Raw genomic sequence first — 288358 nt, 5'->3', positions numbered from 1 at the left:
ACCACCCAGTTCAGCTTTGTTCCTTTTTTTGTTAATGGTTATTTTTGCTTTCTGTCCTTAGTGTGGATGATTTAGCTCTGAGTATATACCCACCTATGTGCCACTTGACTGTGCGAATCAATGTAAGTACCAACTTGAGGGAATAGCTACTGACCTAAATGTAGAATTTCCCTAATTACTAATATTTCCTTTAAGCTATAGGAAACATATTTATTTGTTACACTAGGATGCCAGTACAACAATAATGTCACAGTTCTTACATGTATTTCTGCCTGATAAATATTTATTGAAGTTGAATTCTAATAGCCATGAGTTCTGGTACTACTCTCTTCCATAACCTCTTGGGCAGTCACTTAGAAAAACCCAAAGACCTTAGAAAATGCTACTTTGAAAAAGAAAGTTTGATTTACCACAGTACTTTAGTATCTTCTCAACCTGAAGTTGTAAATGCCTGATTTCTGGTGTAGGCAAAACCAAGTGTTCCAGAAACATACTCTGTTCTAATATAAACACATTGGGTGATTTAACTACAAAAGGTCAAGCTCTTTATAAAAATCTGATTTTATTGTATTCTTTCATGTCCTGAGTCCTGTGCTAGAGAGAATTCTATTATTTTTAGAGACTCAGATTATCTCTACAGTTACTGGAAAAAGAAGTAAAACTACCAAATGGCTTATATCTTATATTCAGAATTTTCAATCCTAAAAATATTTGATAAATTAGATAGTGGAAATTAAATTCATCAAATGTATCTTCACAGTGTGCATATACCTTAAAGTAGAATAGGATCCTTTTGGGCATTAACTTCTTTTTTCACATTCACTTTTATAAATTGACTTCCCAAGAAATAAACATCATTAGCAATATGCCTTGTCAATTACTCCAAATAAAAAAAAAATTAAAAGATGTACTATATATTGGTGGCATATATATATCCTCATGTTATCTTGTTACCGGTATGCTTAAAATTCTGTACATAGAATTTTTTTAAAAAGGAACTTCAGCTGTTCCTGCTATATATTCAAAGCTATCAGCAGTTGGGACAAATTCAAGTTATATTCTTACTTTTTTCATTTTTTAAAAATTTAAAAGTATTAACAAATTTTTAAAATTTATAAAATGTTAAAGTAGCAATACTAATAAGATTTTGCTAAATAGAAAAGAATCCTATAATTCTACCACAGTAATGTAACCAGAATTTTTGTTTTTGCACTTTCCTTCAAGTTTTTTTTTTTTTTTTTCTGTTTTTTTATTACTTGAGTCTTAATATATCTTGGCTTTCCTTTCCTTTTTATAGTAGGACTCAGGGTGAGTAACTTCTCTGTTTCTTTTCTAGTCTGCAAAACTTGTATCTGTCTTAAAGAAGGCACTTGAAATTACTAAGTGAGTATGAGGACTTCTCCCCAAATAGCTTTTTTGAGAATAAACCTATCCAATCATTCTCAGCTCCCAAAGCCCCATTTTAAGAAGTAGAAGAACGTGGGTGTGATGTTTTCTTTCCACTTGAGTTGTGGAGCATCTAAGTTTCTACAAAGAAACTTGCCTTCTCTTACTATAGTTTCGTCTGTGCTCCTTTTGTGGGTAGGTTTTCCCTTGACAGTATAAATTTAACTTCTCTTTCTCCCCATTCCATTTTCAGAGCGAGTCATGTGACCCCACAGCCAGAAGATAGTTGGATCCCTTTACTCATTAATGCCGTTGATCATTGCATGAACAGAATCAAGGAACTCACTCAGAATGAACTTGAACTGTGAGTTTTCAGGCTCATTTGCACTCTCCATTCTCCTTATATCACAGGTAGCCTCTGATGTCTGCTTTTAAAATGGGGCTAGAATGCTTTCTGGATCAAAATGGAGTTCCTATCCATCCTTGTCAAGAGACGCTACTACCAAAGATTGTTGGTTAGGCCAGACTGGCAGTTATTTATATACTACATAAGTCTGATATATTTTTCTGTGCTAGATACAAAAGATAATTGCATGAGTTTGCATTTCTGAATCGTGTTTCAGAGATTCCTGCAGAAGCTGCCTTATTCCCTATTTGCAATAAAGTGTGTTAATTCATTGTTAAACCTATTGATGGGCTTAATAAAATGTTGACCTGCTGGTAATTCAATAAGTAACCTTTCAAAGTTTCTTTCTGTCAGAAATACAGTGGGTTGAGACTAGCACATCGCTTTCATTTGGGTTTATAGGTCTAACGGTCTGATTCTGATCAGAACTGTACTTAGAACAAAAACGCTTGACTTTACTTCTTTAGAGAAGATGACTTCAAAGCCCCTGTGAGTACTTCAGTGTGTTATATAATATTATTATTCTTATCATTAAGTCCTTCTGAATATTATTCCATCCCAGTCTCCAAAATTATTTTTTGGTATTGAGCTCATTTGTTAGGTTTGTCCACCTTATTGAACAGATTTAGTTTTCTTATAAATACTTGTATTATTGTTTGGTTATATGTTACATGTGTCTCCAAATGTAAATACAAAATTTTTATAAATCAAAAATTTTTAAACGTATAAGAGAGTTTATATAATTTTAAGGGGCTTTCAGTTAGTCCTTTTGCACAACCTTCATTATATTTTTGCATTGGTCTGGACGATCACATACTGGGAAGCAAGGTGTACATCGCCTGTAGTGATGTGTATTCTGGTGACCTGACTTGGGCCTTGTGCATGTGCTATAGGTCTCCACAACCTCTAATGCCAGTTCTTTGCCTTACATAGATGTAACTTACCCCGTCTGCCCTTCTGATGTCCCCGCGGTCTTTTTAGGTATAATCAGCAACAGCAGGCATTCTTCTGAGCCATGAGTGTGTACTTGGGTTGAAATTCCTTATGTCAAATGAGTTTTAATTTACTTTTATGAAGTGCCATTCTATAAGTTTAATAAGAGTTGTGAACAGAAGGAGCTAAAATCACACTGAGAGTGTCAAAGCAATGAAACAATGTAAACAAAAAAAAATTACAACTTTGTACAAAAGGAGTCCACTTCTTTTATTTTTTCTTCCAGTACTTATTCTCTATATAGTTAATAGTTTTCATATTTCTCCAGTGGGCCAAGTTCATGTTATCAGCATCAGACTTTAATCATGGGATACTTAATGGAAGTTTAAGCGGGAAGTTCAGGGGCTTTCACAGTGATATTTCTGTAGTTGGTTTGGTTCTGGAACATATCACAGTCCATTTCCACAGTGAGCCTCTGGGGCCCCACCTGTGTCGGTGTGAACTGGAATTGGGTGTACAAGGTCTTTCTGGGCAGCACTGAAGCTAATCTGAAATAAAGGAAAAGGCAGGTGATAGTTCTTTCCCATTGCTTTGCTGGCCCCTGTGACTTTCCCTACTTAAAGAGGTGAACTGTGAAGAAATAAACATTTAAGTACCTGCTGTTGAAACAGAAGAGGTTTTCAAGGGATACAGGAGCACTGATGCATAGGGGCACTTGTACCCCAATGTTTATAGCAGCACTCTCAACAATAGCCAAATTATGGAAAGAGCCTAAATGTCCATCAACTGATGAATGGATAAAGAAATTGTGGTTTATATACACAATGGAGTACTACGTGGCAATGAGAAAGAATGAAATATGGCCCTTTGTAGCAACGTGGATGGAACTGGAGAGTGTGATGCTAAGTGAAATAAGCCATACAGAGAAAGACAGATACCATGTGTTTTCACTCTTATGTGGATCCTGAGAAACTTAACAGAAACCCATGGGGGAGGGGAAGGAAAAAAAAAAAGAGGTTAGAGTGGGAGAGAGCCAAAGCATAAGAGACTGTTAAAAACTGAGAACAAACTAAGGGTTGATGGGGGGTGGGAGGGAGGGGACGGTGGGTGATGGGTATTGAGGAGGGCACCTGTTGGGATGAGCACTGGGTGTTGTATGGAAACCAATCTGACAATAAATTTCAAGAAAAAGAAAGAGAAAGGAGGGAAGGAAGGAAGGAACGAAGGAACGAACAGAGGAGGTTTTAAGGGAATACAAGACAGTAGCCTCCCTATGGTGAACAATTGCATGGTTGAGAAGAGAAACATCCTATTCTAAGGGCTTCCAAGCCGCATCTGTTATTTCTTTTTTTTTAAATTTTTTTTTAACGTTTTATTTATTTTTGAGACAGGGAGAGACAGAGCATGAACAGGGGAGGGTCAGAGAGAGGGAGACACAGAATCCGAAACAGGCTCCAGGCTCTGAGCTGTCAGCACAGAGCCCGACGTGGGGCTCGAACTCACGGACCGCGAGATCATGACCCGAGCCGAAGTTGGCCGCTTAACCGACTGAGGCACCCAGGCGCCCCTGTTATTTCTTTTATCACCTGTGACTTCAGTCTGGTCCCACTCTTGGTATTACCCGGGGTATGTTTGGGAAAGCTTTGGTTTTGGAACCCTTGTGTTGCTAAGTGCTGTGAGAATACAGTGGACATATACAGAAGATGTCAGTATGACAACAGGTGGTCTTTGGAGCCCTATCAAGAACCTCCTGGCCTTCCTGTGGACCTTCTTACAGTGACTAAGGGCATAGTGCAGATTCCCTGTGAGGAGCTTTCTCCACAGTTGATCAGGGATACCACAAAAATGTAGTTGAATGTTGGCAGTCCCTCCTCTCAACTTATTGGCAAGAGTGATTCATTGAGTTTCATAAGGCTGAGGCACACGCTCAATAACCAGACAACTGTCAGCAATTTCAGGGATGGTAGGAGTAAGTATCGTGAACTCTAAATTGTATACTGTGTTTTCAACAAAGGATACAGTGACACAGTGAGAAGAGGTAATGAAAGAAGATTCCTGCAACATACTGAAACCAACAAGGAACTAATGTAGAGAACTCCTACAAATCAACAAGGAGAAAAAGCTGGAACACAAAAGAAAAGTGGGCAAAGAGAACACACCTTTTACAGAGGAGGAAACAGAAAAAGCTAATAAATATATGAAGAGTTGCAAATTAAAACAATGAGGTGTTAGAGATATTACCTTCTTTCTATTAGCCCAGAAGAGAAGAGAAAGCAGGGTGTTGCCAAGAGTGGAGGAATGGTAGGAATTCAGAAACTCATGTACTGCTGGAGGGAGTGTGGACTTCTGCAGTCATTCTGCAAACAAATCTGATAGTACCCAGTCAAACCAGGTCATATTCTGTGACCTAGCAATAAGAAGATGCACGAGGATGTTCATTGCAATAGTATTTGTGGTGTTTGGGAGTTGGTGGCACTCTGGGTGCCTATCACTGTGGAAAGAGAGTGGTAGGAAGTCTGGGATGTACACAGTGAAGCATTATGTTGCAGAAGCAATGGATGCAACATATGCAGATGAATCTCAGAAACAGTTCTGAGTGAAAAATAAGATTAGATATAATGTACATAAGTTAAAAATACAGTCTTATAGGGGCGCCTTGGTGGCTCAGTCAGTTAAGCATCTGACTTTGGCTCAGGTCATGATCTCACAGTTTGTGGTTTGAGCCCTGTGTCAGGCTCTGTGCTGACAGCTCAGAGCCTGGAGCCTGCCTGCTTCAGATTCTGTGTCTCCCTCTCTTTCTGTTCCTCCCCTGCCTGTGCTCTGTCTCTCTCTCTCTCTCTCAAAAATAAATAAAGATTAAAAATAAAAAAATACTGTCTTATAGCACACTTTTTACACATTCTGATGAAAGGATACACACACTTACAAAAGAATGCAAAAGGGGCTGGTGGGAACAGGAATAAAAAGGAGTATTTAAACAAAATTTTGTATTATGATTGTCATTAGTAGAATGCAGTTCACTGGCTGCACCAAGAGGCAGCCTACCCTCCCTGTGATAGTCTCTAGTACTCAGGCCTAACCTCCCTGACTGCAGAGCAGCGATCAGGGTCGTGTGGGTGCCCAAGGGGCATGTAGCCTCCCTCACTCCTGTCTCCCAGGATGAGAGAGGCCCTAATTCTTTTAGTTCAACTTGCAGAGGTATTTCCTCTGTCTCAATGGACATGGCAAAAAGGCAGTCATTAATTTTGGGTCCCTGTCTTTCTGACTAGTTGAGGTGTTTTAGCGGGATGAGAAGCTTGTAGTCTCTTACCTGTATCTCTTCTCTCTGTAAATGAGCCCCCTTCCGAAAATGGAGATCACACAGTCCTGCATGGGAACATCTAGGAAGTTATGGATGCTGACTGAAGCCTTAAGAAGTTGATATTGCTCTGTTGTTTCTGGCATCTGTGGGAAGAGGCAAAACCTGAAGCAGATGTCAAGAGCACAGAGGCACAGTTACTGCTTCCCCTCCTAGGCATCCTCCCTGTACTCTCTTCAGTTACTCTTCTGCCTCTGCCTTCCGGACTCCAAACTCCAAACTTCCTTCCCAAACTCCACAGCTGACTTCTTTACCCCTCTATCTGGTCTTCCTGCATTTATTCTTACCCTTGATTCATGAGTAGCCATCTCTGATGGTGCCTCTCCTCCGCTTAGAAAGGTGAGGGGTAGAAGCACCTGGGGGGCTCAGTAGGTTGAGTGTCCGACTTTGGCTCACATCATGATCTCACAGTTCATGAGTTCCAGCCCCATGTCAGGCTTTGTGCTGATGGTTCAGAGCCTAGAGCCTGCTTCAGATTCTGTGTCTCCCTCTCTGCCCCTACCTTGCCACCCCCCCCCCCCACCATCTCTCTGTCTCAAAAATAAATAAACATTAAAAAAAATTATTGTAAAGAAAAAAAGGTGAGGGGTTTCCCATTGTCTTCAGAATTCATCTTTGGTTGGCATTCAGAGCCCTTCGTGGCCTGACCCCAATCTCCTTCGCCAGCCTCACCTGTTCTTCCCTCAACTAAACGACATCCCAGCCACCCTGGGCACTTTCCCATCCCAGCACACCCCTCAGGCTCCCTTCTTTTGGGCCTCTGTGTTGAGTCTTCTGCCTGCAGTGGCCTTCCTCCACCTCTGCACTGAAGCTTACCTATTTTTCAAGGCTCAGCATAAATGCCATCTCTTTCCATTAAGTCTTCCTCAAACCAGCTGGAATTAATCCCCTTACTTCACTTATCCCATAGTGACTTTGTACCTCTATTTAAGCACTTACATAAAAGACCAAACATTATGTCTCCTTTACTTAATTATAATATAACCTCCTTGAGGGCTGGGGCCAGATTGCATTAATTTTGGCCAGGGTAGACATGGAAAGAGGATTAAATCAAAAGCCATAAGCCTTTGAAACATCCCATTTTTATGATCATGGGCATGATACTCTCTAGGACTGTTTCCTCATCTGAATAATGGGAATAGTTCCACCTCACAGGGATTTTGTATTAAAAGAAGTTGAAAATACATTGGCCTATGTATAAAGCACTAAATAAACATTGGCTGGTATTATCCTTCTAACTATGAAGGCAGCAACTGGGGAGATCCTCATAAAAATCTTTAACCTGGGAATGCAAGCTGGTGTAGCCACTCTGGAAAACAGTATGGAGGTTCCTCAGAAAGCTAAAAATAGAACTACCCTACGACCCAGCAATTGCACTACTAAGCATTTATCCACTGGATACAGGTGTGCTGTTTCAAAGGGACACATGCACCCCCATGTTTATAGCAGCACTATCAATAGCCTAAGTATGGAAAGAGTCCAAATGTCCATCGATGGATGAATGGATAAAGAAAATGTGTGTATATATACAATAGAGTATTACTTGGTGATCAAAAATAATGAAATCTTGTCATTTTGAAACTACATGGATGGAACTGGAGGGCATTATGCTAAGTGAAATTAGAGAAAGACAAAAATCATATGAATTCACTCATAAGGACTTTAAGAGACAAAACAGATGAACATAAGGGAAGGGAAACAAAATATAAAAACAGGGAGGGGGACAAAACATAAGAAACTCTAGATATAGAGATCAAAGAGAGGGTTACTGGAGGTGTTGTGAGAGGGGGGATGGGCTAAAATGGGTAAAGGGTACTAAGGAATCTACTGAAATCACTTGCACTATATGCTAACTAATTTGGATGCAAATTAAAAAAAAAAAAGACAAAAAAAAATGAAGACTATGATTGACTGTTAAAAAAAAAAAAATCTTTAACCAAAAAAAAGTTGGAAGATGTAAACCTTAATAGCATATGTAAAAAACTATCTCTTTTAAGAGAGATCTGTCAACCTAGCCTTTTCGGGTAATCCTACAGCACAGTCATTTGCCCTGAAGCTTGAGGGGCTTTGATTCCTTCTGAAACAGAGCAAAGGATAGCAATTCGGGGAAAGACTGGTGCCTACCTCAATGACTAGGCGTGGTCTACAAATGGCAATGTCTTCCTGAGCAAAGCAGCTGAGGCTGGACTCAGATTGTGTTGCCGTGGCTATGGCCGTGAGTCTGAGGAAGCTGTTCTCTGGTGGGCTTTGCTCAAAACAGGAGAAGGACAGGCTGTTGGTGGTGGTTTCATAAACTGAAACATACGACAGGCAGAGTCAGTGCAAAGGAATGAGTGCATGTGCCCTGGAAAGAAGGAATAGTTACACACAGTGCAAAGTATCGCACTGAAGCCAGCAAGATGCCCCATTTCTCACAGCAATTTCAAACTTGGAACTCACTCAAGACCCCACTCCCACCACCATCACTGCCTCCGCCAGCGCTCTTGGCAGACCTCCTCAGTAGGGTTGTGGAAGGTTCCTGTAAACTAGAATGAGTTAAGCTCTCTGGCCTCAGTTGCCTTGTCTGATAAGAATGCCTACCTGGTGGGATAGCTTGTGTTAAATGAGATACTGAGTGCTTATCTCAGACGCTACCACACAGTCGTTGCTAAATATATGCTTACTTAGTTCCTCCCTATTCTGTTTCTTCAGTTTCCCTTTTGCAGAGAAAATGAAGCCATCCTTCATCCTTGAGGAATCTTCTCAAGCTCATGTTCCCATTCCCAACCCCGTAGACATAGACCTCTACCCCTGCTGCCACCCGGAAGATGAAGTGTCCGCCCTCCCCAAGTTGAACCTCCACTTTTGAGGTCTGTGTCCCATCCTGACCCCACTATTGCCTGCTGTGTAACTTTGGGCAAATTATTTAAGCTCTCTGTCTTTGTCTCCTCATCTGTAAAGTGGGGATACCAGTGGTTGCTACCTCTTAAGGTTGTTGTGAGGATAAATGATATAATTCATAATGTACACTTAACCCTATGTTTGCCAAAAATAAGCTACAGTTATTCTAGTTGCCCCTCCTTTCCCCAAGGGTTGCACCACCAATTTTAACCCATCTTTCCTGAGGCTTCAGTCTTTCCCTCTCTGTTGATTATTTTCCTCAGCACGAAAGCAGATTCTGCTCTCTCATCTTAAACAAACAAAAAAACCCACCCTCTCTCTACCCAGTGTCCCTGGCTGACAACCACTCATCCTGTTTCCTTTTTCTGTCTGTTCTTCCAGGAAGGACTGGCACACTGTGTCTTGCTTTCTCAACTCTCAATCAGTTTAACCCCTAGGATGCTGTCCTTTGCCATCACTTCTCAGTAAGACCACTCCCTCAGTGTCTACTTTCCAGTCTTGACATTTTGCGGCTACTCTCCTGACCCTGCTGGGTGGTCCTCCTGTCTTTGACTTCTCCATTCACCTTCTGCTCCTTCCCTGCCTTCCCCCTACATGCTGGTGCTGCCTGCCTTCACCCTCTTCTCTTCTCACACCCCTTCTTCTACCCCCATGAGCTCATTGATGCCCTGACTTGGCAGCCCCCTCTGTGCTGGGATTCCTCATCTGGTCTCAAACCAAGGCCTTTATTTTGAATGCCAGGTTTAGGTTTCCAGCTGTCTCCTGGCCATCTCTGGATGTCTCATGGGCTTTCGAACCCAATGGGCCCATACTTATTCTTCCTCATTTTCCCTATTCTAGGGGTTCATCCAAACTGAAAGCAACCCTCTAACCACCCCCCCATACATATTCACAAGTCCAAATCTATCCCACCTCCTTAATATGTCTTCATTTGAAGTGCTGCTACTCTGGTTTCTCCTTCATTCCTTGACTTGGTTATTACAAAACTTTCCAACCTCTGATCCAGTGTTTCTCAACATTACATGCACATTAGAGTCATATAGAGAGCTTTATAAAATGATCCCAATGCCAAGCTGCACACCAAATCAATTATATCAGACTCTGGTGGTGAGGCCCAGGCAGCAATATTTTTAAAGTTCCCCAGGTAAGGGGTGCCTGGGTGGCTCAGTTGGTTAAGTGGCCAACTTAGGCTCATGTCATGATCTCATGGTTCGTGAGTTTGAGCCCCACGTCGGGCTCTGTGCTGACAGCTGGGAGCTGGAGCCTGCTTCCAATTCTGTGTTTCCCTCTCTCTGCCCCCGCCCCCCGCTTGCACTCTGCCTCTGTCTCTCTCAAAAATAAATAAACATTAAAAAAAATTTTTTTTGAGTTCCCCAGGTGATTCAACATGTAGCCAAGATTCAGAACCAGTATTCTAATATGACCCTTTCCATTCCATTCTGCCAAAATGAATTTCTGATCACATTTGCTCCTCTAGTTCAATTTTTCCTAGCTCCCCATTGCCTAGAGAACAAAATTCAAACTCCTTGGCATGATATACATGTCCCTGCATGATCCAAGTCCCTGCACCCCACAAAAAGGAAACATGGTGGAGAAACTGGGGGCTGTGTGGGCTGGTTAGGAGACTGTTGCAATAATGTAGACAAGCTGTAGTCCACTGATTGTCTCTTGCCTGCCCATTGGAATCACCCAAAGAATTTAAACAGTTTTTGATGTTTGGGTCAAACCATGGGGTTTCTGATTTAATTGGTCTGGGGTTCAGGCTGAGCATCCAATTTCCCTGGGTGATTCATATATGCAGCAAGGTTTAAGAACAACTACTCTAGTCCAGGGTAACATAGGGAGCTTTTAAAAAATACCATTGCCTGGACCCCATCCCAGACCAATTAAGTAGGAATTTGGGGGAGGAGGGAGAACCTGTGTACATGTTGTTCCTTCTGCCTTGAATACTCGTGACTCACTTTTCTGCCTGTCGCTGCCCTTCCTACTCATCCTTTCAGACTCGGTGTAGTCTGATGTATCTGGGAGCAGCCTGCTCCAACCTGGGTGACATGATCCCCTGCCATTGTACTCTGTTTACATCATCAAATACTTCTTATACTGCAGTCATGGTCTGTTTACTTATCTGACTGCAGTTGGAATTGTGAGTGCTTTTTTCTATGTGAAGCTCAATAAATATGTGTTGAATGACAGACAGAGGGCACACCAGGGGCTAGAAGCCACCTCTTCAGAACTTCCAGTGTGCCCCATGGCTGTTGCCTACCCAGGGTAGGAGCTGGGGGTTGAGGAGGTCTGGCAAGGCCTTAGAATTACCCATGTTGGCACCAAGCGTGAGGAACAGCTTGTTCTTCCAGAGCTTGGCAGCAAGGATGCCATTGTAGTACATTGCCTGCACCCCAATTGCCAGCTCCACAGCCTTCTCCTCATCAGTGGGGTTAACCAGGATCACTGAGAACTGGGCATTCCCTCCTAGGCATAGGGAGCTGGGTGCTTCCAAGAACAGGTATAGAGGCTCAGCAGTCTTGAGCCTGGGAGGATGGATGCCACTGTCCTTTTCATGTTCCATTCTCTCTTTCTGGACTCTTTCCAGCACTTCTTTTTCTTGAAAAGATCCTGAAGAATGGAGGAAATAAAACAGGCCTCTTATCCAGAGGGTATAGACTCTTCTAATAAAAGTCCAGGATTAAGATTCATTTACCCAATGCTACTCAAATCCCAAAATCATAAGAGCTTTGCAACCCTCTAAGACCACATTTAGCTTAAAAAAAAAAAAAAAAAAAAAAAGTCCGAACATGAGACCAAAACCATAAAAATCCGAAAACACAGGCTGTAACTTCTTTCTAGATATGTCTCCTGAGGGGTGCGTGGGTGGCTTGGTTGGTTAAGCATCTACCTCTTGATTTTGGTTCAGATCATGATCTCACAGTTTGTGAGATTCAGCCCTGTGTCAGGGTCTGGGCTGACAGCACGGAGCCTGCTTGGGATTCTCTCTCTGCCCCCCACCTCTTTCTCAAAATAAATAACTAAATAAACAATTAAAAAAGATATGCCTCCTGAGGCAAGAGAAAAGCAAAAATAAACTTTTGGGACTACATCAAAATAAAAAGCTGCACAGTGAAGGAAACAAACAGCAAAACTAAAAGGCAACCTATAGAATGGGAGAGAATATTTGCAAATGACATATCCAATAAAGGGTTAACACTCAAAATAAAGAACTTATAAAACTGAACACGCAAAAAATGAATAATCAAATTTAAAAATGGGCAGAAGACATGAATGGACATTTCTCCAAAGAAGACATACAGATGACTGACAGCCACATGACAAGATGCTCTACATTGCTTATCATCAGGGAAATGCGAATCAAAACTACAATGAGGTATCACTTCACACATGTCAGAATGGCTAAAATCAACAACATAAGAAATCACCGGTGTTGGTGAGGATGTGGAGAACCCTCTTGCAATGTTGGAATGCAAACTGGTGCAGCCACTCTGGAAAACAGTATGCAGTGTCCTCAAAAAGTTAAAAATAGAACTACCCTGCAATCCAGCAATTGCAAGTAGGTATTTACCCAAGGAAGACAAAAATACTAATTCAAAGGAATACATGCACCCCAATGTTTATAGCAGCATTATCTACAATAGTCAAAGTATGGAAGCAGCCTAAGTGTCCATCAACTGATGACATTTGGCATAAAAAAAGATGTGTGTGTGTGTGTGTATATATATATATATATATACACACACACACACATATATATATATCTTGTCTGTACACGTGTATGTATGTGTATATATATATATATATATATATATATATATATATATACACATCTCTTGTACAGACAAGATATATCTATATATACATACACACACACACACACACACACACACACACACACACACACACAATGGAATATTACTCAGCCATAAAAAGAATGAAATCTTGCCAGAGAAAGACAAATACCATATGATTTCACTCATGTGGGATTTAAAAAAACAAATGAGCAAAGGGGGATAAAAAGAAAGAGGCAAATCAAGAAAGACTCTTAACTATAGAGAACAAACTGACAGTTATCAGAGGGAAGGTGGGTGGGGGGATGGGTGATGAGGGTTAAGGAGTGCACTTGTCATCATGAGCACTGGCTGATGTATGGAATTGTTGAATCACTACACTTGAAACTAATATTACACTGTTAACTAGCTGGAATTTCAATAAAAGCTTAAAATAAAAAGGTCTGGAGCACCTGGATGGCTCAGTTGGCTGAATGTCCAATTCTTGATTTCAACTAAGGTCATGATCTTGCAGTTTGTGGGATCAAGCCCCACATCAGGCTCAGCACTGACAGCGAGGAGCCTGCTTGGGATTCTTTCTCTCCCTCTCTCTCTGCCCCTCCCCTGCTCCCTCTCAAAATAAATAAACTTTAAAAAAAACAAAAAAGGTCTTTGTTGGGCAGATCCACTCTAGATACAGCATGTCTTATCCAACTTATTCAAAGACCAAGTTCTTCAAGTGCTATGCATTTGTCCCTTGAATGGTGGGAGAGCAAGCTTTTGGACAAGTCTTACTGTCTCTGAGGACAGGTCTGTAGGGACTCAGATCTTCCTAAGTGAAGGAGTTGACTTATTCCAAGGGCAGTGGGGACCATGGAATATTCTAGAGCAGGGGAGTAACAATTATTTTGTGTTTTAGAAAGCTCATTCTAGAAACTGTAAATTGGAAAGGGAACAATAATGGAGACACTGGATCCCAGGGGTCCAGTTAAGAGGCTGTTACAATGCTACAGACAAGAGATGTTGAGGCCTGAATTATCTATAGGCAATGGGGAAGGAGATGAGGAGATGGATGTGAGAGTAATGTGGGGTGATGAAGGAGGAAGAGTTGAGGAGGGTGCAAGCCTTCTTGTTTGGACAGATAGGTGATGGTGGTGCCATTAACCAATATGGAGGACAGAGCAGATTTGGGGTACTGGAAGAGAGGGTGAAAAGAAGAGAGGGAGAACTTCTGGCAGCTGGACTTGGTATTAAATGTGTTGTTTTATTTTGTCCCCTGGAGGACATTTAGAAGCACATGGAGAACTTTTTGGTTGTCACTGCCCATGGTGGTGGGGTGCTGGCATCTAGTGAATGCTGATAAGCATCCTATGATGCACAGCCACCCACAACAAAGAGTTATCCGGCCCATAATGTCAAGAGTATCAAATGGGGTTAAAAAATGCATTTTATGGGATATGGAGAAGACTGTGACTCTCTCTGGCCTATATCTTTCTGGCCATCCCTTCCCCTCTGTTGGCATTTCAGGTGCTGAAAAACCCTGCCCAATACCTTCAGGATACTTGTAGTTCTGAGTGATGTCCTCACAGCGGTCACTGCCCACACTCTTGGTGCTGATGTTGTTGCCAACATACTTAGTGTTGGAGTTGGTTAGCTCCAGTGTGTCATCCTCACAACACTTCCAGACCACACACGAGGCATTTACTGAAGCAAAAAGGTCTGATACTGCAGGTGTCAGTCCTAGTATCCCCTCCTTGACTGCTCTGACAGGAACCAGATCACAGGACTCGAGGACTGAGGGAGGAAAAGGGCAGTGAGCAAGAGGAACCATACCTAGACCTCTCCTGAGCCAGAGCTGCATAACCTTAGCCCCCATCCTATGTCCTATTTTCCCTTCCCCGAGATCAAGGTCAGAGGTAGGCACTAGGCAGAGTTTATGAAAGGGCATTGCAGAGGTGAAATTCACAACTATGTAGTGACAATCCTTTTTGGTCCTGGCCTGTGGCAGGAGCCCTCTCAGAAACTGGACAGGTAGAACCTCAGAGGACCATAGTACACAGGAGTTGCTTAGCCAGCTCGACTATGGCTATAGTTAGGAATAGTTCACTTTTATTGAGCACTTATTATGTGCCAGGCTCTATTACTATTCTGCTGCTGAGCAAGGAAGAGTGATCCTTTTATGGCTCTTGAAGATTTCTTCTCTGAGCTTGAGCCTATCCTGATACCCTCTTTACCCATATCCAGAACCTCAGAAATCTCACCTACAAGCCCCTAACCCAGCACATCTACCAGTTATCTTAAGACCCTCTACCCTTCATTGGGATTCTGCTTCCTTGCCAGTTGTTCTGAGGTAGGGCTAGTCTCCCCACAGCCTCGGGCCTAAATAGCTAACACCTTTGTTCCTTTCAGCCTACTGGCTTCAGGTCAGCATTCTGCTGGCCACTATCATTCCTTCCTAAAACTCATCCGGTTTTAGGGGATGCAGACCCTCTTGGGACCTCCTGCTGCTCATATTTCCTCTCCCACGGACTCCTTCAGCTTGTGCAGCCTAGGATGGTATGGGGGCCTACCCCCAGGCTTTACCTCCACCTCCACTGTGAGCATTTGGGTGCAGAATCTGCCATCCATCATAACCTTGAGGCAAAGCAGGCCGGGTCATCCAGCACTCTGTGGAAGTCTGGAAGATCCTGAAGGCATCAAAGTGAATAATTCAAATGGGGACAAAAGTAGTTCTGAAAAGCTGAAGACATTCTAGAAATCAGAGTCATTATTGCCATAGGACACTAAAAGTGGCTGCCATGCTCCCACGAAGGGGGGGGTGGTGCATGGCACCACTGACCATCCATGTCCCACGTATAATAGTCTTGAGGGCCTCCTCTCAGTGCGAGGGTCACTCAGGGTGTGGGGGGCTTATACCATGTGGGTTTGGAGCCCTTCCATGTCTGAGACTTCATCCTCTTTGAGCTTCTCACCAGATTCTGCCTCTTTGGCCTTCTCCATTCTGAAGGCCCTCCTCATTGTAGTACTCATCTACAAACAAGTGTCCGCCAGTTCCCTGGGCTGAGGCGAATGTGGTAACGACGCGAGCAGGGATTCCCAGGCACCGCAGCACTGCGTGGAAGGGGCCAGAGAGTCAGGGGGAGCCAGAGAGGCCTGGGTATGTATAGCTAGTGTTTTCAGTGTCTCCTCTGGGCAGGCACTGTCTTAAATGCCACCTGACATTGTGGAAAGAGGAGGGACACAGGCACCAGGAAGTTAGCACTGACACAGCACAGGATGCATAAAGGCTGAGAAATGAGGTGCAAAAAATTTACACAGCAGGCGGAGTGTACAGCCAGGGCAAGCTTACCGAATATTCACCAGAGCACCAGGGCTTGCTCTACTGGGGCAAAGGCAGGGAAAGTTTCAGGGAGAAAGCCGCAGGACAACCCAAGAGGCAGGGCAGACGCTCCATACAGTAGCCAAGGGGGTGTGGCAGGCAAGCTGGCTCTGTACCTGTGCAAGCAACTGCGGCGAACACCCAGGCCTGGCCGTCGTACACAGGTCGCCCTTGGCCTGTGAGCCACTGCCGCAGGATGGGCACACTGCCCCGGCGCTTGTTCAGCAAGGCCGCTTCCTGGATGGTGTGGGTCTGTGGGGTGGGCAAGACCCTCTTCTCCATGAAAGCATGCAGCTGTTTGTGGAAATGTGTGGATGATACATGGGGCCCAAGACAGAATAGCCTCCAGGGGGTGAATAAAGAGGGCTTAGACCAACTGCATGAGAATCACTTGGATATTCGTGGGCTTCACCCTACCCACTGGGTTGTAATCTCTAGGGGTGGGGCCCGGAGAATTCTCCTCTTTATCAAGTCCTCTGGAAGCCAGGGACTTGTAGACCACATGGCAAACAAGCCTCACATCACAAGAAGAGCAAGAGCGCTGCCTCTCCCTGGGGGCTGCTTTCACTGCTCCTTCACTTGCCCTGGCCCTGGTTCCTTTGAGGGTGTTTGCACCTGGGACGTCAAGGCCCACTTATCCCAAGCTTCCACCTCCTCACGGCTTGACCTCATCCCTCTCCACCTCTTCAGAGGGGAGTCCAGAGGCACAAGAGGAAATGGGAAACTCATTACTCCTCTGAAAGGACATTTAGGAACAGCGGGAAGCACCAAAGTACCTGGGAGGAAGGGACCATTTGTGATTTGAAGATTTCCAGGGCTATAAAGATGGGCAGCTCTGGCAGAGAGCTCCTGTCTCATCTCCCCACGCTGGCCTCCTCTCCCTCCCACCTCACTCACCGAGGCGCCCAAAATGTGGGCCACATGCACGGGGTTGCCCCACTCCTCCACCTGCTTGTCCATGCTCAGTAAGTGCAGACTGAGGTCAATGACATCCACCTCAAACTGTAAGGAGCACACAAAACCATGATAAACGGCCTCCAGGTTGGGTACTCACCCCCCACCATCACCTCATCCTTCTTCCAGACTCAGGTTCCACTCCTTTCTGCCATGCCTTCTTGTCTCCCATGGGAGTTCTGGCTTTTCCCTCCCTCCCATTGTGCCCCCTGGTCTGTGTGTATGGGCAGTCTGGTCCTTTGCCTCTTCTGTTGTCTGAATTTCTCAATAGGGTGTGAGCCCTTGACAACCAGGGCTGTATTGTTTCATTTCTATCGTTTTCCATTTAATGTGCTCCTACAGCTCCTGCCAGCACTGCCCCACGTGGGGAGGATACCAAGGCAGCTCTTGCTCTTGAGGAACCTGCAGTTTAGGAGTAGGGAGGGACACAGAGGCACTTAGAATACAATCTCAGCAACATGGTTGGGTTCTAGGAGAGATGCCAACCCAGAGCAGAGGGCACAGCAGAGAGAGTCACTCTTACCTTTGGGGCCTGGGAAAAACATCCAGACAGTGTTAAAGGATGGGTAGGGGGGTGCCTGGGTGACTCAGTCGGTTAAGTGTCCGACTTCAGCTTGGGTCATGATCTCACAGTTAATGAGTTCGAGCCCCGTGTAGGGCTCTGTGCTGACAGCTCGGAGCATGGAGCCTTCTTCAGATTCTGTGTCTCCCTCACTCTCTGCCCTTCCCCCACTCATGCTCTGTCTCTCTCAAAAATGAATAAACATTGAAAAAAAAAGAAAAGATGGGTAGGAATTTTCTGGGGGTGACAAAGGAGGAAAGGTATTCCAGACATATTCAACCTGTCTGTTCAGGGGATGGCTAGAAGCTGGAGCATGGGATGGCTAGCTCTTGAGGAAAGAAAAGTACTGGACTGGCTATAAAGGGCCTTAATGTGTCGAGCCAGGGAATTTAGTTATTATCCTGTAGACAGTGGGGATTTAACAGAGGTTTGATTTGCTGTGGTGTTTAGTTAACTCTGGAAGCTGTGGAGGAAGGTCTGACGTGGCCCTAAGGAAAGAGAGGCACCACATGGCTGAAACTGCCGAAAGAAACAGACTCATTGACACACCAGGGAACAAGGTTGTGAAAAAGGAGGACTTGGTGTGGTGCCACCATTTCTTCCATCTTGGGTCTGGGTGCCTTTCACAGAACTTCCAACAGCGTTATGTTGGGACAGAGCATCTGAAGGTTCCCAACCTCTGTGGTCCGTAAGAGCCACTATGAAGAGAACCTAGGGACGAATTTGCCATTTTTAGTGGAAAACAAGTGGCTGTTACTAATTATGAGGATTATGTACTTTTTGTTTGTTTGTTTATTTCGAGTGGGCTCCACACTCAACATGGGGCTTGAACTCATGACCCCAGCATCAAGAGTCAGATGCTCCACCAACTTAGCTAGCCAGGTACCCCAATGACTATATACTTGGGATCTGAATTTGCTTCATCTTTTTTTATAGTAAGATACTAACTGCTTAAGGAATACAGGTGTTTTAATTAATCCATTAAACAGATGTGAAAGGGAGCTTTTTAAGAGGTGCAGTCTTTGAAAACTGGATCAAACTCTTGAATTCAACGTACTTGATATGTTTGCAAATAAACTTATGGACTGAATCCTTAAAAAAATAAAGAAAGAAAAGAAAAGAAAAGAAAAGAAAAGAAAAGAAAAGAGAGAAGAGAAGAGAAGAGAAGAGGAGAGAAAAGAAAAAAGAAAAGAAAAGAAAAGGCCTCATGACTTAAGGGCTTTTGGACATGCCAGCTCTGTCTGGCCTGAACAAGGCTATGTGGCTATCACTGGCCCTTGTCTTCCCCAGAGGTCCCTGTACCTGGCCAAAGTCCCAGGGCTCCTCCTGGATGCAGTCAGCTGTACCCAAGTAGATGAGGCCGTTCTGGTTCAACACATACTCTGTGCGTTGAGACTCCCTCTCCAGGAACACAGCATCCTCTGGTGAAAAACAGGCAGGGATGAGGTTCTGTGGGGTGGTAGGCCTGCCCTCCATATCCAGGCCTCTGCCCTCCTTGCCCAGTCAGGTTTGGCTGTAGGTCTTCCCTTCAGCTCCGGGCCTGATGAAGACTGAGGAGGAACTCCCTCTTTCCACTGACTCTACTGCAACCCAGACTCTTCTCTGGTACAGAGTAGGGAAAGGGGTCAGAGTCCCTTGTCAGCCAAGGTGACCTTCATGGTCAGCCAGATAGATAGTAACAAGCCAACCTTAAAAAGCCTACTGGTTCCCAGAAGACATGTGCAGCCAGAGTGCTTTTGGCCTAAGATAATTTGGCAACAGCTCAGAGAACTTCCCAGTGTGCCTATTATGTCTCTTTCACAAGTTCAATTTTAAAAAATAGTGTTTTAGGGGCACCTGGCTGGTTCAGTCAGTAGAGCATGCAACTCTGGATCTCGGGTTGTGAGTTTGAGCCCCATGTTGGTTGTAGAGATTACTCAACAATAAAATGTTCAGGGGCGCCTGGGTGTCTCAGTCGGTTAAGCGTCTGACTTCAGCTCAGGTCATGATCTCACAGTTCATGTGTTCAAGCGCCACATTGGGCTCTCTGCTATCAGCACAGAGCCCATTTTGGGTCCTCTGTCCCCCTCTCTCCTTGCCCCATCCCCTGCTTGTGGTCTCTCTCTCTAAAATAAACAAACTTTAAAATAAATAAAATGTTTAAAAGAAAATAAATTAAATTTAAAAATGGTGCTTCAGAAAAAAACAATCAAAAACATAGGTTGACAGGGGTGAGCAGAAAGAAAGAGGAGCATCTGGTAAGACAGGGTCAGAGGGAATAGTGGAGCTGGGTAAAGTAGAAGCCAGAGCATTGGCTTTCTACCCTGGTGGCATCCAAGTGGGTCTAAGACTCCCATGGTCTCTCAAGCCTCTCCTGCTGCCTTCCTCAATGGGCTGGGCTGGGGTTCATGAGGAGGATGGTGGTCTTTAAGGAGGATACTCTAGAAAGCCAGAAGCAGCAGGGGGACGTGCTCTGCTTGCCATGTGTCTCTCTCTGCACCTGTTGCTGGGTGGGAGTGGGGGAAATAGGGTGCTTAGGTTGGTTCTTGGGGACTAACAAGAGAAAAGTCTTTGCAGACTATTCCCCCAGACATCTGCTGGGATGAGGGTACTCAAAGAAACAGAAGAATAGGATATTAAATTCAGGAAGCCCTGAAAACTTGGGGCCTAAAATCACAGAACCATGTGCTCAAGGAGCCCTTGACTTCTGCCCCTCCATCTTGAGTACTCTCTCTGAAATCACTTCAAACAGGTGTTTGGCCCCAAACTCTGAAGGCTCTGGGAGGTACCTTATCAGAGCATGGGTAACATCACCTTCCCCTTCCCTGATGGGGTGCAGCCCTCTTTTATAAAATTCCCTGCTTACGAAAAGGACTTTCATTATAGCATGTAAAATTTCCCTTTGAATCTGGGAGAGTCCCATCTCCAAGAATGCTAAGATGAGACTGAGTCCCAGATAACCTGAAAATTTCTTAATCACCTCCCAGGTAAGCAGAGCCAATAACTCACTCCTGCCCACACAGACATCTCCATTTGGACTCACATGGAAAGGACTTCCCTAGGCAGGTCCCTACAAGCCAAGTGTAGAGGCAAGAAACCTGGCATGGAGTCAAGACTATGAGTTCCCACTGAACTGAGCACTGTCTCAGAACTATCTTTGCTTTGTCTTTGTTCTACCTGCCAGGGCCTAGCTGTGGATGTGGGATCTGAGTCAGTGAGACAGATGTACTGGAGCCTCAATTTGGAAGGAAATGGCTTGAGGGTCTTTCTGCCAATATGTTGAGGGCCATGGGTCCTCCCTCAGCTGAAGGGGCCCTGATTCCACATTCACCCACATGGGGATGGGGCACCTAAATGGACATTTGTTCTCATCTGTTGCTCTATCTGATCACCCCCTTGGATCAGGAAAGAGCCTAAACAGAGGATTGGCAGGACTATCTGAAGGAGGGGGTATTGGAGAATGCTTAGCAAAAAAATGGAGAGAGGGAGCCCACTGGGGGTCAGATGCCACATAGAAAAGGAGTCAGGAACTGGCTGGAGAAAATTGGGAAGATTTCTTCTGCTTCCCTGTTTCCTTTTGTCTCCCAGCCCTGCCTTATAATGACGGCTCCTCAGGCTGGCAGTGAAACTTGTGAAAAGAAAAGGCTCTTCACTTGTCATCTGGGGTAGTGAGGACAGGAAGGCTGATCAAAGATGTTTTCCATTTCCCCAAACAACCATTCAGGGAGCCCCAAGGATTAAGGTGGTGGGTGGCAGATTTAAAAAGTAAAGACAGACTCAACCTTCAGAAGGGGGAGGAAGAGGAGATGCCCTCCTCATGTTTGGGGCATGTCAACCATGTCTGATGATCTTTCTTAGGTGAAATAACCCCAATAGCCAAGGCTGAGCTTTGTCAGCGGTGGCCACTGGTTGGGTTGCAGAAGGTCACCTGATCTCAGGAAAGCCCACCGTTAGTCTGCTGACCTATGGAACACTAGCCTTTTGTTGCTCTAGTCATATATTTAGACAAGTCAATGTGGAGAGGGCCCAGCAGCCTGTAGTAAGAACAGAACTTACACGTGGAGAGAAGCAGAGACAACCAAACAGGGCAGATTTACCGTGGAGCTGATGAAGCTGAAGCTTTGGGCCCCTCACTAACACAGACCCCTTTAGGCCTGAGCAATTCAATATTTTGTATTAGTTTTCTTTTCTTTTCTTCTTTTTTTAAAAAAAATCATTTATTTATTTTTGAGAGAGAGATAGAGAGAGTGAGCAGGGGAGGGGCAGAGAGAGAGGGAGAGAGAGTCCCAAGCAGGCTCCGTGCTGTCAGTGCAGAGCCTGATGCAGGGCTCCAACTCATGAACTGTAAGATCATGACCTGAGCTGAAATCAAGAGTAAGATGCTTAACCAACTGAGCCACCCAGGAGTCCCTCCTCCCCCTCCTCCTCCTCCTCCTCCTCCTTCTCTGTCTCCTCCTTCTTCTTCCACTTCTTCTCCCTCCTCCTCCTCCTCCTCTTCTTCTTCTTCTTCTTCTTCTTCTTCTTCTTCTTCTTCTTCCTTCTCCTTCTTCTTCTTCCTTCTCCTTCTTCTTTCTCCTTCTTCCTTCTCCTTCTCCTTCTCCTCCTCCTCCTTCTTCTTCTTCTTCTTCTTCTTCTTCTTCTTCTTCTTCTTCTTCTTCTTCTTCTTCTTTCTCCTCCTCCTCCTCCTCCTTCTTTCTTATGTTTATTTAGATTTGAGAGAGAGAGACAGAGAGAGAGAGAGAGAGAGAGCACAAGTTGGGGAAGGGCAGAGAGAGTGAGAGAGACACAGAATCCAAGGAAGGCTCCAGGCTCTGAGCTGTCAGGGCAGAGCCCTACACGGGGCTCGAACTCACGAACCGTGTGATAGGAGAGCACAAGTTCTCAGTGCTGATGAACCTACATCTAGAAAAGTTTCACAGTGCATAAAGTGTGTGTAGTAGTGTGCCTTCTTTGTAAGGTGAATGTGATGCTTTAATGAGATATTGCATGTGAAGCACTTGGCCCAATATCTGACATGTAGTACAAATTCAATAAATAGTAGCAACTAAATGTTATCATAAGCCTAGATTAGATCCATTATACCTAACCCAAAGTCTGATGTCCAGCTGACTGAGCCACCCAGGCACCCCTGTATTGTTTTTCTTAAAGGGGGTCCACGAAGTTATATAAATCTCAGGTCCCACAAAACCTGGATTTGCCCTGGAGACAGACTATGGGAGCCCAGAGAGGAGACAGAGAAGCCCATCACTCAGGTTGTATCCATTCCTGAACCACTTTCCCGTTCTTAGCCCCTGTACTGTCATGACAAAGAGTAGCTCTTCTAGGGTCATCTCAGTGAATCTCAGCTCCTATGTCAAATAACCTGACCCAGCACCAGGGTTTAGTGGTGAGATAAGACTTTGCTTTCAGTGGGAGGCCCCAGGCTGCTTCTGCCAAGGGTGACACCAAAACAGACCCTGGGTCTGAGAGGCCATTCATCCAGGAAGCAGACGACACAGTAATTGTGTGTTGGTGCTATCCTTAGAGGGAGCTGCCCACTGGAGCCTGGGCCTGTCACTCCCTGCCAGAGCTGTGCCCCAACTCCTGTGCCTTGAGTCCCTGTGCAGCCCAGGCTGGTTTGGGTCTAAACTCACCTCGAGCCCAAGGGTTAAAGAGCACTGTGAACCGGCCCAGGGGAAATGACTTCTTGCCCAAGACCTGCAGCAGGAGCGAGTAATGGCCAATGATAGCATCTGTGGGCGTAGTCACAGAGATGTTCCAGGACTGGGCATCTCTGTCTTCCACCACTGCACTCCACCACTTCCGGTCCCCCATACTGGAAATTGGGAATGTGGCTTGGGTCTTGTTGGCCTTGGAAGGCTGCTCTCCTGCAGTCACACAGAGAAGAACTGGTCATTTGGACCTCTTGGTCACAACTGAGAGTAATAAACTCAAGTATCACAAAGTTGGAACAGGTGAAAATTGGTTTTTGGTGAGAATGAAAGCAGCCCATCCAGTAATGGGAGGCAATAAAGGGTGATGGGAGAGCACAAGTTCTCCGTGCTCATGAACCTACATCTAGAAAAGGTTCATAATGCATAAAATGTGTGTAGTAGTGTGCCTTCTTTGTAAGGTGAATGTGAGGCCTTAATGAGATATTGCATGTGAAGTACTTGGCCCAATGTCTGACATGTAGTACAAATTCAAGAAACAGTAGCAACTAAATGTTATCATAAGCCTAGATTAGATTCATTCAGGGTTTTATAGAAAACTGATCATTATATTTGCAACCAAAAGGAACCCCTTAGTGTTAATGATGCTCAGCAGCTTCTGAATCAGAACACTATTTTTTTAGGCACATTATCTCATCCTCACAACAGCTCTGCCAGGTGGGCAGGACTTCCTCAGACTCAGGGCAGTGTGGCTCATTTGCGCCTTTGTTCCCTGAGAAGATGCTGGAGGAAGAACCCCCCAGTCCTGCCACCAAGAAGGTCTAGGTCTGCCCCACTTACCAGTTTGTGCAATGAGGGCTACCTTCTTCAGAGTAGACAGAAATGTGTGGACTGGAGCCTGAAAGTTCAGGATGATGGTGAAGGGCTTCCCTCTCCTCACAAAGAGGTGCTGGGAGCTGATGGCCTTGGTGTAGTGCTCCTCATTGTTTTTTGCTGCCTGGAAGTCACAGTTCTTGATCCCCAGGGCTACTGTGGAAAACAGAAGTCATGGAGACTAGGTAAATGTGACGACATAAGTTGAGACAAAAGCAGAGACCCTGGAGTCATAAATGAACTGGGGTTCAAATCCTTGGCTCAATTTACCTACTAACTGTGCCACCTAAAGCAAGTGATTTAACCACTCCGAGCCTCATTTTCCTCTTCCTTAGACTAAGGAATCATCCCTCTTTCAGGGTTGGGGCAATTAAATGAAGTAATACATATATAATACACTTAGCACAGTGTAAGACACATAGGAAGTCTCATTAAATGGGACTATTACTATTATTAAAAGAGCAATGCCTGCTCTCATTGTTGACCTCCTTTTCTGGTCCCAATCCAAAACCAATGAATAAAACCCAGAATTTTGTACCTACTCCTTTCTTCTTCAAACACAAATAATTTTTAGAGCTGGTTTGGAAATCACTGAGCTGATTCTCTTGTTTATAAATGAGAAGAGTGAGGCCCAGACAGTAGAACCAACTCACCTGAGATCATACTTGGCTCTTTCACCTAAAGGCTCACCAAACCCATGGCACCATGCAGCCCAGAAAAACTCTCCAAGGAGGGGGCCTGAGAGTATTATAACAGTCTATCAGGCAGTTCTCATCTGACAATGAGCCATGTAAATATACTAATAGACATGCAGAGGCCCCTGAGCTTTCTGCATCCTGTAGTTCTACCTGTTCCCTTGCTTTATGTTGGCCTCTGCCCCTTGTATTTGGATTCCCTGACTCCTACCTCCCCTTCTCTGTCACTTAGCTTTTTTTTTTCATGCTTTTATATTTATTTTGAGAGAGAGAGATAGAGAGCGAGCAGGAGAGGGGCAGAGAAAGAGGGAGCAGAATCCTAAGCAGGCTCTGCACCTTAGCGCAGAGCCCAATGCAGAGCTCAAACTTACGAACAGTGAGATCATGATCTGAGCCGAAACCAAGAGTCAGAACCTTAACCGACTGAGCCATCTTAGGCACCTCTCTCCCACTTAGCTTTGAGGCTGTGACACCCTCATGCTTTCCCAGGGTTATCTTCCATATGTATCACAACCTACAGAGGATAATCATGTTGTGATGCCATAAATCCATGTTAAGGGTAAGAACATTAACCCATGTTAGCCACCATCATTGTCATCACAACTATGACCAACGATTTACCACCAATGAGCTACCATGTTGCCACCCATAGCCATACCACTGCCACCACCACCACAGCACCCACTACTACCACCCACTGTAGCCCCCCCCCCATCACCTCTACCACCATCCTACTTATTGTAATAAAAACACATTATGATGGAGGAGCTACTGAGAGTCAAGTAAGCCCCATGGATAGATGGCTTGGCTCACCCTGTTCCATGGCTGCAGGCTGATCTTATCCACTCGACCACAGGAAATGCCTGTCTTGAACTGTTGCTCAGTGCTTCCTCTCTGAATCTGTCCCGAGAGAAAATGATGGAGGTATTTTCATTGGTTTAAGAATCTATAAATAGTATAGTTTTCTTCCACTCCTCCTGTGAGGCCCCCACATATTTCTTTTCTCTTGCTCCCTCCCCACTAGTATCTCTTGGACCAGCTGCTGGGAGTTACCCTTTTTCATTTTATCTCTTGTGCCAGACTGGAGCAGTGGGTGGAATGGAGGAAGATCAGCCAGCTAGAGAAGCCAAGAGGAAACTTCTAAGCCTGTCATTTCAGTGGTTTCAAGAGACCCTCAGAGATATTACCTGGACAACAAGAGAAGATTATGGAAGAGATGACTCTAAACAGAAGGCTCACATTCAACTCCAAATTTCAGGCCCTAAACATATCATGGGCTTCAAGTTGCTAGATGTTTGTGGCTATTTTGGTAATAGAGAGAACCTGTATGTCTGGAGATCATCTGTGTGAAGGAGATAAGGAGGTAGAATTTGTTGGTGAAAAACAAATATCCTAAAAGTAGAAGTCAGAGCCCCAGCTCTTCCAAGCCTACCAGATCTGGGACTCTAGCAGAGAAGATGGAAAACTATCTTGGGACTCAAGACCTATATCTTTTTCTATTTCTACTTGTTTGGTCACTGAGGAGACAAGACACAGGAGAGGACCTCCTCTTTGGCCCTCTTTGGTCTTCTAAAGCCCAGCTTTTGCTGGGGCTTCTCCAAGACTGTTAGCACGCTCAGGGGCAAGAATACTGGTCTGCATGCATATGGGATATCTATAGAAGGATATAAAAGAAACTACAAAGAGCATTGGTTGCCTGTGGGGAGGAGAGCTGGACAATGGAATAGGAAGGTGATTTTTCTCCTGTTTACAATTTTATACTTTTAAAACTTTGAACCATTGCCCATTTGAGGAATCTTATTATGTTTAAAAAAATGAAGCTTCTGCCTTCTTATTCCTCCAAAAAAAATGATTCTTCACAAGAAATGAAGAGGTAAATTTTTTATTATTTGAAGATGAAGTGGTTTTTACCTGGAAACCATGAATCTACTAAAAAATTATTATAAAAGATAATTTAGTATGCTAATCTTAAGTTTAATGCAGTCCCCATAAAAATTTTAACAAGTTTTTTCTCTGAAACTGGAAAAGCTGATTCTAAGGTTCAAAAGGAAGTTTCTAAAAGATATAAAATATAATCTAAAAAGATCTAAAGATATAAAGATGTTTTATATTACAACATCTAAGATGTGTTTTAATATCTAGTAGGCCTGGTCATGCTACATTTCTAACTCCTTATATAGTATAACCAGGATTCCTAGATACTACAACATAGTATGACATCACTTCACTTGAGAAAGCACATCATCCAAAATGTATGCATTAAGTATGAGCTAAATGTGGCACTTTGAATCATTGGGAAGATAAGGATTCACTAGTAACTTGTTTGGGTACAGAAAGCTTGCAAAATAAAGTTGGTTTCCTACCTTGCACCATATACCAAAATGAATTCCAGATGAATCAAAACTCTAAATGTAAAAAATTAATTCCTAAAAGTACTGAAAGGAAAGATAAGACACTTACTTTTAAGTCAGCCTGGGGAATGCCTTTTAAAATATAACACAAACCCCAGAAGCCATAAAGAAAAAATAGATAAATTTCATTCCTTATAATTTTGTTAGTTGGAAAAACTCATAAAGTTAGGAGAGCCTGGGTGGCTCATTTGTTTGAACATCTGCTCAGATCATGATCTCACGGTTTGTGAGTTCGAGCCCTGCGTCAGGCTCCACACTGATAGTGCAGAGTCTGCTTGGAATTCTGTTTCCCTCTCTCTCTGTTCCTCCTCCCTTCACTCTCTTTCTATCAAAATAAATAAACTTAAAAAATTAATATAAACGAAGTTAGAATATATGAACAATGACCTGGGAGAACTGGGAGAATGTTAGAACAATGAACTGGGAGAAATGTTTGAAACTTGTACCACAAAGTGTTACTTTCCTTAATGTAAAAGGTATCTGCAAATCAATAAGTCAAGAACAACAAACCAATAGAAAAATGGGTGAAGGATATGATGGACCATTCACAAAAAAGGAAATTCAAATGTCTCTCTTAAATACATAAAAATATGTCCACCCTTATTTAATATAAATGCAAAATAAAACTACCCTGGGATATCATTTCTTTCACCTATCAGATTGGCAAAGATAAAACAGTTTGACAACTTTCTGAGTTAGTGATGGTGTGGGAAAGTGTTATTCTCTTATAATCCTAGTAAGAATGTAAATTGATTCAGCTTTATAGAGGGAAATTAAGTAATATCTACCAAAACCTAAGTGTCTATATTTTTGAGTCAGCTATTTCACTTCTACATATTCTAATGCAAATAACCAAACATGTAAAATGAACTTTATAGAAATATATTGATTGTACTGGTAGTTACAATAGCAAGATATCAGAAACTATATAAACATCCATAAATAAGGTACTAGATAGATAAATTATATTCAATAGACAACCATGCAAATGTGAAAAAGAATGAACTGGCTCTACATGAATTAATATGGAACCATCTCCAAGTTATACCATTAAATGCAAAAAGCAAGGTGTGAATAGTATACTAGCTTTGCATAAATGGTGTGGGGGGAGTATATATATGAATTTGTGTTTATGTAGAATATTTCTGGAAAGCTATTGCTTTGGTGTAGGGCAATTCAGTGCCTGGGTGTAAGGCTTTCTGTATACCCTTTAGTGTAAGAAATAAGCCCACTGACCCAGTCAAAGGAGGGAGAGGAGACTCGGAGCACAGTGAAGGGAGGCTTTAATCAACATTCTTGCAAGAGGGGTGTCTGATGGACAGGCACACTAGGGGTGGTTACAGCAGGCAATTTATCTCCTACCATGCAAGTCCCTCCCCTGATTCCTCATTGGCTGAGTACAACAGAGGTTACAGCCTTACCGGGAAGTCGCCTATGCCCATGTAAGGCAAAAAGTAGTTTAATGGGAGCAAAGGTACGTTTCTTGAGGTGATGCAGAGACCTCAGTTATTTGGCGCATGCTCATTGCAAAGCCCGTGAAAAATAAGCTCCTGAAATGGAGAGAGTAAGGAGAACCAGGAAGTCAGGTATCTAAGGGTTTGGGACTCCAGTGTGTGTGTGTGTGTGTGTGTGTGTGTGTGTGTGTGTGTGTGCGCGCGCGCGCCAGCCGAAGAGTGATACATATTTCCAATAGGTTGTAAACCTATTGTTAACTAGACAGCACAGCTTTTATTTGGTATTTCTGAATATGAATCATCTCACTTCTCACATTTAGTATCTTTATACCACAACAATGTATTGTAATTATTTGAAAAATAACAAAAACTTGCAAGAGAAAGAAAAGGCTGTTTTCTTTCCAAAAGACAGACTGAAAGACTGTTTTCACCACAGTGAGTCCTCTGGCTCTGGGAGGGCAATGGGGGAGTCATGGGCTGGTATCCCTTTTTGGATTTGTTTCACTTTTGGTACTAATAGAGATAATCTCTCCTGATACAATTCCCAGGGAACTCCACAAACACCCGCTTTCTGGCAGTATTTCAGTTGGGGCATTTTGGGGGAGCCTGTGACATATTGCTATGTTTTGGTTGAGCTGGGGAAAGGAGAATGGGAGATGCGAGGAAGATGGAGGCATGAGTGACCAGAAAGTTCAGTCCTGCTTCCCACTACATCCACACCTTTCAACTTCCCAGCCTCTGGCAGAAAAACAAAGTGGCCAGTGTATACCCAAGAAGGATTCATTTATTCATTCATGATACAAACATTTATTGAACACTATTGTTCATCAGGAACTGTAATAGAAACTGGTAATAAATACAGTAATAAATTAGATAGATGTGTTCTTACCAACAAGGAGCTTATATTCCAGCAGAAGGAAACAGTATTAAGTGCTTATACTGTTAATTATTTGCTTGCCATTGTGATAACTGCTATAATGGAAAAGTTTCAAGTTCTATGACCTAGGTGTGGAGGTCCAGGGAGGTTTCCCTGACAAAGCAAATTTAAGCCGGGAAACAGGAAAGATAGCTAGGCAATGGGGCAAGGGGTGGGACGGTATAGGAGGAAAGAGAACAGCATATGCAAAAGCCCTAAGAGAAGGAACAATCAAAGGAAGGTCAAGGGACTGGATGGAGCAAAGCCTGTGATGAGAAGTAAGGCAAGGGCTGAATTTTGCAGAGTTGAGTTAAGGATTTTGAATTTTATCCTCAGAGTTCTGGGAAGTTAACAAATGGGACTTTAAGCAATGGAGTAACAATCACATTAGCATTTCTTAAAATACCACTCTGGGGCTCCTAGGTGGCTCAGTCAGTTAAGCTTCCTGACTTCAGCTCAAGTCATTATCTCACAGTTCACAATTTCAAGCCCCTGCTTAAGATTCTGTCTCCCTCTCTTTCTGCCCCTCCCCTGCTTGCACTGTCTCTCTCTCTCTCTCAAAAATAAATAAAAGTATTTTTAAAATGGATTTAAAAAATAAAATACCACGCTGGCTGGGGGCCAAAGTGGAAAAGAGAGGACCAGTAAGAGTCTGCCATAATGATTTAAGTGAGAGATGATGGTGGCCTGGTCAGGGGAGTGATGGTGAACATAGAGGTGGACTGATTTGACAGAAATGCAGGACATGAAATTGGTAAGACACACTAATGGTTGGGTCACGGGGGGCAAGGAAGAAAAGATATTCAACAGGACTCCTACTTTCAAATAAATTAATGATGCTGGTACATTGCTTTACAAAGCATTTTTACATACATTATCTCATATGATCTGAAACTTCAATTGTGTAAACGAAGGAAGAGATCATTATTCCTGTTTTATTGGTGAGGAAACAGGTCCAGGGAGTAAACATATTTATTTTAATGAGTGAATTAATGAGTAAATCGATTAACATACTGCCTCCTTCCAGAAAGAATTTAAGATGACTAACAGTGAAACATGATGTTTCAGAAAAGCATATATTGTGGTGCCTGACTGGCTCAGTTGGTAGAACATGTGACTCTTGATCTTAGAGTCGTGAGTTCAAGCCCCACATTGGCATTAAACTTACTCAAAAAAAAAAAAAAAAGAACTTAGGGGCACTTGCCTGTCTCAACTGGTGGAGCATCTGACTCTCAATCTCAGGGTCATGAGTTTAAGCCCCCATGTTGGCCATGTAGCCTACTTAAAAAAAAGAACATATATTGGGGTACCTGGGTGGCTCAGTCAGTTATACCTCTGACTTTTAAAACACTTTTTTAAAAAGTCTTTATTTATTTACTTTGAGAGACAGAAAGAGTACAAGCTGGGAAGGGGCAGAGAGAGAGGAAGAATCCCAAGCAGGTTTTGTGCTGACAGCATGTAGGCTGCTTAGGATTCTTTCTCTCCATCTCTCTCTGCCCCTCCCCTGCTCTCTCCCTCTCTCTTTCTCTCGAATAAATAAATAAACCTTAAAAGAAGAGCATATATTAAAATGATGCAAAAGATGAATAGAGATGGAGATAAAATAGCAAAAATGAGACTAAAAATGCACATTACAATCTATCTGTAAACATGGTGTCCACACACTAGAAGTTTATCTCTGAGCCTCCCAGGATCTGATTTCCCAAGATTTCACAGTTTGTGGTAAAGACTGGACTCAAACATAGGTCAGGTCCAGCTCAGGTCCCATACATACATTCGACTTCATTATTAGCCTATAATCCAAACTACCACTAGGAAGTTCTCTCTATTCAGGCTTCTTTTAATACCTCTCAAGGATTTCTGCTTCTAGATAGAGCAGACTAGTTTGATACTATAGCCCCTGTTGATAATAACCAGAAAAACTGAATAAAATATTTCACATATCTGCCTGAAGGCATCAAGGCATCAAGGATTTGAGGGATCAAGATCTCATGGAGAAGAGAAGCACAGAGAGGTAAGCCTGACAGAGTGTCACTTTTCCCTTTAGGACATTTGCTGAGTGACAATTGGTGGATGACAGCCTGAGAATCTGAGCAGATCTTCTGGCAATCTCGCAGGGATGGAGGATATAAATTGGAGTTCCAGGGCCACCAGGATGAAGGGCTTCAATAAATACCCCAGGTTTTCAATCAGGACCCCTGAAGGACTCTACTCCAGGAGTAAAGGTAATAGGAAATAGACCAATGCTTACAAAGACTGAAACCCAGTTCTGCTTGTTTGTTTTTAGGCACTCATTTAATGGAGATTTTTATTCCTGCTGACATTGTTATGGATGCTATTATTGTTTATCTAATAAAGTTGTAAATGTTGAAACAGTATAGGATGGTTAAAATTTTTTTTTATTGTGGTAGAAAACGCATACCATAAAATTTATCATCTTAATCATTTTTAAGTATACAATTCAGTATTGTTAAGTATGTTTACATTGTTGTGAAAGAGATCTCCAAAACCTTTTCATCTTGCAGAATTGAAACTTGAACTCCCTCATACTCCCTCCCCTCAGGCTCTGGTAAGTATCATTCTACTTTCTATATCATTAATTTGACTAATTTAGATACTTCATGTAAGTGGAATCATACAGTATTTATCCCTTTATGACTGGCTTATTTCACTTAACATAATGTCCTCAAGGTTCATCCATGTTGTAGCATGTGACAGGATTCCCTTCCCTTTTAGGGCTGAATATTCCATTGTATGTATATACCAAATTTTGATTATCCATTCATCCTATGATGGACATTTGGGTTGCTTCTTCCTCCTGGCTATTGTGAATAGTGCTGTGGATATGGGTGTGCAAGTACCTCTTTGAGACCCTGCATTCAATTCTTTTGAAAATATACCCAAAATGGGATTGCTGGATCATATGGTAGTTCTATTTTAAACTTTTTGAGTAACTGCCATACTGTTTTCCAAAGTGGTTGCATCATTTTACAATCCTACCAAAAACTTCTCAATTCCCACCAATACTTGTTATTTTCTGTTTGTTTGTTTTTTTTAAATAGCCATCCTAATGGATGTAATGTAATATCTCAATGTAGAGGGTTTTTTTGAAAAATAAAAAGTTGACACACATTAGTTTCGGGTGTGCAACATAGGGATTAGACAAGTCTTCACATTATGCTATGCTCACCACAAGTGTAGTTACCCATCTGTCACTATATGACGCTATTACAGTACCATTGACTATATTCCCTATGCTGTGCCTTTTATTCCCATGACTTATTCATTCCATAACTGGAAGCCTGTACCTCCCACTCCCCTTCACCCATTTTACCCACTTCTCCACTCTCTTCCCTCTGGCAACCATTAGTCTGTTTTCTGTGGGTCTGTCTCTTTTGTCTGTTTGTTCTTAGATTCCACATATAAGTGAAATCACATAGAATTTATCTTTCTCTATATGACTTATTTCACTAAACAAACAAACATAGGGGTTCATATGTTTTTGAACTAGTGTTTTCATTTTCTTTGATTAAATAACCAGTAGTAGACTGGGTTGTGTGGTATTTCTACTTTTAATATCTCAGTGTAGTTTTGATTTGCATTTTTCTCATGATTAGTGATATTGAGCATCTTTTTATGTGCTTTTTTTGGCCATTTGTATAGTGTCTGTGGAAAGACATCTATTCAAATCCTTTGCCTTGTTTGCCTTGTTACTGCTCTATCCTTGCGCCTAGAATATTCAACACATGGTACTCAATAAATGTTAAATGAATAGTTGAAAGACAACCTTGACATTCAAGGAAGGCCTTAGCTCAAAGGAATGCTCTGATGGGAGTTGTAAGCCTCTATGACATGCCAGGATGGAGATCTATTTGTCCTTTAAGTGCTTCTGAAATCACATGAAGTCTGCTCAGCTCCGCAAAATAGAATCAACTTTAAGCACTGACATTTCAGGCAAAGACCATGATCCAAGACTTAAAGGAAACAGATGCCTGCAGGTGATCGCTGTCCAAACTCCTTAGACTGCCTGCCTGAAGCTCTTCATCCCTTGGCTCTAGACTCATTTTTTCCTGCTACTTGCCACCTCTCACCCTTATCTCTAGCTATCAGAATGACTTGCAGTTCCTGACTGCTTTACTCCATTCCAACCCCTTTGACTCCTTGTCTGTTAGATTTTAGCTTAAATGCCACTCCCCTCCAGGAAGCCTTCATTAATTCACAATCCCAAGATTGGACAAGTTGCCTCTCCTTATGCACCCATAACACCTTGCACTCACTCCAATGGTGGTTATCACCACTCTGTGTTAGAACCTCCTGTCCATTTTTCATTTTCCACATGCTTAGACTTGAGCTCCTTGAGGGCAGACCCTGGTCCTTCTTGTGTCCTTAGTGCCCAGCTCAGGACCTGGCCCCTATAGAAACTCTGAATATTTGTCGAGTGGAAGAGTTAATGAATGTACTGTTAAAATCAAGATTCCTGAAAGAGTCTGAGGGTGTGGTAGTTGAAAAGTACTTCAGAGGTCACTGTCTCTGTAAGATGTTCCCATCCACAATGTTTTCCTGAAACCATTTTTCATGATTGTTAGGCAACAACTACAGAATGAAATAATTATATGTTACTTCCAGGTCCCTGCTGTTAGGGTTCTCCTGGTTCTCTGCCTACTCTTTAATAGGGCCATCAACCTACTATGCAATTCTCACCACACCCTCTTCTCTCCCTCTGGTCAGTTACACTTACCATTTTGTTTATATATAATAGAAGTATTTATTTAATGTGTGTGCATTTAATATATGCCCAAAACAGCTGTCTTAGTCATGTAGCAGTGCCTGGAGGGCAGGTGCATCATGCCTTTCTCCATCCCAAATTTGGCACGGTGCCATGAGAAAGCAGGTGCATCTGAGAGGAGATAATTATTGGAGTGGCTTTGTGTTCACAAGGAGGATACATACGAGCTATAGCCATTATAAGGGTCTAAGAGTACTTCATTTCCTACCAAAAATCTACTTCACTGCATCATCAGCTGGCGTTTTCTCTGGAACCACAGTCATTCCAGGTCCATCCAGCACCACAATGCACTGGCAGATTTTGAGCCAAGAGGCTGGAACTTTTAGGATTGAGGGACATCTTGGATGTGACATGGAAAGGGATTCAAAGGAAGGCCAAATGAGAGATCTCATTTTCCCCCAAGATACAAAGAGGTAGTATGTAGAAACATTTACAGGGGTTGGTTTTCCTAACTAGATCATGATGGACACACTATCTGTAAGTACCTTACTTACCTGTTGACATGTTTGTTTTCTGTAGCCCCACCACAACCAATAGAATGTAAGCTCCATGGGGGCAGAACCTTTGCTTTGTTTACTGTCTTCTCTCCTATACTCAGAACAGCAGCTGGCACATACTAGGCACTCAGAAATTCACCCTTGAATGGGCTCAGGTGTTAAAACAATAGGACACTCCCAGCATCCGGAGAATAGGTAGGGGTTGCTGGAGGGAAAGTGATGACTACATGGGTGCAAAGGACTGAAATTTATTGGGACTAGGACATTAGCCACTGCAGTGACAAAATGACAGTGAGCTGCTCAGTCAGTCTTCTGAGGGGGCAGTAAGTCATGGTCAAGTCCAACCACTGCCCTCAGACATTTGGGTGTTATCTCACAACTCTGGATTGGACACCATAGACTCTCTGGTCTCTGATAAGACTCCTTGGGAGCTGTGCAAATGGTCCAGGGTACTATCCATTGCTGACATCTCCTCTGTTGCTTACTTCGGAACCCCTACAAAGCTCCTGTTGTGGAGTGGCACAGCTTGCATTTGAACTTGCTCCTTCTCCTGAAGCTTAAAATCTGTGCATTCACTCATTGTTCCAAAATTTATAACCTCAAGTCTACATAGACATTCTTGTAACCCTTGATGTCCTTAAACTTGTTGCTCCTCAGATTAGCTTGGATCTGCCTTTGGCCAGTCTTGAAGGGGACAGTCTCCAGGGTGATGCTGGCCCTGTGTTGAGGTTTGAGGACTCCAATGCTGTAGCATAGAAAACAGAATGTTAGAAAATCATACCCAATATGATAACTCCAAAGCTCTTTCCACTCAGCAACCAGGGCTTTTCTTTCATCGTGTTTTCAGAGACTGGCCTTGGCACCTGTCACCAGAAAGAAGGATAGTGATAACCCCAAGACAAGATGGAAGTGAAGGCTGAATACCCCCAGAACTCACAGAACTCTCTGCTGTTTCTTGAAGAGACCACTTCCTTCCACAGTCAGCACACAATCTGCAACATGCTCTGAGAGGGGGTTTGAAAACAGCACCTGTATGGAGAGTGGCTGATTCACAATGGCAGCTCCTAAAACCTAAACAGAGAAATCCAGGGAAGAGGAAGGGAACAGAAAATTAATCTCATTCCCCAATTCACTAAACCCTTGATTGGGCCCACTTCAACAGGAAGATGACTTGTATCTTCAGTGTCTGTTAATGCTTTCTATTATAGTTGCTGGAAATTTTTCCTTGTAGAGTTCTACTATATGTAAGACTAGGACTTTAAAATCTTTCTTACTGTTTCCTTTCTTTTCCATAATCCCCAATTTATTATGACTGAAATATCATCATACTGGGGAGTTTCTGCGCTGATGGCATTTTATAGGTCACTTTTTCTGTTATGAATTCAAGAATGTTAGCTGTGCAATTGTGTAAGCAATTGCTCCTTAGTTGTATTTCCTGAAGAGCTGGACTTCTGTGACCCAGGTTTTTCCAACTATGGGTTAAAACCAACTCGATGGATTGTTGTTAATGTTTTTAAAGAATGAAATAGAAGAAAATATTAGTGTATATCACACAAGATATTGTTATGTAAAACTTCGTTTCATTTATACATGCATAGATGTTTGTACAAAATATTTTACATCCCTCAACCCAGCATATGGAAAAGTCTGATAAATTGGAGTCTCTAGTGATGTTTCCTCTGCTCCAAGGATTTCATCCAAGTGTAAACTAATCAATCTCAAGGATTCTCATGCATAATTTGAGTGGATAGAATCTTCTTTGGCACTTTTTTATTGCACTTCCACTCCATCCCTTTTCTTCTTCTTAACATAACTGGCTCATTTCTTTTCACACCAGTGTGTGAGTGAAAAGCAATGGGACATTCAAGGCTGTAGACAGATGGAAGCAAACCTGGAAACCCTCCCTAAAACAGACTCCCGTGGCTGGGCTTGCCAGACACACCCCACCATGGGGCCCCACAGGCTCATTTGGCAGGGTCTAGGAGGCTGCTTGGCCTTGGGGAGATAGCACTGGAAGAGATCCATGAAGTCTTCCCACTCAGAGGACCACAGAATGTCACAGCAGGCAGTGTCCTCAGAGGCCAGCTAGTCTAATCCTCTCATTTGACAGTTCAAGAAGCAGAGACCCAGGGCCTTGTCTAAGAATGCACAGCCAGGAAATGGCAAATCACACCTAAGCTGATCTCAGTCAGTGCTTTCCTCCCTACTCAGGTTTCTCCCATCTGAGCTCATAGTTCCTTATGTTGACCCTGGGGAAAGCCATCAGTAGAAGGTGGCACAAGGGAGGCATCTCTCCTTGTCCTTTCCATGAAACCTGCTCAAGGTCCATCCATAAGGCTTTTAATGGTGCAAAAGGATGGACATACTGTCCAATGTTTTCAGATGAAAACATGTTCTGATGCCTCATGTTCTGAGGCATTGGACATCCTGTCCAATGTTTTCAGATGAAAACATGTTCTGAGCCTCATGGTCTGATAGGGAGGTATTTGGGGACACCAGAAGAGTCAGAGGCAAGAGTCAGAGCCTGCTCTCCTGAACAGACTCTCAGAGGGCTCCCACCCCAGCCAGATCTCCAGGGGCCCCCAGGCCACTTACATTAATCATGATGCCTGGATAAGCTAAGGTGATGATCTTGTCCACCAGAATCTTTTCCGGACTGTTCTTCTCTTCGCCCAGGGCACTGATGCGGATCAGCTTGTCTGTTGACAGGTACTGGCTATACTGGGAATAGGGAATTCTGCAGGAATGGGTCTTTGCTAGGGAGAAAACAAAAAGATAAGATGAGTGTAGCTGGGAAAATCAGCTAGGCCTTGGATGGATCTGGGGGACCTTTCTTTGGGAAAGTGGCTTAATACAAACATGTATTAAGCCCCAGTGAAACAGGCACTAGGTTTTCAGGTGAGAGGCTGAGGTTAAGAAAGGCAAAATGGTTTCCCCAAGGTCATTCTACTGGTAAATGGATAAGCTGAGGTTCTAACAAAAGTCTGGAGGCCTCCAAAGCTCAGGCTTCCCCTATTAAACCAGGCTCCTTTCCTTGAGGTAGTAAAGGGAAGGGATTGGGTGGAAGAGAAAGGAGAGAAGAAAAAGAAGAGGAGAAGGGAGGGAGGAAAAGAGGGAGAGAGGGGGAGAGAGAGGAAAGGAGGGAAGGAGGGGAGAAGGAATCTGTGCCGAAGGGGACATTAGGAAGACTGGTGTCACAGGGGTGTGTCCCCAGAATCCTTGTTGGCTGGCTTGTCCCCACTGGCATTTCCATAACCCACTCTGTATACACAGACCATCCCTGTGCCCATACCCAGAGCCCATACCTTCTTCAGGAGAAAGTGTGATGAAGGCTGTGTCCTGCCAGAAAGGGGGCAGGGGGCTGCCATCATGCAGCAGGGACTGGGCACTCAGGTTCACTTTGAGGTCCTTGAACTGGAGTGACATGTTGAGGGCCAGCAGGACAAACCTTATGTCCTGGCCCATGTTGGGCGGGTCGAGCAGCTGGAATTTCAAGGAGACCTGGACTATATCACTGGGCTGAAGGGAAGGCATATGCAGGCTCCGAGGGCTGTCCCTGTTCAGTGGCACAGGTGTGGAATGTTGTGAGTCTGCTTTGTGGGGGCCTTCAGACCTTCTAGCCTTCAGCTTCTGAAGAGCTCTCATAAACACCAGCCTCTCCTGGGGGGAACCTGGAAGGACAGAGATGGCACCGGCTGTGGACCAGTGTGACCCAGGAGTGCAAGCCTTGGCTGAACACCGCAGGTGTGTCAAAACCCTCGTTTCCAACAATGAACACTGCCTACCTTGCATCAAGAGCTTTCTAAGTGTCAGCTTTGCTGAGCATTTCACACCATTCATCCTCACCTCAACCATGAGAGGGATGTATTGTTATTATTTATTATTATTATTTTTTAGCAGTGCCCATGTGAAAGTGGTGTCCCCAGTAGAGATAAGATGGCCCTTTAGACCTTCTCTTCAGTTCCATGAAAGGCCTAGAACTGTTTTTTCTTAAATCACTAGCACTGTTTTATTTATTTGCTTGTTTACTTACTTACATTTTGACCCCTTTTACCCATTTCTCCCATCCCACCCCCCTTCATCTGGTAACCACCAATCTGTATTCTGTACCTATGAACTTGGTTTCTTTTCCGTGTTTGTTTTTTTTTTTTTAGACTCCACACATAAGAGAGAAAATCATACAGTATTTGTCTTTGTCTGACTCATTTCAGTTAGCATAATGCCCTCAAGGTCCATCCGTATTGTGGCAAATGGCAAGATATCTTTTTTTTCTTTTTGTGATTGAATAATATTCCATTGTATACATATACTACATTTTGTTTAGCCATTCATCCATCAGTGGACACTTGGGCTGTTTCCATAGCTTGACTATTGTAAATAATGCTACAGTGAACATGAGGGTGCATATATTTTTTCAAGTTGGTGTTTTCATTTTCTTCAGACAAATACCCAATAGTGTGATTGCTGGGTCATATGGTAGTTCTATTTTTAATTTTTTGAGAAACCTCCATACTGTTTCCCACAGTGGCTGTACCAGTTTGCATTCCCACAACAGTGCATGAGAGTTCCTTTTTCTCCACATCCTTACCACCACCACCACCAACATAATCCATATACAGATGAGGAAAATGGGGCTCAGAGAGGTCACATCACTTGTCCAAATTCCACAACTGGCAAACGGCAGAATCCAGGTGGAAACCAAATCTGCCCAGCATGAAAATCTGTGCTCATGACCCCTAGACTCTATCCTGCCTTCTTCACGGGAAAGACAAAGGCCCTTTAAGCTTCTTAAAGATAGCAGCACGGTGTGATTTCCTGTTCTAGAACCAATTGATTGGTGAGGTCTAGACTAATTCCTGGAAATGAGAAACTGAGAAGCCACAGTTTAAAAAGAAAAAAAGAAAGAAAGAAAGAAAAAGAGGAAAGGAAAGGAAAGGAAAGGAAAAAAAGAAAAAGAAAAGAAAAGTATTTAGGCAAGCTGAGCTCCCAGAGAGGTGTGGCTTTAGTACTGGGGAGGCACTGTAGCCAAGATATGCAGGAATAGTCACCCATGCTTCCCTAATAATACCCCCACTGCTTTCACTAAGCAATCACTATCCCCAGTGACTGTCTCCACCCTCACCCCAGTGCATCCCCACAATCTCCCCAGGTAGAGGCCACTTTTTTATCCTCTTGCCCTGGGGGTCATTCTAAGCCTCGTTCCAGGCAGAAAAGGATCTCAAAGCATCTGCTTTAGCAAGAGTGGGCCCAGGGAGATGTGAATCAGATTTAGCTCACTGTGGTCGGCTCTACAGGCTGAGTGGGAGAAGACCAAATACTGCCTGACTAATCAGCACCCTCAGGCCCAAAGGAATATAGCTCCAAACCCCCAAGCTCACATTGGAACCCCATGGACCTCTAGTGAATGCTGTCACTGCCCACCTACATCCCCTTGGAGCTTGCTAGTTCAATGCCCATGTGCCCTACTTTCAAATTCTAGCACTTTCCACTCTTTGTCTGAGGCTTTGTTTGCCACCAGAGCTGCTTTAGCCGGTGCATGGAACAGGCCAAAAGTGCTAGGGACTTTACACGGCAAGGAGCAGGCTTCAACCCTTGACTAGCCCCTTGCCTCTTGGATGGGATAAATCTGTGGTGCTGTTCTACACTTTACTCTGAATCCCTGATAGGGTTGCCAGATTTAGCAAATAAAAATACAGGGCCATTTAAATCGAGTTTCAGATTAACAACAAAGAATTTGGGACATGGTTAGACTAAAGCATTATTTGTCCTGTATTTTCCCTGGCAACCCCACTCGCAGAGCTCCCCAGCAGCAGCTGAGCTCCAGCTGCCTGTGCTGCTAACCAGCTTGACGAGGTGCCCTGTGTTGGCTTCCTCCCTTCCCCTATCTCCCTTGCTCACTCTCCTTCCTTCCAGGAGTTCCTGGATGGCCTCACAGATAAACCACTTGTCCTTGAATCCTTGCCTCAGGATCTGTTCTGGCACCCAGAACAAGATAGCCCCAGAGTGGATGGAGGGGAAGGGGGTGATGAACAACATGCTGAGCTGTGTTCATTGCTTGCCTCTCATTGTGTAACCCCTTCCTATGCTCAGACTCTGGAACTTCTCTGTGGGTCCCAAAGGCCCACATAGACAAACCATAGATACCTACTGGCCAGCCCTCCTAGCACCTGCTCAGCTAACTGCCACTCCCCCACTTTCCTGATTCACTTTTGCTTAGCTTTTCTTCCTCACTTAGCTTCTGGCCTTCATGGACTGTGTATTTTTGATTGGCCTCCCAGGGGGTTGGACCTAGTGCTTGGTCTTTCTCAAATTTTGGAAATTAGTTCACACCTGACTACCTTAACTGTCTATTTGTCCCTGTTGACTAGAGTAAGAAGCCCCTGCCAGGTCTCCCACCTCTCAGAACCATCCTCTGCAGCAGGTGGGGGTGGGAGTAAACATGTGGCCTTGGTGTTGGTTGGGGGTCTGGACTGTCCTCCAAACACTCACTAAAAGTTAATTAATCAATATGTTACATGAAATTAATTAAATTAACTAATATGATAGGGTTTACAGATCCCCTGCCATCTTCAGAAGGAGGGTAACTTTCCAAGAAGGCAGCCATGAGGGATTCGCATCCCACACTGGTGGGATGCCTGTTACTGGCCCTACAGGTCCATGTGACCATCTTGTGGAGGCTGCTCACTGGCCTGTGGGATGTGGGGTGGCGGTGAGCACAAGGAAGTGAGGCAATGGGAACATCTCAACTGAGACCTTAAAACTGAAGGGCTGAGGAGACAAGGGGACCTGGGTTATATCCCTCAGATGCCTTCTGGTTCCCCAGAGGGCCACCCCAGCTGGCTAGGAGGTTCCCTGGGGTGGGGAGGAAGGAGCCCACAGGACTTGGACTCTGGCAGGGATTGACTCAGTCATACCTTCTATGTATTTGTAGTTCTCTGTGACGTCATCTCGCTCATCACTTTGAATGCTCTTGGTGCTGATAAAATTGCCAACAGTATTCGTGTCCCGGTGAATTTTCTGCTCCTTCCCTCCGTAGACAAGCCAGGACATGCAGTCAGCATTGACCATGGAAAAGGCAAAGGCTGTGTCATAGTTCAGATCCACCTCTCCCTCTTTGATGGCTCTGACAGAGGCAGGGCCACAGCAGTAGAGGCCTGAAGGAGAACAGAAGAGCCACGATGGGTCATTGCTGCAGGGTCAGGCAGGGGTAAGGGCGGTTTCTGGGGAGTGGGTTCCACCTTTCTTCTGGACAGCCTCACCATTGCTCGTCTCCTGAGGGGTGGCATCCAGCACCTGCCAGCCTCCATATCCGGGAGGGAGGTCCTTTCGGGCCATCCAACACTCATTCCACACATGAAAATTCCTGAAGGAGAAGCCAGAGGAGTCAGTGTCAAAGAAGGCAAGAGAGAGCTTGCAGTGCTTGTGTTCTTTCCAGAGCAAGGCAGGGGCCGATGGGTACATGGACCGCTAAATAGAAAGACAGATTTAATGCACCCTAAGCCTTCAAACTCTATGGGTGAGTAGTGGCAGCTTTTCCTCCTGTGAGCCTTGACTTGCCCAGAAAAGAGCTTTCTTCTGTGAATAGAGAGTATTAACTCTATATTAACTGGAATTAACTGAAGTTAAATATCCCTCTCTCTCTCCCAAAGGTCCTCATGGCCTTTCTTGTGTGTGCTGCTGAGTCACAGGGGCAGACATGGGTGTGTCTGGAGGTGGGGCTTCAGGCCCTCCTGTAGTCAGAGCTATAGGCTGAGTATTAAATGAAGGAGATGGCAAAGAGGGAAATCTCACCCAGGGCAGAAAGCTGTTGTGATGTGAGGATTCTAAACTCAGAATCGTTTTTGTGTTCAGCTATGTCTCAGCCTTCGAGGTGGGGATACAGGGCCCTGGGACTGGTAAAAGTGAGGCGGGTCTGGGAGAATAGCAGGCTTGTGGGCACAGTCCTGCCCCACTATCTGCTGGTGGAGTTTGCCTTGGAAAGAGACAGAGAGGTGGTCTCTCACCAGACAGTGTCCTTCTTCTTATTCTCCAAGATCCTGCCTGTGCTGTCATAATACTCATCTATGATCAGGTTTCCATCTGTGTCGTGGCCAGAGTCAAAGTTGGTGATCACACGGGTGGGGATCCCCAGGCACCTCATTACTGCAGAAAGAGCAAAAAAAAAAAAAAAAAAACCAAACAAACAAACAAAAACAAAACTCCTGTGGGCTGTGGATTCAGGAATTCTATGGATTCCTGGATGTAGGGCCCTGGGCCCAGGGAAACCATTCTTTGGCACCTGCAGGACTAGTCAGGGGAGCTGTCTGGAGCACTGGGTTGATGATATTGCCAACCTCTCTCCCCACCTTCCTGAACTCCTCTCCGGGGCTCATGGAAGAGACACTGTGCAGAGGCTGGGCTTCTGGTTGCTCAGAGAAGCACTGCCAGGGCCGACAGAAACTCCAGCAAGTTGTGAGTCCCTGACTTTGCAAGCAGGACTGGGTAGGCACGACTCCTTTGGCAAGACTACTCAGTGGCCTAACTTGGTCTTGCTCATCTCTTGGCTGTGAATCTCCATCTTCAAACCAAATGCTAGAATTTCAGCTCAGACCATCAGATACTTAGACAAAGTGTCTGTGGCTTGGATTCCTCCTTTTCTATGGGTGTATTGTCTTGGAAGCTTATAAAGGAAAGTGTCACAAAGGAAGGCAGAAAAGGAAGGAAACTGTGTAACAAAAGCTTAGAAAAGTGAAGGTTTGTACCCAGTAGAGAAATTCTAGAAAGGAGGTACTACATTGTTTTTATTCCTGAGAGGGCATCTTTCCCTCTGCCAGCCAACTTCTGTGCTTTGTCCCTTGCCATATTTCCCCCATTCTGCACTCTTTAAGTATAGCAATATCCCCCAGCCCACCCTACTGCCGATGTCCTGAGGACCCTGTCCCTTCAAGTCCAGCATTGGCAGCCCACCCCATTTAATAATAATGATGATGATGGTGATGATGATAATAATAATAAAATTCAATAATATCAGCCAGGCATATTGCTATATTATCCTCAGGACAACTCTACACAGAAGCTACCATTATTATCCTCATTTTAAAGATTAAGAATCAGGGGCACCTGGGTGGCTCAGTTGGTTGGGCGGCCGGCTTTGGCTCAGGTCATGATCTCGCAGTCTGTGAGTTTGAGCCCCATGTCAGGCCCTGAGCTGACAGTTCAGAGCCTGGAACCTACTTCAGATTCTGTGTAACCCCCCCTCTGCCCCTTCCCCATTTGTGCTCTGTCTTAGTGTCTCTCAAAAATAAATGTTAAAAAAATTAAAAAAAAAAAAAAGAATCAGAGGCTAAGAGGGTCACCTGGGTGGCTCAGTTTGTTAAGGGTCTGGCTCTCGGTTTCTGCTCAAGTCATGATCTCACAAACCGTGAGATCAAGCCCCTCCTTGGGGGCAGTTTCTCTGCCTGCTCAATCTTAAGATTGAGCCTGCTGAAGATTCTCTCTCTCCCTCTCTCTATGCCCCTCCCCACCTCACAGGTGTGCATGCTCTCTCTCTCTCTCTCAAAACAAATAAATAAACTTTAAAAAAATCAGAGGCTAAGAAAAGTTGGCAACCTTGACTAACGTCAAATGGCTAGGAAGTGGCAGACCTATCACTCAAATCCCGATTTCACTGCTGGGCTCGTACTCAATTCTGAGCCCACCTCCCAGTATTGTGCACACAGTTCAGCATTCTAGTATTTTTCCCTTATTAGACATTTCATGCATTTTCCTATGTTAACAATTATTTGCACAAAGCCTCTCCAGGTCAGGGTGTAGAGACATCTCTGGATATAGCTCGGAAAGAGGGGGAGAGGATCCCAAAAGGGAACCTGGAGCTCTCCTTGGCACAGCTCTGTGCAAGGCCAAGGAATGAGGGCAGGGAGTGAGCAGAGCTGACAAGTGAGTTGTAGGTGGAGGTAACACAGGACCGCCTCAGAGGGGAGGGTGAGGTTGGAAAAGCTGCCACTAAAGGAACATGGGACAGGAATAAGGCAAGAGCACTCAGGTGACTCAGGAGCATTGCGTGAGCACATCTGTGCTAAGATTATAGTCAGGAGGGTGGGTAACACTTCTGATAATAAGAGAAGGTGCCAAGGAGGGATGGGCAGGGAAAGCAGGAAACAAGCCTCCATTCTTCACACCAAGTGATGAATTCACAAATAGCCACATGAACCGTCAGTGGTGGTATCAGCTTGTGCTCAACCAGGCTGGATGAACCTTTTCCACCTGAACACGTGGCATTGTGCCCATGGCACTCTGAAGTTCTTTACGTGACTTAGCACATGACTTGTGATGGTTTGTTTATGAGTCTGCCTTCCTGAGAGGGATTGTGTGATATTCGTCGTTATCATTATATGACCATTAACAACACAGAGCCAGGCCTGTTTTGCAGAAACTTGATGGTGCATCATTGCTAGATGGCTGAATGAGTGTCTCACAAATCTTCTGCCTGTTCTCATGATTTCTGACTTTGCACAGCACTTTCATAATGACTGCGCCCTATGCTTTAGGTATCAAGCTTGACTGTCAGTAGAGCATAAGCTTTGAGTGGTGATGGATTTGCATTGATCTGTTCTCACGCTTTTGTCATCATGGAGGACAACAGCCTGTCACCGTAAAGCCATGGTGAGGCTAGAATGGTTGCTCACATGGGGAGTGAGTGAGGCCTTGCTTCCATACCACACTAAGAGAGCTAACAGCACTCAGATTTGCATGAAGTCATACACTATATTTTTCCCAGGGTCTTGCTCCCTCTGTCCTCCATGCTCTGTCCTCCCACCAATAGCTCATCTTGTCTTGTGGATTCACCTCTTACTTCTGTGCCCACAACTCCTGAACTTGAATCTTGAGCCTCTATGGAGACCTCGCTGCTTCTAGACACATGCCCAACTGAGCTTGTCTTTCAGTCTTCTCCATCTTCTTTGCCGGTTGATGACATCATTATCATCATCATCATAGTGCCAGCCATGGTGCCAAGCATTGCATGGGCATGATCTCATTTATTCATCTCCCAAACCCTGTGGTTATCCCTACTTTAAAGAGGAGAAACCTGAAGTGTAGAGAGGTTGAGGTCACATGGCAGAAAGAGGAGAGCCAGGGCAGGATTTAAGCCCCTCATTCTCTGATCTCAAAACATCCCCATGCTTCTAGCTACAAGCCACACCACTGCAACTTCACTAGGCATCACAGCACCAACTCATTCTCAATGCACCTTCCTCTGTCAAGTTTTCACTGACTACTTCATGCCACACTAACTTCCCTTCTCATGCTCTCACTTAATCCAGTCACCTGTGCTGCATATTTTATCACTGGATGGAGCTCTCTGTGATCTCCTGTATTTGTTTTATCTTGTCAGCCAGATTACAAATCCCCCTAGACTAGGATTTATATCAGATGCTTTTCTTGATATTTCTTTGTTTCCAACACAGTGCTGGGTACAAAGTAGATGCTCATTAAATCTGTGTTGACATGTATTGTCTTTAACCTGTGAATAAGGTTTCTGCAGACTACCAGTCCTAATGACTCACAGTTTGACATGAGACTCAGGTGACTCACTAATAATTTTGGGGGAACTGAGTACTACATAAAAGGGAAGTGTGTGTGTTTGTATGTGTGTACACACATGCACGCAACCCTCACACAGTCATGCTTAGATAAAGGTGGACCAGATATCAGAATCTGGAAAGGCCTGCAGAGTTCCCAAGGTGTATGACACCACACCACACTCCCAGCATGAATTACTATGTCTTTTCACTCAGCCATTCAGCACTCATCCAGTGCTCATGTCAAGCCCCTGTGATTAACCAGGCAATGGGTTAGATGCATACACAAAAATGAAAGACATTCCTGTCCTCAAGGAGTGCAGCTTCACTTTTAACTGGTGATGGACATCATCCTGATGGTGTATTAAACATGGAATCTGTTTCAGGACTAGCTGTGAAATCTTCTCACCAGTTCGTTTTCCTCCCCTGTCTCCCACCAGCTCCCCATGTGGAAATGTGGCTCCAATTTTAAAAGAGAAATCAGTGGAAAGTTAGAGTTAAATCTGTTGAAATTCGCTTGATCAGCTTTGCTGCCACACTTCTATGGCTTAAACTGAAGAATACAGTCAAACTTCAGCTAATAGAGTTGAAGTGTTTCCATTTAAATATGATGATTTTTAGCATCTTTTAATTTCTCCCCGGAAGCATCAAGCTTCCAAATGGTAAAAGTATCTTCTCCTCCCATGCTTCTAATTGTTCCTTAAACCAAGATGGTTATATTGTCTTGGTTTTTCAGATACGCCTTCACAAGTTCATATTAGAACCGTTCTTGTTTGTCTGCAATGACAATGAATCCTAAAACTGCTTTAAAAAAATAATGTCCACTAAAAAAATTACCAGGCATGCAAAGAAGCAGAAAAATATGACTCATAACCAGGACAAATGTCAATCAATATACTAGATCTAGAAATAACAGAGAGATTGAATTAGCTGACAAGGACCTTAAAATAGCTATGTTAAATATTATAAATATGCTCAAGAGGAGGTAAAGGAAAACATGACCATAAGAAGAGAAATGGAAGATAGAAAGAAGATCCAGTGGAACTTCTAAAGATGAAAAATATAACATATAGATATTGGACAAAATATTGCACTATAACAATATACTTTTTTTTTTTTTTTTGGTAAGAACACATTCAGAGACAATGTTACATATTAAATACATCAAAATATTTCCCTATCATGGAGGAAGGTGAATAGGAATGGGTTGCAAGACAAAAGTGAGGAAAAACTAATTGATTAGTTAATTAATTTTTTAAAAAGGGGCCTGAACCAGACCTATTATGATAAATATCATGAAATGAGAAATATGATTAATTAACCCTAAACACTCCAAGGAATGAAAGAAGGAAATAAAGTAAAAAAGTGAGACAGATGATGGGGAACTGAATTTTGGGGGATGACTAGAAACACCTTGTGAGCAAGATCCAGTCAGACCTCTGGAGCCCAAGAAGCTGAGATTAAAACAGTATCAGGCTAATTATAATAACTAATATTTATGTAAAATTAACCATGTGCCAGGCATTTTTCTAGGTACTGGCCAAATATTAACCCACAACCTGGTAAGGGAACATTCCACACAAGCCTTGATGTCTCATTAATCAATGGAGAACAATAGTAGATTTGTGTTTGAGTGAAAGGTTGAGGCAACAAAATGCACCAGGACTGGGGCTGAGATTCCTTCTTTGAGAGCTAAGGGCTCAGTGAAAACAGTGAGGACAAGAGTTGTATTCAAATGAAGATAACGAGGTACTTTATAGAGGTCACTACACAACTGAGTGAGAAGAAATCTTAGATGACATGTAGCCCAGGGGTGTTCAAAAAATTTTAAGTAGAGGACCCTACATGCAAGGTAAAGCGTTAAGTGGGGATCCAATATACAAAATGTACTCATGGGGTAGTTTTGGGTGAAGAGAGGAGGGCCTAGCTCTAAGCAACACAACCTCCTCATCTCCCACACCATTTCCCACCATCCTTCCCCCCATGTCTCCTGGGCCACCTCTCTACTTTATAGAGCAGGGGATTATGTCCCATAGACCTGTTCACAGTCAATGTTCATGTCTTCCAAGTCACTGCTGACCCTATCCCTACCCATGCAGCTGTGGGCAGGAACAGACCAGGCATATTCCCAGGATGACTGCCTTAAAAAAAAAAAAAAAAGGCAAAAAACCAACTTAATTGAGATATAATTCACATACCAGAACCCTTGTAAAGTGTACAATTCAGGAGTTCTGGTCCAAGATGGCAATGTAGGAAGACCCTGAACTCATCTCCTCCACAGACACACCAAATCTACACCTATTTATAGAGCAATTCCTCTTGAAGAAGAACTGAGGGCTGACTGAAAGCTTCTGCACAACAAAAAATAGACCACACAGAGAGTGGCAAGAGAGAGGGGGACTTGGTGACCAAGGGAATCCCCACTCTGACGCTGTAAACTGCAGTGGGAAGGGATAGTACTGAGGGACTGTGAAAAGATTAGTCTGCCCTGGAGCACAGAAAAAAAAGCCACAGTATAAAAGAGCAACTGGAATATAAAAGAACCAGCCCTAGAACCTTGACAAATGGCAGGGGAGCTGCTGGAACTCTCTCCAGGTCCCTTGTAGCAGAGAGTGGATGGCCAGAACAGGAAAAGCCTGATGACTGAGAGCTGTGGGTGGCCAGCCCTAAGTACAGAAAAGGTAGACCAGAGATTTGTCTGAAATTCCCCAAATAACGGCCAATTAATTGAGTGTCAAAGAAAAATCCTGTTCAAAATTTGATGCATGCACGTTTTCCTTTTGGTGATTTTTCATTAGGAACTTGACATCAATATGTTGGCATTTAAAAAGGCAATTCTGCGAGGCAGAGCTGCGGGGGTGGGGGGGGGAATGCATTTCTGAGTCAGACAAGAGTCACTTGTTCACTGTAAGCCTCAGTTTTTTCATCTGTAAAATAATGGTAATGATATCTACTTTGCAGGCAGTTGTGAGGATAGAAAGAGTAAAAGTGCCTGGCATATGCCTGAAGTGCAGAGGATGCTGGGTAAGTAGCAGTTGCTAGCAATATGTATGTATTAGTATCTCCTAGTGGTTACAGCATACCAGACCTGGATGTGAGACTGGCTCTACTGCTCCATTTCCCCATCTGCAAAGTGGAGATGATGATGATGATAGAACCTACCCCATATAGTCATTTGAGGGTATCAAATGAGGTGATCCTAGCTGATGTTTACTGAACATTCACTGTAGCCAGGCACTATTAATTCTTAGCACATTCCACATACCTCAGTCCTTCAATAACCCTATTCAGTAGGTACTGTTACTTTCTCCCATCGTAAGTCTGAGGCACTAGTCTGACTTGCCCAAGGCTACTCAGCCATTTGATGGTAGTGTTGGTATTTGAAAGCAGTCTACTTCCAGAGTCCATATGCCTCACTATTATTCTAGGTTGTCAAGATTTTAACACAGTGCTTGGCACAAAAGAAGTCCCCAATGCACAGTGCCTGGCACAAAAGAAGTCTGCAATGCACATCAGCTATAGTGATTGTGAAATAAAAACAATATTACTAATAAATGTGCTTTGGTAGCTCTGTTGGGCTAAGGAATTTGATAAATCCTTAACTTTTAGCGGAGGATAGAGGTTGGGTCTTACCTATTTTTGTATCTAAGAATACTTAAAGCACAGTGCCTAGCTTAGAATAAGGACTCAATAAGTGGCTGGATAAATAAATGAGTTTTCAAACAGATATACTTATTAATATACATCATGGTGGCCCTTTGGGGGAAAGCTGCTGTTGCCCGAGCTATAGTTGGATCAAGCCACATTTGACCCACTTTGCTCAGCCCTTTGCTTCCCAGGTCACAAAGGGGCCATGATTCTCATAAACATTTTAATTGGTCTGCTCTCATTACACAATCTTCATTCACTGGCTCCACCCCTCTCATTGCCCAGTTCCAGACAACCACACCCAAAACCCTGGTCCTCTCCCTCTCTACATGCACACTTGGCCCATTAGTCTTTAGGCTTTTCCGCACAAAGGAAGGTTCCCTCTCCAACATGCACAAGACTGATCTGTTCTCTGCCTACCAGTCCTGTGCCTGCTCCCTGGATGACTCAGACATCCCAGGTCACCCATATCTCTGTGGCTCTGGGTATCAAAGCTGTTGAATTCCTAGTTTCTTGTCCCTGGGCAATCAGAGCCTCCAACTCAAGATGGGGCCCTGCACTTGAAAAGGAGGAAGAGCTCCTCACCAACCTATTTGAAGTCATCCTCTGTGGGTATTGACAGAAACCTCCTTGTGCCCTTGGACAGAGCTCTGGTGCTCTCTCCTCGGCAGCTCAACAGCCAGGCTGTCTCTAGGCTTCCTCCAAGAGCCCAGAGATGGGCTCAGCACATACAAGCACATAGACTGCACCAGGCTTTGTCATACAGGGAATTTCTACATGAAAGGCCTGAGTCTGCAATAAACATGAAGCTGTGCCAGATCTGGTCTCCCTGGAATGGACTAGAGACTCCTGTGAGTGAAAGCTGCTACTGGCCTCTTTCCCTAACTAAGAAGAATAAGAACTTCCTGACTGTGACCCAAGTCAGGTATACAGATATGCATGCCTGGAGGCTGAGAGCAGCCTAGGTATGGGGGTCAGGGTGAGGGTGAGAGCCAATAGCAAGCTGGACCCTGGGTAAAGCAAAAGGCCTCCTCCTGCTGTCTCTATATGTGACTCATTTCTAGGTGTCACTTGCCTCAAGATTCACAGCCACCCCTTTCTTCTGCTTGCTCCTCCTGCTATCTGCAAATCAACTTCCATTTGCCTTCTTTTTCCCATACATATTTTTTTAGCTTTCCTTCTAGTGTAGCATCCACTTCCTATCAGAAAAAAGCTGATCTCCTGTTTTCTTCCATCCCCTACCTCTCTGACCTGAGTCAGGCCTCCAGGCCTACTGAGCATGAGACAACTCCAAATTCAAGGTCATTTTATGTCGACTGCCATCTTTCCCTGGCCCCATGGCCCATACCACCACTCCGATATACATTTCCCTCCCATGTCAAGACCACGCTCTGTGCTCAGAAAGGGCACTAATCAGTTTGTAAGTTTTCTAAATACTTGGCCTTTCATCTCATTCCTATCTTGGACCAAACAATTTCCAGCCAGGCTCCTAGGTTGTCCAAACTCAGAGGAAGAGAAAGGACAGGAAAGTGTTTAATTTCTGCCTCAGAACCATCCTCTGAAATAACTCCAGATACATGAAGCCGGGGTCAGTGAGAAGACATTTTTACAGAGGGGCTTCCTTCCAAACATTCCTCTAGTGGGAACTGTGCAAGACTGGGACAAGAATGGTTCAGAGGTCTAAGACATGAGCCAGTACATTACTTGTTCTCTCCATGTGGCCCTTTCCACTCCCTACCTGTGCACATGATGGCAGCAAAGACCCAGCACTGCCCGTAGCGCACTGGCTGGCAGCCTGTGGCATGCCACTGTTTCAGGATGGCCACACTGCCGGTCCACTCTGCAGGGTTGATGCCATCTAAATAACTCTCACTCCAGTTTCCATTAAGCACCCCATTGTCATCGTTGCTGTTGATCTGAAGAGAAACCATATATAGAACCATTAGAAGCATTCTTTTGCTCAGCAAGATGCGATGTGTGGGCTGCTTTGCAAGGTCTGTGGGCCTGAGACACAAAGGACTCTTCGAACTGGTTTTACCTGGGAATTTCCAGACCTGCTAAGGAAGTGGTGAGGGTAGGAAACTGGCCATTCTGACTTGTCTCTACTGTTAATTAGTTGATCATTCTATTTCTACTACCCCCTGCAAAGCTAGAGGTTGGCTCCAAGAGCTCTTAAAAATACCTCAGAGCAAAGGAAATTTCGAAAAAACAAAAACAAACAAAAAAAAACAAACAAAAAAACAAGATCAGTTCCTAAACCGAAGTTATACTCAGCCTTTCCTGAAACATTAATTTGGAATTAATGAAGGTAATGACCCACACCCAGCTATTTCGGAATTCAGCTGAGAAAACCTGTTACCCGTATTTTTTCATTAGCCTCATCCAAACTGGCTTTGCCAGAGGGTCCCTGCTCTCGACTCTTCACCCCACCCCCATTGCAGGAGACAACTGTCAGGGGGCATCCCCCAACACACACAGCTTCCTCCCTCCCTAGACATACCCCGGGTGGGCAGAGCCAGACCCAATCTCACCATGGCACACACCACTCTGCTGATGTAGACGGGGCTTCCCCGCAGGGCACAGTCTGTAGCTGGATCAATCTGGAAGTTCAGACTCTTGTCTAGTAGCTCCAGGCAGATGTCTATGATATTCTCTTCAAACTATAAGGGAGATGCAGAGAAGCAAGGCTCCCATGATTGGCACATGTAGATATGACAAGAAATTCATGACCCATCCCACCCAACTCTCCAATGGAGTGGTTTGCGGAATACGATCCCATTTGTAAGGTAACTGTGTCCAGTAGCACGGACATAAACTGCCTCCTAAGCAGGTGCAGGATCTCTGAGCTCTGGTGTCACAACTCACCCAGTTTGTATGTCCTACAAATCAAATCGCTGGGGTTCTTTCCAATGAGTCTGACTGGCTAAAAAGTCAGTTTCTCCCTCTTCTCCTCTCACTCCTGGAGCCTATGGGATGTTCTTGCTAAAACCACGTTGCCTCATCTTCTACCTGCACTTGCTACCCCAACTCACCATTGGCAGCTACTGTTGAGGTACTGGCACGAACTAGCCATGGTACCTGTGACTCAGTCATGCTCTGGAATGACTAATAGTGTGTGAGTTATGGAAGCTTCCCACCCAAAGCAGGCTGACTTGTCCTTCGGGCTTGGTGTGAATGACATTTTATCTGAGGCCTTCCCTGAGCCTGAGCCTGGTTTAACGTCAGTTATAATGATGGAGCCAAGCTCTGTCTTGCTTGCCTGAGCATATACTCTGTCTGTCTCCAGCTGTCCTTGTAACTGTATGCCCCAGACCTGGCATAGTGCCCAGCACATAGTAAGGACTCCATGCATCTTGGTTGAATGAGAGTAAATGAATGCATTTATCCCCATGTAATATTCCCACTGGACAATAAACAGGATTTAGGAACTTTCTCTGACCTATCTTCCCCAGGGGAGAGTTTAATCAGTTCACTTTTCTGCTTTAAAATGTTCAGAGGCCTCTAGACCTTCAGAATCAAAACTCTAACCTCCCCTAACAGCCACATAAGACCCTCCCTGATATGGCCCCTTGTACCTCTCCAGCCTCATGTCTCAATTCCTCCTGCTTCATCATTTTGCTCCAGCATTACCAGATTCCTTGTAACCCTTGCAGCAGACCAAACTGTTTCTCACCTTTGTGTTTTTGCTCATGCTTCCCCACCTTTCCTCACTTGGCTAACTCAGTTCAAGCATCTCCTTTTCTAGGAAGCTTCCCCGATGACTCCATTCCCAACCAAGTGCTCCTCCTCCGGGCTCTCAGAACATCCTGTGCCCATCTCAGTCTTTGCATATCCCACTGCATGGTAAGTAACCTGCTTATGTGACCGAGTCCCCACTATACTATGAGCTCAGGGACAGCATTCAATTCATTTTCATATCCCTAACATCTTGTACTCTGCCTGATATTCAGCAGGCATTCAATGTAAGTTCACTGAATAAGAGACAGGAAGAAAGGGAAGGAGCCAGGGCTCAAAAAAAAGCAATTTCTCACTTCTGTTGCTCACAGATGATGGTAGGTTCCTGTCTACAGGGCCTCTCTGGATCCTCATTTGCCCGTGCTGAGTGAGGGGTTGGGGAGGTCAGTTGGCACCAGTTGAGGCTGCCACGTCTCGTCTTGAAAATAGCCACCTCAGGAGGCCTAGGCTGTGCCTGAGGCCACATGTGTTGGAGTTCTATTTGGGCAAGTCCAGGAGAGGGACTCATATCAAACAGACACAAGGCTCCACAAAGGCTCCTAAGATTTCCAAGCCAACAGCCATCCAGCAGCCAAGACTAGTCTTCTTCCTCCAACAGTGTTGTGGTGCCGGATCCCAGTCTTAAGAACCCTCTTCCCTGGCCTGGCCCTGGACTTCCTGGAGCACCTGTTGTAGGCTGAGCTTTATGTGGGAGGCAGGCCTTGCAATAAGGCAGGAGTTGCAACACATTCCGATTAATATGATGCCATTTTTACAAATACAATCACGTTTTAGAATATGCAGAAGAAACAAAACATGGAGGAACATACACCACTCTGGTGATGGTGCTTAGCATGCCCTTTGTGTTCTAAGTACCCATTTTTAATTTTTTTAATGTTTATTTATTTTTGAGACAGAGAGAGATGCAATAGTAACCGGGAAGGAAGTACATCACTGCTCATTAACATTGCTTTTGGCTGAGATGTTCAGGGACAAGTTTCCTCAGTGTGACGGAACTGATTCTAGGGTCTGTGGTCTAGATAATGAAGATGAAGTGAGAGAGGCAAATGGGGCCCAACTGGAAACAGTTTAACAAACAACAACCAGGCACTGCCATGGCCATCCTCATTATTGTCCCTTTGTCCTCATCATCATGGTCAATAGAACTCCCTGGTGGGTGCCTTTAGCTGTCCTTCCCCCTTAGATCCTGATGTTCAAATCAGACATGATCAGCAAAGAATATCCTCCGACTCATTTAGCTCCCTGGAGTGTCATCTCACACTTTGATGTTACCATTTGTCCATTCTGGGTGAGCCCTGCATGAGAAGAACCCTCCCACCTTGCTCCTGCTCCCCACTTCCCACAAGCCCAGGGCCTGGATGGGCTATGAATAGGGCTGAGACTCACCTGTCCATAGTTCCAGGGACACGGGCGGATCCAATTCTTGTTCCCTTGGTAAATGAAGCCGTAATCATTCACGACATACTCCTGCCTCTGGGGCTCACTGTCCAAGTAGACAGAATCCCCTAGGAATCAAAGTGGCAGGACACAAAGCAAAAAAGTTATCATTCCCTTCCTACCTCATTCCCATCCCCAGAAGGCAAAGTCCTATGGAAACTGAGCTCTGGGGATGGCACTGGGTGTCACCAAAATGCAGAAGAGGAGGTTTCTTGGAGAGACCCACCTTCTACAATCCCTCAGCACCAGCAGCAGGTTCAATACGAACATGAGGTTGAATAGTGAAAATTTACCTTCAGTGGAATTTCTTGGTTTTCAAAGCACATTTACATCCTGATCTAATTAAGGGTAGAGGGAACAGGCTCAGAGTGATAAGTAACTTGTCCAAATCACATGTAAACACAGAGTGAAGTTTGAACAGAGTCCATATGTCACCATATTCCATGATTTTTCTGCTACATTCAACTAAACCTGACTGGAAAAGAGCAAACCAGAATTTAGGGGTTGGCATTAACCTTCTCATGCCTTTTATAGGAATTTAACCTAAGGACAGCATTTAGGAAGTACACACAGATTTGGATGCTAAGCTGTTTATTTGAGTACTGTTTGTAACACTGAAAAGCTGGAAACAACCTAAGTGCCTGGTTCTGGGAGCTTGTTAAATAGCCATGTCCACCACAGAATTCTGTACATACACGATTAATGTAAGATTACAAAATTGTACATATAGGCATCGAAATCTACACGTGATATGTTAAGTTTTAAATGGGTTACATAATAATGTTACAGCATGAATTGACATTTGTTTAAAACATATTTATACCAAGGATTTTGAAGACTATTCTAAAAGATGTTGATAGTAATTTTTTTTTCTTTTTGCCTGTTGGTATTCTCTAGATTTTTTGGAATGAGCACGTATTGCTTTCACGATATAAAAAAAATTTTTTTTAAGTTGAGAATGAACAAATAAATGCCATGGGAGTAAGTGTCCTCTTTGCAGTGTCCTAGAACAATCTGGAAGGCCCACCTAACTTGTAGGTAAAAGTACTCTCCTCAATTCCTCAGAGGCAGCCTCAGACTCAGCCTGCATGGACTCTGGTAGAGTCAGACTCCTAGAGAAGATCCATTTTAATGAGGTCTTGCACCAGTGTGACCAGATCTGCAGGTTCATGATTGAGACCACACATATTCTCCTCACAGCAGGGGCTAGCAGTGGCCAGCACTGCAGGGTGGGGGTCCCTAGCCAATATCTTGGACATGGTGATGGGGTAGCCACTGAACCTGTCTTCAGGGCCTACCAACCCCTAGCCCCATATTGAGTCTTCTGGGACCTAGATGGGGCACAGCTTTAAAAAAAAAAAAAAAAAAAAAAAAAAAAAAAAAAAGGCCCTACAGTGATTACTTTCCTCCTCACAGTTCAGGAGAGGCCTAAGTACAAGTCTGAAACCCACAGTCTTGGAGGCCAGGACGTGTGTGTGTGTGTGTGTATACAAGAGAGAGAGATAGAGACAGATAGACAACTGTCCTCCTTGACCCAGTGGTGGAGCATTTTCATATGGCTAATGGGTAAGAGCTCTGGGCCACTCAATGACAGGGCAGTAGGAGGTGGTTAGAGATGCTAGATCCCAGCCAGGTTCTGGTATGACTCATCTAGCCCCCTTAGAATAAGGTTGGAGGAGCAGGTAGAATGAGAGGGAGGAAGGAGAGAGGATATCCTCCAACTAGAATAGGACTGTTGAGTCTGGCCTCTGCTCCAAAGCCTACCAGACACATTCTCAACTCTCAACTCTTCCTGCCCTTCTTCCCATTCTCTCCTCCTGACTTGTCCTTCATTCTGCCCATACCATGTCTGTATGTCTGTATAACTACTCTGCCCTCAGGTGGATTTAGATTACAGGGATCGTAGGACAGGTGGTACTGGGATATTCCATATATCTTTGTCTAGGACAAACACTGGAAATAGCCAAGATACCCATATATAGGAGATTAGTTAAAAACATTTGGTAGTCCAAACAATGGAGTAATTGTAACCATTAAAAAGAACATATTGATAGGAAAATATATTCAAAGTTGAATTGTTGAATAAAAAAAGCAAGTTAAATCATGCTATGTACTATATAATCCCACTTGTGGTACAACTGTATAATCACACACATATGTATATATGCATAAATACATATTTGATTAAGCATGGAACAGTTTTGTAAGACTACACAAGAAAATGCTAACACTTTTCCTCTGGAAGATGGAACTTGGAGTTTGGGATAAAGTTTTACTTTTCACTTTATACTTTCCTTCCTCCCTCCCTTCCTCTTTCTTTCATTTTTTCTTTCTCTCCTTTGTTCCTTCCTTCGTTCCTTCGTTCCTTCCTTTCCTTCATTTTTTTCTTTCTTTCTTCTTTCTTTCCTTTACTTCATTCCACAAATATTCAATGCAATACACTTCTTATTCTTAGAATGAAAAGACACAAGTTAATTTAAAAATGTGTGGTAAAGGTAGATGTTAATAGTGGTCAAAGTTAATTATATTAGTCTTCTTTTCAAAAGTTTATTTTATTGGGGTGCCTGGGTGGCTCAGTTGGTTAAGCGTCCAACTTTGGTTCAGGTCATGATCTCATGGTTCATGAGTTCAAGCCCCATGTCGGGCTTTGCACTGACAGCTTTCTGCCCTTCCCCTGCTTGTACTCTATCTCTCTCTCAAAAATAAATAAACATTTTTTTTTTACTTGAGAGAGAGAGAGAGAGAGAGAGAGAGAGAGAATGAGCAGGGGAGGAGCAGAAAGAGGAGAGAGAGAGAATCCCAAGTGGGCTCTGCACTGATAACACGGGGCTCAAACTCACAAACCGTAAGATAATGACCTAAGCCGAAACCAAGAGTCAGACACTTAACCAACTGAGCCACCCAGGTGTCCCAATAGCTTTCTTTCTTTCTTTTTTTGATGTTACTTATTTTTGAGAAAGACAGAGACAGAGCACGAATGGGGAAAGGGCAGAGAAAGAGACACAGAATCTGAAGCAGATTCCAGGCTCCGAGCTGTCAGTACAGAGCCCAAAACAGGGCTTGAACCCATGAACCATGAGATCATGACCCGAGCCGAAGTCAGACACTTAACTGACTGAGCCACTCAGGTGGCCCTCAATAGTTTCTTTTTAAGTAAAGATGACTTTGCTCATGTTTTAAAAATTCTAAATAAGTAAATAGCAAGTTCTTCCTGCCTTGTTTCTGGTGCTTGGGAGTAGATGCTGAGTGCATACAACTGGGAGGTTTCTGGTAGTCAGGGAACAGGGGTCTAGAAATCCTTGAGCCTGGCTCTCTGTGGCACTGACAAAGGGGCAGAGACAAGGGACCCACACACAGACACCCCACCTTACCTGGGCACCAGGGATTGAAGAGCAGGATGAACTCCCCAAGCTGGTAGGCTGTGACAGACTTCTGGAAACAGTCAATATGAACTTTCAAGAGATACCGACCCACGGCTGCCGTGGGAGGGGCACACAGGCTCACCTCCAGGGAGCTGGCCCCATTGGTCTCCAGAGAGGCAATCCATGGGCTGGGACCATGATGACCTGCCAGGCTGAACAGGGCTCGAGTCCCATTGGACAAGTCTGGTAGGGGTCCTGAGAGGGAAGCAGAACTCAGGCTCTCTGCAGTAAACTCTCAACCCTCCAGAATCTTCCTACACACACACACACACACACACACACACACACACACAGCCCTCAGGGGTCCTCACCAGTCTCAGCCACAAAGATGATATTGTCCAGGCCTGGCTGGAAGCCCCGCTTCCTGAAGTACAGAGTGATGTTGAAGGCCTGGCCCCGGCGAACCAGGAGTCGGTCAGAGCTGATCTCCTCTGTGTGGTGCCGCACATTGTTCCAGGAGCTCTGGAGGTCTGTAAGGGCCACCTCCAGCCCTGCAACAGGGCAGCCAGGGGCATATGAAAGAGCAGGGCTGTAGAGTCTGGTCCAATCTTGCCCACCACTATTTAGTTGTACAAACTTGAGAAAGAAACTTAGCCTCTCTGAGCCTCAGTTTCCAAGTTAGTAAAACAGAATCCATAATACCGGTGTTACAGCATTGGTATGAGGATTAAATGAGGCTTCATGCCTGCAACTGCCTCTTTGTTACTTCCTTATTCCTTCCCTTTCTTGCTTTTATAACCCTCTATCCCCTTCCCCTTTTATGCCCTCCAGAGGTACATGGATTTCTGCCTCTGTCCAACCTCTTTCATAGTCCTGGCCAAGTTTGATTGCTCCCTTCAGCCTAGCATGTCTCCAGATTCACCCCAGCATCCAGTTTTTAGACTCAAGTTAACAATGTCACTTGCCCCTGTGCCAGCCTCCAGGTCTGGTAGTTAACTACTATGCTTTCAGCAATTTGCTGGCTCCCTGACCACCACTAATGTCACATGCCTAATGCCCTGGGAGCTGGGATGCTGAGGATAGTCAAACAAAGTCCCACTCCCAGCCTTCTGGAGCCTCTGATAAAACACAGATTGATCTCACTACTCTCCAAGTGTGTCTCCCCAAGAAGGACTCCATTTCTGACTTCTCCATGTTTGGCCATGGTCCTACAGTGGTCTCCAGGCACCTGGGCTCACAACCTTTAAGTCACACTTGGCTCACCCATCTCTTTCTTGGTCTTTTTCCATTCGTATGTGGACACGTCCCTTCATTCCATGAAAACATCTCTGGTGTCCACTTGACCCTTTCCACATTTGCATAATTCTGACCTCCTCACTTTACCCTAGTGACCATAACCACTTCCATTAGGTGTCCTGCTTCCTACACCATCCTCTCCTAACACATCACCAGATTATCTTTCCTCAAGACAATTTAATCATGCCATCCTTTTGCTTTAAAAGTTCTGAGATACCCTACAGCCTACCATACAAAAGGCACACTCCTTAACCTGACACTTATGACCCTCCACACCTGGCCTTCACTTACTTGCGTTCTTGCTTCTCAACACTCCAAGCATAGGCCCTCTCCTCCAACCAATCTGTTCCCAAGCAAATGGTAGCCCTACCTGTCCACGTATTTTGATCCTGCTGTAACCCCAACTTAGAGTGCCCTCTCATTCCGTCTGTCCTAACAAAATCTAACCAAATTCTACCTGTCCTCCAAGGCCTGTTGAAGACCCACCTCTTTCATGAAGCCTGCCTGAGCTGACCCACCCTTCTTTCCATCTCCCACTGGCCTAGAGTACTTAACTGCATCACTTATAGTGAAACTTAATTGCTTCATTGAGTTAATATCATGCTCAATTGTTCATTTTTTATCAACAAACTTTTACTGGGAGCCAGTAATTTCAGGATCAGCAAGAAATATTCAGATATTTATGTAGTTACTTTTTCATTTGTTTGCCTTCTACCACAATATGTAAGCCAATGAGGATACAGGCCTAGCTGTTTTGTCTCAGCTGTATTCTAGATTATAAGAAATACAAAACAAAACATTTGACAAAATCCAACATCTTCTCATAATAAAAAACACCCAACAAGTAAATTACCTCTAAGAAAGGAAGTAAACTAGCTGAAACTGATAAAGAGTATCTATGAAAAATCCACAATAATGAAATACTAGATACTTTTCTCCCTAGGATTAGGAACAAGACTAGGGTATCTTCTCTCTTCAGCATTGTACTAGAGATTCTAGCCAGTACACATTGGAAATAAGTAAAATTGTCTTTATTAATGTATGACATGATCTTGAATATAGCAAATCCTAACAAATCTGCACACAAAATTAGAACTAGCAGATAAATTCATCAAGGTTGTAGAATACAATATGTATATACAAAAATTAATTATATTTCTATACACTTACAATGAATGAAGTTTTAACCCTGCCTTACACCATATACAATAATAAACTCTAAATTAATCTAAAACTTAAATGTAAGAGCTAAAACCATAAAACATTTAGAAGAAAACATAGGGGTAAATTTTCATTATCTTGGACTTGGAAATGGTTTCTTAGATAAGACAGTAGAAGCACAAACAACAAAATAAAAAACCCTATAAGTTGGACTTCATCAAAATTAAAAATTTTTTGCTTCAAGGATATCATCAATAAAGTGAAAAGACAACTACAAAATGAGAGAAAGTATTTATAAATCATATATCTGATAAGGGATTTGTATCAAGAATATATAAAGAATGTGTACAACCCAATGATTAAAAAAATAACACAAATAAAAAATGGGCAATTGATATGAATAGACATTTCTCCAAAAAAATATGCAAAGGCCAATAAGCAAATGAAAAAATGTTAAACATCATTAATCATTAGGGAAATGCAAATGAAATACCACTTCACATGCACTAGAATGGCTCTAATAAGAAAGACGGAAAATAACCAGTGTTGGGGAGGATGTGGAGAAATTGGAACGCTTATACATTGCTGATAGGATTGTAAAATGGTATGGCCACTTTGGAAAACAGTATGGCAGTTCCTCAAAATGTGAAAAATAGAGTTACCATATGATCCAGCAATTCCACTCCTAGGTATGGACCTGAGAATTTGAAAACATTTGTTCACACAAAACCTGTACATGAATGTTGATAGCAGCACTATTCATAATGGCCAAAAGATGGAAACAACCATCTGGTTATTGACCACCATCTGGATATTGGATGAACGAATGTGGTATATCTGTAAAGTGGAATGTTATTCAGCCACATAAAGGAATGCTGAATACAGTATAATATAGATGAAACTTGAAAATATTATGCTTAGTGTAAGGAGCCAGATACAAAAGGTTACATATTATATGATTCACTTTAAGTTTATTTACTTATTTTGAGAGAGAGAGGAAGAGAGGGAGAGACAGAATCCCAAACAGGTTCTGTGCTGTCAGCACAGAGCCTGATGCAGGGCTCAAACTTAAGGACTGTGAGATCATGACCTGATCAAGAGTCAGATGCTTAACCTATGGAGCCACCCAGTTGCCCTATATAATCCAATTTATATGAAATATTCAGAATGGGTAAACCCATAGAGACAGATGGTAGATTAGGGTTTGCCAGGGGCTGGAAGTAGGAGAAAATGGGGTATGACTGCTACAGGGTATGGGGTTCTCTTTTTTTTTTTAATCATTTAAACATTTATTTATTTTTTGAGCAACAGAGACAGAGCACAAGCCCGGGAGGGGCAGAGAGAGCGGGAGTCACAGATTCTGAAGCAGCCTCCAGGCTCTGAGCTGTCAGCCCAATGCAGGGCTCGAACCCACGAACCGCGAGATCATGACCTGAGCAGAAGTCGGATGCTCAACCGACTGAGCCACCCAGGTACCCTGGGTATGGGGTTTCTTATGAAAGAAATATAAGCATAATGATCAGCACATTGTAGGTACCAAAAGATGTTTGCTAGTTTGAATAGAGTTCTCTATCTTTTCCATAATCACTCTGCACTTATTTCAAATTCAACCAACACCTCACTGAAGGCTTGTCTGCTATGTGCTGGGCACCATCCTAGACACTCTATCTCATTGAGTCCTCACCACAATGTTGGAGGGATGAAATGTCATGTCATTCACACTTGGAGATGGGAAACAAGGTTCAGGCATATTAAATGTCTTTTCTAAGGCTGAACCTAGGGTTACTGGCCTAAGTCCCGTGTTCTTTCCATTACTCAACAGTTGCTGCCATTGCTGGTCTTCAGAAAGGAACCAGCCTACTGATAGCTGGGAGAGCACCTGGCTTTCCCCTGGTAGTAGAAAAAGAAGCTCATCCCTTTTGGAGACCAGCTGACTACACAGATCATTTACTGGCTCCAATTCAGGTTGGGCTGATGACTTAGACTCCTCACTAGGTATGGCAACATCTGCCTGACAGCCAGCACTGGGGCCAAATCTCATCCTCTGGATACATCATGGGTCAAGTTAACTTCTGCATATAATGCTGGGATTATTCTTCACCCCACACACCAGACTTTCAAATAGGAAGTACATTTACTATTGGGCATATTTGTTCTCCTTGATGTGAGGGGATGAAGGGGAGTAAAATGATCAGAGAAATAGAAAGGAAATTATAGGTAGAATCTTCAAAGTAATTGATCTCAGTATCAATCCTAGAGAGACACTCCCACATGAGTACAGAGGCATACATAAGAATGTGCCCTGCAGCATTGCTTATATAACTGGAAAATGGGAAACAACCTAAATGCCCATCAAAATGGGATGGATAAATAAATTACTTACACCCGTACTATGGAGTACTTTGCAAAGTGGAAATTTTTGAGGTGGATTTAAAGGTACTAATTGGCATGGGTAGAGCTCCAACCACATACTGTTGAGTGAAAAAAAAAATCAAGTTGTAGAAAAATATGTACAATGTGATTATACCATGATATTTATGATACTTATACCAAAAAAGCTAGTCATATATATATATAATTTTACATATGTACTGATCTTATACACACACACACACACACACACACACACACATATGCACACACAAATATAAATATGTAGACAAAAGACTAGTAACCATGATTTCTCTTAGATATGACCACAGTGGCCTCTCTGGAGATGAGGCTGGGGTTGGTGGTGGTGGTCAAGGGACTGTAACTTTATCTGTAATTATTGTCTTATTTTACTTCAACTGCATATTCATATATTTCTTGTGTAGATAAAAATCATTTTTCAATTTTTAAATATTTATTTATTTTTGAGAGAGAGTGAGCAGGGCAGGGCAGAAAGAGAGAGAGAGAGAGAGAGAGAGGAAGAGAGAGAATCCCAAGCAGGCTCCATGCTGTCAGCACAGGGCCCTACTCTCAGGGCTGTATCTCACAAATCGTGAGATCATGACTTGAGCCAAAATCAGGAGTCAGATGGTTAAGCAACTGAGCCACCCAAGCACCCCCAAAATTATAAAAATTTAAACAAAAAGAGTAAGTGAAGGTGAAGCTGTTAAATATGTAGAAATTTGAGCTCATTTTTAGAAATGGTTTCAACTAACGAACTAATCGTCAAAGCAGCTTTCTAGAGAGGAAATATAGACAGAACATATTAGCTGAAATGAGGAACAGACTTTCTGAAGTGGGGAAAAAGAGAAGGTTTGAAGATGCAGAGAATTTCAGAGCCAGAAGAAAACTTCAAGTTCATCCTGTCCACCCCGCCCCCTCACGTTTCAGGCATGGGGGCTGGGAACTAGAGAAGTGACTTGCTAAATGTTAAGGCATCAGCAAGTGGCAGAGGACAGGCTCCCTGACCCACTAATCCCTGGCCCTGCCCCGTCCCACTGGGCTATGGAAGCAGGCGTGCTGGTACACAGCTGTTTGGCTATGTTTACCAGCCGGCCTCCAGCTCGTTTCGTGGGTCTCTGACTATCAACAAATTCTGAAATTTCTGGGTTCTTTCAGCCTGAGTTCTTTATTTACTCCTTTCTTCCTCTGAATCCATTCTCCCCTTGACTTCCTACAGTCTCTCTGTCTTCCTTCTTCCTTAGCTCCTGCAGCCCCAGGGAGCCTCCCCTACCTTGCTCCATGGCCGCTGTCTCTGGTTCCTGGGCCACTCTTCACAGAACAGCTGGGTGGCTTGGAGCTTCAGGAAACTGGTCCTGGTACGTTTGTTCCCCCTTCCATCTTTAAGACTCCAAGAGACACCGAAGGCAGGGTGGCTGCTGCACTGCCACCTGCTTACTGGGCAGATCACAACTGGTTTTCTCACTTGCCCTCAGGTTTTTCTTGGCAGTGTTGCTCAGCTGGGAAGAAGTGTGGAAGCCAATGAACTCTAAGGGCCTTATGCCATGTGAGCATTTGATAGGTCTTGGGCAATGAAGCATTCCATGGCAGGTGTTGTACTATAGTGGGGGAGCCAGGTGGGAGAGGTGAGCTGATGGCCTCTCTGGGGATGCAAGGGGCTGTGCCCCTACAGGAAAGAATACCAGGGTCCCAAGACTACAGCTCACAGCTGGGAGAGCCTCTCAAGCCTAGAACTCTGGCTTGCTTTTATCCTGAAGGGCCACTTTCTAGATGTCAAATGCAAGAGAACCCACTCTGGATCACCCTTGGTATGATTTTTTTGGTATTAGTTTTTGGGGCAGAGCTATTGTGTTGGGTGAGACTGGCCAGGTGAAGGCGAATCTCAAATAAAAGGAGTAGAGGAAATAAACTTGGGAAGATGCATGGAGGAGTTCTGGAAATAAGTAAGAAGGTAGGAATGCCAGTGGATGTCCTTGGTTCTATTAAGAACAAACAGTACAAGTCCTGGGAGTGAGCATGCAGGGAGAAAAGCACAGATGGGAGGAGACAGATAGAAGGAGGGGAAAGGGCCCTTAGCAGGGAGTGGGCAGGACACCCTAAAAGCCCCGCCCCCGCCCCCACCCTGCCTTTCCCTCCTGTGGGAACTTCCACTGCATTCCCTGCTTTCTGGGTCCCTTAACCTCCCTCTTCAGGAACCTCACTCACCACCATCTGCCCTCCTTCCTGTATTTTCTACTTTCCTTGTTCCCAGTCTGCTCTTACAGTATTAGTATCCATTCACATATACAATTCACTACTTCACACACACACACACACACCTTCATTCCAGAATGGCATCACTCCCCTCTCCCCTTCCTCCAGCATTTCTGGTCCATCATCCAGTCACTCTGGGAGAAACCTGGGTGCCATCTCGTATTTCTCTGTCTTCCTGACCTCCCTTAGCCCATCAGCCACTGAGTGCTGCCAGTCCAACTCTTGATTATCTCCTAAAATTAGCCTATTCTCCTTGGACCCTTGGCCCTGCCTTCACTGAAGCACCCCGTGCCTGGACAACAACTCCTAACCAGTCTCCCACCCGTCCTTTTTCCAAATGAGCCATCGCAGTGATGTTTCTGAAGTGCCAATTCAGCCAGGTTGCTCCTGGCTTACAATCCAGCAGTAGGTCGAGTCCAAACTTCTCAACATTGCCCACAAATCTCTTCAGGATCTTTCCTTCCTGCCTGGAGTCCATTCAGGCCAAATATCTGCCGTTCTCAGATGCAGATCTGCTTTCCTGCACCTGTTACTGCACCTGCCAGTCTCTCTCTTTCTGAAATGTCCTTCTCTCAGTTCTCACCTTTCTCAGATCCAGGCTCAAGTGCTGCCCCTCCAGGAGGTCTTCCTAACACCCCCTCTCCACCACGCCAGGCATACCAGGCATTTAGGGGCACCCCCTTTTCATTCCCTATTAGCCTACTCATACTCCACGTTATAAATACTTAGCCTATTTCCCCACCAATCCCCCGGGAAGGCATGGCCTATATCTTATTAATCTATCCCCAGTGCTTACTAATGATAATGGCTAATAGTGAAACTACCGGAAGAACTAGCGACATCTTTTCAGTTCCAGTGCATCATCCCACTTAATCTTCATGCCATTCCCCTGAGTTAGGTACTATGATTGTTCCTATATTACAGGTGAGGAAATCGAGCCTTAAAGATATTAAATAGTTTTCCTAAGATCACTAAGAACTAGTGGAACTAGATTTCGCACACAAAAGTCAGACTCCAAAGTCGTGCATAAATGCTTAATGCAGTATCTGAAGCATGGCCAGTTTTCCAGTTCATATTTGTTGACTGTGCAATTGAATGAATTAAAAGATGATCCATACACGAACAAATGGATAAGTGCCTGAACCCACTGCCACATTAGTGGAAATGGGTTACCTTGGGGAGAAGGAGGAGGCATAGGCAGGAGAGCTTAATTGTGAGGAGAAACAGGAAGGTGAGTGCAGTGAGGGCGGGTGGGTCTGGAGAGGTGAAGGAGCCAAAGAGGAAGGTGCCCAGTGGCCATCCGACAACAGCAGCCTATTTCATGGCACTGGGCTAAGGAGCTGGCTTATAGGTTTAGCTTTTCATTTGATTCCTACAAATCATTAGTCAGAAGGTGTGTGTTGTGTGTGTGCTGGGGGAGGGAGGCAACTCTGGTCAGAGCGGCTTGTCTAGGGTAAGGGAGGCAGAGGAGAGCCAGGGAAGCTCAGCAGAGTTGATGGGCACCTTCCTGTTTGGAGGGAAGCAGGGCTGTGACCTGCAGGGGAAGGGCACAGAGCAGATCCTGGGACACTCAAATAGGGAGGTGTGGGCTCACCTGCCATCCCCCTGAACCAGCTCTACCAGGATGGGGGTGGGGTACCTCCAGACCTTTCTAAGACTCAGAGAGACTAGGATGCTAACATTTGGCCCTGCCATGAATTCCCAGTATGCCCTCAGCCACATTCCAGTTTCCTTGTCTGTAAAATCAGGGTCCATGGGCTCCATGGGAGATTCCCTCCAGACAGTAGCAAAGGGAAGCATGAATTGGCAGATCCAGGTGGGTTCCTCTGCCTCCTCCATTTTCTTTTCTTTTTAATGTTTATTTATTTATTTTTGAGAGAGAAAGAGAGAGAGCAAGAGTGAGAGACGCTAAGGGAAAGACACGAGAGAGAATCTGAAGCAGGCTCTGCACTGTCAGTGCAGAGTCCGATTCGGGGCTCGAACTCACAAACCGTGATATCATGACCTGAGCTGAAACCAAGAGTCGGACGCTTAACTGCCTGAGTCACCCAGGCACCCCTGCCTCCTTCCTTTTCTATGATCAGAAATGGAGACAGTCACTCAGAAGAGGTGACTAAACCAATCAGGGACCTCTGCACATGAATGTACTTCACAACTTACAAAGCCCTTTAGAACACACTTTCTCATTTGATCCTCACAGTAACCCTCTGGGGGCTGGCACTGCTACTATTGTCTTGCACCTGAGGGACCTAGAAGTTGGCCCCGGAGCTCTGTGCTTTATATCACACAGTGACACTGAGCAGCATATGGGGAATTGCTGGGGACATGAACATGGCGGGGAATTGTTGGGGAAGACCAGCAGTCAGGAGACCTGGGAGCTGGTCTGCTTTGTGCCCCCTGCTGCACAGCCAGGACATTTCTTTCAGAGTTTGTCTGTGGGCACCACTGCCTGGGAGGCCAGCGCACCGGGTTTTATGAGACAAGGGGAGGGCGAGGACAGTGAAGGAGGGTTGGCCAGGACCTAATCTGAAGGTGCTCTGCAACAGGGGGCATGAGCCCCAGCATCCTGGGTCCTGAGGGCCTTTGGAGCTGGAAGGGACTTTGAGATTGTCTAGCTTGTCCAGCTGAGGTAGAGAAACGAAGCCAGACAGGCTTGCCTACATGAAAGAAAAAGAAAACACTACAGAGTACACTTTTTACAGCCAATTTTTGTGTAAGGAGAGTGGAAAATTTGAAAGGTCAACTGGGAAGGTAGAAATGGCTAATGCCCTTATGGAAGGCCCTTGAAGGCCCAGTAGGAAGCCTGTCCACTCTTTCCCTCCAGCGACACAAGTGACACTGCCAGGCCCCCAGGCTGACCTGACAGGAGGGGCACTGACTAAACAAAGGAGGCCCAGGCACTTGGCAGGTGGAGCAAGGTTTCAGATTTCCACAGGAGCCAGCTCAGTTTCTCCGGCAGGTGGGCAAGGAGCCACCTGGAACACAGCAGTGACAAAGCAGTGACAGAGCCCCACAGAAATGCCCAACGGCACTCAGTGGGGACGAGAGCAGCCAGCACACAGGGTGGAGGGTGGGTGTGCAGGCTCCTGCCCTTCCTTCACAAAGCAGCCTGTGAAAGCAAAATAAATTTTAAAAAACAGAGAAAGGAGAAAGATGAGAGGGAAGGGGAGGGGGGAGAGGGAGAGGAGGAGGAGGAGGAGGAGGAGGAGGAGGAGGAGGAGGAGGAGGAGGAGGAGGAGGAGGAGGAGGAGAGGGTGGTGAGATAAGCCAAGTGAACCTGCAGAGCCACTGAGCAGGTGAGCAGTGGCAAGGATAAAGGGCCCACGTCTGAAAACCTGCAAGAGCATGCTCTCCTTTTCTGTGTTTCTGGAATTTCCAAAATTTCCATGATGCAAATATGCCAATTTATAATGATAACTATATTTTAATTTTTTTAATTGAGATATAATTGGCATATACTATTGTGTAAGCTTAAGGTGTACAACCTGTTGATCTGATACATTTATATGTTGTAATGTTACTACCGTAGTGTTACTGATACCTCCATCATGACACAGTTATTTCTTTTTTGCAGTGAGAACATTTAAGACCTGGTCTCTTGGTAAATTTGAAGTATAAAATACACTATTGTTAACTATAATCACAATGATGTGCATTAGATCTCCAGAATTTATTTATCTATCAAGTGGAAGTTTCTTCTCTTTGACTAACATCTCCCCAATTCCCTCACCCCCAGCCCCCACTTACCACCAATCTACTCTCTGTTTCTAGGAGTTCAGCTTTTTTAGACTCCACAGATAAGTGATATCATAAAGTACTTGTTGTCCCTGACTTATCTCTCACTTAGCATAATGCCCTCAAAGTCCATCCATGGTATAGCAAAGGGCAGGATTTCCTTTCTTTTTCATGGTTGAATAATATTTCTCTCTCTCTCTCTCCTCTCTCTCTCTCTCTCTCTCTCTCTCTCTCTCAATCTCTGTGTGTGTGTGTGTGTGTGTGTGTGTGTGTGTGTGTGTGAACATCTTTGTCCACTCATCCACTGACAGACACTGGGGTTGTTTCCTTATCTTGGCTATTGTCAATAATGCAGCAACAAACACGGGAATGAAGGTTTCTTCTCAGGATAGTGATTTTATTTCCTTTGGATAAATACCCAGATGTGGGATTGCTGGGACATATGGTAGCTCTATATTTAACTTTTTGAGGAACCTCCATACTGTTTTCCACAGTGCCTGCACCAGTTTGCGTTCCCACCAACATGCACAAGGATTCCCTCTTCTCCATATCCTCACCAACACTTATTATCTCTTACCTTTTAATGATAGTCAGGTAATGATAACTTTATTTTTTGAAGTTTATTTATTTAATTGGAGGGAGGAGGGGCAGAGAGAGATGTAGAGAGAGAATCCCAAGTAGGTGCCACGCTGTCAGCCCGACATGGGGCTTGAAGTCACAAACTATGAGATCATGACCTGAACTGAAATCAAGAGTCAGACGCTTTATCAACTGAGCCAGCCAGGCGCCCCTAATGATAACTTAAAAAATCACAGGGGCGCCTGGGTGGCTCAGTCGGTTAAGCGGCCGACTTCGGCTCAGGTCATGATCTCGCGGTCCGTGAATTTGAGCCCCGCGTCAGGCTCTGTGCTGACAGCTCAGAGCCTGGAGCCTGTTTCAGATTCTGTGTCTCCTTCTTTCTGACCCTCCCCCGTTCATGCTCTGTCTCTCTCTGTCTCAAAAATAAATAAACGTTAAGAAAAATTAAAAAAAAATCAGTTAAAAAAAAAATCACAATGAATAGTGGGAGGAAGGCCAGAAAGATATGTGGCAAACTGTTAGCAGAGATTTCTTCTGGGATGAGGAACTATAGGTGATTTTTCTTTTGTTTCTTTTCACCTTTCTGGTCTTTCCAAATTATCTAGAATGAGCACAAATGATTTTGAGTGGGACTGGCCCAGCCATCCCTGTGCTCTCAGAGGACAGCAGAGAAGTCCTGCTAGGTATCTCTGGCTGGTCCCCTGGTGGCACAGTCACTGTCTTCCCAGGCAGCCCTCCCCAGACTTCCCTCCAGCCTCCATCTGCAGGCTAAGACCATTTAAATGGAGAGACCTGGGGTCCTTAATTCCAGAGAGGCTGATTTAAGGGAATCATATTGGCCTTATTTTGTGACTGGGGACTTAAGGCAGGAGAGAGATAAGACAGGAAGAGCAGAGAGGGCCCAGCCAATGCAGCTGGCAGCCAGGCCAGGGGACCAGCCAGCAGCAATAAGTAGGTTCTTAGCACAGAAGAGAGAACACTGTTGATAAATTAAGAGGTCTTTATTGTCTCTTCCCAAGATGCACAGAGGTTCTAATAGTGCTTCATTCACCCCAAGCAGGCCAGGAACCGGACAGAGAAGGGGCAAAGATAACATTACACCTTCAGGAGCAGAAAAGGCCAAGGTGGGGCTGCCAGAGGGCTGGAAAGGTATCAGGAGTGGGGGTAAGGAAGGGGCTAGGGGATGAAGAGGGGAGCAGTAGGAAGGGTGCTGGGCTCAGGGAGAGACGGGAGGGGGTGGTTGGGAGAGTACGGGGCGGGGCGGGGCGGGGCTGAAGAAACCCTGGCTGCAGCAACAAAGATGTCCTTATAGCCCTTGATCTCCTTGATCTCATTGCTGCTGATGAGGACTTGCAGCTGGCGTGGTCCAGTTTTGATGGGGTAGAGGTCCAGTTGAATGTGGATGGTGTGTCCAGCCACCAGAGTCCCAATGCTGAAAGTCAAAAAGAGCCTGTTAGAGCCTTAAGTAACTGCTGGGATGGGTGATATAGTTACCCCTCTTGGAGTAAGCACCTCCCACCCCCCAACACCACCAAGGTCAACCTTCCCCAAGGAGGGTGGGAAAATGGGGGCGAGTAGGCACCATTCAGGAGACAAAGGACCAACCTATGACCCCACAAGTTACCCCTTGTCAGAGACCAGCATGAGACAGACGGTACTTACTTTTTGGATATCTGCCCATCAATGAGGCCACTTCCCTCCAGCACCATCATGCAGTTACTCAGAGCAGTCATTAGGGTATTGGTGAGGGTGATGTGGACTCTCAGTGCCTTGCCCACCTCGGCCCTTTTAGACACCTGTGAGGAGAGAAGACAGGGATATTGTGGGCAACTGGCCTCATTTCCACACTCGAGTTCAATACCCTCATTCCACTGTCCTTCTCTTCACCACCAGGGACTGCTTCCTTACTGCTAAACCACTGCAATTGGGAGAGAAGAATGTAAGCCGAAGAGTATTCAAGGTTAACAAATATCCTGACCTGTCTTAGAAAGTCACAATGCTTCAGGAAGCCACTGCCAATTGGGAATTGGCACCAAGTTGAAATCTATTTCCCTCCCCACCATCTAGTTCAGGATGGCAATTAGATTTCAACTAAAGTGCCAGCTCCAATCTGTTCATCATGGCTAATAGAAATGGCGTGTTGAAAAGGATCCTGAGGACAGATCCAGAGTCAGAGAGTTACGACTGACTAGTAGCGTCTGACACAGGCATGGGATAAGAAGTGGTGCTATATGCACCATCCATATGCTATCAGTGATATCTTTCTTTTTTTTCCATTTACTTATTTATTTTGAGAGAGAGAGGGACCACAAGCAGGGGAGGGGCAGAGAGAGAGAGGGAGAAAGAGAATCTCAAGCAGGCTCAGCACCATCAGTGCAGACCCTGATACAGGGCTCAAACTAATGAACCGCTAGATCACAACCTGAGCCCAAACCAAGAGTCAGATGCTTAACTGACGGAACCACCCAGGTACCCCTAGCACTATCCTTCTGAGGCCAATGTCACATGATATGGCAGAGCCAGGACCTGAGCCAGGTGTCCCAGACCCCAGCCAGGATCTTTCCCCCACGTTGTTCTGACAGTAGAAACACTCTTGAGTTTCCCCAGGTGTGTTCTGTGCATCCCACGTGAGGTCTGTGTCATAGGGCAGCATGGCCTTGGCCTGTGAGTGGGAGGCAGGGTCTCTATCCTACTCACTTCTCGAGCCCAGTGCCTAGTGCAGTGCCAACCAGGTGGTGGATATTTGATGAACGTATGTTGAACTAAAATGGGTCCTGACCACCCAGATCATACTCGAGGCATGTTCTGCCTCAAACAGAGAATTAAGAAAAAGTAAGAACCCATCCTGACTTCTCTAAAATTCAAATGAAAGAAACAAATCCCTTGTCCTCTAATGAGGGCATCAAAGTAGAACAGGCAAAAATGTCTTTGGGATCCTTCATACTCACACAAATCATCCCCAGTTCCCTTAACTGTGGGGACCAATTGATAGTCTACTCTGGTTCTGATGTGTTTGCATTGGATCTTGTTTGTAACCAGGGCTCTGGGTAATGGGGGCAGGGTCCTCGCCGGCTGTGATTCTGCCCACTGTTTGCCGCACCGTGGCCTGACAACACTCCCAGGTGAAAACTGTCAGGTGGTCACATGGTTTATGATGTGAAGCTACTCATTCTGGTTGGGGTGGAGTGTGCCACTAACAAATCCAGCAGGTGCAAAGCCAGGTTGGGATCAGGCAGTGGGCAAGTTCTTTAGAACAGGAGGGGAGATGGAGAAAGGAGGCTTTGAGGGAAGGAAAACCCTGGTAACGGGAGATGGGGAATATTTCTGCCCTCCATTTATCCTTCTTCCACCTGTAATGACCTTGCCACAATCTTAGAACTCAAATCTGAGGCTCCTTTCATGTGTCCTCCCTCTTCCCTGTCAACCCTGTGTTATCTGCAGTCACCTTTGGAATTTCACTTGTGGTTTTTCTCAAATCCAGCTCCTCTACTCAATCTCCCAGCCATGCCTCTCCTGCCTCTCTGCCACTGCAAAGCTATCTCCCTACTTAAAATGCTTTCATCTCCATCTCATTTCTCTGGACAGTGTCTGCCTATGCATCCTCCACGAAATGTCACTTCCTCTGGGAAGACTTCCACTCTGCCCTGCACTTTGCACAGAGGACAAGACAACACCATACTGTGCTTTAATCATCTATTTGGTGTCTGAAGCAGCGACTGTATCTCATTCACTGCTGTAGCCCCAGCCCCTGGGTCGGGTGAGTCAAAGGGCTTCCGGGCTCCATCTCTGTCCAAGACACCTTACCTCAATAGATAAATTGGGAGGTTCCAGAGAGATATCTTTTAGGACCAGCATGGACCTCCCCATATCCTCCACCTTGGCAATGCCAGACACACGGATCAGCTTCTCATCTGTCAGCTTGTTTCTATAATTGTCGTAGGGTAGCAAGAGCGGCCACTGTATCTCTAAGCACAGACAAAAGACATCTTGAGTCTGGAAACAAAGAGACACACACACACACACACACACACACGGAAATTTGTATGTGTGAGAGACTATGTGTGTGAGTCTGTATGTGTGTGAAAGTATGTGTGCATAACAAAGAGAAAGATACAGTGTACTTAACCTATACCTACTGCCCCCAGAAGTCATTGCTATGTCTCACCTAGTGGGATAGTGTCAGACGTACAGCACATGGCATATGTGACCCCCTGCCAACAACAACTTCACTACCTGGCACGTGTGTGTTGGGGTGCAGGGATCTCTGTGTAATCTGGCTGAACCATCCCAGCTTTGTTCATGACCCCACAGCTCCCATCCCTATAGGTGATTTTCCAGGCCTTGTTCATACTCACCCTCCCCAAAGTCCAGGTTCAAGTGCACTGTTTGCCTCCAGAGGGGCTCCCGAGTGCCACCCTGGTGCAGCAGGGCCTGTGCGCAGAAGTGCACCACCAGTCTGATGGGACCCCGGGGGTGGACTCTGTCTGGCACCCTCAGGGCATGCAGCTTCAGCAACAGGTCCTGGCCCCACTCAGGCGTCCTGGCCAGGTGAAGCTGCAGCTGGGCTGGCTGATCCTGAGACCCCCTGGACCCCAGCAGATCCAGGAAGGGTGAGGAGGCCCTTCCTGGGCCCAGCATTTTCCGGGAAGCCTTCATGAACACAGATCGCTCCTCAGGGGATCCTGGCAGAAAGGAGAGCCAGGAAAGACCTCAGTGAGGAGGGGTTGAGAGGACCAGTGGCCTTCTTTGGGAAACAAGCCACCCAGAAACTTCCAGCTCCCTTCCCAAAGGGAAGCTACATAAGGAGACAATAGCTACACATAAGGAGCCACATAAGGAGACAATTCAGCATCGTGGCTGAGAACAGGGGATTGGTATATTGCTTGGTGCTGCATTCAAATCTTGCTCAGCTAGGTGTCCCTTAATCCCTTGGTGCTCAATTCTTTCATTTATAACCCAGATATATCTCCTTGCCTCATAGAGTTGCCAAAAATTTGAGTTAAATGAGTTGCTGAATATAAGTACCCAGTACTGTTCTTTGTCATCAGTATTGTCACCATCATCACTGCCATCATCATCATCAAAGCCAAAGGCTTTCCCCCCTCCCCCACCGCATCAACATCCTCACTTCTAAAATACATGCTCAAGAGACTCTTAAAAACTGAGAACAAACTGAGGGTTGATGGGGGGTGGGAGGGAGGGGAGGGTGGGTGATGGGTATTGAGGAGGGCACCTTTTGGGATGAGCACTGGGTGTTGTATGGAAACTAATTTGACAATAAATTTCATATATTGAAGAAAAAAATAAAATAAAATAAAAGGTAAAAAAAATAAAATAAATAAAATACATGCTCAAATCTTTTAAGTGGGTCTTCATCTCTTGCTCTTGGGGTCTACTCAACATTCAGGTTGAACTCCAACTCATCCCAAATTGTGGACTTCTCTAGTAAAGTTACTGTGCACCAGAGGCATTGCTCCAAGTGCTTTCTCTGTATACTCAGCTGCCCTCACAATAGCCCTCTGAGGAATCATTAACCCATTTTACAGGTGAGGAGGTGGAGGCACAGGGATGTTAAGAACACATCCAGGCTTATACCACTAGAACATAGCAGTACCAACATAGCAGCATTGTTGGTACTCAGGCAGCCTGATGCCACCCTGGCCTTCTCCACAGGGACATCTACTCCCTTCCACAGGCCAGGTGTCCTTCCTTTCCCTCCTTAAGTGTCCACCTCCCTCCTTGCTGCCACCCCCACTGCCATGATGTAAGGAGACCATGATATGACCCTAGGACAGAGTTGCCATAATAATAAAGAACATTCCATTTGAATTTCAGGTAAATTTGAATTTCAGATATATAATAATTTTTGTTTAAGTATATTACATGCTATATTTGGGACACACTTATACTAATGAAATGTTTGCTTATCTGAACTGATCTGGAATTCAGATTTAACTGGGCACTCTCTGTTTTTATTTGCTCAGTCCAGCAGCCCTAGGCCCACATGGCCTGGAAAGCCCCTGGGAGTTTGCGATGAGGAGGAGGTGATCAGGTGGTGTTGGTTTTAACAGGCATGAGCCGTTCTCACTGGGAAGAACACAACAGACGTCATGTCCACCCACCCTGACACCCCAGGGCCCCAAGCACCTTCTGGATACTTGTAGGAGCTGGTAATGTTCTGTCGCTTAGCTGACCCTACCATCTTGGTGCTGATTTCCTTCCCAATGGAATGGGTATTATGGTCCAGAATTTCCTGGGCCTGACCATCTCTGAAGAGCCAAATGACTTCATCAGCATTCACCTCGGCGTACACAAATGGGGTGTCATAGGGCAGGTGAACCTCCCCTTCCCTGATGGCCTTCACAGAAGCAGGGCCGCAGCAGAATATCCCTGTGGAAGGAACAGAAGTTGAGGACAGCTGACAGCTGCTAGCATGTGCACTGGGCCGGCTGGTGGTGGCGAGGGCAGGTAAGGGGATGGGATAGAGAAAACCCTCACACACCGAGTGCTCTCAGGTTCCCACAAATTCATCCGATCCTCACAGCCACCTGTGGCATTTATCAGCTTCCCCACTTTGCAGGTGAGAAAACAAGGTCCTGCAAGTCATCTGGGTCACCCAGCTGAAGGCAATGAAGTAAGAAAAAATACTACCCCTTTCTGGCCTCCTGCTCTTGTGATCAGTCCCCCTGCTCAGCCCCCCCCCCCCCCCACGGAGCCCAGATCCTTCCACAGTGGCCCTCACTCACCGCTGCTGGTTTGCTGGGGAGTGGGGTCCAGAACTTGCCACCCATTGTATCCTGGTGGGAGATCTTTCCGGATCATCCAGCACTCATTCCAGACATGGAAATTCCTGCAGAGAAGAGTAAGGAAATGAAGATTCACATTTTCCTGGATTTGTCAGGTATCAGACACTATATTGAGTGCTTTATATTGTTGTTTTTAAAATTTAAAATGTAATTGACATACTGTATTGTATTATTTTCAGGTGTACAACATAGTGATTTAACATTTGTATAAATTATGAAGTGATCACCCATGAAAAATCTAGGTACTATATGGCACTGTACAAAGTTGTTATGTACTAATTATATCCCCCCCTTTTTTTACTCTTTATTTGGAAGTAATTTCAAGCTTACAGTAAAGTTGCAAGAATATTACAAAAAATACCCAGGGGTGCCTGGGTGGCTCAATCAGTTAAGCATCAGACTTCAGTGCAGGTCATGATCTCACAGTTCATAAGTTCAAGCCCCGCACTGAGCTCTGTGCTGACAGCTCAGAGCCTGGAGTCTGCTTTGGATTCCGGGTCTCCCTCTCTCTCTGCCCCCCCTCCCCCGCTCATATCTCTCTCTTTCAAAAATAAATAAACATTTTTAAAAATTACAAAAAATACCCATATACCCAAGTTATCTATCGTTAACATTTCGCTTCATTTGCTTTATCATTGGCTTTCTTTCAGTATGGATTTGAAAATTATCAATACATTTTTTCTTTTGTTTTTTTACTTCAGTGTGTATTTTCTAAGAATGGAGATCTTCCCTTACAGTTATCAACCCCACGCATTTCTTATTGATATAATATTTTATCTAATTTACTGTCTATATTTCAATTTTATCAATCGACCAAATATTGTCCTATTTATTTATTTTTTTAATTTACATCCAAGTTAGTATATAGTGCAACAATTATTTCAAGAATAATGCACCTCACCCATTTAGCCCATTCCACCTCCCACAACCCTTCCAGCAACCCTCTGTTTGTTCTACATATTTAATAGTCTCTTATGTTTTGTCCCCCTCCCTGTTTTTATATTATTTTTGCTTCCCTTTCCTTATGTTCATGTGTTTTGTATCTTAAAGTCCTCATATGAGTGAAGTCATATGATATTTGTCTTTCTCTGACTAATTTCACTTAGCATAATACCCTCCAGTTTCATCCGCGTAGTTGCAAATGGCAAGATTTCATTCTTTTTGATTGCTGAGTAATACTCCATTGTATATATATACCACATCTGCTTTATCCATTCATCCATCAATGGACATTTGGGCTCTTTCCATACTTTAGCTATTGTTGATAGTGCTGCTATAAACATTGGGGTGCATGAGCCCCTTCAAAACAGCATACCTGTATCCTTTGGATAAATACCTAGTAGTGCAATTGCTAGGTCATAGAGTAGTTCTATTTTTAATTTTTTGAGGAATCTCCATACTGTTTTCCAGAATGGCTGCACCAGTTTGCATTCCCACCAGGAGTGCAAAAGAGATCCTCTCTCTCTGCATCCTTGCCAACATCTGTTGTTGCCTGAGTTGTTAACGTTAGCCATTCTGACAGGTGTGAGGCGGTATCTCATTGTGCTTTTGATTTGTATTTCCCTGATGATGAGTGATGTTGAGCATTTTTTCATGTGTTGGTTGCCCATCTGGATGTCGAACTTCTTTGGAGAAGTGTCTATTCATGTCTTTTGCCCATTTCTTCACTGGATTATTTGTGTTTTGGGTGTTGAGTCTGGTAAGTTCTCTATAGATTTTGGATACTAACCCTTTATCTGATATGTCATTTGCAAATATCTTCTCCCATTCCGTCAGTTGCCTTTTAGTTTTGCTGATTGTTTCCTTTGCTGTGCAGAAGCTTTTTATTTTGATGAGGTCCCAACAGTTCATTTTTGCTTTTGTTTCCCTTGCCTCTGGAGACATGTTGAGTAAAAATTTGCTGCAACCAAGGTCAAAGAGTTTCTTGCCTGCTTTCTCCTTGAGGATTTTGATGGTTTCCTGTCTTATATTTAGGTCTTTCATCCATTTTGAGTTTATTTTTGTGTATGGTGTAAGAAAGTGGTCCAGGTTCATTTTTCTGCATGTCACTGTCCAGTTTTCCCAGCACCACTTGCTGAAGAGACTGTTTTTATTCCATTGGATATTCTTTCCTGCTTTGTCAAAGATTAGTTGGCCATACATTTGTGGGTCCATATGTGGGTTCCCTATTGTGTTTCATTGATCTGAGTGTCTGTTTTTGTGTCAGTACCATACTGTCTTGATGATTATGGCTTTGTAATGCAGCTTGAAGTCCGGGATTGTGATGCCTCTAGCTTTGGTTTTCTTTTTCAAGATTGCTTTGGCTATTTGGGGTCTTTTCTGGTTCCATACAAATTTTAGGATTGTTTGTTTTAGCTCTGTAAAGAATGCTGGTATTTTGATAGGGATTGCATTGAGTATGTAGATTGCTTTGAGTAGTATTGACATTTTAAAAATATTTGTTCTTCCTATCCAGGAGCATGGAATCTTTTTCCATTTTTTTTTTTTTTTTTGTGTGTGTCTTCAATTTCTTTCATAAGCTTTCTATAGTTTTCAGTGTATAGATTTTTCACCTCTTTGGTTAGGTTTATTCCTAAGTATTTTATGGGTTTGGGTGCAATTTTAAATGGGATCAATTCCTTGATTTCTCCTTCTGTTGCTTCATTGTTGGTGTATGGGAATGCAACCAATTTCTGTGCATTGATTTTATATCCTGTGACTTTGCTGAATTCATGGATCAGTTCTAGCAGGTTTTTGGTGGAATTTTTTTGATTTTCCATATAGAGTATCATGTCATCTGCAAAGAGTGAAAGTTTGACCTCTTCCTGACTGATTTGGATGCCTTTTATTCCTTTGTGTTGTCTGATTGCTGAGGCTAGGACTTCCAATATTATGTTGAATAATAGTGGTGAGAGTGGACATCCCTGTCTTGTTCCTGACCTTAGGGGGAAAGCTCTCAGTTTTTCCCCATTGAGGATGGTATTAGCATTGGGTCTTTCATATATGGATTTTATGATCTTGAGGTATGATCCTTCTATCCCTACTTTCTTGAGGGTTTTTATCAAGAAAGGATGCTGTATTTTGTCAAATGCTTTCTCTGCATCTACTGAGAGGATCATGTGGTTCTTGTCCTTTCTTTTATTGATGTGATGAATCACATTGATTGTTTTGTGGATATTGAACCAACCCTGCATCCCAGGTATAAATCCCACTTGGTCGTGGTGAATAATTTTTTTCATGTATTGCTGGATCCAGTTGGCTAGTGTCTTGTTGAGGATTTTTGTGTCCATGTTCATTAGGGAAATTGGTCTATAGTTCTCCTTTTTAGTTAGGTCTTTGTCTGGTTTTGGAAACAAGGTAATGCTGGCTTCATAGAAAGAGTTTGGAAGTTTTCCTTCCATTTCTATTTTTTGGAACAGCTTCAAGAGAATAGGCATTAACTCTTTAAATGTTTGGTAGAATTCGAATAGTGTCCTTTATTACATTCTTTACCACCCAGTCTAGGATCACACATTGCATTTAGCTGTCCTGTCTCCTTTGTCTACCTTGATCTGGAGCAGTTTCTCAGCCTTTGTTTTATTACATTGAAATTTTGAATTCAGTATTTATTTGCCAGAGCTATATTCATTTTGAGCTTATCTGAGGCTTTCTCATAATTAGATTCAGGTTATGCATTCACACACCGAACGCTACATAAGTGATATAGCCTTCTCAGATACACCACTGCTGATTGAATCAGGGGTTCTTCAGCCCTTTAGGAGCTCAGAGCGGGAGGGGCTCCAAGGATTGCCACTAGCTCTCACACAACCCAAAGATCTGACCTGGAAACTGGCTGGAAAAGGAAAAACATGACACCAGATTTACAGTACAGCAGAGGAGAAGGGAGCCAGGGGAAGAGATCGGAGATCCAGAAATAAAGGCACACACACACACACACACACACACACACACACACACAGAGAGAGAGAGAGAGAGAGAGAGAGAGAGAGAGAGAGAGAGAGAGGGAGTGAGGTGGATAGAGGAGGAAACAGGAGAGACTGAGGAAGTGGACAAAAGCAGCAAGTGTAGGCTTTGCCCGGAGGAGAAACAGAGAATGGCACAAACAGATGGCTCAAAGAAGGAAGAGTCATGTAAGATGCATAAAGATTTTGAAGTTAGTGTTCACAGAACACAAAATCAATTTTTTTGGTTGTGGGCTTCAGAATGTTATCCCATAGTCTTATATTTCTGAAGGGAGTTTAGTGTGATGATGTAATTAGCCAGAACAGTCTCCTAGGTTAGGGAATTGCTCTCTGGGCACCAGCAACAAGATAAAGGATGATATTGCCTCAAAACTAGAGAGAACCAGGTCAGAGCTTCCTTACCCTTCCTGACATGGAGAGAGATGTGTTTGAGATGGTGTCCCTTACCATATTTTGTCTCGCTTCTGAGTAGGCAGCATCTCTGCATTTTGGTCATAGTAGGTGTCGACGGTCAAGTTCCTGTCCATGTTGTGTGCAGAACGAAAATTGGAAACCACACGGGTTGGAACACCTAAACATCTCATTACTAAAGAGAAAGAAAACATGGAGAATCACTGAGTTCATTTCAAGCAGAATCGTTAGCTCCCCATGCATGCTTTCTAACTTTTAAGCTGGAGGAGAGAAAGAAGGCCAAGATTCTTGCAGATCCATACTTGTAAGTCCTTTATTCTCAAAGCACTGCACCCAGGCCCAGAACCCTGCTGCCTACCTGCCCCATTGATGGTCTCCATCCCACTGGGAAAAAGAAATCGTTTGAAGGTTACTTAAAACAACAATAAGCAACTCAATTTATTATTTAGCGCTTTTTCCATTCAGCAGCTTTCCAGATTAAAAACAGAGAACCTAAAACATTTGCTAATTTGAAAGAAAATAAAAAACTTCAGGCCTTGTGGCCTGTTTTAGAAGAGAAGCTGTGTGGCTTAACTTCTCTGGGCCTTAATCTCCTTGTGTGTAACAAAATAAGGAATTGAAACAGATGATTTTCAATTCTGAAATTCTGAATCTGTAATTCTACTGAAATACAAGGATTTGGAGGAGGTAAGAAAGAAATCAGAGAAAGGATAGAAGGGCAAGATAGACATAGAAGTAATTGGAAGACATCAGAGACAGAGGGGAACTTGCTTGTACAATGAGGCAATAGCCATCTTTGATAAGGCAACAGCATCCTCTTGTGGCATCTCAGGATAGTACTACAAAGGCTTTTTAATGCTGAGTAAAGATCTTTTTCTTTTCTTTTTTTTAATGTTTTATTTATCTTTGAGAGAGCTCAAGCTGGGGAGGGGCAGAGAGAGAGGGAGACAGGATCTGAAGCGGGCTCTGTGCTGATAGCAGCAAACCCAATGCAAGGCTTGAACTCATGAACCTTGAGATCATGCCCTGAGAGCCCAAGTTGGACGCTCAACCTACTGAGCCACCCAGGTGCCCCCAAAACTGAGTTAAGATCTTAAGATTTCACTTAAGTAGTTAAGATCTACTCACACAAAGCAGATATTACATCACCTACACCATCACCACACCCAAGCGTAAGCGCGCGCGCGCGCGCACACACACACACACACACACACATACACACACACACACACACACCTTCCCAAGGCCAAGTAAAATCAAGCCAAGAGCCAGATGTGACCTTTGGAACATAGGTCTCCACCTCAGCCAGCAAGGCGAGGAGTTCAGACAAGTTTATCCTATCCCTCTCCAGCTCAGGACCAGCAGTGGGTGCCTCCTGAGGCTGCTGGGAGGATTATAGTGCTTTGAAAAGTACGAGGACTATTGAGATTGACCAATCTTTTTGTTACAATTGATTCAAGAGTCCCAAAGGGAGCCAGCCATGTGCTCACAGTCACTTCTCTACTCCCAGCACATCTCCTGAGCTTTTCATAACCTCTCTGCAGGGGTGACAGCTAGACCAGGACTGCAAGTGGCCAGAGGCTGTGTGGTGGGAGCAGCTGTCCCCTTCCTCAATGGCCCCAGAACTTTAGGGCCTGGGAGTGGGGAGAGGCTTCAAGATGGAGTAAGGATGCAGACCTAGACCTTCTCCCTCTCATCCCAGGGCCTAAGGGCCCAAGCTCTCCTCTACAACACCTGCCTAACCAGGGACTTCCTAGCCCAAGACAAATGTGGCCATATTAAATGCTGGTGCTGTGCTGAGCATTTTCCAGGGAAAATGAATGAGCAAAGTGAGGTCACTCTGTTTGAATACTCAGATTTAAACATCTCGTCTATCTGTAGCACCTGTACATATCTGCCAAGCTATGCTGCCCCTCTCAGAAAAATCTAGAACTTTGTCTTTAGCCCCTGTCTCTGTCTTCTCTGTTCTTTGCTCCCTCACCCTCCAATTCAGAGTCAGCCCATTCACTCAGCAAACACTGAGCATCACAACACAACAGGTAGCATGTGTAAGGTACTCCTGCCTTGCATGGGGCAAGACAGGCAGACACCTCAGTATTCTGTCTTTCCCTCATCCTCACAGATAATCCGATCAACACCTTTGCACTAAATCATAAATAAATGGTAATGCAAAAAACACTGATGCTCCATGTGGGTAGTTAGCAAAGTAGCAAATCTCCTATTGTAACTCCTCAAGAAACTCTCCAAGAAGTATTTGGGAGCCGCCAGCTCTGCCTACAGGTGGGATCAGACTTTCCCAGACCATTTGCTTGTACTTCAAGCTTCCCCCAGCTGTCCCTGACTCCAGGCTCACCAGGAGCTGAGAAACCTGAGCAGTGGCAGAGAGAAGCTGCCTTTGCTTCCACTTTGGGGCCACACTCTTCTTTATCCAAGTGACTATTTTAATAGTCTAACTGCCATCAAGGAGACTGCAGAGTGATTGTGACGGGTCAACCTCCCTCCTAGGAAAATATGCAGGAGTCCCCAAGAGTATGGAGTGTGCTGGGTGAGAGTCCCCGTGTGCACCATCTCTTAGCTGTGGGGCTATGGTCAGGCCACAGTTAACTTATGTGAAAATGGAGATAACCAGAGCCCGACTTCAAAGGGTCATCACAAAAATTAAATGAATGCTTCTGCATCCCCATCTCTCCCTCACTCACCTGTGCACATCACAGCTGCAAAGACCCAGCACTGTCCATACTTCACAGGCTGCCTGCCCCTGGCTAACCACTGCCGCAGGATGGCTACGCTGCCATTCCACTCCAGCGGGCTGACCCCCCTGGAGTAGTCCTCTCCCCAGTTTCCCTGCAGCACACCGTTGTCATCGTTGCTGTTGATCTGCAAAGAACAGACAGGCGGGTCCCCACAGTGCCCTAGGGAAGCTCAGATTGTCCTCAGACAGGGCCGGGAGAGCTTCTGTTCTTACCATGGCACTCACCACCCTGCAGACATACACAGGGTCATTCCGCTGGGAGTAGTCTTTGGATGGGTTCTCTAAGAAGTACAGGCTCTTGTTCAAGATCTCAAAGCAGATATCTATGATGTCCTCTTCAAACTTCCAAGTGATTTCAAGGGAGAGAAAAGAGAAGAGCATCCTAAAACTTCAAGTCAATAACACAGGCTTTGAGGGATGGTGTGTATGTGCTGGAGATGAGGATGGGGTTAAATATAAGACAAGGTCCTGCCTTCAAAGAGCTTATAAGTCAAATTGGGAGTGTATGAGATTCAGAATTCTGGAAAATGAACCTGAGTGGCTCTAATGGAAAATGCAGACAGAATTTGGAGGTGAGGGATCCCTGTTGACAAGAGATCAGAGAAGGCCATTAGCACCAGTAGGCTTGGAAGGGCCAGGTAGACAGGAAGAGAGCAGGGTGGGGATGTTCACCTGAGGTCTTTGAGTATGGTGCTGCCCAGGACAGGGGCTTAGAGGTTCTCTTTTCTGGAGGACATGAGGGAGTAGGAAAGACCAGATGGATAAAAACAGGGCAGCTGTGAAAGGTGAGGGAGAAGAGTATGGGAGCCTTGAAATCAAGTAGAGGAGTTCAGCTGTAGCTGGGAACCCAGGAGAAGCCAGTGTAGGTTCATGACATAAGTTTATAACATATACTTGATACATATGCCTATGTGAAGTATGGAGAATGCTGGGCCTTTGCAGCTGTGATGTGCACAGGTGAGTGAGGGAGAGGTGGGGATGCAGACATATGTCTCCGTTTCAAAAAATCACACAAATTGTCACAGTTGGAGCACACAGTCTCCCCACTCCCTCCCCACCACCCTCCTGGTGAGTGTGGATGGGGCTGAGATGTCAGTGGGAGGGAGGCAGAAAGTATACTAGTCATATTTACTGGTTGAAAGTGGAAAAGTTGCCCAGAGCCAAAGGTCCTGCCATTTGTACACTGACAGGATATTTGATGTTATTAAAGAATTGTCGTCTATTTTTTCAGTTATGATAATATTCACTTTTTCAGGAAGAGTTTTTATCTTTTAGAGCTATAATCAAAGTATTACTCTATTAAATGATATGGTATCTATAAATTCCTTTCAAAACTTCCAGTGATGAGTTTGGAGGGATGGGGACAGTACAGACCAGGGACAGGCAAACTTTTTCTGTAAAGGGCCAGATAGTAAGTATTTTAGCTTTTGCAGGCTGTGGGGTCTCTGTCTCAGCTACACAACTCTACCACTGTAGCATTAACACAGCCACAGGTGATACTTAAGTGAATGAGCATGGCTGTGTTCCCGTAAAATGTCATTTATGGACACCACAGCTTGAACTTCATATAATTTGCATATCACAAAAAAATTTTTAGTTCTTTTTCAACAACTTAAAAACACAAAAACCATTTTAACTCATGAACCACACAAGAACAGTTAGTGGACTCTAGTTTGCAAACCCCTGGTATAGATGGAATAAGATTCACCATAAATTGCTCATTACTGGAGCTGAGAGACAGGTTCATTTTAGTATCCTGTCTACTTGGATAATGTTTTAAGTTTTTTATATAAAATATTAAAAACTTGAAAGATATCTCCCCTTCCTTCCTTTCCCCTCTTACTGGTTGGGAAATTGGCCCCACACCACACACTGTGACATTTGTTAGTGGCCTTTTGTGAGCTAATAGAGTTGATTAAGAACCAGCATAAGGAGACCTGCCCCAGGCCCCGTTTCTGGTGACAGTATTACCTGCCCATAGTTCCAGGGCCAGGAGGTGATGAATCTTTCATGACCCTTGTAAACAAAGCCATAGTCCATCATGATATACTCCTGCAATAGTATTTCACTTGGCAGGTAGACATCATCCTCTGAGTGGTTAAGAGTAGGAGAGGGGGCAAAAGACAAACAGAGAAATAAAAAATAATAATAATAAAATAAAATAAAATAAAATAAAATAAAATAAAATAAAATAAAATACAGTAATGACAGTGTCTTGCTGCATAATAAGGGAAGGAATGGGTTGGTGGCAATAGAAATCGAAACTGGACCCCTTAAAAGTCTATAATGCTCTTCTAGAGGCCAGTGATATAATCTGTACTTTAAAACATAATGATTATCATTTCCTGATTGTAAAAGTGGAAAGCCTATTGTAGAGACTTGGAAAATATGGATGACGGAATGCAGATAATGAAAATCACTCATTCCCACTCCTCACAGACAACCACCACTACAGTTTGGTATATTCCTGCCACTCTTTCTGTCCACGTACATGTAATACAATTAAGATCACACTGTGTTCCGTTTCCTAATCTCTTTCACTGCACATCACACCACAAGCATTTTCATCATGCCATTAAAATTCTTTTTTTAAGGATGGTTTTCAGTGAGCACGTGGTATGGCATAGATAAGCAGCTTTTATCTTCTGGGCTTTCTCAGAAGAACCTCCCTGAGCCTTCCTAGTGGATCAGGTTGTCATTACAGCCTGCGAAGCAGTTGTACCTGCATTCCAAGGGTTAAAAAGCAGGATGAAAGTTCCCAATGGGTGAGTCACACTGTGACCCTGGCCCTGAGAGATCTCTATCTTCAGAGTGTAGGGACCAACGACTGCATTGGATGGTGTAAAAAGGGAGACAAAGAGTGAGTTGGTGTCAATGGTGAAGTCAGAAGCACTCCAGAAATTCCCTTGTCGAGCCTGGGTAAGGGAGAAGGTGGCTCGGGTTCCCAGCAATTCCGTGGGCGCTGGTCCTGTGTGAGAGACAAATGACCCCTCAGTGAGGTTTAAAATCTATGTGACATGATTCCAGGGGGCTAGGAGGACCCTCACCTTCTTCCACCACTGGCTAATCCTTTTGGTTTAAGGCTTTTATTGCCACTGGATGTCTTTGGGCAAGCCACTGAAGATCTGTGGGCCTCAGGTATTTTTATCTGTAAAATGGGATCATCATAGTACCTGAAAGCTAAAACTCCTGTCATGGGGATTAAATTATATAATATATATGAAGTTTCAGCACAGTGCCTATTGTGCATTTAAAAATTGGCTGTTATCAGGGTGCCTGGGTGGCCCAGTTGGATAAACATCTGACTCTTGATCTCAGCTCAGGTCATGATCTCACAGAGCCCCACATCAAGCTCTGCACAGAGCCTACTTGGGATTCTGTCTCTCCTTCTCTCTGCCCCTCGCCAGCTTGTGTTCTCTCTCTATCAAAGTAAATAAACTTAAAAAAAAATGGCTGTTATCATCACAGTTTCAATTTGCTGAGTTGGCCAAATCTTTCTTTAATGTCACTTATCAGGTGAGCACTTAGAGGGTCCTGGGGATCCCAGGAAGAGGGAGGGGAGGGAGCACTCAAGAAGGGGAGGTGGGAGCCCTACAGGTGAATTTTGCCTTAGGGCAGGGTGAACTCACCAGTCTCAGCCACAAAGGTGAGGTAGTCTGTCCCAAAGTGGAAGGGTCGGCTGAAATGTAGTTGGAGCAGAAAGGACTGGCCCCGGCGTACAACAAGCCGCTTCAGGCCCATCTCCTGCGTGTGATGCTCCTGGTTGTTTCTTGGGCTCTGCAAGTCCACAGACCTGAACTTCAAGGCTGCCACTGGAGGGGTATCAGGAGAGGAGACAGGTCACTGCCCAGCTGTGGCTCCCCACGTTCAACATCCCCCAACACTTCTCAATCATTTCTGCGGCACCTGGCTCTGACTTCGGTAGGATTACTGTCTACACCTGAGCCCTTCTGCCACCTCTGCCTGCTAGTTTTCACAACTTAGCCTTGGCAGTTTAGCAGGCCCCAACCCTGGAGTGGGAAGATTGTGATCCTGGTGACTCTGCACCTGGACCCAGAGCTATAGGGCTCAAAACTGAGGGCCCCAGGGGGCACCTGGGTGGCTCATTAGGTTAAGCGTCCGACTTCAGCTCAGGTCATACTCTCAACATTTGTGAGTTCAAGCCCTGCCTCAGGCTCTGTGCTGACTAGCTCAGAGCCTAGAGCCTGCTTCAGATTCTGTGTCTCCCTCCCTCTCTGCCCCTCCCTCACTGGCACTCTGTCTCTCACCCTCTCAAAAATAACTAAACATTTAAAAAAAAAAAAAACAAACAAAATTAGGGTCCCAGGAAGAGAAATGTTTCCAGATAATTGACACTTAATCTATGAAGTGCCACCACATACTATTAACCACTTTTGTTGACAGTCTTTCCAAAAGTTACTCTATTATCATGCTGATAGAAGAAAGAACATATTAGAATTTTGTATGAATTAAGTCAGTAAGCTGACTAGAGGCTGTGACCTCAGCTACAGGCAAGTCCCTGCTTAAGATGCTGGGTAGGTAGCTTCTTTCTCACCTCTCAGCCATGCTCTGGGTGTATGAGGGCACTGACTCTTCCCAGGAAGCTACTGTGTGTGTACCTAGCGTACAGTTTAAAGACTCTCATAGCACAACTGGCCAGAGTGTGGGCTGTCACTACCTTAGCTCTGAGACCTTGAGCGAGTCACTTAATACCCAGAGACATCAGTGTCCTCAGCTGCAAAATAGAGACAGTGGTATTCCTACCCCATAGGGTCTGTGTGAGCACTGAGTGAAGATTCACAGGTAAAGGACTTCTGGTAGTGGCAGGTACGGAGTAAGCACTCAGTAATCATTAATTGCTCTTAGTGCTAGTAATGACACAGCCTCAGATTGTATTTGCTTTGTTATTTTTAAAATTTTTTTAAATGTTTATTTATTTTTGAGAGAGACAGAGACAGAAAGCGAGTGGGTTGGGACAGAGAGAGAGGGAGACGAATCTGAAACAGGCTCCAGGCTCTGAGTTGTCAGCACAGAGCCCAACGCAGGGCTCGAACTCACGAGCTGCGAGATCATGACCTGAGCTGAAGTCGGACGCTCAACCGACTGAGCCAACCCAGGTGCCCCGCTTTGTTATTTTTTTTTTTTTAATTTGATGTGTATTTATTTTTATTTTTGAGAGAGAGAGAATGAGAGAGAGAGACAGCATGTGAGTGGGGGAGGGGCAAAGAGAGAGGGAGATGCACAATCCAAAGCAGGCTTCTGAGCTGTCAGTATAAAGTCCGACGCGGGGCTTGAACCCACGAACTGGGAGATTGTGACCTTAGCCAAAGTTGGACACTTAACCAACTGAGCCACCCAGGTGCCCCTGAGTCATTTTTGCTGGTGATATTTACTGCGCTTACTGTAAACAAAAATCCATTTGATCTTTTTCCCTAGTAGCACATCAGTTTATCTCAGTGGTTCTCCAGTGGAGAAATTCTGTCCCCTGAAGGACATGTAGCAATGTCTGGATACATTTTTGGTTGTCACAACTTGGGGTAGAGGCCAGGGATGCTGCCAAACCGCATCCTAGAGGAAACACAAATTTTAGCACCTACCAGTTTTTGTGCCATTCACATTCTGAACTTCCACACTGATTCTTTATGTTTTTGCTAAATTAGTTCACTTTGATAGTTTTGGCCCATCTTTCCTACCTGGCTGGAATTCTTAAATCCTTGTTCTTTCACCCAAATGCTTTACGTTGCCATCTGGGGACTGCCTAAACAGTTTTCCAGGTCTTCATCCGAGACATTGCTAATAAGATGGTTCTAAGCATTAGGGCTTAAGTCAGACACCAATGGAGTATCATGTTGGAGTTTTCTTCCAGGTTAATGCTAAGTTATTAGGAAATACTCTTTAAGTATAGTTGTTCAACTAGCTGTGACTACATCTGATACTTCATCTGAGGAAATGGGATTAAGTGTTTAAAATTTTCCTTCACAGCCTAAAATCAAATCCAACTTTCATATTTGTATCTTTCCCACAACCTTGTTAAACATTTGACTAAAAACAGAATGTGCGTGATGGTCCCTTGATCCCCCTTCTTGTAACCATCTTTCATTGAGGCAGATTCAAAGATGAATCACTGGATCAAATAGTACAAAGTTTTTAAACCTCTTATTGTAACTTAGGCACTTAAATAATTATATTATTGCAACCAGAGAAGTCAGGACGAGATCTAACACGGATGCCTTTGAGTTACTTAGCAGCATTTTTTAAACATCAGGTCCAATCCATTAGTAGTTTGCAAAATCAATTCAGAGAAATGTGACCAATATTTTTTTAAAATAGAAAATATCACAATGTAGCACACATAAGGAGAGGAAGAACAATTTTATGTGTAACTGGGTCATGATGTAAACTGTGGGTCAGAGTCAAAAAGTTTGAAAGCAACTGGCCTAGATACTGATTGTATCTTATCTTTTCCTGAGGGACCTGACATTTTCATACCAGGAACTACGGAGCCTCCAAAGGAAGCTTCTCCACCCCATGTGTAACATCCAGTGACCGTTCCACCCTGAAAGATCAGATACCCAAAAGAGGCAGTGAAAAGCACACAGAACTGCTTACGTCACTTCCACAAGAGAGAACAGGACTGGGGGCAGCCTTTTCCGGGCTGCTGTCCACAGCTAGAAGCATACTTCTAAGGGCAGATCAATTCTCCCTTTACTCAGGCTGGGGTGGTTTGGGAAGGAAAGGGGAGGAGGAAGAAGGAAGATGCCTTCCTCTCCATGCCTAAGATTGCAGTGCACAGAGAAAACTTATTGTCCATTGGAGACTCACGTTTTCTTTTTTATTCCACTTAACACCATTATGCATTTGGCTCACTGAAGGCCTTTTCATGTCAGGAAGACAGTGACTTCAGAGAACAAGAGGGAGGTTCTTCAAGGGAGCAGGAAAAAAATTCAAAAACCAAAAGGATCAGGAAGAGGTTTAACAAGGCAGGAAATCAAGCAGAAGCAATTAGTAAAAACATGTCAACTCCCACAAGGCCTTCTTGCCTTGGCCATTGGCCCACCAGAGTTAATGACTTGAGCAAGAGGAGAGGAAGCCTTGGCCACATGATTCCCGGTGCTTGACTAATACAAAGACAAGGAAGGATCAAAATATACCCCCATGTATTATCATCCTGAAAATGTGTGGGGGCAGATGGGGAGGACATTAAAACAGTCATCTGCCTATTATGAGTTCTGAAGCTCCTGCCATCTGAGACCAAAACCTGAGGCAGCCCTACTCTCACAGACAACTCCATCTCTCCACTTGGGTCTTAGCTCAGAGGTACCTGCTGCACAGGGGCTTTCTTCAGCCACTGAATGTGATGCCCCACCTCCCACCCTATCGCTCACCATCAAAACACCCTTTTTATTCTCTGCTGGGCACTTAATAGTATCTGGGATTATTTCCACAGAAGTAGAGACCTTGGCCATCTTCTCACTCCTGGATCCCCCACACCCAGGATGGAGCATGGTTCCTAATTGCTGCTGATAATGGTCGCTAATGTTCACTGAATACCTACTACCTTCCAAGTACCATCCGAAGCATTTTATGTGTCTGAAATCATTTATGTTCTCACAACCACACTGTGATAGAGGTGTTAATAGTGTTGCCCACATGCAGGAAGGTACAGGGTAGAGCTGCGATTTGAACCCAGGTAGGTTGGCTCCAGAGCCTTCCCTCTTAATCTTCAAGGTTTCCTGCCTTCCCTAGGGAATGCTCTGAGATGTTTGCTGGTACAATGTGGGCAGCATGGGTAAAGTACTAGGAGACTAGCCTCACAGGACAGCAGTGGGGCTGTGGCGGAAGAGAAGGAGAAAACCCTCTGTGGGCAGCAGGGCCAGGATGGGGAGGGGGGGCTTGACTCAAGGCCAAGATGCTGCTGTTCGATCCACTACTAATGGGTATACCTACCCACAGTGGGAGGATAAAATGGTATACCTTTCTGAGGGCAACTCATCAATATTTATTATAAAAGAAAAGGGGGGCGCCTGGGTGGCTCAGTCGGTTGAGCATCCAACTTCAGCTCAGGTCATGACCTCACAGTTCGCAAGTTTGAGTCCCACATCAGGCTCTGTGCTGATGGCTCAGAGCCTGAAGCCTGCTTCTGATTCTGTGTGTGTGTCTCTCTCTGTCCCTTCCCCGCTCACACTCTGTCTCTCTCTCTCAAAAATAAATAAACATTTAAAAGAAAAGAAAGCCTTAAAACATAAATACATTTGAGGCACAAATTCCTCTTCTGGGAATTTTTCCTAAGAAAAAAAATCATAATTTATGTACAAAAATGTAAACATAAGGATGTTCAGTGCAACCTAAATATCCTATAGTAAGTGTTGGATACATAAACTTTATTCCTCTGATGTCAACATAACAAACAAAAAGAACAAAGAATATGGGGAAATAATTCATGAGGTATTAAAAAGTTACATAAAAAGACTAAAACCCAGTATGTTACAGATTATCTGTAGGTGGTGATATTATGGGAAATTTTTCTTTCCTTTGAGTTTTTTGGTATTGTCACACTTTTGCTTTGAACATGTATTCCTTTTGTATCAAGGAAAAGTGTTACTTTGATTAGAGGCGGGTTTCTGAGCAGGAGTGGCACCATCAAAGCTGTAGTTGAGGATTAATCCAGCTATGGTATGTAGCACAGACAGAGGGAAAAAAGTCTAGAGAGGGAAGGGCAGTGAGACTCTGTCGCAATAACCCAGGTAAAAAAACTAAGAGGACCTAAACGAAAGTGTTGTCAAGAAGAAAAGAGGGACTGCCCTGTGTGTGCGAGGGACTGAAGCTCACGGTCATGTGGCAGGCTAATAAACACTTGAAATACCTTGACTTCCAGTGCTTCGCAAAGCTAGTTTGGGTGAAGACTGGGGCAGGTTAAAACAATCCACAGCCAGCAACATCCTAGGCAATCAGGCTACTGGCAAAGGACTGGAAAGCTCCAGACAGAGATGGTGAAGGGTAAATTATCCCAGGCACAGCCAGCAGTGAGAGCCAGCACCTGCCAGCAAATGTCAGGTGCACTTTGGCTCCTTCTCTTCTCCTGCTCTTGTCCCTGCACTTAGTCTAGCTTCTATGTCAGTGTCTTTTCTTTTCCCACTTCTCGTTATTGTCAGTTTGGGACTTTGATAAACACTTCATTCTTTTTCATTTCTTCCCTTTTAAAAAATGTAAAAGGATACATCTTTGTGAGAGCCCATGAAGATTCCTAAGCGATGAGATTACTGCAGAGTGTTTCTATGTTCCTTAGAATGTGCAAGAAGAAAAATATCTTATTATTTGAAGGTTCAAGTACAAATTTCTTCGTGAAGTGTTCACTGTCCTCCACAATGTGGTCCCAACTTATCTATCCGATTTTATCTCACGGTAGCCCATAAACTCTGCTTCATTCATGTTGTGGCCTCCAAACCTCTGGATGTAGGGATCTACATCCCCACTGTCTCGATTTTTCCAGTAAAACTCAGCATCCACTTCTCCACGAAATCCTCCCCAAGCATTTTGGAACATGGAGATATCCTAGCACCGGTAGTAGCAATAGTTTTATAGCTGGGTAATATTTACTAAGTGTCTGTAAGCCCCAGGCTTTATATACATTGTGTCCTTCTATCCCTATAACTACCCAACAAGATGTTATTAACTCCATATTATAGGTGAGCTGACAGAGCATCAGTGAGATTAAGTTAACTAGGTAGGTGTCACCTATAATAAGTGGCAAAATTGTCGTTCAAACATAGACAGTTTGACTTCAGAGCCTAGCTTTTAACCTCTGGCTTGTGGTGACAGTCTGGAGGTTTTCACTTTTTTTTTCCCCCCTCATAAGTGAATATCCTGCTCTATTCAAATGCATAAAGCTTCTAAGAGGAGCTGCTCTGGTGAAAGAGGTGGGGGAGGAGTCCCTCTGGCTTCTCTGTAGAGCCCTACCTGTCTAAAGAACACGATGAAAACCACATATTCATCCCAACCTCCTCATCCTAAAATGTCAGCAGGTGAGATCAGAACCAGTTTCAGGGTCCACCTGTGTCTCTCTCTTCTCTGCAATTTCTCAGACTCTGAACCCTTATTTGTCAGTTAATTATGTACCACTAAGTCCTTTCTTTGAAACATTATTTTCCTTTAATGATATCTACATGAGTAGCTGTGTTGTGTGATTGTTAACAGCTAGTACTCAGCAATTCAAATAGCTGCTGGCAGAAGAGAAGTGTTCCCAGAATGGCTACCCAAGTTAAATCATTAGGTCCTTTGCAGCAAATGTAACAAAGGATTAATATCCATAATATGTGAAAGTTGCTATAAATATTAAGAAGTCTTCAGAGAAATGCAAACTATAACAATAATGAGATCTTATCTTTGATCCATTCAAAAATATTTAAAAGAATAATAATAGTGTATTCTGTGAAGTTATATATGGAAGTGGACAGTCTCATACATTGATGGTGGGAATGTAAATTCATATAGACTTTTTGGAGGAAATTGACTGATACTAAAGAGTAGAAGAAAATGCCATCCCCAAATATGCCACTTTGGCATAGAGATTATTTTGAGCTGAAGGCACTTGAGAAGCAGATATAAGAAAAGCTCTCAGCACTTTCCCTATTTGCTTAAAAGCAGGACATAAATTTATAAATGTGTCCCTCCTGCCCTGTCTACCATAAAGGGCAAAAGTTCATCACCAGAGACAGCTCTAGACTCTCATCAGCCCAGAGATGGCACCAGAGAAATCTACATAAGAAACTATTAACTGGCCTTTCTCTTCCACTAGTTTCCCCCCTATGTTTACCCTCCTACAATTTGCTGCCCTAGTGACTCAAAATCCATTTCCTTTGTCTTGTCACTTCTCTGTAACATGTGCACGTGTAAGTGCAATGCACATGTTAATATACTTTTGTTTGTTTTCTGTTTCTTTTATCAGTCTAATTATAGGTCCTCAGCCAATGAACCTAATTGGTAGAAGGAAAAAAAGTTAAGTTTTCCCTCCCCTACAAGATCAACCAAAAACTTAAAGTGGCTATTGTCTTGGATCTAACAGCTCTTCTAGAAATCTTTCATATAGGGGTGTCTGGGTGGCTCCATTGGTTGAGCATCTGCCCCTTGATTTCAGCTCAGGTCATGATCCCACATTTCGTGAGATCAAGCCCCGTGTTGGGCTCGGGCTGACAACACGGAGTCTTCTTGGGATTCTCTCTCTCTGCCCCTCCTCCATCTGCATGTGTGCTCTCTCTCTGTCTCTCTTTCAAAATAAATAAATAAACTTAAAAAAAATCTTTCATGTAAAACATACTGGCACACATACGCCAAGTTACATCAGCAGGGATGTTCATTGCAGCATTATTCATAAGAACAAAACACTGGAAACAATCTAAATGTCCACGAATAAGGCATAGTAACAAATTAAACAAATCAATAAATTTATTAAATAAGTTGCATTTATATGCTGTGAATGGAAAATTATAATTTGTTTGAAATTTTTGATTGACCAATATGCACTGGCATGCAAAGATTTCCAAGATATACGAATAAGTTTTTAAGAAAGCAAGTCATTGGATAATATGTATCATATAATCTCACTAGAATAAAACAAAGAATTCTATATAATCTAGTATGATTTGGAAGCAGTTAGCCACATTGTTAACAGTTCTCTCCTGTGAGGAAGGAGCAGGATTGGGAGTACATATGGGGGACTTGGCCTTTTTTTTATTATTTTTTTTAATTATAATATCTGAACATTCTTCAACAAGTGTATATTTTTTTGTGTATTGTTTTATTAAAGTATACTTTAAAAAAAGATAATATAACATTTAGGCTTAGGTTGGGGATAACCGAGGGGAAAAAATACCCTAGACTCTGGCACAAAAACACCCTGGAATCTAGCATACAAACAAGTGTCTTGAGACTTCTGTATTAAACTCTGGCTTGTGTTAAAATACCATGTACGTCTATAATCTTTAGTAGTTTCTGTGATATATAATTTTGGACACAATTTTAAGAAGTACATAATCCATGTTTGGTGTCCTCTCCCAGCAGGCCCTGAGTGTCTGCCAGACTGGAGTGTTGTTTTCACTAAGGGGACCCAAAGAGGAGCCTGAGATAAGAGGGCGGCAGCAGCAGCTCTCCAAGGGGAGCCGAGAGCCACAGGAGAAGCGAGGCCAGGAGAAAGGTCTAGGATCTAAGAGATGGTCCTCCCACAGCTGCAGGATTAGCCAAGAAATGGCTTCCCAAGCACCAAGGGCCTCTGGTGGTAAAGGTCAAGGTCTTTCTGGGCTTCCTCAGACTTCCCAAGCCCATTCTAGTCACAAGATGTTAAAGAAAAGATTGTCTACAGTGTCAGGGTTAAGCTAAATCCCTTCATAAGAAAATGAATGGTTCTACGATTTGTGTCCCACTGTCCAAATGAAGGTGGGGAAATGGGAGGAAGGAGCCAGATAACAAAATGAACTATCACCTTCAATTTAGGTTCTCCTGTCTCTTCCATTCATCCACCACCCCTCCCCCCACCCTTCTCCAAATGTCTCCCCTCTCTTAATTCAGCACCTCTGAAAAGTCAGATTCCCAGTACTCACTCTGATCCATCTCCCTCCTTCTTCTGTCTTCCAAGGCCCTCCAACTAATCAGTATTCAGATTCCAGATCTAATTGCATCTCTGAGCATTTACAGACATCCTCCTAGAATCTTTTCTCCCATCCTGAGTCGGTAGGGTGGGGCTGCCGTTTCCTCCTCCTCCTAGGACTCCTCCTGCTCTTAATTTCCCCGTTGTTCCGGGTGCATCTTCACATAACGAAAAGAGCTTCTGCCCTAAGCCTTTTTAAAAATTGCTGAGGGATTTGTTTCTGTGGCCTCCTTTTTAAGCTGAGAAGACTCAAGTGATATGGAAGGCAAAGTTTGGTTTGGATCTGTCCCTTTGCACCTCTGTCACTTCAAGTCTTGGGACCCAATTCACTCTAAGCCCACTCAGTCTGGTGTCAGGCACTGACAGATAGTCAGTGTCCAGATGGGGATGGGTAAGGAACAGAGCTGCCTGCAGAAAGGTCATTCACCAATGGTCACAAAAACGGGTTTGAACAGTCCGTTAGGACCCAGAGAACTTCACATCTTAAAAAACGAAGCATATTGACATGGTGAACTACTACAATGCCATTGATTAAAACTGAGGTTGATAAAGTTTCCAGTGACAAAGGGAAATGCCTGTAATACGGTGTTAACTGGGGGGGGAGAGGGCAGGGTTGGAAAGGAGGGTAGAAAAACAGAGCAGCTTATCTCAATGGTGTAAAAAATGTTATTTATACAGATAGAACCATTTTTATATTTGTTTATTATTTTTTAATGTTTATTTTTGAGAGAGAGAGAGAAAGAGAGACAGCGAGCGCAAGTGGGGGAGGGGCAGAGAGAGAGGGAGACAGAATTCAAAGCGGGCACAGAGCCGGATGCAGGGTTTGAACCCACAAACCACAAGATCATGACCTGAACCAAAGTTGGATGCTTAACTACCCGAGCTACCCAGGTGCCCCGAGATGGACCCATTTTTAAAAGATGGAAGAAAATATAAACTGTGATGGTTCGAAAGCAGTGAGATCGTGAATGATTGTGATTTCCTTATTTATACTTTTCTGAATCAAAAAAAAAAAAACTTCATGGTTGGAGGGTAAGATGTTTTTAATCAAAAGGAAAAAAACATTTTTAAGAGAAGGTGAGCAAAGGGGTAGGAGGACCATGACTAGAAATCTGGACAAGTATATTTTACCAGATTCACAGTGTAAAGAGAGAAGCATAAGTATTCAGTCAACACTCCTGAAGGAATAATTTGGTTTGGTGAAAGAATAGTGATGCAGAGAAAACATAAAGCTATTTACTCATTCACGGGTCACTGTCAAAGGTATGTAAGAGGTGCCTAATTCCCTGGGTTAATCTGTATGATTCATCAAAAATTCCCACACCTACTGTAACCAAAGCTTTCTGTCACATCCTCTGCTTTTTTAAATGTGTTGAATGTGTTTAGGAAATGGTTCGCAATTGGATGCATCAAACTTGCTCATTACCAAGTGTTTACTGAATATCCCAGGGACTTTATTTTCTCAAAAAACCCCACAAAACTTTGGTTACTGGTGCAAGAATCTCTTGTATTAGAAATACATGCTCTTTTGAGGAAGGCAGAATTAAAAAAAAAAAATCTGTGCAATAAAAGTCCTAATTCATATTGAAGCTATTTTGAAAATAGATTTTTTTAGTGGGGGAGGGTAGTATACATTTTGATAAATTTCCTTCCTGTTATTTTATCTATGCTGAAGTGGGGTTTTTTCCATAGTAGTAATCACACCGTATATTGAAGACAGGATCTGTTTAAAGTGAGAATTTCCATAAAAAAACAGTTTGCCATCCTATTTGAAACTGTAGCTTTAACAATGCAATGACTTTGGCCTTACAAAAATAGGCTTTTACGTCTCACGTTTTATTTACTTACTTACTTACTCACTCACTCACTCAGTCACTCACTCACTTATTTGGGGGCTTAGATGAGAAGAGAGGTTTCTCCAAAAATAATCATATTACTATCCAGGTTAACCAAACAAATTTCATTTGGTCAGCCTAAGAGCCTCATTATAACTGAGTGTCCCAGTTTTCACTGTTACTTTGATGCCTTCCCTCCTTCACTTTACAAGTATTGAGTGACTGGAATACTGATGGCACCATATGGGAAGTTTTGAGGTACACAGAGGTTAGAAGATGGTCTTTAACCCAAAGGAGCTTAGAATCTATTGGAGAAGACAAAACACACACACAAATATCCTCTACAAAGGAAACTGCTCTTTGTAGGCTCAAAACAGTGGAGATCTTCTAGGGAGGAGTTCTAGAAAGGCTTTGTGATCTGTGAACAGCCACAGACAGATGAAGGGATTTTAGGGAGAAAGATGATATGGGAAAGGGACTCCAGGCCAAAGTCACGGTACGAGCAAAAGGGGCAAGTGGGGAAAGCCAGGGCTTCTAAAACAGGCAGTGGAATTGCCTGCTGCAAACCAAACTCACTTTGTAAAGCAATTGTTTTTAGTAAGGAAAAAACGAAAGAGAGGCTTGAGAGTTTCAAAATTGTAAATAACAAAGCTGTTTTCCTGCACTGCTTTAGAAAGTATAGTTTTATAGCTTCAAGAGATTAGTTTTAAAAACTAAACATCTCTGATCAAATTGAGCTTTTGATTTTTCCCTAGCTTTTTTCATACCCTCACCTACATCAGCTTCTTATACATGATTGTCATACCCACCTGGAATCTAGCTAAGCAGCTACATTGGGCAACTAATTTTTCAATTATGTTAGAATCAGTTGATTAAGTTAACAATAGTCATCATGATATTGCAAATTGTGTTCGTTGACTGATTATATATTATACTCTGTGTATAGATTTTTCCCTAAAAGGCAAATACCCAATATAGTCAAGTTTTAAATTTGGTTTATGATCCTTTAGAATGTGAGAGTCACGCTGAATGAAGGAATGTGTCAAGATGTGCTAAGCTCCCCAAAGAGTCATTTATGACATGGAGAATTTGCCATAGCCTAGTCTAGCTCATTCTCACTCAGCCTTGTTATTGCTCCTGGCTTGATTAATCTCAGGGGGATTGAAAACATCGTATATGACCTGAACTGATTAGGTTATACCCCTGCTTCCGACTCACCTATGGCTTGCATTGCTCCAGAGTCCAAAGTCTTAACATCCTTCACATGTTCTGCTGCCACATTCTACCCTCACCACATCTCCAACAGTATTGCCCCCGATTCTTCCTCTCATTTGCCTGCTGATCTTTTCTTGGCTTAACCAATTCTTCAGTTCCCAAATTAAAATCGCTCCTCAAGCCATGTCCTTCCTGGTCACACTTTATACCCCCTCTCCAGACCTCAGCTGAAATGTCACTTCACCACAGAAGCTTTTTCTAATTAACTGAGACCCCATATTTACTCTCTTGGAACACTTAGCTTCTCCTTTTCAGCACTCATCACACTTAAAATAATCACATGTATACTTTTTCTTCCCCTCTAGGCTCCCAGTCTCCGATGTGTCACTTGGATTATTCTATGTGAACACAGGCTGAGTCATCTGCAAAATAAAGCTCATTTTCTATGATATCTCAATTACAACAACACCAATCCTTCCCCTATGAAATCAGCTGGAAGTCAAGTAATTCCTGGGATCCAATCCCCAGAAGTACTCGGTCTCCTCCCCTCAGAAGTCCCCAGGGTTTCTTGCTTTCGTTCACAAATCGGCCCTGCTCTCTTGACAGGTGGTGCCTGCTTGGAAAATGGGAACTCAGCTGCAGGCTTTCAAGGATGGGTTGAATGGCTCTGCCAGGCTAGAGAATCTTGACCAACTCCACAAGCCAGGGAGAATTGCAGAGGCATTTAGCTATACAGCTGGAAGGGTGTGGTAGGAGGGGGTAATAAAATCAGCCACAACCACTGCCTGGTCAGCTCTGGAGGCCCTGCTGTAGAGTCTTGGGTTCTCATCCAGACAGCCCCTTCCTGGTGGTGAGTTGCACCCATCGTGGCCCTGCCTACCTGTCTGACCTAGTCTGGACCACCCAGGCCATCAAACTTGTTTTAATGAATAAACATCCAAAGGGAAATCTCATGGTTGGTCTCCTAATACCTTTTTTCCCAGGATATTCCTCTGCCCCTTGAAAATGATGGAGTAAGGGGTACCTGGGTGGTTCAGTTGGTTAAGTGTCTGACTCTTGCTTTTGGCTCAGGTCAAGATCTCATGGTGTGTGAGTGCAAGCCCCACATTGGGCTCTGTGCTGATAGCACGAAGCCTGCTTGGGATTCTGTCTTTCCTTCTCTCTCTGCCCCTTCTCTGACTGGGTGCTCTCTCTCTCTTTCAAAATAAATAAGAAAAGAAAATGACAGAAGAAGAGTAATGGAGGAATTTTGCCTAAACATCTAAAACCTAGGGTGGAGGCAATGCCATTCTGCTACCAACAACAAGCCCCAGGAGCTTGTCTGGCCAGAAATATTTTTGTTCTTTTTTAGATGTGTTAATCCTGTCAATTATGCTACAGCCAAATTTAGTTACTTCTTCAGGCTGAACTTAATCTAATTTCCTCCACTTCTTTTTATTCTGACCCCACCCACCACTAGGCCAGTTCACTATCACCTCTCCTGGACCACTCCACTTCCGAACTGGCCTCCCTTCGCCTTGTTTTGAACCCACATGACCCCTACACCACCCAACAGCTAGAGTAATCTTTCAGAAAAGCAAAGATTACCAGGTCAGATCCTTGCTTAAATTCTTTTGTACCTTCTTATTCCTCTTAGAGTAAGATCCAAAAGACATAAAACGGTCTTGCATGTTCCAACTCTGCTTTTCTTTTCCTCGTTCTCTCTCTACTGCAGCATTCATTTAATAAATATTTGCCAAGCATCTGTTGGAGGAAAAGGGCAGCCAATATGAGAGGGGTGAGGTTGGTGGGGGGAAGACTAGAGGGAGGGTCAGAGGAGAAGGAGGTGCCAAGCCCCACTGGCCATGTAAACTATGGTTAGGAGTTTGGGATTTCCTCTGAGGTTCCCTGCTTCCTTGGGCACATCTGTTTTCTCCCTGCCCAACACCTCACATGCATCTTCCTGGAATATTCTCCCATCTTCTGTTCTCCTAGCCAACTATTCCTCTTTCTTCAGAACTCTAGCTTAAACATTCCTTTCTTCTGGATGACTTCCTTGATAATTACTCCCATGCATTTCATTTGTTCATCCACAAAGATTTATTGAGCACCTGTCACCTGCCAGGCACTCTTCTAGGCTCTGTGGAGACAATTAAACAGACTTCCATCAAATTAGAAATGTGCATTTGGGTTGATATGACAGGAAATGTGGTTTACATGGTATACCCAGAATCTATGTTAGGGAATTCCCTTGGAGAGCAACTCAAAGCGACAGATAGCCATTTTTCAGAGCAACAGAGGTTCAGTGAGTGTCTCTGGGCTTTGGACTGAAAGAGATGCATCTTATGAAGACATAGTAGGCCTGAGAAAGTAGCAATTTTAAATTAATTACAGGCACTGATTTGGGACCTAGCTGCTTCTCAAATAAGCAGTACTATGAATTCCAAAGTTTACTTAGAAACAGTAGTGATTTTCCTAACTAAACCCAGGGAGGACATATGGTTGTTAATCCCAAGAGGAGACATATGTTTACTAGTGAAGAGTGTCTGTATCCAAGTCTGTATCCACTGGAGACTCAAGCAACAAATTGCTAGGAGCTGCTGCTATTTCCCAGGTGGAATTCTGTGACTCTAAGTAGTATCTGGAGTGACTCCTTTCAGGATGAGCCTCTAAAAGTTTAGACAAAGAAAGTCTTTTATGGATTCATTCAACAAAAATTTTTATTGAGAGCTTCCATGAGCATGGCTCTCAACTAGATTCTGAAGGTGGAATAGTAAATAACAGACATAGTTCCTGTAATCATGGAGTTTATATTCTACCAAGGGAGACAGACATGTCATAACTAATTACTTAGCTCCAACTGACCAAGTAAAGACTGTTCTAAAACCATATTTCAAGAGGGCCTGGTCAGTTCAGGGAAGGGTGGATGGTGGGGACAGGAAGGCTCCTGTGGGTAAAGATCTTTGACTTTGTTTTATAACTTAACTGGAAATTCTAAGTGTGAGAAGATGATGCTGAATGGTAAGAAGTGTTGCTTGCAAAGGGAACAACCATATAAACACCCTGAGGTGCGAAGAAGCAGGTATGAGTCCCCTAATATTTCTGAGAGAAGGTCAGTGTGACTGAAGTACCTTGAGCTAAGGGGAACATAGTATGAAATGAAGGCCAGAGATTTTGTTTTGGGATTATGGCAATGGGAAACCATTAAGGGTTTTAAGTAGGGTATTAAAATGTCATATTTGTGTTTAAAAAGATCTTTCTGACTTTAGGGTGGAGGTGCAATGGCAGAGGTGAGCAAAGTGGATGGGAGGAGACCCATTAGGAGACTGCTGATGTGATAGGAGAGAAATGATGGAGACCTGGACCAGGGTAGTGACATTAAAGATGTTCTCAGCGGAAGACACTAAAGGTGTTAGAAGGTAAAATTGACAGGCCACAATCAACAATAGCCAACTTATGGAAAGAGTCCAAATGTCCATTGACTGACAAGTGGAAAAAGAAAATGTGTGTATGTATGTGTGTGTGTGTGTGTGTGTGTGTGTGTGTGTGTGTGTATACACACACACACACACACACACACACTGAAACATTAGTTGGCGATCAAAAAGAATGAAATCTTGCCATTTGCAACAACGATGATGAAACTAGAGTGTATCATGCTAAGCGAAATAAGTCAGTCTGAGAAAAATAAATATACAATTTCACTCATATGTGGAATTTAAGAAACGAAACAGATGAACACTGGGGAAGGGAAGGAAAAATAAGATGAAAAGAGAGAGGGAGAAAAACCATAAAAGACTCTTAAATATATAGAACAAACTAAGGTTTGATGGGGGTGGAGAAAATGTGTGATGGGCGTTAAGGAGGGCACTTGTTGGGATGAGCACTGGGTATTATATGTAAATGATGAATCACTAAATTCTACTCCTGGATATCATTATTACACTGTATGTTAGCTAACTTGAATTTGAACAAAATTTAAAAATAAAATAAAACTGACAGGTTATGGTGATTGATTAGATATGTGGAGTGAGGGAGAAGGAGATATGAGTCCAAAGGTTCTGGCTTCATGCTTCTGGGTAGGTAGTGGTGCTGTTCTTCAAATAGGAAACACTGGATGGGGACCAAGTTTGCAGGGTCAGAATAGGGGTCAGGCTCAGGATTTGTGATTGAGTTTGAGATGCTCTTTAGACATTTAACAGAGAGGCTAATTAGGCTGTTGAACAGATGAATTTGGAGCTTTGAGGAGAAGTCTGGATGTGAGACATAAGAAAACAGTCATTGGAGCTGAGGGTTTGGATGTGTGCACGTGGGAAAGATTGTAGAGTGAGAAGAGCACCTAGAATGAATCTTTGAGGAACACCATCATTTAAAGGGTGGGTAGAGGAGGAAGATGCCCATGGAGGCTGAACAGCAGCCAGGGAGGTAGCAGGAAAAGCAGGAAGTGGTTATCCCAAGAAGCCAAAGAGAAAGGGTGTCTCAAGAAAAAGGAAATGCATACCAGCATGCAGTGCTGCTAAGCCATCAAGTAACATGAAGTCTGAAAAGTGTCCATCAGCTTGTGGTATGGAGACAATTGGACCTTCAGGAGAAAGATTTTGACAGCGAGATGGTGGAAGAAGAGAAGATATTGGAGAGAGAAGAGGACTGCCTGGCAGGTGAGGAAATGGATCCAGTGAATGTGGACAGAGTTGGGATGGACTTCCCTTGTGCCAGGTTTCCTTTTCATTCTTTTCTTTTCTTTCTTTCTTTTTAAGTAAGCTCCACAGCCATCATGGAGCCCAACATGGGGCTCAAACTCACAACTAAGGTCAAGACCTGAGTTGAGATCAAGGTATTTGGTGGCCTAACCAACAAAGCCACCCAGGCATTCCTTTCATTCTTTTAAAAATATCCAGTGAAGGGAGAATTTCAGAACAACAAGAATCAGAGGCCAGTTGAGAATTTTTTTACTGTTCCTTTATTTTTTACTCAAAACAATATTCAGTAACATTTAAGTATTACCCACCTTTGTTTCAACCCTCTGTGAATGAGATGGAAGGATTAGCTTTTTTTCTCTCTCTCTCTTTTCTTTCCCAAATATGCAAGTCAATCCGGATCTCTCATTTTATGGGAGAAAAGACACAGGGTTTCTCATACTGGGTGATTTTTTCAGAGAGACAACGGAAGCAGAAATTATTTGTAGATATAACATTGAATCTGAACCTATTCCCCCACTTGAGCCCACGTTAGTGGGCAGGTCTTTCACTATTTATAATTTTAACATAAGAGAACAAGTTGGCATGATTTGGGTAAAAATGTCTTACCAAAATTCTGAAACAGTGTTATATGTTCCATTGGGAGCAACATGAAAAATTTGCCATCTGAGAAAGACGCAGTTATCTTGGTATAACTTGCTTTTGTTTTTTGGTTTTTTTCCCCAAAGAAATAGAAAAAACGTCTTAAGTATATAGTGAGTATCAGGAGAACTTTGAGCTAATAAGGGGGAATTTGACCAGGGGGTCCCCAAATAACAACTCTTTTAAGAAGTTTGGTTGTGAGGGAAGGGTAGCATCTGGAGAGGCCAAAGGAGAGCTTTTCCTTAACAGAGGGGAACTGAGCGAGATTAGGTGTTGATAGGAAAGAATGAGTAGGAGGGGATTGGCTAAAAGATGTAGGAAAGAGGAGGAATAATCCAGGGACTTCAGACTCAAATATCCAGGGGCCTCAGTAAGTAACCTAAATGCTTGAGGTAGTGGGATATAAGAAATAGAGTGGCAGGAACTGCAGAGAATGGAGAGTACAGGCTCCTTCTGAATATTTGCCTGAGGCACAGAGGAGGTGGGGGAGGGGGGTGAGGGCAGTGTTCTTGATTGTGATGCTAGTATGCACACAAATGTAGGTGTTGGTCAAAACTTGTGGAATTATACACTAAAAAGGATGGATTTTTATCTTTCATTTTTCCTTATACTAAGTACATTTTTCTTCAAAAGGGAAAAAAGTCTATATGAGCCAAACACAGGATCCATCCATGGGCCACAAATATTGTTTTATGGTTTCTGGGTTAACTGAAAGAATAACTTTTGAAAAGATATGGGGAGTGGGACCCAGATCCCAAATGGAGAGACTTGCCTCAGCTGGAGGAGGGAAATTACATTTTCGTGTGTGGAGTCATCAGACACTGAAATCTGATGTTTTGTTGGGAAATGCTGCATTAGATATCTTTGAAACCGTAAAGTCAAACAACATGAAACTTGAGAAAGTAGTTGTGACTTTACAGCTTGTAGGTGACAAAGAGCCAACAGAGACAATAGGAGACTTGTCAGTTTGTCTTGATGGGCTGCAGTTAGAGTCTGAAGTTGTTACCAATCGTGAAACTACATGTTCAGAATGTGTTTCACAGACTAATGATGTCTCCAGACCCAAGGATGAAGCAAAACCACATCCAAATGGATCAGATGAACCTGAGGATTCAGGGACTGGTGAAAATAGGAAGGTCAATGGGAATAATTCTCCATCACTCTCAAATGGCGGTTTTAAACCTTCTAGGCCTCCCAGACCTTCACGACCACCTCCACTTACCCCATGTAGACCAGTATCTGTCAATGGTTCACCATCTGCCACTTCTGAAAATGATGGATCCAGTATGGGCTCTCTGCCACCAACAAATATAAATGCATCTGAAGGAGCAACATCTGGATTAATAATTCCTCTTAGTATATCTGGAGGCTCAGGCCCTAGGCCATTAAATCCTGTACCTCAAGATCCCCTACCATCTGGCTGGGAGCAGAGAGTGGACCAGCATGGGCGAGTTTACTACATAGATCTTATTGAAAGAAGAACAATGTGGAATAGACCAGAACCTCTACCTACTGGTTGGGAACAGTGGGTTGACAACATGGGACATATTTATTATGTTGACAGTTTCACAAGAACAACAACATGGCAGAGGCCAACATTGGAATCCATCCGGAACTGTGAAGGGTGGCAGCTCCAATGTAGTCAGCTTCAAGGAGCAATGCAGCAGTTTAACCAGAGATTCATTTATGGGAATCAGGATTTGTTTACTACATTGCAAAATAAAGAATTTGATCCCCTTCTTTCCCTGCCTCCTGGATGGGAGAAGAGAACAGACGGCAATGGTAGAGTATATTTCGTCAACCACAACTCTTGTATTACACAATGGGAGGACCCCAGAAGTCAAGGTAAATTAAATGAAAAGCTCTTACCTGAAGGCTGGGAAATGAGATTCACAGTAGATGGAATTCCATATTTTGTGGACCACAATAGTAAAACAACCACCTATATTGACCCCCACACTGGAAAATCTGCTCTAGACAATAGACCACCGATAGCCTATGTACGGGACTTCAAGTTCCCATACTGTCTTAACAACAGTTTTGTATACATGTGTCGAAAATCAAAAATTCAAGTTCATGTTCAGTATTTCTGGTTCTGGTGTTAGCAACTTGCGATGCCACAGCACATAAAGATTACAGGGACAAGAAAAATGTTGTTTGAAGATTCGTTTCAGCAGATAATGAGCTTCAATTCCTAAGATCTGCGAAGACGTTTGTGGGTGATTTTTCCAGGAAAAGAAGGTTTAGATTATGGAGGTGTAGCAAGAGAGAGGTTCTTTGTTTTGTCAAACGAGGTGTTGAACCCCATGTATTGCCCGTTTGAAAATGCAGGGAAGGATAACTACTGCTTGCAGATTAATCCTGCTTCTTACATCAATCCAGATCACCTGAAATATTTTTGTTTTATTGGCAGGCTTATTGCCATGGCTTTGTTCCATGGGAAATTCATAGACACAGGTTTTTAGTGTTTTTTTTTTTTCATTCTATAAGCATATATTGAACAAACCACTTGAACTCAAGGATTTAGAATCTATTGATCCAGAATTTTACAATTCTCTCATCTGGGTTAAAGAAAACAATATTGAGGAACGTGGTTTGGAAATGTACTTCTCTGCCGATAAAGAAATTTTAGGTGAAATCAAGAGTCATGATTTGAAACCTAATGGTGGCAATATTCTTGTGACGGAAGAAAATGAAGAGGAATATATCAGAATGGTAGCTGAATGGAAGTTGTCTCGAGGTGTTGAAGAACAGACACAAGCTTTCTCTGAGGGCTTTAATGAAATTCTTCCTGGAAATATTTGCAATACTTTGATGCAAAGGAATTAGAGGTCCTTTTATGTGGAATGCAAGAGATTCATTTGAATGACTGGCGAAGACATGCCATCTACCATCATTACACTAGGACAAGCAAACAAATTATGTGGTTTGGGCAGTTTGTTAAAGAAATTGATAATGAGAAGAGAATGAGACTTCTGCAGTTTGTTACTGGAATCTGCTGATTGCCAGTTGGAGGATTTGCTGACCTCATGGGGAGCAATGACCACAGAAATTCTGCACTGAAAAAGTTGGGAAAGAAAACTGGTTACCCAGAAGTCATACCTGTTTTAACCGCCTGGACCTGCCACCCTACAAGAGCTATGAGCAACTGAAGGAAAAGCTGTTACTTGCTATTGAAGAAACAGGATTTGGATGAGAGTAACTTCCGAGAACTTGTGCCACCAAAGGACAAGAACTTATTTGCAATGTTTGTCCTTTTCCTTCTCTGCTTGTTGCACATCTTGTTGTAAAATTGGGCTGTGACTGTTTAGAGAGTTATTTGAGTGTAAGTAAATTAATGTTATCATTGAGATTTATCTCCCAATGATTCTGGATTTCTACTCCATGTTTCCAGAAATCAGATTGCAAATGACTAGTCAAAACTTACTTAACATGAGATTTAACACAGCAATGAAATCTGCCTTGTCTTATTCCACTAGACTGTTACCTTAGCAACAGTTTTGTATACATGTGTCGAAAATCAAAAAAAAAGAAACTCCATACTTATTAAGGGGGCCATCACTCTCCACTCCTCCCTAACCCAACTCCTGGCAACCACTGATCTATTTTCTCTATGAAGCTACCTATTCTGGAGATTTCATGTAAATGGAACCACATAATATGTACCCTTTCCTAGCTGGGTTATTTTACTTAGCATATGTTCTTGAGATCCATGCATGTTGAAGCATGGATCAATACTTCTTTTTATGCCTGAATAATATTCCATTGTATGGATATACCACATTTTGTTTATCTCTTCATCAGTTGGTGGACATTTCAGTTGTTTCCACATTTTGGCTATTGTGAATAGTGCTGTGAATAGTGCTTAAAAAAAAATACATTTTTTTTTAAGTTTATTTCTTTTGAGAGAGAGTGCACAAGAGGGGGAGGGATGGAGACAGAGGAGAGAGAGAATCCCAAGAAGGATCCACACTGTCAGCACTGAGCCTGATGCAGGGTTCCAACTCACAAACTGTGAGATTATGACCTGAGCCAAAATCAAGAGTCAGATGCTTAACAGACTGAGCCACTCAGGTGTCCCCCACTTTTTTTTTTAAGTTTATATATTTGTTTTTAGAAAGAAAGAGAGAGAGGATAACCCATTTTTATATTTGCTTTTCCTCCTTCCTGGTCAGTGTGGGAGACAGAATGGTGTGGGAAGAACCTGGAAGCCATGAGGCCACTGCAATAGTCCAGGGGAAAGGGGGAACCTTGGAGATCTGGACTAAGACAGGGATAGACAGAAGAGGCTATATATGAGAGACATGCAGAATTGGTGACAGTATGAGAGAGACAGGGCCATGGTGGACAGGGGAGGGAAAGAGGATGATACCAGAGCTTTAACTTAAAAGCAGTGTTTTAAATTGGTGCCCTGTCTAGGGCCCAAACATTTGATAATTTTTATAGCTACCATATGAATAATTACTATGTTAATAAATCCCATGTAAGTCCAGCCACTTGTGGGGACAAGTATTTCCAGGTTCCTAAAATCAGGGCCATACTTAAACTTTGTAGAGCCCATGGGCAAATATTTTTTGCAGGGCCCCTGTCTAAATATAAATTGGAATCACCCAAAATCAGCATGTCAACACTACTCTGGCAGCTCAGTCTTTCAGGAGGCCTCAAAGAACTATCACCTTGACCAACTGGAATAATCTGTTCACCAGGCCATTTCCAGGAATCTGATCCTGGTCACATTGCCCAGGGACAAACCCATAGATATGAGTTCTAGAGTTCCTCAGGGCATCTGGTTAATCCCATGTCAGGAAGGAGTGGCTATGGAGAGTCAGAGTGCCTCAAAGAGGTAAAAACAGAGATTGGGGCTCTGTGGAACCAAGTCCAAGCTGGACAGCACTGCCAACAACCACCAGGGAGGGATTTAGAAAACTCTGAGGAAGGCACCTCTGAGGACCTCGGAGAGCCTTACTTGTCCAGGTCTGAGGGTGGTAGAACCCAGAATGATCTGGGATTAATGTGAGCTTTGGGCAGGGGAATAAGAGGTGGAAACCAGCATTTGTTTTGGGTGTGTCCTACTTTCCAAGCACCATGCAAGACACCTGCTTCATTAGATCTTTATAAGCACCTTGTGAGATAGGTACTATCAAACCCATTTTACAGATGAGGAAACTGTGTCCCAGAGAGATTATGTGACTTCCCTCAGGTCATCCAATGGTGAATCCAGGTTCCAAAATGTGTTCCCTTTCTCTACTCCATGTGACTGCCCAGAAAGGATCTTGCCTTTTCCATTTCCACTAGAAGGGCATGTACTATTTCTCTACAAACAGTATGTATGTCACTCTTATCTTTTCTGTAGTTGCTGGACCTTCTCTAGCTGACTGAGTACATTCCACACTGAGTTTCTGTGACTGGGTTTTAGCCATGGCCCAAAGCCCCCTCTGATCTCTTGACAAAGGAGTAAAGTTTGCATCAAATAATTCCTTGGCTCCTAAACCCCTGTTGCAGGATCTAGGACTCCACCTGTGCCTGGCAATCCCCTGTCTGTCTGGGAAGGTTCAGCTCACATGTGGAATGGACTCAAGAAACTCCCTAAAAAACAATTTAAGCCAGAGGAAGAGTCATTAGGCTAGGTGATAGAAGGTTTATTCAGAACCTGACAGGAAATCAGCTAAGATCATTCTGCATAGTCTGTGGTGACATAAATGATTATTCTAGTTTGGCTTGTCATTGGCTAGGACAGTCTTTGGGCAAAAATCATTAAGGCAAGGTGTGGCTGTTCTCTATGGCTGACGAAATCCTGCACCTAGGCAAGGGGCCAGGCAGGAATTTAAGCACAGCTACATGGCTTAACCATTGTTTGAACACTTTCACCAGAAGCCCTGAATGAGAGATGGCTTCATCTCTTGAGAAGTGTTGGCTTGGGTCAGGTAAGAGCTTCACTGTTTTACAGGCATCTTGGTCTCCTTTGTGTGAGCCTCCATCTTTTTTTCTGGACCCATTATTTATGATCCCATAAGTAACTACAAATGAATCAATAAAATGGAGTTGCTGTGAAGGCATAAATTCAAGATTTACATTAGAGGGAGGAGAATGGGAAGTCCCATTTCCTTATAAATGTAGCATCCTGAAAGAGAACATTTGGACAGTTTTTAAGAATCAGAAAATGTGTCCTGTGACTTGAACAAAACCTCAGGACTAGGGCAGTTGAGGTACTGAGTGTAACTGAGTGTAACATCAGCCCTCGGCCAGAAAATTACTCACAGTCCCCTGAAAATGACACTTATGATCTTGAGAAGGGGTAAGGAAGATACCTCCCAGAGGGGTTTAACATCAGGACAGACTCGTTTCTTCTTTGGGGGTAGTTAGCCCAGGATCTGAAAGTCAATGCCCACTCTCAACTTTTGACCTATAGCAAATAAGGTTATAGATATGAAAACCAGGAGCTAAAAGGAGTCTGGTTTCTAAGGAACTTGATAGAACAGTAGCAACATTTCTGGATGAGAATGACTTCCAGATTAACTGACTCCCTAACACTAGTCCCAAAACCTGGCCATCCAAGTTACAATATATGGACAGGGCATCTGGGGTGGATAACTTTATTACATCAGCCCTAGGAAATACCACACATTTCTATTATAGTTTCATGCTTGGTTGGTTGATCTGGATAAAAGGACAATGGTTTCCCTTGTTGGCTTGTGTTCAGCTGCTGCAACAGAAACCAAGCCTGGGTTATTTGACTTCATCATGGCATGAAATCATGGGCCTGTAAAAGGAGTAGAGATGATGAAGTGTTATGTAAGGTTTAGGTCTCAAAGTCAACAGAAATGGGTTTCAGGTTTCTGGGCTGACAATGCAAACAAGGGAGTTTTGGCATTCCAGAGGCAGGGTTGATGCTACCTGTATGGCCAGTCCAACCAGCAGCACGTTCTCAGAGGTACTTCCCTAGTGCCAACTCAACTATTCCAGTTTGGGTCTGTAAAATGTCAAAGGCATTTTGTCACGGTGGTTGTTCTTACAAGGCAGATTAGTGCAGTGGTATGGGATTCAGTCCAAGCCTTGGAGCTATCTTGAGACTGGATTACTACAGGATTCTCAAACCTGAGTTTGAATTCTGTCCCTATGATTAGCCTGTGTCCATGAACAAATTACATCCCTTCTCTAAGCTTCAAATTCCTCATCTTCAAAGGGGACACGATAATAGTACCTCTTGACAGGGTTGTGAGGATTATAGGAGATAATTCTTGAAAGCTCTTGGCTCATTGCTGGGCACAGAGTCAGCTCTCAATAAACAGAAGCAATTATGACTATTTAAAAAGCATATGTCTGCTCAATGGGGTGCTTCTCCTTTCTTTCCTTCCTTGTTTTTGCTGAAGAAGCCCCTGGCCAGGTCTACAGAAATTGACCAGTCAGTAATGTACTTACCCAATAGCCCATTTCATTCCACTTCTGGGTAGTTTGGCCACTGTCCAAATGTAGTTATCTGTGGTAATTACTTCATCAATTGACTCAGGTTTTTTGGTAATGAAGAAGGCAGGACTATTTGATATAATAAATAAGGAACAGTGAAGTTGTTTGTTGAATAACCACAAGGCTGGGTTCAGCATCTGGAAACAGCTGAGCCTTGCAAGGCACTCAAGTTACCCCGCAAAGTTTTTTGCTGAATGCAAAACAGTGATGATAACTTATGTTCTCTAGTATTTGTTTTTATCTTAGAGAGAGAGGGACAGCATGTGAGTGGGGCAGAGGGGTAGAGGGAGCAAGAGAGAATCCCAAGCAGGCTCCACACCCAGTGTGGAGCCCAACAAGGGGCTTGATCCCACAACCTTGGGATCATGGCTTGAGTCAAAGTCAAGAGTTGGACGCTCAAACTACTGAGCCACCCAGGTGCCCCCCATGTTCTCTAGTTTTTTAAATTCACCTGTCACTTGACTGAGTGAATGTCCCTGATGTCAGGGAGAAAAAATATGTTTTTTTTTTTTTAATATGTTAGTGTTTAAAAATTATCAGGGGCACCTGGGTGGCTCAGTGGTTGAACATTTATCTGACTCTTGATTTTGGCTCAGGTCATGATTTCATGGTTTAAGAATTTGAGCCCCTCATTGGGCTCTGAGCTGGCAGTGCAGAGCTTGCTTGGAATTCTCTCTCTCCCTCTCTCTCTAGCCCTTCCGCATGCTCTCTTTCTCTTTCTCTCAAAATAAATAAATAAACTTTAAAAAATAATTTATCATAGTGTAAATGCAATAGGGAGGATTCAAGTTAACAAAAATAATGTGTGTCTTTAAATTTACAGATTGGCTTTACTATCTTCTCCCCCATTAACTAACAGCTTAAATTTACAGATTGCACTTAAAAGCCACTTGTATGCCATTAAATCCCATTGTGGCCCTCAGGAAAATTATCTGTGTATGCCATATTGACATATTCAACACATCTCAAACTAAATTCATTTTTCTCTTTAAACTTTCTCTCCTTCCCAACTACACGTTTCTTTCAATAGTGTTACCATTTTAATCTCCAAACGTAGATATCTTGATGTGATCTCTGATTCTTCCACCACCTTTCCTGTCGTCAGGAACCACCTGGTCATGATCTCACAGTTCGTGGGTTTGAGCCCTGTGTCTGCTCTGGGCTGACAGCTCAGAGCCTGGAGCCTGTTTCAGATTCTGTGTCTCCCTCTCTCTCTGCCCCACCCCTGTTTGCACTCTGTCTCTCCCTCTCTGTCCAAAATTAGTAAACATTAAAAAACATTTCTTTAATTCTTAATTATCTCATCAACTTATGATGTGAGTACCATTATTTTTTTTCAATATATGAAATTTATTGTCAAATTGGTTTCCATACAACACCCAGTGCTCATCCCAAAAGGTGCCCTCCTCAATACCCATCACCCACCCTCCCCTCCCTCCCACCCCCCATCAACCCTCAGTTTGTTCTCAGTTTTTAAGAGTCTCTTATGCTTTGGCTCTCTCCCACTCTAACCTCTTTTGTGAGTACCATTATTATACCCATTTTATAGATATGGGAACTGAGGTTTAAAGAAGTTAAATAATTATCTAAGATCACATGATAGTAAGGAGCAAAATCAGAATTGAAACCCAAGTCTATCTGACTCCAATCCCACAAGCTTAAACTATACAACTGCCTTTGGTCAGTTGTCCGACATGAACTTTTGTCACAGTTCTGCCTGGTTTGTTCTTCAGGATGAGTGAACATTAATTCAGGTTGCCAATGACTACACATTTGCTGTCCTCCTTGAGTTTATATTTTACTTCTCTTCTACCCTGAGTAGCAGAACTTTGGCTCTTCACTTGCATGCTATTTTTCCCTCAGGTCTTCCCAGATCTTATTTTTCAGACCATGTTTCTTATCTTGTGGAAAAAAAAAAAAGGTAGGAATAATACCATGTGGGGCACCTGGCTGGCTCAGTTGGTGGAACATGCAACTCTTGATTTCAGAGTCCCTAGTTCAAGCTCCACATAGGGCACAGAGCTTACTTTAAAAAAAAAAAAATTAGTTTTATAATCTTAGTAACTTTAGGGACTTGGAGTTACTCTTATCAACTGTAGGCCATAGAAGGCAATCACTTATCAAAGAGGAATTCATCAATGAGAAATTGTCATGTATACATCAGCTGAACAAGACATGTGCAAGAATTATCAACAACTTGATTTTAACCTTGATTTTATCAAAGTTAACTTTCTTTGTGGTAGTGAAAAGAATTTTTATTCAGAACTTGTAAGAAGGCAAACAGGGCAACCCAGGCATGGTTAGAAAGTCATAAAAAATGTTTAAATGTTTAAAATAGCAGATTTTGCTTTTTAAAATATTTCTGTAATGAGCACATATGTCTTATATAATAAATGACAATAAGTGTCTTAAATTTTTTTTTAACGTTTATTTATTTTTGAGACAGAGAGAGACAGAGCATGAATGGGGGAGGGTCAGAGAGAAAGGGAGACACAGAATCTGAAACAGGCTCCAGGCTCTGAGCTGTCAGCACAGAGCCCAACACAGGGCTTGAACTCATGATCTGAGAGATCATGACCTGAGCTGAAGTTGGACACTTAACCAACTGAGCCACTCAGGCACACTGACAATAAGTGTTTTAAAATGAACTCTTGGCTAACACATGGCGGGATACAGAAACCTCAAGTTACTCTGTGTTCCAGCTGAATTGACACTAGTATGAGTCTAGTGATTGACTCAAACCAAAAGTGGCTCACCTAGGTGAGTCTTAAACCAAACCAAAAAATTCAAAGGTAATTGGGCTAGAGGGGTAAGTTGCAGGTTCAAGTCACTCTAATTGAATCATCTTACTAGTTAAAATGTGGTTAATATACTGATCTTCTACAAAATAGTACAAAAAATTCACTATCTCTACAATTACTTAACTCTGTTAACTACCCACCAGATGTCTGACTGGGAGATCAAGGAAGCAGTAGGACTAAAAATGGGGTTCCTGAAAGTAGATGTATATAATCACAGCTGTGTTCTAAAGGTTCTGGATGATTCTTTCTGAGTTTATGACCAACGGCACAGGCTTGCATGAGAGCGTCTAGTGTTTTTTTGGGTGTCATTTTATTATTCACTGATGCTTCTTTATTCTCCCCCAGGAAGCCAGTGGCATTAGATTTATTATATTGAAATGGTATGAGAAAGGACTGGCTTCAAAAAGTTAAACAGCCACAGTGAGAGATACTTGTTCAGTTCTAGTGTTTATGGTGTCCGGTGCTGAGAATACGAAGATGAATAAGATACTATCCCTACCCTCGAGGAGCTAAAATCTGGAAAGAGAAGACAGACTAGAAATTAGATTATAACATAATATGTTAAGTGCAATATGGAGGATATTTACAAGGTGCTATTGCAATACAGAAGGGTAACCCATCCCAGCCTGAAAGAGAAGGGGTATTAGAATCATGGAATGCTTTTCAAAGACAAGCTTTGAAAGCCAAGTAGGAGTTGCATAAACAAAGTTGAGATGGTGTGCGAGTAAGGTAAGAAGAGCAGTATCGAGAATCCCACAGGGAGAACACTGTAAGTAAAGGAATGGAGGCATGAAACAGTATCACATACTTGGAGATCTAGGTGTAGTTCCATATAACTGGGATGTCAAGTAAGAGGAGGAGATATGGCAGGGGATAAGGCTTGTGACATAAGGAGTGTCAAATTCTGGCTTTATGAAAAAGCTACAAATGTAGAATTACACAGTATGCATGATAAATATTAATAGAGAAAGAAGTTAAAATAAAATAAATAAATAAACAAGACAGTGGATCTGAATGGAAGTGGCTCTGAGAAGGGCTCTGGGAGCCAGGAGCAGTCAGCGTGGGCTGTCTCACAGAGGAATTGTCCCTCTTATTGTTCAAGCTACAATTTGTGTTTCTAATTCAGCCATTTTTATTTGCCAGTCTCATTCCTATGTTTGGTCTGGTTATTTACAGAAGGCAAAGAAAAAAGTGAATGAAGAGGATAAGGAAAGAAGTTATAGATATTTGAGTAAGTGGTTCCTCATTTGGATGTCTAACTGAAATCACAAAGTTAACATATCCAACCTGAACTGTTGATCTACCGCCCCCCAAGACACACACACACACACACACACACACACACACACACACACACACACACAAATTTGCACCACCTGTAGTCTCCTTTATCTCAGTTGATGGCAACTCCAACTTTCCAGTTCTTTAGGACTAAAGTCTTGGAGCCCATCCTTCACTCTTCCCTCTTCCTCATATCCATACCCAGTCCATTAAGAAATTTTGTTGGCTCTTCCTTCAGAATATACCCCTAATCCCACCATTTTCACCATTTCCAGCTCAATCGACATCATCTTTCATCTTGATTACCGCAACAGCCTTCCAACAAGTCTCCCTGCTTTTACTTTTGACCTCCTACAATCTGTTCTCCCTGCGATGTCCAAAGGGATCCTTTAAAACTGTGAATCAAGTAGCATCACCCATAACCCTAAACAACTCCCTTTTTTACTCAGATTAAAGCCAAAGTTCTTAGAATGAATTTCTTTAGGAGCTTTGCTCTGGCTAGTCCCCCTTCCTGAAATACTCTTTCTCCAGTAATCTACTTAGCCAACTCTCTTACCTTTTCAAATTTCACTGCTCCATGAGAGTGACCTTGTCCACCCTTTTTAGTTTTTGTAACCTGTTACCCCTATCCCCATGCACTCCTAACCCCCATTATCCTATATGCTTTTTCTTTTTCTCACAGTCCTTATCACTTCTAATATAATATGTAATGTATTTATTATCTTTATTATTTAGTTTCTTGTCTCCCCCTGCTAGGCTGCAACTTCCACAAGGGATTATTTGATTCACTGGTCTACCCAGCTTAGAACACTAAATGTTGAATGGATGAATGAATGAATGAGTTATTATAGTCAATTGAAATCTTCACTTACATTATCCAAATTTCCTATTGTTAACCTAAACAGAGGAATGAGTCACAGGCATCTTAATTCTAGGAACTGAATGAAAAAGGAAAACAAAAGTTTCCCTATGGTCTGACCCTGGGGAGAGGGAAGAAGCCACTAATCTTTTAACATTTTAATGTATTTTCTTATTGTCCTGAAGTTTTAAATGAATTATCAGATTTTTTAAAATTAATTTTTTATTTACTTTGAGAGAGAGAGCAAGGGTTGGAGCAGAGATAGAGACAGAGAGAATCCCAAGAATCTGACAGTGTAGAGCCCAACATGGGGCTCAACTCATGAACCATGAGATCATGACTTGAGCTGAAACCAAGAATCAGACGTTTAACTGACTGAGCCACCCAGGCACCCCAAGTTATCAGATTTTTAAAAATTTGTTTATATGTATGTGTCCTTTCAGGCCTTTTCTATCACAAAGATTATAAACATATTCTTTATACTTGTTCTCACACTTAAATAACTTAGTTTCGCTTTATTTTTTAAGTTTAGATCAGGTCTTTAACCCATCTGGAATTTATGCTTGTGATTCGTGAGAAGTAGGGAGCTGACATCACTTCTTGCAAATGATTAGCCAATTGATCCCAAATCATACATATACAAAAGAATCCAGCCATTCATCACTGGTCTGAATGTCACCTTACTATAAAGTCTATTCTTGAATTTTTTGTTCCTTCAATCTATTTGTCTATTCTGGCACAAATATCAAACTAATCACTGTGACTTTACATTATATTTTGATTATCTTGGGGTTATCTCTGTTCTTAACATTACAAGTCACTATTTATTACTATTTTTAGCCTGAATCAAACACATTTCCATTAATGTGACATTTTTGAATATTTACTATGTGTTGTGCACTGGAAATAAAAATATGTTGGCTGGACTCAATTGTGCAAATTTAAATTCAGTGGATTGTGGTCTAAACTCTGCTTTTTCAGTTGAGTTTTTTTGGGGGGAAAGGAAGATGATGGCAAAGTTGTTTTTTTCCTCTTAAGTATTGCTTAAGTTGCTGATGTATCCATACATAAGAAAGATTGGTTTTGCTAACTTTTTCTGAAATAGTAAGTCTATATATGAATCAGATGTTGAGAGGTTCTAATGAAAAGCCTAAAAATGTGGACAAAGGCTAGGGAATGAGAAAAACAAGATGTAGTGTAATATCCTAAATTTATAGTTTGTTTTCTAGCCTTAGACTGCCATTTAGGTGACAAGTGACTTCATGAATAAATATTAGGGCAAGGTTTTTCCTCTCCCTTTATGAAACTTTGAGAGTTACACACCAAGTCATGCCCAGTGAAGCATCACCACATCCTAGCAAGATCCTGAGTGTATGTGCTCATGAGGACATTTAATTGCATGTTCCCACATCCTCAGATTAACCTTTTGGCAAAGTTAGCTCACTTCATTTGCAAAGGATATGGGGTAACCATGGTCCATTGTTGAGCAAAAGAGGATGAAGATCAGCTGGAAATTGCAATCAGGGAGAAGGTTTGGGTGTATTCTATAAAGCTAGGAGTAACACCAGGAAGTCTACCACATTTAACACAGGTTAAAAGAGTTGAATTTTAAAAACTCTTAAAGAGAAGGTCTTTAAAACTTTAATACTCCCCTACCACACATTAAGTAAATGAATTTTGACATACGTTTGTGCATGGTATACACAATAGTAATATTCGAATATAATTTATTTTAGTGTCATATCGGACCTTCATCTGGTGAGTATTTATTAAGCATTTACTATGTTGGGGATAGCGAGGTGAACTAGACAGACACAATTCCTTCCCTCAGCCAAGGAACTGCCCCTTCCCAACCAAGTGTGTTATGTCATTGACCAAGAAAGGTAAGTGAACAGTCTTTAAACTGTGGAATGACAGAAATGTTTTGTTTAATTACATAATTATCGACATCCAAGGAAATCTGTCTACTCTAAAGCTGATTATAAGTTTCATAACTTCTCTTTGTATTCACCCTCTTTAATTTTTTTAATGTTTATTTATTTTTGAGAGAGAGAGAGACAGAGCACGAGCAGGGGAAGGGCAGAGAGAGAGGGAGACAGAATTTGAAGCAGGCTCCAGGCTCTGAGCTGTCAGCACAGAACCTGACCTGATGCAGGGCTCAAACCCACAAACTGCAAGATCATGACCTGAGCTGAAGTCGGACACCTAACCAACTGAGCCACTCAGGCACCCTCTTTAAATATCAAATCCGAACATGATTAGCCAGGACTCATGACCTACTTTGCCAGCCTAATACTATTTTATGTCCCTTTCATTACTGTAGTCAAAAAGCTGAGTTTAGTTTTAATGTCACACTAGACATTATTGGATGCTCCCTATGATTAAGAACTCCTCAGTGATTAGTTTTCTTATTCACCAGATTCTCCAAAGAGCATAGTCTTCTCTCCCATAGGGAAAGAGTGGTTGGCTACATTTGGGGCTGCCATATGAGAGTGTTTTCTAAAATATGTCATATGGGATGGGTCCCAGAGTAGGCATGGGTTGTTCAAGGCTGGGTTTGGGATCACAAATACATATAGAATAAACCAGGACTTCAAGGTCTGAGATCACAGAAAGAGAAGAAGAAAGCAATGTCTGGGCACTGAAATATATCTGTTACATGTCAACTTCCTAACATCACTAAGGAGGATTAAATCTGCAGAAAGATGAAAAATGGGCAGTGGTAAAATCCAGAAAGCACACAAAGAAGTGACAGCACTGGCCTTTGAAGAACATATCCTAGAAGAGTTGTTCTTAACCTTGTTTTCATATCCTCACTGGTATGATACACTGTTTTTGAGACCCTGGTAGAGATTGAAATTGTTGGGGCACCCAGGTGACTCAGTCGGTTAAGCATCCGACTTCGGCTCATATCATGATATCCTGGTTCATGATTTCGAGCCCTGCATAGGCTCTGTGCTGACAGCTCAGAGCCTGGAGCCTGCTTAGGATTCTGTGTCTCCCTCACTCTCTACCCCTTGCCCACTCACACTGTGTCTCTCTCTCTCTTTCTCTCAAAGATAAATAAACATTAAAAAAATAAAAATAAAGAAAATAAGAAATTGTCTTCCTTCCTTAACTGGTTTTCCTAGTTAAAAGTTTAAAAAGTACTTGTATGCCTGGGTGGCTCAGTTGGTTAAACATCTGACCCTTGATTTTGGCTCATGTCATGGTCTCACAGTTCATGGGTTCGAGGCCTCGCACTGGGTTCCGTGCTGACAGGGTGGAGCCTGCTACGGATTCTGTCTCCCTCTCTCTCTGCCCCTCCACCACTGTACTCTCTAAATAAACAAACAAGTACGTAAGTAAGTACAATCACTAAATGAAGAAAAAGGCTTTCATTAACTTTCATGACTACACCAGGCTCCAAACCAGAATTTTAGAACACAAATATTCGGAGCTGAGTTGGAGAAGCAAAAATCACTCTCCAACTTCAGTTCTCAATCTGGCCCACATCTCTAACTGCTGCAGATTACTGTTATGAAACTGGGAATCCAGCACTAGTCCATACTGAGTGCTGCTCCAGAGGTACAGGGTAAATGTTGCTGACAAAACTTCTAAGTGTTCTAATGAGGAGAGCTTGAGAAGTGAGTAATTCCTTAACTGAGTATGATGCATTTATAGGGTTAAAGGTGGAGGGCATGTTTAATCTGGTAATCGCTTATAGAAAATGTGGGTAATTTCTCTGGGGAGAACAACCCCAATTACTCATAATGCACCATACTGGGCAGTGCTCAATAGGTGCCACTGCACTACAAATTTAGGTCTGGCATACATTCTCTTGATAATACACTCCCACCCCCTCCACTCCCCCCCCCCAAAAGTAATGAAATAATAATGGTTGATGGCACCATCTGAGAGGTAGCATAATGGAAGGTGTTACCTGGGCTTTGGAGTCATTTCTAGGTTAGAATTCTAGAACTAACTACTACATAGCTGAGAACACTCATTTCACCAATGTTCTGCTTTGATCTGCTCCTGAAAGTTGGGGAGAGCCTGTGGTGAACTTAGAAACAAGAAATACAGAGCAACCTTTTCTCCTTCTGATCATATTCCTCCCAGTTATCTAGTATCTGGCCCACCCATAGCTTTGCCAGATGCCTAGTTTTAAGCCCTTTTTTTCCCAGGGTTCACTCATGTCTATACCTGATAACGTCCCCAGAAAGGGCTCTTGTAGTTTCAGGGAAGTTGCCTCTCTTCTCCTGGGAGCCTTTATCTAACAGAACCAACATCTTTGCACCTAGATTTGTGTTTACTACTCAGTTTTTTTTTAAATATTAAAAACCATTCACTTTCATTTATATGCAAACTTGTTAATAAAAATATTTAGGGAGAAGGGATTCTCTGTCATACTAAGTCCAGCAAGATGCTAACATTGATAGTACTTCTAAAATTTAGGTACTTATAGAATCTCAAGATATTAAGGTTTCAAGGATTGAGGACTAACAAGAAATACTAAAGTGGTAATTTCGTATCAACAAAGCCAATACCTTATATGAATTTCACAAGGTATACACAATTCAGATGATGAATCAAGGCTCAAATTTCAAGGATGAATACCTAAAACATTTCATTAACTTCACAAAGCTCAACAGGAAAAATGGCCCATTTAAAGAGGATAATTGAGAAGAATTTAATGAAGATACTAATTAAAAAAGGGTGAGCAGGATTAAGGGAAACCAAATCAGGATGGTGAAATACCTCAGAAATGTCCCAATCTTTCTGCAATGATGGTAATGTTAGACATCTACATTGCCTAATAACCATGGATATTAGCCTCATGAGGCTGGCTATTGAGCACTTAAACTTGATTAATGCAACTAAGCCACAGAATTCATTTTACTTAATCTCAATTAATTAAACTTTAAATAGCCACATGTGACTAATGGTTGCTATACTGGACAGTGCAGCTAAGGTCTAACAAAGAACCATTACAATTCTTAGGCCTAGAGAGGTAAGAAGGAACAATTACTGGAAACTGGAGTAATGCAGAATTAGAGCTTATAGAAGAGAACTACATGATAGTAGTCATGTGGACTTTGACAGAAGAATGCAGCCACTGATAACTTACAGACTGGCAGAGGAAACTGAGAATACCCTGACTCATTCTTCCTGCCCAACCACCCCCCTCTGATGCTTCTGACTGGTAGAGCTCACCAGAAACTAGAGGACCAAGAAAACTTTTATATAGTCCATAAGAGTCAGCACAGAACATAGTGAAGGATGGAGACTAGATCTGGAGTAAAACATTATCATACCATGAACAAAATGACTTGAGGCATAAAATGTCTGGTTTATTAGTATGAATAAATCTAAAAAAATGGAACAAGTGGCAAAAAAAATTAAAAGCATATTTTTCAATAAAGTCCTACAAATGTCTTATTAAAAGCTATCCCAGAGTTCTCTGTTGCACTAAATGGCACAATGCTTTAATCCAACTGTAACTGGGTTCACTTCCGATTTCATACATGAAGAATGAAATCAAACCATGTCCCTTCAGTGACATTCAACCTTGTATTTTTTTTAAGGTAGCATCATAAAAACAAGGCCTCAAAAATTGGGTAAAAACTCATTTCTGTACTTCTCCATGGAAATCTTTAGGAAAAGGCAAAAGATTTATGTAATCTGAAACCAGAGTATCAACCTTGTATTTTTACCAAGAATCTGTGTTAAACTTTTTCAAAATAGCATTTCAAATCACAAAGCCTGAGTGGGAAATTTTTCACTTGACTTAGGCTGAAGGTCATTGTAACTCAATAAATGGATAAACTTAGATGAGGAAAACCAATCAACTAGACACATAGGGATCCAAAGGCTCCCCAATTCCTATTCTAGGACTGTATGGTCATTCTCTTTGGACAGGCCTACTTATGTTTTATTTTTGTACCATCTCTCTGAATGTTGGTATGTGTTTTAACAACCTGTTTCACTTTCTGCACTGGATAGTAGTGCTAAAGAGAAGAAAATGATGGGGAAGGAAAGAGTTGTAGTGTGTATAGCCACAGTCAAATCCTATTTGTGGAAACCTTTATTGTGTACTTCAGTGATTCTTGAATATTTCAAAAGTCCAGTCCTACTGTCCAGCACTTAAGGAAGAAAGGTCTAATGTCACTGCATGGGGGTTGAAGTAGGTGCCAAAAGAAAAGCAGTTCCCACCACCTCCAAGGAGCAGGAGCTGTTGCTCTTCAGGAAGCAGGATGCTGGTATGATTGTGTAACATTAATGGCCATGGCACACATGTTGTGTCAATTTGATACTCAGAGCTCAACCCTGTAGTCAAATCAATTACAGTCACCCCAGGAATTGAGGAGGAATGAATCCAAACCCCACCAACCAGTAGAAGCTTCCCGTTGAGCACATGAGCTGTGTGTGAATACCTTGGAGTAATGGGGGGCTGGATGACTATTGATTCCCACAGGAATCCACAAGAAATTGGTTTTAAAAAGAGTACAGAGCTCAGTGGCTCCTCAGAAGCACCCAGACCTCCAGCAATAAGGGCTCCCCCTTGCCAGCTGCAGGCACTATGTGAATGCCGACCTTCAGGTGCTTCCCCCTTCACTGGGATACTGACCCAGGCCATTGTCCCCATATGTAGGAAATGCCAGTCACTTAGAACAGGTTCCACCACACTTCGACCCCCATACACAAACAAATACTTCTGATTCTTACAGGACACTTCTGTTGTTGAATGCCGCCAACATGACAACATGGAATCTTCTGGGCCAGCCTTTGTTACTGTTACATTTAGGTCCCCAGTGCTATTATCCTCACTCTTACAGACACCAAGTTGTAGAATCCCCAAGGCTGGAGTTACTGGGGACAGTCTCCCTCCCAGAACCAGAACCTGAGTATCTGAAAGTCTTGTCATGGTGTGATAAAGGCGCCCATCCCACTGGGCTCCAGTCTCACAACTGCGTATTTGGTTGCCTTTCCATTCAAAGTCACAATGTCTTGACAGCAAGTGAAACTTGCTCACTCGGCAATGCCGCCCCTCTTGTTCTCCAAATCCTCCTGCACTAAGTATAATGCTTGGGCTCAAAAGGACAGAAGCGTGCCCATATCTCCTAAGGTTTGGGCCCTGGTTGTCACTGGTGACTACACTGGCAGGCAAGACTCCTGATGGAGAATCAGGATCTACTCGAGGAAACGCCTCTGAGGGTGGAAACACCAGAGTTTGGGTGAGAGCATCTCCTCTAGAAGCGGCCAAAATGAAATAGTGGGCGCACTTCAGATGCCACTCCTCAAACTCATCAAAAGGTTCAAGATTTTCCACTCGCTGGCATTCTTCTGGGGGGAGAAAGCAGCGATAGAATTTATTCATGTCCATGGCACTGCAGGCAGTCCAGCCAGCCTGAAGGAAGCGATGCTGCTGGGCCTGCACGTCGGGAAAGCGGTCCAGGCCATGAAGGGGAGAATTAAGCTGCCGAAAATGCTGCTGCATGAACTGGCCAAACGCATCGTGCGGTCTCATCTGCTCGTAGATTACGAAAAGGGCATCAGGAAAACGTTGGGCTGCCCAGGCGATGAGGGCCGCGGCCTCGTCCGGGTCGAGGTAGGTCAGCACTGCCTCTGCTAGGAGCAGAGTGGGCGCGGCTGCGTGGAGGCCCGCGGCGGCCAGGGCCTGATCCAATCGCGGGAGCTGTCGCAGGTCCAGGCCCAGGAGGCGGTAGTCCAAAGTCTCAAAGCACAGTGCTGACGCGGGGTCCCCGTTCTGGAAAGGCCCAGTTAACGCGCACAGTTCCGGCGTATCTCGAATCCTTTCCGCTTTGCGCCGGGCCACGTCCGGAAAGTCTACCTCCCAGACTGCAGCCTCGGCCAGGCGGCCCTCACTTTTCAGGCGAAAATACAGAGAATCGGAGCCAGCTCCCAACGACACTATCTGTGCCCGAGGCGCGCCGGGGGCCGCGCACGTCCATTGCAGGAAGGCGCGCACGCAGTGCCCCACGGCGCGTGCGCGGACGTAGTAGCCGCGGTGGATGAGCGGCGCGCGGCGTGCGGTCCCTGGAACGAGCAACGCTGCAAAGGGGTCGTGCACGTACCCGTGCGTGGCCAGGGAACTCTTGCTGAGGGCGCTGCTGTCGTTAGTGCTCTGTACTGCCCCCGCCCGACGCTCGCGGCTCCGCGGGCCCATGGCCAAGAAGAGGGTAAGGAGCAGCGCTCCGTCACGGTGGTGAGCTGCTCTTTCGTTCTGTTAATACCCACTGCGGGGACTTCTGTCCGGAGAGAGCTTTTCCGTGACTCCCCTTCCGCGTGTGTGCGCGTCACTTCCGTGAAGAACGCACCGCACCAATCAGAATTGAGGAGGGTGTCGCTTGTGCTAAAATTCGACTGTCTGATTTTTTTACGGATTTTCTGCGTCTGCATTTTTGGGGAAGGCTTACCGCTGTGGCTTATTGTAGGCATGTGGACTGTGTCCGGAAAGCGCTTTTCTACAAGCCTTTACGTCTGAGGGGGAAATTTAGCTAAGTCCTCATAGCTGTCTCAACTGTTGACAAGAATCTTTAAGGGGTGAGTCTGTGAGGACTGACAACCAGACCTCCTTGGTTGGCAGGGTCAGCATTGAGTAATTTGGTAGGGGCACAGCAGGGTTAGAACCTCTGACCTTGGGGGGCACGGAGAAGGGGTCGTTTCTCAGATGCTAACTACTAGTACTTACTAATTTATGTAATGCTTTAATAGTTTAAAAACAGATCCCATTTAAATCTGAAAACAAGTCAGTGAGGCCAGGCGCAAAATGAAAAATTTTTTACAGAGGTTGTGATTCATCTAATAAATGTTTCCCCACAGACATATACTGTTAATTCACCTGTATTCCCGGCTCTGTGCAAAGCTGACAATAAGTAAGCCACTCAGCCTCTGTTTCTCAGTTATAAAGGTTTTTTTTTTGTTTTTAATGTTTATTTACTTTTGAGAGAGACAGAGGCAGAGCGTGAGCAGGGGAGGGGCAGAGAGAAGGAGACACACAGTCTGGAACAGGCGTCAGGCTCTTAGCGGCCAGCACAGAGCCTGATGCGGGGCTCGAACCCGTGGACAGTGATCATGACTTGAGCCGAGTAGGGCGCCCAACCGACTAAGCCACCTAAGCGCCCCTCTGTTCTCAGTTATAAAATTACATTCCCCTCCACTTCTGAAAGTCTCTGATTCTAGGGTGGTGTTGAATATATCCACAGAAGAGGGAATCACAGAAGAGAGGTGATTATTCTCTCTGAAATGGTCTGAGACTTGTTCGGTGTATAAAATAACCATGGAAGGAGTGCCTGGGTGGCCTAGTCGGTTGAGTGTCGGACTTAGGCTCGGGTCCTGATCTCATGGTTCATGGGTTCCATCCCCGCTTCAGGCGGAGCCTAGAGCCTGCTTCGGATTCTGTGTCTCCCTCTCTTTCTGCCCCTCCCCTGCTCGCGCTCGCTCTCTCAAAAATAAATAAACATTAAAAATTAAAAAAAAAAAAAAAACCATCGAGTTTCTAAGTTGGGTGTTTGGAAGTCATCACCAGTAGGAAACTGCTTCCAGAGATATTTGGGAGATTTATAATTTCTTAATTGGGATTTGGTGACTGACTGCAGGGGCTGAGGGGAGAAGGAAATCAGGATTACTGTCACTATGGTGACCTTGAAGCAATGTGGCAGAATGATTAAGAGCAAGAGTTTAGGAGTTCAGCTGATTTGGATTTGGATACTGGAACTCAGAAGTTTGAGTCAGGATAAAGGTTCGGTCATTGAAAAGTGTCTTTCGATCTGGTGTTGAAGAGCTTCTAATGACTTTAGGGAGAGCAATTTCTGTGGAGGAGAAAGGGCAGAGTTTATGTTTCAGTGAATGGTAGATAAGTAAATGGAGGCAGCCAGTCTATATTATGCTTTCAAGGACCTTAGCTTAGAATTTAAGGAAAGACAAGGCAGTAAAGAGGGATATGGGATGAAAGAACGGTTTTGTTTGCCTGTTTCTTAGGTGGAAGCAAATAATGTACCTGCGTGTTGGTTCCCTGACGGAAATTAGCCAGTGGAGAGAGAGGTTGGAGGAACAGAAAAGTGAGATTAACTAGTGGAGTAATGACTTGAAATAGCTTGGAGGGAATGGGATTTAGGGCACAGATTGATGTTGAGGACAGAAGAATGAATCCTTTATCTCTGACTTATGAGAGAAGAAAGTGCACAGATACAGATAAGTATAGGTGTAGGTGAAGGCAGAGAGAGATAGAGGGAATCCATACCTAATGGCTTCTGTTACCTCTCTAAAGCTGGCAGCTGGGTTGTTAGTTCAGTGTGAGGGATTGGCAGGGGGGGGGGGGGGTGTTGCTTCAAGTGTTTGGAATTGCCTCTGATGGCAATGGGAGCTCCCCTGAGCTTGCTCGGCTGTGGGAGCCTCATCTCTAAAATAAGAAGAGTAGGGGCGCTCAGTCGGTTAAGCGGCCCACTTAGGTTCAGGTCATGATCTCACGGTCCGTGAGTTCGAGCCCCGCGTCGGGCTCTGTGCTGACAGCTCGGAGCCTGGAGCCTGTTTCAGATTCTGTGTCTCCCTCTCTCTGACCCTCCCCCGTTCACGCTCTGTCTCCCTCTGTCTCAAAAATAAATAAACGTTAAAAAAATTTTTTTTTAATTAAAATAAAATAAGAAGAGTAAGTGCTGCTTTCTGAGTTGTCTCAGATTTGATTGACGGCCAAAGAGAAAAAAAAAAAGAAAGAATTGTGGGACTTTAAAATATGTATACAGTACTGTAGAAGTATATTATTATAAGTTAGTAAAATATATGTGATATGTTAGAAATAGTACTTTTTTGATAAAGAACAGATCAAGAAAAGTGATTCAGGAAAAAAGACAATGCAGCCAAATTTGTGATTTGGGTACCTTACAATTGTTTTCCGGTTATTTTTTAATCTGTTTATTCTCATGTAAAATGAGGATGATAATATCTCACGGATTATTGTGAGGATTAAGTAAAATAACCACCTAAGAAACTTAGCAGAGTGTTTGGCTCATGATAAGTACTTAATAAATAGTAACAAATGTCTTTATTATTATGACTTCCCTTTTTTTTTTATTTTTTATTTTTTTGGTGTGAAAAATATTCTCTGGGAGACAGGAGACTTGGTTCTGATCTTGGTAACTTGATGAAATGTAATACAAATGTAGAAAGATCTTAACTCAATGTGTTGCCTTTTGGCTACTCACTCCCATTCCAGCTTCTTCTGGCCCATGCCACACCTAGCCCAGAAAGGTAGAATGTGACAGGGCATGGTATTGTTGACGGCAGTATCTTAGGCATGGATCAGTGAAACAGGTTTTTTATTTTATTTTTTTAAGTTTATTTTTTTTAGTAATCCCTATCCCCAATGTGGGGCTTAAATTCACAACCCCAAAATCAAGAGTTTCATGCTTTTCAGACTGAGCCAGCCAAGCACCTGAAAACAACAATATTTTCAGTGTGTAAAGATTGTGCTTTTTGGTGGCTTTCACATTTCCTCAGGTTAACATTGTAGCCAGTGGGTCAGTAAATTTACAATGAGTTAAAGCTCAATCTGGAGGGTGGCTTGAATGTAGCACAAAATAAAATCAGGGTCCTAGAGCCAATCCTAGAGGATTGACCAGTCAATAAAATCAATCCTAGAGGATTAAAAATGTATATGAAAGGCTAGCCACCTGTCAGATTATCAGCCCTCTGTGAAAAATGTCCTAAGTGCTTTTTTAGGTTGTTGTTCTGTTGTCTAAACATAAAAGTTCTTCCCTCTCACAATTCATAATAATAAAATTGTTTTGCAAGTTTTAAAAATTATTTAATTATTTTATAATTACTTAAAATTAATTTATTAACTATTTAATTTTTTAAATTATAGTAAGTAAACTATCTAATTTGTTATTCAAATTTTTCATTTATTAAAATTATTTTAGAAAGCAATCAAGTATTAACATGCTTGTTGTGAAACCTTCAAATTGAACAAAACTGTGTATGGTAAATAAAAGTGAAATTGTCTCCCTTGACGTTTGCCATTTCCAACCCACTTTCTTAAGACTTCTATGTATCCTTTCCACCCAGGTATATGTATGGTTTATCTCCCTCTCTGTTTTTATATTATTTTTGCTTCCCTCCCCTTATGTTCATCTGTTTTGTATCTTAAATTCCACTTAAGAGTGAAATAATATGATATTTGTCTTTCTCTGACTTACTTCACTTAGCATAATACACTGTAGTTCTATCCATGTTGTTGTAAATGGCAAGATTTCATTCTTTTTGATCACCAAGTAATATTCCATTGTGTGTGTGTGTGTGTGTGTGTGTGTACACACACTACATCTTCTTTATCCATCAGTCGATGGACATTTGGGCTCTTTCCATACTTTGGCTATTGTTTATTGACCATTTTAATATTGTGGTAACTTCTTTTTTTTTTAATTTTTTTTTAATATTTATTTATTTTTGAGACAGAGAGAAGCAGAGCATGAATGGGGGAGGGTCAGAGAGAGAGGGAGACACAGAATCTGAAACAGGCTCCAGGCTCTGAGCTGTCAGCACAGAGCGTGACGCGGGACTCGAACTCATGGACCACGAGATCATGACCTGAGCTGAAGTCGATCGCTTAACCGACTGAGCCACCCAGGCGCCCCTTGTGGTAACTTATTTAACGCCTCTCAGTATCAACTTGATTTGTAATGTGGCAAATTTATTTTGCAAGGTTATTGGGAAAATTAAAAGTAATAGTAAAAACACTTGCTACTTACCTGGTAGGGTCTGAATGGAAACTATTCGTCTTATCAATATCATCATCATTAAGATGTGAGAACCCAGAGGGTCAGGGTGTCTATTCTGAAAATCACTAAATTTCATTTGAAATTTTAATTTATAAGCCACCTTCAGAGATGAAGGGAAATGAAGATTTATTTATCATCTACAATGTGCTAAGCATTGTCCTAGGTGCTAGGGAGGTAAAATAAGCTATAGGCCTGTTTCTTCTGAAGTTCATAATCTGGTGAGAAAGAAAGACAAGTAAGTCAGTGATTGAGATACAGTGTGACAAAGTGCTGATTTAAAGGTAGTCACTGGATTATATGGGACAGTAGTAGAGGGAAAGTAGATTATTAATCCTTAGAGCTACTCTGCATTTGTATCCCATTTTTACAAATAAGAAAACTGAAACTAAGTAATGAAGGCCATACAGCTACTAGATGGCAGAACTATAAGAATTAATCTAGGTACATGTGACTCCAGTTCCTCTGCTCTTCCTTTTATGTTATGTTATTTTTAAGAGAGAGACAGCATGAGTGAGGAAGTGGCAAGGAGAGAGAGAGAGAGAAAGAGGAGGGGGGGAGAGAGAGAGAATGAATGAGAATATCCCAAGTAGGCTCCTCACTGTCAGCACAGAGCCCAATGCAGGGCTCAAACTCAGGAAACCATGAGATCATGACCTGAGCTGAAACCAAGAGTTGGATGCTTAACCAACTGAGCCACCCAGTTGCCCCTCTTCCTTTATATTTTTTAAGCAGCTCAAAAACATAAACTTTTACCCAAAATAGGCTTTATAAATTTCTACTTTTAGAAGTAGTTTCATAGAAAGTTCTAATAGGTAAGGAATACTCAATACCTTACTAAATTCCTTTATTTTTTAATTTTTTTATTTTGAGAGAGAGAGCAAGCAGGAAAGGGGCAGAGAGAAGGAGAGAGAATCCCAGGCAGGCTCTGCACCATCAGCGTGGAGCCCAAACCTATGAACTGTGAGATCATGACCCAAACCAAAATCAAGAGTCTGACGCCTAACTGACCGAGCCACCCAGGCACCCCACCTTAGTAAATTTCAGATTTTAATTCACCTCTACCAGTTTGAGGCATTTTCTTATTTCTAGTTCAGATTGTTAGTTTGCTTAAATTAGCATTGAAGGGGTTTTCATCTTTTTAAAAAAATTTTTTTAATGTTTATTTCATTTTTGAGAGAGAGAGAGGCAGAGCACAAGCAAGGGAGGGGCAGAGAGAGAGAGAGAGAGAGAGACAGAATTTGAAGCAGACTCCAGGCTCTGAGCTGTCAGCACAGAACCTGATGTGGAGCTCAGACCCACCAACTGCAAGATCATGACCTGAACTGAAGTTGGACACTTAACTGACTGAGCCACCCACGCACCCCGGGGTTTTCATCTTTTAAGGAATAAAGTGGCAAAATTCTGTTTCTTTGCTTTTATGTCAACACCTGAAAATGTTCACATTTGTTTACATAGGTGAAGCTGAGTCCAGAGCTACATATACAGTTTATCTTATCAAAATGTATGGACATAAAACAATCTGAAGGAATTCAAGACCACAGAACTTACAAAAGTACATTGTACTGTTTATAACAAGAACGAGAGTATTTGGAGAAAGATCTTTTTCTACTACGCCATGATGGAAGCAGAAGAACACCAGCAGCCATGGAAGACAGCTTTTTATTCAGAATTACCTAAAGTGGTGAGAATTCAGCCACAGAATTCTGGAGTGGTTACTAATTATACGGACATCTGTGTTGTTGTTGTTGTTGTTGTTGTTGTTTTCACAAAGAGAAGTAAATTTTATAGGTAGAATTTAAACTTTGTAAACTATAAGAGTCATGTAGCTACATCTGGTAGGTAGTTTACCTGGTACAGAATACAAACATCAAGTACCTGGTATGATGCTATGAATCTAGTTGATACTTGAGAAGTTTTTACTGATTGTATTCTCTTGTTTTTAGGAACTTCATGCCCACTTGAATGGATCCATTAGTTCTAATACCATGAAGAAATTGATAGCCAAGAAGCCAGATCTTAAAATCCACGATCAGATGACTATGATTGACAAGGGAAAGAAAAGAACTTTAGAAGAGTGAGTTTGGGGAGGTTGTGGACATACTTCCTTTTTTTCTCTTTTATTGTTTTGAGATTGTAAATAGTATGTAAGAATCCAGATTTTTGTAGTTTAGAAATGTGTAGCCATTTGGTATGGAGGGTATAACTTGACATACAGAATTTTTTTCCAGCTGTCAGACTCTTGACAGTATTTTTAGTGATTTAAGTTGTTTGTAAAGTTGTACTATATTGAAATATTCTTTCTTTCTTTTTTTAAAGCTTATTTATTTTGAGAGAGAGAGAGCGGGGGAGGAGCAGAGAGAGAGAGAGAGAGACAGAGAATCCCAAGCAGGCTCCACATGATGGGGGCTCAGTCTCATGAACCATGAGATCATAACCTGAGCCGAAATCAAGAGTCAGACACTTAACTGACCGAGCCACTCAGGTGCCCCTGGAATATTCTTTAAACTTAAAAATATAGGCTTATTGACTTGTCTCCCTGTTTGCTGTTATCAGCAGAGGGTAGGAGGTGTGGCGAAGGGAAGCTACTGTTGCCCGCTTAAAAATAATGATTATCCTTCCAGATCAGTATAATTTTTGAAAAACTTAGTCTGTAATTCTTTTTTTTTTTTTTTTTTTTTTAACGTTTATTTATTTTTGAGACAGAGACAGAGCATGAACGGGGGAGGGGCAGAGAGAGAGGGAGACACAGAATCAGAAGCAGGCTCCAGGCTCTGAGCCATTGGCCCAGAGCCTGACGCGGGGCTCGAACTCACGGACTATGAGATCGTGACCTGAGCTGAAGTCGGACGCTTAACCGACTGAGCCACCCAGGCCCTGTAATTCTTTATAGATGTATAATTAGTATTAGCCTAAAATATATTAATTCAACGTAATGGGTTTGTCTTGAGTGACGAGTTTTTGATGATTAGAGTATGTTAAAACTTTTCATGTTGCAGATGTTTCCAGATGTTTCACATTATTCATCAGCTTACTACTAGCCCTGAAGATATTCTAATGGTGAGAAATGAAGCAATTTTTAGAGTGGTTTAAAAACTATTAAGTAATTTGTGCACTTCTGGTGTTACTTGCTTTGATCAAGAATCAAATGAGAAATGCTTTCTGCTTTTTTATGGCAACTGTTTTCAAAACCAACATCTGACATTTGCCAAGAACTAATATCAAAAGACTACATTCATTGAAAAAGATAAAAGAACCAAGATCATCATTTTCTGTTACATACAGGATAAAATGGAGGATAAGATCCTGTCCTGTTTTCCATATATTACTTACCATATGAAATATTTGACCATATCTGGCCATTTTCTTGATAAGGCTTTATCTGTATTGCTTGAGATACTTTTAACTGCCTAGGTGCGCAGTATAGACAGTAAAGTTCAAGAAGTACTTAGAGATTGAATGACTGATTAATCCCTAGGGAAAGTGTGCCTTCCCTCTGGGGATGAAGGACTAGAGGACACCATTGTGTTCTCTTATCTGAAGCTCTGTGATATTAGAGCCTGATACAGAAGACTGGCTTTTGTATCATTGTCTGACCAGGATGGCATTTTAAAATGTACTCTTTGTAAATGGAGAAAAGTAAATCCTACCAGTGTTCTTAACCATTAGAAAAAAAATTGCAGATTAAGAAGTATAACCTGTGTTTTTGGAGAACTAACTTCTGACTGGTCAAGAAAGAATTTTCCTTGGCTGGCTGAGACTGCTCCTCATGATAACTATAAGTAATCATCTTTTGAAGGAGAGTTAACTCTAAAAGTTTAGCTCAACAGAAGTTGATTGAGTGTCCGCAATGTTCTAGGCACTCTGCGAAAGACTGGGGGGTATGAAGATAGAACCATGGACATGGTTCCTGCCCGTGAGGAATTTATATTTAGGTTGGAGAGACAGACCCATAAGTAGATAAATCCAATATAAAGAGGTAAGCTGTGTGTTAGAGATATACACAGGGATTTATAGGAACCCAAAGGAGCATTGTCTGATCAGCCACTCAATAGCATTGAATACTGCTGGGAATGTTTCACTTTCTGTTGTTGATTGTAACAGAGCAAAACTCATGAAATTTTGGATTTGAAGAGTTTAATATTCTGGCTATAATAATCCCATGCTCATTATTTAATTCCTTTCAAAGTTGTTAAAAAGCTTTCTTAAAATGAGATAAGGCCAAAGGATACAAAAATACAGATTTGAAGGGGTACATGCACCCCAGTGTTTTTGGCAACTTTATCAACAATAGCCAAACTATAGAAAGAGCCCAAATGTCCATCGACTGATGAATGGATTAAAGAAGATATGGTATATATACACAATGGAATATTTCACAGCCATCAAAAAAAAAATGAAATCTTGCCATTTGCAACAATGTGGATGGAGGTAGAGAATATTATGCTAAGCGAAATAAGTCAGAGAAAAACAAATACCATATGATTTCATTCATGTGTGCAAATTAAGAAACAAAACAGGTGAACATATGGAGGGAAAAAGGAAAAAAAAGAGAGAGGGAAACTAACCTTAACTTTTAGAAATAGAGAACAAACTGAGTATTGATGAAGGGAGGGAGGTGGGGGGTGGGTTAGGTGGGGAATGGGTACTAAGGAGTGCACTTGTTATGATGAGCACTGGGTGTTGTATGTAAGTGATAAATCACTGAATTCTCCTGAAACCAATATTGCACTGTATGTTAACTAGAATTTAAATAAAATTTGAAATGAAAAAAAAAAGCAAGGTGAGGAATTAAGATTCTATGATTTGATTTAGTGGTACTAGAATGAATAACTTTAGGTGGTTCTGAAGGAGGACGCCAAGAGTGAAATTAGTAACATTTACATATAATAAATGAACGCTGTACGGGAGTATGTGGAGAGATTGTTTGTAAATGTGGGATCAAGTGTGTGGGATCACTTAATAGTCCAGGCAAGGTAACCTGGGTGTAATCTCAAAGAGAAAAAGGATTGGAACGTGATTGATGTGCCAGACACTACATCCAAGACTACTTTCTGAGGTAGGTATTTTTACTGTTCCCTTTTTGCAGGTGGAAAAAAAATCAAAAAACAAAAAAAAAACCCTGAGGCTTAAGTAGGTTAAAGGTAACTTGTTCAAGGTCACTCACAGAATAAGTGGAGGAATTGACTGGTTCCAGAGCCTGTGTTCTTTTTTTTTTTTTTTTTTTAATGTTTTAATGTTTATTTTTGAGAGAGAGAGAGAGAGACAGAGCGTCAGCGGGAGAGGGGCAGAGAGAGAGGGAGACACAGAACTCCAAGGGGGCTCCAGGCTCCGCACTGTCAGTACAGAGCCCGACGCAGGGCTCGAACTCACAAACTGAGATCAGGACCTGAGCTAAAGTCAGATGCTTAACCGACTAAGCCGCCCAGGTGCACCTAGAACCCGTATTCTTTCTCATTCAAGAGATGCAGTCTTACACCATCCTTAGAGTAAGCAGAAACTTAACTGTGTTGTGTCGTATCTGAAGAAGGAGCTTGAAAAGAGTTGTCCTCAGTACCTGTTGCTGCATGGAGCAGAAAGGCCTGAATCTGGCAGACACAGTTGTGGACTCCAGGGAAGTACTATTGAACATGAATAGGGATGATTCCACAGGCCTCAACATGGCCTAGATAAATCATTTCATTGCTCTCATTCTGTGCTTGTCAGTGTCCTTCTGTTTTAGTTAGTTTCACAGGTACCTCAAGAAACCAAGAAAGAGTACTTGGGTAGTAGATGTGGTCTCGTCAGTCAGTGAGGACCACCACTTCATACCCTCACCTCCACCCTCATTGTCAATGCATACATTAGCAAGTAGGCTTCTGCATTAGCTACATGTGAGCTGGGATAGAGTGGGTTGGCCTCTGTGGGTCTGTTCAGTTCTGGAGCCACTGACAAGATGCAAGCTCCTTGGTCTGTGTAGATGAGGCCCACATTCTGGTAGTGGCATTGGCAGCAACATGGAGTTTTGGGGGCAGCAGTGCCATGGGGTCCAGTACCTGTGATGATCATACAGAAGCTACAGGGTCATGCTTAGGGGTGGAAGAAACAGTGGTATCTTGCTTGGTCTAGGAGTGTCACCTGATTTTGAATGCTTTTTGAGGCTGATTTTCCAGACATGCTGAATCTGAGCTTTGTATATTTATATTATAATAAATTCCTTTTTGGCTTTAAATACACACGCGCAAAACCAGATGAAGCCCAGACCTTGGATCACAGTGAATCTACCAAAGTAGTGCCACCTTGTTAGGCGCTGTCTACATAATCAGCCAACCTTTATTCCTTTGCCAGGACACTGCCCTTGCATGCCTATGTGCTTGTAGTTGAAGCGGGTTAAGATTAGGGTACCAACTGCAAGGACTAACTAGAGCTGGTTGTCACAGCATTTCCAACCTGGTCCTTTTTTCTTCTAGATTTGGTATTTTTAGGATTGATGGCAGAGAAGGAAAAAATGAGTTTATCCTTTTGATATCATTTGCCCTGGTCATTTAACCATTTTTGGATTGTTGAAATTTGTGCTAACGTGGATACCATTTTACTCATATTTATCACCCATTTTCTTTGCCAAAGAGAAATTTTTCTTAGTACTTTTGGGGCAGATTTAACCCTGCCTGAAGAAATTCTTGAAAAGTACAACTTATTCCTAAATAACTTGAATAAGAACATTAAGCCATGGCTTTAAATGGTGAGTCAGTAATACCTAATAGTTTTAGCCACTTCTTTCTTTTTTTTAATGTTTATTTTTGAGAGAGAGAAAGAGAGCGCAAACAGGGAAGGGGAAGAGAGAGAGAGAGGGAGACACAGAATCCGAAGTAGGCTCCAGGCTCTGAGCTGTGTCAGCTCAGAGCCTGACACAGAGCTCTAACTCATGAACCACAAGATCATGAAATGAGGCAAAGTTGGATGCTCAACTGACTGAGCCACCCAGGTGCCCTGCCATTTATTTACATATGTACCTCCCTAGTACTATGCACTCATAGGTAGTTTTAGTTTTGCCTTATTTCTCTGTTTTATCAACTGCTGTTGTGAACACTAGGAAATGGAGAAATGCTAAAGAGGAAAGAGCAGAAAGGTGTGCATGATGTGTATATTTGGATTTAATGTGAGAATGAGTGCTGTGAGGGGAGCTGTTGGAAGTGTTACAGTTCGGTCAGTCTCCCGCAAGGGTATGACAAAGCAGGTCATCTTGACTGCATGAGAGACTTCCAACATTTTTTGCAAATCAAGTTTAATGCATGTGATAAAGCTGTAGCATGTGTTGGGACATTACACCAACGTTTTTGTTGGGACCCTTACACTAACGTTATCAATATTGTGTCCATTGCCTTAATTGTCAGGTGACAAAAGATGTCATTAAAGAATTTGCAAATGATGGTGTCAAGTACCTGGAACTAAGGAGCACACCCAGAAGAGAAGATGCTACAGGTAGAATTTAATTGCTTCTTGGCAAATGTACTTTTTTTTTCCTGCATGCTTTGATGATTCAAGTGTTTATAAGTTTGGGAATATGAAGCATTTACTTTTACACTGTTAAGGAGTTAACAGTCCAAATCTTATGATGTACATTATTAATGAGTGAGGTATTAAGTTAAAATCAGATCAGGGATTATCTGTTTAAGGGAAATAAGAAAACCTGCAAAAAATTTGTTCTTATTTGTTTTTCTCACTCTGAGAAAAGGATACTTGCTCCTTATAGTTACATTGTTTTAAAGAGAGGCTAAAAAAAAAAAAAAAAAAAAAGAGAGAGAGGCTAATTCTCAGTCCTTGCATCAAGGGCACTTGAGACAGTGCCACTTGAGTCGATGCAGACTCATGTTTTATGACAGTCCCAGAAATGAAGATTTTTCAGTCACTTCTCAGACACTGATAGGCCAGGAGCAAGCAGCAATAAGGTGGTAAAACCTCTTTTCATGGAGATGAGTGGATCTGAATGTGGTGTGGTCTGAATTCCTGGGACCCTCTTTTCATAAGGACAACATTGAGAGGTATTATGTAGTGTCATTGGGTCCCTTGTAATATGTTGTGTGTGACCTGAAAATGCCCTGTCAGGTCATCTTGTGCCCTGACATGTGTAGCCCAATCACTCAGAGGGTAAACATTTTAAAACTACATAATGTAAATATTGAGGTGCGACAAGCAGAAAATTCTTACCTTGCATTTTTAAATTGCAGGATCAGTTCCAAGTTATGATGGTGAGGATAGTGGAAGGGAAGGAGAGAAGAAACCTGCCACTTATAGAGCTAGTTTGCTCTTTGAATGGAGATTCAAAACGGGATGTTAGCCTAAAATACAATAGTGGGGAATGGGTAAATAAGGGTTAATGGAATATTAGACAAGCATTAAAAATATTTGCAAGGATACTTTAAAGACTTGGGCCTAAGCTCAGAATAGTGTTAAACAACTGAACTGGATACACATATACCTAGTAGCATCTCATCTATTAAAAAAAAACATGTATGTATACTTAGAAAAACAAAGACAGTGGTTATCTCTGAGTGGTGGGATTACAGGTTAACTCTTACTTTTTTTCTTTATAATTTTCTGTGCTTTATTAGAGATTTTCTGGGGTGTCTGTGTGGCTCAGTCAGTTGGGCGTCTGACTCTTGATATTTCCCCAGGCCATGATCTCAGATCTCAGGGTCGTAAGAACGAGCCCCTCATTGAGCCCTGCAGTGGGCTCTGCACTGACAACATGGAGCCTACTTGGGACTCTCTCTGTCCCTCTCTCTCTGCCCCTCTCAACAATAAATAAACTTAAAAAAATTTATTAGTGGGGCGCCTAGGTGGCTCAGTCGGTTAAGCGTCCGACTTCAGCTCAGGTCACAATCTCGCGGTCCACGAGTTCGAGCCCGGCGTCGGGCTCTGGGCTGATGGCTCAGAGCCTGGAGCCTCCTTCCGATTCTGTGTTTCCCTCTCTCTCTGCCCCTCCCCCGTTCATGCTGTGTCTCTCTCTGTCTCAAAAATAAATAAACGTTAAAAAAAAATTAAAAAAAATTTATTAGAGATTTTTCATCAAAAATAAGTATTTTATGATTGGGGTATGAGAATATTTTAGAGGAAGTTGTTCTGGAGAGTGTTCTTTCAGAGCCCCTCAGAAGAGGAGGGCTTTTGCACCCAAAACTGGAAGAACTGCTCTAGTGCCTAGACTGGAAACATCGAGCCTGACCAGGATTGAGGTGAGAGCCCAAGAGGGGATTTTTTTCTGGACCAGCAGGAAAACATTCTGCTAATAGAGAAAAATGGTTTTGTTATTTTAAGGACAGGCCTTTAGAAAGGGCTTGTTTTTGTGTTTGTAGAACAGCACTTCAAATTTTCATAGCAATTTGTGAGAGTAGTTGTTTGTTTATTTAAAAAAAATTTTTTTTTTTTTAATTTTTAAGAGAGAGAGAAAGTAGGGGAGGGGCAGAGAGAGAGAGAACCCCAAGCAGGCTCCACACCAACAGTGCTGAGCTTGATGCTGGACTCACACCCACGAAACTGTGAGATCATGACCTGAGCTGAAACCAAGAGGTGGATGCTTAACTGACTGAGCCACCCAGGTGCCCCTGTTTAAATTTTTTTTAAGTAGCTCCATGCCCAACATGGGGCTTGAACTCATGACCCTCAGATCAAGAGTCTCATGCTCTACCCACTAAGCCAGCCAGGTGCCTCTGTGAGAGTAGTTTTATGTCTGTTGAATCTAAGAAAATTTTTATTTAATTTTAACATTTATTTATTTTTATTCTAAGAAAATTTTTAAAGGGCTTTATTTTGTATGTCTTTTTTTTTTTTTTTTTTTCATTTCAGTTTTTTTAGTACTTCATTTAAAAAATTTTTATTAAGGATCGTCGCCTGGGCGGCTCAGTCGGTTAAGCGTCCAACTCCTGGTTTCCGCTCGGGTCATGATCTCACGGTGTGTGGGTTTGAGCCCTGCATCAGCCTCCACACTGGCAGTGCAGAGGCTGCTTGGGATTCTCTATTTCCGTCTCTCTTTCCCCCTCCCCTACTCTGGCTCTCTCTCTCTCTCAAAATAAATAAACATTTAAAAAGCATAATTAGTATTTACAAAAAAAAGTACCTGTAAGGGCCATGTTTTAACTCATCTTTAATCATACCCTGTCACAACATAAAGTAAAAATGTAATTATTCTTAGAGGGATGCTAATGTTGAAGGATGAAATAGTTGATGATCTCTTTACAAATATTTTCTTTATGTCCTCTCCAGGAATGACTAAAAAGACTTATGTGGAATCTGTACTTGAGGGTATTAAACAGTCCAAACAAGAAAACATAGACATTGATGTTAGGTAAGCAGCACTGTACCTTAGTGGTCACTGTTTTAAAAACTAGAATGTGAAAATGTTGTTATTTTGATCATGAGTGTAACAGAATTTTATATATCAAACGGTAACTGATTTTACCTTAGAAAAAAAGAGTCAAGAACTCTATTGCTCAAAGTTGAGAATGCAACTCTAATTTATTCATGTGGCAGTAAAATTCTGAGTACTGTTGCTCTAGAGAAGTATGGCTTCCTATTGCCTCCACTAAAATCAGAATTCTTATTGTGGCCAATAAGGTCCCATGTGATCCGGTTGCCTCTCTTCAACAGCCTTATCTGGACCACTGGTTATTACATGCTGGTTTGCTGTCTGTTCCTCAGATAGACCAAGACTATCCCACCTCAACACCTTTGTACTAGAACACACTTCTGCCATATCCTTGCATGGCTGGCTTTTCATTATTCACTTCTCCATTTGTTTGTCACTTGCTCAGAGGGGCATTCCTTGACCACATTATCTAAAGTGCCCCCCAAATCCTCTAGTAACCCCATTTATTTCCTTTCTGGCATTCTTCTTAACAGGACCAGAAATTATCTTGTTTTATTTGTATATGTGCTGCTGAAGCAAGCACTGTCTTGTTTTATTTGTACATATATACCCACTAGAGTGTAAATTCATGACGGTAGGAATCTTTTCTTTTGATTCTCCACTACCCCTCCAGTACTTAGAACAGAGGTGACATAATCAGGGCTCCATAAATCCTTGAAGGAAGAAAGCTACCTGTATAGTTTCTGGCTACAAAATCTCTCCAAATTAACCTTAACTAGACTAACACCATCCCCTCCCCTCCAAAAAAAGCAGGTAAAAGACAAGAGAATTCAGAAAAGAAGACTTACAAATGGCCAGTAAATGTATAGGGAACTGTTTAATCTCACTAATCAGACAGTTTTAAAAAGAAATATTACAATGCCATTTCAGTAGGCCCTCCCCAAAAAGGGTAATAACCAATTGTGAACTTACACACTGCTAGTGAGCATATGTAATAAATAAAACTTCTTTAAAGAGCAATATGTATTCAGATGTATAAAAATCTTTCCCTCTGACCCAGTATCCCACTTCTAGAGATGTTTTCCTAAGGAAATAAATTGATTTATATGTAAGATTCTTTATTATAGTGTTATTTATAACAAAAAGTGGAAAAATTCCTTAAACATTCAGCAATCAGAAGACAGTTATATTTTGTTATGTTCATATGATTTATGTTGTTTTCTAACATTATTTAATGGCAGGAGAAATCGTTAAGTTAAAAAAAAAAGACTGCATTTTATATATAGTTGACCCAAATTTTGTAAATAAATAAATGCTGGGGGAATTTATTTTTGTATGTGTGTAAAAAATTGATAAATCAATAAATGCTGGAGGAAAATTATGCAATATTAACAGGGGTTCTTTGGGTGTTAGATGCAAGCTAACATACGAAGAATGCATTTGTATCAGCTGTTGAATATGTGTTAGAATTAGAATATTACTATTTTTGTAACACTTAATGAAATAATGGATCTAAGCTTCCTGATGAAGGAACATGCCACCATCTATGAAATACTCTTGCCAAAAAATTGAATCTGATCAATCCTGTAGACTAGATTTAATTTTCAATTTATAGGAAATATAAGAGACGGGAGAACAGGTTAGCAACACAGGAATTCATTCAGCAAAATACATATTGTGGGAAGCTTTATAGGACAAAGCACCTGGTTTCTTCAACAAATAAATTCAAAAAAAGAGGTGGTGTGTGGGGTATGGAGAAGGGGTAAGGTGGGGCGTGAAGGGATTGCCTCTAGATTAAAAGAGTCTTGGGATACATTGACCAACATAATACTTGGACTTTTGTTGAATTCTGAATCAAAAAAACTAAAAAATACATGAAAAACAACAACAACAAAAACATGAGACATTTAGAAATATGAATACTAACTAGGTGTTTGGTGCTATTTAGGAATTTATGTCTCTTGCCTTCTGGCAAAGTAAGCTGTCCTGTCAGTCAGGCTATACCTTTCCTAGTAACTAACTTTCACATGTAGCCTGCTATACCTCCCTGGCTATACTCAGAGTTGTCTTTTTTATCTGCACCATATTTGTTTTCAACTGTTTTTCTTATATTAAAGGTATTTGATAGCAATCGACAGAAGAGGTGGCCCTTCAGTGGCCAAGGAGACTGTTAAACTTGCTGAAGAGTTCTGTCTCTCTACTGAGGATACAGTTCTTGGCCTTGACCTCAGTGGAGACCCTACTGTAAGCTACTTTTCCTAAATGCATTTTATTTCTGGAAGGTAGAATCAGTTTGTGGGGTAAGGATTAGCTTGGAGCATCCTGCATTTTCCAGAGGTCCAGCAGACTCTCAGTGTGGATGAAGACCTATTCTGCCCTGGATGACCATCATGTCTGTAGCAACTGTTCTCAACGAGGACTCTGGGAAAGAATTAGGCCTCTAAAACAGAAAAAAGAAAATGATTAGCATGGCAATATGATTATTTTCTCCATTCTTCTAAAGATGCTACCCAGTATCTTTCTATATGCATAGGAGAGAAGTTAATTTATTAATTTATTACATACAATGCATGTTTAATGCTTAATTAATACTTCATTATGACTAGGGCTTAATTATCTCATAGAACCCCCAGTTGAGAGAGGCTGGCCTACAGCTTCTTGAATGTCAGATTCAAGAACAATGTCTAACCTGTGGCACTATTGACATTCTGGGCCAAATGATTCTTTGTCTTGGGAGGATGTCTGTGTATTGCAGGGTGTTTAGTAGCATCCCTGGTCTCTCTATCCACTAGATACCAGAAGCACCTTCCTAGTTGTGACAACCAGAAATGTTTCTAGATATTTCCAAATGTCCCCTGTGGTGGCAGAATTGCCTCTAACTAAAAACCATTGAACTTAGGGAGTCCCAGGAAACTGGTTCTTATGGCTTTGTCTAAACCTGGATTATTCTGCTCTTGTTTCATTCATCTATTTGGTAGAAGCTTTCTTTGCTCTAATCATCCAGGTTCCTGAATCAGGTGAGTTCTCCTCCTTAGTGCTAGATACCTAGATTTCCTTTCAGAAATAAAATTTGGTGACCTCCCTACCTAGCTTGGTTGACTGACCTCAGGTTCACGAGACTTAACATTCTTGAGGGCAGGGATTGTGTCTTTGCCAGCTTTGTATTCCCTAAGGTGTCTAGCACATTATAGGTGCTTTATGAATGAAATTTTCAAATGAATCAATCTGCCATTTTTTCTTGCCATTATTTTTATTCCTTTGTTTACTGAGACAGAGTACCCAATTCTTTAGCTTGCCTAAAATGTTAATGAATCTTTGTTTTAACTTTTATCTTCAAGGTAGGACAAGCAAAAGACTTCTTGGAACCTCTTTTAGAAGCTAAAAAAGCAGGTCTGAAGTTGGCATTGCATCTTTCAGAGGTAAATAATAGTGTAAAATTAGGCTGAGAAGGTAGATTACAATGAAAATAATAATCATTTGTAAATGGCTAAAAGTAAACCTGCCTTGGAAAAACATTTTTTTAGAGGAGGAACATAGAAATGTTTTAAAATGTAAATTATAATGGTAAAGGCATGACTTTCTTTAGTCCCTCATGTTACTGTTTTTATGTCTTTGTGGTTCCTGGGGGTGGCTGTTGACTTGCACTACAGCTGTGTTATTAAAGCAGCTTAATGACATCTTACTAGAGAAAATGCATAAATTTTCATCATCAGGCTTGTCATTGGCCAGACACTGAGAAAAGCACCAGTTCATCTCACTTGTCTTTGTAGGATAAGGGACCTGAATGTATGACATACACTAGTAAGAAAGGAAGTAACTCATCATTATTTTATAAGGCTTATCAGAAGATCAGGTGCCCTTCATTGGGCCTCAGCTCCTTGGCAACATGAGCACAATGACAGACAATGTACAGATAATGGTGGGAGAATAGTCACTTTCGTAAGCACATCCCTGTGAGGCAAAGAAGGGTGTCTACTACACTTTCCCCCATTTTACAGATGGGTTTACTTTGTACCTCAGCACTTCTACCAATTTTTCTTCCTTCCTTCCTTCCTTCCTTCCTTCCTTCCTTTCCTCCCTTCCTTTCCTCCCTTTTCTTTCTTTCTTTCTTTCTTTCTTCATACAAAAGCTGTACATAATTATTGTATACAACTTGATGAGTTTGGGGTTTATTGTCTTGAGTGCAGGAAATAATACTTAAGCTACTTATCTCACAGGTTTATTGTATTAGGTTCAGTAATATATAAAGGTTGAATAGCATCGTGATTTGAGGCAAAAATTAGAGCTTCTTGTCAATACTGATGTTTTTCATTTCTATAAGCAAAGAGTCAGTAATCTAGTGGCAGAACTTAAAATCTAGGATCTGTGTTTCCACAGTCTGATCAAAAACCTCTCTCACTCATAGGTTAGCCTCTAGCTGACCTAACTGATGTCTGATTTTTAGCTACAGGTCAATATAATGGAACAGCCAGGATGTTTTACTGTGACTGGTTATCTCTGGTTTTGGGCAACTGCATCAGAACCTTCTCATTACCTTAGTCTCTGTTGCTTTTCTTGTTTGATCCATTGGATATAAAACATTTCATTTCAAAAAAATTTTTTTTTAATAAAAAAATAAAACATTTCAACATGTTGTGGTCATTTGTATTTTAGGCTATCCAGCAGATAAAGAGCACAGCTAGACCTTTTCATGGTAGTTGGGGAATGTCTAGCTTTGTCAAAATAAAACATGCACATCTGAGCCCTAAAGTCAGAGCTCCATGACCTTAGACCAAAAAAAAAAAAGACAAAAAAAAAAAAAAAAACCCAAAAAACCAGCTTTATGTTTTAACTGCAAAAGTTAGGTGTATCTGAAGAAAATCCAAGTATAGAGAAGTGTAATGTAGAAGGAAAAAAATTAAAAATGGAAGGTCCACTTTCCCATTTCAGTTCTGCTCCCACATTGATCCTATTACTTTCTCTGAACTTTAATTTCTTCATGTTACTATTTTGTAAGATTCTTGTGAGGTTTAAAGGAGAATTTATGTGAAAAGGCGCAGAGCAGGTCTGTGTTTGTTGTTATTACCTTTGCTGTTAACTATATTATTGTCATTGAAGTGAATCTAGAAGAATATTGGGAAATGAAAGATAAAGGCAAAGAAGAGAGCTGGGAAGGTGTAAGTAGTTCAGCTTTCCAGAGTGTCAGCATTATCTTCTTTGAGAGACAGAGTAGCTGGCTGTAGAAAAAAAAGTACTTTGGAGAACCACTGGAAAGGTTATTCATTCTCTCTCTCTCTCTCTCTCTCTCTCTTTGAGATTCCAAACCAAAAAAAAGAAACACAATTACTTCTGGATCTACTTCCCGACAGAATTGGGCATGGGACATTTCTCAACTCCTCTGAGGGAGGATCGCTGGAACTGGTAGATTTTGTGAGGCAACACCAGATACCACTGGGTAAGGCTTAGGGCTTTAGGTCCTCCAGACAACACTCTGTGCCTTTGTCCCCAGCCACCAGGTTGCATGCAACCCAAATGTAGAGGAGTACTGTTCTAAATATGTAAGTGTCATTTAGAAATAAAAAGTTGCATGGTGCATGTGCTTCCTGAGCCTCATTTAAATAACAAAGTTTTACTACCTTCCATTAGAATATAAGCTCCATGAAAGCAGGGCCTTTGTCTTGTTCACTGCTACATTCCCTAGTTCCGGAAACTCAGTATTATATTGAAGGAATAAGGGTCATCTAGTATTTTTAAACGACTTTAACCAAATTAATATGTGTTATGAAAATATGTGACATTTATTTAAAAATTAAGAATTAAAGGGGCGCCTGGGTGGCTCAGTCGGTTATGCGTCCGACTTCGCCTCAGGTCATGATCTCATGGTCTGTGAGTTCGAGCCCCGCGTCGGGCTCTGTGCTGACAGCTCAGAGCCTGAAGCCTGCTTCGGATTCTGTGTCTCCCTCTCTCTCTGACCCTCCCCTGTTCATGCTCTGTCTCTCTGTGTCTCAAAAATAAATAAACATTAAAAAAAAATAAAAAATAAAAGTTAAGAATTATGGATGATTCCAAGTCCAATTTTTATATGAGTGTTGACTATTACATACTTGTTTGTCTACATCTGTATCCCTGGAGTTGCTTTTATTTAACAACAAGTATTTATGAAGTGCCTACTCTTTTCTAGTCACTGTTCAAATTGCTGGGAAGAGAGCAGTAAACAATACAGGCAAGATTTCTTTCTCAAGGAACTTATATTCTAGCATAGGTAAGAGAGGCAGTAAACAGTTACACAAGAAAATGTCAGTGTTAAGTTCTTTGAAGAAAGTTAAACAGTTTGGTATAATAGTAATGAGATAACCACTTTCAATTGGATGGTCAGGAAAGGCCTTTTCTCTAGAGGGAAAAAAAGCAGTTGGCTGAAAACTATTTTACTAACTTACCAACTTGCTAAATTTGCAAATTGATCAATTGGCAAAAACATGTGGGTGTGTGTTTTGTAATTACTGATAGAGTTTTCAGCAATTAATAAGTTTTTTTTTTTTTACTAAGGGCGTTAAAAAATTTTTTTTAATCTTTATTTATTTTGAGAGAGCAAGAGAGAGAGCGTGAGCAGGGGAGGGGCAGAGAGAGGAGACACAGAATCTGGAACAGGCTCTAGGCTTCGAGCTGTCAGCACAGAGACCAGAGCAGGGCTTGAACCCATGAACCGTAAGATCATGACCTGAGCTGAACTCGGACCCTTAATCAACTGAGCCACCCAGGCGCCCCATAAGGACATTTTTAAACATCCATAAAAGTAGAGAAAATGGAAACCACTTGCTTAGTGATCTTAGTGTGGTGGCCCAGCTCTGCACCCAGCAGAGTGAGGGAGCAAGTGGCTATCCCTTGGACTGAGTGGGAGGCTGCCTTACCCTACTCAGCAGTCACCATCAGTCAAGTCAGTGAAGTATTTCTGCTCTGGCTGGGGTAGCTGGGTACAGTGTGTCAAGGCAGGAATTTGCTAATAATAGAAGTCATTCTTTTTTTTTTTTTTTTTTTTAATGTTTATTTATTTTAGAGAGAGAGCACAAGCGGGGGTGCAGAGAGATAGGGAGACACAGAATCCGAAGCAGCCTCCAGGCTCTGAGCTGATAGCACAGAACCCGATTTGGGGCTTGAACCCACAAACTGTGAGATCATGACCTGAAGCAAAGTTGGCGCTCAACCAACAGAGCCACCCAGGCACCTCTAGGTGTCATTCTTAAGATGGACTTACTTGCAGCCGACAGTGAATAGACAGTTGTCTGAATAAAGAAGCTTAGAGATTTTCTTGAAGTTCATTTCTGCTCTTGGCTTTTTTAATGCTATAGCCCTCAAGCAGTGCTACCATTTTGTCTTAGCCTCTACTGTAAGATGAGGAAGAAGTGCAGCAACCCTTCAAAAATTCCTTCATCAGGGGTGCCTGAGTGGCTCAGTTGTGTCCAAGATTTCGGGTTACGTCATGAGCTCACAGTTTGTGAGTTTGAGCCCCACACCTGGCTCTGCGCTGACGGCATAGAGCCTTCTTGGGATTCTCTCTCTTAGTCCCTCTCTCTCTACCTGTCCCCTGGTTGCACTCTCTCTCTCTCTCTCAAAATAAATAAATAAACTTAAAAAAAAAAAAAAAGAAGAACAGTTCCTTCATCCTACTTCCCTGCTTTCTCCAAGGTGACTGACTGCCTTTTACTTTCCTCTTCCTACTCCATTTCCACATGGCTGTGGAGGGGTAGGAGTTCCCTGCCTGGTACAGTTGCTGCCGTAAGTTGCAGCATATATTTCCACACAACTACACTATTTGAACTACGAATTTTCACACATAAGGTCAATTTTGTAAACTCATGAACTACTGAAAATTAGCATACTTTGGAAAGATTTCTCATGTGTCTGCTTGATGAACACTGATGAGTGAGTCTACTAATCTGCTTTTAATAAGAGACTTTTTCCTCCTTTCATCTAGAACTCTGTTTGACCTCAAACATCAAAAGTCAGATGGTTCCGTCTTACGATCAGCATCATTTTGGATTCTGGTACAGCATTGCCCATCCTTCTGTGATCTGTGTAAGGTTATTTTTTTTGAAGTACCTTGCTCCATTTTAGTTCCAGAGGTGCATTAGGTCAGACATTCACCCCTAGCTGAATGCCTTGCATGCCTGAGGGTAGCACCCAAGTAGAAGAGTAAGAGGGGATCAGGGCAGGAGGGGCTGCAGAGGGCCAAGGGAACTCAGGTTTGGCTCTATGGGAAAGGGTCCTGGATAGTACCCAAGGGAACATAAAAAAAATACTGATGCCCAATACCATCCCTTGAGATTCTGTTTTATTTGATCTGGGGTGAGTCCTGTACACAGATACATTTTAAAAGCTTCCTAGGTGATTTTTAATATGCAGCCATGGTTGAGAGCCACTACTCTGGTGTTTTTAGTTTTTGTTTTAAAAAGGACAAATAAGCCTATTTCGTTATAGATATGCATGAACGCATTTATAGGCCTATTTAGGCTCTTAAAAGAAGCATGGTAAATATTAGGAAAATAGAGTGTAAACAAAAGTTTTTTAAAAAATTATTTTCTTGTTCGTTTTAAAACTTCTTGGTTTTGTTTTGTTTTGTTTTTTGGCAGACCGATGATAAGGGTGTTTTTGCAACACACCTTTCTCAAGAGTACCAGCTGGCTGCTGAAACATTTAATTTGACCCAGTCTCAAGTGTGGGATTTGTCTTATGAATCCATCAACTACATCTTTGCTTCTGACAGCACCAGGTCTGAACTGAGGAGGAAGTGGAATCATCTGAAACCCAGAGTGTTACATTTTTAAGCTGCAGTGAGATAAACTACTTTTGACTATGTGCTGCAACCAGGATCTTCCTGCCATATCCCACTTAGTAAACCGTCCACCGCTCCCTTTGAAGCACAGCAGCCAGCTACCATAGGTTCCATCACCAGCACCATATTTGTGGTTGGTGCTCAGTAAACATGTCTTAAACTGACTGTAGACTCTGAGGTCTTACAGAGCTTACTTACCTCTAAGCTGCTTACTGAAAGGGACTTGAAAGTGGCTGCTAACTAAACTTCCCATTCCACCAGTTCCTTTCCATTAGTGATCATAAAACTTAAGGAAAATCAAAGAAATTTCTCATCAGGAAGAATTTTGGAGTTACTAATCTAAATAAGATGAGGAGAGGGGAAAACAGATTGCCACCAAAACCTTTAAGCCTTGTAGCTTGTGGCAACAGCTCTCTGTATTTTGTTGTGCTTGTTTTAATCAGACTCCCTTCATTTAAGTATTCCCTGAAACCCCAGGCTATACTACATACCATGGATTTTTGTGAATATCCAGTAGTCAGGGTTAATCTACTTTGAATGACCCTAGTGACAGATAAAGCTAGCTTCTGAGATCTGACTTTGCCCTTCTCATGATTAATTCCCATGGAATCAAGGTAGTGGTTCTTTAAAATGTTCCTACCTTACCCTTCTCTTATTTTGACCATAATGGAGCTATGCCAGCCAGATATTTCTTGAACTCTAAGGTACTTTGGGCTTCAATCCAGCCTTTAATCTGACTTCCAGTTGTTCCAGAGTTTTGTTTCTGAAAGAGCCCCACAGTGGGTGTAGGAGAAATTTAAGGTCCTAACTAAAATATTTCCATATAACATCTGTTATCATTTAAGCACTGTGATATCAGAGAATATATGTGAAAACTTTGAGATACGCATCTCCCTGGATACTTATTTGAGTATATAGGAGTAGATTTCATTTTAGATTTTGAATTGAATAATGGAAGAATTGAGTGTTCATATCTCATCTTCCCTTTCCTTTTAAAAAAAAAAAATTTGGGGGGCACCTGGGTGGCTCAGTCAGTTAAGCGTCTGACTTTGGCTCAGGTCATGGTCTTGTGGTCTGTGAGTTTGAGCCCCGCGTCGGGCTCTGTGCTGACAGCTCGGAGCCTGGAGCCTGCTTGAGATTCTGTCTCCCTCTCTCTGCCCCCACCCCCCGCTCATGCTCTGTCTCTATCTCTCTGTCAAAAATAAATAAACATTTTTTAAAAATTAAAAAAAAAATTTTATGTTTATTTTTGAGAGAGAGGGAGAGCATGAGAGTGAGAGGGGCAGAATGAGAGAGAGATAGTGAAAGAGAGAATCTGAAGTGGGCTCTGTGCTGTCAGCATAGAGCCCAGGGGCTCGAACTCACAAACCATGAGATCATGACCTGAGCCAAAGCCACACATCCAGCCCACTGAGACACCCAGGTACACACCCCCCCCCCGCCCTTTTTTTTTAAAGAGTTTATTTTTAAGCAATCTCTACACCCAATATGGGGCTCAAACTCACGACCCCGACATCAAGAGTCACATGCTCTACTGACTGAGCCAGCCAAGTGCCCCTCTCTTATTGTCCCTTTCCTAATTGGTTCTCTACAGAGTTGATAAGACTCAGCCTCCCTACTCTGATTATAGTAAAAGAGAAATGGCAACACAGAGAAAACCTATGTTATTAAGTTCTGTGGCACTGGCCATAGCAAGCAATCAAAGGAAGAATGACAGGTGCCTGGCTGGCTCAGTCATTAGAGCATACAAATTTTGATCTTGGGGTCATGAGTTTGAGCCCCACGTTGGGGGTAGAGATTATTTTTTAAAAAAATTATAGCATGGGAAAAATGAAGAAAAAGAAAACAACTGAGGAGGATAGGACTATCTAGCTCCTGCTAATACATTCTTGCTTCCTTTGTACACATGCCGCTCCGTCTCCACAAAGGTTTTCTTATAAGTATTAAAAGGGCAGGTAGGCTGGGTGGCTCAGTAGGTTAAGCGTCCGACTTCAGCTCAGGTCATGATCTCACGGTTCATGAGTTTGGGCCCCACGTCGGGTTCTGTGGTGACAGCTCAGAGCCTGGAGCCTGCTTCAGATTCTGTGTCCCCCTCTCTCACCGCTCCTCCCCCACTCATGCTCTGTCTCTTGCTCTCTCAAAAATAAACATAAAAAAATGAAAAAAAATAAAAGGGCAGGTTAGGGTGCACAGATCCTCTTGCTCCACCTACAGTAGCCTTGGTTTCTCTCTTAGAATGTGTAAAGACTATTATTTCTTGCTTCTTGCCTCAGGAGTGGCAGACTGGGTAGCAGAAAATGGTTTGTAAGCTAGTTTGAGATGAAACAGGCATTTCCCAGTAAGAGTTTGCCTTTGCCCTATTCCTTTTGTACATTCTCTTCATCTATAGGTTGGAGGGCTGGTCCTGGGTGTTTTAAAATAAGATTTACTCTCCATGCCCAGTATGACACAGGCCCTAATGGACTGTCCCAATGAATAGAGATACAGATACCAAAGAATGATTTGTATTCTAATTTCTCTTTTACCACTTCCTAATTTGTTTCTCAGTCTAGAACATAAAGATTCAAACAGGCATATTTCTAGTATGCCCACATAGGGAGCTTTAAAAAAGCAGGTAAAAATGTATCTTTTCCTCGCAGCAACAACTTAATAACTTGCACATGTACGTTTGGGGGTGGGGGGGGGGTGGGAAACACCAGAAAGAAACACTGGGTACTTTATAGACATAATTTTTTATTAACATGGTATCCCTGAGAGGCAGATTAAGGTGTAAACGTTATTCTGATTTACAGAAAGGGAGATGGATACAAACAGGTTGACTTACACACAAGACATCTGGAACCAGAATTCATATCTGCTGATACACCAACCGGTGCTTTTTACACACAACTACACATAAATATACTAAAGACAGTAATCTCTCATTTTCAGAAACATTCTAGCACACTTACTAAACCATCTCAGATCCTGAGTCACTGCTTTAGACTGGTGTTTCTTCTATCATAATACCTTGTTCCCCAATTTTCCCATTTCTCACCCACTCAGAACTCAGTTTTGTGATTTATTTTGGAAAGTTTATCCCACTCTAATTTACCTAGTAACCCTCCTTCCTTTAAACACTTGCTGTTTCATGAAGCCTTCCTGAATAAAGAGAAAAAAATACCTCCCAGATTTTTCTTATAGAAAACTATAATGCATTAGATCTTAACATTTATGCATAATGTTACTATATTTCTAGATTTCTCTAAAACTGTTGCAGCTCTACATGTGCATTTATTGTTTGTCCATGTCAGTGTCATCTGTTTTAGACTGTAAGGACAGAGTCTGTTTACCTTGTGCTCTACTATGAATATATGGGCAATTAATTCAATACTATTTGGTTATACATACATCAGAATTATACTTGTGTTTGAGAGCTTCTAAAAATATGTGTGTACAGTTGAATGCGTGCGTGTGCATGTGTGCAAGTATTGGCAACTCCAATGACCAAAAATAATCTGTCCTCCCTGCCATTAGGCTAGAGTTGTTGGCACAAAGTGGTCTGTTTCCTAATCCATGGGAACGTGGCAGTGGCTTCTGCTCAGTGCAGGTTAGTATTAAGCGCCCATGGGGTACATAACACTAAACTAGGTGTCTGGAGTATGTGGAACACAGCCAATTCCCTACTGGCAGCTTTAACTGCTTTCTCTCTCAACATATCCAGCTGTCTTGCTCTTTGCACATCTGGACAAGAGATAGATGAAATTCAGATGAGATGGAAGAAGAAAAAAAGATCAAACTAGATGCTCTAAATATTACTCTATTCGAGAACATCTAAGACTTGGAAGAAACTAAGAAATTCAGGGTTCATAACTCAATATTTATACAAGGTTTACAGTGTTTCCCCATATAGACACCTAGGCTTTTGACAAATTCTTTAATAGGTCAGAGTCAAGGTGGACATTAAATTCTCGTGTAAGGTAAATGAAGTGTGCATGACAAATGTCATTCTGAGCACAGGCTTATGTGAACACGAAGAGCCATTCTTACTTGCATTTCCTTTACTATATAAAGAGCTAGACCCACTCAATTAGAAAAGTCTCACAACTTCTCCCTGAAATGGTGCTGTGATAAGTTTTTCCAGTTGAAATACAGCTGAATAACAGGATGAATAAATAAGGGTATATATCAAAACTATAGGATCTACTACCTAGTCCTGTCTATTAAGGGAACAACATAGGCACTGAGAGGTAAAGGTGTCATCTGTCGTTTCAAATACAGGCAAGGAGAGGGACTGAAATCATCCTCTCATTCTTAAGATGACTGCGTTGGGAATTCATAGATCCAGGAAAAACATAGGAACAAAGGGTGGGGTAAATCCTAGAGTATTTCCTAAGCTAGTTGGGCAGAGAATAGGAGATGGATCTCACTATTGGCAGACTTTTTCTAACCATTTTGATATATTTCTTTTCTTTAAATTCTCAGGAGCTTACTTAGGTGCCGACTGTGACAGAAGTTTTTCTCGTGTATGGATTTCTCGGTGCTTATTAAGAGCAGAGCTTTTACTAAAGCACTTGCCACAATCACGACACCCATAGGGCTTCTCTCCTGTGTGGGTTCTATGATGTGCACGTAAGTCAGAACTCTTACTGAAACTCTTTCCACAGTCAGGACACACATGGGGTCTCTCTCCTGTATGTATCCTCCGATGTGCACTGAAATGAGAACTGTTGTTGAAGCTTTTTCCACACTCTTCACATTGATAGGGCTTTTCTCCTGTGTGGGTTCGCTGGTGAATTATAAGGCTTGAGCTCTGATTGAAGCGTTTCCCACACTCACCACATTGATACGGTTTCTCTCCTGTGTGGATTCTCCTATGGGTGATGAAATTTGAACTGTCACGGAAACTTTTCCCACAGTCAAGACATTTATAAGGTTTCTCTCCAGTGTGGATTCTCCGGTGTCTAATGAGGCGTGCACTCCTACTGAAGCTTTTCCCACAGTCAGCACATTTATATGGATTTTCCACTTGATGGGATATCTGATTCATGAGCTGGGAGTTCGGACCAAAGCTTTTGCCGTATCTGAGATATTTATAGGGTCTCTCTCCCAAATAAGGTTTCTGATGATTTAGAACTTTACCTAAACTCCTTTCTGGGAGTGTTGATTTTCCTCTTCTCTCCCCTGGGGTCTTTTCCCACTGTCGTTCTGATCTACATTCAGTGTCACTGCCTTTACCCTGATTAAGATGCCAGGGAACTTTCCTTTCTGACCTTGCAAGTAATGTCCTATGTAGTTGTACTTCCTCAGAAATATCTCGTTTTACATTCTCTTCGTTATCAAATCCAGCCTCAAAACCTGATATGAAAATAGAATTTTAGAAGTTATCCATTTCTTCAATATTACGTGCCAGGGTTTAGGCAAGTATCACATTAGATTATTAAAGGTAAAAATTAGGAAGGACTAGATCCCAAATGACTACTATCAATTAAAATTCCAATTTTTTACTCCTCTAGTTAGTAACCTATCACATGCTTCTCATCTATTACAGGGACTGATTAATATATTCTTTTAACTCTCCCTGGATACCCACGATCTTCAGAAAATCCTCTCAGTATAACAAGTAAAACTTACCAGCTTTAAGATATGTCCATAAATGCCCAGGAAAACCCTGAGAAACACCTATATCCAAAAGAGCTACATGAGTCCCCTTCCCCTCAAATTCCTTTATGTTGAGAATAAAAACAGAGTAGAAAAATATTTGGTGTCTTTCAAAGAACAGAAGGCTTTCTGAGAGAGAAATTTTGCTAGAAAGTATCTCCCTAAAACATTCTCTTTTCCCATGGAAAAATAATCATGTGATGTTCCAAAAGCACTACTCTAATGTCCAAGCTAAGCTTTTAATACATTTTTAAAATTTTAAAGATTTTTTTTTAATGTTTATTTTTGAGAGAGAGAGAGCACAAGTGAGAGAGGGGCAGAGACAGAGGGAAACACAGAATCCAAAGCAGGCTCCGGGCTCTGTGCTGACAGCTCAGAGGGGCTCAAACTCAATGAGCTGTGAGATCATGACCTGAGCCAAAGTTGGATGCTTAACTGACTGAGCCACCCAGACACCCCTTTAATATTCTTCTAAGAACCAAACACCAGGCTTCCCAGGTCCAGGTTATGTGAATTTGTAGATACTTGCAGATTTTCAGTTTGTGAATGGACTTTGAATTTTCAGATGTTTCAGATAAATTCCGGATCCCAAATTCTCTGAGAGCAAAGAAATACTGAGTGTCAGCCTGCTTGTGTACCCCTGAAAGACAGTATTTCTACCCAGGAGCCCAGTCTTATGAGATACCCCATGAGATAGAGATTTGTTAGATTCAGTTTAACCTCAAAACCTTAAATATGTGAGTATGTACTGTGAGCCTCCAAGGAGAGTAATCAAGCATTTCCTAAACGTAGAAGGCATTTTTTAGTGGAACATACTAATATCCCCATGGACATAATGCTCCACAGAACACCCTTGAGGAATGCAGATCTAAAGAACTTTTGGAAAAGAAAATTATTACTTATTAAATACTTACTATGTGCCTAAGCACTGTGCTAGGTGCTTCACCATAGTAAACATAAACAGTACCTCGTTTATGTCAATCTTAATAAGGTAGGTCTTAATATATAAGCAAACTTACAGGGTTAAATAACTCGCTCTGAGTCACTCGGCTGACTAATGGACATGAGAATGCAGATTCACGTACATGTATGACTCCAAAATCAGAATTATTCTTCCCACAAGGAGGGAAGCCATAGTGAAATATTTCTTTTTCTGACACAGCAGTTAAGATTCAAAGGGTCAATTCCCTCAGGAATCATAGACTTTTGCCCAGCTGTATCTGAAGAAAGAGGTTATCAGGTTTTCATATGTGTGAATAAAGCAGATATATAACCGGTAATACATAGTGGAACTAGAGGAAAAAGCATTAATAAGAATGAACTTTAAAATCAACTTCATTGCACTATGAGTATACAGCATGCTATTTGGGAGATGTTAGCTTTCATATGCCCTGCTAGGTAAACTGTCTAACAGCTCAGATGTAGACAGCAAATTTATAAAGTCTGCAGCCATCAGATTGATGCTGTAGTATGAGAAGGCAAGTCAGGTGAATCATTTATATACCCTCTGAGCTGTTTTAATAAGAAGGAAACATGGAGAAGAGATAAAGCGGTCACAAGAAGAATTCATGAGAGCTGGGTATAGAGGCCAGTCTTCTGGTTTTCAGTTTGTGGATTTTTCTCCTAAATCCCACTGCCTCCCCTTTGCTACTTAAATCTTAAGAAGTAAAAGGATTGGGGCACCTGGGTGGCTCAGTCGGTTGGGTGTCCAACTTCAGCTCAGGTCATGATCTCACGGTTTGTGAGTTTGAGCCCCACGTCAGGCTCTGCTGACAGCTCAGAGCCTGGAGCCTGCTTCAAATTCTGTGTCTCCCTCTCTGTCTGTCTCTCTGCCCCTACCCCGCTCACGCTCTGTCTCTGTCTCTCTCTCTCTCAAAAATAAATGAACACTAAAAAAAAAAATTTAAAGAAAAAAAAGTAAAAGGATCTTACCACTGGGACTCTGGAATAAGACTGGAGCACGGGTCATGACAACCTCTAAGGGTACCTCAGTATCCTCTTCATCATCCTCAGAATCTTCTTCTATGGTCTCTTCTGCCACCTCAGCTTGCTTCTCAGCTTCAGTCTCATTGACCTCCTGGATGGGGCAAGAGGCTGTCTCCTCTTCCTGGCCATCACTGGATGGGGCAACAACCCTGGCACTCACCAAAGCATCCATTTCTTCAAAGAATGGACAGGTCTCTGGTGCTTGGCCATTCTTGACTTTCCGATAGCTGGTTTGTAGGCTTTTAAACTTGGTCCGACACTGCTCTGGTGTCCTAAGGAATCCATATTCCCATAACCGCTCAGCCACTGCTCCATACAACTGGCTGTTGCGGTGACAGTTCTGGAGGGCTTCGTAGAACTGAGTCTCACTAAGAATTGCAAGGTAAGTCTTCGTCTCTTCATAACCCCAGTGTACACCTGCCACCAGAAAAGAAATTTCAGCACCACTTAATGCAGGCTTTATAGCCTTAATTCCTCAGCCCTATCAAGTGCATGATGAAAAATCACCTAAGCTTGGGCTTCTAGGTGAAAAAATAAAAACACTTCATGTTTCCCAAATCTATACAAACTCATTATAGAATGTTTTGCTTCTCTATATTGTATAGCAATTTCACAGGGACCTTTATTCCTACATTCTGTTTAGCCATTAAAAAAGGAGGATGCCTGGGTGGCTCAGTCAGTTAAGCACCCGACTACAGTTCAGGTCATGATCTTACGGTTTGTGAGCTTGAGCCCTGCTTCCCACTCTGCACTGTCAGCATAGGATTTTCTTTCTCTCTCTCTCTCTCTCTCTCTCTCTCTCTCTCTCTCCCACCCTCTCTGTTAAACAAACAAACCTTTCCACCAGATCACTGAAACAGTCATTACATACACTGAGTCAAGAGTACAGGATGCCTTTCCCCATTCTTCTAGTATGGGGATTCTCTGGAATTCTGATCCTAACTAGAAAATAACTGGTCAAAGGAATAAGACCCAGTCAATCACTGTCATGAGTCATCCCTAACTTCTCAGATCATTCTTTTTCCACCAGCTCTACTTCCTTATGAATTAAGTTTTCCAAAGAATGACTCAAGACCCCAAAGAACAGTCTCTTTCACACTTTCACACTTGTGTAATCCCTATTAGGACCCTTCTTCATTTGCCACGGTCTCAAAAATGCAAGCCCAGTAACAGCAAAGACCTGAAGGGTACAAGAGAAGACCTGATAGTAATGCACCTTATTATCCTTAAGACTGAAGGACTGGTTGGAAGCCAGAAAGAAGGAAGCAGCGCAGACAGCATCTCCTGTCCTGAACATTTACTAGTGCTGCACTCCCCCCCCCCCCCGCCCTGCCTTGGGCTAATATTACTTCAGTATGATTACAGACTGCTCCCTGAAGGTCCCCACGGTAGAGGGAAAGGAGATTCACAGAGTCTTCCTCCCACTGGCCAGCCAACTGGAGAGGACATTGCTTCCATTATCCTCCGCTTACTGCAGGTAAAGGAGTGGGGGAAAGAATTGAAAAACAGAAAAAGTGGAAAAAGATGAAAAGAACAAAGATAATGAAAATAGCAGCTAGCACATGTGCCACATCTGTGGTTTACCTGCACTTACTCCAGTGACAAAAAGAATGAAAGATTTTGAGAAAGGAAAAAGTGGAAGATAGGAAGACAAGAGTAGAACACAAAGTAACACATATAGTAGAAAAATGAAAGGAAAAAAATCACTTCACAGTGAAACTGCAATTTTACAGATGTAGTCCTGCTGCCATGCCCCATTTTACATGTGAGGAAACAAACTTTGAAATGGTCAGATAACTAAGGTCGCCTAGGTGATGAGTGGTCAAGATTAGAAACAAGGCCTCCTGACTCATATTTCAGTGCTCTTTCCATAACAACATAGTTATATAACTTATATCAACAGTAATAAATAACACTTAAAAACAGTTCCATAGGCAAATAATATTTCAACAAAGTGTTAAAACAAGATTTCTTACTATGTGTGTTGCAAATCTCATAGAGGAGTCTTAGAAAACGTTTCTAACTTCAGGCAGTCCTTCTCTAGGCTAGGCTATGTAGAAAGGAACACATAATAAATTGACATTGAGAAGTGGGGAAATAAAAGATAAAACACCAGTTTGTGTAAGGTGCTCAGTAAATATTCTCCTTAAAGCTAATATAGTTCTGGGTTTTTCTCAGCAGTAAATTATTTTATAATCAGGAAAAAAAATACATTTTAATAAGGAAATGGAAGAAATGATACTTTTTTTTTTTTAAAGTAGGCTCCATGCCCAATGTGGGGCTTGAACTCATGACCCCAAGATGAAGAGTCCACATGCGCCACTGACTGAGCCAGCCAGGGGCCCCAGGAATGATATTCTTTTTAAGAGCTCTCTAGAATTTTCTAAGTGTACTTCTTTAAAATATCTAAAATTATTCCCTACTTACTATTATCTAATTTTCCCACAAAAGAGAATGAAATACAGATAGAACTGAGAAGGTACCTCTTTGTTCTGTTTAAGTGACAAAGCCGACAGGTGACATTAAACCTGCTGACTGCACATTCAGTCCCATAACTCCTCAGATCTAACCACAGAACCCCCTAAAGGAAAACTTCTTACCACTTGGGCTTCGAAAAAGAACAGGTGCAGTCAAGTTGTCGGGGTCTTGAGGGGTGGCTTCCTGGACCATTTCATCACTGTCAGACTCTTCAGCCATGGCCTCTTCTGCTCCCTCATGCTGCCAACCCCCCTGCCCTGGCTCCTCAGTCTCAGCATCACTGCCCACCAGGCCAGAGTAACAGGCTCTCTCTTCCAAGCCATTACTGGGCAAGGCAATAACCTGGGCACTCATCAGGGCTTCCATCTCTTCAAAGAAGGGGCAGGACTCAGGTGGGTGACCACTCTTGACTTTCCTATAACTCTTCTGGAGACCTTTGAACTTGGTCCGACATTGTTCGAGGGTCCGAAGGAAGCCAAACTCCCGGAGCCGCTCAGCCACAGCTCCATACACTTGGCTGTTTCGGTGACAGTTTCGGAGAGCCTCATAAAACTCAGTCTGACTGAGAATTGCAAGGAGAGTTCTGGTCTCTTCATAGCCCCAGTGCACACCTGCTACCTTCTCATCCTCAAAGCCCCAGTGATCCTGTTCCACCCAGGTCCTTCTCTCTCTCTTGGATGATAACAGATCAGCATGCATTTGTCTATCTCCTGTGTGACTGCCTCTTGAAAGTTCCTTCTCCTTGGAGCCCAGAGCAGGGACCAATGGCTCTCCTTGCTCCAATCTGGAGACCACACCGGATTTAGGAAATGGAAATCCTGCTTGCAGGGAAGCAAACAAAGGATATCATAATTTGGATTGATCATAAAAACACCTCTGAGTTCAGATCTGCCTTTTTTTTTTTTTTAATCCAAGAGGCTTTTATAAAGAAAGTGTCTAAGGAAGTATTTTCAGAAAGTTCAGTGGGTTGGAGAAAGTACACAAAACCTCAAATAATGAGAATATTTTCCAGTGCAGGGTGACAAGAGAGGAAAAGGTTCTGTTTGCGTGTTCAGAGCAAACAGTTATGCTCCATGTTGCTCCCTAGCCTTCCTCACCACTTACAGGCAGGTCTTGGCACTCCTGGGAACAGGCACCTCCTGTCTCCTGTAAGTTCTCTGCTTGGGGCTAGAAAACTAAACTCAAGAGAGAGAGGAGCAGGCGTGAAGGGGGGCGGGTGGGACTTCAACTCATCCATTTCCTTCACACTATCACCAAGTTCTAAAAGTTTTTCACTTTAGTATGTCCTCTGTTCCTCCGGCCACCATCCAAGTCTAGACTCCTTATCCTCTCACACCCAGATAACTGCAACAGTCACTGTCCTGCCTGACTCCAGGTTCTTGCTTCCTCAGTTCAAACACTATACTGTTGAACCTTAACCTGAATGCCTACCACGCACTATCCATTCATATCAGACTCCCCTCCAGAATGCAGCATACATTTATTCATCACTTTGTGCCTTTCCTTTAAGTCCCTCCTATCCAAATGGAACCCACTCTATGAGAAGCTATATTTGCCAAAGCCCCCCATGAGCCTTCCCTACTGCCCTCCCTCATCGCCCACTCTGCCAAACCCCTATTGTACTCACACAACTTGAGTAACAAGTCATTGTTTGGCATGGTTTCAATACAGTTAAGTTGAACACATATTTGCTTTCAATCACACCATAAGCTCTTTGAGAATAGGCACCTTTGCTTATTGCAGAGTACCTTGCAAGGCATTAGAATACATGTAGGTGTTCAATAACTGATTAATTCTGCAAGTCTCTATGTAGAATTGCATCTGAATTACTAAACAGGCCCTTACAAACTGCTGAGAAGGCTAGCATCTTAGACGATAAGATCAGAATTCAAAACAACCTCAAGTTAAATGATTAAAAAAACAAAAAACAAAAAAATGGAGTTCAACCAAGTATAAAGAAGAAAAACGAGTTCTACAAAATCAGGTACAACAATAAGCACTAGCCACAAAGACAATGGGAAAGCTGTAAGAGTCCTGGGAGTTACCAAGTAAACAACGATCACCAAATAATTAGTTGAGCTATACTGAAAGAGAAGGTAGTGAAATTCAAAAGTAAAATTCCTATTCTGCCTGTACCTACCAGGCCCCTCCCTGGAATAATATAATTTAGTTCTCCACAATTAACATAATATTTGGAAGACTTAAAGGTTCCAAGGGAGAATAACAAAAACTTAGTAAGTTTAAAGAATGGCACTTCTGGGGAAGAGCTTAAGGAAATAATATACAGTTTAATTTGGAGAAGGAAAATGACTGAAAGGAGGCTGTGCCTTCAAGTATAGAAAAGAATTTTTATCTAGAAAATACTGACCTAGTATCATCATTGCCAAGAGGAAATAAAATAGTTCCAATTCTGAAAAAAATTGGGGAGCCATCCTCTGGCAGATTCGTCAAGAAGAAATATGAGAATACTATAACAGAGGGCTAAACTACATACCTTCAGGAGGTCTCCAACAACTGCATACTCTACAATTTCAACTCAATTCCTAAAATCCCTTTCCCACTCACTATTCCCAACCCTACTTCCCAATTTAGAATGGCATCCTATCCTCCCATATGAATCTACTCCTCACCGCTCCTTTGAAAAGGTCTGAGCTTCTCCTTTGGATTCATCTGCTCCTGTGGTCTCAGGTCTGGGCTTCTTGCCCTCTCTTTCTTGGTTACACCCCTGGGCTGGGGTTCCACTGACTCCTGCCGAACACTTAATAACTCTCGTGATGATTTCAGGGGTGTCATCTTCTCCAAGCGCACTTCCTGCCCCTTCACAGAGACTGTGACCTAGAAACAACCCCCATTAATTGTCACTGCAAGGTTATAATGAGGGGCACTCCCAGAGGAGATTATTTAATACCCCAAAAGAGCTCATCCTCTTGGGACATGGCTAGGGTTGGGGGGAAGGGGAGAGGGTTTAACAGTGAACAAGGGTCTTTCTTACTCCACGAGCTTAGAGCAGCTGGAACTCCAGAAGGAAAAGATGAAATTAGTAAACCCAACTACAAGCTAAAAAATACTTCCCCTTTCTTCCCTCATAAGTAAAAACACCGTTAAACCATGAATAACTCATTGTGACAGGGTAGCAAAGGTACACCCAGGTAGCATCTCCAGACAAGTTCTATCTGAAAAAGTTACCTGTTCCAGGACCAGAAGAATGAGCATCACCAAAGGAGATTGTGCCCCTCTTTAAACCTGCCTATATCTTAATTGGGCCCTTTATCCTTGCCCCTTCCCAGTCACACACTTTAGAATTCCCCCTCCCTTCTCACCGAACTTCCAGGTCTTCCAGGCTCTCTTTCTAAATCTTCCACCAGAGCCACTGCCTCCTCTCCACTTTCTGGACATTGCTCCTGTACCCAATCCTGGATCTCCCCAGGTAAGATGGTCAGGAACTGCTCTAGCACCAACAATTCTACAATCTGCTCCTTGGTGCGCACCTCCGGCCTTAGCCAACGACAGCAAAGTTCCCAGAGTTGGCTGAAAGCCTCCCGGGGCCCAGCTACCTCCTGGTAGTGAAATCTCCTGAAGCGCTGTCGGAAGGTCTCAGAGTTAGGGCCATTCCCTCTCAGAGTGGGTTTGGCCATCATTCACAGCAGAAAGCAGCTCCCCTCCACTTAAGGGTTCGAGGGCTTACACCTATTTTCCCATGTCCTTGGAGAATCACCTGCAGATGAGTCTCTCACTGTAAGAAGAGTTTCTTCCTAGGGTAGAGAGAGATGGCACTATCAGAAGAAATATACTCATAGGTCTAAAGTCTCGCCAAGAGCTGGCCTGCTTTCCCATATACTCCACATGGCCATCTGAGGTAGCACCAACTTCAGGATAGCAAGCCAAAACTGAACATGAAGGAAAGAGACCTTTCAAAGGCTGCATTTCTGGGTGACTTCCACAGCAGCCCCGGGGAAGCAGCAGAGAATAAAGTACTGTCTGCTCTTCTTCCACCTCCCCCCAAATCTGATCCCATTTAGCTCCCCTGACCCATGTTGCAAACTGAGTTTGAACCATATGGGAAACCTGGAGCTTGAGAGGATCTAAAGGCAAGTCACCATCCTGCTGAAGGCAACAAAAAGCCCCTGTCCAGCGGGTCGCAGCTGATCTCTCCCAGTACCTCTGCAAGTACTTCCAGAGGCCCTTTACATCCTCCCCGCCCCCTCAGACTCCACAACTACCAGTTCCCACCCGGGACAAAAATCAAGTACTGAATACTGGTCTTTGTTTTCCCTCACAGCAGAAGTAAACGATCAGCAACTGTTCGGGAATTATTGACGGGAAACCTCGCGCATTGGGAGGACTGGTTTTGGTTCCTGAAGAAGGGCCGGTGGGCGTAGGGAGTCACACACAGTTGGTGGAGACAGGGAGTCCGAGAGGGCAGTAGTAATGGGTCTTCTGATGACGAGTTCGGTTGCTGGCCAGGGGCTCGGAGGGCTGCGAGGTTCGCGGGAGTGGGGCTCAGCTCAAAGAGCGGCGGGTGCGGGATTCCGGCCTCTTTGTCTTCGCTCTCTCCGGCCAGGTCACTCTCGGAGCTGTCGTACAGTCCCTCCAGAGGCCTCCGACCAGGCCAAGGCGCCCTGAGAGCACCCTCCGACTACCCGTGGGGGCGTCTCCCTCTCGGGGCTGACCCTCAACCCACTTGCATTTCTGCCCCCGGGCCTGCCTCACCCTCTTAGGGTCGGGCCCCAACCCGGCTCTGCAGCCTCCCAGTCCAGCTCTCAAACCGGAAGTCCGAACGGGCGCCTCGGGCGCCTCGGGCGCATGCGCAAGGGCAACTACGGAGACTCCTCCAGCAGAGCCCCTGCAGCAGCGAGTGAGTGAGCCCAGCCGAGCGCGGCACGCTTCCGGGACGCGGCGCGCCTATCCCGTACCCTTTCCCTTCCACTCTTCCCGCAGTTGTCCTGCCACTTGGGATTCAGGACGAACAGCCTGTCCCAGGGGCCTGGGCGCTTGCACAGAACGCAGCATTCGCCTCCGTGGTCCTCTGGAGGGGCGCTGCAGGAGGGGGCGACGGATATAAGGACTCGAGATCCGCCGCGGGAATGATCCACGAACTACTCTTGGCTCTGAGCGGATACCCAGGGTCCATTTTCACGTGGAACAAGCGGAGTGGCCTCCAGGTACGGTCGGACTCAGAGCGCGGGAACTCGCGAGCGCATAATGGGCGTACCCAAGCCAATGCCCGGGGGAGGAGTTTGCGAGGGCGGGGGGTGGGGCTTGCAGAGGCTGAGGCGATTCGGAGGCGTGTCCCTAGACTGGTAATGGGGGAAGTGCGGGAGGGGGCCTTTGCGCGCGGTACCGCATCTGGAGAGGGCTGGGCCCAGGCTGGCGGATGGAAGGCCCGTGCCGGAGGGCCCCGCCTTCGGGACGGGGAGGGAGCTCGCGACCGGGCCTAAGGTTGAGGTGTCTGAGCGCGTGTTGCTGGGGAACTGGATGTAAGGCGAGTTTCACCCATTTTCACGCACCCATTTGCAGTGCTTTAAAGTGAGTTTTGAAAGCTCGTCCAAATACGTAGCGCCTAACATAGTAAGAGGTCAGCTACTTTTGTTGTCTGAAAAATGAATGAGAGTGTTTCCCTCATTACTCCTTTCGCTGGAAATTTCTCCACTAGGAGAATTTGGAAGGGAGGCTTTCACGTAACCAGAAATGTTTAAGGAGGAAGGGCTAGGTACTGTATGCATTATCTCATTCAATCTGCAGGATCACCTATCTCCATTTCACAGATCAACTTCCTGTATCTGGTAGCTAGTAATTAGCGAGCTTGGTCTTGAACCTCAGGCCTGCTTGGCTATGGTGTCTGAACCACTCTTTTCTGCTTTTTTTTTTATTATCCAGTCCTCTCAATAACTTAGTAACTTAGGTATTGTTAGCCCTTATTTACAAAAAAGCAAATTGAAGCTCAGAGAACTTGTGGCGGCTAGTCCTGGTAATGGCAAGATTTGAGTCTAACTCTGTCATATCACAGTCATGCCTATTCCAAACCAAGCAACAGATTCTGAACTATGGAGAACAAAGTGATAGTTACCAGAGGGAAGAGAAGTGGGGAGATGGGCTAAATAGGTGATGGGGATTATGGAGTGCCCTTGTGATGAGCACTGGGTGTCCTTATATTGTACACCTGAAACTAGTATTACACTTTATGTTAACTAACTGGAATTTAAATAAAAACTTTAAGAAAAAGTCATGCCTATTCCTATAAGAATTGCCAGTATAGGCTGCAGAAGAGCAGAAAAATTACATTCCTCTATAAAACCTATACATCAGATTCCTCTTGTTATTTATTTTCCCCTATAAAACTAACAATGGCAGGCATAAAGGAAGAAACTGTATAGGAAGTATTTGTGGGTGCTTGACTGAAGTAAAAAGATAAAGTATAGGAAGGATAGTTGCCTTCCTTTCTTTTTTATAAAAAAGTCTCAAGTCTCCATTTTCCTTATAAAAAAATTTTTTTTAATACTTATTATTTATTTTTGAGAGAGAGAGAGAGAGAGAGAGAGAGAGAGTGGGGAGGGTCAGAGAGAGAGGGAGACACAAAATCTGAAGCAGGCTCCAGGCTCTGAGCTGTCAGCACAGAGCTCGATGCGGGGCTCAAACTCATGAACCGTAGGTAAGAGCCTGAGCTGAAGTCGGATGCTTAACAGATTGAGCCACCCAGGTGCCCCTGGATATTTTCCTTCTTAAGGTGTCAGCTTCAAAGTCACCCCAGAAAAATGTTCTCTGACCATCTCTTTGAGTATCCTCCCTAAGGCATGAGTGCCATTATTCTCCCTTACAACAACTTATTTCCCTTATAGGACTTATCACAGTTTATATTAGTTTTTACCTGTGTATAGTCTTTCTCCCACATAGGTTGCCCATAGCAGCGAAGACTACAGTGGTTTTCTTCATCTATGTAGCCAGCACAGTATCTGCCACTTGGTAGGTGTTCAGATATTTGTGGAAGAAAAGAAGACTACTAAAAACAGAAAATATTGATACATTCTGCAGTGTTTTCACATTTGAATAAAGGGAAAAATTGTCATGAATGCCTAATGTTGACAAAATTCATTTTATTGTAATACTGAATATGCGTACACCTTAACCTAAGTATAAGCTCAAATTTATTTGAGTGTAAACTCAATTTGTTGCTCTTAAAAAAAAACCTGTAAAACCAAATATTTTTACAAAGTAAACAAAACTACCAAATGGATGCACTCAAAATGACGTTAATCTAATGCACGGTTTCTCAGCCTGGTTTCTTTCTCATTGTTGACATTTCGGGCTGGATAATTCTTTGTTGGGGGTTGTGTCCTGCCTGTGCATTATAGGGTGTTAAGCAGCATTCATGGCCTCCACCCACTAGATGCCAGTAGTACCCCTTGAGTTGTAGCAATAAAAAATATCTGCAGATATTTATCAAATGGGGAAAAATTGCCTCTGAGAACCAGTGATCTAATGTGACATAACTATTGTTGTGCTGAAACTAAACCCCCAACATTGAGTTTAATAATAGTATGACAGCTGCAGATGTGGCTGCATATTCTGTTTTGACTTCAGTAAGTCTAGTATGGAGAATGCCTGTTCATGTAAGTAGGTTGCACCAGATGGTACCAATAAATTCAAGGTATTGTTTGCTGTTTCAGAATAATTAGACCTTGAACTTTTGTAAAACTCTGCCACCAAAGCACTGCTTAGAATTCCAGTTTTAATGGGAGCATCACTTGATAACTGGGTAGATCTGTGTTAATAATAAAAAATTACTGGGGCACCTGGATGGATCAGTTGGTTAAGCGTCTGACTTCGGCTCAGGTCATGATATTGCGGTCTGTGAGTTCACTGTGAGTTTGAGCTCCTCATCAGGCTCTGTGCTGACAACTCCAAGCCTGGAGCCTGCCTCAAGTTCTGTGTCTCCCTCTCTCTCTGCTCCTCCCCCACTCATGTTGTCTCTCTCTCTCTCTCTCTCTCTCTCTCTCAAAAATAAAAATAAACATAAAAATATTTTTTAAAAAGTAATAATAAAAAATTGCTTACGTGTATCAAGCACTTGCTATGTGCATGGCTTTACATGCATTAACATTTAACCTTCACAATTGTTATCTCCATGTTATGGGTATGAAAACTGAGGCACAGGCAGGTATTATAACTTGCCTAAGATTTCAAGCAAGTTATGAGGCAACTCATGGTGACTTCTTTTTTTTTTTTTTTCTAAAGGCACAGGCAAGGCTTTACTGGGGGCTATAGATCCAGCCTGAAGGGACACATAGCACTAACAGAGTAGTTAGGCTGGCCTCCCAAAGACATTGTAAATTTTTTTTATTTTTTTTTATTTTTTTATTTTTTATTTTTTTTTTGAGAGAGAGACAGAGTGAGAGCAGGGGAGGAGCAGAGAGAGAGGAAGACACAGAATCTGAAACAAGCTCAGGACTCTGAGCTGTCAGCACAGAGCCTGATGTGGGGCTCAAACTCACAAACCTTGAGATCATGACCTGAACCCAAGTAGGGCACTTAGCTGACTGAGCCACCCAGGCACCCTCCAAAGACAGATTCTTAAGCATGTAAGTCATGTTACCTCATAAGTTATTAACTGGAAGATATGGTTAGCAGTGATATTAAAATCTGTGTTAAGTGGATTCCTAAACAAATTATTGTGGATTCAGTAACAGAAAAATTCTTCTTTGCCTATTTATTACTGCTTTTATTGTTATGTACAGATGGCATCCACGGGCGCACCTGGCTGGCTCAGTTAGAAGAGCATGTTACCCTTGATCTCGGGGTTGTTACTTAGAGCCCCACGTGAGGTATAGAGATTACCTAAATAAATAAAACTTTAAAAAAAGATGGCATCCACAGAATACAGTACTCGCAATATAAATATGCAGTATGTTAAGTTCTTTGGGGATAGTAACTACTTCTGATTTTGTTCCCTATTTAAACTAGATATGTTAACACTGTGCCTTTGATAAGTATGTGTTCATTAAAAGTTGGTTGAAGCTCCAGGGAAGATACACAATGGCCAATAAACAAATGAAAAGATTATCAATATAGCTGATCATTAGGGAAATGAAAATCAAAAGCACAATGAGATACTACTTCTTACCCATTAGAATGACTTTTATCAAAAAAACAAAATAGCAAGTGTTGGTGAGGTTGTGGAGAAATTAGAACCCTTGTATATTACTGGTGGGAATGTAAAATGGTTCAGGCCTGTGGAAGAGGATGTGGTAACTCCTCAAAAAAATTAAACACAGAGTTACCAGATGATCCAACAACAATTTCACTTCTAGGTATACACTCAGAAGAAGTTAAAGAAGGGACTTAAACAAATATTTGTATACCCATGTTTATAGTATTAGTATTCACAATAGCCAAGGTAAAAATACAAGGGTAAAAGCAACTCACATGTCCCTTGACAGATGATTTGGATAAACAAAATGTGGCACAAACATACAGTGCAATATTTTTCAGTCTTAAAAAGGAAGGAAAAAAAAAAAAAAAAGGAAGGAAATTCTCTTACATGCTACAACATGGATGAAACTTGGAGACACTATGCTAAGTGAAAAAGCCAGTAATAAAAAGACAGATATTCTATTTCCAATCTTTGAAAGTACTTAGATTGGTCAGAAGTATAGAAACAAGAAATAGAAGGGTGGTTGCAAGGGGTTGGGGAAGGGGGAGGAATAATGGCTACAGAGTTTCAGTTTGGGAAAGTTAACTGGGGGTGGATGGTGGTGATAGATGCACAAGGTGTAAATAAATGCACTTAATGCCACAAAACTGTACATCTAAAGATGGCTAAAATGGTAAGTTTTATGGTATGGATATTTCACAGTTTGTGAAAAATTGGGGTTGAGAGGTGCCTGGGTGTCTCAGTTAAGCATCCAACTCTTGATTTCGTCTCAGATCACGATCTCACTGTTGTTGACATTGAGCCTTGCGTCAGGCTCTATGCTGACAGGGCAGAGCCTGCTTGGGATTCTCTGTCTCCTCTCTCTGCTCCTGCCCCACTCACATTCTCTCTCTCCTCTCAAAATAAAGAAGTAAACTTAAAAAAAAATGGGTTGAATAAATTCATTCTCCTACAACTTTTTTTTCTATTTTTGAAATGCTGTGAAACTTTATATAGCATAGTAGGTTATATTATGGCCTTTAATTAAAAATACCCAGTGAAATGAAATACCAAATATAAGTGAAAATATGAACACTACCTTTATATGTCCAGTTATGAGGTGCTTTTATAGATTATAGCATGTTACATTAATTTTACATTTTAATTGAAATGAAAATAAAATTTAAAATTTTATAGAGAGGGATACCTGGGTGGCTCAGTCGGTTATGTGTCTGACTTCAGCTCAGGTCATGATCTCACAATTCATGAGTTCAAGTCCTGCATCAGGCTCTGTGCTGATAGCTCTCAGCCTGGAGCCTGCTTCGGATTCTGTCTCCCCCTCTTTCTCTGCCCCTTCCCTGCTCATCCTCTGCCTCTCCCTCTCAAAAATAAGTAAACATTAAAAAGAATTAAAAAAAATTTATAGAGAATTTGCAGATCTTAAGAATATGAGAAACCCCTGAAGTCTGCAGATCCCAATTTGAGCAGTATCACTGGAGACCATTGAAATCACGTCCAAAACTCCAAATCCTGATAGGCCATGCCTAGAAGATTGCATGAGAAACAGGTAATAGTAGCTGCTGGTGGGGAGGTTGACCTGAGCCCAAATCAAGAATTGGACACTTTAACCAACTGAGCCACCCAAGTGCCCCGACTGACTTATTTGTAATGTACAACATTTGATAGTGTTTGAATTCTTTACCATGTGTTACTACCTATTTCAGTCAACAACTAATTAGGTCAGGATGGGGAACAACACCTTTGTAGCAGTTTGGAATTTACCAAGCTTAAATGGGCATCTTGAGAAGGGAAATAAAAAGTAGTATTAAGTATTTGAAGCACCTCAAAGATAGGCAGGCATCAATGTTTTTAGACTGTTCCTCTTCCTGCAGGTGTCACAGGACTTCCCATTTCTCCATCCCAGTGAAACCAGCGTCCTGAATCGACTCTGCCGGCTGGGCACAGACTATATTCGCTTCACCGAGTTCATTGAACAGTACACGGGCCATGTGCAGCAGCAGGTAGGCTGCTGTTGTCAGGGAATGGACACCTCCAGAGGTCAGGAGCTATGTCAAGTTTTCAGTGAATCCAAACTTTGATGTGAAATAAGTCTCAAGATGTTATGAATGTCTCATCATTGGAATTATTCAAGTGAGGGCTAGGTAACTAGCTCAAACAAGGGAGAAAATATACACAGGGACCAATTTAGGCAGATTAGTATAAGAGGAAATATGCTTTGCCTGTGTTTTAGGAGACCTGAATTAAATCAGTTTGAGCTGGACCAGAGTTCCAGTTCCAGAGGTGAGATCATAAAGCATCATTTCAGATCTGTTTCCTCTTTTGCTTCTAACTACCTTAGTCGCACGGAGGCGATCAACTAAAATCTTTGTGTTTCACTTTTGTCATTTGTAAATAAAAGAGTTAAATCAGAGAAGGTGCTTGGCACATAGCAAGCACTTAATATATATTACCCATTAATTGGTGGGTTAATTGTAATTAATGGTGTAGAGGTCAAGGATTTGTGTCCTGCTGTATCACTGACTGGCCATAGTCTGCCTGGCGGTAACCTAATGCTCAGAAACTAGAGCTCAGTTACTTACCTATCAAATAGGGATAATAGTGCCTATCTCATAGTGTCAGAAAAAATAAATAAGGTAATTCATGCAAAGTGTTAGCACTCATATTTTTTTAAGGAGAGATTTTAAAGTTCCCCTTCGTTTTTAACTGTCTGTAATTCTGTCCGTGGTAAGTAAAAAGATTGCTGAATTGTATGACTCATTCAGTGACGACTATTTCCCACTTAAAACCATGATTCTGGTTGAGGAGGAAGGCAGGGACTTCTAGAAAGGAAAAGGAAAGTTTCCTGAAATAAGGTCAGTACCCTCTGTTATATAAGTTGGTTGTCAGGCCTTTGGTGGCCATCTGTAGGGCACAGGAGTTGGAGAATAATGCCTGTATTTTCATCTCTGGGACAGGGATTCTGATTCTCTCAAATTGGTTTTTGCAAACATAAGCTAAATGTGAGGTGAAAATCTAATCAATGCTATAAAATCAATATTAAAGAGGGCACATGAATTATCAGAGTTGGAACCTATACACACACACACGCACACACATTATGAAAAGGCCTCATTTTAATTTTTTGTATATAACATTTAATAGAAAAAAAAATCTGCCCTGTATTCATGTGACTATATGGATTTTATATAATATGTGAATTCTTACTTTCCTGAATTCTAAAGATAGCTGTAGTGCCTCTTTTTTTGGAACAGTAAAAAGCATACTTAATTTCTCTTTCATTTAGTGATAAATGAAGACATTCAGTCCTCTGGAATGCCATAAGATCAAAATAAAATTGGCTACTTGTAAGCCAATCTGTTCCATTTCATCCCATGCCCATGCTGGTCTTATTATAGCTGTGAACCTTTATCTTCAGGAACTGCTAGTATCCTTTGTGGCATCCCCTGACTACACTGTGCCTTTTAACCCCTGAGTCCAAGCTTCCTACCCCATTTGTTGTGGAATTCTGCTATTGTGTCTACGTCACCAGAGCCTGATCACCCAAATCAGTATGCAGCCAGAGAGGCCAATCATCGTGGTCTCTAGTCCACTCCCTCTGCAGTTGCCCCGGTAAAACTACAAGAGGCTCTTAGAAAAAACTGCAGGTTTCCTGAAAGACGAGCCATATTTGTAAATTGGCTCTTAGTGAGAGTCTTATCACTCCCCATGTTGACTATCAGATTCATGCTCCTGATGAATTACCAGGCCAGGCAGGAGAAGGGATTTTAGAAGGAGGATTGAGGTGATTTTATTTATTCACTAAATATTTACCTTGTGTTCAAAGAACTGTGCTAGGAGCTGAAATACAAAGATGAATAAAGTGTGGGTCCTGCCTTCATGAAGTTCTTGGTCATAAGAGGAGGGCATATAAACAAAAGAACAATTCAGGCACTACATAGAGATGTTATGAAATCAACAAAGAGGGAGCGATTCGTTTCCTAGGGAGAGTTAGGAAGGGCTTTGAGAGAAGAGATGCTTGAGTTGGGTCCTGTAGGAAGAGTAGGCATTTGTCACAAAGATGAGTACAAGGTTATAAGTGGAACACATCCACATTCGTGGGGGTGAGAAATAGAAGCAAGGCACATTTGGTGAGCTGTGGGTAGTTTGGAAATGAGAATGTGAAGTTGGAAGCAGTACAAGTTAATTTTAGAGAGAGAGTTTAGGGCCCGAATGTAGAAATCATTGTATGCCACGTAGGGGAGTGGAGATGTTATTCTGGGGCAATGGGAAGCCACCAAAGGGATTTCAGCTGGAAGTGATAAGGTTAGTTGTAGAAAACCTTCACTGACAATATGAGGTTCTTTTTTTTTTTTTTTTAACATTTATTTTTTGAGAGACAGAGACATAGCATGAGCTGGAGAGGGGCAGAGAAAGAGGGAGTCACAGATTCCAAAGCAGGTTCCAGGCTCTGAGCTGTCAGCACAGAGCCTGATGCGGGGCTCAAACCCACAAACTGTGATATCATGACCTGAGCTGAAGTTGGACATTTAACCGACTGAGCTACCCAGGTGCCCCAATATGAGGTTCTACCTGGTTGTTTGTAACATGTAGGATGCTTGGGAAATTAAAATGTTATCACATCTTAAAAGGTCAGAACTCAAAATCGGCCTCTCTAGTCAGGCTTTCCTCTCACCGAAGCACTGCTTTGATGTGGAATTATTTAAGCAAAAACAATAATACTATTAAGGGATAATGTCTTCCTCAGGTTTTAGAGTCTGAGCTGTGAGGTTTAATTCTCTTTGTTTGATTTCAGGATCACCATCCATCTCAGCAGGGCCAAGGTGGGTTACATGGAATCTACCTAAGGGCGTTCTGCACAGGACTGGATTCAGTTTTGCAGCCTTATCGCCAAGCACTGCTTGATTTGGAACAAGAGGTGAGAGAGGAGATTTGGGAACAACGTCTCTGGGACAGCAGATTAGGGCACATTCCTGAATTTGAAATACCCTTGGATGTGGTCAGATAGCTAAGAGAGAGCTGTTTTCTTCGTGGCTAGGGGGTAGGGTGTACTCTGTGATTGCCCAAGCCGTGATCAAAGTGGTGTGCAGATCATGGCAAAGGTATCAGAGCCCCTGTTTTTTTCTCACCTGAAAAATCAGAATTAATAATCCATAAACTATCAATTCTCCATAGCCTAAAATTAACACTGAGCCTATTCTCAGATTCCCATCTAGTTTTCAGAGATCAAATAGATTCGAGATGTCTCATATGGAGCCTTAATCACAGTGTTTTTTGTTGCAGTTCCTGGCTGACCCCCATCTGTCCATATCACATGTCAATTACTCTTTGGATCAGGTATGCTGTCCAAATAACAAAATGCCGGGGCGCCTGGGTGGCTTGGTCGGTTAAGCGTCCGACTCCGGCTCAGGTCATGATCTCACGGTCCGTGAGTTCGAGCCCCGCATCGGGCTCTGTGCTGACGGCTCAGAGCCTGGAGCCTGTTTCAGATTCTGTGTCTCCCTCTCTCTCTGCCCCTCCCCTGTTCATTCTCTGTCTCTCTCTGTCTCAAAAATAAATAAATGTTAAAAAAAACAAAAAACAAACAAATAACAAAATGCCTTGAAATCTGTTGATATTGTTAGAATAATCTAACTTACAGGGTTCATGGCTGGCTCATTCAGTGGAACATGTGACTCTTGATCTTGGGGTTGTGAGTGTGAGCCCCATATTGGGCAGAGGGATTACTTAACCATAAAAAAATCTTAAAGAAAAAATGAGGAATTAAAAAAATAATCTAACTTGGGGCTCCTGGGTAGCTCAGTCAGTTAAACATCCAGCTCTTGGTTTTGGCTCAGGTCATGATCTCACGGTTTGTGAGTTTGAGCCCTGTATCGGGCTCTGTGCTGACAATGCAGAGCCTGTTTGGGATTCTCTCTCTCTCTCTCTCTCTCTCTCTCTCTCTCTGCCCCTCCCCTGCTCTCTCTCTGTCTCTCTCTCAAAAATAGATAAATAAAAACTTAAAAAAAAAAATCTAACTTAAGACATTAAGACATTCCTTCTGGATTCAGAGCTACGCATTTTATATGTTGTATGCTTTCCTAGATCAGAGCTGTTTGGAAAGCTCCAAATTTAGTTAAAATCTAATATCTGATATTAACACTCTATGTTGACTTCAATATTAACAATTATGTTAGCCTCAGAAATAGAAACTGCTTCTATCTGCCATTCTCCCTTTGTAGCCAACCCTCATATCAGCTTGCCCTCAGATACTGAATCTTGGCTGTTCTGTGCTATTGCCATCTTTATGTGATGTGGGACTATTTAGAAACAAAAGCGTTTCCTGAGCCAGTTCTCATTAATTATTCTCCTAATTATTCTCCACTTTGCAGTTCCAGCTCCTTTTCCCCTCTGTCATGGTTGTGGTAGAACAAATTAAAAGTCAAAAGGTAAGAACTTTCCTTTTTTATCTTTGCTGTGGGAAGTGCCAGGGATATAGTCATAATTAATTTCACCTTACATTCTTTTTTGAAGACCATAATCTTTAGTAATTTTTATTTATTTATTTATTTATTTAATAACGTCTGCTTGGGTATCATGCTAAATGCAAAAAATAAGCTGTCGCTCTGCCCTTAAGCACCTCCTGATCCAGAGGGTGAGGGTGATGTTAATAGATGTACCCTGGTAAGAGGATTCTGTCTGGTAAGAGAAAAATGCTAGGGGTGATATTTGAAAGTGAGAGCATTTTGCATTAAGGATTTGGGATTGTTGGATATGGATCTTAAGAAGCAGAAAGTTAATCTTCAGAAAGAATAATACATTTAGGTTAGGGTGCTAATTCTTTTCTAAGAATTAGATCATTGGGTAAAACCCAGATGTTTCTTTTATTAAATACGCCTATTACCACAAGTTTTTATTACATGCACTGAAAAGTCAGGGTCCCCAATACCAGAAGAATGTCTTTTCTGAGTGGAGTTAATAATTGAGGGATAAATGCTTTGAGATTTCACATTAGAAGAAGAATCTGCAAGTCCATAATTGGATGAGAAAAGACAAATGGATTAAATATGTTTAACCCTGTTTTGTTTTTAAACTGTTGTAATTGTGCCTTAGCTTATTAGGAGTCTTCACCTTGATAAATATAACTAGCTAACTACTTAATTTGCCAGGTTGCCGCTTCATTTTTTTGCTGTATAAGTGTAGAAGTTTTCACTGTGCTGTGTTCATTAGGAGCCAGCAAAGCCAGTGAGGGAGGTGCTGTTTGGCCCTTCAAAGCTGATTACCCTCATCAATTAATATTCAGCTTTTATTGTGCATTTACTGTACACCAGGCACTATGCTAAGTGTTTCACGTACTTCATCACATTCAGTTTTCTAAGGGGTCAGGTAGGTTAGGGAATGTGCTTAGGGTCACATGGATGGTAGGAAATAGTAGGGCTGGGATCTAAACCCGGCTCTGACTCGAAAGACTATGCTCTTAACCGCTCCCCTAAACTGTCCCCCCACCCCCCACCCCCGCCCCCTGGGTTGGAGAGGACCTTCTAGGTACGTGGAGGTAGTGTAAGGGTTGCATGCTTAGCTGCACATCTCGGTTGACGTTCAGATTCCACCGACCACAGGAAGGAGAGTAGAAACTGAGTAGTGGGGTTGGAGATGGGCAAACCTTCCTTCTTGCCAAGGTGGTGGTAGAGAAGCAGTGTGTTCTGCCTCTACAGAGTTCAAACATGAAGTGGTCAAGAGCATGGGCCGGGGTGAGAACTGGGATGATAGCAAACAGACACAAAGGGATTCCTTTAGAGTGATGGAAATGTTATAAAACTAGATTACGGCGATGGTTGTACACACTGTAAAATTTACTAAAAGTTGTTGAGCGGTACACTTAATTCTGGGTGTATTTTATGGTATATAAATTATACCTCAATAAAGGAGTTTTAAAAAGAGAGACAGAAGGACATAGAAAGAAGCAGCAGATTTTTTTGAAAACTGTATACCTTAGAGCATGAGTTAGGCCTTAATCTGAAATAAAGAGCTTTCTTCTTAGCTTGGAATTTTAACTCTGAATGATTCTGGTTTCTCTAGTGCAGTAGAATCACCTGGAATAGATGGTTAAAACCACGTGGCTGGGCCCTGCCACAGGGATTCTGATTCAGTAAGCCTGGAGTTGGTCCCAAGAATTTCCATTTCTTACAAACTCCCTGGTGCTGCTGCTGCTGCTGCTGGGGGCATATGGATGGGGTGGGGAAGAGTAAGTAGAGTGGAGGTCCATATTTTATAGAATAACTGTTGTGATACTGTGATCTATAATAAATATAGGGTGGCCCCTGGGTGGCTCAGTGGTTAAGCGCCAGACTCTTGATTTCCACTCAGGTCATGGTCTCACAGTCGTGAGACTCTCCCTCTGCCCCTCCCCTGCTAGTGCTCTTTCTCAAAAAAAAAAAAAAAATTATATACATTTCATCTTCATCCCCTTTCTGGCATGTAGCTTCTAAAACCTTTGGCATTTCCTAAGTGATAAGAATGATAAAGGTGTCTTGGTATTCATAATTAGCCACACCTGAGTCTATGGTAATTAAGTGACTTTTGGAAAGCACCTAAGGATTGGCTGGTTGCCAGGGGAAACAAGCATTTGATTGGAGGATTGGGACCTTCATACCCCTGACCTCTGCGGAGAGGAAAGGGGCTGGAGGTTGAGTTCAGTCACCAGCAGTCAGTGATTTAATCAATTGTGCCCATGAAGTGAAGCCTCCATAAAAATCTGAAAGGGCTGGTTTCAGAGAACTTGTAGGTCGCTGAACCAGAACACTTCTGGCTACAATGCTAGGCCCACGCTCTACGGGGACAGAAGCTCCTTTGTTTGGAACCTCACACTATGCATCTCTTCGTCTGGCTGTTGATTCATATCTTTAGTATGCTTTTTAATAAACAGGTAATCTAGTGACTAAACAGATTTTCTGAGTTCTGTGGGCCGCTCTAGCAAGCTAATGGAATCCAAGGAAAGGGTTGTGGGAACCTCTGATTTTATCAGCCAGTCAGCCCTGGGCTTGAGATTGGTGTTAGAAGTGGAGGGGAGGTCTTGTGGGACTGACCCCTTCACCTGTGGAATTTGATGATGTTCTGGTAGTGTCAGAATTGAGTTGAATTGTAGGACACCCAGCCAGTGTTAAAGAATTGCTTTGTGGTGTTGGGAAAACCGCCCCTGCACACTTTGGAATTAGAGTCAAAATTAGAATTCTCTGTAGATCTTTAGCCTCATTATCTGCTGGATGTGCTCTCTGGATTGAATACCGAATATGAGTTTGTCCTATGCGAACTGTGAAAATGGAATCCAGTTTGACAAGTTTGTATTTTGCACAGATTCATGGTTGTCAAATCCTGGAAACGGTATACAAACACAGCTGCGGAGGTTTGCCCCCTGTTCGAAGTGCACTAGAAAAGTAAGTCATGGCTTAATTGGGGGCAGGGTTGGGTGATCAAGTGACTTGACTTTGCACTTGTTTCATTTTCAGGTCATCTCAGGTTTCCCTCTGGGAAAAGTTAAGACCAGGATAGAAAAGACCCATGTATGATGGCTCAGAAACTGCAAAAAGAATGTTAGGAAGTGTTGACGATCAAAGCTAGAATCTAGTCACCTAGATGACCTTGAAGCAGTGCTCTTTAATTTGGGGATATCATTATCCTTGGAGAATTTCTATTACATGTGTCAGATAATGTAGCTGTACCTAAACTGTGTGTGTTTTGAGTAGCTGGCATTTTATATCAAGATCCTTAAAAATGTTTATAATCCCATTATGCCATTCTTAGGAATTTTATCCTAACACCTATTCAAAAGAAGAAAATAACCATATGCAGAAACATTCACTGGAATGTTGTCTGTTTTATCAGGACATTAGGAAACTACCAGCAGCAGAAGAAAGCTAAATAAAGGTATATTCACTTGATGGTCTATAAAGGTAAAATTAAAACTAAAAATACTATAAATATAAACACTGTCAAAATCTGCAAAAGGAAACTTCCCAGAACATGCTTCAGGGACTTAGTTCTCTATTATTGGGCCTTTTTTTTTTCCCTAATAAAAGAATTGCATTTTGATTGTAGAAAATACAGACCTGTAAAGAGAAGAAATAGATTTTCTAATCTTTGAGATACCCAATATAACTTTCACTGTATATATATTCTCTATGGTTTCTCTATACATATACATAGTTTTATGCATGGAATATAAAATCTTACATAGATCCTGTGATTAAGTGCATGTTTGTCATATATTTGCAAGACCAAATTTTATAGACCAAGTACTCGAATGTACTAAATGTAAATTTTTATTTTTTAACTATTTTTTTAATGTTTATTTATTTTTGAGAGACAGAGACCAGCATGAGTGGGGGAGTGGCAGAGAGAGAAGGAGACACAGAATCCGAGGCAGGCTTCAGGCTGTGAGCTGTCAGCACAGAACCCGATGCGGGGCTCGAACTTAGGAACTGTGAGATCATGACCTGAGCCAAAGTAGGAAGCTTAACTGACTGAGCCACCCAGGCACCCCCCTCCACCTGATTTGATTTTTTAACGATAGATTCCATTCAGTTAGCTTATTATAAATAGCAGACTCAAGCTCTTTTCATTTCTCCCCAAGTTATTTTGAAATTTTCAGATCTACAAAAATTTGAAAGAACAGTATAGTAAACACTGTATATCCTTCAGTTTCACCAGTTGTTAACATTTGGCCACATTTGATTTCTTTTTCTTTTTCCCCTCTGTATGGACTGTGAAATATATATATGTAAATATATATAAACATACACACATGCACGCCATGTGTGCTAAATCGTTTGAGAGTAATCACAGATACAATGCTTAACCTGTAAATACTTCAGCTTGTATCTCTTTAGAAAAAAGGCTTATATAACTTCAATTGGTTTATATAACCTCAATACCATATTATAGCCAAAAAAGTTAATGTTAATTCAACAATATATTATCCAAAAATAAATCTGAATTTCTCCAGTTGTCCCCCAAAAGTCTTTTACCCTTGTTCTTTTTTGCACTCCTGGATGGAGTCTGTCTTTTCCTGTGGCTTTTTGCAGCCACCTCTTTTTAGTCCCCTTTAATTTGGAACAGTGCCCTTCCTTGCCTTTTTAATCTTTTGATGACATTGACATTTTAAGAGTCCTAACCAGTCCATTTTAGAGGCACATTTTCAGGGTGCCTGGGTGGCTCATTCAGTTAAGCGTCCAACTTCAGCTCAGGTCATGATCTCACAGCTCATGAGTTCAAGCCCTGCATCGGGCCCTCTGCTGATGGTGCAGAGCCTGCTTTGGATTCTCAGTCTCCCTCTTTACTTCTCTGTCCCTCCCCCATTCACACACTCTCGCTCACTCTTTCTCTCAAAAATAAGTAAACATTAAAAAAAAAAAACACAGGCACATTTTCCTCTTTGTAACTAAGATGTTATCTGGGGAGTGATCCTTTAAGACCATGAGAATGTCCCATTCTCCAACAACCTTTCTGCATCTTGAAGGATTATAGGATTGTAGGAGATATACCTGCCTCTCGCATAGTGCATCTACTCTCCATATGTGACTCCAACAAAAATAAAACAAATTTAATACTGTGTTAGCCAGACTCTTATAAGCACATTTAATTTTAACAAGAATCCTTAGTTTTGGAACTCCTCCACACAAAAGGAGGAAAGAAAATGTGCCTCTTCTAAAAACCCAGCAGAACACTTACTGAACATTCAGACTTCAGCATGTAGGCTACAAGTGTGGAAATTTAATCGCTGAGTTCATCCACAAACATTTAAATTAAAATAGCACAATTATTTTTAGCCTAATTGGTCATTTCCCTTCTGAGTCATCAGACCTCTGTTTGTCCTGTCGCAGTTTAGAGCATGGTCTCCGTGCAGATGTAGGCTTCAGTGTCTGCGAAGTGGACTTCTAAGGCTCCTGCTTTTCTCTCCACTCAGGATCCTGGCCGTGTGTCATGGGGTCATGTATAAGCAGCTCTCAGCCTGGATGCTCCATGGACTCCTCCTGGACCAGCACGAAGAGTTCTTTATCAAACAGGGTCCTTCTTCTGGGAATGTCAGTGCCCAGCCAGAAGAGGACGAGGAGGATCTGGGCATTGGGGGACTGACAGGAAAACAGTTGAGAGAACTCCAGGACTTGGTGAGAACATGGCAAGAAGTCTGGCGTACTCCTGCCCGAGTCAGAGAAGTTGTCAGCTAGATGACCTTTTGGAGATTTCTACCCTTGTCCCCAGCTCATCAGAGTCGAAGCACCTTTCAGAAATTCTTTAGACACAAACACTTGAACTTGGCTTTATCTTAACTGCATTCTTAATACCTAACTTAATGGGAGACTACAAAATAGAAAATATATTTGTGAGATTCCTTTGTTTCCCCTTGTCCCAGTATATGCATTTATGAGGTTAATGAGTCTTTTCAGGTAGTTGTGTAGTTACCCTATAGCTTTTAAGTGCAGCTTAGAGTTTCCATTAGAGTACTAAAAGTCCTATATTGTCTTTATTCATCCATCGATCTATTTATTCATTCATTTATCCTGCTACAGCATTTTATTGAATGCCTGTTATAGGCCAGGCACTGTTCTAGGAGAGTTACTGGGTGTTTAACTGAGTAGATGAATAAAAGGTAGCTGGGGCGCCTGGGTGGCTCAGTCGGTTAAGCGTCCGACTTCGGCTCAGGTCATGATCTCGCGGTCCGTGAGTTCGAGCCCCGCGTCGGGTTCTGTGCTGACAGCTCAGAGCCTGGAGCCTGTTTGAGATTCTGTGTCTCCCTCTCTCTCTGACCCTCCCCCATTCATGCTCTGTCTCTCTCTGTCGCAAAAATAAATGTTAAAAAAAAAATTAAAAAAAAAAAAAAAGGTAGCAGACCCTATGCTTAAGGAGCTTATTGTTTAGTGGAAGACCTAGAAAAATAAACAGTGACATTAAAGTGTACAAAGTGCTCTGGAAAGAGCAAGTATGGGTATTCTCAGAACTTAGAGTAGCTAGAGAAGGCTTTTCAGTGGGATGTATGTCTAAATTGCAAAGAGTTTGGAAGGAGAGGTTAAGAATCGTTCTAGGCAGAGGGAAGGATGTGTACAAAGTACAGAGACCATGAAAGACCTGGCTTATTTGAGGAACCAGTAGTAATACAATTGAAATGGTCAAGTAAAAGCTGAAATACAAAGTACAAGGGACAATGGAGGAGAGGGGGGAAGTAGTAATCGATGAAACTGTTGAGGTAAGATCATGAAAGCCCTTGTCATCAATGGGAAGGTATTTAGACTTGAACCTCAAAAGAGCTTGGAGCTAGTGAAGAATTTTCAGCAAGAGGTCAACACAATGAGACTTTATGATAGATGACTCTGGACACTGTGTGGGGAAATTGTTTTTTAAAAAATCAAGGGTCGCCTGGGTGGCTCAGTCCTTTGAGCGTCCAACTCTTGATCTCAGCTCAGGTCATGAGCTCATGATTTATGAAATCAAGCCCTGCATCAGGGTCTGCGCTGATGGTGCAGAGCCTGCTTGGGATTCTCTCCCTCCCTCTCTCTCTGCCCCTCCCCTGCTCATGCTCTTTCTCTCTCTCTCTTTCTGTGTAAATAAATAAACATTAAAAAAAATTAAGACTAGCAGCAGGGAGGTCAGTTAGGAGAATGTTGGGGACACTCAAGTGAAAGATAATAGTGGCCTAAACTGAGGGTAGTAACAGTAAATATGGAAAAGAATAGAGAGGCTTGAGAGAGACTTAGCAGGTGGAATGGGTAGGCTTTAGTGTTTGGATAGGAGTCCAGAAGGAAGAGTCAAGAATGATACCTAAGTTTCTGCCTTCAGTGGCTAGGCAGGCAGAGATGATAAGGAATGTATATGGCAAATACCAGGGGAAAGAAGATGGTTCCAGTATTGGACATGTTGAGTTTGAGGTACTTGCAGGAAATGTTCAGTGGGCTGAGCCTGGAGCTCATGAGAACAGTCTAGCTTGAAGATAAAGATTAAGGAGTCATCAGCATATAGACGTTTTTAACCTGGGGCCCCTGGGTGGCTTCAGGAGGTTCTGTGAAATGTATGTTAGTATAACTGTCTCAAAGTTCCATAGCGTTTATAATGCAGAGTCCTATGATGTAAAAAGACTAGAAATACCTGTTATAATGATCAATTCAGTGACAGAAGAAGATGTGATTGTCTAAGAAGAGTGAGGAGAACAAGAGGAAAAGAGAGTCTGGGCAGTCCCCTGAGGACTGCCAGCACTGGAGCACAAACCAGAAAGGGTAAACGGCAGAGCTCAAAGTCAGGATTGTGGAGCCCAGAGTTCCTGCTGGGAGCTGGAGGATAAGGATCAAGTCCAAAGCAAGTCTGTGTGTGTCAGAGTTAGCTGGAGAGCTTATTAAAACACTGATGGATGTCTAGGCCTCATCTGCCAGGCTGTCCTAGATCTGGGGAGGGGCTTGAAAATTTGCATTTCTAACACAGTTTCCTAGTAACAAGTTTCCAGCTGATGCTGCTGGACCACGAGCTACAGTTGGAGAACCACTTGGCTAAATGACTTGGGTTACATACTAGTAAAGAGCTGAGGGGTGCCTGAGTGGCTCAGTCTGTTAAGCATCCGACTTTGGCTCAGGTCATGATTTCACGGTTCATGTGTTCGACTCCCATGTTGGGCTCTGTGCTGACAGCTCAGAGCCTGGAGCCTGCTTCAGATTCTGTCTTCCTCTCTCTCTCTGTCTCTCTCTCTGCCCCTCGCCCTCCTCTCTCTGTCAAAAATAAACAAAACAAAACAAAAAAAAAAGTGGGCAGAGCAAGCATATGTACAAGACGATAAAGTCCCTACAGGTAAGGAAGCAGAATTCCTGACCTACTGTACAGGGTTTTACATAGTAAAGGCAGAGTGAGGACTAAAATCCTCATGTTAAAAACAACCACAGTGATTTCCGCCATGTTCTCTCACTATCTGAAAATGGAAATGTAATCATCTCTCTAGTGGTAATTTAAGCATTCAGATTTAGGCATTCAGACTTCATTTTAAAGTCCTTCTAGAAAATATAAGTCATGGGTTGGGAGAATTAGTGATGTTTTCTTGCTTTCCTCTTCTTCATACATCATGTCTGCTACGGATTATTTCCTGGAGTAGCGCCTGATAGAGGAAGAGAACATGCTGGCACCATCTCTAAAACAGTTTTCCCTACGAGTGGAGATTTTGCCATCCTACATTCCAGTGAGGGTTGCTGAAAAAATCCTGTTTGTTGGAGAATCTGTCCAGATGTTTGAGAACCAAAATGTAAACCTGACTAGGAAAGGTAAGATTCTCATTGGCCAATATACCGTCTTCAAAGGCCCTTTTTCATATTGCGTGGCCCCAAAGAATGCTCGGTCAGAGTGAGTGGCTGGTAAAGTTTAGGTACCGAGTTTGCAGCACCATTATAGGCTTACTTGAGAAGAGTCTGACCGGATTGTAAATCCTTGCCTGTCCCACCGCTCTCTGCCTTCCTTTGAAGGTGCCTTCCTGTTTTGCAGGATCCATTTTGAAGAACCAGGAGGACACCTTTGCTGCAGAACTTCATCGGCTCAAACAGCAGCCACTCTTCAGCCTGGTGGACTTCGAGCAGGTGGTGGATCGTATTCGTAGTACTGTGGCCGAGGTTTGTATTTCACGGTATATTTGCTTAGCGAGAAAACAGACTAGTTCCCCACAAACTGAGTACTTTTGTTGCTTCTTGATGTGATTAGAACTCAGCTTGGAGGGAATTATTTGAGAGAGTTGAAGGGCAAGAAGTTTTTTTGGTTTTTTTTTTTAACGTTTGTTTATTTTTGAGAGAGAGACACAGAGCATGAGTGGGGGAGGGGCAGAGAGAGAGGGAGACACAGAATCCGAAGCAGGCTCCAGGCTCTGAGCTGTCAGCACAGAGCCCAACACGGGACTTGAACTCAGGAACTGTGAGATCATGACCTGAGCCGAAGTTGGACACTTAACCAACTGAGCCACCTGGGCACCCCAAGAAGTTTTTAATGATAGAGGCAGAGCTGCTTTAGTCTTTTCACACCCAACAGGAGTTCGCTAGTTAGCTACTTAAATTGAATAAAGAGAGGGCTCGCTTTCAATTTCAGACAGTTAGCATTTGGAATCTGTCAATATAGTTGGCAGGAACTGCAAAGAATCAAATGATTCTGGGTAAATTTAGCATCTCACTTACATTTTAGATGGCTTTACTGCTAACTCTTTCATTTATGGATATAATGATCTTATGAGGAATGCAGAACAAGTATTATTTTTCCATGAAAACTAACTTGTCCAGTGTTGCACAGTAAGTAACAAAGGTGACATCAAAACAGGTCTTGTGACTCGTATTCAGTGTTCTTTTTTTTTTTTTTTTTAATGTTTATTTTTGAGAGTGAGAGAGACAGAGCATGAGTCGGGGAGGGACAGAGAGAGGGAGACACAAAATCTGAAGCAGGCTCCAGGCTCTGAGCTGCCAGCACAGAGCTCAATGCAGAGCTTGAACTCACGGATTGCAAGATCATGACCTGAGCTGAAGTCGGCCACTTGACTGAGCCACCCAGGCATCCCCTACTTCAGGGTTCTTAAGTAAATTGTGCTTCATCCACCATCTTAAATTGTGACCAATGATTTTTCAAATGGGCATCTGTTCTGTGGCTTAAAATAAAATTTGGCTCCCAGGTGTGTGATAATGTGAAATGAGATCTTTAGTCAGACAACTGTTTTGTTTGCTATATTAGTGGTTTTCAAGTTTGGCTGTGGATGGAACTGCTTTGGAAAATCTTAAAACATGGATTTGTATCAAATCCTCACCTCCAGAGCTGCTGACTTAGAGATCTACATCGAGAGGGAGGGAGTAGATAATAGTATCAATACCATCCAACTAGACAACCAACCAGCAAACCACTGCAGGTGATTGTGAAGTGTACCCAGTGCGCTGCGGTATCTAGAACTGCTAAGAAGTTTGGCATCAGATATCCTCACATTGGAAACATAGTAATCAATCATGAATAGGATTTCCTTTTCCAGTTACTATCTCAAAAATTCTGGGCATGGGAGACAGAGCTGTGATGTAGACGGAATATTAGATCTTAAGATATCACTTCATTTGATTCTTTGTGGGCAACTAAAGATCTACATGCTTCTGTCCCTTCATAATTTCAAGGTATTGCCCCTCCTCAATCTGTAACTAGAGCAGCTCTAGTCTAAGGGACACTTTATTTTATTAAATCTATTTCTGTTCTCTTACTATTCTTGTGATAACTCTGGAATTAATTCATGAAGGAAAGTAAAACCTTAATAATACAAGATTTCAAAAATGGTTTTTTCTTGTGAAATCTGAAATGCAGATACTGCTAGACATTACATTTCCAGTTTGTAAAAAATGATAGACAAAGAACTGAAGTTCAGACTCTTTGAAGTCTTTTAGAATTGCAGCTAATAGGCTTTTTTGTAAGGTATTACCCTAATAATAACAATTTATAGTAATGAAAATAGTTTCCTTTTTAGAAGGAAAAAGGGGGGAATGTCTCACAAATACATATCATACTCGTCCATTTTTTGTTTTCTTTCCTTCTTGATTTTTTTAGAAAGTATACACACTATATGAATTTATATAAAGTTCAAAAACAGTTAATACAAAGTTTAATATAAATGTTCAAGTGCAGAACTAATCTGTTGTTAGATGTCATGATCATATCTGACCTTGATCAATGGGAAGGGTAGGAATAGGGTTCTCAGGGTGCTGCTTATACAGATGTGTTCAGTTTGTGAAAATTCTCTGAGCTGTAAACTTCTGATTTGTGTGCTTTTCTGTATGTAGTTTTAGTACTTCAGTGAAAAGATTTTTAAAATTAATTCCTACATATGTAATGGTTTGTTATTTTAATTTCTTAGTTAGCTACAGTTTTTATGTAGAGAAGTGGCAGTATTGATTTTTGTGCGTGGATCTTCTGCCTGACCTCTTAAGGTCTTTTTTTAGTTCTCATAGTTTGTTGATTTTTCTGAGTAATGATTGTATCGTTTGCAAGTAAGAGTTACTTCCAATTTTAGGCTTTTGCTTTTGTTTTTTTTCTTACAGTCTTGGATTTCTAATACTACATTAAACAGCTGGAGTGGTAGTTGATACAAACTGTGTGGAGGCAATGCTAGTATGAGGCGATGATGAGCATTTTCGATATGTTGGCTCTTAAAGGTCATGTACCTACAATTTCTGTGTTACTCCAATGTTTGCTGAGGGCCTTTGGCACATAAGTTTATCATGTTAAAAAAAAAAAAAAAACTTTCTTCTTCCTAGTTTGCTATGAGTTTTTATCATAAATAGATGATGAATTTTATCAACTGCATTTTCTATGTCAATTATGGTGGTTTCTTGCTCGGAGTTCTTTTTCTCCTTTAGGCTACTCATATGGTAAATTGTGGATTAGGTTTTCAGATGTTGAATCTTCCTGAGATAAACTATACTTGAACACTTTATTTTTTTAATACACTGTTGGATTTGGTTAGCCAGTACAGTACTTGGAATTTTTGCATCTATGTTTACGAGTGAAATTAGACTATTCCTGTTTTGTTCTCATGTGGTTGTGGAATAAAGACTAGAAACCTCATGAAATGAGCGAGGCATCTATCACTCTTTTCTATTTTCTAGAATAATTAATAGAAGACAGGAGTTATTACCGAAAGTTGGATTGAATTTACCTGAAAGATTATCTAAGCTAGTTGTTCAAGGGGAAATCTTTACCAATTCAGTGTATTTAAATCTATGTTAATCTGTTCAAGATCATTATTTGTCATACTAATCTTGGTATTTTCTACTTTTCTAGGAAGACCCATTTCATCTAGATTTAATTTTTTAGAAAATATGTGTTTATGCGTTTTATTTTGTATTTTCTTTTAATCTTTTACTGTTGAGTCCTGCTAATCTTTTCGAAGAACCACCTTGTGTTTTTATTACCTTCTTTTCCCCTCTGTTTCATTGATATCTGCCTTTATTTTTTTTTTCTTGGTTTTTTTGTTTTTGTTTTTGTTTTCTGTTACTCACTACTAATTTCCAGGGTTGAAAACTTGACTTTTCTATTTGTAACCCTTATATCCTAGGTAATCTATATAAAGCTTTCTATATTGCTTTGACTGTGTCTCACAACTTTTTTGCATGGAGTGTATACATTAACATCCTTTTCTAAATAATTTAAAAAAAAATTTTTTTAACGTTTATTTATTTTTGAGAGAGAAAGACAAAGCATGAACGAGGGAAGGGCAGAGAGGGAGAAACAGAACTTGAAGCAGGCTCCAGGATCTGAGCTGTCAGCACAGAGCCTGAGTGGGGTTTGAACCCACAAACTGCAAGATCATGACCTGAGCTGAAGTCGGACGCTTAACCGACTGAGCCACACAGGCTCCCCTAAATATTTTTTTTATTTATTTTGAGAAGAATATGGAATGCTTCACGAATTTGTGTGTCATCCTTGCACAGGGGCCATGCTAATCTTCGCTATCATTCCAATTTTAGTGTATGTGCTGCTGAAGCGAGCACTCTTCAGTAATTTCTGATTTTCTTTTTAACCCCAGGAATTTATTAAGCTTTGATTTTTATTGCGGTACAGTTGGAAAACATAGTCTATAGATTGGTCCTTCGGAGTTGAATGAGGCTTCCTTTATGGATTGACGTAGGGCCCGTTTTTTGTTTTTAGGTTTTAGTTCTGCATGTGCTCAGCGAGTGTATAGTTGGTGAGTCTAGAGTTCTCTGCATGTTCTAATGCCTCATTTCCAGGCTATATGTTAGGTGTGTGCCTATTTCTGGTGAATATATATTTATTTATTGTTTTTCCTTTTATGTATAGATTATGTACTCTTTATCACTTATGATATATATTCATATATATTAAGTATATATATATGTATGTTTTGTTTTTTTTTAAGGTAGGTGCCACGCCTAGTGTGGGAGACCAGCTCATGGCCCTGAGGTGCCAAGACCTGAGCTGAAATCAAGAATTAGGAGCTTAACCGACTGAGCCACCCAGGCTCCCCTTAAATATATATTTTTTACTTAAATTCTATTTTATTAGTTAAGATCATTACCCAGCTTTCATTAGTTACCTCATATCTTCTTCCATCCTTTATTTTCAACACTTTTTACCCTCCTTGCTCCCAAGCAGCCACTGAACCACTTTCTGTCACTATAGATTAGTTTGCATTTTCTAGAATTTATAAAAGTGGAGTCAAACAATAGGTGCTCTTTTGGGGGAAGATGTGGGTCAGGCTGCTTTTCTCATGATTATTTTGAGATTAATCCATGTTGCATGTATCACTAGTTTCATTCCTTTTTTTTTTTTTTTTTTCCAACGTTTATTTGTTTTGAGAGAGAATGTGTGTGCCCGAGTCGGGGAAGGACAGAGAGGGAGAGAGAGAATCCCAAGTCAGGGCTTGAATGCACAAACCTGGAGTTCATGGCCTGAGCCGAATTCAAGAGTCGGGCACTTAACCAACTGAGACACCTAGGGGCCCTTGTACAAAATCATTCTTTTTAGAAGTTTTCATTGGAATGGAATTTTATCCCTGTTATATATATTTTTTTCACAGCATCTCTGGAAGCTGATGGTGGAAGAGTCAGATTTACTGGGTCAGCTGAAGGTAATAGCTTAGCTGTCTTTTAACTTTTGAAATGATGCTGGTGGGCAGTGACTCATTCTTTAGGCTGTCTGACGAGCACTGGTGGCCTGTACCTAGACTTCCTGAGTGTTCCTCACATGTTCTCATCCAAGAACACAAACTCTACCTAATTTTACAAATGTATAGAGTATAAAGGTTTGGGTGTTTATTTTCTTCTGGCATAATATTGTGTTGTCATTGAATAAATGATACCGAAGACACACCCATTGTCCTGCCTTGAGGAATTGCTAAGTATGCCCCTTTGACATGTCAAAAGCCTGTATCCTTTTTAGGTTGGGCTTAACTGATGAAATTGGAAATTTTCTGTGTAATTAGGCTAGTGAGGAGCTCCTGGCCATGCTGCATTACTGGATTGTAAATTGAAATTCTTTCCACAGATCATCAAAGACTTTTACCTTCTGGGACGTGGAGAACTGTTTCAGGCCTTCATTGACACAGCTCAACACATGTTAAAAACACCACCCACTGCAGTAACTGAACATGGTGATTGTCCTGTGGGCCTGAGAATGACCACTGTACTGAAATTGCTGCTAAACTGTTCAGTTTGTTCCACATAAGAGCAGCCTGGCGAGTTACGGAGCCATGTTTCCAAAGACGGAAGGCCTTTCAGGTGGGCTGTACATGGAGGTCATTGGGAGTAGCCTCTTGACCCTTCCTGGAAGAGTGGGCACAAATCAGGTATTTTATCAGATTATAGTCCTACCTTCCTTATGGGGCATATCAGGACTTAATGCCACGTGTATTAGAAATCTTTAGGTTGTGAATGATGGAAACTTAAACTGAACTAACCCAGGTAGAAAAGAGAAATGTATTTGCTATTATATTTGTAACTCCAGTGGGATAGGAGTATAGCTGGGCCTCAGAACAATTGAGGGACTAAAACTAGGGACTTGAATACTGCTAGAATTCTCTTTACTATATCTTGTCTGTGCCTCTTTCATGCCGTTTGATGGCCTTCCAGTCCCCTTTGGAAACATGGCAACAGTTCCCAGGAACCAAATGTGTCTTTCTGGAGGAACCAAATCCAGTCTTTCTGGAGCAAATTGTAAGATTCCAGGAAAGGGTTTTGATTAGCCTAGTCCAGATCATATACATACCCCTGCATCAAAGATGGCAGACATTAAGATACGCCTCCTTCAGTGAACTGGACTAATGGGAATGCTCACCGTTCCCATTCAAACTACATGAGGAGAGTCGGGTAAGGATCAGAATCAAAAAAAGAAAATAGGAAACCGACAGGGTTACCATTTTTCTAACTCTGTAAAACAAGAGATGTCCACTCTACTCACATCAGACTTTTTTCATCACAGATATCAGAAAACCCAATTCAAAATCATGTAAAGGGGAAGGAAAATTTATTGACTTTCATAAATGAGAAGGTCAGAGTATGATGGCTTTAGGCAAAGTCCGATCCAGTGGCTTACACGATGCCTTCAGGACTTGGTGTCATTCTATCTTTCACTTCTGCCTTTTTTCACAGACAGGCTTGCTCCATATGGTAGCAAGATGGCCTCCAGCCAAGCTCACATCCTGCTAAGGCCTTGTTTATCTCAAAACAAAAACAATAACAAAAAAACCTCTTTCAATCTGAATAGAACCTCTGCATTGGCCTGGCTTGAGTCATGTTCACATCCCTAAACAAAATAGTATAACAAGGTAGAGAATTACATTCCATTTGATCATGCCTGCATCACCTGTTTACCCTAGAATCGGGTATTGTCAGCCCCACTGAACTACATGGATAATGCTGGGAGGGGTGATTCTCCAAGGAAAATTGGGTGCTGCTAGCAGCAGCAGGAGGAGGAATGCATGCTTAGTGACGCTAAAGCAACCCGTTTACACTGCGTCCTGCTGTGTCAGGCAGGCTAGAGGAGACATGGAAAGCCGGTGGCATCTGGGTCTGTCACATAGCCTAGCATTCTCATCAGCCCATGTGCTCTTTCAGATGTGAATGTGGCCTTCCAGCAGTCTGCACATAAGGTATTGCTGGATGATGACAACCTTCTCCCTCTGTTGCACTTGACGATTGAGTATCATGGAAAGGACCATAAAGGTTTGCTGCTCTTTCTTAGATCTTTCTGCTCTTACTGGTCATTGTCTGTTCTCTCATCTCTGCTTCCATCCACCTCCACAGAAACCATATCATTTCTGACCTTAGAAGTCACCTTGTCTGGTACCCTGTTTCATATGGGAGAAAAAGGAAGTCCAGAGAGGCTAAGTGGGACGCCCAGGCCATGATTTTCTTTTCATTTTCGTCCCGCTGCTGGAAAGCTCTATTTATTTCCAGCCACCAGACTTTAAAAGAATCTAAAAGTCCTCCTAGAGAATCTCCCACAGAATTTCCTTGCCTTCTGCAAGTCCCTTTTTGTCCACTTTATGCTTCTGACATTGCAGGCTCAAGTGAGCGCTCACTTCATGAATGTGACTCACCTTGCGGAAGCTGTGGTTCTAGGTTAGCAAAGCTGTCTTTTTTCTTCTTAACAGATGCTGCTCAGGCGAGAGAAGGGCCTTCTCGGGAAACTTCTCCCCGGGAAGCCCCTGCATCTGGCTGGGCAGCCCTAGGTCTCTCCTACAAAGTGCAATGGCCACTGCACATTCTCTTCACCCCTGCTGTTCTGGAAAAGTGAGTACTTATGAATTTCTCACAGGTAGATATTACCTACCTTACTTCCAAGGGTGGAAATGATCAGCAATAGAATTGGTGGGAGCAAGATAACCACCCAGCTGGTGGTTGTAAACAATTTGTAAATCGGGGGTTGCAAACTGAGACGCCTTCATGGACTGGACAGAAGACAGTAGGGAGTAGTGGGGACAGGGATGAACAAGAGGGTCAAACCCTTCAAACCATCAATATGGTAGTGGTGGTGTTGGTGTTTGTTTTTAAGATTTTATTTTTTAAGTAATCTCTATACCCAACTTGGGGCTTGAACTTAAAACCCTGAGATCAAGAGTTGCGTACTCTACCACCTGAAACAGGTCACCTCTGCTTTTTTAAAAAATTTTTATTCTTTATTTAAAGTTTCTTTATTTTGAGAGATGGCACACACAATGTGGGGAGGGGGAAAGGAGAGAGGGAAGAGAGAATCCCAAGCAGGCTCCTCATGGTCCATGTAGAGCCCAATTTCAGGCTCAAACTCAGGAACCCTGAGATCATGACCTGAGCAGAAATCAAGAGTCGGACGCTTAACCTACTGAGCCATCCAGGCACCCCTGCTGCTGTCTTGTAAGTTCCAACATAAGCAGTTTACAGGCTGCCAGTTTGTGACCCGGGAAGATGCAATCTTGGGTACCACATGGAGAATCTGGCCTTTGTTAATTCCATCAGACTAGCAAGTTGCCTCCCTAACTTTTGTAATATTTCGTTGATCTTCTTGGGAAGAGTTTCCAAGTCCAAGTGTTTGCTGCAGACTTGAGCCACCTCCGTAACCCCCCTGGAGAAGCAGTGGGGACAGCTAAGCTGAGGGGTAAAATGAAGGAGCTGGACCAAGGTGGTGAGAGACTTTTGGATCAGCTCTGTTCTTTATCCTGAGAGCTTGCCACGTGCTATTGCTCTACTCTGTCAGGACCTCATGTCTCCAAGCCAGGGAACGAGAGCTCTAGGGGAAGGGAGGTGGGAGAAGCATGCTTGGCTGGTGGTGGCCTGTGAAATCCGCCCCCACAGCATTTTAGGAATTTCTCAAATCCTATTACGGGATAGGGCACTGGCCCCTGCCCTGGTTGGAGGATGGAGGCTATTGTCCTCGGGCTAGATGAACGGAGAAAAGGAAATAAATGAAGAAAAGGGCCTCACTTCATCTCTCTGCTCCTGTTCACAACCCTGTCTACTTTTTGGGGTAAAGAAGCTTGCAGTATGGAGAACAGGCATGAACTGGAAAAGACAAGGCTGGTTGAGGGAGATTTCTGTGGCAGGTTCAGAGCCCACAGCACACCTAAGTAAGCTGCATGGACCTTGTCCAAAGAGCCTCCACAGCTCCCAGTGTCCCCAGGCAAACAGTCCATTTACCTCCTCACATATCAGGCTGTGAACACCTTTGAAGAAATCAATCTCCGATGTATTTTTAAAAATTTTTAATTATGAAAATTTCCAAATGTATACAAAAGTATGGACTATAATCGCTCATGTATACTTTATCAAGCTTCAGTAACCATCAACATTATGCTATTTGTTTTATCTTTTTTTTCCCGCTAGAGGCTTTATAAAGCAAATCCCAGACATGTCATTTCACTCCCATCACTCTGCAATTCAGAAAAGGCATGTTTTGAATGTAACGACAATGCACTTATCACACCCAGTAAAATTGACAGTAAGTCCTTATCTGATATCTGGTCCACATGGAAATGTTCACAGTTATCCACAAATGTCTTTTTTTTTTTTTTTTTTTTTTAACAAATGTCTTTTTATGTTTGGGTTTGTTCAAATCAGAATCCAAACAAGGTATACTATTTTTACTATGTTCCATTAGAAATAGATGATTTTAAGTGTTTACTTATTTTTGAGAGAGACAGAGAGCGTGAGCTGGGGAGGGGCAGAGAGAGAGGGAGACACAGAATCTGAATCAGGTTCCAGGTTCTGAGCTACCAGCACAGAGCCCGACGTGGGGCTCAAACTCGTGAATCATGAAATCATGACCTGAGCTGAAGTCAGATGCTTAACTAAGCCATCCACGTGCCCCAGGAATAGATGATTTTAAAAACCAAATCAGATTGGTTTCTGCAAGCCTTCCTACGACAAGTAAATTTATCTGGTTCTGCTAGGAATCAGCTGTCCTTCTCATGTGTCTTCTTGTGCAAGGCAACTAGCCCCTGAGCTTGCTGTGAGGCAGGAGATAGAGCTCAGTGAGGGAGCCTTCGATTGTGTTCTCTTCTTTGGGACAAGAGAGTCAAATAACTAAAATCCTTGTTTCCTAACATATTTTTATTATTGGTCCATATAAGACCCTCCTTCCTTTTTATACATAACCATAAAACCACTTCCCAGCACCAAAGCTGGAACACTGATAGTAACGTCCTTCTGCCTCTGTGGTCTTTCCCAGTCCCACTCCCTTGGCTCCCCGAGCCCAAGGTGACCCCTCTCCTAACATTCACGTTTTCTATCCTGTTTATATTTAGTTTTATAACATCTATATATATATTCCCCCAAAGTATGCTTTTTTTCTACTTGGTTGTTTTAAGCATTAATAAAAAAGTATATCAGGGGCGCCTGGATGGCTCAGTCAGTTAAACATCCGACTCTTGATTTCTGCTCGGGTCATGATCCCACAGTTCCTAGATTTGAGCCCCATGTTGAGCTCCATGTTGACAGTGCAGAGCCTGCTTGGGATCTCTCTCTCTCCCTCAAAAATAAACATTTTAAAAAGGGTATCAGGCTATATGTAATCTGAGATTTAGCTTTTTTATTCAAAATCATATTGCTAGGGGTGTTCTTGAGTTGTACAGCTGAAGCGCATTACTCTGACAGCTCTGTAAGGTTCCATCGTAGAAATTAAAGCACAGTTAGTTCATCCCCACCCTCCAGCCATTCTCATTTCCTTCCTGCCCCATGGGGGAGGGGTGGCCAGCAGGTGAGGTGGGGAGTGAAGCCCCTCTCTGGAACAGCTGGCGGGACATGTCTGCCCCAGGTACAACGTCGTCTTCAAGTACCTGCTGAGTGTGCGCCGGGTACAGGCTGAGCTGCAGCACTGCTGGGCCCTGCAGATGCAGCGCAAGCACCTCAAGTCCAACCAGACCGACGCGGTCAAGTGGCGCCTGAGAAACCACATGGCATTCTTGGTGGACAATCTGCAGTACTATCTCCAGGTCTGTGCCGAGGGATGAAGAGAAGGAAGGGGTGGGAACAGAAGCCTGGGAGGTTGACGGCGGTTCCTGAAGTGGGACTGCCATCCTGCACGGGATGAAATGCTGGCGTTTGAGAGAATTCGTAGGTTCTATCTCTGGGTTGGGAGGGGTTCTTGGCGGCATTTTAGAGGAAAGTGGGAATAAATGGAGGAAGGATGAGGAATTTAGGGTTCTTACCACCAGTGCAGGATTTAACTTTTGTTGACTTGACCCTTTTTATAGTTTGCTAGAACCTCTGGAAGGACTTAACTAAAGGGAGAAGGTGGAGGGGATGTGGCAGGAGGCGGGAGGGATCTGTCAGAACTTTGGAGGCCATGAGGTATTAGGCAGATAAAGTTCTATAAGGCCAGGCAACATCAGGGGGTCTTTGGTCAGTCTTAAAGTGGTCTGAATAGGAGAAAGAGGAGTGGGGGCAAAGAATTTCTAGTTCAGACCATCGGCATCTTAGTGTCCCTGAGTGCTTAGCATATGCAAAGTACTGACAGTATTTGTGTTTAACTGTCCATCAGGTAGATGTGCTGGAGTCTCAGTTCTCACAGCTGCTGCATCAAATCAACTCCACCCGAGACTTCGAAAGCATCCGATTGGCTCACGACCACTTCCTTAGCAACTTGCTGGCTCAGTCCTTTATCTTGTTGAAACCTGTAAGTAGGGCTGTTGGTTTCCTCAGACTGCTTCTAGCCCGACTGTTCCCTTAGATCCTGAGTTGCCAGGATGCGGAGCTATCCTTAAGCAATTGTTCGATCTCCATTTTTAACAAGTTAAAGCAAAACTAAAAGGGAATTTTAAAAGGGAACTTAAATGTCTTTAAATCTCTGAAATATTATATCCCAGGATGTGGTGAGCAGCTATAGAAGAATATGTGCTCAACCCTCATAAGGAAGGATTTAGAGGAATTTAAGAAACGTTTCTGTGACACCACAGAAAGGCTAACAAAAAGCATAGAGTACTTAGGTTTTCAGAAATCTTTAGGGTCAGGATTGACCAACTGAGAGTTGTTTTCACATACAGCTGGAGTAGTGTCTCCCCCTCTGAGTACGTATGTGTGTATATACATATGTTCATCTCCTTCAGGGTAGTTATTCTCAACCTTGGCCACACATGGGAATCACCTGGAAGCTTTAAAAAACCTAGGACCCAGAGCACTTAGAGTCTCTGGAGTGAAACCCAGACACCAGTATTTTTTAAAACTCACAAGTAGATTCTAATTCCAGAATAAAAAGCGGAAAGATTGAAAGGACCCCTCAGAGTTTCTATGGTTATTTAGGTTACACAGATTACACTTCATCTGTGATGTCAGCCAGTTTTATCCCTCAGTTGTGCCACACCACAAACACTACTTGTCTTTTGTTTTGCTATTTGGAGCTATTTTTGCTGCACTAAGGGAGAGTGAGTTACATGGATGCCACTCCCAAGGGTTCTTTCTGTGAACTGACAACACCAGGAACCACTGTCACCAGTAGATTGTCCTCGTCTGGCATGCGTGCATCCTTGGGAAAAGCAGAATTTCAGAGCAGGTGGTCACCATTAGATATTTATTGAGTGCTTACTTTATGCAAGGCACTGGGGATACAAAGAGGTATAAGTCATGGCTCTGCCCTTAAGGAGCTCACAATCTAGTTGGAGAAACAGAACATACATACATACACAGATCAGTAACAACACAGGTGGCCTCAACAAGAGAGCAGTACACATAATATATAGAGAGAAGCAGGGGGTCACTAAAGAGTACATGGGGAAGGGAGTGCTCTGCTGAGAAGGTAGAACTTGAACTGTATTAAGGAGAGTGTCCCGGGCACAGGGAACAACACTGAAAGCAAAGCTCAGGGCAGGAGCACACTTGGTGGGTCCAAGAAACGATGACAAGTTCACTGTGGCTAGAATGGAGGTTTTGTGCAGGAGTGACTAAGAGAATGACAGCATCTTTGCCAGGAAGGGAAGTTTGTTTTACACACGTTGCATTTTGAGGGGCTGGCAGGACTTGCATGTGACATTGTCTCTCCTGAGGTCAAAGAATGGGAGTAAGGTAGCTCTTAGATTGTTTTCCCAAATCTTTAATTTCATGGATGCATCTACCTCTTTTTCCTAATACCGCCTCTTTCCTGGGTAGGTGTTTCACTGCCTGAATGAAATCCTAGATCTCTGTCACAGCTTTTGCTCGCTGGTCAGTCAGAACCTGGGCCCACTGGATGAACGTGGGGCTGCCCAGCTGAGCATCCTGGTGAAGGTGAGTCTGTTGGCCACTTGGCGGTGTGCAGCCCTGTCCAAAGGATAGAGGTTGTTTTGCCAATGGGGAATCACGATCTTTCCCTCTGAGTCAATAAGGCATTTTCCCAATAATTACATACATACAGAAATAACAAGATACAGAGATAAAAATGTTGCTGTCAGTTCACTTTAAAGCAGCTAATTTGCCATCTCAACATTCAAAAATAGCTCAGCCCTGAATCTTTTCTTCAGCCCACAAACACACATGGCTTTGTTTTCACATTCTACCCAACCTCCTTACTTCCTTGAACTAACTCCGTTTCACTGAGATTGTGATTATCCGACGGGAACAAAACCACGCAGCTCTCCCCACCCCCACTGTACCACAGAACATATTAACTTGAAAGCAGATGCTAACTTCCTCCTGAGAATGAGCGTGTACTTTCACAGAAGGTCATGCAATCTATGGGTTCTGTACGAAGAAGAGTTTTAGGAGCTAACAGAGGTGAGGATGTGGGAAGGCCAGCTGGTGCTGTAGACTTTTGGGTAAGACTCTTTCAGGGAACCGCCCTCCCTGCCTCACTCCACAGGGACAGTTGGTGAGTCTGAGAGGAATGGCAGCGTGGGTCCTTCTCTCTGCAGGGCTTTAGCCGCCAGTCGTCACTCCTATTTAAGATTCTCTCCAGCGTTCGCAATCATCAGATCAACTCAGATTTGGCTCAACTACTCTTACGACTAGATTATAACAAATACTACACCCAGGCTGGTGGAACTCTGGGCAGGTAGGAGCAAGCCCTGGGGAACTCGGTGGACTGTGTGTGTGTGTGTGTGTGTGTGGCTTTTTAACGAGTTGTAATTCCAGAGCTAGGAGGCTCTAGCCACGGTCTCATCCAAATAGCCTCATTTTATAAACAGACTAAGGCTCAGAGAGAAAAAGGGCTGCATCTGATCATCTTTAATAATTTTAATGAAGCTTATTTTCCAGTAAAAGCCATCATCATAGTAACATACTAAAATCCCTGATGCAGAGATGGGTGTTTAGGTCTTGTCTGGGCTGATGCCCTGCTGGGAAGCAGTGTGGCTGTGGTTCCCAGTTCTGACATGAACTAGCTGTGCAGCCGCAGTCCCCTGCCTGCCTCACCAGCCCCCAGCTTCCAAGTCTGGGAAAGGTAACTGCCCCTTGTAATTCTTTTCTTTTCAGTTGAATAGATTTTGTGGTGGTTAGCTTTTCTCAGAGGCCTGTCCTATTCAAAAACACGTTATTGTTCTCCTTTTTCTCTTTCTCATATGTCCTCAAGCAGATTTCTCCTAAGCGATTTTAGAAGAGTCAAACTTAAGTTTTAAGATGACATTATGTAGATCACAGGTTGCCCTGATTCATATTTCTTTGAAGAAAAGCTCAGGAAAGCATATTTGATGAGGCTCTTTTTTTCTTTCAGTTTCGGGATGTGAAAACATCTGGTTCACAAACTAACAGGCCCATCATGTTCCCAAATCTGTGACAGAAGATTCAGAACACTCCAGCCTTTCAACAAATGCCTGCAGACTACTGAGGGCTCTACCTTTTTCTGCTAGAAGCAATACTACTGAACACCCGTGGGCACAAATGCTTCCCATGTGGAAGGGTCTGCCCTACCTTAGGGGAGTTCATCACTCACCCACCATGGAAGACATGTGGTGTCAGCTCTCCCTCTGCCGGCCTTGCCAGATCCAGTCCACGGAGAACATCCGTGGGGCACATCCATGCATTGAGCACCTGCTCTGCGCCTAGGTACTGTTCAAGCTGCGAGACCCAGCAGTAAGAACTCCCACTCATCTCACGCTGGTAAAAGGGCAATCCTAGCTATTGACAACGTATTAAAGTAGTATTCTAACAAAGAAAAAAGGGTCCTTAAGAAAACTGAGGTCAAATTCTTAAGATTTCAAGTACTGAAAATTATAGGTCTAATTATCCCCTCTTAGAAGAACCATAGGAGTTGAGGTTCTCCTAACCTGGCCCAACCATTACTGGTAATTATTAATGTTCATATTGGTGTGAACCAAAATACTCATTGAACAACTCCCTCCATACTGAACAAGAATGCAGCAATCCAGCGTCAGTCTGTAACTACTGAATCTGGTTCTTATCTCTGTACCTTCTACCACATACTACGTCCTATTTCCTACAGTTGTGTGCTGAGGATGACCCCTTCCACTGCTGCCTGTGGAGAAGTTAGCAAACCATGGCCTGCCACCTGTTGGTGTAAATAAAGTTTTATCGGAACCCAGCCACGCTCATTTGTTTACCTATTGTCTGTGATCGCTTTCGTGCCATCATGGCACAGGTGAGTACTTGTGACACATCAAATAGCCCAAGAAGCCTAAAATACTTCCTAACTGGCAGGAAAAAGTTTTTAACCCCTGCTTTAGAGAATGAGAGGACAGCGGCAGGGCTGATGCTAGAGGTAGGGAAGGAACAGCTTCTAGTAACTATGACAGGAATAACAGTTAAAAAAGGTTGGACCTCTGACTACAACTTCTGCCATTTCCAAATGTTGTCACTGTGTTTCTCCTGTTGATCCTTGCACAAAGTCATCCCATCAAGCTTATAGTCACTGCCCTTTCAGAGCAACTGGTGCTTTTTCCTTTTTAGGAAAAAGTACAGTACCCACAAGTCAGCTGTCAGGTCAATTTTAAATAGAGATTTTTTTAATTGCCAGGAAACTTAAGAGCTATGCTCAATTCCATTCAGCTTTAGCTACAACTATTGATCTGGACCTACTGTAAAATTAGGTTTTGGGAAGCATCTAATTTTAAACAGCCCAGGATAACCTTTCGACAATGATGGCACGGAAAAATTTTAAATTCACTTGTTATTTTCCTTGGCAAGCTGTCCTCCACTACGAACAAACCTATTGAAAACCACAGAGAAGGTACCACATGTTGGTCTTGCTATTTGTTCTGCGATTAAGTTCAAAGAAATGGATGAAGAAATCCCAGTTACTACAACCAAAGAGATTCAACATTTATTTTATCATAAAAGTCCAGCAAATAAAACTATATACAAGATCCATGCAAGGAATCCAGTTACACACAAGACACATTTAAAACCTGGTTAAAACACAATCTCCACAACAGGGAATAAAATCGGTTAAGACCAATATCCTTAGTGAGAAACATAATCGTGTTTATATTTTGGATGCTGCTTGAATCCAATTCTCTCCCCAACAATGAGGCACTGGATCACCCACTCTTGTGACACCACAGGCAGCTGCAATGCTTCAGCACACTTCAGCACCGAGGCTGGGCATGAGGGATCCGTCACCACCACATCAAATACCCCTAAAGCAATATCTGCAGGAAGCAGGGGAAGATGAGGAAAGGAGACTCAATTTAGCCTTCCATTAAAGATGTGCCAGTATGGTGCACTGTGCCCAAACTCCAGCCCTTTATATCAGTGTTACTGATCACAACCCAAAGAGAAAAGCTGTAATCACTGTATGCTAACCTTGTAGAATTATTTATAAATACACCATTGGACACCAGCAGAAGCATAGAGCCTCCCCCCTAGTGGCTCCTGAAGGTGGTGCCTTTCTAAGAGAAGAAACACGGATATGGTCAACCTAACAGACCACAGGGCCTAACACTTATGGGTCGAAGGACATCCTTGGAGCAGTAACACCACATACACTTTCCAGGTACCTTTGTTATGGGCACTTGAATGGTGCTGCTTCACGGAGGCTGCCCCCCCAGTCATGAGGATCTCAGACCAGAGCTCGAGGAAGTTCTGCTGTTGGTCTGACACCAAGAGTACCTTCAGATTGTGGAAAGGGTTTTCACGGGGTTGCCTACAAAGGAGTCAGAGACACAGCACCTTGGAATTAGAAAAGACCCTAACGTGACAGGTTACATCCAACAACGTGTGAATATTTTCAAAAGCCCTGCATTACGGTACCACTCCCCCTTCTCTTCTCCTATGAATCGTGTATTCTCTGGGATCCTAGCCTTCTAATACATCCCTTCTGCTGTCCAGGTTTGTCCTGGGACTAAGAATAAAATGCCTTGCTTGAAATTCAGTCCCCTAACCTTAGAGGTCAAGAACACTGAACCTACATGGAAATCCTCACACATCTTCAAAAGGTCCTTAACCAGGGTACCTGTGGACATAAACTGGATGAACTACTAAAATAAACTCACTCAAGTTCTCTAATTTATCCTATGATCATTCTAATTTCTAGAAACACTCTCACCTTGATTCTCCTCACTCCAAGAGCTTGCTGTCTTCCTGCCTACCATTCTAGATAGGCTCTCAAATACTCACCAATCCAGAATTCTCTGCTCCTCAAGGCTATACCCAGCAGGCAGCAAATAATTGCGGTAATTCTGGAGCTGGTTGGCATGGCAACTATCATGGACCCAGACATGAGACACACAAGGAATCCCACTGGCAAGGCACAAGAAATACTTCCGGGTTCGACAATGCTGATCTGCAATTAGGAGACACTGGTAGGCTGTGTTACACTGGAAGAAAAGGAACAGAAGCAATGGGTCTGGTTACTTCTACAGAAAGCCCCTGAATAGCAGCCCTTAATCACAGAGAATAGATCTGAACACTTCTAAAATACCACCCAAAATGTGATTTTTTTTTTTTTTTTTTTTTTTAGAGCACATGTGCAAACTGGAGAGGAGCAGAGGCAGAGAGAGAGAGAGAGAGAGAGAGAGAGAGAGACAATCTTAAGCAGACTTCATGCTCAATGCAGAGTCCGCGGTGGGGCTCAATCCCATGACCCTGGGATCAATACCTGAGCCAAAATCAAGCTCAACCAACTGAGCCACCCAGATGTCCCTGAACCTATCCTTCTACCCAAGGTCGCCTTTCTCAATGAAAGGCCCACAGGCTTCCTTAGATGTTCTCCCTGCCTCACCTGCAGGTTTCTGGGGGCCTAAACCCTCAAGGGACCACCCAATCCCAGATATTCAACCTTGTAGGCTGAGAATCAGCAACACTCTAATAGGGATTTCTATTAAACAAATTTTAACCTACTTTTGTCCCAAGAATAGAATCACAGCCTTTAACAAGAAGGGGTCTAACTTCTCTTCATTACAACCTTCTCTTCATTACACCCATGTAAAAATTCTAGTTCATGCAACAACTTTGTGGCAGTTTCCCAGTTCCTCAACTGTCTACCTGGTGTACCCAACCTCTCCATCCCCTCCCCCTCAGACTCTTCTCATTACTGCCCTTTTGGGAAGCTACACAAAGAAACTCCTCACCTGGGCTTCATTGAAGTCTTCAAGAATATAGCCAGCTCCTGCTCGAAGCTGGGATTCTGTATACTGCTTGTTGAAAGGAGGAATTTCTAAAAATTCTATTTAAAAAAATAACCAAGATAATAATTACTAGTTAGTTTTGTATTTACTACTTTAAGCCTGCCTCTTGCTGCCTCCTTTGACACTCCCAGCTAGCTCCATAGCACTATATCCTAAAGACAGGTCGAGAGCTTTCCCATGGGTCAGAAAGAGATCTGTCATGAGCACTATAAAATGCTGCCAAAAGCAGGGACAAGAGCAGAAAGGGTGGGAAAGATGAGAAATGGGGGTAGGTCCTAAACCCCAAAACATCAAAGGTTTCTGTACCAAGTCATGGGACTGTTAACAGGGATCGACACACAACCAGTTCCCATGGTAATGTACTCCAATTTGAATAACCCTTACCATCAGGAAGTTGTTCCTTAGGACTACCCTAAATGTCTCCTGCAAACTAAGCCCATTTCCTCTAATTCTGCCTGATGTGGAGATGAAGAATAGCTGATTAGCACTTTTTGTAACAAAGCCTTCAAACTCCCCCTTCATCAGAATTTTTTACCCCTTGTACACTAAAACTCTGAAGAACCAGAATACTCAAAGAAAGTAGGGTTTCTACAATGTAGCTGATTAAGTGAAGGCTAGCCAGAAAAATCCTATTTCAACCTTTTTATTGAAAACTATCTACCTTTGATGATCTTGAAGTACCTCAGGACACTGAACATCAATGACTGCTTTACAGTCTTGAGGGTGAAGTAGAAGTTATGAGAGATGAGGCTGAAGCTGTAATGACCCTAGGCAATTAGAAATTGCTTCTTTTGACCAAATATCTGCTCCTCTCATATATAAATAACACATTAAAAAAGAAAAGACAAAAAAAAAAAAAAGGCAAGACATTAGAGATTTTAGTTAATTAGGAGTTCTGAGAAATTAAGTTCTAATGAACTTATCACAAATAAAAAACCCAACCAAATTCATAAGAGTTTAGTGCCAAGACCATTCCCTTCCCCTCACGCCCAGTGGTAACTGACAGAACAGAACCTGTGCAGACAGGCCAGGCCTGTGGTGCCCTCCTTACTGATGGAGCCACCCACAAGCGCTGACGCCCCACACTCAGTCCTCTACACCTCTAGTGAGGACTGGCCAGCCTATTCATGTCCATTGCTCTGTCCTTGACTACACATTCTCACGTTCCTCTTAAAATGAAAACTCAAACTAGAAACTTTACATGGTTATAAAACACTCAGATGAGAGCAGGACTATTTCTGTTTCATCACTGTATCCTTTTGATCCATCTCAATACACATTTGTCACAATTCTCAGTACCAACACTACTGCTGAGTTGCTCCCGGGGCCTCTCATGGCCCTTTATTTTCCCCAAGACTTCTATTTTATGTCTGCTTAATCCAGGTCTGTTTCCAGTCTTACCCTAGATTTTAATCCCCAATTATATTTCCCAATTATATTTCCTTGCTCCTGTGTAATCAAATATTACCCTGTCTAGGCAGCAGTCCATTCCTCTACTTTTTCTCATTTTGGATTTCATTTTATTTGTGATTTATGAGTGGCCCTGCCTGACCTGAGGTTAAAATGAACAGGTTTTTAATTCCATCATCTAAAATCAAGGATGAAGATACTAAATAAACCCAACTCTAGAGTCAATCCCTATGGCTGATGGGTCCCCGATAGTGTACCTCCTAACAATACCAGGTGCCATATTCTTAACTCATTAATAAATATGTCTCATTAAATGGATTTGAGCATTCTATCAGCTCCTGATATAAACTAGCATCTAAGATTCCCATTTATCTATTAGTCATGTCACATAGATTCTTTTAAACTATAAATATTCTTTTTTTTTTTTTTTAAGTTTATTTGAGAGAGAGAGACAGAGAGAGAGAATCCCAAGCAAGCTCTGCACTGTCAGCACGAAGCCCAATGCAGGGCTTGAACCTGCGAATTGTGAGATCACAACCCGAGCCGAAGTCAGACACTTAACCAACTGAGCCACCCAGGAGCCCCAAAACTATTAATATTCTGTAGGTTGTTTTAGTACAAATGTCTCCAGGCTTCTTGAGACTGAGGTACCTGTCAACATTCTCACATGCCAAAAACATCAAGGATTTTGGTACTTCTGGGCAGTGTCCGATGATAAAGCAGACATGTTCACTATAATCACATTTTCCATGAGAAACCTGGCAATCTCTTAAAAATGTCCAATTTCTCCTCCTCATTTAGATAAGGCCTACCTCCTTCCGCACATGGTTGCAAGGTTGGGATTATAAACATTTGATATATCAGCCATCAGTGGAGGGAATTTTTAGGAGTTGAGTTTATTAATCTCACACAGGCTCACAGATGTTGGACAGTGTGCATCTTATACCAGATTTTTTTTTTTTTTTTTTTTTTTTTTTTAATGTTTGGTTATTTTTTTGAGAGAGAGGGAGCGCACATGCGGGAGGGACAAAGAGAGACAGGGAATCCCAAGCAGGCTCCACGCTGTCAGCACAGAGCCTGACATGGGGCTAGATCTCATGAACTATGAGATCATGACCTGAGCCAAATATCAAGAGTTGGATGCTTAACCAACTGAGCCACCCGGGCACACCCCCAAAGCTGCCTTTCTTGACTATGCTATACCACAGATAAAACATTATAGAGTTGCCTTGTGAAGTCCTGGTCTATGGAAGGGCTAGGAGCATCTTGGAGAATAAAGTCCAGAGTCTAGCAATACTGTGAAAGCAAAAGAAAACAAGACCACAAACACTGTTTTGATGCCACATCCTGCAGAATCCTCAAGGGACTCCCATTATAATCAAAGTAAACTACACTCTTAGCTAGGAAACTCTTCATACACCTTGTCGCCAATGATACCTATCTGAATTCTGTCTGACAAACAAAGCTGGGCACACACTTAACCTTGAAACCCCACACATGCCACACCTGCTCCCACACCCTAGAGTCGCTCTACTGATGGCTGTTTATGCACCTTCCAAATAGCATAAACCGTAATTTCAATTCTCTGATCACCCTTCCCATAGCCCTGTACAGATTTCCACATGGTATGGTTGGTTTTGGTTAATTAGGGGAAGAGTTGTCTACACACCTGAGATGCCTACCATCGCAGATTTGCAGTGGTGCTATTTTATGAAACCATGTTCCCCAATTCGATTCCCTCGTGTAAGATATAGTAACTAACCTGCAGAACATCACTCCATCTGCACCTTTATGGTTCACAGATATATGTGGATGCTGCTGTGAGTCACTTACAGTGTATACATTTGTATCCACCCATTTTCTCTCCTAGATCACACACTCTTTAGACAGTTCAAACGATTTTTACCTGTCCCCACTACAGCCTTCACTCAAACCCTAAGTCATAGACCACACAGAAATACAATATATAGATTTAGGTTAAGGTTGAACAGAGATACAAGAGTTGAAAAGGCTTAGAAGCTGTTTCTCTGATATCACCCTGGGGCCCTGGGCACCCTACATTCTCTGTCTTATGCACAGACCTCACGAGAATCAACTTCGCCCCCAGGTGGGTTTTCTCTAGCAACTGCCCCTAGAACACAGATGGGAAAGATGGCAGGGCATTCAGAAACCTGACTTGGAGGACTGTCATAGGATAGAATGAACACCGGGTTCTAGTCCCAAACCTACCATTACTGCAGACAAAAAGCACGGTTTTAACCTCTCTAAGCTTGTTTCCTCATCTGTAAAATGGACGGTAAGATCTATGTCCCATGTGCCTCACAGGATTGTTTTGAGGAGCCACTAAGAGGAATTTTGTGAAAACCGTCTATATATTAAGAAGGAGAGTTCATTAACTTTCCCCGACCAAGATCTCACACACCACTTGCACTGCTTACTTTATAGGCTCATAAGTGAATGGAAAGGAAGAAAGTGCTCATGTGTCAGAGCCCCCAGGGCTTCCTAGGGACTTACCCTCCTCTTCCTCACTGCTTCCTGTAGGGCCATCTGGCAGTTTGGAGCGGCTGGCCAACTTGTCACTTGTTGTGGCCATGGTGAGAAGAAAGGCATAGCCAAGAAACAAGGTTTTGTTAAGGGGCAAAGGCCCTCTCTGCTCTTCCAAGGCAGAGGGTTCACCCATGTTGTCTCCACTCTCACAGGGGCTCACAAACTCTCCTGCCCCCACTGCACCTGGAAGGGATGGAGACACAATTACTAGAAGGATACAGACCACTGCCTGGGCATGACCGGATGGGTAGGCAATGTCCTGACCAGGTTTTTTGAGCTACTGACCAAAGACCATTCCTATGGACCCCTATTGGGTCCCAGGACCCAATTTACAGTGCAGAGAAATTTTATGTATTTAAGTTTTATACAGTCATGACGATTTATAAATGAATATCAACTAGTATTGTTTTTATACAGCCAAACTAAATACTTCTGGGATCTGAAGAAAGTAGTGGTTCTAATACAAACAAAGTTTAGGTAAGAGTGAAAAATACTTAGAAATCTTCAGCCCACTTTCTCTTGCTCAGTGCTCTGATTTCCCCAGGATATGTGATATTTTGAAACAGCCCTTAAAAACAAAAAAACAAAAAACCCATTTTTTTTGTTACCGAGAAGTGTACCCAGCAGATACTCCCACCCTATGCCTAACCGTCACCAGAACGGTGCACAGAATACTTGGTAATAAAGTGTTCTTACTCACTGATGGAGCTACAGCAAAACAGCCTGCTTCAATTATCCCAGTTTCCAACCCCTGGGGGTGAGTAAGTGCACCGGCCAGCCCAGGACTCCCAGAACACCCATGCTACGAGTGCCCCAATAAGTCCTCAAGAAGAAAACAAATACCTGATTTGAAGAAGCAGAATCATAGCCTCATTAGGAGGCTAAGATGACAGACAGGTCATGCCTCCCTAAAACAAAACCAGCAGGAGGAGAACAGTCTGATGTAGTATGTATAAGCCTGGACTTCAAAGTCAAACTGCCTGAGTTTGAATTCTGGATTACTAGGTCACCTTGGTAAAGTTAGCCAACTTTTCTGTACCTCAAATTCTTCAACTAGAAAATGAATTCTAGCATCTAAACCTCATTGGGACTATATGAAGTAATATCGAAGGACTTCATGCCTCACATACCCTGAACACAACAGAGGTGCTGGATACATATGGAGATGACACAACGCAAATATACAGGAAACCAAAGGAACTCTGGTGCTAGGACAACGTAACAACCGATGAACTCGCTCAGTCTGCTGCACTGAGAGCTCCCTCAGGGCAGACACTGAGGACTTTACACCTGTGTCTCCAGAACCCACAATGGCTGGGGCTGGATATTAGAGACTCCGTGAACAACAGACGGATGAATTCCTGTTAACATGAAACATGAGTGCGTGGAAAGGAGGTGTTTGAGGAACAGTACAAGGAGATGCAGACTGAGGTACTAGCTTTCAGTAGGAAGTCTGGGAGAGCCACAGGGCCCTGAGCACAAAAAGACTCAGGAAGCAGAGCTTCCTGAGGTAGAAGATGGTGCCAGATAAAGGAATCTGCTTAAAATTCAGTTTCTTTCCCTCCTGGAACTTATACAGAACTCAATGAATGTTTCCAATCAAGACCTAGTGTCCTATCTATCTCCACTGGACTCTGCTGGGAGATGTGTAAAGGTAGATGCAGTAAGCTGAGTACTACCTGTGCTTGTGCAGGATCCCAACTTTGTAGCAGGACAGAGCGGCCATTGCCACTTATCAGGCTCCTTCTCTCCAGCAGCTGGCCCTGCATTCCACAGTGGTCTGAGGGAGGATGAGGCAAAAGGGAGTACTCACCAGGTTTCACAGTGGCAGACTTCCGGCCTCGCTTGGCAGGGGACCGTTCTTCTTCAGAAGTGATCAGTTTTCTTTTGCCTGAGAGAACTCCCGAGGAGGCACGAGGGCTGTCTGTAATCTTGCGGGTAGGGGTTGTGCTGCTGCTGCTGCTGGAGGCAGTAGGGGTGGCTGGGGAGCTGATGTTGCTGCGCCGTTTCCGTTTCCCTTCCACCAAATTGTCTATGATAGGATAAGTCAAAGGTTGGTCAACTCCCATGGTCTGAGGCCCTGGACTCCAAGAAGCTTGGCAGAGCCTGATTTAGATATCACCACACCCTTTCCTCCACCTCCTATGAGAACGGGAAACCTCTTTTAAAGCTGCCATTCTGTTTCAGTCTTAGCCATGACTGAAATGCATCTGGTCCCCTGAAGAACTGGGAAGACCAGAAGAATCTGAGGATTTACCATGTGGTCCTGGGAAGGAAACAGAGATAGGTGGTGGCTCCAGAAAATGGCAGCTCATTAGCATCTCATAAACCACACAGGACTTGCAAGATTTAGCGAAGCATCCTGATTGCTCTAGAAACCGCTCTTCCCACCACAAACAGGACAGGGGCCCGGAGCTAGGAAACAAAGGTCTTACCTAAGCTGATATCTGCTGCCTTGGTAAGGGGTGTTACTGCCTCATATGGGCCAAGGCCATACTGCTCTCGCAGTCTATTTCCTTGCTCCAAGGACAGGATGACGGCCATTCGCTTGTACCACTTCCTTTGGCCTTCTTTTTCAATGCTATAGTAGAGCTCTCCAGACTCCTTCCTATGCCCTTTCACCACTCCTGGGTGGGAAAAACATAAGAGCAGCCTGCTATTGTTTTAGGTTGCTTGGCAGCCACTCACAGTGGGTCTGCACAACAGGTTGTGTCAGGGCATCAGGAAGTCCGACAGTGGACTGAAGTTAGTACTGAAATCCCAGCTGTCAATCTCAGACACCACCACCACTTAAGAATATATGTAGCTACAACCCTGAGATTGGGACATGGAAAGATTCTCAACAGAAGGAATCCTTTGGTTATAAAATAAAGCCTCCTAAAAGCCAGCATTTATGAGTTATTAGAGGTTCAATTATTTCTTGAAATGACATGTGGTTTCTTAATAATCCCATTATAAATTACTAAACCTTTCTTGGTTTCTTTGGAGACAGTGATAATTCTTGAGCTAAGCTGTAGGTGAAAGATGACTTAACTCGAAGAGAGAAAGACAGAGCATGTGTCTGCGTGGCTAAATCAAAATAGAGATACAGAGCAAAGAAAGGAAAAAACACATAAATTCTGCCTCCCCTGACTAATCTTCCCTATTATCTACTTTCTTGCTCTTGCTCTGCTTCAGAACCTAAAGGCCTTTAGGTTACAAGGAACACAATGTGGAGTATAAAACGGAACAGGGCTAGAATTTAGGAGACCTGAGCCTAGGCCTAACTCTGCTACCACCAAACTGTGTGATCTTGGGCAAGACCCATTTCCAAACCTGTAAAAAGATGATACTCCTCCTCCTCCATCCATCAATAAACAACTTATATACCTACACATGCTACACACACACACACACACACACACACACACACGCACGCACAATGTATATAACATAAAAACAAGGCATTTTCATGAACACCTCTTCATTCTTATAAAAGAAGAGTCCGTTTGTTCTCTCCCACTGGTCTGTGCTTGAATGAAGGGCTAAAAGAAACCCAGAGCATATGCCACCAAGGAAAGAAATACAGACGTGAAAGCAGGCCTTGGTTCTCTATTTATGCCACAGAATCACTCCCCTCCCCCTTGCTGCTTCATCTTCTGGCTTCAATCTCTACCAGCAAACTAAGTCACAAAGACCCCTTTCAAGAGTACAATGAAGCCCAAGGCCAAGAATATACTTCACACTGATGAAGAGCTACTACAACTCGAAGCAGTCTAGTAATGATGTTAGTAGACAGCCTTGATAAATAAGACACAAGAGACACCCCACCCCTTGATGCCATAATTCACACTGGATACAGAACTGTCTCTTGGTCTTAAGAGGACCTCGAAGACAGGCTTTAAACCTAATGGATACATTTGATACAATGGGTATATTTGATACAAACTATGTAAGCCAAAGGTCATAAAAGACCTACATCCACATGCTACTAAATGATGCCACCTAAAGCTAAGTGTTACCCAGGACTAGAAGGTAAAGATTAACAATGATAAAGGGGCAAAAAACTACTCAGGAGTCCAAATCACAAGAAAGTCTGAGGAAACTTCACCAGAGGCATTTTTGCCCATTATATCCCAATTTATGTTCCAAAAAATCTCCAGACAGGATGTTTTTAAATGACAAACTCAACACATTTATCTCCAGATTAGCTCAAAAAAAGGGAATATATTCAAAGAACTGGCACATGCAACAGTCATAATACAAATATCTCATTATCAGAGGAACTGGCTACTTAAAAATTTTTAATTTTTTCAAACCAGACAGTAAATGGTTGCTGTGCAGACATAAAAATACAGTACTAACGACGTCTTCCTAAGCAAAAATATCTCAATATATCTGCTACACTCACCTACTAGATTCCTAGCAAGGCAGGTACTAAGTTTAAGTCAGTGGTGAAAGAGCAGATAAATCGAAAGGGAAAACACTAACTTTACAGTGGAGAAATCGGGCAAATACTTTAAGTAAGTGATAAAGGTTAACGTGACTAGAGATGTCCTGTGGATGTCATAGGCCTCAATCCTCTGTGACATAATGAAAAAGGCACTTTACCTCCACAGCATTCTTTTCAAAACCTGTAACTCCAATATAAAACAAAAGGTGAGATAGACCAGAACTGAGGGACAAATATCTGACTATACACTCCTTATAACCGTCAAGGCCATGAAAAACAAGAAAAGATTCAGAAACTGTCACAGATCAAAGGACACATGAAGACTAATGGATTGGATCCTGGAATAGAAAAAGGATATATAAAACCTGATAAAATGCAAATAAAGTCTGGAATTTAGTTAGTTAGTAAGGAATCAAGGTTGGTTTCTTAGTTTTGACAAATGTGCCATGCTATCATAAGATGTTAACAAGAGTGGAAGCTGGCTGACGGGTAGTTGAGAACTTCTCACATTATCACAGTATTTAGTGCTTTACACAGTCTGTACATTTTCTGTAAATATATTATTCCAAAGTAAGTTCAGGAGTACCTGGGTGGCTCAGTTAAGCGTCTGACTTTGGCTTAGGTCACAATCTCACGGTTTGGTTCGTGAGTTCGAGCCCCGCATTGGGCTCTGTGCTGACAGCTCAGAGCCTGGAGCCTACTTCAATTGTGTGTCTCCCTCTCTCTGCCCCTCCCCGACTTGTACTTTCTCTCTCTCTCTCTCTCTCTCTCTCTCTCTCTCTCTCTCTCTCTCTCTCAAAAATAAATATTAAAAAAAAAAATTCTTTTAAGTTAATTCAAAAATAAGCAACAAATGAAAACAAAAAGCCAGTGTGAGAGTACCTCACATAGTAGGAATGAAATCTGTAGCTTTGGAGACCCCTGAAGAAGAGTAGTTGGGCTGGAGAGAATGCCCTTGGTAATTACTGACTGGAGAGAGGACTGGCCCAGGCACATTAAATCTCTTACAGACACCACTCCCTTTATTACCTGCACTGAAATACTCATCCTCCGAGAGGGCTGTCACTTCCGTATCCAGTGGGATGGGGTCACACAGCAGAATGTCTTTGCCCAACACATCACACTCGTACCCATCATCAAAGAGCAATTTATACTTCCCAGCTCCGACATCACGAGTGATTTTCCCAGAGTAAAAATAGCCATTGGACGACCACTTGGCTACAACACGGAGTCCCACAAAGCTATTTCCTGGAGAGGAGGCATCTAAGCCATCAGAATGGCCAGTAGCAGCCTGGAAAGGAATCTCTGGAGAGTCACTTCGACGCAAAGCACTGGCACCCGTGTCTGCTCGCCTGGTGGAGTCCGGCACTCGGGGCACAATACGAGTGAAGGATTTATCATCTGGTGACATGCTGGGTGATATGTCCTCTATGCCCAAGGGGCCAGGAACAGCTGTTTCCCTAAACAAAGATAAGAGATAGGAGAAGGCAGTTAAAATAAGAAAAGTTTCTAACTGGCAATTTTCCCACTCCTTTGTCCATGGGTCTTCCTCAGCCCATTCTTGGAGGACCCCATCACAGGCCTAAGCCTGGTTTCTCGGTGGCCTCTCTGATCCCTGCCCGCTCCCAAGTCAATGTGGACCCCTCGTGTCCCTCCTGACACCCCACATACTCTCTACTCCCCTCTCTTCTCTCTACTCCCTTTTTTTCTGCATAAGTCATAGACTAAGTGTATCTCACACTACCCGGGTACCTGGTTCCAGTGGTCCGAGAAGGCGGGCGGCCCCTTCGCCCGCGCCCACGAGGCGTGACTGGAGCCTTCCCTCCCTGTCTGATGCCAAGGCCTGCATCACCATCCTCCTCACACACTGGCGCCCCTGTCTGACTGACCCCTTTTCTAGGACTAGAGAATGAAGACAGGTTAGTCTGACAGCACCTGCTACTGGATCCTTTCTCCACAAAGTCTCCCCGTGGCCCTTAAACCACATGCCAGGCCAACATGTATTAGACCTCCAACACAGCAGGAAGCTGGCCTGCACACCCACCACCAAAATATCAGCCAGGGAGTAGGAGTGTAGGATAACGAGTAAAGGACATCCTCCTCTATGGAAGTCTATTCCCTCCTGACAAAGCTTCCTACTGTTGCCCTCAAAAATAGCACACCCATTTCTTCCCTGCCTTCTCTTCTACTACAGGCTCTAGACACCTGCAGAGGATAACAAAAAGCTAGGGATGTATCAGGTTGAGGTTACCACCCTAAACTTTTTGCACTCCCAGTCAAAACACTACAGGCTACAGAAAATGGGGGTGGCAGCAGCATGTGCCAGCATTCTCAAAGTCCCCTCACCTGTTTTTCTACATTTTCTTAGGAGTCTAGCTCTCAAAGGGCTCCACCCTTTCTCCCATGCAAACCCAAACAGGAGAGGAACAAAAGGGGAGGAAGAATATTTGAATTTTCCTAGTTGGAGGATGGGGGGGGGGGGGGGATTTCCCATTACTCCCCTTTTCCTGTGATATTAAAATGTCAGCAACCCTGCCCCTGCTGTAGCTCTCTCTCTCTCTGGAGACCCTGTCTGCACCTCAGTTTTCCTGGGCCTCCTCGGGAGCTGGGCAAGGCAAAATCTGCGGGTTCTGTCCCGCCGGTTTTCCCTTTGAGTGGTCCGGCTCCTCTCCCTGAGCTGCCACTGCTGTGCATGGCTGAGAGACTCGTCCCACTTGACGTGCGGTGTAAGCTGGATGCCTTGGAGGAGAAGGAGCTGATATCCCCCAGGTCACCTGAGGAGCCCCCCGTCTGTGAAGGGGAAACTTCGGTTTCACATTCCTGACACTCTACAATTGGCTCTTCAGTCTCCTGCAAGGAAGAAATGGATACAAAAGCTAAAAGAAGCCACAACAACATCATGCTAATGTGGTGGCTAAAAAATCCTAGAGATGGCAAGAAATTTCAATTCAGAAAGGTGGGCATCAGGAGGAGACTTTCTGGATTAATGGAATTGTTCTAGATCTTATTCTGAGCAGTGGTTACACACAATTAATCGTTGAGAGCCACTGAACATTTAAGACCTGAGCATTCTACAGGGAATATATTATATCCCAATAAAATATAAATAAAGGTTGCACTGGATTGGAAACAAAGAGATCTCTATTATGAGCTAAGTTTTCTCTTTACTGGACAAGTTCACAACCTTTGCCTACTGAGAAGACAGCAAGAATTGTAACCCAGACATTTTCTGTCTGGGAGAAGAGAGGTAAGGAGGAAGGAAGGTTAGATAAGGAAAACAAATGGTTAGGAGCCATTCTGGGTACATCAGCAGTGGGTAGCATGACATGTTTTTTGAAATCAGGTTATTTTACATTACTTTTCAATAAATGATACAGGAAATAGAAAATTATAGGCAAAAATAGGCTAAAAATAGTATTACTGTTTATAAAAATGAAAAACAGAAAGGTAATAATCAAAATGTACAAGGTTGCAGTATCTATAGAAGACAGGAATATCAAACTGACTTTATCTCCCATGCTCACTTTGATGGATTGGTAAGTGGTTAACTGGAGCTCAGTTTTAAACAGCCTTTGGAAGCTAATTCCCAGGCTTATGGGAAAAGGTTCTGGGGCCAATCAACAATGTCCTCTCTGGACACAGGATTGAGAAATTACAGCACACTTGCTTTCCTGTTCTAGACTATTCATGCATCACCATGCATATCATCAGAGAAGATATGGAGAAGTGTAAGACCCTCCCCTCAGAGTTTATAGCTTCTCTGGGCAGACAGTATGCAATGCACACACACTCAAATAATGCTGTAAGATAATTAAATGATTATTATTTTTTAAATGTTTATTTATGAGAGAGAGACAGAGTATGAGCAGGGGAGGGGCAGAGAGAGAGGGAGACACAGAATCCGAAGCAGGCTCCAGGCTCTAAACTGTCAGCACAGAACCTAACATGGGGCACAAACCCATGAACCATCAGATCGTGACCAAAGCCGAAGTCAGACAATTAACTGACTGAGTCACCCAGGTATCCCCTAAATGATTAATTTTAACCACTCCCTTCTTGAAAATATCTCCTCCTTTGGAATCTACAAAGTCACTTTTACTTTCATTCCACCTCTTTTTTTTTTTTTTTCTCATTCCACCTCTTTAAGGGCTACTTCGATATGTGCTTGTTTTCAGGTTCCTCTTTCTTCATCTGTTCCCTTAGACACAGTATTGTGCAGGACTCTGTTCTTCCTTTTCTTACTCTTCCGTGCTTTCCCTGGACAATCTCACCAGACTCATCCCTACCTATCTACCAACAATATAAGAATGACTCAGCTCCAAACTCACAAATAACTAAAAAACCCTTCCCTTTGGATATACTAAGGACACTGAAATTTAACCCAACCAAAACGCAGTGTCATCCTCTCTCCATTTCCTTGCCTTCAACGAATAAATCCTGGATATGACCGGTGCATCTCACAATCCCTATAGCTCTATCAGAGACTGTTTTTTTTTCTCCACCAAACCCCAATTCAAGAGTTTGGAGATATGAGATGCCTGCGTGGCTCAGTTGATTTAGCGCCCAACTCTTATTTCAGCTCAGGTCACAATTCCAGGGTCGTGGGATTGTGCCTCACTCCACATTGAGTGTGGAGTCTGCTTAAGATTCTCTCCCTCTCCCCCATTCTGCCCCTCTCCCCCACTCATGGGCTCTTTCTCTAAAATAAATGAAATAAATTAAATTAAAAAAAAAAGACTTTGGAGGTAAGAGGCAACTTTGCTCCCTATTGCCATCAACAGACCATTTCTATCTCCCACCTCTCGCTCCTACTAAACCACTATTCGCCATTTTGTTAAACTTTGCTCTCCCCTTCCGTTACTCACCAACATCCTCCCACCCACTCACTCTCATGGATGAAAACCTTAACCTCTGGCTCACAGCCTCCCTTTTCTCCCCGTCCCTATTTCTGTCACTATTCTCTGTGGCTTACATCCATCAGATGACCCATCCAGCAACTCTCAAGTTCCTGACATAATTACCACCATTAACCATTTTCTCTGCCTCAGCCATCTATCCTCAGGGTCATTACCAGAAAGTGTACCACCTCCAAAAAGTATCAGTGATAAACATGACTTTCTCAAATCTCTGTCTCCTATCACCAACTTGCCTGCTCTAGCCAGATTCAAGTCTATCTACTGAGATCCTTTGACTAAAGGAGGTGTTGTGAGCCAGAACTGAAGTCAATCCCTTCACTTGAATATAGCAAATGTGTAGGGGCATGGCCAGCCTAAAAGGCTGGGATTCCAGGCTGTGTCTCTGTTGGAGAATATGCCCCAGGAACAGTAGCCAGCTACAACTGCCTTTGCAACTGTCCTACAGTCAAAGCCATCACTATTGTAATGACAGATCCAGGCTCGAAGGTGGCCTGTTATCATCTTTTTAACGTATTTGCTTACTTATCTTCCTGTGTGTCTTTAGTGATACACTAGACTACAGAGACCCTATTAAGACAGAAATTGTAACCATCTTCTTTCCTGGGTATATCCTCCAAATCCAGCACAGTGCATGCCACAAGAGACCCTCAGTAAGTATTTACTGAATAATCTCTCTCAAATCAGTGTCCTATTTACATTCTCTGTCTCAGCATATGGTACCACTCTCTATCTCACTGCACAGGAAAAAGTCCACGTACCATGTTTAAATCCCTCCCTCTCCCTGTATCCCCACATTTAGGAATTCACCAGTCTATCAATTTCACCTTCTATGTACTTAATGCATCTGTCTCTCCTCTCAACCCCTACTGCCACTGTCCTAATGCAACACTCATTACCTCTTGTCTGAACTATGCCTCAACCCACACCAGTCCACTGTTAAACCACTGCCAATCCGAACTTCCCAACATGCAAATCTAAGCATGTCACTCTTTTCTCCAAAATTCTTTAAAGGCATCTATCACACCAAAGATAAAAATCTAAATTCTTTTCTGTGGTATACAAAGCCCTCATACTTTGGGTCTTTACCAAACTCAACAGTATCCTTTCCTACCATTCGCTACCCTACTGTTTGTGTCATATTGAGCTTCTAAATATTCATTAAGCATGCCACGCTGTCTACATAACTTTTCATTCTGCCTATGATGTCCTTCTTCCCCATGCCTCAGTGTTATCTGCCACACTTCTGGGAGCTACATCTTCTGTGAGGTCTTTTAGCCACCTTCAGGTAAGCTGGTAGGCTCAGTCTCCTCTTTCTAACACATCTTGCCACCCTCTACAACAGCAACCAACAAGTTCTGGATTTGTTGCATGTCTATATAAACTCCTAGAAAACAGGGACAGTGTCTTTTTATCTTCTTAGTTCCAGGGTCTGCCACCATGCTAGGAACATAGTAAAAAAAAAAAAAAAAAAAAAAAAAAAAAAAAAAAAAAGTTGCAGGTAAATACATTAATAAAACTTCTAAAAGATAATAAGCAAACAGGGGCGCCTGGGTGGCTCAGTCGGTTAAGCGTCCGACTTCAGCTCAGGTCACGATCTCACGGTCCGTGAGTTTGAGCCCCGCGTCGGGCTCTGGGCTGATGGCCCAGAGCCTGGAGCCTGCTTCCGATTCTGTGTCTCCCTCTCTCTTCTCCTCCCCTGTTCATGCTCTGTCTCTGTCTCAAAAATAAATAAACGTTAAAAAAAAAAAAAAGATAATAAGCAAAGAATACAAGCTATGAGGGAAGGTGTTCCTAGAGTCTTCTGAGGTCAAAAGACTAAAAACTAAACTAAACGTTTCATACCTGTGTGCTCTTTACTTTCTGTCTCTGTGCCTTTACTCACCAGACTTTCTGTATGGAATGCTTTTTCCCCTTATCTCCCAACATCTAAAACCTTCAGGGTCCAACTCAAATGCTTTTTGGACCTCATCCAGACAAACTAGCAAAATTCCCTTCAGAGGAGTTTCATCCCATGTGAACTACCATATGCATCTTCCTTCTTGCACACATCACTTCACTCTTGAGAAGCAGCATCATGTAGTGGTTAGGAATAAAGGCTCTGGATCTAGACTGCCTGGAATTAGTTCCAGTTCCTCTGTTTATTAGCTATGTAACCTTATGCAAGTTATTTTAACTTAACTTAATCCTCAGTTTCTTCATGTGAGAAATGTGATAACAGTATCTAACCCACAGCTTAGTTGTGAGGATTAAAGAAGTTCCATCACTAAAGTCCATACAGTAGTGCCTTACATATAGTTAGTACTACAGAAATGTTAGTTGCTATTATTACTGTATTTAATTATGGTAATATTTCCCAAACTATATTCCAAAGGGGTATAATAAGTATTATCTTAAAAAATGTTCAGTTGATGGGGTGCCTAGGTGGCTAGGTCAGTTAAGCATCTGACTTTGGCTCAGGTCATGATCTCAGTTTGTGAGTTCGAGCCCCGTGTCAGGCTCTGTGCTGACAGCTCAGAGCCTGGAGCCTGCTTCAGATTCTATGTCTCATCCTCTCTTTGCCCCTCTCCCACTTGTCCTCTGTGTCTCTCAGTCTCTCAAAAATAAATAAATGTAAAAAAATAAATAAGTAATAAAGTTCAGTTGTCAAGTTTGGTAACTTCTATGTTAAACAATAAAACAGACATCTTTAATAAAGGACTTCTTAGACCCTTTAACATAATAGGCACTGTGAATTTCCATGGGAAACGGGAAGTTTTACAGCATTTGGTATTTCTCAAACTTATTACCATGGAACTTTTTCCGCCCTCAGAGTATCTAAAAGGCCTGTTTCCAGAAATATACTTTTGAGAGCACCACATCAAATAATACAGTAACATGTATAACATTTTAAACTACAAGAGTTACAAAAACTGTTCATGAAATCAAACTGTTTTTCTAAAGTTGCTAATCTCCTAATTTTTCTAAAATAGTAGCAATATTGAAAAAATTCCACAAACATAAAAATTGAAGATGAATTAACATCTGGGATTTTGGTGTACAATAAAGTACACAAGAAAATTTCTCAAACTAAAGTCAAATGCTTTCTGACATGAGGGCCACAATGGCCCATTAGTGAACAACTGCAATAATGTGTTCCATTTAATAAGACTATATATATATATCAGAGTTTAATTCTCCCTGGTCTCAACTTCCTGTATGGCTATCTGGCAAATTTTTTAAGATGTGCCTAAGTATGGCAACAAGGGCTAAGGAAGGAAGGAAGTACCTGTGCCTCTCATCAATTAATAAAATGGGTTCCCAGAAATTAACATATGTACCAAGATAGTGCCACATATTTAATTCTTGAAAATCTGATTTCAGCCAGTATTGAGATATAACAGTCAGCATATGATGCCGTCCAATCTAACAGTGAATAAATGCTGATATTTTCCAACACTGGGAATGAGTCCATAATGAATCCTACTAAGACATAAAGGTGCATCTCCTACAAACAGGTCTATAACCACACGTGGATGGAGACCAAGAAAGGACACAATGAGCAAATGTGACAACAAGTGAGAAAATGTGGAGCAAAGCAAGGAGTTCTAAGCCTCTTTAGTTTCCAAGAATTAAAAATAATAGATAAAATGTAGTTATAACATAACAGAGATTTATCAATCTGTTCTTTACGAAACAGAAACCATGATGGGACTGGTTAAATAAGTGGCCAGAGGTTAAACAGTAAACTCGTGGTTGGGAAAAACACAGAATTCAAGACTTTCCTCTCTTACCAGATTCTTAAATCTTTCTCACAAGATGAAGGAAAACAAAGAAGCTAGTTGCACAAGAAAGGCGGGAAGGGGTGGAAGTGGAGAGCCAGGGAATTTTTTCTACCGAAAGAAATTTGCCACATAGACCTAAGTATGCATTACCTCAGTTACTTTTCTTTCTACTTCTGTTCCATCCACATAATACACATCTGTGATGACACGGGTGACAAGTGTGCGAACCTCACGGATTGTCCTCATGTGGCGATGCAAGACATGGCCATGTGGAGGCTGAGGCATATCAAACTCTTCCTCTCCCTGTGGCAGAAAAAATAGAACACAAGCATAGGTATCACTGCAAAGTGGCAGAATCAAAAATCAACTGCTTCATGATAAGCAGTGTTCAGAGGTTCCATGAATCTAGTGTGATGGAATTTTCCAGTTGCTTTATTTTTTTATTTACCTACAGATAAGAAGAGGGATGGACCAGCTATATAGCCAGAGGCTAGGAAGAGTTTGTATCAGTTATCACTTAAAATGACCTATTTCTGTCTCAATCAAAATTGTAACATCTAGCACTTATACCTAGGATATTTAAGTGAAACTCTGACCTCCCCCCGACAAAAGTACATTTACATTATAATCCTTCTGATTTTGAGGCTGACTTATCAATCAGTATATAAACTTATACTTGCCACATCTCTTTAAAAAAAGGAAGGAAGGCATATTTTTAAAACTTGATATAAAAACAAGAGTATCTGTTAATCTCAGTGCAGTGTGTTTTTCCTGCTTTAGTAAATCAGAACTATAGTTTCTTTATGCCTAGAACAAGATACACAGATTTTTCTCAGGATTAAATACGGAATATTTAATCTCTTCCAAATAACAGATTGTAACTTAAGAGCCAAGCTAGTGCCCAGTAAAAGGATTCTGTATTTACTTGTATCATAAAGGATTAATGTAATAGCTTAAATAAATAGCTTAAATAAGCCCTGCATTTTTGTTTACATGACAACTGCTATCCATATGTTTTCTCATAACACATATACCACATTTAACAGCATCCACGCCCTCCCCTCAACCCCACCGGTAATTCTGAGGAGAAAATGCACACTTTTTTTTCTCCCACCTTATTTCCCCATAGCAGACTGATTTTTTCTTTCAGCAGTGTCAAGGTATTCAAGTCTTTGAAAAGAACTATATATATCACTGTAATGATGATGATCCTGGGTTTTCACTGACCAATGTGGTAGTGATAGTAATTTACCTAAAGCTTTCAATAATTTACCTGAATAATTCCCACTCCAACTCCATCTTGGGGGTAAAATATCCACTAAAATGGAAATGTAAATTATGTGAATAAATATAAATAAAAAGCATGGAAACTTAGATCCACTAATTCCTTAAAATACTTCTATATATATAATTCTGGCTAATGAATGGCCAGAGCACTGGTCTGTCACATCTCAATCATCAGGGTGCCCCTGCATCAGAACCATGACAGCTGGACCTCCTGCCCTCACACACAGGCAGGTCCGGGATCACAGATGTCTAAAAGGTTTCAGGGATACATAAAGCACTCCTTGTATTCAGGCTTCTCAAGAAGTCTTCCTGTATTTTTCCACCACAACAGCCAGACAAATGATCATTTCAAGACAGACACTTAAATATGACTGATAGAATAAGAAAGGAAAGAAGGAAAAGGGGGCAGATAAAAAGAAATCTATGCTTACTCTCTCTTCAAATAGTCTTCTGAAAAGAGGTCTCTGTAAAGATAAATAACTTGAAGATCTTGTCATCATAAAAGGAAGATAAGAAAATGAAAACAAAACCATACTTTCCTTCATTAAAAGCCTAGCTCCAGGCCCACTGGATAGAGACGTCAAACTTTAAGCAATGTCAAAGGTAGGCTGCCTATGCTTTTCTCCCCACTGGCCTCAGTCCTACCCAGAATGCAAGGGATACAAAAGCACTGACACCTGGAAAACCTCCAGAAAGCATTCCTCATTTTCCAACCATTCTTCAAAAGACAGCACACCAATCTATATTTTCTGTTACCGCACCCACCCCATCTCTGTTTTTTCATTGTAGTATAATACACGTAACATGAAATTTACCATTTTAACCATTTTTAAGTAGACAGTTTGTGACATTAAGTACATTCACATTGTTGTGCAAACATCACCATATCCACCTCCAGAACTTTTCATCTTTCCCAAGTCAAACTGTACCTATTCACCTAGATTTTTCTAGCACCTTTCTTAACAGGAGCAACTAGCTCTTTAAAAAGTTATTTCACTCCATATGACACAATAGTAGTACAGTATCAGCAGTGGCTTTGTTGGTGGTAGCAGCAGTATTTAAAATAATAATAATCAGTAGGTAGCAGCAGCAGCAGCCAATATATATTGAACATTTACTATGTGCCAGATCCAGTGTGGAGAACTTTATCTAATTTAATCCTCGCATATTCCAGATAAAGTGGTCTGACTCCAAAGCTTAGGCCTAACTGCTCTGGCTCACTGGTTCCTGCTTTCATCAACATGAGATAGGAGCAGGGATTATTTCCCTACTTTACAGAGGAAAAATGTTAAGTAAGGAAAATATAATCTAGTGGCTTCAATGAGATTGCTATCTTTAGGATCAAGTTTAATTCTTTTTATAAAGGCAGAGAAGTTATTTATAGCAGAATGCCAACACTTTAAGGGTAAAAACAAGTGCAAAATAGGGTCTGATCTACTATAACCCCTATATTCAAAAGGCTATTCTATTTTCAATCTGTACAAACTGATAAAGTCTTAGGTCTCAGAGACCATGTTATCAAAAAGGCTAATAACATAAACAGAATTTCTGGAGTTCCTGGAGAGGCATGGATAAACAGAACAAGACTACACAGGCCATGATTATTAAATAGAAAAGCAACATAGCATAATGAAAAGAATACCGATTCTGAAGTCAGATATGCTGAGTTCAAATTCCAGTTCTGCCACCTACTGATGGCAAAATCTTGGGCAAGTTACTTAACCTCTCTTCAGCTTGATTTCTTTACCTGTGAAATGGGAATAATAATACCAACCTCATGGGTTGTCTTGAGCACAATGCTGATACACTGTAGGTGTTCAATAAAGAGGAACTATATTATTTTATTTTTATAAAACAAACAAGTTGGAAAATTAGAATGAGACGCACATCACTAATGAAGCTTTCCTAGGCAGATTCCAAGTGAAGACGATCTATCACAGCAACTGAAAAGGCAGTTTAACCGCTATTAGTAATTTCCAAAATTTCCCTACCATGGAACCCACCGCCACCTGACGAAATTGAACTTCCTCTTATTTCTTAACACGTACACTTCTACCACTACCTCTTAACTTGATTGTTACTACTACCTACTCCCTTACTCTATTCCCAAGAACCTGTTGCTCCAGCCTCACTTCCACCACCCCTGATCCTTTTCCTCCCGTTATGTCTAGCTGCAGCCTGTGCAGTCCTCACCGCCTGAGGACACCCCCTTCCTCTATTTCTCTTACTGTTCTTGGTTTCCAATACTGTGCTACACTATCCTTCATGTTTCTTCTATCTCTTCTCCTCTGCTTCCTACTCCTTTAGTTCCTGGGAACTTTGGTGAAACAGACTTGGGAGAGAAGCAATTAGCTCCAATGCTTTTATGGGAGGATGCAAACTGACAGCAGAAGAAAAAGATTAAATGTAGAAGAATATATCAGGGCCCAGTCTATATTTTTTGGCTTTTTCATCCAGTAAAGACCTACTTGATAAACTCTAGCACTATTTCATTTTCCATAAGAGACTATCTATTGGATATAGCTACCCATAATTTTCACGACCCTATCTCTCTATCTTGGAAAAATTGTTTTTAATGACTGGTCTGCACCAAAGTGTTAAGAATTATCATTAGGTAGAAGTATCACAACTTAAATTCTCTGGGAATCCATAAAGTCAAAACAGGGCCCCTGAGATACCCTAGACGTTCTCTCACCTGGCTATGGAGCGACTCTGTATCATCCCCAGGAGCACTGACTGGTTTCTCACCACTCCCCCTGTCAGTCTGAACCATGGCATCTTGTTTTCCAGAGTTCTGGTCCACCGTACTGGTCCCCTGTTCACACACATTCTTTACAGTCTGAGTTGCTGCTGAAACAGTTTCTGGGACCCACAGAGAATGCTCTATGGTCTGGATTCCTATGTTATTTTGGCTGGGCCTTTCAATCGAGGCATTACTAGGTTTTTCCTGATTGGTATTTTGTCCTTCTTTCTGGCCTTCTAGCACATCTGTCTTCAATGCTTCCCCTTGAGGACTGGATGACCCCTGTGTAGCCACCTGCCGAGAGGCAGGAGATGGAGGGTCTTTGACAGGACAACTGGGCTGCATGGGCTGTTGACTCTGCCTGGTCCTTTGGTCACCTTCCAATCTTTCCTTTCCTTCTTCATCTTGAGTACTTGGAAAACTGAGCGAGTTCCCTCTGAAAATCAACCATATAAAGAAACCATGTCAAGTAAACAAGTGTGAGTTTGTGTGTGTACTAGCAAGGGAACCATAATTTGACAATATGAAAAATGTGGGAAAGGGAGAAAATAAGGCGACCCAGCATATCACCTTTCTCAACGTAATTTCACTCTTGAGAAAATAATGGTACATAGGACTCTATCACCATGATGATACAATAGTCATAAAATTTATTCCCACCACTAGCTATGAACTCTGAAACTTGACACAGGAAAATAAGGTAAACAAAAAAATTTAAAGTCATTACTGAAGTCATAGTCAATGAAGGCTGTTTAGGGATCTACTTCATAAGAGATCAATTAGGTCAACATGTCTCATTTGGTTTTTATTGGTTCTAACATTCCTTAAATGACTGCTAGCATTTTAGATTCTTTTCTTCACCTCTACCCGCCAACAAGCAAAAATTTTAGGAAAAGAAACTTCATCTATACAGGATAGAGTTATAGGTGAGATTCGAGCTTTGCCAGCTAAACTGGCATATCTTACAACTAACAATTCAGAATGACTTGATTCCTCTAAGAAAGTTCTCAAGATATAGCCTACTTCTTTTCATTTGGCTACACCAGGGATTTATTTATTTATCCCACAACCATTTGATTAATGTCTCCTATAAAACAGATACTATGAAGTCCTGAGGAGCCTAGGGGCTTTCTTAAATGTCTAACCAGAACAAAAAGGCCCAGATTAACTCCAAGTGAGCAGGTAACATACATAGGAACTTGAAATTCATGTCTTAGGAGCACCTGGGTGGATCAGTCAGTTGAGCAACCGACTCTCGATTTCAGCTCAGGCCATGATCTTGTGGTTTGTGAGTTCGAGCCCTGCATCAGGCTCTCCACTGACAGACTGAAGAATCTCTATCTCCCTCTCTCTCGCTGCCTCCCCAACTCTCTCTAAATAAACTTAAAAAAAAATCGTGTCTTATTTATTCATCTCTACTTAAAACATCTAACAGGGCTTAATATACAGTAAGTGCTTAATGTACTCTGGACATTTATTGATATTCTCTCCATTGAGTAGCTGCAAAAATCTACTCTCAGATGAAGTAAACTAATTGTATAAGTAGCAAATTCATGTAGAAAATGCGTATGAACTTTTAACTTTTTGGTAAATTACAAATTCGATGAATCAGTGCACTACAAACAAAACAAGAAACTAACACATTTTAGGCTCCGTTAAATGCATAGTAGCCAGAATAAAGATAAAAGGAATCCATTCTGAACTGACCACAGTAAGACCACAACTGGATCTGTTTCAGTTTGGAGTATCCTATTTTATAAGGCATAAACCCACAGAAGATAACATTCAGGATGACCAAGGATCTAGAAACCATGTCATATATTGCTGTATTCTTTGCCCAGAGAAAGACTAGTTACCACTGAGACAGAGAAAGCTGTCTCCAATCTGGGAGAAGCTCTCACCCCTTAAGAACTGAGCTGACATGGGTAGGCCGAAAAAAGGAAACATGAAGACCTCTTTAAGAAATGCTCTACCCCGGATCTTGAGTAGAAAGACAAAAGGAGAAGTTTCTGAGATTTCTATCTTATTTACATCAGTTTACCAGAACAGGAGATTAAAGAGATTTTTACAATAGAGTTCTAGCCAAAGAGAGCCTGGTAAAAATTTGGTAGTCATAGCTTGAGTCCTGTCAGGAACCTCAAGTGAATAAGGATATATATAATACAATACAGATAAGGCAAGAATAAGACCACCAAGAGTAACACTTACTGTGATGAGGTTGTAAGTAACCATATATAAAAAGTACTCCACTCAGGGCTAGGTACACAGCAGATGTTCAATCAATACTAGTTGTGTAAAACAAAGCAATTAAGACTTCATTTTTTCTACGAACTTAATACTCATGTGTGACTCTTTTAAACAGCTAACATATTAACAGCTGAGCAATGAAAGTTACTCAAAAGCTACAAGAACAGGATTAGCCATTTGAAGAATTCAATTACCATTGTTTCCCATCCTTAAACAAGCCTACCACATTTTACAGAAGCTGTTTATTTAGGGTAGAACCTCTGAATAGAATTTCACTTCCAAAGCAAAGTTTTGTTTTATTTTGGACTTTTAAAAAAAATGTTTATTTATTTTTGAAGGCGAGAGAGAGTGAGTGGAGGAGGGGCGGGGGGTGCGGTGGGGGGTGAGACAGAATCTGAAGCAGGCTCTAGGCTCTGAGCTGTCAGCAGAGAGCCCAATGCGGGGCTCCAACTCACTGGCTGGGAGATAGTGACCTGAGCTTAAGTCGGATACTTAACTGACTGAGACACCCAGGTGCCCCAACAGTTTTTTAAATCTTAATTGACAAGTATTAAGTTGCTTTATTTCCCCAAAGAGTTAATCAGAACAACTCTCTTCTCTCTAAAGACCAAAGAAGTCTCATTTCAACACTAGCAATATTCAGCAGATTCCTATCAAATAGCAGGTATGAATATCCTATGATTTTGGTACTTATCATTCTCATGTTAGCCTCAGTCAAATGAGTGACATTAGAATCACAGTCATTTCCCCCCACATTCATATATTTTCATACATATATACAGAACAGCAGGTAAAAGGCAAAGCCTTAATTGCAACACATACTGCAGGAAAGTGTTGCTCCACTCTTACCAAGTTCATAAATCCTCAAACATAAATAAAACTGAGAAATACCTACTGTAAAGATGTATGTTAATGTCCCAATAAACAATAAAGAAGGAATCTTTAGCACTAGAAAAGAGCTTTAGAAGACAAGAGAAATCCAGTCAACTCTAAGAAGGGCCACACCTCTCTCTATTCATTTGTTCCAGCTACACAACCCTACCTTGGTCACTATATGCCAGATTTGGAAACTGATGCTAAGAAAGCAAATTTTAGCAGGAAAAGTCCAAATAAAATTAACCCAAAGTGAAAAAGGGAAGAATAAATCTCCATACTTAAACTTCTAACCTTTATATTCTGAGTGTAGGTCTGTCTGTGGAGCAACTGAAATAAAATCCAGCTGGATTCTCAGGCCTGAGTTCTACTAAGATTAAACAAAATCACCAGCACTTTGGCCTAAGATATTCTAGTAAAATGGGAAGGCAGTAGAATGCCTCAGTAAATTTAGTAATTGTGAGGCCATTACTGTATCACTTTTGAATCACACAAAGTAGCGTTTCACCTAATAAGCTTCTTGATACAATAAAGGATATGACCTGGGCTATTTGAATCTCAAGAATACCAACAAGCTCACATTTAATTATCAGAATGCCACTAAAAGCACTGATATGTTTCTTTTCAATATTTATGTTAATAAAGACTATAAAAATTATGCTGCAAATAACACTATTAGGAATATACCTGCTGACAAAATATTATCACATTCTCTAACTACAAAAATCACTAAACGTCATAATGAAAATACAAGTTTATTTCCATTGCCATTACTTATTTCCCTATACTAAATACAAGAATTGTACATATCAAATAAGATACTCTCATTATTTAAATAAAGAAAAAGAGGTGCCTGGGTGGCTCAGTCAGTTAAGCATCCGACATCAGCTCAGGTCATGACCTCACAGTTCGTGGGTTCGAGCCCTGCACCAAGCTCTGTGCTGACAGCTCAGAGCCTGGAGCCTGCTTCAGATTCTGTGTCTCCCTGTCTCTCTGCCCCTCCCCTGCTCATGCTGTCTCTCAAAAATAAATACGTCAAAAAAATTTTTTTAATTGAGAAAAAATACTTTGTAACTCAATTTTATTACTTTTTTTTTCTGTTTTAGAGCTGTTCTAAAAGATTATGGAGTAAAGAAATCATAATTCCATCCATAATTCCATAATTCCAAATCTTAATTCCATCAAGTATGACAAACTTTAAATTTGGAGTGTTGAACATCTCAGTTTTGCCCTATGGGAAACTGAAGAAAATAAAAAGTCTTGTTAAAAATAAACATTTCTAAAACTAAGAAAAAATAATTTAAAAATATAGAATGATATAGGTTCATAAATTTATGAAGACTGAATCATTTCAAATTGACAGAACAAGAAGATCAAGACAAAAAACTTTATAAAATATTAAATAAAACTTCTCTTGACATCTCACTTATAAATCTGTCCAGAATATATCACAGTCCATCAGGTAAAAATGTAAGCTCAAGTTCACAAAATGGTAGCAATACATTCTAGATTTTGGAACCAACCGTTTTGCAAATAAATACAGCTCAAAAGAGGCTATGAAAATAATGCTCACTTGATAGGTGCAGAGGGAGGATCCCGATTTCGAGCCTCAGGATCTTGTTGTGCTTCACAGACACAGCTAAACAAAGACATGGTCTTCTGGGGACTAAGATAACAAGTGAAAGCAACATACTGTGTTAGTTTCGAAAGGAAAAGTACCTCTGGAGATTATCTTTTTTAGGCACAGAAGGAATAAAATCCTTGCTCTGCGTCCCAAACCCCACACCTTATGTCAAAATGCCATTCTTCATACTTGTTTCCAATTAGCACAATAAAAAAACTCTTAAAGAAGATTCACAGGAAATAAGATGGACAGAGAACTATAACCAACAGCATCTGACAAAACTAAGTTTTCTTTCTTGCATGGTAATAACGGGCTGGAGCTGAACAGGGGCACGTGTTCAAATAGGACACACATTCAGTTGGCCATAATCCTTAATACCTTGTGCTCTTGCACCTAGCCTGCTATACCTATTTACTGTACCTGCCAAGCCTGATTTAAGAATCCTCACCTATACTTCACCAACTGCCACTAGTACGTTCATGCTGGATGACTCATGCCATGAACCAATGAAACAATTCTACTCTCACAGCCACCAGATGGCAAAGCTTACCACTAAAGCCTCAGGATGGGGTCAAACACATCCCCAAAGCATTACAGCATTCATGACAAAGCAAAAATAACAGTTCAACACAACAGTTAATTTGGCAGGCAGAAGAGAAAATGGCCTGAGGTTGCGGCGGAGTCAGGAATCCTTGAAGGAACAAGGTCTAAGGCTGTTTTTCTTTAAACCCTTTATTGCCTTACCAACAGCAGCAATAATCTCAGTCTCCTCAAAAGAAACAAAGAAAAGGGTATACTCACATGAACAAAAGAGAGAAAGGGAAACACCTTTAAATATCTTAGTTCTAAGTATAGCAAAAGCTGAAAGTATTAATAAGACAGCCTACTGTTAGATTCAATACATGGCTAAATCCTTTAGGCTGAGTTTCATTTTAAGATTTTTCCTTTATTGATACATCATCTTCCTCTTATTAACAGAGTGGCTTTGTATATTAAACTCCTCTAAATAGCAACCAGCTCAGGTTACCTGGCAACAGCCTCAGCAACTGCAGTAGATCCATTTTTTCTTTCACCAATTGCAGGCTCTGAATAAAAACAAAAGCAAAAGGAGAAAAGAGAAAGAAACAATTCAGTTAGTATCACACCTAAACACCTCCTCTGAAAACCTGCTCTAATAATTGCAACAAGTAACAAAAAGGAGTAAGAATAATAAGTGAACATAAAAAGACTTACACTTAAACAGTACAAGTTTTTCCTCACTTGCACCAATTTTCTTTCAAATTTCCTACAGAAGACTAATCAGTTTGTCCAGAAATATAATGAATTACTCAACACTAGCATGTAAAAATGAAAATTAAAACTTCTCCTCAACCAATTCATCTCTCTTCTCACAGGATGTAAAAAATTTACATAGTAAGAAAATACGAAACTTTAATAAAGAAAAAAACTTTAGTAAAATAAATTATACAAGAAAATGTTTTCAATTGATACAAATTTTCAATAGTGTGCAGTTTGGTTGTTTTTGTTTCTTTTAAACAGTGCACAGTTTTAAGAGAACCCATACACAGAAGGTACTCAAGTTCTTCCCAAAGTGCCTTTGGGACAAATATTTGAAAAACAAAACTTATTTTCAAGAAAGAATCTGTAGCAAAGAATTAAGAGCGACACTGAAAAGAATCCCATATTCTCAAAGCAATGTCACTAATGCCAAGGGATTAAAATGTGTTCCTTTAGAAATTTATTCCAGCCTTAGAGAAAATAACACATATTTTTAAACATTTCTAAAATATTCATGACCCAACATAATGTTCTTAACAGTCCATCAAGGTGGCAGAAGTTTAGTGGTTAGAGCCCTGGCTATGAAACAGGCCCTGGCTCCAGCATTAGTAGTCCAACTTGGAGTAAACCCCATCTTCTGAGTCACTTTCCTCATCTGTAAGATAGAGATAAACCAGAACCAACCTCACAGGTTTGTTGTGCAGATGAAATGAGTAAAACTCTGAGTCCAGTGACCGCCAGATAGTGTACTCCTACTATCAGGAAAGGTAATAATACCGTCCATTATGTTAGCTCCACTTAAGGTCTTCCCAATTTTAACTTCAAATCTAAAGATTCAAGGCTACCATATACTCTCTTGATAAGCCCCACTTGATTTCAGAGAGAATAAAAATGGAAACATGTAATACTTTAATTTCTACTGAGGTTCTATTATTCAAATTAATAAGCACGGAAAAAGTAGAAGAGCACTATAATTCAGACCCAGACTGCTGGTTCTTGAAACTACTTTTTTTAAGTTTATTTTTTTCAGTAATCTCTACACCCAACATGGGGCTCAAACTCACAACCCTCAGATCAAGAGTCGCATGGTCTTCCAACTGAGCCAGCCAGGTGCGCCCCTGGATTCTTAGTTGGGGTGCCTGGGTGGCTCAGTCAGTTAAGTGTCTGACCTTGGCTCAAGTCATGCATGGTCTCGCAGTTCATGGGTTCGAGTCCTGCGTCGGGCTCTGTGCTGACAGCTCGGAGCCTGGAGCCTGCTTCAGATTTGATGTCTCCCTCACTGCCTCTCCCCCACTCATGCTCCCATTCTCTCTCTCTCTCTCTCTCTCTCAAAAATAAACATTAAAAAATATTAAACAAAAAAAACACTTTAAATTCAGGCTACCCCATTTACTAGCTGTTTGACTCTAGGAAAAGCACTCAATCTTCCTGTGCCTCAGTTTCTTCACCTATAAAATGAGGATAGTAACAGGACTTACTTCACAGGTTTGTTGTGAGATTCAATGAGCTATACATGTAAAATGCCTGGAATATCATAAGTACTCAAAGCATATTAGCTAAAATTTCTTTGGTCTCCAGAGAATGAGAGGCCCTTCTTATTCAAGTCCACCCATTCTGCTATAGTCTTTTGAAAGCTTCCTCTCCCAACTCCCTCAGGGTTTTGATCCATTAACTGTTTCCCCTGTTCCCTCATTTTTAACCCATCTCTCTTTTGGAGACTTTCTCTCAGCCTATAAAAAGCTTAGGCCTCTCTATGCTTAAGCATAAAAATGAAAAAAATCTCCAATCCTAAATCTCTCTAACGTGGCGTATGTTTTCCTTTCTCATATAAACTTCTCAAAAGTAGAATATGTTTGCTGCCTCTTCTTCCCATCACTCCTCAATTAACTTCAGTATAGCTCCCACCCAAAGCACCACACTGGAACAGTTCTTGCTAGAGTCACCAAATGGATCCTAATGGCCAAATCCAATGTACATTTTCAGATATACCTTATTAGACATTCACTTTTGCATCTGACATTATCTTCTTGTAATTCTCCTCCCCATAAGCTTCCTTTCCCATCTCTTTTATAAGACTTCTTCCTGTTCTAACTCCATTAAACAGCATTTACAAACTACCTAGTGGAAAAATTATAAACTTTTGTGTCAGACAGATCTGACTGAAACTCTAACATTATCTCTTAGCAATTATTGTGACTTTAGGCATATAACTTTAAAACCTCTGTTTCTGGAAATAAGGATATCTACTTTGGAGTGCTATCATGAAAACTAAATTCAGATGTAGATTCATTCTGTATTTTTCCCCCGTCCCTCTAACTTCCATATTCAACCGGTCCCAAGGTTCTCTCAATTCTACTATTCACCTCTCTGACTGATCCTCTCACCTCCATCTCCACTACTAATAACCTTACTTCCTGGTTAAACAAAGTCTGAGTTTTCCAGGCAGGAGAATAGGAAATGGGAAGGCAAGGCAAGGAATAAAGCACAAAGGCATGAAGTTTTTAATACTCAACTGATACTTTTAAAAAAGCTAATCTGATATTATTCTCTTGCCTACAATTCTTCAGTGTCTCAGCATCATGTAAAAGGCCTTTCCAAATCTGGATCTTTGCAACCTCCCTTGTTTGTACCTTCTCTGTATTCTAGCCATACCCATTAACATGCAAGTGATGGAGAAATAGTCAATCAAGCCTAGAGTGTGAATCCACAATCCTGTATTTTCTACCCTCCTCTGAACTGTTTCTGAACATGAAAACCAATTACTTTATATATGCAGGTTTAATACAGAGAAACGAGCAGCACCAGAGATTATAAAATGAAGCATCTTCAGTAACATGACAGTGCCCAGCTGAAAGCAAAGACTTAAGTCTGTGAGACTTAAGACTTTGGAAATACAATTATAAAAGTATTAATCATTGTAACTAGGAGAAAGATAACTAATACTTCTCATATGATCTGCAGCTACTAATTACCCAAGATTGACATAAAATAAAACTTACTTTCCAAACTAAACTGCAAAGACTCTTCACTCGTCTCAGTCTCAGGAGTGACCAGTTTCATTCTTAGACACAATTTATCATCCACTTCTGGGGCAGCCCCAGGATTTCCTTTTTCATTCCCAAGTATGGGATCATTGGTCTCCACCATGCTTTCAGACATGACATCACTGGTTACTATGGTGCTTTCTGGATAGTTGCTAATACCTGAAAGAGGGAGGCAGGAGAAAGAAAGGAAAAACACTAAAATACAAACATGAAAAACTACAATTTGAGGTCACCAATTTGCCTGTTTGGCTCCACAGCTGTGCAGGATTGAAGGGGGGTTTCCTAGGATAGATCCTGTCACAGTATCAACAACTACGCACTAGTATTGACACCTGGTCTTAAGAGGAGCAACAGGATTCAGTTCCACTTCTGCATCTGGACAAAGGATGCTGCATGAGCCCTCAGCCAACCCACATCTGCCAGCATCAGGCATAGGTAGCAGGAGACTCCAGACGGCATGACTGTTACCTCCCAGCACTGACTAGAGAAAACAAATAGGTTAATGCAGAAGACTGCTGGCTGTTTCAGGGAAGGAGGATCTAAGTTTCCCTGCCCTGTCAAGTAGCAGACTGATAGCCAGGGTACTGAATAAACAGTACTTCTACCCTATTTGCTGTCCCTTCCTTATAAAAATAGCTCTGTATCATTACTTCGCACTCAGATTCTATTGTCCTGCAAGTAAGAGAATAAAATCTGTGTATTCTCTTCCTTCCTTCCTCCCACCCTTTCTTTCTTCTCATTACCACTCAGTATCTTCTAGGAGCAAATTCATGGAATCAAACATCACAGCTTATTCTCTAAGACAAAACCAACCTTACCAGGCAGGCCCAACTCCTCAAATCTAAAAGAATCACTTGCATAAAGAATGGTATCTCAGAAATTCTGCTTTAAATATTATTACATTTTAGTCGCTCACCAATAGGAGTACTGTGTCTCTTGGGCTCCAGTTTCAGGTGACCAATAAGAGGTGGAGTTGCACCAGTCAATGGTGGGATAATATCACCTTCCTTAGGCAACGTGAAATGAAATGGAGTTTCTGGAGGGAGTAAAAATAATAATAATAATAATAATAATAATAATAATAATAATTAAAAATTAATAAATAAAAAAAGAAACCAAAACAGAAGTATAAGAAGAAAATAAAAGTAAAAGTGAGAAGAACTGCAAGAAGTATTTCAATTATTCTTTTCCCTTGCTCCCCAAATCAGCCACATTCCCAACCCGCCTCACCAGGCCTCCCAACCAATTTCCTATTATTTTCTGTGCTCTGGTTACAGCCAACAATAGGTCTGACACAAAGCAGACAACCAGAAAACAGACAAAATGGAGGAAGCCCAAAGTTTAGAGGCCCTAAGGAACATGAGTTCAAAAGGAACATGAACTGACCACACTCCTTCTAGGCCATAATACTAATATTCATATGTAAATGTCTGCACAATAGTAAATCCCACATATATGAGCATTCCCAGTGCACCCATTTTGGTTAGTCATCAATAAATTAATATAAACATAACAACTTGTCAAGATATAAACCTTTATTTTTAACTAGGTCTTGGTTCCAAAGTTTTTACTAATCAGAATTAGCAAACTGCCAAAATGACATTTTCTGGGGGCACCTGGGTGGCTCAGTCGGTTAAGCGTCCAACTCTTGGTTTTGGCATAGGTCATGATCTTTGTCAGGCTCTGCACTGACAGCACGGAGCCTGCTTGGGATTCTCTCTTTTCCCCAATCTCTGCCACTCCGCAGCTTCTGTACACACACACACACACATACACACACACTCTCACAAAATAAACATTTTTTTTTAAAAAATCACATTTTCTGATTTCTTGTTTATCTCTTTTAATAAAGTGACTAGGTTTGGGAGAAAAAAAAAAAAAAAGAACTGCTAGACTGCTCCTCTTCAACCTAACATCTGAAAATTTGTACTTACTTTACTGTGATGGCTCAAAATACCTATAACCTGGCATACCCAGACTCTACTCCTTCACAAGCATTTTGCCGAATGTGTATCCCAACACCACCAAGCAATTATCCATTCTCAACAGCAAATGACTGGTATCACTCACTTTTGACACAGAAATCTACCTGGAGATGGCATCAGTCCCACAAGACTGCCCCCACTTCAGATAGCAATCACAAGGCCCTGTTGTTATCTGTGTTTCTCAACAAATGGCTATACTTTGAGGATCCCACAACCTCCTCCCTCAGGTTTGACTAACTTACAAGAGCTGCTCACAATACTCGGAGAAACACTCACTCTCACTTACCAATTTATTATAAAGGACACAGATGAACAGCCAAATGAAGCAGTACACAGGGTAAGGTCCAGAAGGGTTCTGAGAGCAGGAGCTTCAGTCCCCGTGCAACTGGGATGAGATACCTAGCTCTGGCTCATTACAACTTTGGGCAGAACCTTATTAAATCTTGTTGCTCAAGCAATTTCATTGAGCTTTAATCTCCAGCCCTTCCTTCCAGCAGGAGGGTGGGTAGGGCTGAAAGTTTCAACCCTCTATTCACTTGGTCTTCCCAGAGAACAGCCTGGGTCCTGAGGCTATGTAGGGATTCCACCCTAAATCACTTCATTAGCATAAACTCAGAGGTGTTTGAAAGGGTTTGTTATGAATAGCAAAAGATATTCCTAGCACTTAGGAAATTACAAGGATTTTTGGAGCTCTGTGTCAGGCACTGGATGAAAACCAAGTTAATTTCTCACAATACCACACTTTTCTCTTTTCATCTTTTTCCACTCCACTTCTACCTTTTATTATCTTTCATATGAAGCACTTTGATACTTTTTTCTTCAGTCACAAAGCAACAAAAAACATCTCTTACATCTACATGTGAGAGAAAATGAATTAGTAACCTGAAGGGATGAAGAGAGAAAATGAAATAAACTTTAGAAATAAAGGGTGAGGGGCGCCTGGGTGGCTCAGTGGGCTCAGGTCTTGATCTCACGGCTTGTGGGTTCGAGCCCAGCGTCCGGCTCTGTGCTGACAGCTCGGAGCCTGGAGCCTGCTTTGGATTCTGGGTCTCCCTCTCTCTCTCTCTCTGCCCCTCCCTGGCTCCCACTCTTGTCTCTCTCTCTCTCTCAAAATAAATATACATAAAAGAAAAAAAGAAATAAAGGGTGAAAAGTATATATGCTCAGCTAAAGGAACTGTAAAGAGTATGAGAAAGACTATCAGATTCGCATCTTATATGGCAAAGAATTCCACCATAGTAACAGAAAAGAGAAATGGGTCGGGTATATAAGGATTCTTTCTCTGGCAATTACTTAAAAAGCAAGTCCTTTAAGTTAATAAAGAAGAACTTAGAAGAGATACAAAAACTAAAAAGTAAAAAAATATCTCACAAAATATCAAACATCGCAAAGATATATTTTACAGAATTTTGGTTCCTGGAACAATCACCTGCACTGCACTGCTCTCTTGACAGGAACCATCCCTCCTATTATGACTGACCAAGCAGACTTTTGAAAATCTATGTGGGGGTGCCCGGGTGGCTCAGTCGGTAAGCATCTGACTCTTGATTTCAGCTCAGGTCATGACCTCATGGTCAGTGGGATCAAGCCCCACATGGGGCTCTGCGAATTGGCGTGGAGCCTACTGGGGATTCTCCCTCTCCCCCTCTCTCTCTCTCTCTCTGCCTCTCCTCTGCTCGTGTGCACACGCACCCTCTCTCTTTCTCTCTTCCAAAAATAAACTTAAGAAAGAAAATCTGTAAGGGTTAAATTGTAGTGTAGAGCTAATGCTTAGCTTGAAAAATAACAGCTTTGTGTTGACATTGAAGGTTAAGAGATAACAGCCTTGCTTTGCTCTGGTAGACTACACCTCATACCCTTGTAAATTAAGCTTCACCAATTAAGGAAACAAAAGTTCAAAGAAAAGAGCATCAGAGGCAGGGTCAAGGAGATCCACTGGTTGCAACTTAGAGGCAGAAAGTCTAAAGTAAACACCTCATTAGGCAACTGTTTCTAACTCATCTGGAACCTGTTTCTTTGTTCTGTTCCCAGGTGATGATAAAACGATGTGATCGGTTATAAAAACTCTGTCCCCTGGCTGTTCGGGCCGCACTCTTATCAAGAGTGTTGGTCCCGATCGGTCGGCCTTGCCTCTCATTGTAATAAACTTTGTTGTGACTGTCACTGGTGCCCGTAGCATTCTGTTTCAGGAGTCGTGTGGATGCAACAAATCTATATATGAAATCTTTAAGTACTTCCTTTTATGTCATACCGTAACATGCAAATGTAATATGCAAGCATTAATTACTGAACATTATTTCCCCATAACAGGGTTTCCTTTGCACAGTACTAGATAATACTTAAGAACAATTATTTGTACACCACTGACCCAGCTGCATTACTACAACCAACAGAAAAATGAATCTACTTTTATAAGCAACACTGCACTCCTTATCTGGTCCTTCAATGATTCATTCCTGGATTATTACAACAGCCTATCAATTATTTTCTCTGCCAGAAGTCTACCCTCTTCCCCAAGCCCCAATTCATTCTGTACACCACAACCAAAGTAACATTCCTATAAAACATTAGAATATGTTAGCCTCCTGTCAAAATGCCAAGGTTTCCACTAGAAGATAAATTCCTAACTCTTTAATCAGCATTCAATTAACTAGTAGCAGCCTATATTTCTAGTCTTTAATTATTCATATTCAGAAAGCCTCTATTCAATGTCCTCCAAATGCTTTCCCATTTCTCTGCTTTTGTTCAACTCACATGAAAGACACCACTAATCAAGTTATCACCATCCTGCAAAATAATATTTCACCCTTTAATACTGGAATTTTCCACATATTTAATTCTTTCTCTGACACTTATCACACATATTGTTTAATTTATCAAATCCCTTCCTGCAATCCCAGATTATCACGGGCTGTCCTATTGTTTGCCAGCATACCAACCTATGAAGAAAGCAATGAACAAAAGGAAACTTAGTATCAATCACCAAACCAGCTGAGTGGGGTGTTTGTCTTTATTACTAAGGATTTTAGGAAAGTCATTAGTCCAAAGCAATATTTAAAAAACCTTTAAAGTCAGGAATGTGTCCCTTACTTCTAACTTTTTGTTACAATCTATATCCCATTTAATCTTCTTTTGTGCTCAAAAGAAAAACCAGTTATTTCTTACAACTGATTAAAAGCCACCTACTTAAAAATCTGAGAATTTCTATACTAGATAACTTCATGCATAAACACTTTACCCTACAAGTCTGCCTCTGACATTAACACCTAATTAGGAGGATATTCATAAAGTAAGACGGTAGAGGTTAGAGCTAGAGCACAAAACATACCTAGCTTCCCTGATCATTATTAACCCATCATAGACTACCTCTTATGGATTTAATTAAAGACATTGAACTTGTCACAATTTTTCCTATAATCAACCTATCAAAATCATATTATATATTGAATAAGGCTTGGTTTCCAAGTACCATCTTTCTAAATTTGCTTTTTCAAATTTCAAGAGGTTTTCATAAACAGATGTCTGAAGACATCTCATGTCTCCAAGTTATCTATATATAAAGGCACTTAACAGTGATTCTCTCCTTTTCTCTCCCAACTCCCTCTCTCCTCTTCCCTGTACTGTTCAAACTTTTACAACTAAGCACGTATACTTTTTTTTTAATCAATAAAGCTATTAACAAAAACAAAAGTAACCCTTCTAACTTTACTATACAGGAATCTAATTAACAAATCTGGGACTCAACCAATTCGTATCTTTCATTTTGTCTTTCCAAACTAAAGAACCATTAACTTTTTAGGCTACTCTCATTTAAATTAATCTCTCTTAAACTTTAGCAATTAAACAACTGTATTTTAAGTACAGAATAATTTTTTCTCTTGTCTAGCAATGCTCTTCTGAATGATTTATTTTACTTCAGACTAATTTTCTAACAGTCCAACCACTGTCTTCACTGTTTTTAGTTGTTTGGCTCAAAAACTAAAATCTTGAAGCAGAAAACAACTTAATAGTATTTTCAACAATCTAGACAAAAGATTAGTAAAGTAAGTTTTTACTATCACAGTGTCTACTATAAAAAAGAGCTGGCCCGGGCAGTTCATGATGTAAGCAAGAATTCATGGAGCAAGAATTCATGTTAAAATGATACAACTAATACCCCAATGTTTTAGAAGCTTCTTTTGTATTCAAGTGCTAAGATAATTAAAAAATACTCCTAAGCAACCATATTAAAACAATTTATAGGCCCTAATGCTTTCTTAGCCTAGGTCAGTAACAGTATTTAGATATAAAACAATTTTTAAAAATATTCAACAATACAAGATATTAGATCATTCAGATAGTTCTTTGCCATAATTTGTCAGATTCAGAGAAACTATATTACATAGTCTTACAGGAGTAAAAAGCATAGAGTTCAGAATCAGCAGACCTAGGTTCTAGTTCCACCTCAATTATTAACTAGCTATGACTTTAGAAAGAAGAGAACGAACCCATAACTCTTTTAACTTCCTTCCAGTTATAACAATTTCTTGTTCTAAAAAAGAAAAAAAAAAAAGAATCCTGAATATAAAACCTAATGATAGGGGCAATTTTGAAAGTAAAAAAAAAAGTACTAATAATAATCACACCTAGACAAGAAGTATAAACTGAGACTGTTCCAGGAACATCAAAAGGTCTGATCACCTATACTAATAGCTATGAGGCTGCCCAAATACGGTTTCTCACTTCGATATACTTGGGGACTTGTTTTCTTAAATTTGTATTTTGTTTTCATTTTTCTGTTTTTAAGAGATTGTTTTGTTTTCAAATTATACTAAATCTGGGCATTCAGAAAGTATTCTCATTCTGGTCTTAGGTAAAATAGCTAAAGAACATAGACTAATTATCTTTTCTGGTTTAAGGGTTTTGTTTTTGTTTTTTAATATCTACTTATTTGGGGGAGAATGCAAACAGGGGAGGGGCAGACAGAGGGGGACAGAGGATCTGAAGCAGGCTCTGCACTGACAAACTGACAGCAGTGAGCCCAATGTGGGGCTTGAACTCACAAACCATGAGATCAAGACCTGAGCCAAAGTCAGACACTCAACCGTCTGAGCCACCCAGGTGCCCCTTCAAATTTAAGGTTTAAGATGTATATATGTTGAACAAAATTCAGAAACTTTACCTAATGCCCATAAAAAGAAAAAAAAATAAAATAACAGTACACTCATTAACAAAATTCTAAATATTTTACTATGTAGGGTAATCAAAAAAAAAATCCTTTTATTTCAAGGTAACTGTCAAAATATAAAAATATGAGCAAGGTTGGGACCCAAGTAGAAAACACCAGATTGTTACAATTTCTAAATACCTAGAAAATTCATGCTGATTATTCCTGAGTTATAAAGCTGATAAACCTCGGATGATTCCACAATTACAGCTACAAAAGAAATACATAATGCAATTTCTTTATTTCCCCAACTATGACTGGCTCTTCATAAACATAATTCCAAGTTAATTTTCACCCCTGACATAAGCACGGTACTCTCCTACCTTCTATTCCAAATTATACTTTGATTGGAAACAGAACAATTTATAAGCACACTCACCACTAGAGCTTTCACAGAAGCTTTGTGAAGCATGGGCAGAGGCCTTCTCCAGCTGCTGGGTTTCTACGCCTGAGCCCAGCTGCTTTGCATTAGCTATTTCTGAGTCTTTTGGTAATGAGTTACCAGTTTTCTCTTCAGGTTCAGCTTGCTGCATCTCCTGGTCAGGTCTCAGAGCATCATCTGCTCTCACTAAAGTCAAGGGAGGCTGTGGAGAGTGCACCTCTATAGGTTCCTTTTCGGCAGTCACTGATTTCACATCTCCTTCATATTCTGCACTCTTTTCTTCCTGGGTGTCAACTCTATTCTCAGCACATGGTTCTATTTCTGGAGCATCATCCTCCCACGACTGGGAATCTGAGCATTTCTCCACTCCCTCTAAAGGTTCAGAAGAAACATCAACTCTGGGAGATGGTTCCTTCACATCTACAATGACAACACTTGAATCCTCTGAAGTAGCTTCTTCCCAAGCCTCCTGATCCTTATGTTCCAATTCGTGGTCAAGAACTGGAATCTTCTGGGGGGAATCAATACTAATCACACTGGTTTCAACTTCCATAGCTTCCTGGCATTCTTGTTTTGGGATTTCCTTTGGAAGACACAATCCTTGGGACTGAGTTTCAGTCAGAGAAAGGTGCAATGGGACACTCTCCATATTTTCTTCTTTGGGCTCTTCTCCTTGACTTTCACAAGGAGTCTCTGGGATTTCTTCCACCTCAGACCCTGAAGACCCCTCCTCTGGATGATGTTCTTTAATTTCCATAGCTTCCTCCTGATCTAAAACACTAGAGAGTGCCTCAGATCGAGTAGCTGGAGAAGGAACTGCCTGACTTCCTGAATCACAAGTGAGATCAATACAAACATCTTCTGCTACAGTCTCTTCTCTGCCTTTGCAATCAGTGGCTAAAATACTTACGTCATCTCTGGTTTCTGTGTCATCCCCCTTTGTTTTATCCTTCTGATTCAGTTCTACTTGGCCATCTTGTGATGGATTCATCAGGATATTATCATTTTCAGCAGGAACAAGTTTAGAATTAAGAACTGGAGACATGGGTTCAGTATCCTCAATCTGTGTGTTCTCCCCATCTTCACCAATCCTGTGAGAACTCAAGCTCTCCACCTTCGGGGACTGACTATACTCACTTGTAGAAAGCATCAACTTACAAGAATCCCCTGTCAAAGATAGCCCAATATCCTCAGTGGAATTCTTTGGTTCAATCTCTGAAGTTTTAGAACACTCAACAGTCAAAGATGAACTGTGCAAATCTCCACCTTTCTTCCCATCATTTGATCGTTCTTCCAAACTTGGGGATGGAATGAAAATGTCCTAAGGAGGAACAAAAAGAAATAAATCATTTCTTCATAATCCTATTTCTTTTATATCTAATCCTTGAATTCATCTAAAATTTCTAAAGCAATTATTCAAGAATTATAGAACTCTAGGGCCATAATCTCAGAAATACAAAATTCCTAAGTCACCAGTCTTTTCTACAATCTAAGCCACTCATTTAATCCTTTTCCTATGAATCACTCATCTAGATAATACAATCAGAAACATTAAAGTATTAACTTATCCTTCTAAAGGTAGGAAGACACTTAAATTTAACTGTACATCACCAAGCTACTAAAATCTTGTCACATATTTGATAGGCCCTCAATCACACAGTAATCATTTAAACACATGCTTACACGGCCCACTTCATTTCTCACAAAGGAATATACACTTATTTTACTTCCCACCATCTCAAAATATGCTAGTATTCATAAAATAGAGGTTAAAATCCAAAGCTTTCAATATCATCAGTCAACAGACACCAGTACATACCAACAGGGATGGCTGAAATTAAAACGACTACATCCTGTTGGTAAGGATATCAAACAACTGTAACTCTCATACACTGCTGGTGGGAATGCAAAAGGGAAAAGAGAATGACAGTATCTTCTAAGGTTAAACATACATTACCATATGACCCAGAAATTCCACTTGTTAAGTATTTACCCAAGAGAAATAAAATCCTATGTCCGCTCCAAGATGTGGATGCAAATGCTTATAGCAGTGTTACTCATAACAGTTCAAAACTGGAAGCAACTCAAGTGTTCATCAACTAGTGAATAAACAAATTGTGGATATCTATATTATGGGATACTACTCAACAATGAAAAGGAATCGGATGTTATTACATGCAATAATATGAATGAACCTCGAAAAAGGCTAAGCTAAAGAACTCAAACAAAAGACCATATACACTTCATGATCCCAACTATATGAAATTCTCAAAAAAAAAAAAACAACCCAAAAATATAGTGACAGAAGGCAAACAAGTGGTTGACTAAAATAGAATAGGGGGTCAGGAGATGGGGAGGATGAATCAACTGCAAAGGATTATGAAGAAACTTCTTAGGGTGAGGAAACTGTTCTGCACTTTGATGAATGTGGTGGTGGTGGTGTCTACACATTTGGACACAACAACCAAAATTCACCAAACTCCCCAATTAAGATGGCATTTTATTTTAAACACCACCTTAATATAAAAAAAGAGAAAACAACCCAAAGCTTAGATATGTTTTTATGTAAGAACTTACATTTAATGTGTTATTTTACCTGACATAAATGCTATAAAACTCTAAACTTAGATGATAAGGCATTAATTTCCTATGATTTTTAAGGGAAAGAGAAAATCAAAATTAAGTTGCCAAAAATTCTGTATACTCCATAAATGCTGTTATTCCAATGTCTCCTGTTATCGTTTACCCTTTCAGATTATAAAAAGTCATAAATTTGGGGCACCTGGGTGGCTCAGTCGGTTGAGTGACCGGCTCAGGTCATGATCTCACAGTATGTGAGTTCAAGCCCCGCGTCAGGCTCTGTGCTGACAGCTCGGAGCCTGGAGCCTGCTTCCGATTCTGGGTCTCTCTCTCTCCCTTTGCCCCTCCCCCTCTCATGCTCTGTCTCCCTCTGTCTCAGAAATAAATAAACATAAAAGAAAAATTAAAAAAAAAAAAGTCATAAATTTAAGACTGCTCATATTCTCAGGTGTGACAAAGTAAGTATAAATTGGTTCAACATTTCTAAATGGCACTAGGACAATAAACAATAGCCTTGAAACTTCATATACTCTCTCACCCAAGAATTCCGATTCTGGGAAATGATTTGATCGAAGTACACTGCTACTTAGCTACAATACTGTTCAGTGCAAATGTATTATTTAGAATAGGAAACAATATAAAATACCTTATAAGAGAAGATTCACTTAAAAATTATGATACAGGGGTGCCTGGATGCCTCAGTCAGTTAAGCGTCTGACTTCAGCTCAGGTCATGATTTCATAGTCTGTGAGTTTGAGCCCTGCATCGGGCTTTGTGCTGTCATGACAGCTGAGCCCAGAGCCTGCTTCAGATTCTGTGTCTCCCTCTCTTTCTGCCCCTCCCCTGCTTGCATGCACGCTTTCTCTCTCTCTCAAGAAATAAATGTTAAATAGTAAAAATAAAATAAAAATTAGGATACAAAGTATTGCATCATGTGAGTGTTATCTACATAAAATTTTAGATGAATATTAAAAGAGAAAAACATTCAGGCTATGCATTAAATAGAAGCCGTTTCTATTTTAGTAAAAAAAAAAAAGTATGTGAACATATATTTTACTGTAGACTTTTTATACATTTTTCTATGATTTTCATGAATTCTTAAACACACACAAAAAGGTGAAAAGTGGCTATTTCTTTTTAAAAAATTTTTTTAAATGTTTATTTTTTTAGGGAAAGAGACAGCATGAGCAGGGGAGGAGCAGAGAGAGAGGGAGACACAGAATCTGAAGCAGGCTCCAGGCTCTAAGCTGTCAGCACAGAGCCCGACACAGGGCTCGAACTCACAAACCATGCAATCATGATCTGAGCTGAAGTTGTATGCTTAACTGACTGAGTCACCCAGGGGCCCCAAAAGTCTATTTCTGAGACAGAATAAGTAATGATCTTATTTTCATTTATCTCTATATTAGACATCCTCTATAAGAAATTTTTATTACAAAATAAGTCATTTTACAAAAGCTCATATATAAGACACTACTAATCAACTTTTTTAACGTTTATTCATTTTTGAGAGAGACAAAATGCAAGCAGGGGAGGAGCAGAGAGAGAGGGAGACACAGAATCCAACCGATGCGGGCTTGAACTCATGACCTGAGGCAAAGTCTGAGGCTTAACTGACTGAGCCACCCAGGCGCCCCATAAACTATGAGTATCTCTTAAGTGAAATTCGCATAACATAAAATTAACCACTCCGGAGTAAACACTTACTTACAATGTAGTGTAACCACTACCACCTCTATCTAGTTAAAAAAATTTTCATCACTCCAAAAAGAAACCACATATCCATTGAGTAGTTGCCCCCAATTATGAATACCTTTTAAGCATTATCAGAGTAAATACTGGTATAATTTTATATTTTTACAGGATTTGTATTCAATATATGTAGAACTTCAGTCAGAGTAAAATTTTAGGGGCTAAACAGCCCATCAATAAGCTACTATTTCTTTTTTTTTTTTTTTTAATTTTTGTTTTAAGTTTATTTATTTTGAGAGAGAGCAAAAGAGCACAAGTGGTGAAGGAACAGAGAGGTTAAAAGAAAATCCCAAGCAGGCTCTGCACTGTCCGCACAGAGCCCGATGCGGGGTTAAAACTCAGGAACAATGAGATCGTGACATGAGCCAAAAATCAAGAGTCAGATGCTTAACCGACTGAGCCACCCAGGCGCCCCAACAAGCTATTATTTATAAAGACTACCTGATCCTAGCTAGCCTCTGAGTGTCTGACCCAAAATAATCCACAGTACTGAGACTCCCTGAAGACCTGGTCAGAAAAACTGAGCTAAGTGAAGAGAATCCCCTCAGGGGTCTGGATAAAGACTGACGGAGAACTGTCAGGACTATGCTCAGTGTGAGTCAATCTTTAAGTCTAGATTCATTACAGACCTAAATCCACATTATCCAGCTAATCAAAATCTGGTCTCACATACACGGAGTTTAAGAGCTATTCATATAATCATCTATAATCTGATTTTTCATTCCCAAAATTATTATGTATATCAAAACTGAGAAAAGCATCAAGTACTAATCCTCTCATCATCCCTTACATCGTAGTCAAGGGTCAAAACGGCTATATAATTAACAAATACATGAAAAAAGATAGGGGTGCCTGGGCAGCTCAGTCAGTTAAGCTTCCCAATCTTTTTTTTTTTTTTTTTAATTTTTTTTTTCAACGTTTTTTTTTTTATTTATTTTTGGGACAGAGAGAGACAGAGCATGAACGGGGGAGGGGCAGAGAGAGAGGGAGACACAGAATCGGAAACAGGCTCCAGGCTCCGAGCCATCAGCCCAGAGCCTGACGCGGTGCTCCAACTCACCGACCGCGAGATCGTGACCTGGCTGAAGTCGGACGCTTAACCGACTGCGCCACCCAGGCGCCCCATAAGCTTCCCAATCTTGATTTCAGTTCAGTTTGTGACCTCGAGGTTCATGGGATCAAGCCCTGAATCAGATCTGCACTGATACCACAGAGCCTGCTTGGGATTCTTTCTTTCTCTCTCTCTCTCTCTCTCTCTCTCTCTCTGCTCCTCCCCCGCACGCATGAGTATGTGCACGGACATGTACACACTCTCAAAATAACTACTAAAAAGAAAGAAAAAATACACAAAATTACCTTTATCTCAATTACCTTTTTATCAGTATTTGATAAATATTTAGATCTTACAACATCAAAATTAGACTGACTTGGACTCCAGTAACCATGGTACAGACAAAATAACAGATATGCAAAAGTTAGCCATTAAGAATAAAATGTAAGAAGTTTAATATATAGGGGCAAAAATGTATACAACTTCTAAATTATGATGGTGGATTTAATACACACACTTAACTCTTCTCCAAAACCCCACTAAGCAACAGTAAAGGAAAAAATTTTTTAAACATGATTTTTCAAGGGAAAAAAAAAAAAAACCAGAAGAAAAGATAACAGCAACAGAATTTTGGAAGAATGATCATCTATTTCACAGACTAGTGGAAGCTGAATTCTAAGCCAGCAGTAGAGAAAGCCAAGAAGCAACCCAAATTACACCCCAGAACCACCATGCCCAAAAAAGATTCAGGACTTGGCAGCAGCATCAGGTGAGTCTGGAAGTGGTGAGGATGGAGCTAAAAACAGGAGGAGGACTGGTTGCAAAGCTATTTAAGAAGCAGTTCAGGGGCGCCTGGCTGGCTCAGTCAGTAGAGCATGTGACTCTTGATCTCTGGAGTCGTGATTTCGAGCCCCACGCTGGGTATAGCGATTACAAAAAATAAATAAACTAAAAAAAAAAAAAAAAAAAGGAGCAGTTCAGCTCTCAGATCCTCTCTCCCTGACCCTCCTCTGCCCTGGAGTAAAACAGAGCATCCGTGAAGAAAAAGAGGAATAATTATCAGAAAGTACCATACTGAAAACAGGGAGATTAAGTGAAAATTTACCTATTGAATGGAACCTAAACCTGACTCTCAACACCCCCAGCCCTCTTCTGTCAACAGACCTCTAGAACAATGGCAGCCAGCAGACAGGAAATTAGACATTTTTCTGGGGAACCTGACCAAGCCGAGATAAATCAAAATACTAATACTAGCAGACCCCCAAAATGGCCCAGCAGATCACATCACAGTGAATCCCAGAAATAAGCACCCACCACCAGCTCAGAACATCTAATGTTCAGAAGTTCTAATCAGACTGTCTTTGAGCAAACAATCAAGGATTATCAGACACTTGAAGGAACCATTCAATTCGAAAATGAAACATCTAAGGGCGCCTGGGTGCCTCAGTCAGTTAAGCGTCTGACTTCAGCTCAGGTCATGTTCTCACGGTTTGTGGGTTTGACCTCCACATCAGGCTCTGTGCTGACAGCTCAGAGCCTGGAGCCTGCTAAGGATTCTGTGTCTCCCTCTCTCTCTCTGCCCCCTCCCCACTTGCACTCTTTCTCTCTCTCAAACATTAAAAAGAAATTTTTTTAAATGAAGCATCAAAACTAACTAAAATCTATTTGAAGAAGCATGACTATTCCAGGGAGTAGAAAATGTCTCAAAAAAACTACAATTAATAGGGGCACCTGGGTGGCTCAGTTGGTTAAGCATCTGACTCTTGATTTCGGCTCAAGTCATGATTTCATGGTCATGGGATGGAGCCCCACGTCGGGCTCCGCACTGAGCATGAAGCCTGCCTGGGATTCTCTCTCTCCCCGCTCCCCTCTCTCTCTGCCCATCCCCACGCATGTGCTCTCTCTCTAAATAAATCAGTATCTTTTAAAAAACTGTTACTAATAACCTTAGGGAGACAAGATACTATATCTATAACACAAGACAAAATTTTTTTTTTTTAATAAAAAGAAAGCACATTCAGAGAAAAATAGCCCAAAAGTAGAGGGGTGCCTGGCTGGCTCAGTCAGTTAAGTGTCTGACTTCAGCTCAGGTCATGATCTCACAGTTTGTGGGTTTGAGCCCTATGTCATCGGGCTCTGTGCTGACAGCTCAGAACCTGGAGCCTGCTTCAGATCCTGTGTCTCCCTCTCTCTGCCCTCCCCAACTTATGCTCTGTCTCTGTCTCTCACAAATAAATAAAACATTTAAAAAACTTTTTTAAATAAATAAAAACCCATAAGTAGAAATAACTCAGAGAAAGGTCAAAAGAAGGCTGAACCTGGCAAATGCACTCCTAGGCATATATACAAGAGAAATAAAAACACATGTCCACATAAAAACTTGTGCGTGAATGTACACAGTAGCATTATTCACAATAAGCAAAAAATGGAAAACAACCCAAATGTCCATCGACTGATGAGTGAATGAATAAAATGTGCTATATACATAAAATGTAGTATTATTCAGAATAAGAAAGGAATAGAGTTCTGATACATGCCGCAACGTGAATGAATTGTGAAAACAGCTAAATTAAAGAAACCAATCATAAAAGACTACATAATGTATAATTCCACTTATGAAATGTCCAGAACAGGCAAACCTAGAGAGAGACAGTGATTAGTGGTTGACTAGGGCTGGAGATAGGAGAAACAGGAGTGACTGCTAAAGGGGATGGGATATTTTGAAGGGAAGAAGAGAGATGAAAATGTTCTAAAATTAGATTGTGCACTAACTGCACAACTCTGTGAATATACTAAAACCCATTGGAGGGGCACCTGGGTGGCTCAGTCGGTTAAGCATCCGACTTCAGCTCAGGTCATGATCTCGCAGTTCGTGAGTTTGAGCCCCACATTGGGCTCTGTGCTGACAACTCAGAGCCTGGAGCCTGCTTTGGATTGTGTGTCTCCATATCATTTCGTCCTTCCCCCACTCATGCCATGTCTGTCTCTCTCTCTCAAAAATAAACATTAAAAAAATTTTTTTTTCATGGGAATGCAAGCTGGTGCAGCCACTCTGGAAAACAGTATGGAGATTCCTCAAAAAACTAAAAATAGGGGGCGCCTGGGTGGCTCAGTCGGTTAAGCGTCCGACTTCGGCTCAGGTCATGATCTCGTGGTCCGTGAGTTCGAGCCCCATGTCGGGCTCTGTGCTGACAGCTCAGAGCCTGAAGCCTGTTTTGGATTCTGTGTCTCCCTCTCTCTCTGCCCCTCCCCTGTTCATGCTCTGTCTCAAAAATAAATAAACGTTAAAAAAATAAATTTTTTTTTTTAATTAAAATTAGAACTATACTACGAGTCAGCAATTGCACTACTAGGTATTTATTTATCCAAGGGATACAGGTGTGCTGTTTCAAAAGGAAACATGCACCCCAATGTTTATAGCAGCACTATCAACAATAGCCAAAGTATGGAAAGAGCCCAATGTCCATCGATGGGTGAATGGATAAAGAAGATGTGGTGTATATATATACAATGGAGTATTAGCAATCAAAAAGAATGAAATCTTGCCATTTGCAACTACATGGATGGAATTGGGGGTTTTACACTAAGTGAAATTACTCAGAGAAAGACAAGTATCATATGACTTCATTCATATGAGGACTTTAAGAGACAAAACAGATGAACATAAGGGAAGGGAAACAAAAGTAATATAAAAACAGGGAGAGGGGACAAAGCATAAGAGACTCATAAATATGGAGAACAAAGGGAGGGTTAGTAGAGGGGGGATGGGAGAGGGGATGGGCTAAATGGGTAAGGGACATTAAGGGATCTACTCCTGAAATCATTGTTGCACTATATGCTAATTTGTATGTAAATTTAAAAAAATAAAAGTAAAAAAAAACCTTTTTAATAAAAAAATAAAAATAAAAGCTAAAAAAGGTGAACAATACTGTATGTGAATTATATCTCAATTATCTCAATAAGGCTATTTTTTTTAACGTTTATTTGTTTTGAAAAAGAGAGAGTGTGCAAGTGACAGAGAAGGAGAAAGAGAATCCCAAGCAGGCTCTGTGCTCACAGCGCAACATGGGGCTCAATCTCACAAACCATGAGATCATGACCTGAGCCGAAATCAAGACTCAAACACTTAACCAATTAAGCCACCCAGGTGCCCCCAAAACTAGTTTTAGGTTTTTTTGTTTTGGGTTTTTTGTTTTTTTTTTTTTTTGAGAGATAGAGAGGCTCAAGTGAGCAAGGGTGGAGACAGAGAATCCCCTGAGGGGCAGAGAGAGAGTGAGAGAGAGAAGGGGGCCTCACTAGAAACGGGACTCATGTTCACCTAAAGCAAGCTTCGAGCTCACCTGAAGAAGCAGGGCTCAAGCTCATGAATTGTGGGATCATGAATTGAGCCAAAGTCAGATGCTTAACTGACTGAGCCACCCAGTGCCCCCAAAACTACTTTTTTTTTTTAAAGATAGTTGAGGAAATCCCCCAGAAAATTAAAGAGAAACAACAAAACAAGAAAATTCCAAAACTAATTATTTCAACATCCAAACAATAAGTATTCTATTATAGGAAAAATTTCAAATAAGAACAACCTCCAAGGACTACAGTGAAAAGGAAGTGAGTGATGCACCAGGCACAAAAGGCAACAACACAGATTAGAAATTTGGAGTCTCCAAAAGAGGTTTCTTCAAAGAGATAAAGTTTGAGGGCCTCAAACATCTTGAGGAGATTATGACAACTGGTGGAGAATCTAGGATTGATGGAAGAAAATTGTAGAAAACTAAACAAATGCAACAATTATCAATTCCAGAATAAAAACAAGAAGCGATGTAAACATGAAAAATAATAATATTCCACAGATTCTGCTCTGAATGGTGTTTACAATAATAGTGTTCATAATAATGCAAACTCAATCATGATTTAAACAAAATTATAATGTAACTGTACTAGGAAGATGGAGAAATAGCTAAAAAAATTTTTTTTAATTTTTTTAATTTTTATTTATTTATTTATTTTAATGTTTATTCATTTTAGAGAGAGAGAGAGAGAGAGAGAGAGACAGAGCATGAATGGGGGAAGGTCAGAGAGACAGGAAGACACAGAATCTGAAACAGGCTCCAGGCTGTGAGCTGTCAGCACAGAGCCCGATGCGGGGCTCGAACTCACGGACCGCGAGATCATGACCTGAGCCAAAGTCGGTCGCCCAACCGACTGAGCCACCCAGGCGCCCCAGCTAAAAAAAATTTTTAAAGAATGCGTGAAAGTATAATCATGATATGTAGAGTTACAGAGATAAATAACACAAGAAAAAGCCTTTCTACGAGGTAGGTAGTATCCATATCTCCATATGATTTGATGAGGAAAGTGAGGCTCAGTTTTAACTCGTCACAAAGGTAATAATGGCAGCACCAGGAGTTAAGTCTAGAAGTTCTGACTCCAGAGTCGTTATTAACCATGCCACCAAATCGCTTCTGATTGGCATAAAATGTAATTTTTAACAAGTTTTAAAACTCCAGAAAGCAATTAAACTACTTTCTTCCTAATGTCTCCTCTACACTAAATTTAAAATGTATTTCATTATTATTCATTTTTAAATATACTTTTGTTATAACATCTGTAAACTGAAAGACATGAAAGAAGTTTTCCCAGTAACACTAAAAACAATCCTCCCAATTAGTCTGTTAAAAGGAGGCATTTAGATTGAACATATAATATAGTCACTTAGATTTAGTTAAGGACCTTCAATTCACTATGAATAAAACCTGCACTTTATTTTTTTAGTATTTAAATTTAGAATTACACAAGAGAGATGTTAGTTCTCCCTTGCTTTTATAAAAGAAGAAAACTGACGTCTCATTTGAAAACTAGAAACCAGGGGCGCCTGGGTGGCTCAGTCAGTTGAGTGTTGGACTCTAGGTATCAGCTCAGGTCGTGATCTAATGGTTCCTGAGTTCAAGTCCCACACTGGGGGCTTGCCGTCAGCACAGAGCCCACCTGGGATTCTCTCTATGTCTCTCTGCCTCTCCTCCGCTTTGTTTCTAAAAATAAATAAACTTTCGGGGTGCCTGAGTGGCTCAGTTGGTTAAGTGGCCGACTTTGGCTCAGGTCATGATCTCGCAGTCCACGAGTTCGAGTCCCACATCAGGCTCTGTGCTGACAGCTCGGAGCCTGGAGCCTATTTCAGATTCTGTTTCCTTCTCTCTGACCCTCCCCCATTCATGCTCTGTCTCTCTCTGTCTCAAAAATAAACGTTAAAAAAAAAATTAAAAAAAATAAATAAATAAATAAAAAATAAATAAATAAATAAACTTTCAAAAAAAATTTATAAAAAAAGAAAGAAAAGAAAACTAAAAACCATCTTGATACCCTCGGTACAGGAATGTACTGAGGGAATTCGCTTATGGTACATCCACTCAGAGAAATATCATACAAGTTTTCAAAAGACAGTATAAGGACTATGTAACACTGAAAAACCATTATGGTGCAATGTTAACTGGAAAAAGAAGATGAAAGTTGTATGTTCACTATAAATAACTTTATTTTAAAAAAAGCAGGCGTGTGGAAAGACAAAAATGATAGTAGCAGTTGTGTTAAAATAGAATAATGATTAATACCCCTTTCAATTTTGCACTAACATTTTCAAAAATTTAAAGACCTAGTATAAAATTTAAACATAAGTAACTCTGGAAATGTTCTAAGACTAGATTGTGATGACAGCTGCACAACTCTGTAAATGTACTAAATATTGCTAAATTATATACTTGAAATCAGTAAATTTTATGTTTATACATGATACCTCAAAAATTGTTTAAAAAAAAAAAAAAAGACATTCAGAGGAAAACACTTTTTCTATAATACTCACATGAGAAAATTCAGGCTGGGATGGGATAGGCAGTGACCCAGGAGTGAAGACTGGTGTGCTCTGAGACACTGGTGTTGAGGCTTGAGGTGATATAGTGGGCTCAGGTGGGAGAGGGGGGCGTTCTATCTCCAATGGTTCTTCATCTTGTAGTTTCTTCTCAAAACACTCTCCTTTTCCTTCTGATAACATGGACATGTCCATTGGCTCATCTGGTTTAAAACAGGAAAAACAAATTGAGAAATAAGCACTCATCAATATTACTCATGTTCCAATACCACTAGTAACAACTGTATCACAGCAATTTCCATTCCTAAAAAAATAATGATTTAATTTTCAGAAAAGCTGACAGATTAATAGTAGACTGAGTCTAAGAAATCTAGCAATGCTTTCTTCCCCTGGGAGGAGGAAGGTCCACACTCTCCAAATCCTCAGATATAGATTTCATTGGGGTGGGGGAGGGGGCATTCATCTGGGGATACCCACTCATCCCCTTGAAATGTTAAATTAACTCAGCTCCTCTGAACCCCTTTCCCTACCATTACTCAGTTTTTCCACAAATTGTATGGGAACACCCACGTTAATGTCACCTAATTTAACCATCGTATATTCTGCCACAGGCCTTGAGAGGCAGCGAATTTATTCACCACTCCAATATCTACTTATTTATGAACTCATTACATTTGCATTAACAATTGCTAAGCAGAGAGAAATGAATGCCAGGAAAATACAGAAGAAGAAAAAATCTGTCAGTGCCAATCAGCAGTGATTTATCAAAGAACTAAGGGTAAGCCACTAATCCTGAGATAAATTGCTCAAGAGTGAAACACAAACACACACCACCACCACCTCCCCAATGCTTTCCCATAGTACACTACCCACCTGTAGGCTAACAGGTTCTTCCTCAGAGCCAGCCTAGCTAGCTAGGTCTTGATTTATCAACCCTTTTTCCCCTATTTTACAACTTGACCCCAAACAGGCTTCCTTCTAGACCACATTCACAAATTATCTATATATACCACTAAGTTTTTCCCTGCCACCTACATTCATGCTACTGACTATACCTCACCTTGGTGCCTACCCTTGCTGCTTTGCTTGATTTAACCTCACATTCCAGTCTAATGCTAGGTTCCAGATCTGGTGCTGCAGGCCTTGAGCATGCTAGCACAGCTGTGCTAAGTATTTTCATTACACCGTTTCAGTTTCATTTTCATCTCTCTCGCCATGACAAAGTACTTATTAAGGACCTACTGTTCTAAGCACTACATATAAAAAGGTTAATAATTTTAGAAAGAAAGAAAAGAAAGGAAGGAAGCAAGCATATATAGAGCCACAAACAGTTATGCACATGTTAAGCAAACACACTAAATCCAAAATACAATTGACAGGAGAAAATACAGTATGTTATATGAAAGAATAAAAAAGAACGCTGAATCATATATATAACATAATCCCAAGTCTGTAAAATACTTCTTTATGCATAGAAAATACTCTGAAAGGAAATATATCCAAGTGCTAATCATGTCTGGATTGTGGTATCCAGGTCACTTTTATTTTCTTATTACTTTCCTATGGGCTTTCCAAACTTTCTACAGTGAGCATTAATTATGTTTACAATCATGGAGAAAGTATTTTTAGTATAATTATATTTATGTGATATTCAATTTTCACACTATAAATAGAAAAAATGGTTTTAAGTACAAACCAAACTTAACTTGCATTAGGATTTTTGTGGAATGGATTGACTTTTATTTTTTACTAAAGATATTATTAATCATGCTATGCTTAATATGATACCAGTCTATTTGGCTACCTACAATTGACTTCAAGACAAACAACAAGACCCAAATTTAATGGCAAAAGAAAGTTAAGATTACATTTTGTCATGGGTAAATTAAACCTGAAAAAGTTAAACATATTTCTATATTTATATCACTCAAGAGTAGAGACAGCAGGATATCATAGGAGGCATATAAACAGATGAGACCATAGGACCTGGGGGCAGCTGCCAGAGTTCAAATTCTGCCTCTATGACTTAGTTGTGAAATCTCTCTGTGACTCCATTTCCTCATCTGTAAAATGGAGATAAAACATCTACCTCGGGTTGCCTGGGTGGCTCAGTCAGTTAAACATCTGACTCTTGATTTTGCCTCAGGTCATGATCTCACAGTTCCTGAAATCAAGCCCCATGGTGGGCTCTGCACTGACAGCACGGAGCTTGCTTGGGATTCTCTCTCACCCTCTCTCTCTGCCCCTCCCCTGCTCTCTCTCAAAATAAATATTTTTTAAAATTAAAAAAAAAAAGAGTAACACCTATTTCTTAGTATTGTTGTGAGGGTTCAATTAAAAAAAAACAAAAACAAAAACAAAGAAAAGCACCTAGAGCCAAAGAGAAGCACACCAAACAGTGCCTGGCATACCATAAGTGCTTAATAAATATTAACCATTATACCATCATTGGTATGTGAAAGAATTAAAAGGAGAAAATCATGAAATTTATTGGAAAAGACTTCATAAAAGTAGTAGGAACTTAGAAATACCTTGAGTGACTGGATATAAGACTAAGAGAGAGTAAAAGAGATATAGATAACGAGATAAATTAAGTAAAAAGGAAATCTTTCTTGTGAATAATGTAAAATCACCAGGTCCTCAAAGGAGGAAGTGAATGAAATCAAAATTTCTACGACCTGCTCCTAGCCATTCTTTGACTAAAACTGCTTGATGATAACAAAAATAACATTTAAATAGCAAAAGAAACAATTTTTGGTTCCCTTTCCCTGGAAGCATGTCAACATGTTGCTGGAAACTTCTGGGTTATTAGTAATAAACCCAGTTCTTCACTAATAAACTAATATAACATACTATTCTGAGTTCTATCTTAACAAATTTTACCCTACAGATCTTTTTAAAAATTAAGTCAAAAATACAGAATTCTCATAAGAATGAGCCCCTTATACTAGGCCACATCCCTGAAGGGGAGATAGACATGAGTCCTACTGAATAGTTTAGGTCACAGTGTCTGAACATATAAAGAAACAGTACGTTCTGCAAGGCAGAAGAAGTGCTGCTGCTCGTCTAATCTGAGAGCAACAGACAGATCACGAGAGCTCACCTTTTCTCCCTTCTTGCTCTGTGGGACTGCTAGGAACGATAAAAGGGGTAGATCGGAAAGCATCAGGGGAAGGAGCAACAAGATCTGAGGAATTCCTTTATATAAAGAGAGAATCACAGGTTATTGTACCACAGCCACAGTTGTGCATTTGTTTTTTACTTTCTGATAGCAAAAATATCTAAGTCATCCAAACAAATCTTATTAGCAATCTCTCAAACATCTACCTGAGGCTGATGGAAGAGCCATGAATAATACTTAACTATTTCTCACACCAGACATATCCAAAATTAGAATTAAAAAAAAATAATAATAAGGATAAAGCCATATGATTATAAGAGAAATAAACAATCAAACACAAGGACATCATGATTGCAAAGCAAGATGACAAAGAGCTAAAAAATAAATTCACGTGCAAAACTGAGGTAAAAATACTCCAAATTTTACCTAATATTAGAAAGATCATGCACATTTTTATTTCAAAAAAAAAGCAAATCTCTTTGCCATAACAGCGAGATAAAGAACTCCAACTAAGGTCAACTATAGTACAATCTATTCTCCACCCCTATGCGGTTAAATGGAAAGAACTGCTGGTCAAATAGAAGAGCAGTATGCTTGTTTTGGTTGTATAACAGAATATAACTGGGCAGTTTCTGTCTAGTGAAACAATTGGGCTACTATTATAAACTTCCAAATGGGGGAGTGCCTGGCTGGCTCAGTCAGAAGAGCATGCGACTCTTGATCTCAGGGTTCTGAGTTCGAGCCCCAAGTCGACTGTAAAAATTACTTAAATAAATAAAACTAAAAAAAAAAAAAAAAACCAAAAAACCTCCATATGGGAAAGCAGAGCTACCTGCCTTCAATAGGTCCACTAAGTTCTTAACCCCAAAATTCTAAAGCCTAGAGTCTGCTTTTTGGAGTTTGCTTTTTGATTTTAAAAATAATTCTAGACTAGCAATTTAGCTCTTTCAACCTTAGCCTAAGACCCTCAGATACATGTTTCTTTGGCAGAGCTATTTTAGGCTTACTTACGTGGAAAGACTCTCCTGAACAAGGGACCTCTGACCAGAGAGCTGCAGGAGGTGCAGAGTGGTGGCAGGTGTGGAAGCCAGAGAACATCCACCTTCTTCCCTTGAAGGAGTAGAGCAACCATCAGAAGCTATTTTAAAAGAGAGAGAGAGAGAGAGAGAGAGAGAAAATCTAGTTTCATTTGCTTCTCAGATTGACAATCCTGAGTTTAAAAAAAAAAAAGGAAGAGGAGGAAGAAGAAAGCAAGCAAGCAAGCCACTCAGTACTGCAAACAGTAAGATCAATGTTTCCAACCATGTTCCAAGAGAGCAGAAACTGTTTTCTAATAGTAGTACAATCAATGGAATGCCATGCTAACACAAATTCTAAGTGACCACTAAATACCATCCTCCCTAAATTACGGGTTTCTTTAATATAGAATTGACAAAACATATTCCTTAGTCCTTTCCATCATGATTAAACCTTGGGAGGAAAAAGGCAGAATCCTTATCCCTCTGCTTGGCTGCTCTGCTTCTTGTGAAGCTTCTATTGTAAAACAGCAAGTAAGCCTTTTATTCCAAGGTCTACCTATGGTGAAGTAAAGCTCATGCCATGAAACAGATGGCAGACGTAAAACAATGTGCATCACACCTGATGATATGAATGCAGTTTTCATGATTAGAACCTGGGCCTCCTCAGAGGAGACAGAAAATACTAATGCGTTAATAAAAGAATACAAGAGCAGCCATTATTGACTTATATTATGAACAATCTCCTGTTGGTCACTTCTCAGCAACAGACAGGGGTATTAGCTGCATTAATCCCAAGTATAAAGGAATTTCTTTCTGCTAGGCCATAACTTCCTATTTCTGACAGATGAACTAACTAATAAATAGATGAGTAGGCAGACTATTGCCCAGGGAATTATGAAAAACTTAACACTTGATTACCATGATATTAAGATCTGAAGACCTATGATGACTCTAATAGCTATTCTGTCCTTAATATTAAATTTACTATATTATTCCTCAAAATCTCCATTTCCAACACAGAGAGAAAACTATGTTAAAATGTAAAACAGGGGCGCGTGGGTGGCTCAGTCGGTTGGGCGTCTGACTTCGGCTCAGGTGGTGACCTCACTGTTCGTGAGTTCAAGCCCCATGTTAGGTTCTGTGCTGACAGCTAGGAGCTTGGAGCCTACTTCGGATTCTGTGTCTCCCTCTCTCTCTGTTCCCCACTGCTTGTGCTCTGTCTCTCAAAAATAAATAAAGATTAGGGGCGCCTGGGTGGCTCAGTCGGTTAAGCGGCCGACTTCGGCTCAGGTCATGATCTCGCGGTCCGTGAGTTCGAGCCCCACGTTGGGCTCTGTGCTGACAGCTCAGAGCCTGGAGCCTGCTTCCGATTCTGTGTCTCCATCTCTCTGACCCTCCCCCGTTCATACTCTGTCCTCTCTCTGTCTCAAAAATAAATAAACGTTAAAAAAAAAGAAAATTTTAAAAAATAAATAAATAAAGATTAAAAAAATTTTTTTTAAAAATGTAAAACAGCAATCATTCCCAAAAAGCCTTTCTCATTAATCAGTTAGAAATGTATTTTCCTTCCATACTACAAACAAGTCTGCATACCTATAAAGTGCCTTCTAATTCAAACAGTAGGCTCAGAACAATAATAATAAAGTTTAGATCTTCGGAGAAGAGGAGCTACAGCAACTAATCACTCTTTTATACCTGTTTTATTGCTCTGGTCAAACAAGTCTTCCTGAGTTGACAAAACCTCAGGCTCTGGGGACTTCTGAATCTGCAGTCCACCTTCCAAAAGTTCTTGAGCAGGTATTTGTTCTTTTGTTTCCATAGCAGCAAGAGATACTTTGCAACAAGGAGGCATGTCCTCTGACCTAGGAAATTCAAACCACCAGGAGAAAAAGTTGCTATACATTCAAATGCTTTCACCTTTGAATTAAGATTTTCCTGGGGCACATGAGTGGCTCAGTCCGTTGAGCAACTGACTCTTGATTTCAGCTCAGGTCATGATCTCATGGGCATTGAGGTTGGGCTCCACACTCAGCATGGAGACTGCTTAAGATTCTTTCTCTCCCTCTGCCTCTTCCTCTCTCTCAAAAAAAAAAAAAAAAAAGAAAAGAAAAGAAAAGAAAAACGAAGAAGCCTTTCCTGTTTTGTGTTCTCTAATAATTTCAAAACTTCCAGGGGCTCTATTTATTCAAAGTTGAAACAAGCTACTTTTTATGACATGAAGACCTCAGCCCATTTAAAATCTTGTCTCAGTCTCTCACACAGCAATTTTCCAACTTTGCTCACAGCTGTGCAGCATGCTGTCCATGATTTCTCATGAGTGATTCAAGGATTTTTGTTACATATACTGTTACCCACGTGAGCATGAAGGATTCTAAACCAAACCACAACAATGCCAGTCCTAATGAGGACTTTCCACAAAGTTTAGATGTGAATTATCCTCTGTGCTATTACCACACACATTATCTGCTGCTGACCTTTTCCATTTGTTCTGCTCAACCTCACCCCCAAACCAAGAATCCTTCATACCAATACCACTCACACATGTAAAACTCTCATTGCTGGCCCCTTTCCAGAGACTTGGGAGGTTCGCCTATTAAAAAGTTAGCAAAACTAGCTACAGGGAAACTTCCTAAAGAAAAACCTAAAATGTCAGCCCGTGTGAGGGTGAGTGTTTTGTATTAGAAAGACAACTTCTCTTGGGGTGCCTGGGTGGCTCAGTCGGTTAAGCCTCCGACTTTGGCTCAGGTCATGATCTCATGGTTCATGGGTTCAAGTCCTGCATCAGGCTCTGTGCTGACAACTGGAGCCTGGAGCCTGCTTCAGAGTCTGTGTTTCCTCTCTCTCTGCTCTTCCCCTTCCCCTGTTCGTGCTCTGTCTCTCTCCCTCAAAAATAAACAAACATTAAAAAATTAAAAGAAAAAAAAAAGACCAAACAACTTCTCTTGATAGTCAACTTTGTTCAGGACTCCATTCCCCACCATTTGTATTGAAGGAAGTTATAAGAAAATACTGAATGCTTATTCAAGTGCTTATTCCCAAACTGGACGCATCCCACTTTTCCTCTGCCATATCCAAACGTGAGCTGTTGACCAGAGGCAATGCAGTTTGGGACACGATAATCACCAGAGGCACAGCAGAAGGATAAGCCCAATTCCTACCAATTCCACTATAGGACTTGGGAAAAGAATACGTCCATAGCTATACCATAAACTATTAGATGTAGGATACATGAGGACTGAAAGCAATCTGGGTGTTCCTCAATTATAAGAACAGTAAATTTTCAAATATAATATTCATGTGATTCCTCATAACACTAGAGATAGAGAAAATAGGAACTCCTCCCACAGAGACAGTGTCTCTGTAGACAAAGATCAGAGAGGAATGACAACCAAAGATTAAGGAGTCATGATTACAATTAACGGCAACAATAAAATGGCTTTGTAATATGCCTAAAGATAAGGACACGGTTAAGAATTCATAAATAATTAGTTTCCACTGGACCAGAAATATGCACAGTACAAGGGGGGAGGAAAATCAATAATTTCTAAAAATGTTTCCATCTAGCCAAGTAAAACAAGTATGAAACTTAAAAATACTTTCTAGAAACTATAAAGTACTATAGCAGAAACCTAAAAGAGCAGAGTTTACCTTGCAGGTGGTGAACTTTGCTCATCTACCACATGTACATCCTTACTGGGCTGTGCTACCACAGGGACATCCTTGCTGGGCTGTTCTGCCATGGGCATATCTTCATTGGACTGTTCTTCATGCTTAATTGCTTGAAGTTTTAGAAGACAGGAAGGAGATACTTAATTTTCCAAAGTACTAGAAGCAGTCCCAGATGCTTTTTTAAAGGCAAAGATTTAACAAAAGAAGTCCAATTTGAAAATATAAACAGACATCAATGCAAAAAGAAAATAACCAGTAACCTTAATCAAAACTAACCAAACCAAACTAAAACAAACCTTTCCAAAACTTTTAATCTGCAAGCCATCAACTAACAAGTATTTGCCAGACAACTCTGCAACCCTACTATATTAACTTGATTATATTAACCTAGTAGTTATAAACTGTATTAAGGAATGAATAACTAGCTCTAGCTTAGGACGAAAATGCTTATAAACAATTCCAAATGCCAAAAAAGATGTTTCATACCAATATTAGCATCCACATCAGACAGCCCAGTGTAACTAGAGTTGGTAGTTACTGGCAGTACAGGCTCTTTGTCTACTTCATATGTCACAGTATGTTCTTCAACATCCTGGCTCTGGGAGAGTTCCAGAACTCCAAAGCCCAACTGTGCTGGGGCAGGATCTAGAAACAAAACCCCAAGAAGTTAGGTAGCATCCCACAATATTATGCACTGTGTAAGGTCCTGTCCCTTAGCAAAACAAAAAGGTCATTTTAAGTCCTTCACAAGAAAGCCCTGCCTCCAAAGTTTTTCAAAATAGACTCAAGAATAAAGGCACTAAAAGTGAAAGGGAAAAATACATAACGAAACAAAAATTACATATTCTAAAAGCTTCTGAGCACCTAACATATAGGTAGACTATGTCTACTTTCTGAAGATATACATAAACCATACCCACACACAGTAATTCAGATTATACTTCCACCCACAAAGCATACATTCCCAAAATATTTGAAAACCAAATGTAACAAGAAAAAGAGTCAATATGCAGAAAGAGAGCTATCCAATGAGCATCAAATTCCTGAACATCAAATTAGGGGGAATATCTTAGACAAATGCGACTTTCTTAATGACTATCCTCATTTTAATGATGAGAAATCTATAACCTGATAACAAAGAGAAATTTGGATATCTTCATGCTTATGTTAAAGGGACTTAGAACAATCTACTATCTAGATAAAGGCATAAAGCTACCTTCAGCACCAAGGGAGTGTGTGGTAGTATCATCTCTAATATCTTCTTCCTTTTCCTCCTTCTCCTTCTCTTCTACCTCCTCTTCTTTCTCTTCTCCCACAGGAGGAGCAGATTCCACTGACATTCCCAAAACACTACATGGAAAGACACAATCATGTGTTCTCAGATAGGCTGGGACACTTTGCTCAAAGCACTCTTCTAAATTTATTGTAACAGCCCACACACCAACCACTTCTTACGCAAATTTGAAAAAAGTAAAAAGCCTCGCCCCCATCAGTGCTTCTTTCTACAGAAAGCACCTGAAAGGATAACAACTCAAAACGCTGCACTGAATTAAAGAACACAAAATATTTAACAGAAGAAAGGAATAAACACATTTGAGTTTTTACTTTCTCCGAAAAAATATAAGCAGGGAGAGAAAAACCTTACTCTCAAGAGAATAACTGACAAGTGACACAGTAAGATATGCATTGGATATGCAGTGAAGGGACTCAAAGATACATCAGCTGAACCAGACACAGTTCACCAAAATATTTAAGAAAATTTTTTAATGTTTATTTATTTTTGAGAGAGAGAGAGAGAGAGTGAATGCGGGGGAGGGTCAGAGAGAGAGAGGGACACAGAATCCGAAGCAGGCTCCAGGCTCCAAGCTGTGAGCACAGAGCCTGACCCGGGGCTCAAACTCATGGACCACGAGATCATGACCTGACCCAAAGTCAGAAGCTTAGCCGACTAAACCACCCAGGGTCCCTACACAAAAATATGTTAGTATAAAAATCTTAGACTACATACATAGAACCAGAATGTCTGAATAAAATTCTGGTAAAAGGCCTGTATATTTAGAAGAAGTTAAGATTACAGGTCAAAAAACATAAAAGTAAAAGACAACAATCAGGAAAAAATACTACAACAAATAGAACAAAATAACAGTCTCCCTAAAATAGAAGGAATTCACATGAAGAACCCCAAGACATAGGTGGACAGACAACTCATAAAAAAGGAATATAAGTATCTTAAACATGTAGGAAAATAGAGAAAACAACTGTTGCCCATCAAATTGGGAAAAAAAAAAATTGTCAATACTATACTACTATTCAGTGCTACCCAAACCTGAGATAAGCACTATCATATACTGTTTACGAGACTCAACCATTGAGTTTACTATAAACTAATAGAATATTTCTGGAGAACACTTGGAACATTTGCAAAAATGTTTCTAAAAAAACCTCCAAAACAATGTATACACCTAATAATTTCAATAATTTCAATTTTAAGAAATAATTTGAAATGTAGAAAAATCCTTATGCAAACTTATTTCTCAATGTTTACTGTAATTAAGAAATACCTAGGGGCGCCTGGGTGGCTTAGTCAGTTAAGTGGCCAACTTCAGCTCAGGTCATGATCTCGTGGTTCATGAGTTTGAGCCCCTCTTTGGGCTCTGTGCTGACAGCTCAGAGACTAGAGCCTGCTTTGGATTCCGTGTCTCCCTCTTTCCCTGCCCCTCACCCACCCACCCTCTGTGTCTCTCTCATAAATAAACATTAAAAAAAATTTTTTTAAACTTTTAAAAGAAAAAAACTTCAGTAAACTTATTAAGAGTTTCAACTGTCGGGGCGCCTAGGTGGCTCAGTCGGTTAAGCAGCCAACTTTGGCTCAGGTCATGATCTCACAGTTCATGAGTTCAAGCTCCACATCAGGCTCTGTGCTGACAGCTCAGAGCCTGGAGCCTGCTTCAGATTCTGTGTCTCCCTCTGTCTCTGCTCCTCCCCCACTCATGCTCTGTCTCTGTCTCTCTCTCTCTCTCTCTCTCTCTCTCTCTCAAAAAAGAATAAACGTTAAAAAAATTTTTTAAAAAAAGTCTTAACTGTCATGGGAAAAACTCCATGTTGTTAAGCAAAAAAGTCAGCAAACACAAAATTTTACTCTACACATGTCAGCTATCAAGTGTGCACACAAAAAAAGAAGGAAAATATGTCAAAATGTTTACAGCAATTAGCCTCTGGGTGGCAGAATTATAGATAACATTTTTTGCTTCCTTGAAGCTTTCTACACATTTAATTATTTCATATAAAGACTACTAAGCAGAACTATAATGAGCATAAAGAGGTGAACACATAAATTTGCAAAGTTAGGGGACCATGATCCAAGGAAAAGGGACTAGTAAAGATTTTCACACACAAAAAATAGAACATTACCTATGTAACCAGGAAGACTAGTTACATAACCTCAGGAAATATAGCCCCAAGTTGAGTTTCTTGGGAAACAAAGTCCAAGAGCAAACATGACAAAATGTAGAAGAGCAATGAAAGACAGCACAAACCATATACTTTGGCTCTTCTTCAGTCTCCTTTAGTGGTTTTCCTTCATGTCCCTCCCTGACCTCTAAGTTCAGTGAGTCCTTGGAGCTCTTCTCCATCTTTACTCACCTCCTTAATGATCTTACCCAGGCTCATGGCTTTGAATATCATCCACATGCTTATGACTTTGCAATTTAAATCTCCAGCTTAAGTCATTCCCCCTGAGCTCCATCCAGACTTGCACATCATCAAGTGTCTCCAATTGTTTATTGAAAAGGCAGCTCAACTTCAACATGTCTAAACCTGACCTTCTCCTCTTGCAGTCTTTTTCCATCTCATCTAGCAGCAACCCCATTCTTCTAATACTCAAACCAAAAGTGCAGAATCATTGTTACCTCCTTCCTCTCATACTCCACCATCCAATCAGCCTTTGAATCCTATTTTCAAAAAACCCAGGGGTGCCTGGGTGGCGCAGTCGGTTAAGCGTCTGACTTCAGCCAGGTCACAATCTCGCGGTCCGTGAGTTCGAGCCCCGCGTCAGGCTCTGGGCTGATGGATCGGAGCCTGGAGCCTGTTTCCGATTCTGTGTCTCCCTCTCTCTGACCCTCCCCCGTTCATGCTCTGTCTCTCTCTGTCCCAAAAATAAATAAAAAACGTTGAAAAAAAAAAAAATTAAAAAAAAAACCCAGAATCTCACCACTCCTCATCTACTTCTACTCTGGTGTAGCCACAGTCATTTTGCCTAAATTATTTCAATAGTCTCCTACTTGGTCTTCCTGCCTCTGCCCTTGCTCCTCCTTCAGTCCATTCTCCTTTTTAATTTAAATGGATTTTAAATTTTTTCTCCAGCTTTATCAAGGTACAATCAACAAATAAAAATTGTACCCTCTTCTGTCTACTCTTGATCCAGCAGCCACAGTGATCCTATTAAAATCTAAGTCAGATCATGTCATTCCTGTTCAAAACCCTTAAATGCCTTACTATCTCAACAAGAGTAACAGCTGACTTCCTCACAGTAACCCAGAAGGCCTTACATATTCTGGTGCCCCTTACTTTTCTGACCTCTTCTCCCAATTCTCTCCATCACTCTACTCCAGCCATGCTAAACTCCTTGCCATTTCTCAAATATTCCAGGCACACTCCTAACTCAAGGCCTTTGCACTTGGCTGTTCTCTATGCAATGATTGCACTTACCCCAGATAACAGCAGAGATCACTTACTTAAGAATTTTCTTAATGTTTTTTTTTTTTTATTTTTGAGAGACAGAGCACGAGCAGGGGAGGGGTAAAGAGAGAAGGAGACACAGAATCCAAAGCAGGCTCCGGGCTCTGAGCTGTGAGCACAGAGCCCTATGCGGGGCTTGAACTCCTAGACCTTGAGATCATGACCTGAGCCAAAGGCGGACACTTAACTGACTGAGACACCCAGGCACCCCACTCAAGAACTTTTAATCAAATGTCTTATCAGCCAAGCATTCCCTAAGTCACCCTATCTAAACTTGCAACTCCTTTGATGTTTCCTATCCCCTTCTCTGCTATATTTTTCTCTTCAGCCCTTATCAGTTTCTAACATACTATTTACTTATTGATCATGTATTGCTATATCCCATACAAGAATGTAAGCTATATTAAGGTCTATGATTTTTTTTTCTGATCCTCTGCATCTCCAAAATTCAACAATGCTTGGCATATAGGAAATATCCAATAAATATTTGTAAAATGATCAGGTGAATCCAAACAGGCTTGAAATAAATCAGATTATAGGCAAAAAAACCCAGTCCTAATGGTTAAACTTTTCTCTACTGTCTAAAGCTAATGGAAAGGAAAACAAAGGTTTAAATACATTATTTAGAAGTACAAAAGTAGCTGACATAAGAACTAAAATAATTATCAATAATTGGGAGTGTATGGAGTTAAATCCTCATCTTTCATTATGGAATTGAATTGTCTTAATTTGATAAAATAAGAAATGGCAGTATTAGTTTTACAATATTGTAAAATATTAGTTTTACAACATTATTGAGCACCAGGAAGATAACCTCTCCAAGAAGTTAAAACACACAGCGTAGCCTCTGTGAAAGGACACCAAGGGTGGGAAAGGACTCTGCTTTTAATTATAAGTTATTTTTAAAATAAATTATGTATTTATATTACTCTGTTAAAAATATTTGACAGATCTCACTAAAATTAAAAAACTGCTCTGTGAAAAACCTTCTGAAGAGGATGAAAAGATAAACTAGAGTGAGAGAAAATATGTGCAAACCAGATAGCCTACAAAGGACTAATAACTAGAATATATAAAGAACTCTAAAAACACAGTTTTTAAAAATCCAATTAGAAAATGGACAGAAGACATGAACAAACATTTCCTTGAAAAGGATGTACAGATGGCAAATAAGCACATCAAAAGATTTTTAACATCATTTGCCACTAGGGAAATGCAAATTAAAATAATGTGATATCACTACACATTTATCAGAACAGTCATAATAAGAAATTGTGACAACACTAAATGCTGGTAAAAATGGCGAGAGACTGGATCTCTTACACTGCTAGTGAAACTATATAATGGTATAGTTACTCCAGAAAGAGTTTGGCAATTTCTTAAAAAACTAAATATACAACTACCAAACAGCCCAGCAATTTCCCAATGACCATTTATCCCAGAGATAGAAAGATTATGTTCACTTAAAAACTAGCACACAAAAGGTCAGAGCAACTTTATTTGCAATAGCCAAAACCCATATCAATCCAGCTCTCCTGCAACAGGTAAACGGTTAAACTGTGGTATATCCATACCATGGAACAACTACTGGGCAATAAAAAGTAATGAACCACTAATATATGCAACAATTTGGACAGATCTCCCAGGAGTTATGCTGACTGGGGGTGGGGGGGGAAGCGGGGAGGGAAGCCAATCCCAAAAGGTTAATGTATGATCCCATTTACATAACATTTCGAAATGACAAAATATTACAAAGGACAGTCTTAATTAGCGATTGCCAGGAGTTCAGGTAAGACAAAGAGGTGAATATGGTTATAAAAAGACAGCACTAGGGTTCCTTGTGATTCTGGAACCATTCAGTATGTTGACCACAGTGGCAGATACAGATGTAACTAGACTTTATAAAAATTCACATACATGAATACAAGTAAAAGTGGGGAAACTTAAATCATTCAGTAGATTTTATCAATGCAGATATCCTGGTTAATATACTATAGTTTTGCAAAACGTTACCATTTGGGCAAAGTTTATAAAGGATCTCTCTCTACATACTATTTCTTACAACTGCATGTGAATCTATAATTATCTCAATTTTTTTAAATGTTTAATAGAGAAGGGCACCTGGCTGGCTCAGTCAGTGAAGCATGCAACTCTTGATCTTGGGGTTGTGAGTTAGAATCCCATGCTGGATGTAAAGAATACTTAAACATTTTATTTTATTGTTTTAAAGATTTTATTTTTAACAGGGAAATAAAACAATCTATATTTCTTTAGTATACTTTAGGATGCTCCATGTTTAGGACCATCAGCTTAGATCAACCGAACACTAGGTAAGAGAGGAAGATTTTTTTGGAATTTTATGCAAAAAGTTCACAAGCAGCTTTTTAAAAAATACTTGCATTAACGAATAAATACATACAAACGGAGATCAATATACCTGTGTTTTGAAGAACTTTCATTCTCTTGGAATCAACCCCAAATCCTTTCTAGATTCATGGCCTTTGCACTTGCAGTTCCCTCTGGAAAGCTCCTCCTCCCACCAGCCACTCTTCTCCCCAGCTCTTCAAACATGTCTAACAAATTCATATTTATAGTTTAGATCACATTCCTCAAAGAGGCTTACCCCTATCACACAGATTAGGTCATATTTTCTTTCTTTCCTCCCTCTTTGAAATAACAATTGTAACTGAACAGCTGTTTATGTAATGATTTAACACCTTTCTCCCTGTTGAATTATAAGTTCCATGATGGCAAAGCCCCTTTAAAACACCTTACCACAGTGCCTGCACATTTACTGAAAGTAAACGTTCAAGGTTTTTTGGTTTTTGTTTTGTTTTGTTTTTTTAGGGAAAGGGCAACACGTCAATGCAAAAAGGGAAAAGTGATAGTATGGGACTTCTCTAACAGCACTGCTTCACTTATGAGGGGTATACATACTTCCTGCCCCCACTGGTTCAAACCAAGGTGCTGGGCCACAAAAACACAAATAACTTTGGCACACGTTCACTTTAAAGTATCATAAATTTAAATGCCTACAGAAAGCAAAACAAGGTAACAAAAAGGGGTGAAGTGGCTAAGAACAAAAGCAAAAGTACTGCAATAAAAGATGAATAATTAACTTCAGTGTCCACATACAATAGTAAATTGTAGGGACTATGACAGACCAGAGCACTCATGCTCACCTATGCAGAGGTTAGCTGCTACTCACAGCTCTAGGCAAATGTTACCAATAATACAAAAGTTGCATTGCCTCTGGACTAGTAATGCCAGAAGCTGAAAATCCAAGTTTTATGTAAAATTTCCCCATTTAAAATTCTATCAATTATTTCAAATATATTTTACAACCATGTGTGGGCCAAAGACAAGCCACCTGCAGGTCAAAATAAGCCCACCAATTTGTAGATTGTTCCAAAGCACCAACTAATAATTTGGGAGAAAAAACTTATGTGCAAACAGAGTATTAAATAGAAGGCAAAAAAAAGGGGGTGGGAGGGCATTTATTTTTTAGATAAAACCATAGTCTTTCACCACCTCAACCTGACATTCTCCTCTTTGACTAGCTCCCTTTTCCTACTCAGCCACCACAAGGCTCCTGAAGTTATCTAAGTTCTCTTTTGATTTTAGTAATTTCAGGCAGGAGACTAAGCACTGAATAGTAAAAAAGAAAGAGAAGGCACTGAAGTCAGGAGGGCTCAGAGCTCAGTTGCCACTTATAAGCAATATATTCTAGAACAAGTTATCTAACATCTTCACCCATCAGTTTCCCCCTCTATGTAATGGAAAGAAGATTATGTCTTCACTGTACAGCTGCTCTAAGGATGAAATTAAATGGGAATATGTATCAAACATACAATTCTGACAGAGGATCCTATCCTAACAGAGGATAAACTCAAAAAATGGACAATGTAAAACTACGCATAAGACAAAGTAAAAATTGAATACTGTTTAGGGTATGAATTAATAAACATCCTGGGTCTAAAACTGGTAATTTAGCTGGTAGATGGAAAGCATGCCTAATAGTTTTGATAATATGCCTAAAGATTTTTTGATTATTTTTTCCATTAAGTCATATCTATGCTAAGAATGAAGAATGATTATTTACTTTACGTGTACAATACAAATCACAATTTGAATAATACAAGTGTAAAAAATGTTATTACCTTCACAAAAGAGATTCTGGCTATCAGTACTAATGTACCAGTGAATATGATCCTCAACTCCCACTATCTAATTCACAAAAATAAGATTAATCCCTTTATCATTGGGATGAGGCAATAGGTACAGATAAAAGAAATGATCCATTAATAAATTTAAATAAATTCCTTCCAACACTAGTATACCTGCTTGTCCTGTTTGGCTGAGGTAACTGTTCAATGACCTGACTGATGGTACCACCTGTGTCCAAATGAGAAGAATCCATAGGGTCTGAAAAAAAAGAGTGGACATTAGTACAAAAGGCATTTACTACCGAACTTTAATACCAAACTTTAATACAAATTCAGAAATGTGGACAATATCAATCTAATCATCTACATTAAAAAATCAACTTTCTGGGGCACCTGGATGGCTCAGTCGGTTAAGCATCCAACTTCAGCTCAGGTTGTGAGTTCAAGCCCTGCATCAGGCTCTCTACTGTCAGCACAGAGCCGGCTTTGGATCCTCTGTCCCCCTCTCCTTCTCCCTCTCTGCCCCTTCCCCTCTGGGTCTCTCTGTCTCTCAAAATAAATAAATAAGCTTAAAAAAAAAAAAAAAACTTTCTGAGTGCCTTATACGCATTCACCACAAACACATAATGTTTAGATCCACCCAGTTACAACAAGCGCACTCTTGCAAAAGGGACTATTAGCTTTAAACATCTCACCTGCAGCTTTGTTTTCTTTCAGATGCTCATTGAACCCACTATTACTATCTCCTTGTTCTTCTCCAGCTGTTTGTTCAGGATTGGACACAACATCCTAAAAAACATACATACATAATATCCCTACTACATATGAAATAATCCAAAATAAGGCATACTTTTGTGAATGTGTTGATTTCGTTTTTCCAACCAATTTTATCCAAAAGATAGAGATCTCCTAAGTACTTAGATGTGCTAATTGTTCTTGATTAGATAAAAAAATAATTTTTCCTCAATCCTTTCCAAACAAGATTATCACTCACCAACACAGGGTTCTCTTTGTGTGTCTGTAGATTAGGAAGGTGTCGAGATAGCAGACTAAAGCGAGAACCAGAATCATCTTCTAGAACCTGGCTTTCAGGCTGAGAATCTTCAATTATCAGGCAAGGAGTGTCTTGCTGAGAGAAATCTGAATCCAACTGACTTCCAGTAGGGTCCATCTGCTCCCCTGGTATGGAATAACAAAAGATCAGTTCTGTGTAACCTACTAGCTTTCCTCTCGCAGTCTGAGCTTAAATAATGGGGCGGAGGTGCAAGAACTAGGAAAAGGGACCAGTCTAGGACTCCAATTAGATTATATTTATAATCGCTGCAAACACTTTCCTATCAAACCTTCCAAGGCCTTATTTCCTCGTTATTTACTATCAGTCTGCCAATCCTTCTCTTCCTCTTCTTTTCCATCACCTTCCCGTAGACACCCTTTCCCCTCCTTCCTAACCTCTTCTCTCCCCGCCTCTTTTTCCATCCCCCACAACTCTCCCTGCGTCTTTCTGGCGCCTCTACCGCCCCCCAAAAGGCTGCTTTGTAATTTCTGTTCGCCAGAACACTCACAGCCCTTCACGTTTACTCACGACCACCCAGCCTTCTTAGCTACTGCTTCCCCACCCCCTCCTCAGGGCCCTCCAACCCTTTCCCCGTCACCGCCGCCATGCTTGCCACCCCGCCCCCTCCGGTCAGCCATCCCTTCAGACCCGAAACCCAAGCCTTCAGAGCTCACTGCGCCCCCATTTGTTGCCTGCAAACGGTACCAGGCATCCCGGCGGGAGATCACTCGCGCTCGAGCTAGAGGTCTCTGCACACTCCCCAGCTCCCTCCAGCTCGATCCCCAGGTCGCCGCTGTAGCCACCGCCGCCACCGGCCGCGAACTCCCCCTTTTCCCGTCGCGTCACGCAGTACCGGCTCGCCCATTCGCTGCTGCTGCCCGCCACTCAAGAAGTCCTGTGGATGATTCGAGGTTGAGGCAGAGTCCCCCGCCCCACGTAAGAAAAAGGAACACCGCGGCGTGTTTCCATGGCAGCATGGACGTTGCAGGCCCTCCCCCTAGTACAGCCAGAGAATGACAGTATCCTTGAACCGAAGGGACCTTGAGAGGGCGTGAAATATATTCCCCTGCCTCCAGGACAATTGTGTGTACCACTACTCAGATATAAGAGAAGAGACTTCTTTTCTATCGTTCATGCACTTTGAGGCCCCTTCTCTTACCTTCTTCCGTAGAAAAGCAGAGGGTTCCCCAATTTCTAATAAAAGGGCAAAGACAAGGATCCAGGATGGCTAGTACTTCAGAGCTGGTGAAACTGAAGACAGACAGGATGCTTGGGGTCTTACCTGTGTCACTTAGAATCCCTTTTGTGGGCCTCTAACTGAATTCGAGGGCCTCACATTATGCCTCTGACAGTTTAGGTTTGGTTTGGGTTTTGTTTTTTTTTTTTTTTTCCTTTACATTGTCTGAGGTCCCCAATAAAGCATATTTTTTCCCATTGCCCTCTGCAGTCTGGAACGTAGGTCAAGCTTCACATTCGCTTATCATTGCCCTCTCTTTTATGAGATTGAAACCTAAGGAGACTATAGCCCCAGACATTTTTTTGCACTTCCCATTGAATTAAGCAGGGTGATTCTCAGACTCCGTGGAGAAGAGAACAGCTGCCGCCCCTTTAACTACATGACCTCAAAAATCCCTCCCAAGCCTTGAGAGTCTATTATCCTAATTATGGTGCCAGGGTCTTATAGAAGGTGTGGCAGCTGGGACTTGTTTTAATGAAGTAGACACCATAAGGAATATATGCTTTGTTTTATTTAAGTGGTGGTTGGATCTAGAATGGAATTCTAGCTAGAGCAGCTGTCAGTGGGGAAAGTACCTAGCCCAACGCCAAGCACATACATAGCTGGCATTCAGTAGGAGGTAGTTTTCTGTCTCTACCCCAGGTTCAGAATGACTTAGGTATAGCCCAATCATGATTTTCCAATATTCTAAATGCCCAATTTAGTACCTTATATAAACTAAGAGAAAGTGGAGCTTCCTATAAACCAGTCTTCTCCCTGCTTTTATAAATTACATTGATCACATTTTTTAAAACAAAAATCAAAGCATATCATGTGAATATATGCTACTTATGGAAACAAAAGGACAGAACCTTTGAAATGAAACTGTCCTGAAAAACCTAGAATCTGTTGTTGCTGTAACTAGAATATAATTAGGGTCCCTGGAATGCTTTAATAGTGGAACAAAAATAGAATAGAACACACAGAGACACATCCCACTTCTTAATCTTGAAATCATTTATAATTGATTCCTCCTTTCCTCCACTCCTAATGCTGCAGAAGACCAGTGACCAAATAAATTTAATCCTGAAAGGACCAGGGCAGGTCGATATTAAAAACACTAGGTAGACAAAGTAAATTCATCTGCTCCATTTGTGAGGGCTCAAACAACCAGTTCCTATTGTGGGCAAATCTTGATATCAATTCCCATAAAAATACCCCAAAAGTCACTATACTTTTGCTCTTTTCTGTCCTGCTATTGCATTTCCCCTCCCCAAGTAAGACATAAATAAATAGGCCTTCTTGATTATTTGAAAAGCAAATTGCATGTGTTTGTTAAAACTCACAAAACTCTACACTAAAAAGGGTAAATTGAACCTCAGTAAACATGACTAAAACTAAATAGATAAGTAAATAAGACTGAGCCATTCCCATTACCAAATAAAACTGTGAAGAAAAACGGTGAATTCCTTGTTAGGCAGTATAACAACTAAATTAATCATTACATTACCCAGAAAGATTAGAAAATGCAGGCAGGATGGTTACCCACTGAGACTGACTGATTGTGGTTAGATGAGCAAAAGGCCTTTGTTGACTCCTAAGCTGCAAAGGACATCAGCACCGCTACCCACCTGCATGTACATCTTTAGCTAAGCCACCTCAGTAGAGAGAAATCTGATCTACCTCTAAAGACAAGAAAATCCCATCAGACTTTATGTTAACTCACTTTAAAATTTAATAAACCTCATTGTCAGAAATTTTTATTCCAATCATCTAACCTAAATCCTTTGTTCTAGAGCTTAAAGCCATTTCCTCTCATATTGTCTTTAATTGACAATTCATTTTAAAACCTGGATAAATTTTTGTACGGCTGGAATCATTTCACCTGGTCCAATAATTCCATAATATATTTCAACCAATGAAACAATAAATAGAAGTGTTATAAATCTAATTTGTTAGTCTTTTTCTGAGGTCTTCTCACAGACTTCTCTAAGCAAAAGAACCCCAGGTGGCTTAAATCTACCACACAGACACTATTTACCAACCTTTAAATTTGCTTCATTATTTTCATCTGGAAACTCAGTTTGGGAGTTCAGTGGCAGAGAACCTTACTGATGATACGACAAGTACTGAATTTAATGAAAAATTATTACATATCCCTTTTAAGCAGCAATACTCAAGTATTACATTCTGACTTATATTTATATATAATTGATTTCAACCCCTAAGATGCCTTCTGTTGTACCTGGACCTATACAATCATGTCCAGTCATATACCAATGATATAATTAATAACATGTATCATATTTTCACTATATGGCAGGCATTGTGGTCTGTTTTACATTCATTACCTCACCTAAAAGCCTCATAACTCTCTGAGGGTTACAGATGAGGGCACTAAGGTTTAGAGATGAGACAATTTGTGTAATGTGTTAGAGCTAGCAAGGGAGAGGGTCAGAATTTAAACACAATCCCTAGTGTTCTAGGAATTCATAAGAATAAATTAAAATAATATGAAGAAAACAGAAGAGAAATTGAAAAGTTGTCAACTCCACATCCTTATGTAGAAGTTAAGTCAACAAAGAGGTGATGATATAATTAAAATGTGAAAGCAAATTGCTTAAGGTACTCAAAAATTGCCTATGATACTATATTATCTTCCTAACAATAGGCTGATAGACCTGGTACCTGCAACGCCTGTAGTGGAAGCAATCCCACTGGTCTGTATCTTATCTCTACAGAACTTCCTCCTGTTAATTTTAAGTAAACTTTTTATTTTGAAAAAAATTTCAGAGCAACAGAAAAGTTGCAAAAATAATATAATTAAAAAATAGTATAATGATCTCTTTCATAAACCCTTTCACCTAGATTCACACATTGTTAACATTTTGCCACATTACTCCTACTCAGTTTTTTTATTGTAATGTTAAAATATATATAACATAACATTTATTGGTTTAACCATTTTTAAGTGCACAGTGCAATGGAAATAAGAGCATTCATGGTTATGCAACCATTACCACCATCCATCTCCAGAATTTTTTCATCTTCCCAAACTAAAACTCTGTACCCATTAAGCACTTACTCCCCATTCCTCCTTCCCTCCAGCCCCAGGCAACCATCATGCTACTTTCTGTCCCTATGAATTTAACAACTGTAGGTACCTCATATAAATGGAACCATACAATATTTGTCCTTTTGTGTCTGGCTTAGTTCATTTAGCATAACGTCCTTGAGATTCATCCATGTTGTAATCTTAAAAGCATGTGTCAGAATTTCCTTCCTTTTTAAGGCTGAATAATAGTCCACTGTATGCATATATCACATTTTTAAAAAATATTTTACTGTTAAGTAATCTCTCTACCCAACATGGGGCTCAAACTCATAACCTCAAGATCAAGAGTCACATGCTCTACCAACAGAGCCAGCCAGGTGCCCCTGTATAAATCATATTTTGTTTTTCATCCTCGTTCATTGTAACCCACTTTTCTAATCTCTCCAGAGCCCCAATTTTGCCACACCCAAGTATCCATGAAACCCTGGAAGCACATTAGCAGAGCACACTGCCCCTTACATCTAGCGGCATTTTCTAGCCAGCCAATCAGCAATAGGCCTTATCAGCTTGAGTCTTCCTCAAACACACAATACCAAGCATAATTGTGACGGTAGTATTAGCTGCAGTTTTCTCCCTCCCACCTTTCAAACGTCTAACCTAAACAGTTGAACTCAGAAAACAAAACAAAACAAAACAAAAGGCTGGGTTTCAACTCCACCAGGAGCCACTTGCCACTTACCTGGAAATAGAAAGGAAACGTTATGGTACGGAGGAGGTGGGTGTTGGACGGAATCTTTGCCCATATGAATACTGATGGAGACTACCATCCTCCCTTTGGTTTATTCCTCTTTTTCTAGCAGTACTCAAATCTCCATATCCTGGTAGCATCTTTCCTCCATTTTACTCTCCTATCAAGCTCTTGGACTTTCTGTTTCCTTCCCCTCCAAATTCCATTTTCTCCACACACACCAGTAACTCTATAATCCTTTGCAATCTGGCTCCAATCTCCATAAACCTGGTGCCTAGCACAATTCCAGGCACAAAGCAGTTACTCTAAAAATCTTTGTTAATAACCAATTCTGAAAATTTCCTGTCAAATCACCTCATTAGCTTTGACTTTTATAGTATATGATGGTGTTCCTGATTCCCTCCTCCTTAGAATTCTCATTCTGTGACTCCAGAGTTCCTGGCTTTCCTCCCTCTCAGCTTTCTTTCCAATCCATAACTTCCTGGAATCCAGTACTACAGGATGAGAATTAAGAATTAAGAGTGGTATCAACATGCTACAACATGGATGGAACTTGAAAACATTATGCTAAGTAAAATAAGCCAGACACAAATGGACAAATATTGTATGATTCCATTTATATTATGTACATAGAATAGGCAAATTCATAGAGACATAAAGGGGAATGGGGGGAGGGAAGAAAAGGGAAGTTATTGTTTAAGGGGTACAGAGTTGTGGTTTGGGAAGATGAAAAGTTCTGGAGATGGATGGTAGTGATGGTTGCAGAATGTGAATGTACTTAATGCTACTGCACTGTACACTTAAACATGTTTAAATTGGTAAAGTTTATGTTATATGTATTGTACTACAATTTAAAAAGTTTTTGAATGAGACAACACTAAATTTCGGTATTTAAAGATACACACCTAAGTCATAAATAATAATAATAATAATAATAATAATAATAATAAAGAAACTATATGATTAACAATAAAAGTCAGAACTAGTGGTTAATTTTAGAGGAGCTAAAGAGGTTTTAATTCTTTTTTTTTTTTTTTAAGGGGTTTTAATTCTTTAAGAGGCAAGGGTGGTGATTGGAAATGTTCTAATTTTATTACCAGGAGCATTAACAGGTATATTATGTATAATTCATACCTTTGCACATTTATATTTTATACATTTTTATGTGGGTTACATTTCATAATAAAGATGATTTAAAATAGGGGCGCCTGAGTGCCTCAGTTGGTTAAGCGTCCAACTCTTGGTTTTGGCTCGGGTCATGATCTCATAGTTCCTGAGACTAAGCCCCGCTTGGGATTCACTCTCTCCTCTCTCTCTCTCACTCTCCCAAAATAAATAAACTTTTTTAAAAAAAGGTGATTTAAAATAAATAAATATCACTGATGCCAAAACTAGTAATGTGGTGGAAAAGAGGGTACTTACAAAGTCTCAAAGTATCTCCCTAAAATGTATTAAATTATTACAAACAGAAAGTAGTACATTTGCAGTGAAAAAAAAAACTCATGTTCACCAACGTAACCAAATGATTCCAGTTAACATCACTAGTAATGGGACAAAATACCATCATGTGTCACTTGATATGATGCACCGAGAAGGAAATAACATCACTTTAATTGTATTCCTGCCAAAAATTTATTACCTGAATCTGACCATGAGGAGACATCACATAAACCTAAATTGATGGATGCTGTACAAAAAACTAGCCAATATTCTTCAGAGGGAGACATAGGAAACAAAGAGAGAGAGAGAAGAGAAAAACATGCCAAGATCAACAATGACAAAGAAAGACTGAGGAACTGATTCAGATTTGAGCAGATCTAGGAGATAAGACCCAAGACCATCAAATGCAACATGTAATCTGGGACTGAACCCCAGACAAGAACTCGGTTTTCCTTCTGCTACAAAGAACTCTAATATTAGCACTGATGATATCCGAATAAGGTATGTAGATTATATAATAGTATTGAATCAATGTTATCTTCCTGATCTTGTAGTTCAAAGAGAAAGAAAGAAAGAAAGAAAGAAAGAAAGAAAGAAAGAAAGAAAGAAAGATAGGATAAAGACACAGTGGTACCAAATTATCTGAGATTGGAGCTGAGCAGGGGTGACATTAAGCAAAACTACAAGAAAAGTTTACTGCACCTAACATAGGAATGGGATGAAAGTAAGAAAAGGAATATTCTTAGAGCCTTTGGAAACAGAAAGGCCAGAAATCAGAACCAGGATGGTAGAAGATGAGAAAAGTCATCTTGTAGATTAACACAAAAACAGGGGTGCCTGGCTTAATCGGTTGAGCATCCGACTCTTGATTTTGGCTCAGGTCCTAATCCCATGGTTGTGGAATTGAGCCCCCGCATAGGGCTCTGTGCTGAGTGTGGAGCCTGTTTGGGATTCTCTCCCTCTTTCTCTACCCCTCCCCACCTCGCATGCACATGCTACATTCTCTTCCTCAAAATAAATAAATAAACATTAAAAAAACAAAAACAGTTATTCCTGAACTCTTAGGTCCCAATGGGGAGAATGTTCTGGGCCTGAGAAATATAAGAAGAAAATAAAACACTTCAGTGGGAAAGGACACCATGCTGGTTCCTACTCATGCATGTGGCTGAACCATGAAATGTTTACTCATCCTCTGAGGTAAGTGTGTGTATACATAAAATCATGTACACAGCGCCAATTTTATATTGTACTCCCCATATTACTATGTCATATTCTCCTTCATTCCACTCTAGGTCACTTTAGTCATCTCTCCTCTGTATTTTTTTAAATTATTTTAATTCTAGTATGGTTAACATACAGTGTTATAATAGTTTCAGGTGTACAATACAGTGATTCAACAATTCTATGCATTACTCAGTGCTCATCAAGATAAGTGTACTCTTAATCCCCTTCACCTATTTCACCCATACCCCCATCTACCTCTCTTCTGGTAAACCTCAGTTTGTTCTCTATAGTTAAGAATCTGTTTTTGAGGTTTCTCTCTTTTTTAGTTTGTTCTTTTGACTCTTAAATTCCACATGAGTGAAATTCATATGGTATTTGTTCTTCTCTGACTTATTTCGCTTAGCATTAAAGTCTCTAGCTCGATCTATGTTGTTGCAAATGGCAAGATTTCATTTGTTTTTATGGCTGAGTAATATTCCATTGGGTATATATGCCATGTCTTTTTTTTTTTAATTTTTTTAATGTTTATTTATTTTTGAGATAGAGAGAGAGAGACAGAGTGCAAGCAGGGGAAAGTAGAGAGAGGGAGAGACACAGAATCCAAAGCAGGCTCCAGGCTCTGAGCTGTCAGCACAGAGCCCAACATGGGGCTTGAACTCACCACCTGTGAGATCATTACCTGAGCCGAAGTTGGACGCTTAACCCACTGAGCCACCCAGGCGCCCCATACCACTTCTTCTTTATCCATTCATCTATTGATGGATACTTGGGTGCTCCCATAATTTGGCTATTGCAAATAATGTTGCAATAAACATAGGTGTGCATATATCTTTTCAAATTAGTGTTTCATATTCTTTAGGTAAATTCCTAGTAGTGGAATTACTGGATCATATGGTAATTCTATTTTTAGTTTTTTTAAGAAAACTCCATATTGTTTTCTACAGTGGCTGCACCAGTTTGCATTCCCACCAACACTGCATGAGGGTTCCTTTTTGTCTACTTCCTCATCAACACTTGTCGTTTCTTGTGTTTTTTTATTTTAGCCATCCTTTGTTTTTTAACGTTGATTTATTTTTGAGAGAAAGAGACAGAGTGTGAGCAGGAGAGGGGCAGAGAGAGAGGGAGACACAGAATCTGAAGCAAGCTCCAGGCTCTGAGCTGTCATCACAGGGCCCGATGTGGTGCTCAAACCCACGAGCGGTGAGATCATGACCTGAGCTGAAGTCTGATACTTAACCAACTGAGCCACCCAGACGCCCCATATTTTAGCTATCTTGACAGGTATAAGGTGATATCTCATTGTGGTTTTGATTTGCATTTTCCTGATGATGAGTGATGTTGAGCATTTGCATGTGTCTGTTGGCCAACTGTATGCCTTCTTTATAGAAATATCTGTTCATGTCTTCTGCCCATTTTTAAATTGGATTATTTGGGGTTTTTTGGTGTTGAACTGTATCATTTATATAATCTGGATATTAACCTTTTATTGGATAGGTCATTTGCAAATATCTTCTCCTATTCAGTACGTTGTCTTTTTGTTTTGTTGATGGTTTCTTTGTTGTGAAAAAGCTTTTTATTTTAATATAGTCCCAATAGTTTATTTTTGCTTTTGTTTCCCTTGCCTCAGAAGATATATCCAGAAAACTATTGCTACAGTCAATGTCAGAGACATTACTGCCTGTGTTCTCTTCTAGAATTTTCATGGCTTCAGGTCTCACATTTAGGTCCTTAATCTATTTTGAGTTTATTTTTGTGTATGGTGTCAGAAAATGGCAATTTTTTTTTTTTCATGTAGCCTTCCAGTTTTCTCTACACCATTTGTTGAGGAGAATTTTTCCCATTGCATATTCTTGCCTCTTTTATCAAACATTAATTGACCATATAATCATGGGTTTATTCCTCTGTGCTATCTTAGATAGGGTTGGATCCGAAAGGCTGATCTATTATTCTGTGTGAAGACCACCTATTCAAGAAATAGGCTAGTCACTCCTCAGGCCACTCATGGCTGGTTTGATGCTCTTTGCTCCAGACTTAGCTCCTGAGCTAAGAAGCTCCTTCGTTACACGTGGAGAATGGCTCTTCTGAGGAATTCTAGAACCGACTCCCCCAGGCTCCAGGAGTGGGGGCACAGGGAGTCACCAGGGAGAAGCTCTGGGGTCCTCTGCTCTGTCCACACACCCAGGCACCTGGTAGAGTGAACAAAACTTTGTTTCTTTCTGGAAAACAGTCTCACCTGCCAGAGGTGCTGACAGGCATGAAGGTGAAGAGAAAAGGTTTCATGAAGAGGTGATCCTTCTGTGTCAGACTTATTCCATGATCACTAATGTTTCAGTTTTGTTTCACAATTGCACATTGCTGGGGACTTTACAAGCTGTTGGTTGCATTCTCAAATATGGGGATTTGAAAACGTCTTTTAGTAGGCACCTTCCACAAGTATCAAGGGACCTCTCGATTATAATTTTCAGCTCTTTTCTTTCTTTGGACATCATCTCTCTGAGCCTCAGATTTTATGAAATGCAGAGAAGGACATTGTACACAGGGTTGTGAAGAACAAAACAGATCAAAGCTCTTAGACCAGGGCCTGATGTATACAGCAAGTGACCAATAAACACTGGCTCTTATCATTGTTATTGCAAAAAAATAAAAAAATAAAAAATAAAGGCTGAACTAGGCAATACAGAGTCAGTGCACTAACTAGTTAGCAAGAACTACAGTAACACACTTTGGCCCTGCTCAAACATAAGACCATCAACATAGGGAGTCTCATGAACCTGAAGCCAGAATATCCATAGCCCTGACCAGAAATTTCTCAGAAATACTAGTTCATTTATTAATTTCAATTCACTTATGTGAAAGACACCATTCTGGCTCCATGGTAGTAGTGGAAGGAAAGCAATGTATAAAGATGATTAAGATATAGTTCCCACACTCAGGGAACTTATAATTTATAAAGAGGATAAGGCATGTATACAAATAACTATAATACAAGATAAAAGTGCTGTAGGAGTTCAGAGGAGAAAGAAGTCAAAAGAAATAATTTTAATCATGTTTATAATAAATATTTACTTGGCTACCTGGGTAGCTCAACGAGTTGAGCGTCAACTCTTGATTTTGGCTCAGGTCATGATCCCAGGATCTGGAAGCAAGCCCCATGTTGGGCTCTGCACTGAACATGGAGCCTGCTTAAGGTTCTCTCTCTCTCTCTCTCTCCCTCTGCCCCCTACCCCACTCACGTGCATGCTTTCTCTCTCTCTCTCCCTAAAATGAAATTAAAAAAAACATTTTTTAAATGTTTATTTATTTTTGAGAGAGACAGAGCACGAGTGGGGGAAGCACAGAGAGAGAGGGAGACACAGAATCTGAAGCAGGCTCCAGGCTCTGAGTTATCAGCACAGAGCCCGAGGTGGGGCTCAAACTTGCAAACCGTGAGATCATGACCTGAGCTGAAGTCGGATGCTTAACCAACTGAGCCACTCAGGCGCCCCTAAATTTTTTTTAAATAATAAATATAATGAATATTAATGACCACTTACTATGTTTACTCTTGCTCTTTTTTTTTTTTTTTTTAATCTCATCCGGCCTCATTGCTATAAATGTCATCTATATGTTAATGACTCCCAACTTTATATCTCCAGCCCAGACCTCTGTTCCAAATCCAAAACTTGTGTATCTAACTGCCTATTCAGTATCTCTGTTTGGATGTTCAACTGACACCTCAAATTCAATGTGCTTAAAATTTAACTCATCTCTTCTGCAAAACCTGCTCCACTTGCAGCCGTCCCCATCTCAGGTGATGAAAACTTCATCCTTCCTGTTGATTATAACAAAAAGCTTGGAGACACTCTTTTCTTATTTTAGTGGAAAAGGAAAAAAAATAACCCATGTACTTATCAGTCAACTTCAACAATTATCAACAAACATTCAAACTTGTTCCATTGATATTCCCACTCCTTTCCCAACTGATTATTTCTAAGCAAATCCCAGACATCATATAATTTCACCCATAAATACTTGTATTTGTGTCTAAAATACAGAGAATCTTTTGAAAACATCAACACATACAGGGGCGTCTGGGTGGCTTAGTCAGTTAAGTGTCTGCCTTCAGCTCAGGTCATGATTTCATGGTTCAGTTTGTGGGCTCAAGCCCCACATGGGGCTCTGCACTTACAGTGCAGAGCCTGCTTCCAATCCTTTGTCTCCCTCTCTCTCTGCCCCTCCCCCATGCTCTCTCTCTCAAAAAAAAAAGAAACAAATAAAACATTTTTTAAAAGTTTAAAAAATAAAAAAAATCAACACATACAAAGAAAATTGACAGCAATTTCTTAATGCAATCAAATATGTAGTGTTCAAATTTCTCAATTGTCCCCCATCTCTTTTTTTTTTTTTTTTTTTTTTTTTTTTACAATTCCGAAACAAGGTTTACACACTGCCTTTGGATGATTCTTTTCTTAGCTATCTTTTAATCTGTAAGTTCTGTTTCATTTTTATTTCCTGCAATTTATAAATTTGTTAATGAAACTAGGTCATTTGTTCTATAAAATTTCCAGAACTGTGTGGATTTTTTTTTATTGCATCCCTGTGGTATCATCTGACATATTTGTCCCTTCTTATTTTCTATAAATGGGCAATTAGATGTATTTCTTATGACTTATGCTTCATTTTTTCTTTTTGGCAAGAATACTTCATAAGTGGTATCATTTACTTCCTATTGCATCTTATCAGGAGACATATAACATCTGGTTGAATGTATTTTTGTTTTGTTACAATTGATAAATAGGTCCAAATGTTACTATCTTTTTACTTGATAGTTTAGTAGTCATTGGTAATCATTACCTAGCTGCATTATTTCACTAAGAGCTGCAAAATAGTGATATTCTATAATTTTTTTTAATGTTTATTTATTTTTGAGACAGAGACAGAGCACGAATAGGGGAGGGGCAGAGAGAGGGAGACACAGAATCTGAAACAGGCTCCATCCAGGCTCTGAGCTGTCAGCACAGAGCCCAACGTGGGGCTTGAACTCACGGACCATGAGATCATGACCTGAGCCAAGGTCAGATGCTTAACCAACCGAACCACCCAGGAACCCCAAAATAGTGATATTCTAATTTTAACATACTGTATTCATTTATCAGCTGGAATTCTTTCATAAATAAGAACTTTTTCTTCATCAAATATTTGATTACCTAAGGAAAGGCAGAATTAATCCTTGATTCTTTCTTTTTGACTTGCTAGTTTTCAAAACAATGATTTAAGGTTCTCCATATAATAGAGAATATTTCTCCAAATGATGAGGCTCTTTAGCATACTCCCAAAATGACCAAGGAAATTTTTGTTTTTAGTATCACTATGAACTCATGGATTTTTAACACCTGGTGTATTCAATCAACTGCAATTATTGTTCACTTTGAAATGCATATTGTTAGATCTTAGGACTGTTGGACATCACTTCCTTCAGATTAGCTCCAGAGTCCTTTTGACATGATTGCAGGGGTCTTTGATAGCTTCCTTCCTTTCTGTTATAATAAGATGTTCCAGGTTCATCCTGTTCATTTCCTGCCCCAGATCTGGAATCAGCTGTTTCCCTAAGAAGCCTTGGTTCATTTTAGTAGTAAATAGCACTTAGAGACTGTAATGTGGATGGCTGGAAAGCTTATTGCTAACATTGAATTGGTCATTGTTTTTGCTTTTTCCAATTAAGTTTAGGATTTCAGAGATTTTACCCAAGTTTCTTGATTTTATATTTGTATCTCTCTTATGATCAACATCTTTGTTGTTGATAACATTAACATAATTTGCTTTATTCTATTTTCTATGTATATATACAATCATTTCACACACAAAAAATACCACTATTGTATATAATACAATGGAGTATTACTCGGCAATCAAAAAGAATGAAATCTTGCTATTTGCAACTACGTGGATGGAACTGTAGGGTATTATGCTAAGTGAAATTAGTCAGTCAGAGAAAGACAAAAATCATATGACTTCACTCATATGAGGACTTTAATAGACAAAACAGATGAACATAAGGGAAGGGAAACAAAAATAATATAAAAACAGGGGCACCTGGGTGGCTCAGTCGGTTGGGCGGTCGACTTCGGCTCAGGTCATGATCTCACGGTCTGTGAGTTCAAGCTCCGCATCGGGCTCTGTGCTGACAGCTCAGAGCCTGGAGCCTGTTTCAGATTCTGTGTCTCCCTCTCTCTGACCCTCCCCTGTTCATGCTCTGTCTCTCCCTCTCTCAAAAATAAATAAAATGTTAAAAAAAATTTTTAAAAATAATATAAAAACAGGGAGAGGGACAAAACATAAGAGACTCATAAATATGGAGATCAAACAGAGGGTTATTGGAGGTGTTGTGGGAGGGGGGGATGGCTAAATGGGTAAGGGGCATTAGGGAATCTACTCCTGAAACCATTGTTGCACTGTACGCTAACTAATTTGGATGTAAATTTTACAAAATTAAATTTAAAAAAATTAAAAAAAGAAAAAAATACCACTATTACTATTAATGAGATGACTAGCAAAAACTGTTTTACATTTCTTTGCAGTTGCTTTTTTCCTTAGGGTACATCTCTTTAAAAATGTACAATTAAGACCTATGCTACAACATGGACAAATCTTGAAGACATTATGTTAAGTGAAATAAGTCAACCATAAAAAGACAAATATTGTATGATTCCACATATATGAGCTACTTAGAGTAGTCAAAATCATAGAGGCAGAAAGTAGAATGGTGGTTGCCACAATCTGGGGGGAAGAGGAATGGGAGTTATTGTTTAATGGGTATAGAGTTTTTGTTTTATAAGATAAAAAGAAGTATAGAGATGGATGATGGTGATGGTTGCACCATATTATAAATGTATTTAATATTACTGAACCATATGCTTAAAATTGGCTATAATCATAAATTTTATGTGTATTTTACAATAAAAATTTTTTTGAAAAAAGTACTGTTAAATTATTGTATTTTAGAGTCATTTGAAGTAATTCTACCAATTTAATACAGAGAGGTTAATTTATTTCATTTTTTTATTTTTAGTGACTATTTTTATATTTTTGTTAGGATAACATTTAAATACAATGAAATGCACAGCTCTTAGTTGTATAATGTCATGAGTTTTGACAAATGTATACATCTCTGAAACTTACATGCCAATCAAGAAATAAAACATTTTCTTTGGGTGTCTTGGTGGCTCAGTTGGTTAAGCATCCGACTTTTGGTTGATCTCAATGTTTACTGAATTCAAGCCGCACCAGAATCAGCCTCCTTGAGGAACCTGCTTGGGATTCTCTCTCCCTCTCACTCTCTGCTCATCCCCCACTCATTCTCTCTCTCTCTCTCTCAAAATAAATAAACAGCAAAAAAAAATTTTTTTCTTCACTCCAGAGAATTTTTCATGGCAACCATATTCTAATTTCTACCATCATAGATTTTTTTTTTCCTGTTCAACAATATTAATGTAAGTGGTATCATTTAGTATGTAGTCTTTTATATTCAGCTTCTTTTAGTCAACAGTAACACTTTTGAGATTCACCCATGTTGCATGCACCAGTAGTTCATTCTTTTTTTATTGCTCAGTAGTATTCTATTGTGTATATGTTTCACATTTTGTTTATCAGTTCTCCTAATGATGAATATTTGGGTTATGTTAACACCAGTATAAATAAAGCAGTTATAAACATTCATAGATAGGTATTTTGTGAGCATATGTTTTCATTTCTCTTGCATAAAATATCTAAGGGTGGAACAGCTGGGTCATAGGATAGGTATTTGCTTAACTTTGTAAGAAACTGCCAAACAGTTTTCCAAAATAGTTGCATAATTTTATACGCCCACTAACAAACATATGAGAGTTTCAGGTGCTGCACATCTCGCTAACATTTGGTATTTTCATTGTAAAGGAGTATTTCATTGTGTTTTTAAAGTAAACTTTATATATAATTTATGTACAATAAAATGTGCCTATTTTAAATGTAGCATTTGATGAGTTCAACAAGTGTGTGTGTGTGTGTGTGTGTGTGTGTGTGTGTGTAGCCACCACCACAATCACATAGAGAACATTTTCACCACTCCAAAGTTCCCTTGCAATCAGTTCTCACACCCTCTCCAACCCCAAGCAACCACTTACTTGCTTTCTATCACTATAGATTAGTTTTATGCATTCAGGAATTTCATGTAAACTTATCCATGCAGTAACTACCGGTGGTGACCATGAAAATGCACCATTGAAATCTGGTTTCAAGGAACATAACTGACTGATGACACTACCTGCTGCCGCTCTGGATCTATCACCACATTTGGACCAAAGCCACACTTTACACAGACTGATCCCAGCCAATGAGAGAACACAGCAGGGCTACAAAAACAGGCCTAATGCTGTGATATACACAATGCCTCCAACAGGTGCCTTTGATTTGAAGACTTTTTTTTTTTTTTAATTTTTAACATTTATTTATTTATGAGACAGAGAGAGACAGAGCATGAACAGGGGAGGGTCAGAGAGAGGGAGACACAGAATCTGAAACAGGCTCCAGGCTCTGAGCTGTCAGCACAGAGCCCGACGCGGGGGTCGACCTCACGGACCGAGAGATCATGACCTGAGCCGAAGTCGGCCGCCCAACCGACTGAGCCACCCAGGCGCCCCTGAAGACTTTTTTTTTTAAGATAAAAAATTTATTGAAAACTTTTTTCCTGCCAGGATCTATTCTTCAGGCCCATTTTAATACTCATTAGGTCTTAGGTTAATGGGTACGTTTAATAGATTTGCTCACAATTTTTAAGGTAAAATGGGTATGTATATTGGTTTCAGGTGTATAACAGAATAATTTGATATTTGTATACATCACAAAGTGATAACCACAATAAGCCTAGTTACCTTCGATCACCATTCAATTGACCCCCTTCACCCATTTCGCCCACCCCTCTGACTTAAAGGTTTTTCATCAGCCTCACCAAACCTTCTTGGAATTATGCTGTAGGACAAAGCTCTTCCATTCAAAGATTTATCCCTTTCTTCTCTCCTTCCACAGATGTCAGACCTGTACCTTGATCTGAAGGCTCTCTTTGCTTTCCCCTAGTCCCTCCCTGTGGTGGTTTAAAATAAATCCACTAATTCATTGACACTCCCTTCAAAAGTAGAGCTAATTTCCCTCCTTGCAAGAGGGAAGTCACTAGACTTAGTGATTTGCTTCTAATAAATAGAATAAGATAGAAATAATGGTGTGTAACTCCCACACTATGTCATAAAAAGGCATTGTGGCTCCCTCCTTCTTCTCTCTTGGCTCACATGCTCTGAGAGAAGCCAGCTGCCATGTTATGAGGGTATTCAAGTAGACCTATGGAAGGGCCTACATGGCGAGGAACTGAGGCTTCCTGCTAATAGCCATGTGAGTGATCCACATTGGAAGCAGATACCCAGCCTCAGTCAAGCCTTCAGATTACTGTAAACTCAATCAACAACTTGACTACAACCTTATGAGAAACCCTAAGCCAAAACAACTCAACTCGTTTGCTCCTGAGTTTCAGATCCTTAAAAACTATGTGAGATAGGAGTGCGTGGGTGGCTCAGTCAGTTAAGCATCCCACTCTTGATTTTGGCTCAGGTCATGATCTTGGGGTTCATGGGACTGAGCCCTGCATTGGGTCACAGACAAAGCAAGGAGTCTGCTTGGGATTTTCTCTCTCCCTCTCTCTCTCTGCCACTCCCCACTCACACACACTCTCTCTCAAAATAAAAAATGTTAAAAAAAAACACTATAAGATATAAATATTTGCTATTTTAAGCTTTCAAGTTTGGGGTTAATTTTTTTCAAATTGATAACCAATATACTCCCCCAGCAAATCTCTTTGCACATCTAATTATGTGTTGGCATTAGTTCCCCAGGAAACCAACTAACATAATATTCTTTTATGTTTTGTTTCTTTTGTTCAGCATGATGTTTTTTATTTTCATCTATGTTACATAAATTTGTAGTTTCTTTTTATCACTGAGCAGTAGTATATTGCATGAAGATATCACAATTTGTTTATCCATTCTCCTATTGATGGACATTTAAGTTGTTTCCAGTTTGGGTTGGGCTATTATGAATAAAGTTTCTATGAACAGACCCCACAAGTCTTTTTGTGGACATATGTGTTTTTATTGAGAAAATGTCCAGGAGTGGAACCACTAGGTCACAGGATAGGTGTTTGTTTAATTTTACAAGAAACTTACAAATACTCTTCTAAAGTGATTATAACATTTTATACAAGTATTAGCAGTAAATGAGAGTTCTATTTGTTCCACAATCTTGCTAATATTTGGTGTTATTGCTCTTTTAATTTTTGCTATTTTGTGGATGTTAAGTGATAGTGCAGTGTGGTTTTAATGTGTATTTCTCCAGACTAATGA

General features: G+C 41.6%; 9 protein-coding genes, 1 long non-coding RNA gene, 1 other non-coding gene and 2 pseudogenes across 42 annotated transcripts in view; 4 read left to right on the top strand and 9 right to left on the bottom strand.

Moving 5' to 3' along the window:
- CCNDBP1 (cyclin D1 binding protein 1) overlaps window positions 1–62444 on the top strand; it is a 70307-nt gene extending 7863 nt beyond the window's left edge. Inside the window, exons 9-16 of one of the 9 annotated variants that reach the window (XR_006203613.1) lie at window positions 62–122; window positions 1337–1383; window positions 1640–1750; window positions 31661–31838; window positions 32139–32182; window positions 49416–49478; window positions 53848–53945; window positions 62405–62444. Coding sequence is in view for 5 of the 9 variants with exons in the window: in XM_042942239.1 (XP_042798173.1) it covers window positions 62–122; window positions 1337–1383; window positions 1640–1750; window positions 8775–8931 (376 nt within the window). In the remaining 4 variants the exon portion in view is untranslated. Of the gene's footprint in view, window positions 1–61; window positions 123–1336; window positions 1384–1639; window positions 3463–4739; window positions 5207–8774; window positions 10147–31660; window positions 31916–32138; window positions 32183–35743; window positions 36496–49415; window positions 49479–53847; window positions 53946–62398 lie in introns of those variants that run through there. The other 8 variants (XR_006203614.1, XR_006203616.1, XR_006203617.1 and 5 more) reach the window with 8 other exon arrangements.
- EPB42 (erythrocyte membrane protein band 4.2) lies at window positions 3111–25949 on the bottom strand. 8 transcript variants are annotated; one of them, XM_042942230.1, is made up of 14 exons: window positions 25646–25949; window positions 24105–24293; window positions 23247–23480; window positions 18937–19055; window positions 18184–18345; window positions 17016–17120; window positions 16235–16412; window positions 15712–15850; window positions 15323–15426; window positions 14291–14533; window positions 11277–11576; window positions 8208–8377; window positions 6036–6169; window positions 3111–3273 (listed from the first exon to the last, which is right to left on the bottom strand). In XM_042942230.1, exons 1-14 carry the CDS (start codon window positions 25653–25655, stop codon window positions 3111–3113), a joined length of 2250 nt encoding a protein of 749 aa, XP_042798164.1. In that variant the 5' UTR covers window positions 25656–25949. The 8 variants fall into 8 exon arrangements, with proteins under 8 accessions (XP_042798164.1, XP_042798166.1, XP_042798165.1 ...); XM_042942232.1 differs by having other exon boundaries at window positions 24105–24290; XM_042942231.1 differs by lacking the exon at window positions 25646–25949 and adding an exon at window positions 24791–24897.
- On the bottom strand, window positions 34843–60354 carry TGM5 (transglutaminase 5). Its single transcript, XM_042943124.1, has 13 exons — window positions 60224–60354; window positions 59008–59255; window positions 58646–58891; window positions 55224–55342; window positions 52634–52762; window positions 51841–52018; window positions 42900–43038; window positions 42156–42259; window positions 41811–42050; window positions 38202–38567; window positions 37492–37652; window positions 35834–35967; window positions 34843–35641 (listed from the first exon to the last, which is right to left on the bottom strand). Exons 1-13 carry the CDS (start codon window positions 60352–60354, stop codon window positions 35488–35490), a joined length of 2349 nt encoding a protein of 782 aa, XP_042799058.1. The 3' UTR covers window positions 34843–35487.
- Window positions 62445–71227: 8783 nt separating the features above from the next.
- Window positions 71228–93504, bottom strand: TGM7 (transglutaminase 7). Its single transcript, XM_042943123.1, has 13 exons — window positions 93363–93504; window positions 87591–87773; window positions 86684–86929; window positions 85933–86051; window positions 84175–84303; window positions 83909–84086; window positions 81246–81384; window positions 76798–76901; window positions 76199–76441; window positions 74407–74733; window positions 73856–74016; window positions 71714–71847; window positions 71228–71483 (listed from the first exon to the last, which is right to left on the bottom strand). The coding sequence occupies exons 1-13, from the start codon at window positions 93502–93504 to the stop codon at window positions 71228–71230; spliced, it is 2361 nt and encodes a 786-aa protein (XP_042799057.1).
- A 12259-nt stretch (window positions 93505–105763) lies between these two features.
- On the top strand, window positions 105764–108337 carry LOC122221206 (annotated as a pseudogene).
- A 3249-nt stretch (window positions 108338–111586) lies between these two features.
- Window positions 111587–112498, bottom strand: LOC122221205. Its single transcript, XR_006203130.1, has 3 exons — window positions 112389–112498; window positions 111864–111939; window positions 111587–111729 (listed from the first exon to the last, which is right to left on the bottom strand). It is a non-coding gene; the product is annotated as an uncharacterized LOC122221205 (long non-coding RNA).
- Window positions 112499–122686: 10188 nt separating this feature from the next.
- On the bottom strand, window positions 122687–125663 carry LCMT2 (leucine carboxyl methyltransferase 2). Its single transcript, XM_042942223.1, has one exon. It carries the CDS (start codon window positions 125542–125544, stop codon window positions 123487–123489), a length of 2058 nt encoding a protein of 685 aa, XP_042798157.1. The 5' UTR covers window positions 125545–125663; the 3' UTR covers window positions 122687–123486.
- LOC122223256 lies at window positions 122945–123053 on the bottom strand (annotated as a pseudogene).
- Window positions 125454–149332, top strand: ADAL (adenosine deaminase like). 3 transcript variants are annotated; one of them, XM_042942228.1, is made up of 11 exons: window positions 125454–125583; window positions 131609–131834; window positions 132097–132227; window positions 133150–133210; window positions 137524–137611; window positions 140390–140471; window positions 142610–142736; window positions 143831–143911; window positions 145788–145926; window positions 148444–148544; window positions 149099–149332. In XM_042942228.1, the coding sequence occupies exons 2-11, from the start codon at window positions 131769–131771 to the stop codon at window positions 149291–149293; spliced, it is 1071 nt and encodes a 356-aa protein (XP_042798162.1). In that variant the 5' UTR covers window positions 125454–125583; window positions 131609–131768; the 3' UTR covers window positions 149294–149332. The 3 variants fall into 3 exon arrangements, with proteins under 3 accessions (XP_042798162.1, XP_042798161.1, XP_042798163.1); XM_042942227.1 differs by lacking the exon at window positions 125454–125583 and adding an exon at window positions 125732–125921; XM_042942229.1 differs by lacking the exon at window positions 125454–125583 and adding an exon at window positions 129989–130014.
- Window positions 149333–152005: 2673 nt separating this feature from the next.
- ZSCAN29 (zinc finger and SCAN domain containing 29) lies at window positions 152006–164273 on the bottom strand. Of its 5 annotated transcripts, none has more exons than XM_042942217.1 (6): window positions 163656–164273; window positions 162726–163157; window positions 162036–162240; window positions 159528–160223; window positions 156874–157344; window positions 152006–154638 (listed from the first exon to the last, which is right to left on the bottom strand). In XM_042942217.1, the coding sequence occupies exons 2-6, from the start codon at window positions 163041–163043 to the stop codon at window positions 153770–153772; spliced, it is 2559 nt and encodes an 852-aa protein (XP_042798151.1). In that variant the 5' UTR covers window positions 163044–163157; window positions 163656–164273; the 3' UTR covers window positions 152006–153769. The 5 variants fall into 5 exon arrangements, with proteins under 5 accessions (XP_042798151.1, XP_042798152.1, XP_042798153.1 ...); XM_042942218.1 differs by having other exon boundaries at window positions 163683–164273; XM_042942219.1 differs by having other exon boundaries at window positions 163731–164273.
- A 21-nt stretch (window positions 164274–164294) lies between these two features.
- On the top strand, window positions 164295–199490 carry TUBGCP4 (tubulin gamma complex associated protein 4). 4 transcript variants are annotated; one of them, XR_006203612.1, is made up of 19 exons: window positions 164299–164567; window positions 170425–170553; window positions 173346–173468; window positions 173834–173887; window positions 174922–174978; window positions 177884–177963; window positions 180492–180693; window positions 183654–183819; window positions 184037–184161; window positions 189096–189146; window positions 189563–189668; window positions 191131–191238; window positions 191670–191808; window positions 194804–194981; window positions 195530–195664; window positions 197131–197247; window positions 197871–198010; window positions 198668–198999; window positions 199397–199486. XR_006203612.1 is itself a non-coding variant. In XM_042942224.1 (18 exons), exons 1-18 carry the CDS (start codon window positions 164490–164492, stop codon window positions 198678–198680), a joined length of 2001 nt encoding a protein of 666 aa, XP_042798158.1. In that variant the 5' UTR covers window positions 164299–164489; the 3' UTR covers window positions 198681–199490. The 4 variants fall into 4 exon arrangements, 3 of the variants coding, with proteins under 3 accessions (XP_042798160.1, XP_042798158.1, XP_042798159.1); XM_042942224.1 differs by having other exon boundaries at window positions 198668–199490; XM_042942225.1 differs by lacking the exon at window positions 164299–164567 and adding an exon at window positions 169923–170099 and having other exon boundaries at window positions 198668–199490.
- On the bottom strand, window positions 187945–188049 carry LOC122223283. The gene has a single exon (XR_006204168.1). It is a non-coding gene; the product is annotated as a U6 spliceosomal RNA (small nuclear RNA).
- A 717-nt stretch (window positions 199491–200207) lies between the features above and the next one.
- Window positions 200208–271120, bottom strand: TP53BP1 (tumor protein p53 binding protein 1). Of its 8 annotated transcripts, XM_042942212.1 has the most exons (28): window positions 270981–271114; window positions 270216–270400; window positions 269917–270010; window positions 269396–269480; window positions 261535–261668; window positions 260805–260963; window positions 260298–260427; window positions 258345–258511; window positions 256642–256768; window positions 255613–255707; window positions 252504–252712; window positions 240271–241594; window positions 233617–233736; window positions 232656–232859; window positions 229406–229463; window positions 228328–228420; window positions 223587–224070; window positions 219755–219907; window positions 213506–213777; window positions 212680–212829; window positions 211957–212387; window positions 208931–209122; window positions 208309–208527; window positions 206463–206678; window positions 202482–202576; window positions 201529–201728; window positions 200910–201055; window positions 200208–200561 (listed from the first exon to the last, which is right to left on the bottom strand). In XM_042942212.1, the coding sequence occupies exons 1-28, from the start codon at window positions 270985–270987 to the stop codon at window positions 200374–200376; spliced, it is 5937 nt and encodes a 1978-aa protein (XP_042798146.1). In that variant the 5' UTR covers window positions 270988–271114; the 3' UTR covers window positions 200208–200373. The 8 variants fall into 8 exon arrangements, 5 of the variants coding, with proteins under 5 accessions (XP_042798146.1, XP_042798148.1, XP_042798147.1 ...); XM_042942214.1 differs by lacking the exon at window positions 212680–212829; XM_042942213.1 differs by lacking the exon at window positions 228328–228420.
- Between the last annotated feature and the right edge of the window lie 17238 nt (window positions 271121–288358).

This window comes from Panthera leo, chromosome B3 (assembly GCF_018350215.1).
Source record: "Panthera leo isolate Ple1 chromosome B3, P.leo_Ple1_pat1.1, whole genome shotgun sequence".
Taxonomy (NCBI): domain Eukaryota; kingdom Metazoa; phylum Chordata; class Mammalia; order Carnivora; family Felidae; genus Panthera; species Panthera leo.
The sequence above is the reverse complement of the archived record's forward strand: the minus strand, read 5'-3'. Positions and strand labels throughout refer to the sequence as shown.

Excerpts from the sequence above, each read along its gene's own strand:
- EPB42 (XM_042942230.1), bottom strand. Across the intron at positions 16,413-17,015 it reads CCCACATTTTGGGCGCCTCG|CTGCATGCTTTCATGGAGAA; the intron begins GTGAGTGAGGTG and ends TTCCACAAACAG. Across the intron at positions 15,427-15,711 it reads GGCCAAAGAGGCAGAATCTG|GATCTTCCAGACTTCCACAG; the intron begins GTGAGAAGCTCA and ends TGATGCCTTCAG.
- TGM5 (XM_042943124.1), bottom strand. The coding sequence starts at position 60,354 with ATGAGAGGGCACTCTAAGTTGGGGTTACAGCAGGATCAAAATACGTGG. Across the intron at positions 59,256-60,223 it reads GTTGAGAAGCAAGAACGCAA|TGGTGGGCAAGATTGGACCA; the intron begins GTAAGTGAAGGC and ends ACAACTAAATAG. Across the intron at positions 42,260-42,899 it reads AAGAAGAAGGACACTGTCTG|GAATTTTCATGTGTGGAATG; the intron begins GTGAGAGACCAC and ends CTTCTCCTTCAG.
- TGM7 (XM_042943123.1), bottom strand. The coding sequence starts at position 93,504 with ATGTTCCAAAATGCTTGGGGAGGATTTCGTGGAGAAGTGGATGCTGAG. Across the intron at positions 81,385-83,908 it reads TGCAGCTGTGATGTGCACAG|TAATGAGATGTTTAGGTGTT; the intron begins GTGAGTGAGGGA and ends CTTTCTCTTTAG. Across the intron at positions 74,017-74,406 it reads GAACCTGGACTTTGGGGAGG|AGATACAGTGGCCGCTCTTG; the intron begins GTGAGTATGAAC and ends GTCTGTGCTTAG.
- LCMT2 (XM_042942223.1), bottom strand. The coding sequence starts at position 125,544 with ATGGGCCCGCGGAGCCGCGAGCGTCGGGCGGGGGCAGTACAGAGCACT.
- ADAL (XM_042942228.1), top strand. The coding sequence starts at position 131,769 with ATGATGGAAGCAGAAGAACACCAGCAGCCATGGAAGACAGCTTTTTAT. Across the intron at positions 137,612-140,389 it reads CAGAAGAGAAGATGCTACAG|GAATGACTAAAAAGACTTAT; the intron begins GTAGAATTTAAT and ends TGTCCTCTCCAG. Across the intron at positions 148,545-149,098 it reads CCCATCCTTCTGTGATCTGT|ACCGATGATAAGGGTGTTTT; the intron begins GTAAGGTTATTT and ends GTTTTTTGGCAG.
- ZSCAN29 (XM_042942217.1), bottom strand. The coding sequence starts at position 163,043 with ATGATGGCCAAACCCACTCTGAGAGGGAATGGCCCTAACTCTGAGACC. Across the intron at positions 162,241-162,725 it reads CTGGAAGACCTGGAAGTTCG|GTCACAGTCTCTGTGAAGGG; the intron begins GTGAGAAGGGAG and ends GGTTGTTTCTAG. Across the intron at positions 154,639-156,873 it reads CTTATTCCAGAGTCCCAGTG|GTTTTGAGGCTGGATTTGAT; the intron begins GTAAGATCCTTT and ends TTTTCATATCAG.
- TUBGCP4 (XM_042942224.1), top strand. The coding sequence starts at position 164,490 with ATGATCCACGAACTACTCTTGGCTCTGAGCGGATACCCAGGGTCCATT. Across the intron at positions 164,568-170,424 it reads ACAAGCGGAGTGGCCTCCAG|GTGTCACAGGACTTCCCATT; the intron begins GTACGGTCGGAC and ends CTCTTCCTGCAG. Across the intron at positions 173,469-173,833 it reads TGCTTGATTTGGAACAAGAG|TTCCTGGCTGACCCCCATCT; the intron begins GTGAGAGAGGAG and ends TTTTTGTTGCAG.
- TP53BP1 (XM_042942212.1), bottom strand. Across the intron at positions 256,769-258,344 it reads TGACCAGAGCAATAAAACAG|CTTCTGATGGTTGCTCTACT; the intron begins GTATAAAAGAGT and ends CTTTTAAAATAG. Across the intron at positions 206,679-208,308 it reads GTCTGCCACTGTGAAACCTG|GTGCAGTGGGGGCAGGAGAG; the intron begins GTGAGTACTCCC and ends CATCCCTTCCAG.